Raw genomic sequence first — 268,475 nt, 5'->3', positions numbered from 1 at the left:
CGTTCAAGGCGTGAGATGCTTTCTCTCGCCGTTCAGTAACTTCGCCAAACCAGGAGCCCTAAAGTCTGCACGAGGAAAGTCGAAGAACAAGTCGATGTAGTTTTTTATTTAGTGTTTTTTTGTGTGTGTGTGTGCGTGTGTGTGTGGGGGGGGGGGGGCTGTTGCATACATATATTTTTTTTTTTTCAAATTCAATTTCAATTTTGTTCGTTCAGCACCCCAACGTGGTACTGGAAGCGCGAAAAAAAAAAAAAAAGATCGTCGGTTTGACGGGAACCGCGCCCCCGTTACAAACAACAGTGGCAGCGGCAGCGGTGCCCCATTTAGTGGCCCTGCGGCTCAGTAATTTGAAGAAATAAGGCAAGTTATAGACATGCAGAAATAAGAAATTTCACCAAAAAATTCTGCGAGTATAATACAAACATTCGCCATTGACGGACACTTTCCGCCATCACAACTGGCGTAGCAAAAAAGAAATATATTAAAAAATACAATATGCCGTTAGGAACTGCGCGACAAAATACAAGTAAGATTTTTGAAAATAAAACTGAAATAGATCAGATCCATACAAGGCACTGCAGTTTCTATTTTTTGGCTGCATGAGAATGGGGATGGATATCTGAGGATTATATTTTGTTCAAAAAAGGCGGCTGATGTTCAATTCTTTGCTGTCCGTAATTCGTGCGGCCTGCAGGAGTGTACCAGGGCGGTATGTGACGATCGAAGTGATCTTGTTTTTGCATTAGGCCTTAATTTTGAAATTTCTTACAATATTCTGGTGTGTGTCTTTATTTCTTTTAAATACTGAAGCATATGAGCATGCATTCATAGAGCCGTTTGACTGGCAGAATTTTGAGTTTGGCAAACAGATGAGCAACATGGGAGTCCTATGGAAGGTTAGCTGTAATACGAATTAAGGGCTTCCTTTTGCAACATTTCTGTAACATTGCGTACGCCGGGTGTCCCAGCTAAATGTAACTAAGGTTTTAAAGAATACTGTCAGCCCGAGCCCAGTGAAACCAATTAAGAGCTGTTCAGAATCAACTATGCTAATCTGCCGTATTTTTAATTCACCGATGTTAATCAGTAAACACTAATTAACTATCTTTAATTATAGGCTTGAGAGAAAAAGTGTCAATGCAAAAGTTGTATAGATCGTCTCATAAAATGGCTAGCTACATTGTTTCGATCATTCTACGACTTACGCCGCTTTATCTATATAGGTTACTCAAGTTACCGACATTCTAGTGGAAATTAAGAAGAAGAAATGGATATGGGCAGGACATGTAGTGCGAAGAGAGGATAACCGATGGTCGCTGAGGGTGACAAACTGGATTCCAAGGGAAGGAAAGCGTAGCAGGGGGCGGCAGAAAGTTAGGTGGGCGGATGAGGTTAAGAAGTTCGCAGGGGTTAAGTGGATGCAGCTAGCACAGAACCGGGTTAAGTGGAGAAATATGGGAGAGGCCTTCGCCCTGCAGTGGGTATAATCAGGCTGATGATGATGATGATGATCTATATAGGTCTTCAAGAAAAAAAAAAAAAAACTCCTTTCACGTGAACAGCTGCTATTTTAAATCATTCGCCAAGTGCGTACAATCAGCCTCATCGGAGAGAGCACGACAGAGAAAAGCGGATTTTGTTATCTCGGACGCGTCTAAGGGCTTTGAAGCGGCTCCGTAGTCACGAGGAAGATTTTTTTTTTTTTTTTGCGCCAGTCGTTTTCAGTTGATAAAAAAAAAATTCTCTACGTAATCATTGGTTTGATGGAAACAACGTAGCTAGCCGTTTTTCGAAAATATCTACAACTTTTGCATTGACACTTTTTCTCTCAAACCAGTAATTAAAAATATCTATTTAGTCTTTACTAATTAATAACCTTTTTCGAACGGAAAAAAAATACTGCAGGTTGGCACAGGTGGCTCTGAACAAATGTGCTAGGGCTCACTGTATATTTTAAAACCTTGGTTACATTTAGCTGGGATATATATATATATATATATATATATATATATATATATATATATATATATATATATATATACACGTAACATATTGCATTTAGATCGTGATATCTTATACGGGCGCCGGGCTGTGCGTCAGTGTCGCGCTTCGGCGCCCCATTCAGGCTGTCAGTCCTGATGGCAGCGAGGCTTTCTGGTGGCATGCTACTCCTTCTCGAGACTAAAGCAAAATAAATTATATTAAAAAAAAAACTTAGACCAGCGTGTTTCGCTGCCTGAGTAAGGCTGAGCTCTAGAAGGAGCACACATCCATTTTAAATACGCGCAGTAGTTTGTATTACTAAAAAGGTTTTCTCGATCTTTTCGTTACACTTCTGCTTTATATTGTTCTGCGTGAGCTTGTGTGGGCGGGCGGGTTCTAGAGTGCGCCTGCGCGCGCCTTGGCGGCGGCTGGAGGCGTCACCAGCTTTACAAAGCGGCTTTTCGAGTCCGTTGGTCTCTTGCGATCCACTTTTAGTTTTGTGCATGAATATCGTATAGCACCATAGCTCGGAGTTGAGAAGTGTCGTGGTGCCCACGCAGACATTTGTAACCTCACTATGACAGGGTGCAGCTGCCCGTGTAGCTGCAGAAAAAGCCACACGACGGCTTCCACATCGCACGTGGCGACGGAACGATGTACAAATGTCATAATCTGTGCCTCGCCATAAGAAGTCTATTTAGGCAGCCTCGTGTTCTGCATTTCGATTGCACCCCCTCTCCTTTACTGTACTCCGAGGAAGGATCGCATGTTTTCGCGCGTTTACACCTTTCGCAACGTCATTAAGGTGACTCTGCGGGACGTTGCTCAATGGCAGCCGAACGAAGGCACGAAGAATTTTGATTACCAAACTTGAAAACATCCAACACAATGCCATCAGGTTTGTCTACGACGAGTATAGCAGACTTGACTCTCCCTTCGAGCTTCTGGCTTTAGCACTATTAGTACACAAGCAAACGTACGACTCAAGTTTATCTAACGAAATATTCCAAGCATTTAGTCGAGTATCGAACCCACATGATATATTCATGTTCTCTTTTATTTATTTATTATTTTTTCTCCTGGCAGTCCGCGAATGGAAATGGTTTAGCTGATGAAGTGGCCAATTGCTCATCACTAAATTGTTTCAGTTCACGGCTGACAACTGTTCCTTGAATACCCTATAGTCTGACCCTTGTACAAATATTGTGAAACTTTTGCCTTCAGGGTAATTGTATTGTATCATATCCGTCTCCTCTTTTCCATTTCTTGTTCCACTCTGCCATCTAGAATGGTATAAAATTAGACAAATGTGGATTGTCAATATTTCTGTCACTTTCTGTTTCCATTTTCTGCACCAACCCTGCAACAGCCTCCGCATGGAGGCTAGCAGTATACAAATACAAATACCTTTATTTGGCATCATCGAGGATGTCAGGAGTGCATCCAAAAAGCCTTGGACTGGCTTGACAAAGGAATGCACCCCTACGTACAGGAAAAGCGGCAGCAACAGAGCATGGGCGGAACAAGAAGAGCAACGCAACAATAACAAAAGAATTACATATAGCTTAAGCATTATCAGCAGAAAAACCCTTTTCAAGAAAAGTACATAAGTGTTAACTGTCGAAACACTAAAGTATATTGGCGCAATAAATACAGAACATATCATTGAAGGAAGTGTAAAGCAAATACGAAGAGAGGATAACCGATGGTCGCTTAGGGTAACAAACTAGATTCCAAGGGAAGGAAAGCGTAGCAGGGGGCGGCAGAAAGTTAGGTGGGCGGATGAGGTTAAGAAGTTCGCAGGGGTCAAGTGGATGCAGGTAGCACAGAACAGGGCTAATTGGAGAAATATGGGAGAGGCCTTCGCCCTGCAGTGGGTATAATCAGGCTGATGATGATGATGATGATGATGATGACGATGATGATGAAAGCAACTCTCATTACGGGAGTTAAGATAGCTTGGTATTATAAACCGGAGCATTTGAAGGCCGTAATTTGTACGAAGCGATGGTACATACCATTCACGCTTTTGACGCGTTGAGTAATAAATGATTTTGGGGTGAAATAAAGTTAAATCACCGTAAAAAGTATTACGATTTCCGACATCTTTCATAACGTTTCGATAACAAAAAAAAAAATTGTAGAGTTCATCTACTGGCGTAATGTTTAATAACAATCAAATAAAAAAAATAAATAAACCCTCGAAAACAAGGAACCATTTTTGTATGTTCCCACTTTCCCCACTTCAACACACAACAATAAGCCCCGTTCACCTCCTCTTCTCCAGTCTTATGTAGCTCTCTTCCTTTCGTAAAAAAAAAAAAAAAAAATAATAATAAAAAAAATAATAATAATAAATAAGAAAAGACAACACGTACAGCTGGCGTCACATATGCCTAAATACGCCTCGAATGTTTATGCCAAATCGATGTAGCGAAATCTTGTTTCCGGTTGCGAAATGTTTCTCGCCCGTATGTGCCGTATAATTTCGTCGAATGCAATGTTTGCTGTCCGCAGTCGCATGGTTTATTCAAGGCTAAAAGAAAAGGGTCGATCTATCGCTACGCGGCTCCGAGTTACACACGTTTAGTAAATATTTCTCAATAAATATGCAGCATCCACAATGTATAAAAAGGGGGTGTGCCGGCCATGTTCATTGCTTTTCCAGCTCCTGTTTTCCTGTTGCATATTACACGCAAGCTCGGGAAAGGCACGAGGCCCTAAGATAAAGTGTGAAGGAGCTATACATAGGACATTGCATAATTTGGTAGAAAGGCGTTATTCAGTCTCCAGCCTTGGAGATCTGCCAGCCGTGTCAAGAGTGACAGATGAGCGCTGAAGGCATTTTATTCATCCGCGAGGCTCACCGGAGATCCTTTATTATGGGCTGCTCCCCACATCGCCAGCCATCAACAAACCTTTTGTTTTATTTTCATTCGCCCGCATTCTCGCGTGCACTGGCGCTTTGTAAACAATATGAACGCTTGCCGATTTTGTTTACGCCTTGTGTTAGAGAGTTTCGAAAGGTAGATTGGAAGCAGAGTGGTGTAATAAAACGCTGCCACTCAACCTTTCTTTTTTTTTTTTTCTTTGGAACCAATCTTTTCTCCGTTTGTGATACTGGCGCGAGCGCTGGGTTGGATTCTTCCCCCCCCCCCTCACCCCAACACACACACACGCATATACACACTGTTTTTTTTTTTTTTTTTTTTCCAAAAAATCCCATGCTTTCTTTAAAGCATGGCTTTGGACATTGGGTTACCTGACCTGATATATACTTCGTTCAAGCATATTTGTGCAGACTAACTGAATGGTTACCTAGCACATTCTAATTAACTTTGTGTAAATAGTGCGTGCGCAGTAAAATGGAAAACTGAATTTAGCCAGGATCGACGGTGTGGGGCTGGCGACACTGATATATTCATCTATCAAAATTCAGCACTGATTTCCGAACTCCGTACAGGTATAAGCAGGTAAAATGTTTGCTCATTATTTTTACCATTCGTTGCTAGCGCTACTAGTGGTTATCACGTGGATTCGCGTGAACTGGGTAGAACTCACCGAAGATCACGGCTGATCTCTACCGAACGTCGTCAAAATCCGGTCGTTACTCTTCGTGGCCGTGACGGGGTGGTTGCCCCTGGACTGCATAAAGCCCCTCAATAAACTAAAAGTAGCGCCAACATGTGAAGTTTGCCGCCCGCCTCCTCTCCTGCGCTCTCCTTCGTCGTTCGACCCTCTCATTGGCCGAGCGCCGTCACGTGCGCGCGCGCGCTTTTTTTTTTTGCTGGGCGTGCAGCTTCCTCCTTTCCAGCGGGGCGGGCGGCGCGCGCGCGGCACATATCGCCGTGTGTTTTGCTGCCACGCGGACTGCTACTAAATCGTTCCCGCTGGCTATTTAATTTTTTTTTTTCAAGCATGTTGCGCTCTTTGGCCGGCGGCTGATAGAAGCACGGTGGTGAAGGCGAGTTCAACCGACGCAGACATCGCGTACAAATGGTGTCACGCACTGACAGTTGAAAACGAAACCGTTTCAGCGCAAAATATAAAAAAACTGCTACCACGCTTCTCATGTTTCATGGTAGCTTACAATTCAGTCCAACCTGCAAAGAAACCACACAGACTGCAGCTTCCGCAGCCTAGTTAATTTTTTTTTCAAGCATGTTGCGCACTTTTGTCAACGGCTGACGGACTCAAGGAGGTGAAGGCGAGTTAAATCGACGCCAAAATCGTGTACGTATGGTGACACACCATGGCAGCTGAACACGGCACCGTCTCAAATCCAAATATAAAAAAAAAATAACTGCTACCTCCCTCCCCAAGTTTACCGGTAGCTCACAAGTGAATCAAAGCTGCAAAGACTCCACACAGAATGCAGCTTCCGCCGCCTATAGTTAATTTGATCTGCAGCTGAAGTTGAAAATACATGGAAGACAGCTGCTGCCACACTTCTCAAGTTTACCGGCAGCTCGCAATCCAGTCAACGCTGCGAAGAAACCATACACAGACTGTTCCTAAATTGTTCCTGTCCGCCGCCTAGTTACAAATTTTATAAAGAATGCCGCTGAGTGGCCAAATGTGACGAACTACGGACACACGGAGATGACGGCGAGTTGAACCAGCGCCGAAATCGCGTATATGTGGTGTATGACACTCACAGCTGAAACTATTCTGGCGGGAAATCCCTGTCAACATTCGGTAATTGTGTTTCAGCAGTGAGCAATATTTTAACCTGAACACATTGCGACGAAATGCAAGGCCCTGGTGAGACCCGGCGCACGGCCGCCTCGATCGGCGCGCGCGCGGCGCTGATCGAGACGGCTGTGAAGGGCGCCTGCTCCGCAGAGCGCGCGCTAGTCGCGCACCCCGTAGGTGGAGCCACGGTCGAAATGCGAGAGGAGGAGCGGCGCCGCCGGAGGAGGACAGAGGAGATGGCGCTACTTTTAGTTTATTGAGGGGCTTTAGGACTGCAGGGCTTCACGATTGCCCTCTTTCCCACTCCTCCCCTGCCCTTTCACAAGACTGGAAATTGCGGGAAGAAAGGCAGCCACGTCTAGTGGAGAGGAGGTGAATAAAGTCTGCAGTGTGCGGCGCCAGCGCCCGTTGCTATCCCCGATGCTGGCGACAAACCGGCAGCGCTCCTGCTGCTGGCCTGAGGGGAACTTCGCGGTTCCAATGCCTGCAGCGGCATGTTCACTGCCATTCCGTCCCAGCCACGGTCCCAGCTAAGCTTCTCAGAGAGAGAGAGAAAAAAAAAAAAAATCAGCTTTTACTTGGATCGTCCTCGATGGACCTTTGCGTGTGCAATGGGCGGGGGCCAGCAGCTGTAACGTAGTGGCTTTAAGACCAGTAAATAAAGCTGCATAGGTGGTGCATTGGCATAAACATTTCTGCGACGCAATTTGGCTGATTCATCATGGAGGGGGAGCAAAGGAAACACAGAGAAAACTATCAAAAGCGACCAATTCACTAAAAAAAGTCTGACGAAATCCACGCTCAGCATGACCAGCAACTATTAGCTTATTTCGATACCACGAGATTTATAACTATGTTAATCTATGAGTGTGGAAAGGGAAGCATTTCTTCCTAACTGGATAGGTACTACTATTTCATCTCAGAGGTAATAGAATTCCTTCCATCATCTTTTCCGTGGAGACACGCCGTCGGTCTTTGCAAAAAAAACTCGCTCTCCAATATGGCAAGCATAGGCCAGGTACAAAAGACGCCTAAAATGTTTCAGCTGACGCAGGGTAAGCCATTCTCAAGCCACAACCATTTTCATTTCCAACTACGACGATGCTGTCGCCTGCCGAGAACTTTCCGTGAAGACGCATTTATAAGCGTTTGTGAATGTATAATGTATCCACGTTCATACTGTCGCATAAGAAACACCCTGAATTTGAACAGTGATCACCATCGAGTCATACGCGGATACCAGTTAACAACAATTTGTCCCAACATAAGCGGAGATCGGTCACAGCTGCGAAGGATGTGTCACGCCCACTCGAAATCCCGTTAATTCTTCAGGCAGCGTAGCCGCGGCGTTCGCACACGGATGCTTTAGGACAAACTACTAAACGGAAGTCGGAGGAACAAAGGCCTTCCTATAGCTTATGCCAAGGAAACCTTGTCTGGTTTCAAAACGTTCTTGCGGGCTATTTAGATGATGCGGTTAAAGCCTATGACTGCCAGATATGACCAGAATACAAACAGTGACACTACGATGGTTGGAAGTTTGCGCCATTGGCGTCATGTTTGTGTTTGAAATTGTATGTGCTCTGTCCACCTCCTAATCGTGAAGTCACATGTTCTATCTCTTTCAGCTGTTCAGATTCATCAGTCAAAGTAATAAATCACTTCTCCGCTGCTGTCAGCACAAGAGGGGAGAGAAAGCACTATATTACATACCGGCACGAATTAAAACATGGTCGACGAATTTTACTGAAGCTGTGGTCTCGGCACTTTTTTCCTTGGCCGCCTTTTCTTGTGTACCTGTGGAAGAGTGCGGCTTTGCTTCAACTGGAAATAAGTTATCTTGATTGTAGGAAATTAATTTGACACATCGTGAAGGAATATGCTGATTTTAGTGCCCGAAGGTAGGACTGCTCACAAGGCGCTGAGTTTCTTGGCGGACGATCTACAAAACATGATATACTTTAACGCATACCTACCCTGACTCATTTCTACAACTATCTCTGGTATCATTGTGTCTAGCAAAAATAGAAATTTTGCGCAATTCCACGCGGTAGCTGGAGTTCTCTTGAAGATAGCGCGCCGCCTCACTGCAACGACCGTGACACTGCATTCAGTGCAACCTAACGGGAAAGTGGGAAGCCGCATGCCTCACAAGAGAGCGACGTCTCCGCCCTGAAAGCGTATACCAAACGTATATCACGTGTGCCAGCGTCAGGGCAGCGAGGGAATTCCTTCTGGATGCGCCCTCCGTGCGTCTCTAAACGTTCCAGCAAATCTGAGGATTGCTCGGTGTTTCAGTGAATTTTTGCTATGATATTTAAGAATATAGATTTTGGAGGCCGGAAAATGATCCTTTCGGCCGATCGTAAGCGGCGACAGGTAAGGGATGGTAATAAATAAGCTGGATAATTAAATTGTAAAATTAACTATTGTAATTAGGTGTCTAGTTATAATTAGAGATTTATGGTTGACCTTAGTAAAATCTATATCGGTTAACAAATTTTCGAAAACGCGACACCGCTCGGCGCAACCAGCCCGCTCCGAGGAGTGCACGCCGCGACGATCACGCATCAATGATTTGAGCGTCACGTGTATTTTTCTGTGGCGCCACGGCAGGATGTGCAGAAGCGGCCAGGAGACGGTAATAAAAAGTTTGACGGTAATCAAAACGGAGAAAATGACCGCTCGAGCCGTCATCATCTGTTCCATTCTGCTTTTCACCGCCTTTGTTTAGTAACGTTGCGGCAACAGAAACCGGGCTGCTTCTCACATGCTGACGTGATCATTCGGAGTGCCAGGAAGACGGGCACGTGACGCGCAGTCTACCACGTACACCCGCGTGCAGAAACCTGACCACTTAAATGCAAGAAGGAATTAAAAAAAAATTTTTTCATTTTTTTTTTTTTTTCGGGCAAAAGGCCGAGTGGGCTGGGATGAAGCAGCAGTCAGGCACGAAGTAAAAAATAAAGAAAGCAGGGTGGTAACTCCCATCCTTGGTGTCTCCGTCCATCGGCTGGTTGGCGAAAGCCGGTTTGGCTCTCTGTCCTTACTCGGTATTGTTGTCTCTTTCACTAGCTATCTTTTCACTGTACCATTTATCATCATTTACTTTTTGTTTGTTTTTGAATTACCACTACTATAGTGGTGTTGAAACAGCTAGCGGCCATGAAGAGAAGGGCAGGAGTTGTGCGAGAAAGGGACTGAGGAGGAGTACCGTCATTCTTCCGTGGCAAGCGCTTTTGCCCTCAGGCTACAGCGATTTCCGGTCTCTGACTTCGCCCGCTCACTCTCTCGCCGACTCGCTCGGGGCTCCCAAATCCAGAAACGCACTTTTTCGGAGGCGCGACCCTCTGGCGAAGTGAGCCGTTTACATAGCGTCAAAGCTAGAAAAACCGGTCATGCTCCACGTGACCTGCGACACCAGTGTCGTCTGTATTGTTTGTTTTAGCTTTATTCGTCGTGGACAGTGAAGATGTGCTTCAGGTAACCGTACCTGCTGGCCACGCCCCGCATGCGTACTGTAAATGCACGTAGTGCCACACTTTTATGCAAATGACCTATGTATTCTTCGATGCGACAAGGTCTGCGCTTGCAAATATATTGTTGGTCCTCTGCGCACTTGACCTTTGTTAATGTACGCCTCGCACTGAAGTTAGTATATTGCAGCGTTATCATTTTGCGTTATACGCTTGCCTACTTCACAACGGGCACCGACGTGCTGTGGCATTTCTGGAAAGTGATGTTCGAGTCTTTGACCACTCGTCTGCTCAAACTCGTACGCCCCCCACTCGGCGTGGCTTACCAGCAGCATATGGTTATGTTTTGCAAGCAGGAAAAGAGTCGTTTCCGAGCGTGGCACTCTCCGCACCCCGGCGGCGCGCAGTCCTACGAAAAAACTGATGGTGTCGATTGCGCCCCCTCCCCGCCCGCTTTGATGCTCAAGGAGATAGGGTGGGAACACGGCGCTGCTCCCGCTGTCTTCCCTGCGTCCTCAACTGCAAGCTAGGAACGTTATATGGGGGCGTGTGCTCGAACTTGTGTTTGTGTGTGCGGAAGTGCGTGAATATGGCTGACCGGAGTGTCATAGAGAGAGCCTTCTGTGTGACACTCGAGATGAATTTTGAGATGATTCTCCTCGTAACTAGATCTATATTTTTTGTACCGAAATGTAAATAGATTGCAATTTATTCGTCTCATCCGAGGGCCTTCCTTCATGCTTGGCTGCCTGCCTTTGGATCTCGATGCAACACAACTAGATCGGCAAAACGCATCAGTAGGCTCAGAGGTGAATGAACGGACAGATGAAAAGGAATGCGCACACATGAGGACAGCATGACACAAGGAACCCTACACATGAAACGCACTTCCCATTAGTTAAAGATACAGACCAGGCAATGCAAATCAGAGTAATGAAGAATTAGAACCAACCAATCTGCAGATTTGCTTCCGTCTCTCCGAAAGTGAATGGCAAACCTAAAGTTGCCATATGATATTAGTCTTGAAGTGCATTTGTAACATCTGTAAGGTGTGGTGAATGCAAAATTGGGTTATCGTTTGGAACGCGTATGCTCGAAGGAGGAGATTATCTGTAGAGAAGGTTTGCGTGAATGCGTGCAAATAAATAATAATTGTCGGCGATCCTAGTTTAATCCTTGTTTGAAGAGTTTGTCAAAAGGGAACTTTCTTGTAGAAGGTGTAAAGAAATATTTCATGTGCTTATCACGGGTGCGTTATATGTCTTTACTGCCAAGGGCTTGATAATAAAGTCCACAATGAAAAATCCGCGAGTAAGAGTGTATGTTATGGAGTGCTGTCGGTGCACTGCGGTATACCATGTTACCAACCACTGATACTGTACTATATGAGTTTGGATCTGTCACCTTCGTTTAGTCCTTAGTGCGATGCACTAATCCTGAGGCTACTACCACGATCAAAGACTTGCATTGCTTGCTTGTAGAGCAGCTACATATACTAATAGCAGCGCTATAACAGTTAGCCAAGCACAGTCCCGACACCTACAAGGGTCATGACCCGACCATGACTTGATGTTTTATTTGGACCACGCCCTTTGACCTTAACATTTGACCTTGGCCTTCATGTAGCGAAATCACCTTTGATGCTAGAACGCGAAGTCCTGCAGTATTCATGGCGCTGCAGTGACGCAGCCAATCAATAAAAGTAAGGATTTAATTAGTGACAAAATATGTCTCTAATTTCTGCCAACTACACAAAGCTAGCCGAGAGAAGAGCAAAACATGTGCAACACCGCCTTCGCGCGATATTAAAATTTTAGCCAAGATTCTCTATTTTTTTTTTTTTTTTCATTTTGAAATTCTCTAGAAGTGCGGAAGCTTCGCACACAGGAAATTACTTACACGCGCTCAAGAAGACTTGTCGAGATGAAGTATCGACTAATGACCCTCGTTGTCTAACAGGATCCGCACCATGTGAAAGCGTAAGTGAATTTTCGAGTACCGCACACCTGTGCAACACTTATTTCCTGTACTTAAGAATTAGTAATCACGCCTTGTGCTTTAAGTTGATGCTTTTTTTTTTTTTTTTTTTTTAAAGCGACGCATGTCCTCTGCGTGTTTCGGGGGAAAAAAGATATGACAGGCTATAGCGTTAGTCAGTAATTCGAAATTCAGGCTCAGCTCTCCAGATAATTCGGTTTGCCGTATGCTAAGGTGTATCATTCGAGAGAGACGTATATATACCGGGTGTCTCAGATAAATGTAATAAGGTTTCAAAAAAATGCGCTGAGCCTCTTCAATCTCCTCTCGGGCGACGCATGGGCGGCTTGGTTCTCGTTGCTCTTCTGCGCGCTCAAATTTCACCACGGCACATTAGGCATCAACTCACCCAAACTGAGTTTGACTCCTTTCCTCCACCACCATCGCACTCTTCTCCTCAACTTTCCACCTTACAGTTCCGCCTTTTCCACTTCAGCCACTGCTCTCCCCACGTCCAGCCGCATCTTCATCATTCACATTTGATTCTCGCCATAAACGTTTGCTCCCACGGTGCACCCCAAAAAAGGTCACGCTTAAGCGAACGCCTATACGCCCAGATTTAGGCGTGATGTGCATGTTAATAGAGAGATTTATCATACCGTGTAGACTTATACCGGTTTACCGGGCCTCCTACGCACGCCATTAACGAACTGCTAGACGAGTGGGACCCCGATAGGAATGGACGACGTATTTTATAGGAGGCACAGGGGAAGCGAGGAGACAGTAGGTATTATTACTACTATTATTTTTTTTTTTTTTTTCGCTAATGTTTCGTCTGCCTCAATTGTTTCTTTGCATAGATGATACACAGTTGGCCTTTGGCTGATGGTATATACAGGCTTGCACGTACGTGTAATTAGGCCAAAGGAGTGGGCGTAATAAAAAAAGCTCGAAAGTAGAGACCAACAACACTCATTTGTGTGGGTTCTTTCGCATCGAAGCTTTTCATCGTCCAAGCGCGGCTGTTCTCCATGCATGATGTAGCACGAACTGCCAGCGCTCCGAGCTTGCTCCCGCAGCAGCACTTGCTTGACGAGCGGACCGGCATGTGTGTACATTAGAAGGCAACTATTGGCTTTACGTTGAAACACACCGCACTTGTAAACGATGCATGAACACTGTCCAGCGCAACCGGCACCCGTCGAGTGTGTTGGGGCACAAAACAATACTGAGCGCGAGCGATCAGCCGTTGTGCAGATCGTATAGTGGGACGGCTTGTTTGCACGACTCTGATTTGAACGGAACGGCCGACGGTCGCGTTTTGGACGAACTAATTTTAACGCAGTATTTAAACAGGACACATCGATATAACGCCAATAAAAATAGCCTTCCGGACAACTTTGTGACAACGTTATCACGGTTATTTTGAGATGGCTGTGAACATCAGTTTGATATCTAAACGCGACGCAAGTTTGCAAATCGTCTCTTTTGTTCTCTTTCACAGGTATCAACGAGACAACTATCGCCCAATGATTTCCTGCCGTACTGGTATCAGGCTGACCAAATGTGAAAAAGTTGGCTGAGGAGGAAACGTAGGGAAAATCAGAATGAAATGCAGCCCCTTGATATGCGGCAGTGGGACACATGTCTCACTTATCTTCAGGTGCCGCGAACGGACAATGGTGCACGTGTATACTGTGTTCTTTTTTTTTTTATTTTTATTTTTTGTATACTGAACACTTATCGGACTATCGATGAAGCCATTCGAGTATATTTCCTTTTTCTATGAGTGGACCTCAATCGTGTTCGGTGCGTTTTTACAAGTGCGGGCGTATACATTTCGGCCTGGACTATTTTGGAAAGAAAAATAAAGAGAGAAAATTGCAGAGGTTAACTATATTTGAACGAAGTTTAACGTGCGTTAGCCACCGGCCGCAGCCGCAGTCGCTGCATGCCGCTTCGATTTTGGCTCGCATCCGCGCTTGGTAAGCTTCTCGGCAACGGGATGTAGTCTGGCTTCTCTTTGTTCGACACTCTCGGAGCCTGTCTGGCACGGCTGCGGTCTCTGTCTTCGGCGAGACGGCGTCCGTGTATAGCGTATTTTACCCAGGCCAAATGAAGGAGCGGCGCTTTATGAAGACGACCATGTTTACTGCACAGCGCGGGAGTTCAAGGTCAAAACTGCACCATCCAATTACTTCGAGCTTTGTTCATGAGAGGAGTAGAGCGCTTTAAAAAAGACAGTGCTGCTTAAGAACCTTGCGATTTCGATAAAATTTCTCTTACACGTGGATATATGCCTCATATGAGGTCTTTTTACGAAGCCATTGGTACAAATAATCACAAATAAGCTACAAGACCAGAGCTCGGAATGCTTTGAAAGTGGTGTCATGAAAACTGCAGATTCATTCTGAGTACAGTTTTGCTATTTGTATGCGATGGGAGATGTGAACGCGGCTTGCGTCTTGTAAAGAAAAAATTACATCTTTAAAATGCCGTATCTTAGCCCACCCCATGGCTCAAAGCAAGACAATACACGCACTAAAATGAGACTCCCGTCCAATATCATGCTATTACTCATATCTGCAGCGAAGGCACATGTGCACGGACGTCTGGACAATCTTTAGCCGCCTATTTGAATGGCTCACAGTGTTGTTATGCTCCGTGCCCCAGTACAATACGGTTCTACAGTCGGGGTCTGCCTGTATCCTGGCTACGCGACATTTTTGAATTTGTGGCCTTCGTCTCAACATTTTCTTCTGTTTTTACGTCACAGATGTTTCTCTTTCTCTGAGCACTGTTGAAAGGACGTGCGGTTTGGCTCCGCTCTTAGCGCGTGGACACGGGGTTCTGCGTGGGATTGCAGGCCAGATCGAATAGAGCCCGTGGCTTCACTGTGAGAATGTGTTGTACAAACACCTGTTTTTGCCCGCCGCACACAGTGCGCGACGCTGAGATTCGCAAGGGTGTTCAATGCTTCCCCTGCCTTCGATATTCTCTGATTTACTGTAGCAAAGAAAATACTCATGTACTCCGCCGGATGGAGAGAAGATGCAGAGCTCAGAAAATTTCAGGATGTGTTCTGAAACCGAAGCAACGCCCCCCCCCCCCCCCCCCCCCCCGTGCAACGCACCTGGCCAAGGTCCACTTCATTACCAAGTGGTTTTATTGGAAATAATTAAAATAAAGAAGAGAATGATTTGTGCCAGCCGCGGCATCTGGCATTGCGCTCGGCGTCACCTGAGCTGCAGTAAACAAAGCACAAAGACAGTAAGTAGACTGTTGAAAGGAAATAAAGGAAAGGAAGATAGGGAGACAGGACAGGGAAGGAGTATGGCATAAGTAATAATAAAAGTAGTCAGTATAAGAGCACGACGCGCGCTCGGCAGTTGTCCGCAGATGTCCACTGGCTGCATAGCCAGCACGCGCTTCAGATGTGCCAGCAGAAAGAAGCCGCACTCCGCTGCTTCCCCCCCTCCCTCCCCCTCTTCTTATTTCATTTGTGAAGTTGTGAAGGCGGCTACTCGTCCTAGCTGTGGTGAGGCAGCACCTCCTTTCTGAGGGCGGCGTGTAGGGATGTAAAGTTTTCGGAAATTTCGAAGGCAGGAAAAAACTTCATATTGGAAAATTTTGAAAAGTATCGGTTATTTATATTAATCAAGATGCATAGCTGCATTAAAGCAGCAAAGTCTTTTTTATTTCTGTCTGTTTGCTGCTCATGCATATGTTGCGCTACTTTTACATGGTTATAAAAAGATATAAATGACACTTTACATAGCTCCAGAGGATTGCTGCCATAGGTGTTGCAGTTTCCACTGCCGAATGCCAGAGGAATCGGTCGAAGTTCGGCGGTGTGCACACCAAGAGCAGGAATAGGCTCGAGGTACAAAGCGTACAGAAGCTGGTGTTCATTCGTTCTCTCTGCTGTTCACTCGGAATAGTGCGAGTGAACAAAATTCTGGCCTTGTTACCATGCCTCCTTCTCTTGAGTGTTTTCTTTTTCGACTCGTATATTTTTTTGTAGTAATTTTTTTTTCTAGTAAAATGCTATGTGCAGTTCCATCTACCGCAATTTCCAGGCTGTAGTCCGCGCCCGGTATATAGTCCAAAGGAGCCAATTCTAGCTCAAAAGATTTTTTTTTTTTTTTAGATCGTCCGCTTTGCTGCATAGTCCGCAGGGACACATTTTGGTTGAAAATTGGATTTGTTTTCAGACCTTGAACAAGCAGTGTTCATTGGGTAAGCAAGCATTCTATTGTCAAAATGTAAAACCGCACGTTGTATTATACTGCATTGATTTCACTTCAAGAACTCGTCAAAGTTCACTTTTCTCGGGACTGAACGCTGCCGAGAAGGCTCCTCGTCTTTTCAGAGCCATCACAAACGTTCTGACCGTTTCAGCTATGGCGTTACACCTACATTTATGCGTCGCCATATCTAGTATTTACTTTTAATCATTAGGTTTTGTGTATGTGCTGAAAATATACAAGCACTACAAAACAGCCACTCGCATTTCGAAGTTGACTCCATATCAGAGTTGAATTCGCTATGTCAATTAGCCCATTACATGTTTCCCTTTTTTTTTTTTTTTATTTCGTAGCCTTTTTCTTTCTTTTTTTTTTTTTTTTTCATTGCGGTATACCTTTTTTTTTAATACCAGGTAGGCAAGGTGGGGTCTGCCCATGTTCTTGTGCTTTCTCCTTCCTGGTTCGTTCTAGTCTTTTTATATTTACGTTCAAATGTACTTTCCTATTATTCCAGTGAGTTCTCTTGTACTGTTTGAGGTTTATCTCATTTTTCCTTACATCAAACACGTGACCAAATGTGCAGGCCACATTCCTGTATGTTTCTCTTGTGTTTTTATTGATGCTTACAGTTGAGTTATCCCTTCAGGTGGGGATGTTGGGAAAGCACTTGTTGATGACGAAATCAGGGTTCTTGATGTATTGATGGTTCGGACTCGTAAACATGCATATTTCTTGATAGCACGACAGAAAGTTTAACTATTTATTTAACATAAATAAAACAAGGAGGAAGCAAGAAGAAAACTATTAACATGACTGAATAGTTGATCAGACGAAATCAGCCCCGGTTTAACCCAGAGTGCTCCGCCCTTGACGGGGACGGCAATCAATAAGAAATTAGGCGACACTTTCCACCAATCGATGGTTAGGGAAAGGAAAATAAAGTTTCCGTCGGCTAACCAAAGATTGGGGGAAGGATATCGGCTAATCAAATAATTGGGAAAGGAGAGGTCCCAGCAACATACATACAGCACTGGAGTGACTTAAATCCGAACCTCTGCCTTCCCCTACGTTTCCTGCTCCGCACGCGTGCATACGGGACAAATGTTGCGGGAACAATTGATAAGGTTCTTTATAAAAAAAGAAGAAATCTGTCTGAGCACCCAAAGCTCAAACGACCCATTGGTGCTTCACCGCGCACTGGTCGACCACCGTACACCTGCTTCCTGACAATAGCTAGCTATATGCTCATTAGCAGAGGGAATGAAGTGCACGCAGCGAAACGAGAAGGCATAAAAAAAAAAAAAAAAAACGTCCACTTGCCACAGAAATGGCATTCAATACTGTGAAAACTGCACAAACAAGGCAAGACGGGGAGGGAACGAGCGCTTTGCAGTTGCAGGTGCCGGAGCCTCAGTCATGCCTTCGCGGTTTCATCAATTTTGTAATCACCATGACCGGGGACAGGTGCAATTAACCGAATACCGCATTCAACAAACTTCACACTTACCCCGCCAGGGTGGTGCCCGGGCTCGAACCCGACCCGCGGCGGCTGCGTTTCGATGGAGGCGAAACGAAGAGGCCTCGTCAGGTGGTCGAAATTACTCCGTAGCCCTCCACTACGGCTCCCCTTTCTCTCTTTCCACTTTCACTCCCACCTTCATCCCTTCCCTTACGGCGCAGTTCAGGTGTCCACAGAGCAAGTGTGACAGTACGGGTTCGAACCCGACCTCGGCGGCTGCGTTTCGATGCAGGCGAAACGAAGTGGCGTCCGTGTGCTGTGCGATATCAGCGCACGTTAAAGATCCCCAGGAGGTCGAAATTACTCCGTAGCCCTCCACTACGGCTCCTCTTTCTCACTTTCCACTCCCACCTTCCTCCCATTCCTTACGACGCGGTTCAGGTGTCCACAGAAACAAGTGTGACAGATAGTGCGCCTTTCCCTTCCTGTGAACCAATTATTATTATTATTATTATTATTATTATTATTATTATTATTATTATTATTATTATTATTATTATTATTATTATTATTATTATTATTATTATTATTATTCACACTTACTCTTGCTTGTGCTTTTCTTCTTGTGAATTTCAATGCGCAGTTTAAAGCTTACAAATTACCCTTCAAATCTACTATGCCGAAATAAGTATTGGACAAATTTCGGCATTTTTAAGCTATACAATATTCTTGACCTTTAATGTCAACGTGGAATGCTCTGTGATGCTTGTGCTGCTGATGCTGATGCTTTGTGGAATCTTAATGGTCGAAAGTTGGTCACTCTTTTTTGTCAAGTAAGCTTGTGAGAAAAAAGAAAAAGAAATCTTGGCTCTTTTTGTGCGTATTCTCCTTCTTAGTTTGTTTTAGTCAATACACTTGAACTGTCAGTTGTGTTCATTTCCTATAAAGCTCTTTGGGGAGTTTAAAGTTCATCGCATTTTTCATAAATCCACGACATGGAAATAATGTTAGCGATCTTTCTATAGGTTCGATTTGTTCCAACCTTTTCATTCTGAGCTTCAGTTATTTCTTCTTCCACTTCATTTTTATTGCATTCAAATCTTATTATATTGCTTCTTATAGGGTAAATATTGAAGCTAGGTATAAAAACTATGTTAAGGGCTTCCTCTATGAACAAGGTCACCAACGCCATGTACTGTACACAACAGCTTCCAATATTTAATTTGGCTCCAAAGCGTCGTTGAATGCTATTTCTCCCTATCGAGACCCTATAACTAGCACCACAATTAATGTCGTATGAAGCTGGGGCTCATATCAGTGAATACCACAGTGATATCGCAGTCCAGAAGCGCGACCTACTTATTATCAACGGCGCAGCGATGCACGACATCGGCCAGCGGCTGCATCGGCGGTCAGTGGGATGATCGCCAGGCTTTGCCGCTGATACACTGGCATTACCGTCATCGACACATTATCGCCGCTCAGACTACGACATCACTAGCTTCTCTTCGGGCTTTATTCGAAATACAAATAAAAGAAGCAATCCTACACTTCATATGTTCACTCTTCGACACTCAGCGGAAAAGGCGAAAAACTAAAATGCAGCATTTTGGCGTACCTAATTGCTTCAGTAGGCTAACATTTGTCACAAAGCTTCTCAGTTCAGACTAAATTGTGCACCGAAAACCAAATAACAACAAATAAAGATATTATTCTGCAACCTTCTAAGTGTTCTTTCCTATTTAGAAGCAGCCATCTGTCAATGTTAATTGGATTAGCACAAACCTTCAAGCTTTTTTAAAAGGGCATTATGGTTATTTTTTTCCTGTTTTCCGTGCGTCGACAAAAAAGAAAAATGAGAACAAAAATTTTTTATCCATTTTTTTTTTTTCTCCTAGTCCTCCCATCTCTAGGCAGAGGGAGCGCGTGCGGGGGCCGCTGGCCTGCCGGCGCGATCGCGCGATGCAAGCGGAGGGTGCGCGCGCGGTGACAGTATCCATTACACTTGGCAAAACTCTTCTTTCAAAACTGCAGAGCTGCGCCCTCGTACCGTCATCGTGAAATCGAACGACAGACGTACTGCTTCGAGAAAGGCTGTTGCGTGAGCACGATAATACAACCAGTGTGATCGTCTAGTCTTGTCTCGTTGGACGTTGTGGCTCTAGTTATAGAAGATGCTTCTCCAGTCCGGATCATGTAGCTTGGACTTCGCAGGCGAGCGGCTCGCCCTCTATGACTTCGATGTACCTGAAGTTTTTCTGCGGTTTGGTGACGTTGCAGAGCGCGTCCAGGCAGCTGATTTATGAGCGCATGTGTAGTAGTAATTGTGACTGCAAAAATAATAAATTTGAAATTCACTTGCCAGTCGACTGGCATCAACTTGGTCACTGTCACTGCCCCCGGGCAGCAGAAAGAACAAATGTGCAGGGGCTGGTTGGTTCGACATAACGGAAAGGTAAAACTCGTTTATTATATGGTTTAACGTCTTCAAACGACCCAGGCTTCGAGGGACGCCGACACGCCGTAGTGAAGGGCTCCGGATAATTTCGACCGTCTGGATTCTTTACCGTGCACTGACATCGCAGAGTACAAAGGCACCTTGCTTTTCGCCCAATCGAAAAGGCTTCCGGGACAGCACTAACGATGGGCGACCTCCAGAGCTCCCGTGTGCCCACGAGCTTTTTCATGGGCACAAGCTCTCCCCTCGTATGATGCTCGGGGTGAAATGGCTGCAAAGTGGTTCTTTTTAGCCCCCGTCTTTTGAACAATAAGAACTATTTGTGGCACGGTTTTTTTGTTGTTGTTGTTGAAGCTGCCTTTGCGGCACTAATATTCATCGCCGTCATCAAAGAACGGGGCAGCGTACAGTCAGACAGCTTAGACGCCGTCTCTTTAATCTGTGCACCCCAGTATGAGCTCACAGCAGCAGGCTTAACTATATATACTGTATACGTTTAAACTTGACGCTTGACATTGTGTGCTGTGGCTATGAAAGTTACACTTGCAGATTGACTGGATTATTTTTCATGCACCGAGTAGTGAATACACTCACGGGCCACAGTTCTGTGAAACATTTTTAATGCAACACTTATTCGGAAGCAAAAGCATATATATATATATATATATATATATATATATATATATATATATATATATATATATATATATATATATATATAACATAACTTCACTTCCGGTAAACAGCAAAGCCTCACTGTTATAGTTCGAAGCGTGCGCTTTTATCGGCAGTTTTGTTCCTTTTGTACTCAGCGATGCTTAATTCTGTCATTTTTTTGTGTGTGTTCCGCGGGTAATATCTGACCGAAAATTGTGTTTAGAGATTTGGTTTGGTTTTGGGGGTTTAACGTCCCAAAGCGACTCAGACTATGAGAGACGCCGTAGTGGAGGGCTCCGGAAATTTCGACCACCTGGGGTTCTTTAAGGTGCACTGACACCGCACAGCACACGAAAGGCGGCCGCCTCGGCCCGGATTCGATCCCGCACCCTTATAAACAGTGGTCGAGTGCCCTAACCACTACACCACCACGGCGGGGCCCTAGAGGCAGGTGAAATATCCATTCGTTTTAAGAAACTATTAAGAACTAATACAAAAATAACGTTTTCTTGGGTATATATGTTACAAACTGGCTCAATATAATCACGACCGTTTATGTACGACGTAGGTGACGCTCTGCGCCCGTTTAGATTGTCTGCTGAACATTAACAGCACGAAAAAAAAAAAAAAAAAAAAAACGTTGTTGCATATGATGCCCTCTTCTGCATCCTTAAACTTATCTGGCGCAAATACAACCCTGCCTTCGGTGACGCGTTTCATACGGTGTCGTTGGATCGATATGCGATGCGCTCTGCCTGTTACCTATACGTGCTAACGGCCTAGATATTTCTTTGGCGACGTATCGAATATTCCAACCTCGATTTTTTTTATCAGTTCCTGAAGTTGAGCTGTCTGCCTATAACGGCAAATGAACCGATTTGGAAGTACATTCGGTAATCATGCACTCATGCGAATTATATTATAGTCGGCTGCCGCTCAAAAACAAAGTGGTATACCAGCTATACTCTAAAAGGGAAACCTCAGCGAATAGCATGCAGGGATTCCCGTGACACCGCGGTTAAGGAATGTCCTTTCCCCTGACATCTTCTGCGATGTCACGGTGGCGGTTATACAAGGGGATTTCACGACGTTCTGACAATCGTTCGACGTCTATGGGCGGAGGCCCTGCTTTAAGGGGTATATTTACCGCTTCGTCCTTGCATTGTATTCGACTATAACCACTTGCGTGCTTGTTTGAATTCCTTCCAATAAGAAGCCCACTATTACTACAAATACTGGTTGGTTTGTGGGGTTTAACATCCCAAAGCGACTCAGGCTGTGAGAGACGCCGTAGTGGAGGGCTCCGGAAATTTCGACCACCTGGGGTTCTTTAACGTGCACTGACATCGCACAGCACACGGGCGCCTTGTTTTTCGCTTCCATCGAAAAGCGGCCGCCGAAGCCGGGATTCGATCCCGCATCCTTGGGAACAGTAGTCGAGCGCCGTAACCCCTGCGCCACCCCGGCGGGGTTACTACAAATACTGCTTGAAACTGGATTTGCAATACCTTTCTCGTTAATTGGGAGCATTTGGTGCTGGTGACGACCAACTTTCTTCATGCATGAGCCGCCTCATCTCGAAGTACGTGGTGGAGAGCGGAAAAGAAAACACAGACACGCACTGCAATTTGGCTTTCGTAGCGATGAATAGCAAGGGTTCTTATAAAAAAAAAAAAAAAGAAATGCCGTGAAATAATTTTTCGGACTACTTGATGGAAAAAAAAAAAAAAGGTGCCCAAATAGTGATTTTTTTGGCTCAAGGAAATATTTGGTTACGGCATACGCTATACATGTACGTGCACTAATTATCAGATAGCTCTTGGCAGGGACGATCTTCACGACGCTCTTGCCATCAAGAATTGCTGTCGGCGCCTGCGTATACTTGCCTCTGATAAACGCTTGGCTAGATTTCAATGGACCCTGGAAGTGTCTTCCATGGGCTCAAAGTGCACTTTTCACGGTGTAAAGTTGCAGAATGATGTTCACAAATCTACTCTCGCTCAAAAACAGTCCATGCATCTATCCGTGGCTATACCGCTGTTGCCTTGATTGGACGAATGTCTCGTTAGGTACCCATGACTACGGCGTTCCTGAACCTGCACAACACTAAGAGCCCCAACGTACGGGACGCGAATTTTGTGTATACTGGTGCAGAACATTGTGAGACGAAGTTCAGGTTGGCGTTTTGGCTGCATTTAAGATTATTTTGCTCTTTCCCGCTGCCCAGCACGCGACGCCATTTTCCGCATAACTTGTATGTTAACATATTCTTCTGACTGCTCTAATTTCATTTCATTTATTTCAGCCGTGCTGTGCGATGCCAGTGAGCCGAAATTTCCGGAGCCCTCCACTACGGCGTCTCTCATACCCTGAGTCGCTTTGGGACGGTAAATACAAACCAAACCATTCATTTCATCCTTGAAGTCCCAAGGGCAATGCATAAGGAGGAACTACATTAGTCGTAAGAAGCAGTATCACGAGAAATGATTTGCGATCGTTGCATATAACTATCATTTGGGAGGACATTCCAGATAATTATCGCGTCGAGGGAGAAAATGGTGGCGGTTTAACTATGGCCTGAACCTAGTGGTACGAGCGAATTAACTGTGTTAAGCATGCTTAAGCAAGGTTGTACACGGTGTCATAGTGGGTGGAACAGCGCGAAAAGACGAAACACACAAGAAGAGACGCACAACAGACGAGCGTCTCTTCTTGTGTGTTTCGTCTTTTCGCGCTCTTCCACCCACTATGTAATTGTACCAACTCGCCCAACTGTCCATCCTACTCCGTTGTACACGGTTTGATGGTTTGAATTAGGGGGATTCTCAAGCATTGTCTTAAGAGTAGACGCGATAGCGTCTTGAACACCGTCTTTTTATACTGTGTTTACTTTATAGGTTTTGTTTAAGTTGGTTTTTGGGAACGGAAGGAACAGTATCTGTCTCCCTTCCTATAGTGGTCAGCTACACTCATTTACGGCCATGGTCGTTCGGACCCAACGCGGTGAAATTCGAATTTGCACCACAGTAGTGGAGCTTACGTTCTAAAAAGAACTGCTAACGTCCAAAGTACGTGACTTGGGCGGCTGGACGTTTTTTGATCGGTGGTCGTAGCAGAAGTGTACTGAAACTGGATGATAGAATGTGTGCAGCAGGCAAATACGGGTGACAATGAAGCGTGATTGAGTGTTTGAGTGCAGTTATGCTGATTTCTTTTCAGTAGTGTGATATAAATCAGGCTGCGCAATTACGAATGGTTTCAAGTTTAACAATGAGGTATATGCTTGAAATGGATGCCAGATGGATGAAACGAATTCTAGTTTCGAGTGGACAAATGTTTGATGAGCCAATTTTTTTCTTTTACTTTAGGAGATGCTGATTTTAGGTTTCGCCAGAGATATCTAACGAACGTGAGGAATCGGAACATGCTGTTTGGACGTGGGTTGCCCAAGATAACGAGGACGTTAGATGTAATCCAAGGCATGACGATGTCGGGACGACCGGGACTAAGTGAATGCAGTATATGAATGCTGAATTACAGTACGTTTGCGGATAATGAATACAGTTAGCATTTGACCAGGTATAAAAGCATCAATCATATGTGCACATCACGATGCTATTGGGAATTTATCTCTTCTTGCAGCAGCTGGCTATTGGTAAGATGACGAATGGGGCTGTAGATGAGACAGTCATCCGCAAATAGTATTAGTGGTTATGTTATCTAGAAAGAACTAGGAACAGTAGTGGGGATAAGATGGCACCCTGGGGAGCACATGAACAGCATTGTTAAGGGATGAGCGGTGTACGTTGCTTGAGATGAATTGCATGCGCTCATTAAGAAATCGATCGCTCAAGGTTGTTAAGTTAGGTGTACCTGGGGAGGCGAATTTGGTGAAAAGGTGTCAGTGTGGAACATGGTTGAAGACGTTAGGAATATAAAAAAAAAATACGACGTCTATTTGAAGGTTATTCCCCATAAACTAAACGATGTCGTGTGTGAATTCAAGCAACTGCGTTTCACACGAGTAGTGTTTTCGAAAACCATGTTAGTGGTGCCAGAAGAAGTGTATGGAATCAAGATGGCTCATAAGACTGCACGATATAATATGTTCGAGTAATCATTGGAAAAAACGCCGGTTAATGAAATAGGGCGATAGTTGGAACGATTCATGCGATCACCATTGTTAAGATCTTTCAGACATAGGGGACTTCTCAGGATTCCAAGGACTGGGTATATATTAGATGCAATATCTGGCTTAAGACAGGTGGCATCTTCAAGGAGTTTATATACTGTTGTCGCAGTCAGCGGATGATCTTGAGAGAACAAGATTGGGACTGTCAACGGCTGAGGAGAACAGCTCATCAGAAATAATTATTTAGGACAGTCGCGCACTGTTTACTGTCTATTGGTTAATTATCAGAGTCTAAAAATATTGAAAGCGCCAAAATTTATTTGTGTGTTGTTTGGAGAAAGAAACCCTTCATAAATCTCTATTCGCACAGTTGAGCTCAATGGATTTTATGTACAATTGTTCTTTCGTTGGCACAGGGAATCCACAGAATCGGTATTTCTTTCAACTACACCTATTGTGCTAGACGTTTTCTGAGTAAATTACATGTGCAGCTCACGCATGACTGGTTGGCAAGGTTATAGGTTCCTTTTAATCTGGCCAGTTCTGTGACATCATTTTATCGTACTTTCAAAGTGGCCGCCGCACCCTTTGTTCTGTCCCAGCTGTCACCCCCCCCCCCCCCCCCCCCCACCCTTCTTTTCCTCCACGCACACATACACACTTCAATGCTAGACAGCGTCATTGTACGGTACGGCAGATTACTCGCCTAGGCGACGCAGCAATTCGTAGCGACGTTCGCGCACCGTCCTCTGCATTTACCGTTATGCAACCTGCTCTCGCAGCGTTCCCATATGAGCTGCTCGGCTCGATTACTTGTTTGCACACCCGGCCAGGAGGACGCGCTCCCTATTCGACCAGCTGTTTGCAGACAAGTGGCAGATCTGCTTCGCATCGCCGCCGCCAGGTGCCGCTAGCTTCCGCGCAACGGCTCTACGCGGCCGCGCCGTAGCCACCGCAGCGGCGGCGCGGCGGCGTCCGCGGCGAGCGGCAGAGGGGGCGCCACCGAAGCTGCGCACGACCAAGACGCAGCGCGCGTCGAGGAGCGGTAATCAGGGCGCTCTCGCCTAGGATGAGATTCCGCGAGACCTTTCATCTCCCTTCATCCAGTTTAATCAATATGGCTGCCCCGACACCAACAACACGATTCAGTGACAACTACGAGCTGAAAGAAGAACTAGGAAAGTAAGTACAAACTGGCTGTTTGCTTCTCAACGGCTTAGCGAACATTTGGCCCGCCTTTAGACAGGGCAACTGCTGCCGTAGCGAGCATAGGAGCGCAGCGCTCCGATGCGCTCTCCTCCTGGGGGCTCCGATGCTCGGTCGGCGCCCTTGCCAGTCGCCCGGCCGTTGCACAGGCCTGGCCACGGTCAAGGCTGCAGTGGTCCGTGTTGTTTGGTTGCTGCTTTTGCACCGGTTCTGATGTCCGTGCACCCTCCTCGGGCTGGGTGCACCGGCAACGTCGTCCCGCTGCCGTGACCCGCCGCCGCTGCTGGTTTCTCTGGCGTCTGGTCCAGAGAAGCACCAGAAAATAGCCGCACTTTCTTTACGACCGAAGCTCGTGTGCTGGGTTGCACTCACGCGAACAAAAATTAGCGTTCTGGGACAGCAGTTGAAAGGCGTCGTGCTTTTCCGATTTCGTGCGAGTGAAATCTTAGCCGCGGTCTCGCTGCGCTCACTGTACGGCGGGGCAGCCCACGATCAGGGGCCCGGCCCACCCTCGGCCTTGCAATCGGTTATGTCGACTTCCCACCGGTGGACTCATAATGACGCTATTGCCGCATCGTCGGTGCGCTGGGGTGGCCACATTATCTCATTTCCTGCGGATAAACGCCTCATTCCGCAATCGATAGTCTGTCCTAGCCGTTAGCTGCCACCGCCCGTGAAAAAGACCAGCTGCGCGTTTTCCCATTTGAGTGGTTGTGCAGACGCACGACTGGTTAGCTCGGGGCTTAGTACGGCTTGTAAAATCAGTTATACTGATTGCCTAGTGGAGCTGAATCGAAGCGAAAAGAGCTGTGCTTGATCTTGCAGTAAATTCTTCCTGTGTGGTTATCTTACAGTAAATTAATCTCGTGGTGTACTGAATCACGCTTTAAGATTATGGTTTTGCGCAATCTGCATTAAAATGCTACTTTCTACTCTTGACCCATAAATCTAAGAGCTGCAAACTGCTGTAGTCCCCTTTTTGTGATAGCTCTGTCCATGCAGTCATGGACATAGCTATGACACACTGTCACATGAAGCTGCTGGCCTATAGTAGTGGCTAGCTGTATGTGATCCCTTAGGTTATTCGAGGTGTCAATTTTCATTCTTAAAAGACTTTGATGTGTGAAAATTGCCTGAGTAACTGCTTGCGGCATGGTGGTAGTTTGTTCCATTGCCTCTGATCACACTATTTGGGAAGGCTTGCAGTGAAGTAGGACATAGCTGATGCACAGTTAGGTCAGCTTTAGAAGTTAGGCCGGTTAGGTCAGCTTTAGAAAATGAACAAATAACCTCAGCACGGATTCTTTGCAGAGTTTTCTGAAGTATTATATTGATGCCTGATTATGCAAAGTCTGCATTCAAATTAACTGGGGGGCCATTAATGAACATAGTGCAGTGACAGCATTTGTGCAGTTGGCCGACACAAGAGACCAGTGACCAATAGACAGAACTGTCTGCGGTGCAAGAGAACACCGTCCTTTGAGGTTATCGGGCCCCAGTTAAAGTATGAAAAGAAATAGTTTTTAGTATTATGGTGCCTCACGCCGTTGGGATGTTTGCAGTATGTGTGGGAATTGCTCACACTGTGATGTAGTATATTGTGGCCTACCATGAGCACACTAGATGTGGGGGAAACTTTGGTTGGCCTATGGCATCACTTCGCTCCTCTGCAGTCAGTTACTCTAGTCTCCAAAGTTGTCAGCAGTGCATTTTTCATGCAGAAATCGAATTAGTCTGAATGGGTTATTTATGTAGAACTGTCTAGCAGCAGGCTGATTGGCAGCTCATTATGTCATTCTTATCTTGAGGATGCCATATCTGTATAAAAATACATCCATAATGCTTCTTTGCATGACCACAGCAGCACAGATAGCATACATAGTCTGGCTGCTCAGCAATGCGGTTATGAGAAAATCGGTAGGTGTGCTTTGAGGGCATTGGCTTCGACTATATTGAATGCATAAAGCATAAGTTGCCTGATGCTCACAGTGGGAAGCAAAGACTCTTCAGCGCCACCCCCCTCTTACGAGGGAAAAGGGCCAATGGACTTGTGCAACATAGGCGTGCGCAGAGTTCTGCATAAAGGAGAGCAAAGTTTCACCGCAGCGCCCCCTCCCCCCACCCTCAAGGCACCTACAGCCTTTAGGCACCACAGCGCGAATATGAGGAATAGCTATAAAATATTTAGTATTGATGTGAAGGAATAGCAACGCATATAAAAAATGATTTGCTCTTAAGAAACAAAAGAAGCCTCGCCATGGATGTAGACTAAAATTACTCGACGACGCGCTTCTCACAACGTTTCCTTAGTTAAGTCCCCGGCTTTCCGGAGGAAAAGGTGGCTTGGAATGCAACAGCACAACTCCTTGGCCGCCAGTATAGTAAAAAAAATTGCATGGCTAATAACCTTGTACTTTTAAAAACGACTGCACAGATCCGATGGAGTCAATGTATGGGGGCGAGCTTGGCGCTCCTTTTAGAGGATTAAAGGGGGTGCCCCCCCCCCCCCCCCCCCCTCCTCTGCTCACGCCTATGCTGTGCAAAGTTTCCTTTCCCGCCTCTTCCACGTTTGGCGGAAGGTGCAACACTGCTAATGAAACTTGAGCCTTTGTAATAAGGAGGAAAGGTGAACATGCCACGTTGGCCTGCTTCATCGCCCGTTAACCTCTCCTTTTCATCCTGTGTTGGCGGTTTTGGCTAGGAAACGTTCTATTCGTTGGCTTTCGGCGCGAGCGAAACGCAGCCTTTCTCATGAAGTCTGCTTTTTCGTGACGCGACTGCAAATTGGGGCTGATTTTGTCGCGCGGCCAGTGTCAACCACCGTCGAGGGCCCACTTCGGCCATTCTTACCGTTGCCGGCGTCGTCTTCTGTCAGCGACACCCGCGGCACGAGGAAAAATTGCGGCTAGCAGAAACACATTCTTTCTGCGTCTCGACCAGTTTTTTTTTTATTATTATTATTTTTTTTTTTTTTTTTTTTTTTTTTTTTTTTTTTTTTTTTTGCGGCGATCGCAAGAGTGTGCGCGGACGGTGTTGGGCCACTTTCGCCGCCCGCCGTCGGTCGGTTGACCTTCCGCACGAGGCACTTTCAGAGGAAAAAAAAAGGGGGGGGGGGGGAGAGGTTTGGAGGGGGAAAAACCGCGAGTACGAAGCGCCATGTGGCGGCGGCAGCGTTTAGTGTGCGGGCTCGCTAATTGCTGGTGGCTTTTACGCGTACAGCATGGACACCCTGGCTGCTCGTGGTGGTCCGCATTTGAGATTGGGTGCAGGGCAGTTTAACTCCTGCGTACGCGGTGGGCGCGAAAGGGGGGAGGGGGAAGGGGGGACGTGGAAGGCTGAGCACTTCTTTTGGGGAGAGAAAGAGCTGATGATTGCAGAACGCGTTTTTGCCAACTGCGTCGCAGTGTGGTTGGTTTCGAAGTTTCCCCGACTTTTATTACAGGAATAAGAGGGAGCAAAACGAAAAGGCCTCTTTCGACAGTTATTTTGCCCGTTAAAGACCAAATTCTCTTGCAGGAACTCTTACACAACCAGAGAGCGAGAGAGACAAAAAGAAAATTTTATAAATGAGCAAGCACCGCGAGTGTCCACTACACGAGGCGGATCGGCACACCTTTGAATTATAGTGCTCGTAAACATGTGGGCTGCCTGGGGTGTTTTCTAGAGAAAAGGGGGGGGGGGGGGGGTTAAGATCCGTGTTTTTGCTACGCACGCGATGCGCTTGCTTGCCCGCAGCGCGTGACAGCGTGACCAAGCGCCTGCCCGTCCTGGTCTCGAGCGCGGAACAGGCTCGATTACCGGCGGCCGTCTGTTTGCAGGCGGCCGTGTGTCGCGCATTGCTTTCCCCCCTATCTACAACACGGACCGAAACGGGGCCTGCTGCACTGTAGCACGGCGCCAGCCTGTCGGGGCGATCGTCCGCTCTGTCCAAATATTAATTACGCGGCTCGCTTGGCGCTCGGGTTTACTCAGGCTCCGAGTTTCGCCGTGCAACATAAGAAAAAAAGAAGCGCATGTTCGCGCTGCGGACGCCGCAATGTGTGTCCCTCCCGAAGCGCTGTCGTTGCGGCGGCGCCATTCTGCTGAATCGACAGCACATCCATTCGACTGTGCGGCGCGAAGCCCGCGAGCGCAGATGCTGGAGCAGCCGTATAAAAAGAGCGGCGCTCGTCGGAGAACTACTTGTCACGCGTCGAAGGCAAGAAGCTTTTGGACCAGCTAGTTCTGTAGAACAGAAGAAAGTCCTTGGCTGTCGGTGGGAAAGCCCGCCAAGGAAGCAGCAGCAGCACGGCTTTCCTGGGAGCAGCACGCTCTCATTCCCGCGGCATTTGGCCCCTCATTTGAAATTGTCGTTGTAGGCGTACACGACGGCGCCTCGCTTGCCACCGAGACGACACGCCCACTCGATGCGATGGCGTTTCTTCAAAGCGCGACTCGGCCGGTTCGAATCCCCGCCGCATCGAAGCGCGAAACGGCTGGTGTGCAGTTTTGGTGCGCGAAGGACGCCAAGATGGAAGGAAAGTCGGTCGGTCGAGAGCCCTGCAAAAATACGGCTTTCGTATCGAGTGGTGGTGTACACTCAATAAATAAATTAAAAAAAAAAAAAAAAACGCAGGGGTTTGTACGATGGGATCCAACTGCACGCCAGAATTATTTGGTGCACATTTACCTTTTACATTGAGCGCCCTTGAATTTGATGTTGCCATGGGCTTCCGGCGGTATCTGAAGACGGAGGGGGTGGTTGAGGTGTTCTCAAGCTAGAAGCTTCACAACAGACCACGGTCCTTTTTGGCAAATGGGGACTATACTTTTAAAGTCCGGGATACATGCTACGTGTTTTTTTTTTTTTTTTTTTCATTATTTTCGTGCGTCAAAAAGCGCCGCCCAGCTGGAATTACATGAAGCGACGAAGCGCCCAGCGACGCCGCGTAGCCCTCGATGCGAAAGCAAATGCGTTGGAAATAACCGCAAAGTGAGGTCCGTGAGAGTATCGACGCTGTCCCTTTTGTTAAAATCACGGAAAGGCCCATTTCGAGGCTACTGTACTAATCGTAGCAAATGTAATCGGTCGCAAAATGATTTGTGTGCTCGAATGAAGACTCATACCTCGAAATGTCCGCTCAGTCGCAGATACCAGCGGCGGAGTTTCCTTCGACACTTTTCGCTTCAGGGTGAAAACACGAGACAATTAGATCCGAGAGTAGATCGTTTACTCTCGAAAAAGCGTAATTCCATGCTTGATAAAGCGTTCATTTTCACGATGCTCACATTTCCGCGACCAAATCACCGCATAGCTCGTCGGCCATGGCGGCCATGTTGACTGCGGTCGCTGCAGCTTCCGGTGCCACTGGACGTTTCTCCGCCCGCGCGTAAAATATCTAGCAGGTAAAATGCCTAATCGGCTGTATGCCGCGTTGTATGGGAAATCCTCTGGTGCGCTTCAGTACAGCCGGTAGAAGCGCGCCGGCCTTCTGTGTTCCGGAGATTTTGGTCAAGGCATGCTAGTTTATTCCTTTACTCTGGCATTCGCATGGTAAATTTGGCGCGATAAAACATTGGCGAGCCTCAGGCGCGACGGGGCAGCGATAAAAATTGTAGAGTCATCGCCCGCTGATGGGCGCGCCGCCAGACTTTGGTGCGGTGGCTGTCACTCTTTTCGGAGGAGGGGAGAGCGGCTTTTCTTGATTTCAAATAAAACCCCGAGCCCTTCGCGAAAACAGTAATTCTGCCGCCGTCATGGCTTTCGTCGTAGTAGCAGCGCGCTATGGCTGCCGCGTTTTTTTTGTTGTTGTTGTTGTTGTTGTTGTTGTTTTAGAAATGGGAGGGGAATCTAGAAACCCAAACTAAGTAAAATTTCACGGTAATGGCTAGCGCGCTCATATTAAAAAAATATATAATAAAGGCTTTATGCGAAAGTTGCTCTGTGTGACGCCTAGAAAGCATACGGGAAAATTCTATGCCAAATAAAAAGTGAGCGTAATCCACTCAGGGCGGCAGAGTTGTACAGTTGCGGACATAAGTACACAAAGCACGCTTTTCCGTTAATAACTGCTACACTGGAGATAAGAAAACAGTATTTGTCCTAGTGAAAAGGCAGTGGCGTCTAGTACCGGATCGCACATACCACGACTGCCAATTTCAATTATTCAACGCATGAAAAATAATAGAAGAAAAAAGGGCGCTCCGTTTATTTTTGTTCGCAGGGTTACGTTACGCGTTATACGTAGTTACCTGTAATCAGTTACACTTTCTAGTAATTTTGTCATTAATGGATTACTTTTTCAAAGTAACTTCCCGAGTAATTAAATCACTTTGTCTTGCAATCGATCGCTAGCAATCGGTCAAAAACCAATTTTGACGAAGGGTGTAACAACCAGAACTTGAGACGGCAAACAGTGCCACTAGTGGAGGTGATTCTTTCATGACGGAGCGACAACGGGCCAGCTGTGGAGAAAGCGTCACGCGCGATCACGTCTAGGCCAGCACCAGGTCACCACCGTCTCCAATGCCAGTCCCGAGTAATATAGCGCGTTCTCTCTGTGGGGAATACCCGTTCTGCCCGATGAGGCAGGAACTTGCCTACAACTGCACACTTGACGTCGCGTACAGAATATTTTTACTACTCGAATCACTTAGTGTTTTTTTTTTTTTTTTTTTTTTTTCATTTTTATTCCTGCTCTATAGGGCCACTGCTTCGGGTTCGGGAGCTTGAGCTGGCATTCATTGAGATTGCTTGATATAAGACTAAATTGGTGACTAATGTGAAACCTCCAGCTGCAGCACGCGTTGTCCGACAAATTGAACCGATCATTCTATGGCTTTGTGTAGAACAGCGCGAGAAAAAACGACAGGGACGAAGGAAGACGACAAGACGAGCGCTGACTTTCAACTGACAAGTTTATTGCATGCCTGCATCCATATATATGAACACGCTCACACAATAAAAGAAACAAGAACAACTAAACAAACACCGGAAAGTGTAAGAATGCAATCGAACCATGTGTCATCCAGAAATTTCGCAACGCATCATTTTCTCGTGTTCATAAACCTTACTTCACGTTCCGATAAAGCTATAGACTGGCTGCTGATACAAGTTTCCTTTATCCTGTTGATTTCTTTTGCTTCTAAAATCTCCCGAACTGTCTGGTCATTATGCCGATTGATTATTTTCGCTTCCTCTAGAAATGGCTGGCAAGCGTCGCTTTTACAGTCCCTGCAATGTATGCCCATAGTTTCTTTTACCGTACCAAAAACATTATTGTGGGGCGTTGTATTAACGAAAGACTAATGGAGCATCACAATAATGTTTTTGGTACGGTGTGATGCTCCATTAGTCTTTCGTTAATACAACGCCCCACAATAATGTTTTTGGTACGGTAAAAGAAACTATGGGCATACATTGCAGGGACTGTAAAAGCGACGCTTGCCAGCCATTTCTAGAGGAAGCGAAATTAATCAATCGGCATAATGACCAGACAGTTCGGGAGATTTTAGAAGCAAAAGAAATCAACAGGATAAAGGAAACTTGTATCAGCAGCCAGTCTATAGCTTTATCGGAACGTGAAGTAAGGTTTATGAACACGAGAAAATGATGCGTTGCGAAATTTCTGGATGACACATGGTTCGATTGCATTCTTACACTTTCCGGTGTTTGTTTAGTTGTTCTTGTTTCTTTTATTGTGTGAGCGTGTTCATATATATGGATGCAGGCATGCAATAAACTTGTCAGTTGAAAGTCAGCGCTCGTCTTGTCGTCTTCCTTCGTCCCTGTCGTTTTTTTTTTTTTCGCGCTGTTCTACACAATGGATTACCAACATGCCCAAGCTTCTGTTTTAACGTCATTCTATGGCCTTGCGCTACAGGCCGCATCTAATGTTCCGCAGAAATTACGAAAAGACGATTTTTTTTTTTCCTTCCCCAGCCCGTAGCGCGTTATCAAAGGGCTAAAAGCTACGAATCTATTAGGGCTTCACCGAAAGCTGCATTGCACAACTACGATGGTACGCAAATTTTTCATATCGCACCGTGCACTGAGAGAGTGTTCAGTGTAGCTACTCATGTATTCACTTCACATCAGTTAACTGGGCTCATCTTTCAGGGAGTTGTGTGCGGCAAGGCTAGTTAGGCGAAAATTCGATGCTTTCACGCCATCGAGAACCGGCACCAGCGGGCGAGATGTGCATCACGGCAGGTCGTAGTGTCGGACTACGGCACAATCGGCGAGTGGCGATGAGCAGCGAAGGCGAACGGATGACAGTGCAGCGATCATTTTCGATCACTGTACCGTGAGAGACGCGGCACTTAGTGAACACGTCTTGGGAACATCTCGGAACGGACAAATCACATACGCATGCGCTCGTGCAGTCGCCCTGCGACGCTTCAATCAAGGTTTTGTAAAAAATGTCATTTCGCCCCTCATTAGCGGTGTAAATCCGGCATCGTACGCTTTTTATTTCGGACATGGGCAGGCTCGCACCTGCTAATTTGGACGGCGGATGGTGTCGCATCGAGGTGCCACCTGCGCAGCCAGTGATCACCGATATATTCCTCCCGAATCTGAATTTAATGAAACAGCGGTGCACAGTAGTGCGTGTTGTGGCAGGCACGATTTCAGCCTTCCGCTCCCAAAGCACAGCTCAGTGGCATAGTTTCGGTTTGCTTAACTTCACTCCGTCCCGCAGTTGCGATCAGGCGCGCGCATCGGCCAACGTTTCGAACAGCGTCACTAGTGTTATTTAAGCGTGAAAGGCTTTTAGCTCCCGTTGTCGGCGACCGTCAGGCGATGTCAAGTAAAAATCTGTGCACCGACTTCCCGTTTTCCGGGGGCCTAAACGGGGTCATCCGGGCACTGGATGAGATTTAGAGAGACTTGATCGCTCTCAGCCCCCGTACAGTACCGGCAATACGATACGCCACGTGCTGACTGGGTAAGTTACAAAAATCGTTTCCATTTCTTCTCAATGTCTTGCGGTATCACTCAAGTTATGCGCTTAAAATGCACTGAATTTTAATTTCTGATAACGATGTGGCAAAAGGCAGATACATGTAACCACATCATTCATGTTCATCCGTTGGCTGTCGGGGACGAGAGGGCCGCTCCACGGTAAGCAGGGCAGGGCGCTGCGCGGAACGGCTTCCACGCCATATCAAGGCATTGCGTCATGGTCTCGCACACTCATGCACGTTAAGACCTTCCGACGCCGGCGGTCGAGGCGGTAACAGTTTCAAGCGTGTTCGAGCATTTCAGCACATGGCGTTTCCTACTTTGGCAGAGGAAGGTAGTTAGGTTGAAAGTTGATACACGCTCGGGGAGCACTCGAATGCGCTGCTTCTCCCACATTCTTTTCGGGCCTCCGTGCGTCGTGGCTGCGTACTTTCCAGCATCGTTCTGCACGTCAGAGCTGTAACTGTCACAACTGCTTAAGCCGAGAAGTGGAGCCTGCTGAAAGTACAGGTCTTGCGGAAAGCGATCGCTTTGCGAGTTTTCAGCCACTGCAGAAGACTGCTCCCTCTTCCCATCTTGTCTCGACTACAGGAGAGGATGTAATTTTTTGGCTATGGCTTTATATGGTGCTACGCGGGTCACAACCCCCCCCCCTCCCCCCGCACGCACGAACACACACAAGGGTCTCTTTATAATATGTGATGTTTCACATAAGCCCCATAGTGTGTAATGTTGCCGTTGTCAGATATGGCAAGGGCACTTGGTACCCGAAAGCACTTTGCCCCGGTGTAACACATAACTCATTGACCTATCATCATCCGTACACCACCTTCGGTAACCCCCCTCCCCCTCTCCTCAGGGGCGACGTGGGGCTGGGGGAACTTTTGTGTTCGATTTGAGGGCCCTACCCAGGCACGGGGGCTGTCTTGCGGTGACACGCATAAGGCGGTTGCCCCATTCACAGAATCAGCCGCAGTCGCCACTGTGACAGCAAGCCAGCAGGGTGACCGGACCTTCAATTCGAAGGGCGACCAATCTCATATTAGCACAGACAGGTGATCACCACAAACCGAACAAACAGCTGGCTGACACCGAGTGGTCGTGAACCTCTGCTCACCATAGGGACGCTTTAACCGTTGCAGGGAGAACCAAACCTACTTCCGCACATTTGCAAGCGCTTCATGGAGGGTCAGGACTTTCCCGCCATATGCGGCACCGCAACGTGCCAACCATACTTGGTATGAGCACTCCACGAGCAGAAGGACGAGCTGATTTACAGCATGCCTGGGTAACGGGTTCAGGTATCGAACTGTCTGATACGGCACACCTGGAAACTCGAACAGGTCAACTACACGACGCAGTAAAGCTGCAGGGAGAAGGCAGTGTCCGACTACCGCGGACAGGTTGACCGCAAGCCGGCTCGTGTAAACACTTTTGCCTTAAGAGGTAATACTCCTCTGGCAAAGCGATACGTGAATAGACACATCTTCTGTAAGCTGTTTAGAAAAGTTTTATTAGACATTAGACATTCACATGAGCGGCGACATGACCAAAACAGGAAATGCACATGATTAAGAACAAAGGGAAGTGCACATAAAATACATCACAAATCAGTATTTACATACAGAATAAAATTTGGCTGTTCGTGATGATGATATATACAATTTTGAATGGCAATATACCGTCTTTGCCAAAAGTAACCGAGCAGCCCAGCCGGCTGGCGGAGCAAGCTCAGGGCCGAGCGGCGGTGTGGCGGTCGCCGTCAGTGGCCCCTGCTCGCCGGCTACGAGTGTAAGCTTGCTGACGTAAGGCTGCTCCCTCGCTATCTTTCTTGGGATGATAAAATGTAAGCGGGTAGCATGCGCGGCACATGATTTCGTTCCTTTAGAACGCTGTGCTAGTCATGGAGGGCGCTGTGCACAGCAAAACTCTCTCAACGCTGATTTTGGGCTGGCATTGCGAAGCTGCGCTCTTCGTTAGAACGCCTTGCATGTGGAATCCCAGTACACAGCTCCCGTAGATGAAGTGATTCGAAGAGCTAGCCCAGTCAGACAGGGCATGATAGAAACCTGAGTTTGGTGTTTCCCGCGATTCCTAGTCTGCGATGATGATACTTCTCTGAGCCAAAGAGAAATAAACACGAGGCAATATTGTCCGCTGTTTCTAGTGCGGCTATTCTTCTCTATGTAATGAGGTGAATCCGTTAATGTCGCATTTGCCGCCGCTTGTTAACGCACAGAAGTGCGTAATGGTTTTCGCGATTGCAGCGCCAAACTGAATACCGAAAATCTGAGCTGAGATTTGCAAGTGCTTGAAAAAATATTTGGCAATACCGAATGAGTGATGCAAATGTTCCCTAGCATATGATCCCCCCACAAAAGCCTTCCTATTGCGAAGGATGCCTACGAAGACGTTTTTCTTCCACTTGCATTGAAATGCCCTCCGCATTAAACTTCATAATGTTGCGGCCAGGGAGTTCAGTAAAGACGGGAGTGTCAGGTTTGCCAGCTTGATCTTGTCGCACTTGAAGGTTCTTTTCCAACAACTTATTTATCGAGTCACCGATACACCACTCTGCCAACGGGCACTAAACTACCAATCAAGTCGCTAGGTAATAGACAGTAACGCAAAAGTAGTTCGCAGTCCAAATCAAATGCCGCGTGTCCGGATTTCTTTTCACTTCTAGGACATATTGCTGTTAGGTTGGTCGCATTATGTTCCCTCGTAAAATAAACAAAAAAAAAAGAGAAAGAAACGGCTGCACTTATGGAGAAATTGGGCGACATATGTTTAAGGAGTGAGAATTACATTTTTATGCAGTTCACTCGTTAAACGAATAGGTTGGCAGCAAGCTAACGCATGAACGTAATTACCAACGCGGAAAACCCTACGCGCTTTTTTTACGTTACCAAATAGCGGAACAGAAGGTATGCAGCAAGAGGGGCGCGTCAAACATTTGGAAGTATTTTATTTTTCTCTCCTTCAGGTTGACTTAACGTCACAGCAAATCCGGTAGTGGCCACAACAGATGACTAGGAACCGCGGGAAAAGCGCATTGAGTTTTCGAAATCCATATCTCGCCATATTTCCCCGATAATCCAAACAAGTAGAAAAGTATGCATTTGTCCATTCATTGCAACTACGGGAGCACTGTACCGATATTAAACGCAAAGGCATTCTAACGAATAGCGCAGCTTCACAGCACCAGACAAAAAGGAGCATTGAGCGAGTGATGCTACGCGGAGCGCCCTTCTCAGTAGCGCAGCGTTCTGGAGGCGCCAAATCAGACGATACTCGCTTACTTTTTTCTGATCTCAAGAAGGAGAGTGAGGGAGCATGCTTATGTCAGTGAGATTGCGCTCGCCGCCGGAGAGCAGCGGCCAGCGACGGCGATGGTAGCGCCGCAGCCCGGCCCCGTGCCTGCTCCGCCGACCGGCTGCGCTGCTCGGTTACTTTTGGCAAAGACTGTACATGAAGGTATAGACAGTGTAGAATAGTTTGCCAAATAAAATAGGCATAAACGATTAGGCACCAGAAATATGGACGAATCAGTGCGCAAACAACCGCTGGCCAATCTATAGTATACCCCAAATATCATCGCACAGAACGCATCTTGCTTACTAGGGAGATTTGAATAGTTCATATTGCAGTTCGTGTGCTTTCAAACGGGGACCAGTCAAATTTTGAGAATGCATTGATTTCTACAAGAAGCACATGGTTGTTAGACTGAACCGTTGCGGTATCCTATAATGAGAGAGAAAATGAAACTGTGCAGGTGCAGTAGCTTGCTTATGAAAGGAAGGAAAGGAAAAGCGGCGGTAACCATCCGTTATATTTCTTTTTATTTATCTACGAATGGCGTCACGCGTTTTAACCGTGTTCATATTTACCTGGCTTCCATCCGTGTGTTTCCTCCAGTTCGCTGAAACTGCGCGCTGGTCAAACCCTGTTCACAGTCCTTGCAGTGAAGCATCTTCGAAAACGCGACGGGGTCGTTTGTAAGCAGGTACCAGTTCTACTGCGTTGTATTGCGAAGAGGGTAGCGAAAGCTTTAAAGCAGATGGGACCGCATGCCCTCAAGTTGCTCTAAAATTTTGATATTGCTGCTACAAAATGATTAAATTTCCGCTCCATAGCTGCTTCAAAGTGCATATTTTCCTGCTGCATGAGCTGCTCTATTACCCGGCTTGGTCGTTCCGACTCGTCCCATCCCTGCTCGGGTCGTTTATAATTGGTAATAGCTTCCCAAATTCATTATGACTAACGAGATGGCATACAGGAAACGACAGGACCGTTGTCCTGTCGCTTTGTGCACTTGTTGACTCTACCATTTCGATTTAATTTGGCCCGTACAGTGGAATAAATTATAGATCCCGTAAATAGGTATATTTTCTTTTTCGCTTGTGTGGGAGCACTACAGTGCCGCTGACTGCGCAGTTTGAATGTTCTAGTCGTTTTTTCGCCTACTGCGAAGAATCGTTTTAAGCATTATTTTCGTATTGTATGGGTAGAGGTCAAGTTTTCGGAACGAAACTGGGTCAAAGCCCGAGTTTCACACAAAAAGAGCCAAAAGTTGAAAGCGTGGTATTGAAATTATCTGCAGTTTTTCAGTGCATGATGGCGCAATGTTAGTCTGACTGCACGTAAATAGCCAACAATAGCCACTGACACTTTGCTGTCTGCCAGTGGCTGTTGGCTTTCTTCTTATGTTTATGCAAAACGGAGTCCCCTCGTTTTCCCCCTTCATTTGTTTGCTGATTACATGTAAGTACAGCATATCACGTACAGATTGGGACAGCGCTGCGGGTTATGCGAATAATACTATCATCGCCCTTTTTTTTTTTTAGTTTCTGTTTAGGTGGATTTGGCTTGTTTTGAAAAAAAAATTATAGTAAAGACCTATCATCGCCCTTTTTTTTAGTTTCTGTTTAGGTGGATTTGGCTTGTTTAAAAAAAAAATTATAATAAAGACTTAGGTGGAGTTGTCGCTCTTAATACCCACCACAAAAAGTTACTTCAGAGGGTTGACTACAGAGCTGCGTCAGAGATCGCGAAATAATGATCGGTTCAAGCGGAGGGGATCATTCCTGTTCTCTCGTATTTCCATCTATCGCGAATAATTACCCATGAACTCTCCGCCGCTGCGTGGCGATGCCCCCCCCCCCTCTCTCTCTCTCTCTCTCACACACACACACACACACACACACACACACGCACGCACGCACGCACGCACGCACGCACGCACGCACGCACGCACACACACACACACACACACACACACACACACACACACACACACACACACACACACACACACACACACACACACACACACACACACACACACACACACACACACACACACACACACACACACACACACACACACACACACACACACACACACACACACACACACACACACACACACACACACACACACACACACACACACACACACACACACACACACACACACACACACACACACACACACACACACACACACACACACACACACACACACACACACACACACACACACACACACACACACACACACACACACACACACAGTTTCTGTTGGTTCGAACCGTGTTTCTCTCTTCCATCTCAGGAGCGTCCTCTGAAGGACAAGTATAAATGGCAAGCGGAAGAAATAGAAGGGGCGAGAGTCGACGTTGTTCGGTGCCTCTGCGGTCTGCTTCCGCCCGCAAAGAGGCGAACAATGCGGCCCGCAGCCGTTTTCTTTTCACTAGCTCGCTGGCTGTCGGCGGCAGTGGACGCCTGCCGCACTGCACATTGTTTCCACGGCGAGCCCTGGAACGTCCGGCCGGCTGCTGTTGCGGCGCGAACTGGTCGCTGCCGTGTATACGACACAGCTGCATTGTCTCCAACGTGGGTTTCCGTATATTAGAAAAAAGGAAGGAAATTCGAGGCCACCGTAGTCGTTGAAAGACGAGTGACATATAGTAGCAGTCACTGTGAAACTGCGCGTGTGGTCCGCAGTACTCGAGTCGGGTCTTCGTCTCACGAGGCCGAATAAATACTGCAGGGCTCAGAACTTGCGGTCGCCGACGCGCCGGTTTGTTTTTAACGTGTGAATCCTGTCCGCGTGCAGTGCTCTTCGCCCGCGAATACGCTCCAGGTGTCAAGCGCGTGTGGCTGTTCCGCCGAACTTGCGCTAACGCGGAGCGTTCTTCGCTTCAGCTTCTTGCGTCCGTTATGCTGCTAGTTTGGCACGCGGAACTATTTCGCGGTCAGAGAGCGTTCCGTGCTGGCCGGGCTTAGTGCTTGGTAGTTGACTCGTCGTTGGATTCGTCAGGCTCGTCGACTGACCGGTTCCTCCTCGGCCGGGTGTGCGGAAGTACCGAGGTGGGATACTTGTGCGATTTGGATCTGTGCGCAAAAAACGAGCCGCACCCACTTTGCTGCCCCGTTTAAAACGTTACACCGTTGAGCACACTGCGCATATGTAACATCGACAAGTGGGGATCCGAGCGCTGAAAACTGCTCGAACGCAAGCAATGGTTGACGTCCGCCACTCGCCCTTGACAGACCGAGGCATATCACGGGTTTGATCGAATTCATGGACACCCCCTGAGCGTTGCGTCGTTTCTTGGTTTCCATTTTGAGTATTTTGACACCTTTGACCCCTTTTTCCATTTTATTTTTTTATTCATCAATTGCGATGATTTCATTCACTCGTCATCGCCTATCGCACATCAGTATCAATCACTAGAACCGAAATTGCCGTGATACGAGTTTTTTTTTTGTTTTTTTACGCAGCCGCCTATTTCCGGCACGCGGCGCCGACTGCTACTACTACTACTACTACTACTACTACGCCGCTGACGGCTTTTCGACTCAGGAAGTTGTATAACATATCGCTTAAAATAAATCCTTGCTTCCCTCGCTTTTCGTCTCGGCCGTGTCTCCGTTGGCGCTGTTAGCGGACGGCGTCTGATGACTGCCTTTGCGCTCTCGTTGTGACCAGTGGCCCTCTTTGGAGCGAAGACGCAGTGTCCCCTTGGCGATGCCGACTCGGGGTCGTTGCTCCTGCCGTCACCCCCTTCTCCCAGCGCAGCGGCGTCGCTGGCACCCCCCTCTGCTTTGTGCCCACGGAGGGGAAAGGAAGCGCCCGCTGCCAACTCGGCTTTCGCTTGCTTTTCTTTTGTTTTTCGTCACGCGCTTTGCGGATCGACGCACTTTAAACCCCTGCTGCTCATACGAAATGACCCGCGCGATGCGCGTACAAAAGTTCCCGAGCCTCTGATATACCTTCGAGTGCCGTTAACATCCTCGGCGCTCGGAACTTCCCTCCGCGCCGTTTCACAGCTGCGGAAGAGGGCGTTGCAAGGTCACAGTAGCGAACCCGCAAAACCGGAGCTTTTGGGAGACGATGCCAGCGCGTTTCAACTGAGCTCACTCGTTGGAGGCGCTATATATATGTATATATATATATATAAAGCGATCGTCATTCGAGTTGTCACCACAGTGTCCCGAAAGACGGCCATGACGTCGTAAAGGCACTATTGTCGGTCCTCGACGGCTGTGCGGTTTTGAACTGTAAACGTTTCTGAGGAATAGTGGGCAGCTGCCGGACGCATTCGCGGGCGGTGGCCACCCGTCGACCGAGCTCTGTCGTCGGTGCGGGCTTCTGGTTTTCCGAGCGAAGACGTTCTTCTCGAATCGCCTTTGTTTGCGACCCGGGGGCCAACACGAACGCTAGTTGGCGGCACGAGTTTCGCTTCGCCCCGCTTTTACGCTCGTTTCGCTGGGACAAGTGCAGAGGTGGGTGAATGGAGCAACTAGTGGCTAGTTGTCTTCTTACTCGCTGCGCGTCATCTGCGCCTCTTTGCCTCCGGGCAAGCCCTGTGGTGAATGCGTGAGGAGGTAGCACTTTTCCGCCGACTCTATTGTTCTTGACTCGTTGCTTGCTTCGGAGCAGGGTAGGCGGATAGGAAGGGAGGGGAAAGGGTGGCATAGTTTCCACCCTGCAGCCCCCCCCCCCCCCCCCCCCCCCCCCGCTCACTTTCGTTTCTAGCGTTACTGCGAGTCACTGCAGCGTGTCTTTCACCCCGTCACGTCGTCTCTTTGTTTCTTCTTCCTTTGTCTGGTCGCTCTCATCTTCCCAGCCTCCTCCTCGCCTATCACCCCTCGCTGTGCGTCATTTTTCCCGCTTGTCAAACTATCCCGCCGCAGGAGACAGGCCTAGATTAAATTTCAGAACTGCATCGGTGCGAGTGTGTGTTAATAGAACTTCAGTGGGTTGATCCCAGGCGTTACTGTTTTTTTCTTTCTTTTTTTTTTTTTCTGCTGCCTTTGTTGAGCCGCGCGTGGTTAGGCGCTTGCATTGCGATATGCTTGCAATGCTGCCCCAGTAAAAGGTCTTTCGGGGCCTGATATTATCTCGGCCGCTTCGGGCGCATGAGGCGGTCCTCTTAGCCTTTTGTGTCTGCTCAGCGTATACGGAGCCGCCCCTCGTTTCGCCCGTGACCCCTAATTAGATAAGGCAGTTCGGAGATCCCCGAACAAAGCGCTGCGCCAGCCGAAAATGACAAAAGCGTTCGAGTGAGAGCAGTGATGGTGGCTGGCGGGCAGTTTTCTTTTTATTTTTTTTTTTCGTTGAAACGCTCGCGAAAGATGGGAGCATGCACTTAGTACAGAACGAGCATTAGTATCGCTTTAGACCTCAACTTTGCAACAAAACTGTACTATGATTTTGTTGCGAAAAAAGAAAAAAAAGCGCTTCATGAGGTAGTGAACAGCAGTTTCTGTGACTTGAAATTCTCAAACGTTGATGCTTCAATATTAGTGGCTTTTTTAAGGCTTTATTTTTCCTTTTTCTTTTTTTAAATCCACCCTAGCATTCGTTTAACCTACACAAACTTTTTCTGCCCTCTCTTGAAAATGACATTTCGGTACTCCTAAATTAGACGAGCGAAATTGTCGACCTTGGGTTCAGCAATATGCTTTTCATAATTGAACGAAATTCGGCCCTCGCAGAAGTCCTTCGTGCAATCACGAGAACGGAATTGTTCCGCCCTTGTTTACACTGGTGCGTTTTTTTTTTTTTTTTTTTTTTTCAAAGAATAAATTAAAATGTTTCTGATCACAAGCCGTCGACAAGTTCATTTTGTACAAAGTCCTCAGGTTACCTGAATTGTGAAAACCTTTAATTTTGCCAATTCCTGACCGCGGACGAAAAGGCAGTCGTCGGTTTTCTCGTATTTTGCAGCATCGCCATTTGGGAATATAAAAGTGCAAAATATTTTGCATAACTCGAGCACTCGTTGTGAAAGGGAAACATTAGATGATCCTATTTTCCTGCCGTGATCGTCCGTCTTTTTGCCGCTGACTGTTCCCCAACGTAGGGCATGTAATTCTGCGCTCGATGTCATAACTGCTCTGTGCACATGCTGTTCCGTCGAATACGAGCAGGAACGTAGTTCTTCCCTGCCGAGGGAAGTTTTGCTGATGCTAGTTTTATGTACAGTGTTTATGACCAGAGGAGATATACAAGGCAGAGAGGAAAAATAAAAAAAGGGTCTTATTTTTAGTGTGTCGTTTGCTTCTCTTAATTTCACTAATCAGGCGTAGTTTTTGGGAGCAATTCTGGCTCTTAGTTTATGGCCTTCTCTTAAAGAGCCCCCCCCCCCCCCCCCTTTTTTTTTTCGAGAAACAAATTTAGCGCGCGCGATCGCATGACGGGGAAGCACCGAAAAGGAAGTGAAAAAAAAAAAAAAAAAAAAAAAAAACAGACTGCTGCACTTTTTAAAGGCCTTCCCGGATGCTTTCGGCGCGAACAGCTTCATTACGCCCACACAGCGGCGGCTGGCCCACTTGCCTTTTTGCGTTAAATGTTCCTTCAGCTGCACAACTACTCGGCAGGACGGTGCAGGGTAGCAGCAAAACAGGCTGTGCGTATAGAGCGTGGGACTTTTTGACCCGATATTGAATGAAAGTGCTCTCCATCTGGAGCACGCGCACCTGTGCTCGATGGTGGTTTTTCGGGCTTGAACGAATTACGCTTCGGCTTGGACGAAGGACTGCGGCTGCGTATGGTATCGCGCTAGGAACACGCGCCTAAATTCAACGCACGAATCATTTGAGTTAAGAACAGAAAAAGGCGATTGGGGATGACGCATCGTCGGTGAGCGCGAAAGGTAATAGCGAGAGCAGTTTATTCTGCTGACCGAAGGGAGCTTGGTGTGTTTAGGGGCACGTCTCGTCGGCAGTGCTGAAGGGTGAACGGAAGAAGCGAATTAAGAACTGGGGAAATGTGAAGTGACGGTGCATGTGCTGAGTTGCGCAAATTCAAAGCAAGAACTGAATTGTCAAGTAGCGCTCGGTCCTTCATCGTGCAGAGGCCGGCACTGCCCCAGAAGCAGTTAGGATTGTGCGAGGTCTCACGCGAGGAAAAAAAAAAACAAAACAAAAAACAAAACCGACAGGCAGAGAAATTTAGCACGGGCAACATCGTCGCGCAAAAGAGGCGCCAAACTTCGTTTGCCCCTGTGGGCTCGCTGAGATGGGCGAACAAAGAACGTGTATTCCATTGTCTCGATAGGTCGGCACATTTTGCGAGAGTCGTCGTTATTCGGGCGAATCTCCCGATTGTCGCGCGCCGACAAAGACCTGCAGTGAAGTTGGCGCCTGCAGTCGACAGACGGTGCAGCATGCAGGGACGCCGCAGCAAAGCGACCGCCGTATATTCGGCCATTTTTTCTTTCTTCGGCAAGGCTTCGAAAAGAGTCGTCATGAGTTTGCGGGTAATTTCAAGAATTGGCAGAAACACGTCAAGATATCGCTGACGCTGCGGACGGTTTGGGCTGGGCTTGTCGTTTGCTTGGTTTTGTTTGTCCCCACTAATCGTGCATTCATAATTTAGTGAAACTTTACTGCAATAGGGCATTACTCAATGACATCCACTCAAGCACAGCCTATACGGCTACAAAGGAAAGCCGGATTTGATCCCCGGATCAGGACGAGTTATAGATCAATTCGCTCTCACCCTACCATCTGATCTGCTAGCCGTTGTGGTTAGCTCAGTCGGTAGAGCGACTGCCCCGGAAAGGCGGTGGTGCCGGGTTCGATCCCCGGATTAGGACGAATTTTTCTTTAATTACGAAGTTTCTGAGAAAGCTGTATAGCTTTCCTTTGTGGCCGTGTATGCTGTGCTTGAGTGGATGTCATTGAGTAATTACTCACTTAATAGAAATCTACTCCACCTTGGTCCTCATCATCATCATCAGCCTGACTATACCCACTGCAGGGCGAAGGCCTCTCCCATATTTCTCCACTTAACCCGGTTCTGTGCTAGCTGCATCCACTTGACCCCTGCGAACTTTTTAACCTCATCCGTCCACCTAACTTTCTGCCGCCCCCTGCCACGCTTTCCTTCCTTTGGAATCCAGTTTGTTACCCTAAGCGACCATCGGTTATCCTCTCTTCGCACTACATGTCCTGCCCATGTCCATTTCTTCTTCTTAATTTCCACTAGAATGTCGGTAACTTGAGTTATTTCTCTGACCCACTCTCCACCTTGGTGGCTTTCCCTAAATATTTGGCCAACAACATTCCCACTTCGAGTTATAGATCAATTCGCTCTCACCCTACCATCTGATCTGCTAGCCGTTGTGGTTAGCTCAGTCGGTAGAGCGACTGCCCCGGAAAGGTGGTGGTGCCGGGTTCGATCCCCGGATTAGGACGAATTTTTCTTTAATTACGAAGTTTCTGAGAAAGCTGTATAGCTTTCCTTTGTAGCCGTATAGGCTGTGCTTGGGTGGATGTCCTTGAGTAATTACTCCCTTAATAGAAATCTACTACACCTTGGGGGTTTCCCCTAAGTATTTGGCCAATAGGACATTCATTGAGAAAAATTATGTGCTTTTTCACATTTTTTTTAAAATAGGGAGCCTAACATTGCCCTTCTCTGCTGGATCCACATAGTGCAGCGAGACAAATATAACGTGTGCTTCGAGTAGTACTTGGGAAATTCCAGCACTGGGCTGGCGAGGAAGAGCTAGAAAAAACGAACAAAACACCACGAGATATCGCGGAAGGGGGGGGGGGGGGGGAGGCAGGGTTTTTCCATATCGCTGTAGGGAAACGATGCCCAAAATAGGGATTTCTCAGGTCTAAGAGAACTACTCGCACTAAGCTAGTCCATGCGGTATACGAATACAACAAGGAGCGATTCGTGGCCCGATTCGGCCTTGGCGTCCTGCACCAAGTGTGAGGCGATCGATAGGCAGCGGAAGCCAAGAGAAGTTGCTGTGTGGCACAGAATTGCCTGTTCAAAATGAACCGGCCGTTGTAAGGCGTTTCCGATAGGGTTCACCGCACGCGCACCGTACATCGGTGAAAGGGCTTCGGACCAGGTGTGCCCCTAGCGGCTGCAGTGACGCAGTTTTTGTGCCTGTGGAATTTCGTGCCGTCTGGGTATTCATCCGCAAAACTATGCGTGCGTATTTCTGCTGCAGCGGATGCATTTAGGAAGGTCGAAGTACATTTCGTCCAGTTCGACAAGCAATACGGTGAAGCTTGCAGGTACCGCCAGTGCCGAAAGTTTACAGCCCAAGGGGGTTTGCTTCTAAGCCGTATACAGTGGGGCCTTCTTGCAACATCGCTCCACCGTGGTGGCGCAGTGGTTATAGGGCGCTCGACTACAGAGCCGGGAACACCCGGGTTCGATTCTGGCCGTGGCGGCCGCGTTTCGATGAAGAAATGCAAGGCGCCCCTGTACTGTGCGATGATGTCACTTTGCGTTAAAGAACTTCAGGTGGTCGAAAATTATCCGGAGCCCTCCACTATATGGCGCCCCACATAGCCTGAATCGCTTTGGGACGAGTTAAATCCCATAAAGCCAGCAAAGCTCTCGCAACATCCTCGGGGGCCCAAAGTCTCAGGGATGACCAGAGTTCCAACTCGCTTTTAGATATTTTGAGCGCTTTGATATCTAACAGGCTACACGGTGGGACCCACTGGAGCGATCTTGGAGTCTCGTGACCTTTTGGAGCTTTTCACGCAGTTGCATGTGCGTGAAGTGAACAGTGGCGGTCCTAAACGCTGACTAGTGCCTCTCTAGTGGGGGCTCATTTCTTGCTGCTAAGTTATTTCGTGACGCTTGTTCGGCCCTCCTGTGGGCCGGCTTAATTTCACGTGAGTGCATTATAATCTTATCGGGGCGCCAAGCGGGATTTCGCTTATGATTGCAATTTTTGTAACAGGTTTTCGCTGTTTTCATCGGCGCTTACGGCTTTGGTACGTATTTAAGAGCACTCCCGTTGTGAGAGAAACGTCGTTAGTGTAACCCCCCCCCCCCCCCCCCTCCTTTTTTTTTTTTTTTTTGCGTGCACCACCTCAATTAGGCCACTCTCTGTGTCGCAGCCAGCGACGTTGTTGCGGGTTTCGGGTGATGTGCATAATAATAGTCTGGTTAGCTCACTGGTTTCTTATGCAGACCTATATCTTAGCGGTGCCCGTTGAGCCACCGTACATACTCGAGCCTACGAGACAGGAATGACGTGAAAGTTATTCCGTCACGCGGCCACCACGCTTACACTCTCGCCCCTCGCCCCCAAGAGTTTTCCTCTTTCTACAAGTTCAATTAAAGAAAAAAAAAAAGAAAAACCTTCAAACACAGCCCAGAGGCCTTGTTCTGCATTGTGCAGCTTATTTTTCAGAGTAAGCCGTATAAGGAATTCGCCTTGGCGTCCGTCAGACTGAGCTGAACCGATTGGAAACAGTTCGCATTCGGTCAGTCGGGAGCTGTACAAGAAATCGACATGTCGGAAAGGGCAGCAAATTGGATACAAAGGAAAGAATAGCAGACCTGCCGGGGTGGCGCAGTGGTTAGGCCGCTCGACTACTGTGCCCAAGGATGCGGGATCGAATCCTGGCCTTGGCGGCTGCTTTTCAGTGGCGGCGAAAAGCTAGGCGCCTGTGTGCTGTGCGATGTCACTGAACTTTAAAGAACCCCAGGTGGTCGAAATTTTCGGAGGCCTCTACCACGGCTTCTCTCATACATAGCGTGAGTCGGTTTGGAACGTTAAACCCCAAAACAAAACTAAAGCATAGCAGAGGACGATAGAAAGTGAGGTGGGCGGATGATGTTAAGAAGTTCGCAGAGGCCACGTGGATGCAGCTAGCCCAGGATCGGGTTAATTGGGGGAGTATGGGAGAGGCCTTCGCCCTGCAGTGGTCATAGTCCGGCTGATGATAATGATGATGGGGCTGGGAGAGGGGTTTTGGTGGAGTAATTAGGGCCTTTTGGTGTTAGGCCTTTAGCGTGTCCCATCCCATTTGCAGGGCAGGGTGTAACAATGGATTAGGAATTTTATACATGAAACGGAAGGGGGTTTAATCTGTAGCTCGTTTATCTGCAGTCATTTCGCGTGCCTCCCGAGTCACTGCTTGGGCGCGCGGGAGTGTTTCCTTTCGTCGTGGCTCGAGTGTTTGGAAGGCTGTTGGCAGCCTCTCCGGGGCAGCAGAAGCATGGCAATGATTGCGCGCACGCGGCACCGTTTCCTGCCAGTTGGCCTCCAGCTTGGAACGGCGTTTCCCACGAACAGCTGCGCGCTGAACAGCCCCGTGCGTGCATGCGTGCTGCTGGCAGCACTACCTCGGCGCGTCTGCGCCTACTGCTGCGCCCTGCCTGCCTCCGATTTCCGCGTGTTTTCCTCCCAGCGGTTGGCGACCTGCTGCTCGGGTCTATAAGGGTGATGTCGCGAACTGGAACTCCTCTCCCTTTCCCGTTGTTTAAAGGACAGCTGTATTTTTGTTTTAATCACGGATGTCATACTTCTACGTTTTCATTCCCTTTCGGGCTCATTCCTGCCAATTTTGGCAGCCGAGTGGCCCTTCATTCCAGCGCAGATCAGTTTCGACGGGTAACGCTGTTTGCTTGCCGTAAATCCGTATTTTTCATGCGAAGCGTTCTTGGACCATTCCAGGAATAGTCATCGTTTGGTAGCTACCATTGCAGCCGTTCAACGAGTTTAAGAGGATTTTTTGTTTTTCAGCGTTGCAAGTGACGTCATCGCTGCGTGCTTCATAAATGCTAAGTACTGCGTCCAGCCACGCAGCAAACTTGCGGTTTCTTGTTTAATAGTGGCTTGCTGTTTCGCGAAACGGCTTCCCGTAGCTTAGTTCGCCGCAGGGCATGTAGTGCGCGGCGATCTCCCTTACTTGAAAGCAGCTTGCAAAACGGGAGTGTCGGCATGAGGAGGGATGCTTGCTTGTTATCGCTCATGCAGCATTCTTAACTTTTCCCAACTTCGCGAATGTAAAGGCGCTTCTCTCTGCATCCGTTACCGGTTTCTCTCTCTTTTTTAACTCTAAATCTCGCTGCACGTGCACCTGTTTGGTCGAGCGACGTGCTGCTGCTGGAAGAGCGTGCTCCCTCCGAGACGGCAGCTGACATACGCCGGACGACCCGCCCTGGTAGGGCGGAATTACTTGGATTACTAGCTTGCTAAACTGGCGCGCCACTCGGCGTCACGTCACTCGTTCAGTTCATCCTCCGACGGAAGAAAAAGGCCCTACGGTCCGGGCCGTGCTCGATACAGCGAGTGCACGTTCCGAAACTTTTTTTCTTTTATTGCGTGGCTGTCGTACAGACGTGTATGCGAACTGGCGCAGTGACAGTCAATGTACTCGTATATCGGACTCGGGACTAACGACTCAGTGTGCTCTGCTCGGTGGCCGCGTTGGCGCGAGACGCTCGCGAGTCGTCCGCGGTATAAGCCCGTGCGCACTAATGAGGCGTGAAGCCGGTGCTTTGCTCTATTACGTGTAGTCGCACAATGGTGGCGCCGCTGTTGCCTTTTATGTAAGCGGAATGGAGCCAAAGCAGAAAAAATCTTTGGTATAGGCTGTGCGCAGTTAAATGGCAGACAGGGAAGAGGCCCCGAATGGTTCGTCGCCTGTATCGCGAGCGGCTCTTTACGGCGTGACATGGAGCGTCAAAGCAGACATGGAGCCCCCGGGCGGTTACGTTGCCTTGCTTAAAGCTTTAGGTGAAAGCTAGCCCTGAATTTTCGGGTGCCGATGCGTACCCCTGTCCTCAAACACATTGCTTGAGGTTGCCATTATATATATGCGCTGCTGAACATTGCCACCTGGGTACTGCATCAGATTAGCGCAACTGCAGGGCACCCGCCACTCTCAGATGCTACAAACACACCGCTTTGGCGCTTGTTTCGGAACCAACGGCAGCACGAAGTTCTGTCGTGAGCAGCGCTTTACCAAGTCGCGGATGAGAGCTCTGTGATCGTGACGCTCCCGGGCGTATGTACCATTCCGTACGGATTAAAAAAGTTTTTTTTTTTTTTTTCGCGGAATAAGTGCGTTAAGGTGAATTCGTTGGAAGCATTTGTGTCGGTCCATTTTCATGCCACTCGACGACTTTCCAAACTCACACATGAGCGTTTGAAGCCATATTTAAAAAAAAGAGTTAATGTTGACTCGGTTAATAAATGAGTTGGAACGAAAATAAAAACTGGCCGGTACTTTGGAAAGCTCCCGACATTCACTTGTTTTTAGTTTGGTCGAACGGTTTGCCTTTGAAATATCTGCGTGGCTCGGTGCGCGCGATATCAACGCTCCGAAAGGGTGAGCAATGTGTGTTGCCGCGTACGCGACGGGTCTTCGCAAATACGGACTATAAATGTTGATGTTTCGCTGGCTCCCCTGTGTGTGCAACCGCCGGACGAACAGAGCAATGGACAAGTCAAGCAAGGTTTGTTTAGGTTTATTGCTTCCCACAACCGCTGCGGTGTTTCGGCCTGCCGGAGCCTGGCTGTTCGCCGAGAGCGCACGAAAAACAAAACAAAAAAAGCAAAGAAACGGAACCATCCCAGATTTGTTCGCCTTCATTCTTAGCCAAGGTAGCCACCATAGCCAAGGAGTGACCGTGGTAACTCTATCGCCAATGGTCTCATTCGCAGCCGTCTGAACATGCATGTTTAGACATAACCAGGCAGGCTGCATGTTTTGCTTCTCGTTCACGTAGCAGATCCCGTATTGCCTTCTTATTACTCCCTTCAGAAAAAAAAAAAAAAAAAAAAAAAAAAACAGTCGGGGAAAGTGATGGAAGAGGTTCTGCTTACGTAACACAGTTTCAGGAGCTGAATAAGTGCTCCGCTGCGCAGCCGAGACGCAAACCATGATGCGTGTTTACTTTTGGCAAAGGCGGCACTATAGTGAGCAAAAAAAATTGCCCACGATTACATTACTTCCTAATGCGAAATTTGAGCGCAGCTCATCAGCTGTTTCACCTTTTCGATAGATTAAGGCTCAGATTTCGAGCAAAACACGTATGTACGATTACAGACAACTTTTTTTAATTTCTCACACGTACTCCATCAAGAAACACTCCACTAACAGTTCTTGGCTGTCATGAAATAAGCTTTGTGGTCGGAGAAATGAAGTGCAATTGAGTTATCGTAAGGTTGCGGGAAGTAACGCGTGGGCCCATAGGAACGTTGCGCGACGAACAGATAGCAGCGACTGACTGATGCCGCTGACGCCGCTAGCGAGTGAGAACGGGATGCACCGTGATCCGCTGAGAGCGAGGCGGCGTTTCGGCAACCGGAGAGCACCCTCGCCGCCACGCAAGAAGAGGGGGGACCCTCTCCTCCTCTTTCTGCATGGCGGGGACACTGTTCTACGCAGTCACGTTGTCTACTCTGGACTTCGCAAGTGGCGGCAGCTGCTGCTAGCGCTGTCCCCCCCCCCCCCCCCCCCCTCCTTTCCTCGGGTTCTCCTGTTGCTGCGCGCGCTCCTGCCCCCATCGTTCGCCGCCGAGTGTACCCCCCCCCCCCCCCCCTCTTTCGGCGAGGCTCCGGTTGCCGTAGCGCCGGCTCGAACTGAGGGGATGAAAGGGGGGCGGAGCTGGTTACGAAGCCGACGACGCCGACGCGAAACCCAGAAACTGGCGCCAGAGCTGCGCTCTAAAAGTTGAGATATTCTAAACGGTGCCGGAATGCATGCTGCTTTCGTCGGTCTTGGCACCAGGAATGCCTTATCAGATGGCGCCGTATAGTTCAGCACTAGTTAGGGTGCTTCGATGCCTTCGCCTCCGCTTCGAGGCACCCTGTCACTGGTGCGGCATACGGTGCCTCGGTTCACTCACCTCCGCTGGCGAGCGGGGCACCGTAGTGCGGCACTGTTCGGAACTCGGAGAGGGTTATCTGTTGCTCACGATGGGGGCATCTCGCCGACAGCGCAGGAAGTGAGGCAACTTGCAGCATGGAGTAAGCTAACGGGCAAAAGGGGACGCCCACAGGGCGCCAGCGGACGACTTCGGCTGCCAGCGCCTAGCGGAGTCGGCGAAGCGCGCCAGCCTCAGAGAGGGGCGCTTCAAAAACCAAATCTAGGAGGCCACAATTTTACTTTGGGTTTCGTTTTTTTTTTGTATGCATAACGTAGTTTCATGCAGGCGGTTGCGCTGAGTCCTTATTTACGTCTTGAAAAGTCACTGAAAATGGGAAAATTTCCCCAACCGCCGAAGCCACGCCGCCACGGCCGCTTCTTTTGTAACGAAAAAATCGATAGGTTAAACCCTTTGAATCGGACGGCGACTGCTCCTCCTGCCTAGCCGTGACTGGTAGTATATTCACGTACTTTTACATTGACTGTACCAACTAACTAACCTGTATTACGTTATTTCTACCTGTCAGTAGTCTGTTTTTCTTCAGAAAGTGTATTTTTTCTCTCTCTGTGTGTGTGTGTGTGTGTGTGTGTGTGTGTGTGTGTGTGTGTGTGTGTGTGTGTGTGTGTGTGTGTGTGTGTGTGTGTGTGTGTGTGTGTGTGTGTGTGTGTGTGTGTGTGTGTGTGTGTGTGTGTGTGTGTGTGTGTGTGTGTGTAGGCGTAGTGCCGTCTGGCGCAGCCGTGGAACCTATAGCTCGGCTGCGCAAGGGCCAGTGTGTCCCGTCTTTCCGGTTATGTTACTCTATGATTGTAGTGTCCAGGCGGCGCTGAAGCTGACCCACTGATTTACTCACTGGGCGCCTCGAAGCTGCTGCCGTTAGCCACTGGGAGAGCTACAAGCGCGAGGCCCCTAGAGTTGCTATATAGTAACGCTGGGGGCCCCGTGCACGCGCCTGCCGGATAGCATTTGTCGCCTACCTTTTCTTGACGTAGCCCGACGAACTGACGCATGCCACGCGTGGCTTCAACGTAGCTCCGATAATGAGGCCGATAAAAGAGCTGGAGGTGCCCCCAAAGCTGCTTTGTCCTCTCGCTACGCTCTGTGTTGGGGCGCAGCCGTCGGCCGGTTTCACGTGCTGCTTTGAGAAATAAAAATAAGCTGCACGGGCTTCTCGCAGAATGTGCCAGCCGAAAGCGTCACGGTGTGCGCAGGTGAAGGTACAGGCTTTGCGTGCACACACTCGATAAAGCGCTGGTCATTATTAGTCACTGAATAAGCGTGGCGTATTTTGGGTGTTTAGGAAGGGCATGTAGGGGCGTACATGGACTCCAACGTATAGGGACGAAAAGGGCGAGTGGCCGTTCATGCGCGACTCTTTCCCTTTCGAGAGCGCAATCTCCAAAGTGCTCGCGCTCTGCTTCTTCTCTCGCCGAAGCATCGAATCGAAAATCGATCCTATCTCTCGACCTGCATGGCGCGGCCGACTCGGTGTTCGGAAGGCATAGGTATAGGTATGCACATCCGGAATGCCCCGTAAGATAATGCCGCGCCCGACTCGGCTCGCAGTCACGTTGTGCGGTGCTCCGTTTCTCCATTGTTCTCGCGCGGCTTCTACTTGCCGCTCTTTCTGTTCGTTCTATTACGGTAGCGCATGCGCGCATCACGCCTTCCTTGCAGTCTGCCGATGCTCAAATTCTCATGTCCTGGATCGTTTTACTTTATGGGGACGCCGCGCCTGTTCTTTTCCTGTATCCTCTTTCTTGCTGCCTTTTTTCTATTCATTCCTTTCTTTCGTCAGTTCCTTTCTTACACCTTTTTCCCCGCGTATGTCACGGGATGACCGCATTCTTATGTCCTGGATCATTTTACTTTACGGGGACGCCGCGCCTCTTCCTGTCTCCTCTTTCTTGGTGTCTTTCTTTATTTATTCCTTTCTTTCACGATTTCCTGCTTTCTTACACCTTTTGCCCCGCGTATTTCACGGGATGAGAAATCGCCGTGTACGTAGCGGCACGACTTTAGGTTGGCGGCTTTCACGGACAGAGCCTCTACCTCGTATACATGGTTTCGTGGCATTGTTTTCGGCGCGCTGTGTCGAATTTCAGAAGTTCTAAATGTCGCCTAATATTGCGCTTCATACGGCTGGTATGAGTTCTCGTCTTCCGGCTCAATATTTCCAGCTTTTGCGGTGCTGGTGTAACGCATGATTTTGTTGTGGGCGTTTCTGAAGCTGTTGACATTTCTTCGTTTAACCGCCTCCGTTCCTTTCGCTTATGCCTAATGGTGCTGAATTTCTGCACGTCTTTGAAGTGTCTGTAGGTATACAGGTTGTCCCAGCGGAAACAGGTTAAGGTTAAAAAAAAAAAAAAGTATTCTTCCGAATTGAAATCATATAAATGCTCCTAGGAGTTATGTAAAGTACCGGCTGGTACTTTTTTTTTCGTCTACTTTGTTGATTCGGTGATAGGAAGTTTTTTAAATATGACAATAAATGACCTGGTGTCGATTTGGAAGCTGTTGAACGCCATAAAAATGGTGCAACCCTGGTGCTTGTGAAGTGGTAGCCGTGGCCATCCGCGACTATTGGTCAAGCGGCTGCCAGCTTCTCGTGTCCTGCGCTGCCCCAGTACGCTTCAGAGCTTCGCGTTGCTATTGGTTCCGAGGTAAGCGGCTGCTGACGGTAGGCGCTGGTATTTGTCTCAGAACCCTGGAATACTCGTCTCGTTCCGCGCATCACTGTCTAACGGGCAGGTAGATAACATGGCGCTTCGTTTCTGCGTTGCCCTCGCCTTGGAGTCACCCAAAGGGCTTATATAGGTACGCGCCCCACAACACTATACCGTGTCGCGCTGTGAATGGTAGGTCGTTGGAATAAAATTAGGAAATAAGTTCAGAAGATGTTGGTTTGGTGTATGGGGTTTAACGGCCCAGAACGACAACCTGGGGTTCTTTAAAGTACACTTACATCGCACAGCACAGGGACGCCTTGCTCCATGGAAATGCGGCCGCCGCGGCCGGGATTCGATCCCGCATCCACGGAGTCGAGAGAGGAGAAGACATGAGAATATTGGAGGGCTGCAAGATGTGTGCTGCTGCCAGGTTCGGCCACATGAACATTTGGAAGGGGTGTGCGAAAGTTCTTTTTTTCGACACACTAAACGAATAAAATAGTGAAAGAACTAGCCGCGGTGGCTCAGTGGGCAGGGAGCTCCACTGCTGAACCCGAGGACGCGCGATTGAATGCCGGTCGCGGCGGCGGCCGTTTTTCGATAAACGCGAAACACAAGGGCGTCCGTGTGATATGCGGCGCTCGAAATTATTCCGAAGTGATGTACTGCGGCATCGCTCATGAACGGAGTTTCTTTTGGACGTTAAGCCCTCGAGACAAAAACCAATCCAAATAGTGAAGAGGGATATGTTATATCTCAATTTTTGAAATAGACACGATGTACGTGCAGACAATCCACAATTTCCTTCGGTGGATGTTTTAAACATTCTCGACCTCTTCTCACCGACTGCGATGCGGCGCTGTATAGTTTGCTTGCCGTCATCGTTACTAGCCAAAGGAAAACAGTTACTATACCTCGTCCACCGCGTGGAGGTCAGTGTTGAGTCTTTCGGCGTCTACAAGCGCCTCGCTGTTTCGCAGAAATATTCGCTTTGCACGGATATTCGCGCAAGTAACGAGTAATCGTAGCGTTATTCGGTTCGTATTCGTTTTTTTTTCACTCTTCAATTCGTTTTCTGTTTGGTTTCAGAGTAGTATTCGCAGATCGACTTCTGGCGTACCTTGTGCCGCCTTTTGTACAAATGTACGTGATAGCGCTGCTGATGTCTTCTCTCTCTCTCCTTCTCTCCCACAGAGGTGCATTTTCAATTGTGCGAAGGTGCGTGCAGAAGTCCACGGGGCTCGAATTCGCCGCCAAGATCATAAACACCAAGAAGCTTTCCTCGAGAGGTGAGTTTCGTCCCTCAGCCTTTCTGCGCGCGCATGCGTCATCGCTTGCAGCAAGCACACCAGCGGCATGCGCATTCGGAGACCGGATACTTTTTTTCTTTTTTGGCAGAAAGTATTCGTTTTGCAGTGGTCTGTGTGCTGCCAATTTCCGTTCGCTGTTTCAATACCTAGTTGAATTTATCTGGTGCGATATCAGTGCGGTTTCTAATGCCGCGGTATACTACCTGCGCAGTGTCTCGCTTTCTGAGCGGTGTCGCATTGGAAGACATCCATATACCTCTCAGCTTTAGTCGCCGTAATGCACGCTCATATAAGTTTGGCATACAAGGCTTTCGACGCGGTAAAGTTCTTTCCTTGTTTGTATGATCGCCGCTGTGTGCCGGTGCACTGTGGTGCTAGAAGCTAGCGGCCTTTTGCGCCGTCGGCTCATTTAACTGTGGAATCGGCCGTTCGCCGCTTCTTTTCATGAAGCTTAGCCGGAGCTTCCGCATTCTTTCCGCATTCCTTTATCAGGGCGTCGCGAAGCTGCTTCCTTTCCGATTCGTCCTGCTGCAGCGTTTCTTTCCAGTCCGCCGCGCAGTTAAGCCAGGGCCTTTGTGGTGCAAATGAGCGGCGTCTGCAGGCGCCTTTGTTTCCTCAAGACCTTCGCCATTGTGATCGCGCCTGTCATTTCGCGCGCCCAACTTTATCGCGAAGCTGTTGAGGCCCGTAAATCCCCGCCTGGTGTTTCGGTGAATGGTGAGTGGGAGTGGAGGCGTCGGTGGTCTTCGCGTGCCCTGTAATGAATAGCCCGATTAATTTTCGTTGCCGCCGCTGATCGGGCTGCAGTTCGCTGAAGGAACGGCTTACTTTTTGCGTCGCTCGGTCCGCGCGCCGTGGCGGCGAGCGCGTGAACTTTGCGTCATGGAAAATAATTGGGGGCGCTGCGCTTTCACCCGCGTTCTTTGACGCCCCGCGCGCCTTTCGAAGGCGGCGTGCCTGAACGAGCGTTTTGTGTCCCCGGGGCGCGTGCTCAGCGGGCGCGCGCGGTGCCTGCTGCCGTCTCATTCTCGCGATAGCGCCCCGTGTCGCGCTGCGTGGCAAAGGACGGCTCTTGCTTCCTTTGGGTCGTTGTTTCACGGAGGTCGTGCCGCTTTGACAGCTGCATTAGGAAGTTCTAGCCTATAACGTACAACGCTTACCCCGATTGTTAATGAGCATGCGCGCGGGTGTACCTTGCCAAACCTGGCTCTTTGGGGCTACTCGCGCGAGCGCATTGAAGGCTTGCAGGCAAGCTAGACTTGAACTTTCTAAATATTTTGCTATAGTTTCCTTTTTTGCTGTGCCTGGACCGTGGCGGCACTCCAATTATGGCCTGCTCATGGCGGAAGTGGTGGCGAAGGCAGGGCCCAAAAGCGGTTTAGCGGTACCGCAGCATAGCCGCAGGTTGGGGGGCCAATCACTCAGATTAAGAAATTACACTACTACAAATTAAAAAGTATCAATAAACATAAAAAGAATAGACATTTTGATTACTTCGCTTGTGAATGAGGTAAGGTATTTTATTAGGACATTCTTAATTTTTTAAAAAACCTTGCAACGCTCTTATCGCGCTCCCTTGATGTTTCATCGGTCTTGACGAAACTTTTCAGGCCTTGTTAGGCTCTTGCGAAGTAGGCAACCAGAGGTAACCAAGGCAACGGAGATATAGCGGAGCTGACGAAGCACGAAACAGTTTCTTATCGCTGTCTGCTGTGGTGCGGGCCTTGGTGCGCCCGGGAAAGCGTATAAATTTAGTTCGCAAGTCTGAAAATGTCCCTTTTGCGAAGATTTCGAAGTCCTTGCTGGTCTGGGCTCTGTCGCCGTTTGGCGAGATTTAATATCCCCCTGCAGCCGTGTTTTTTTTTGCTTTCGTCCCCTTCGTGGTGCGGGAAGTGCGAAGTCTTTTTGCAGCATTGTATTGCGCTTAGCGTTTTGTCGCAAGATGAGCCCGCACAAAGTGAGGAAGCGATGCTCTGTGGCACATTGCGACAGCGTGGACTCAACCGTCGGTGTCTTATTGCACCGCTTCCCGGCTGACTTTCACCGGTGAGCAGGTGTGGAGATTGCTCACAGACTCAATGTATGCTATAATGCTCCTGTATTAAGCGCGTTTGTTGATGCTGAAGCGGTCTGGACTGGTGCAACCCTGAAATTTCCTTGAAAACTGCTGTATACTTTCTGCCGAAGAATTTAAATGTGAAGAGTAATCCCAGTGTCTATGCCCCACGTGTGTCTTGGTGCACCTACTTTCCTGACATTTTTATTTCAACTGCAGCTGTCATAGCTTTATTTTCTGTACATGCATGTTTCTTGTCTGGTGATGTTTTGTGGCAGGCACTTCAAGCCTTTTCCATGCAGTTGATTTTCCTTCTGGATCTTATAGAGGGAAATATGTTGATGATGATGGTTTTATAGGATGCTTGACGTCTTTCAGGTTCGATGTTGCTCAATCACATTACTCGAGGACACTTCCGGAAAGGTTTAACTATTTATTAACAATTAATAAATCAAACAGAAAGATGCAAGCAAGGGGAAAACATATTAACAATTGACTGACTCGTACTTTAACCTGACGAAACCAGCCCTTGGTTCCACCAAAACATCTTCTTTTAAATCCTATGTCCCCGCCCTCGGTGAGAACAACAACCAATAGGGCAAATTCACAAACAGTCACCCAATAAACCCTTAGGGAAAGGAAAACATAACCAATCACGAATTGGGGATAGTAGAACACTGCCAATGAAGGACAGGGGAAAGAAGGCAATACATCTCAAATAACACTGTACAAGCGTATACATTTTCCACTATCGATTCTGCCCTTCTCCCAGAAACTTGGCAATCGCTCGCTTCCCCACGGGTGCATCTTTTCCCAGCCTCAGAGTTAATCCATAAACACCGTTTCACGGAAAGCCAACGTCCGAGGCCCATCTACTGACGCTCGCAAACAGACAGTCTGTACACGACAAACATGAGGGGTCATTCTTCATGCTCGCTGCCTCTCATTGAGAGCGCTTTCTGAAGCTAGGCTGCAGCTACTGGAAAATACCGACGCCACACGGGTTAAAATGCCCTGTCGCCGCTCTCACGGATCAGCTTATCTGGGAAGAAAGGGGTTCTGCACGTCGTCTACGCTGCAAGAGGTTGACCCCTCCCGTATTCTCGGTATCCCACCCATTCTCAAGCTGCGCGGACGCTTCTCGATAGAGACTGACTCTGCGTAGTTCTTTTTCTTTTTCAGGGAGCACAGGCGCGGCAAACAAGCCCAACGTCGGAACTTCACTCATGTCTCGACTGTGATCATTGATATGATTAGCCAGCTTAAACAGCGCTACTGTTTGTGCTGTCTGCGACATGCATTTTTTTTTATTGTTGTGCTTTATTGCTGTATTTGCTTGGTTGATGCAATAGACCATGAATATGAAAACCATAATTGTTCACTTGGTACACTCTGTTGCGAACTGGGCACGACTGCCCTGTTGCACCAGTGTTTCTTGACCGCACCTTACTGTGCTGAGGGACAAAGTACACGGCCAAAGTACTTGCATGACTTGCAGCAGTATTTGTATTATGAATTTGCATGCGTGGTTTCTATTTGGAAGTGTTGCTGCCTTTCTATGCCGCCATCTTTGCCAACCACTTTCATTGTGCCGGAGCAACTGCTTATAAGCAAATGCGTAAACAACTCGAGTTCTTTTAGATGGCAAAGGTTTGCGCGCGCTGAAAGGCAACAACCTTCAAAAGATGCAGGCTGGTCAATGCAACGCGGCGGTTTTTTAGAAAAAAATTGTTTATAATTCGCGCCAAAGTCAACGTATGCATGACGTTGACTCGACGTCATGGTTCCCCAAATTTTCATTGGTCGCTGGAGCCCATGAGCCGTCATGTTTTGTACGTATGGGCGTCTATGGAGCCTTGGCTATTACAATACTTGTACCTTGATGCGTGTATCGACTTCGCTGCATAGCTGGAAGCGATCAGCGAATACTCATTGGTCGTTCCGAGAACGAGCACAGTCAAGTGCGCGGAGATAAGTCCGCCGCTGGCATTCCAAGGAAAGGAGCGGGCGTGAGGCTCGTGCCCCTTATCGACGACACGCTGCCAATGACCTCCCACTCTTCACGGATCCTGCGCTCCCGAGTGCTAGTGAGCAGGCCAAGGTATATTTGCTATGGTAGCGAAGGCTCCATAGACGTCCATACGTACAAAACATGGCGGCTCATGGGCTCCAGCGACCACCGGGCATGACGTCGAGTCAACGTCACGCATACGTTTACTTTGGCGCGAATTATAAACAAGTTTTTCTAAAAAACTGCCGCGTTGCATTGACCAGCCTGAGTCTTTTGAAGGTTGTTGCCTTTTAGCGCGCGTCAACCTTTGCCATCTAAAAGAACTCTAGTTGTTTACGCATTTGTTTATAAGCAGTTGCTCCGGCACAATGAAAGTGGTTGGTAAAGGTGGCGGCATAGAAAGGCAGCAACAATTCCAAATAGAGACCACGCATGCAAATTCATAATACAAATACTGCTGCAAGTCATGCAAGTACTTTGGCCATTTACTTTGTCCTTCAGCACAGTAACGTGTGGTCCATAAACACTGTTGCAACGAGGCAGTCGTGCCCTGTTCGCAACAGAGTGTACCAAGTGAATAATTATGGTTTTCATATTCATGGTTTATTGCATCAACCAAGCAAATACAGCAATAAAGCACAACAATTAAAAATGCGTGTCGCAGACAGCATAAACAGTAGCGCTGTTTAAGCTGGCTAATCATATCAATGATCACAGCCGAGACATGGAAAAGGCTTGAAGTGCCTGCCACAAAACATCACCAGATAAGAAACATGAATGCACAGAAACAAAGCTAGGTGCATCAAAACATACGTGGAGCATAGAGCACTGGGATTACTCTTCACATTTAAACTCTTCGGCAGAAAGCATACAGCAGTTTTCAAGGCAATTTCAAGAAGCATTAGAGCATACATAGAGTCTGTGTGCAACCTCCAGATCTGCTCACCGGTGAAAGTCAGCCGGGAAGCGGTGTAATAAGACACCGACGACTGAGTCCACGCTGCCGCAATGTGCCACAGAGCATCGCTTCCTCACTTTGTGCGGGCTCACCTTGCGATAAAACGCTAAGCGCAATACAATGCTGCAAAAAGACTTCGCACTGCCCGCACCACGAAGGGGACGAAACCAAAACAACTCGGCTGCTGGGGCATATTAAATCTCACCAAATGGCGACAGAGCAGAGACCAGCAAGGACTTCGAAATCTTCGTAAAAGGGACATTTTCAGACATGCGAACTAAATTTATACGCTTTTCTGGGCGATAAGAAACCGTTTCGGGCTTCGTCAACTTCGTTATCTCCGTTGCCTTGGTTACCTCTTGCAACCTCTTGTTGCCTACTTCGCAAGAACCTAGCAAGGCCTAAAAAGTTTCGTCACGACCGATGCAACATCAAGGGGGCACGATAAGTGTTGTAAGATTAAAAAAAAAAAAATTAAGAATGTCTTTATAAAATACTTTACCTAATTCACAAGCGAAGTTATCAAAATGTCTATTCTTTTTATTTCTTAATCTGATCGAGTGATTGGCCTCCCGACCTGTGGCTATGCTGCGGTACCGCTGAACCGCTTTTGGGCCCAGCCTTCGCCACCATTCTACTTCCGCCATACATGCATACCCACCGGTGACTGCAGCGTGGTGCCTGCTCGCTCGCCGCGTGGCGTCTGGCCCTCCGGCGGCAGGCGAGAGGGCGCCCGTCACCAGAGGCCTTCGAAGCTCCATGAGGTTTCTGGCAGTGGGACAGATTATGCATGCCCCCCTCTCTCTTTCTCTCTTCTTTTCGGAGGGCTCAACAGAAGTGGCACGCACAATTCAACATTGTCCAAGGTAAATAAAACACATAACGCAGGGGCCCAAGAAAATAAAATGCGGCGGAAAGTAGTGCGGTACCCGCTTAGGGAAAAAAATAAATAAAAAAAGATTGAGTTGCCAATTTACTGAACGCCAAGCACTTCCAGGAACTAGGTTATATAGATAGAGAACTCGTACAGTTCTCGCGGGCGGGTCTCTCGGTTGTCATCCGGCGCGGGGACTGGCCATCTGTGCGTCGAATGGGAGCCGCACACTGACTCAGTAGGGCGCTGTTACCGTGGCAGCCCATATCTACTAACGTAGATCTGCAGGCGTATGCTAGCCCAATTCGTATGTAAGATAAGTATTTGTAAGTCAGGGACATATGCTTTTTTTTTTTTTTTTTTAACATATACAAGTGCTTTCTTGGGGCGCGTTCCGCGTTTTCGACGCACGCGTCCGGCCAACGGGGTGTTACTCCTGTCGACTGGCTCCTACTAAAGTCAGTTGATCTATGGACTTTAGCTCCAACTGAGTCACTATGTGTGCTGCGTGCAGATGGGAGGTAGTTGATAGAAATAGCTATCAAATATATTGAGATCGAGAGAGCAGGAACTTGTCGCAAGAAAGAGGCCTGCGGAAGCGATTACGCCGGCCGCTGCACGGCAGAAGATACTCGCTCTCTCTCTCCCCCCTCATCAACTTCCCTGCCACGCCGCAAGTAGATCTTATAATAGTGCCGTCTACCTGACTCTGGCTACCTGTGCGCTGAGCCGCGACGAGGACGAAGCGGTCACGGCCGCGAGAGGAATGCTCGAGCTGGCTCTGGGCTGTGCGGTGAAACCTCGGCCGCTCTACGGTCTTCTGTATGTCTGCACTTCGTCTGGCCCGTGACAACAGGAGCTTATGCAAAGGGAACTTGTTTATGCAATAGCTAGCTTGTAGTTACTGCGCCACTGATAACGACAGCCTGGCTATAAACGTGCTAATTTCGTCCTCTGAATCGCACGGACGAAAACAAATGTGTATATAAAAAAACATCGTACGAAAGCTGAATTTTATTCGCTGGTGAATGTACTAGGCCCATTTAAAACTAGCTTTTCTGTCTTTTGGAGCGCGCAGAGTGACGTTCTTAGTGATGCGTCCTGTGTTGCGTTCAAGCACGCATTCGTAGCCTTCCCCGCACCTGCTATCACGCATGTTCGTTCTGTCGGTGCGCGACAGTTTGGACAGTTCGTGCGTGTGACTGGCTTGTCGCGTGCCGAAAATGTCTAACAAACGCGCTTGTGCAAAAGCTAACGTCCTCGATGTTTTTTTTTTTTTTTTCTTGCATCCAACGTCGGCTGAAAATTAAATGAGGTACAAATGAAACAAAATGCAGCCTACGCAATCGCCATTTATTGGAGTTTTCGGCTGATTCACAGGGGACGTATGTAGAAAAGTTCGCCTTCACCAAGCCAAGCATTGCGTATTGTCTCAAGGCGCCCAGGGAGCCTAAGTAATTCAAATTCTCCCCCGCAGTGTTTACGCGAAGCGCACAGTTTCGCAACGCGTCGGACAGTCTGGCGCAGAATGTCACAACACTGCATTTCTGCATCCGCATTGCCTTTATTGGAGCGAAGACTTGCTACTTGTTTTTTTTTTTTCTTTTTTAAATCGTAGTCCTTTAAAGTCAGCGTCTGTTGCCGTGAGTGCTGAGGGGCTTCAGGTTTTGCGCCAGCCGCTCGCCACGCCTGGCGGAATTTGCGATTCCCGCCGGTCTTGTATTCGGCGTAGCCACATTTAGGCGATCTGGTGGCCGCTTATCGTGCTCCTGAGAGTTATGTGCAATGAGACGAATGTAACTCTTGCTGCTTTCGCAGAAGCTGACCGTTAGTTTTTCCGAGGCTTTTCAGTCGACCTACAACTTTCGTTTCTTTGCACACCCATAAGTATTGCCAACGAGCAATGGAAAAAGAGACGATGGAACAGAAATATTCGGCAATCTTGTTTCGTGTATTTAGTGTGGCTCAAATAATTGGACCCGTGGATAGAGCAGGAACGGGTTAATTAGTGGGGTGTCTTTGTCCTGCGGTCGAAATGGTAGTACTGGTTATGACGACTCCACGGAAGGCCCCCATGCTCCTCTTCTCGCGACCAGTTGCGCCGCGCTCCGTTCGTTTCGGAGCCAACCTTCTTCGGCGGTACCTGCTCGGCCGCACTCCCATTTTTTTTCCCCGCGTTCTGGAAGAGATAGAAGTACATGTCCACATTTCAATACGGATATTCAGTCGCACTGCCCGTGTATCTCGGAGGAACGCTCCGAGTATCGGCAGGATGCCCCGCCGTGGTGTCTCCCTCGCTCTGCGCATGGCTTCCTGATCTGGCTCACGCCGGGCGCTCGCTGTGTGCAGGGCCCACACCGACGCCGGATCGATAGCGTCCGGCCGGGCGCGGCTCTCTCCTGCTCGCGCCGTTGCACATGGCCGTGCGTTCTGCTCTCCACTGCCGCTTTGCAGTGCCATCCGTGGCACTGGCGGAAGTCCGCGCTCCGGCGAATGACCTGGTCAAAGCGTAGGGGGTCTCTGCGTTATGACGGTACAAGAGGGGAAGAACAATTCCGCGCCTTTTCTCTCCCCTCCGATTACGGCAGCATATCCGCTCATTGAGGGAGCGGTGTTTGCATTCTCATGCTCACCCCACGCGCCGTGCAGCAGAGGGCATCCGTATCGAATGACGGAGGTGCTGAGTTTGAATCGTGGACTACTAACGGGGGAACTGGTAAGTCGGGGTGGCTGCGTTTGCTGGTTTCATTGCGCAAGGGGCTCGCTCTGCGACGTAAGCTACCTTCACTATACTGCTTCGGAGGACGGATCTGCGACGTGCACGATTGGAGGCGAAGTCCCTACCGAGGTCAGATTAGGAAACTCGGGCACACAAGAGGTTTATTGATGAGGCCTCAGCGGGCCGCTTTCTTGGCGCGTGGCCCGGAAGTAGAACGAAACTGCAAAAGTCGCTGCTGGGTGGCGTTTTAAGCGGTAGCTTATACAGCATATATAGTTCGTTCGGCTGAAACGCCGTCGGCGTCTTGGTGGTAGTTGTCGGCACCACATGTCTGAAATCGGGGGCTTCGTAAAAAAAATCGTGTCATGGTAATTTGTGCTTCGATTGATTGGTGTTTAATAAGCGATAGCGAGTCAGTGAGATTTTTGTAATAAATTGATGTAACAAAAAATGAAAAAAAAAAAATGCGAAAATGGGGTTGAAAGCTGTCAGTGTTCAGAATGGAAAGGCAGTGCTTGATGATACCAATTAAATGAAATTAGTGTGTAATTTCATTAAAAAAAGAATGGGCAAAGGGGGCTTCAAAGTTGTATCATTGCTCAGAATACTAAGCCAGTGTTTCCTGATGCTAATTAAGAAATTGTGAGTATAATTAATTAATGCATTGAAATAATTAACTGAAAAAGGAGGAAAAACAGTTGAATCAAAATGCTCAGACTGAAAACCCAATGCTTGCAAACTGCTGATTAAGAAGATTTTAAATGTGTAATGCAATTAATTGAAATAGTTAAAAAATTGGAAGAGAGGGTACAAAGGTGTCAAAATGCGCAGGGGAATCCAATGTTTGCTGATGCTAAGTATCGATGTCTTAACAAATTGAAAGGATAAACATTGAAAAAAAAAAAAACAAAGAACATTGTCCCTGTATATGAAACGTTCCCTGGCGTTATATCGAACGCAAACCGCGCGTTCCGCTGAACGCGCACTGGGGCGCATCACGTTTCAAGAAGCGGCGTCCGAACTTACCGGTGACGTCATCGCCCGGCCGCCTAAGCAAATAAAAAATATAGTAATAAATAAATGAAAAATAAAAAAAAAATGAAAAAAGCATTGTCCGTCAGTGCTTGCTATCGCGTCATACCCCACAGCGGCGATGCTTAAGTGGGCCCCTACTTTTTTTTCTTCTTTTTTTTTCAGCTCTCGTGCTCTGTATTTGCCTTCTGTGTCCTCGTTTTTTCGCGTTACGTTTCGAAAAATGCAAATACTCCAAACTCGTTCAGTTGAGCATCCTTGTACGATTATAAAAAGTGGCGGCGTGAGAGCCTGCGATGAGCAGCTAATACCCTTGCTTGCGGGGCTGAAACGTTAGCTGTGCAATAGTATGCTCCCTCCTGCGTAGATGGAATTCAGATCCTTACATGCGCTGCTAGGCTTTGGCCTGTTCTGGCCATTTCAGAAAAGAAGTGTGGTCGGTCTGCTGAGCTTGCGCACGCGTTCTTTCCCTAGAGCCGGGCAGCTGGCTTCACCCTCGCATGTAACGCAGAGACGTCCCTAACATGCGCATGCTCTACCGGTTTCACTTCTCGAGTAGCCCTCGGAGACTATATATCTCCTTCGATAATCCCGTGGATGGCAACTTGCGGATGACATGATTTGTGGCACTTCGGCCTCCGTCCTTCGGTAGCCACGCGGGGCTTTCGGAAAAGAATCGCTCCGGAACCCCATTCCAGCTTTGCATCGGAGAGGGGGCGGGGAGACGTGTTTCGTCGACTTCGGTTCGGCGCGTGGCGCTGTGTCCGGCCGACAGCGACAGATTTGGCTCGAGGAAACCGGGGGGTGACAGTAGACGTCTCGCCTGGAGCAGAGGCGCGCGCGCACAACCGTCAAGACGAATGGCGCCCAAGAAGGATGGTGTCTCTGCGGGCGAAGCGGGCGCAGTCTCCTTTTGTCCCCAGCCACGTGGCGAATGCGTGCGGGGCGCCGAGGCGCGCGTGTCGTCGATGATAGTTTACGGCGGAGCAGCGCTGTGCCGCCGGAATAATTGGGCAATCCATCAAAAGCGAAAAAGGAGGGGAAGGAGGTATGGCAGCGCCGCGGAGACAAATGGATCGACAGATCGGTGGCTGCTTGGGGCCGAATCGGCTCGGCGTCCACTACGCCACCGCCGTTGAACTCGCTGGTCTGTCTGCTTAGCAATTCTGGGCGCGTGTTCTCACTAGCCCCGGGCTGACGACGTGCGCGGCGACCTAGAAAGAGCTTACCCCCCCCCCCCCCCCCCCCCCTCCTCCTCCTCGCGATCCGCCTTCCTAAGTTGGCATCGGTGCCATGCCGCTGCTGTGTGCGGAGGTGGCTGGTCGTCGATGGCCGTTCCTTTCCCCGCTTTCGTCGGCCTTCTCGGCTCCTCATGTCGGCACTGAGATTCCGGAACGGGGGGCGTGTAAGATCCCGCTCCCTGCACTCGGGATAAGTGCGCGGAAGTGCTGGAGGAAGAGGCGCCGCACTGATCTGCGATGATTCTCGGAGAGTGATTCTTGGGGACGCTGAAAGGAATGTTCGCAGCGTTTCGCCTGTCCTCCCCTGACTCCTCGGACTACATCGCGTTGCCCTTCTCTCCCCATTTTTTTTTTTTTTTTATGTAATTCATGATTACTTTGAGCATTGCCCTCTGGTTTCTCATGGATGTCGAGGCTTTCCTTTCGTGCGGCATTTTCGTTGTGCTTTCTCGTGTTCTTCTCACTTACTTTCGATCAATTTCAGGATTGCATTTCATATCGAAGTGGGCGAGGGTTGTTTGCTCTTGTGCGCGTTTTTTTCCCCTAAACGTCGAGTCTCGGCTTGCCCTGGTCGGGATGGTCATTGCTGAAATTTAAATCAGGGCTTAAAATTTTGTTATATGCTTATATGAAGCTCCTCGTAATTGATCTTTTGAACACAACGGCTCGCAGTATATCTAGATCAACAAATTCGTCCTGGATTTAGATCTACAGAAAGTGGCGAGCACTGAAATCCGCGTCCGCGACAGCAATCTCCTACTTGGAAGGTGTTTTCTGTCATCTGCAGATACGGAGGGGTGAGAGAAGTGGAATGGATGGGCGTTGAACCTTATGAAATAATTGCAAGTTTCCGTAAATTACGTCAGAATGTGATGGACACATTCTTAAGCAGGGCCTTTAGTGTGTGTCAATTTGCGACTATTGTCGCTCTGTCGTGGGTGTATTTCGACACCGTAGGAAAAGCGGCTGTTCAGTGTAGATGCCATCTTTCTCAGCAACATGCCTTACGTCACTATTCCACGGATTGCAGCCCGCCAACACTGCTGCCACCTCCACAGGCGTGGCGTCGAGCCACTGGTGGATAACGGGGATATATCGGCTTCGGTTCCGGCTCGCGGATAACCAGGGCTTTGTTCCCCTATATAGTTACTTTTTGATGGGTCGCATTCAGAGAATGCAGATGCACCACTAGGACAGTTTGAAGGATGATCCCGCGAAAAATGGCAGAGAGCGAAGTTTTCTTCTAAGTGGCATACCTATAAGGGAGTTTGATATTTTTTCAATATTTTGTTTGTTTTCGTTACCACCCCACCTCTCTAACCTTTTCCGTTACAAAGTTGGTAACACCGTGCGTAACGGCGTCAGATGCAGATACACCATTAGGAGTATGAAGGATGATCTCGTGAAAAGGTCAGAAATACATCGCGAAACAGCTTCTGTGTGCGCAAAGTGGAGCATTGCGAACTCAGCCCATCGGTTGTAGCTGTACTTCAGAATAAAACCATTTCTCGTCGCGGTGTTTCAATTCGGGCAGACTGCGCTGAAGTAACGCGTTTCGGCTTTACCAGATGCGCTGGGTGGCTTATGGAGGCCTTCAATTTACAACCGATGGCATTGTCGTCCATTGCCCATGGATGAGTGCGCTGTGACTACAAATAAGCGAACTTCGCAGTTTATTGCTAGTGTTTGTTTACCCGACCGTTCACCACCCCCACGCAGGTCTGCTGGAGTTTTCGCTTGAGGATCTCCCTTCGCTGCTTCCATTGAGGCGTTTGTTTGCATTACTCTTCTTGGAGGAAAGGCGGCGATGCAGGTGCTACCCACAGGTGTTTATCTGCCGGTGGTCGCACCCCCTTTCCCCGCCGCCTCGGCTTGTGTCGAGAGCCCGTTAATGGCCGCCGCTTTGCCGTATCGTCATCAGGCGATGATGTTGCCGCATCATGTGCCGGCGGTTGCTCTTGGATCGCCTCCAGTGGGCTTCTGGCCTTGGACCTCCCATTTGCCGCCGTCGGGCGCCGACTTGTTTGCCGCGACCCGCGACTGCCGGCCTTGCTCGCTAGTTCTGGCTGCCGGGAGGTTCGGGGCACGATGCATGCTGTGCCCCTTTTACCCCGTCAAGTGACGATCGAGTGAAATTGAATGAAGCCTACGGTCTTTCCTTTTTTTATTTTTATTTTTTTTTTCTAATTGTGCGCCTACGATGGGCATTTCTTGGCGAAGGGAAGTGCGATGTTGGTTTTCGTGCGTCCCCGTCCGCTTCTCCTTTATTTCCGAACTCCTCTGATGGCAGTACTCCAGCCCCAAGTAGGCCCGCAACAGCAAGGCGCCCAGTCTCGCGTATCCCGAATCGCCTGGAGGCGCGATCAGCGCAACTGACAGCTATCTCGTCGCGTGCGGCCCTACCGGCGCGAGCCGCGGTTCCGACCCTTGTCCCCAGTTGGCGCACGGACAGCGAGCGCCGTCTCTTTTCGGGTCTCTCCCGGAGGGGCGTGCATGGGATGGCGCTGCGCGCCTTGACGTCACTCTTTGGCGTAGGGCACGTGCCTGTTGGCCACCGAGCCGTGCAGGCACGCGTGCCTGCTTTTGTTTTTATCATTTCCCCGTCAACGGTGTCCGCGCAATGCGATTTCGAAGCATCCGTTTTTATTTATTTATTTATTTATTTATTTATTTATTTATTTATTTATTTATTTATTTATTTATTCATTTTTGTTTTATTTTCACTGCACTTGCGGACGCAGTGTTTTGTCACCAGCGGCGCATGCGTGTGCGAAGGGGCTATAGTGCAGTCGCCAGTCGCACACTCGCGCGACACCTTTCCCGCTCGGCGTCGCGAGCAGCGGCCACGCGGATGTGGCAGTAATCCCGAGTATAGCGACGGTGGGATGGAGTTTCGAATCCGCTGCTGTGCGCCGGCTCCGGCCGATGCCGTGCCCGCTGACCGGAAAGGGAGCACTTTGTAGCGAACCGCTCGTTAGGCGCGCACGGCTGTTATGTCGCACCTCCCTCCTCCCTTTTCGACAGTTTGCAGCCTAGAAAACTGTAGTGTAGAAGGGGGAGGGGGGTTATGCGGCTGCCGGGGGCGGCGCTGCCGCCCCGGCTGCGCAAGCGTCGAAACCCTGTTGGCGTAAAATCCAGTGCGCGTTATTCGGGCACTGCGCAGCTCGCCTCCCCACTCTCTAGCTTCTCCATGCCAGTTTGGAGACGTTTTTAAATTTTGTTTTGAAATTCTCTCTCGTCTTTGCGCGCCCGGCTGGTTGCGTGTTGGGTGGCGCGCCTGGTTTGGCCCACGCGCTGTTTACCCGCGCAAATGGGCCTCGCGTGTGCGCGCACCGGTGCGGAGGGAGCCCGCGCCGTCGCAGTCTATATAGCTTGCTTTTCGCCAGCTTCGCGTGCGTCGGCGCGCAGTTCTCCTTTCTTGGCGCGCGCTTCGTTCTTTGCCTTTTGTTCTCTCTTTCTAGGCACTGACTTTTCAGCTTCAGAGAAGCCAGAAACAATCCTTGAGCGCATGGGCTGCGGTAGTCTCGCTAGCTCTTTTGCCGCGAAATTCTGACGCGCCTGGCGCCCTGTGACGGCGCTTGTTTTCGGTAATGCCCCGGGGAGTGTGGAGCCTACGGAGGTGAGAGAGTGCGGGTCAGTGGAGAGGCTGCGTGCTTCGCTCTCTTCAGGCGCGAGTTGTCGTGCGAGCCGTGTCGCGCATTAATCACCTCGCGTTTGCCGAATCGTATACACGAACACGACTGACTTGAGACGCGCGCAGCCGACCGCGACGCATCGGCGTTCAAGGTGGCGTGTTGTGAGACGTCTCTTCGCTCATTTCTTTCCGTTCATGATTCCGACCGCCATTAAGCGATCCCGTTTTCGTCATCGGAAGCGCATAGCCGCTTGTAATGCTCTGGCCCGTGCTAACAGACAGGCTTCCGCCTGTTTAATACAGAGGCGTAACGAGATTAGTCGGCGACCTCGACGGCGCGTCGTCTCGCTTGTTTTTTTTTTTTTTTTTCTCTTTTTCATGTGGCTGCTATGGCGCTTATGGTAACAGCCGTTTAATGCACTGTATGTAGGTCGAATAGCGCTGTCTGCGATGTTGGGAATACAATTACGGGAGCACGTGAACATGTGCGCGCGTTTTCTTTTCTTTTTTTTTTTTTTTTTTGTCGGTTTCTTGTGTTAGCGCGCGTATTGATGGTAGGCTGCGCACAGGCGGCGCCATTGTTGGCCCAGCTTAGTTGCACATCTCGCTGCAAGCGAACCGCCTACGATCGGACAGTAGACGGTCAATTGCGGAAAATATAAGGTCTGGGGTATCAGTCTTGGGCTATAGATAGGTAAGGGTTGTACTTTTCGATATAAACAGGGAGAGAAAGAGAGGAAAGAGAAATTCATTCTCCTAGTCTGTCTTAGCCGAAAAAAAAAAAATCATACGAGGGACTTCAGCGACTAAAGTAGTGAAAGGCGAAAGCCTGAGTTCCGCATTCTGCTACGCAACTGGCACTAATTAGTAATTAGTCAGTAGTTTGCTAATTAACTAAATAATTATTTATTTAAGCAGTTATTTATATTTATTAATGCTTTACATGATCAGTCATCAATTGGTAATTAATTGATTCATTAATTAGTAATTAATCATTGATTGACATGGCCTGGGCACGCATTCGCGCATACTGTGGTGGTGCTCTGTGATTGGTCGATAACTCTATGACGTCATCCCGCCTCGGCCAGTCAGAACACCTCAAAAGCGGGACACATTTTGTCCACGACAGCTGGAGCCATTGAAGGCTTTCGCCTTAAAAAAGGGCATGCACATCCCATAGGTAATGCGCTTGGACAGATCAGCGCAGTTATATAGGCCTCCATATCTTAAGGGGTGATTTGCTTGGAGCTGTGAAAATACGGTGCATTATATGTAGACCGTCGCTGAGCGTACACGTTCAGCGAAAGCGCGAGGAGGTTTGTGTATCAGTTGTGCTTATAATGGCAGCCCATATTACGCAATCGATACGGTGGTATATTTGAACTCCATTTCATTGCGCGCGCGCGCGGACAGTAGTCACAAACCAAGCAAAACTCGAGGGAATGTTCTATTCTTTTTGAATTTATGGTTTTGATCGGTAGAAAAATTAGTGTAGTTATTTCGTGGCTGAAAGTTAGAAAATATTTATTTACGTGCCTTCAATCGACTTCTTGTTCGGGGTTTGCCTGTGTTTCTCTGTTATCAGTTTTTGTCGGAGCGTAACCTGGGCGCTTTCAAGGGTGCACATGGCAAGTATTCCAATAAGTAATCCGCCCAAGCGAGCCTGAAATGACGTCGTGTATACTAGACGCGTGGTTTTTGTTCCGGCAGTACGCAAGTGGGAGTTATTCTGGAGCAGCGTCAGGAATGCTCAGCGGTCTGCTGCAACCGCTTGGCGGAGAGCGTTTGTTACCGAAGTCATTGTGGCACAGTTGCAGCGAAGAGGGCAGTATCCGGAGGGTATCCGCTAGCCCACTGTGTCGCTGTGTTGGGGCAAGTGGCGGCACTACTCTCCCCCTTTCCAGCCTCTCTTTCTGTTGGCAAGGTTGTGTTTGGGCTGGATGGCGGGGCCTGCCTCGAAACTCTCGGCGTTTAGTGAACTATACAGGGGTTCACCTCGAAATCACACCTGCCGTGTCCTCCTTCCTCCTCTGCTTTCTTCGCCGTTAGCCCTTCGGCGAAGCAGACAGAGGACGCCTGCGGCACATTCCAGCGAGTCCTCTGTGGTTCACCCCATCCGCCGCTCTTGCTTCCTCTCCTGCTTCAGTCTTTTCCTCCTGGGCCCGCTTGCACAAAACAATCTTAGGACTGTCTTAGCTAAGTCCAGACTTAACTGGAGTCTAAAGAATAGGCCACTAGCATGGACGCTTAAGACTGGAGTCAAGACTGGGCTTCAGTCCTGACTTGAATAAGTCGCTTGTATGATTACGACTCTATAGTGCTGTCTTGGTTAAGACACAAGGACGCCAGGTGTCTAAGTAGAGAAATTAGGGAAATACAGGGATGCGCTGGCACTGTCCCTGCTGTAAGATGTGCACATTCCGTCAATTTTGCGTTGTGTAAAATCCGTGCCATTGCTTTTTGCGGCTTAAGATTGTGTTACGAGGAAAAATGCCCCAAGTGGTTGCTGAGGCCGTTCTGGGAAGCCACTCTGGTGAACATGAACCCGAAGCGTTCGACGTTCGGAACACGAGCCGTCTTAAATAAGCTTGGTCTTTCTAAAGACACCATTTAAGTCTGGACTTAGCTCGGACTTTATCGTGCAAGCCGGCCCTGGTCGACCACGCGCTGCGATGCGTCTCGCTCCTCTTTCGTCAGTCCCTTATGCCCCGTCCTGGTGGATCACTGGTTAGGGCGCTCCACTACTCTGCCCGAAGGCATGGGGTAGATGGAGGCGACACGCAAACAGGTGTTCCAAATTACCGGTGCCCTCCACTACAACGTCCCTCGTAGCCAATGTCGCTTTGGGACGTTGAACCCCATACATCATTCTGTGTCTTGTCATGTCAGCGGTCAAGGCGCTGGACTACTGATCAGGTGTACCGACTCGGTTACGTTTGGATGGCGGCGAAACGCAAGGCACCCGTGTACTATGCAACGTCGGCGCACGATAATTCAAGAATACCAGGTGATCGAAATTATCCGCATCCATTCACTACGGCGTCCCTCGTAGCCTGTGTCGCATTTGCACAGATAGCAGTGATTCCAGACTGTTTATTAAGACTTAAAGGAGATTTGGTCGATCTGCAGAGGGTCGCCTGGCTGGATGTTGGCCCGCCTCCGTGCGCTTCTGCGCTTCGTCTCGTCTGGGCTCCGAATGCTCCTCTCCGAGGCGTCGAGTCCCCGTGTTTCTTCTCCGAAGCCGAACGCCGCCGCGCGGTCGTAACGGAGGCGGAGGGATAAACAGACCGACCGAGCGAACGTGCTCTTCGCGCGGTTCCGCGTGGCGTAAGCACGCTCTCTCGGGCCGCCCCGGTTACGGGAGAGTATTGGGCCGTCTCGCGTGATAAACTGTGTGCTGACAGCACGTTAAACCTCAAACTGTCATGCCGTATGCCATAACTATTTTGATCCCCGTTTACCTTACCCTGTTCTGATACCACTTAGAACTGGAAAAAATTCTGTGCCCGAGGCACAGAATCCTAAATCGCATTTCTCTCTTTAAATTGAATTCGCGCCATTAGATGGTGGTAGCGGTGACAAATGTTTAATGATTTTAAAGAGGTATGCATAAGCCGGATATTTGAAGATCCAGCCCTTACAGATATTAAGTGGGGACCCCAGTGGCGCGCACGCACATTTGCACGCGTTCCTCTGCGAGGTGGACGCTCCTCTTCAGAAGCACCGCCGGCCATATTGCCATATTGAAATTTCTGGTGTTGTCTTGTTGCTTTGCAGGCCTCTCACAGTAGGGCAAAGAGAGTGCGAAGGAGGGTTCATAACTCTTTGCAGTGGCTGTTGCGAGGCTGGTACAAAGAGTATTCAGCTTTTTTTTTTATTTTATTTTTGCTTCCGCGATATGCAGACCGGCCAACGTTCGTGTTTCCCGATGAAGGATGGCCTCCGGAGAGAGCTGCACCTCCTGGGCACACTTGCACTGCGGGTCCTTGCATGCCAAGGCACGGCAGGGCCTTTCAGCAGCGGCCTTGGGGCTGAGTTCTACATCGGCATTATATACCGTAACCTCCGATATTGCACGTTGTTCCATCTACCAGCCTCCTCTGGGGGAGCTAGTGGCGCACGCGTTTCCCCGCGTGCTGCGGCAATGAGCGCTCGATTTTCCCCCGGAAAGCCGCGCCGATGGCGTCGCAGCCATCTTGGAAAGCCTTCAGGTGCCGGACCTCTATTCCAGATACACGGCGAGCCTTGTTTGTGCTTTCGAGCGCCCATCGCTGTTGGTGTCCATGGCACGTTTCTCTCGGGCCCTGTCGGGACGCACCAGGCGGGAGGTATATACGTGGTGGGCTGACGTCAATGCGTACCCGCTTCTGCGATCGGCGAAAGGTCACTGCGTCGCCGACATTCCCCGGTGCGGCGGGGACGGAATTAGGCGCGTCCCCCGTTACGTCACAAACAGCGGTGGTCCCTGTTAGCGCCACGCTGGGCCGGCCTCGCTGCCGTGGCTATTTTCGCCTACGGCGCGCTTCGGCGCCCATTGTGCCAGCCGCGGTTGTTCGCCGTCGATCCGCGGTGGGAGGAAGACGATCAATCTTTCACCGGTCCCGATCCGGCCGCGTTTGACCGGCGACCACTTTCGCGGTAATGCGCGCCGAGCTGCTCGGGCAATCTTGTGTCTTCTTTTTATCTGGAGTGTTTCGCGGTTCGCCGGATGCCGAGACTTCGGATGCGACGCTCTTTCGGTTACGCGTCTAATCTTGAGGCTTATACTCTTAGTGCGCAATTCCTTCCTTGGCGGAGAAAATGCCCGAAAGGACATCTCAAGAATCTCTCTCTCTCTCTCTCTCCCCCCCCCCCCCCCCACACACACACACTGCGAAATGTCTTCCCTGGAGGTAGTAAAGCTAACAGAGTTTTGTTACCATCCTTACGGGTGACACATATTACATGTAGCGGCAGGTTGTCACGGAAGGACAGTTAGAGGTAAACCAAACTAGACTTCCGCGGAGGAAGACGGAGGGGGGCCAGTGCGGGGGATATTTCGAACGGGGTTGAGTGATTTTTCGATGCTGCTTCTGCGTAACCCGCTGCCCTTTTCACCTTTCTTGACAGCGCATTAGCGCTGGCCAGTGGACGCGTCGTACGTTTCATCGCTCTTCGTGCTCGCCGCGAAAAGCTGTTCACCCCGGAGGATCGTGCGTAGACAAATCGCTGAGCCCCACAATATAGCCAGTTAATGTGCGGCAATGTCCACCGTGAGCCCAAGTATACGAGAGTGATGGTGTTCGTGATAACGAGCGCCCATGGTTGGCCCTCCGAGTGGTGCATCAGCAATGGCGCTGACGTCGCCGCGGTGCAGTCGGTTGGCGCGTACACTGTCGACGTCGTCGCGCGCTGTTCGGGGCCCCGACGCCGCCGCGGGCCGGATAAATGGACGGCGCTCATTTCGGCACTGCGGGTAGAACAAATGGGTGCTCCGAGGTGGCTATTTGCAGCCGTCAGGAGATCGAAGCGTTTCCAGCCATCGATCTTCTCCAGCGTTGAAGAGTGGCGAGAAGAAGAAAAAAAAAAGTAATGAAGAAAAGGGAGGGGGTTGGCAGAGCGTAGACTGCTCGGCCCATTCGCGAACGAGGCAAAATAGTGCGATGCTGGGATTCTCCCATTTGTGAAGCTTTTTCTTTTCCCTCTGACAGCCCTTGTTTTCGCTTTGCGCGGAGGTGGCGAAAGCGGCGGAGCCCCCGACCCAGCTGGCTGACTGGCTGGCCGCCGAAAGGAAAGGGGGGGGCACTCTCCGGGTGTCGACGTGCGCTCCCAACAAGCGCCCTCCGCCGCGATAAGGGCTCTCGAACGACGGTCGAGACTGCTGGCTGCTTTCGTGGGAAAGATTTTGAATGTGAGAGCGCACCTAGCGCACCTAGGACTAGTCGGCGGAGCGCGCTCGTTCTCTAAATGTGTGCGCGGCTCGCCCGTGCGTCGTCATTGATTTATGGTCAAGGAACTGCGTAGCTGCGACGGCTGAGGCGCGACTTCGAGTAGCCGACGAGATCCAGGGAGCCGCGGAAGGATTGCCCCGTGTCGAATTACTGCCTTCCCAGAGCAGCTGCTCCGCGCCGTGGTTGTGCCTACATGCAGTCCCGGCGTCTCTTATACACTGTCTCGCCCTTTTTTGCGCTACAGTATCCATCATGAGCCCCGGCGTATACTTGGGCAGCGTGCCATCTGCCACAGCTGCGAGACGTGTAGTACTGTTGTGCCTTCGGTGGCTGGGCTGTGCGTTGCAATGGGAACACAGGTGGAGCCGATGATCCGCGAATTCGGCTTCATGACGCTGCATTTTTATTTGGTTTTATTTTTTTTTTTTTGTATTCCTGTTCGTGCGATAAGGTTCTACCTGCCTGCTAAAAAGCGAAATGCAACTTCGCAGTGGCTGCATAAAAATATGTACACACACTGCAACTTTCTCGTCATCGTAACCGCGCTTAACCTCGAGAATTTTTTATTTTTATTTAGGGGGGAGGGGGGGGGGTATTGATAAAGCTTCGCTTTTAGTGCGTACCACCACTCGCTCCGAAAGCGTGTTCCTTCTTTGTCCGTTCCGGTGGAGGGAGACAAGTAGTTCCTTTCCTTAATATCAATCTGCAGCCGTTTCCTTGGCGACGTGTGCCTCGCGACCGGATTTGAGCGATTTCGTTCGCTCGTGAAATTTTCTTTTCCTTTCCGCCTGAAGGAAGGTCGCCTCTCATGCGTATGCAGTTTTGTTTTTTTTTTCTCCAGTTAGCAAGAAAAGGAAACGAAACATTTTATGTGCAGTGACGGATGGAAGCGGTATTTTGGCTCGGGCTTCTAGTATAGTAAAGTAGAACATTTTTGCGGGTTAGTTGGTTCATTGCAGATAAAAGGTAAAACTGCTTGAAGGAACAGAAAAGGAACGAATGAACAAAAAAAAAAAGGCACCCGTGTTGCCGTTTTTTTGTTCCTTCGTCTTTCGTCCTGTTCCTTCGCGCAGTTTTACCTTCTGGTAGTAAAGCGTTCCAAGTATTGCACTGTTTAGGGCGTTTCACATGCGTTATTCATAAAGCAGGTACTAGCAGCAAAGTAACGGTTCGTGAAACCGCTAATATATGAATCAGTTGTACGTGCGGGAAGTTGATTGATTAGTATGACGTAAATGGCATTAGTATAAGCTTTAATCGGGTTCAATGGGTCTCGCCTTCTCGCAACGAGAAAGCGAGCGCGGGGCGCTAGAAATTCGCGCATTCGCATATGTGGTTGGCTCCTTTAGCGTCTCAGCTGCGAGCTATTTTTCAACATCGTCGATCTTCCCCCCCGAGTTTGCTGTGCATGTTGTCGTGGCACTCAGGCTGGCTCGAACTCGGGCTCCATTTGGTATAGAGTGCCGAGTCCTCGGGTTGAGAAAGACTGAAGCTTAGAAATTGGGAACACGAAAATAATTAAGCATGTTTAGTGTCACTTGTCCTTTACATAAAGGAAAGGTTTCAAGGGCAAAACATGACGAGTTTAATACATCATATTCGGAATTAGCGTTTTCCACAGGGCCACTCTGCCCGTAATACCCCTCACGCCCAGCCTCTCTCTGACGAAGCTATCCAATCAAGCACACCCCGCCGGTGTGGAGCAGTGGTTACGGCGCTCGACTACTGTTCCCAAGGGTGCGGGATCGAATCCTGGCCTCGGCGGCCGCTTTTCGATGGAGGCGAAAAGCAAGGCGCCCGTGTGTTGTGCGATGTCAGTGTACGTTAAAAAACCCCAGGTGGTGGAAATTTCCGGAGCCCTCCACTACGGCGCCTAGTATAGCCTGAATAGCTTTGGGACGTTAATCCTCACAAACCAATCAAGCATGTCACTGCACTGGTGGTATGGTGGACGGTGACGTTCCAGTATGCGGGGTCGCTCGTTGCCTTGTGTCAGACCGTAGGAACGGTGAAAACGCTAGGAGCTCCGCCTGCTTCTGTAGGCCAGCCACAGCGGTGCAGGCGGCCGGCTGCCAACAACGGCGGGCGGCCCTCTGTTCGGCTCCTACCCGATGCGGGTAATTGCTGTATCACCCGGTTGCGGTGGGCTATGGGGTGATAATAGCGAACGAAGCGGCGGCGCTGCTGTCGCCCACTCTTGAACGTGCTGCTTTGACGTTTTTCAGTTCATCTGCGAGAATTTGAAACTTGGTTTGCTCTGCGAGCTTGGCGCACTAAGAAAGGAAATTTGCTTTCGGTGGCGCAGCTAGTACTCCGGCAGTTTATCGGGCGCAAAAGTGCACGTCATTGTAATCCACAGGTTTATGGCGGCACTGCAACCGCACGCTCTTGAAATCGGGCCGAAACAGGCGATGTTCGTGGGGACACGCGGACATCCCCGTCCGTGGCACTGTCTGCTATAGTTTACTGTAACCCGGTCCCTTTCTTCTTCCGAACTGCTGCATTCTGCTCATTCCGACAGTCCGATGATGGTGATTATGATAATGTGGCCTCGCCCTTTGGAACGACCGAACATTACATGTGTTCGGGCTATGTACAGAAAAGAAAAAAAAATTGGGGAGAGGGTGGTCACAAGGGATCAGAACGCAAATAACAGAAGGAAAACGGACGAAGAGGGGTTAAGCAGTGACAGTGTTACTCGTTCGTCAGCAGTGTCGAATGCGTGTGGCGGTTACGATGTGATTCCCTCATCGGGCGAAGCGTGGGAAGAGGCCGTTTCTCCGCATGGAACCTCGCTTTTGTTTTAGCTTCAGCTGGTCAGACGACGCGCTGCCAGCTGTACGGTCGCGCAACAATGTCCTGCGAAATCTTGTGGGAAATCTAAGGGCTTGTAAATAGCGCATTCAACGGTCGCTACCTTTAGGCATTGCTGGGCTTTGAATTCTTTTTTTTTGTACTGAACGCAGCGTGCCAGCCGGATATGGCGAAGAAATGCGGGAATGCTTTGGGCGGTGTTAGAGGTGGCTGGGACTCGGGTGCCGCTGGACGGATCCTCGGCCGCATTCACGCCCGCTCCACCCAGGAAGAAGTGCCGCGGAGCGAAGGAGTTGGGAGTTGAAGGACGAAGATTTCGTTTATTTACCTTTTTAGATTGAGCAGAGAAGAACAACGATGCCCGATCACACACACAGTTTTATATGGTTCGTGTTCCCCAGGTTCTCTATGTGAAGGGTGGGCTCGTCGTGGAGGGAGTGCACTCACATGAACACAGCGTCACTCCTGCAGACACGCCCCCTCGAAAGAATTTAGACTGGGTGGTGAGTGGCTTTGTGGCGGTGTAGATGGCGGCACTAGGGGAGCTCGGTGTCTGCCGGTGCCCCATGGTGTGGGCACGCACTTGCGTCGCAAGGGCTGCCGCACGCCGTCGCAAGACGAATTGTAGAAACGTAGCCCGAGAGTACCCCGTCTGTCACTCCGTTCGACTTCTAGAATAGATGTCCGCGTAGCCGCCTTGAGGGTACCGACCCACGCGGGAGGACTCCGGGAGCCACTTGAACCTTTTTGTTCCCGATGGCCCCGCGCATAGTTGACCGCTGTCGCTGATCGGCCGAACTACCCCACGTTCCTTTCCGACTTTATTTGTAATGACCATTTCCAGTCGCGTCTCGCCGTCGCCGTTCCTGACCGTTCCACCTCTTTCGGTCGGGACTCCTTGATGGTTGAAAGCGGCGGCTCCCGCGTCCGACCCGTTGTCGCCATCCTTAACAGCGGAATCGTCCCTGCGCGTTTGGGGCTCCTCGGGTTGGCGAAAAAGCGCGCTTGTTATGGGGAGGTGTCTGGCCTGTCAGCGCCTTTTCCACCCGGCATATTCTCGACCCACAAATCAGGCGGCTCGAAAGCCCCCGCTGGATTATACTTGTAACGAGATGCGGGAACAACGAGAGAGCGCTGCGATGGAGCTAGGCGCGCTAAGCTGTCGCCCGCGGATGTGTAAGCACACACCGCGCGTTCATGCTTCGGGCCACTCCAGGGCGGCGTCTCGTGCTGCGTTAATTAATGCCGGGTTAACGCGTTAATTCCTCGGTCCGCTAGTGTATCTCTGCAGGCCGAGCCAGCGCATTTTAAACTGCTACAGCGTCTACCACCGTAGTCCCAAGAACGAGCCCCCTTCATCCCTCTTTTTTTTCTTCATCAATCGTTTCCGCGAAGGCTGACTTTTGTTACCGTTTCGCGTCGATAGACGTTGACTGGTAAGGGATTACCGGGTGGCCTTTGTGGTCTGCGGTTCCAATACGTTTCCTCTGCAGCCTTGAGCTTTATTAAGATCGTTGCTATTCGCCAACAAGTGTAACCTCGGCCAGCGGAGATTTGTTGTGAAAAGGGCAATTGTGTCCCTTACTTACTCTTGAGGGAAGCCTGACACATCCAGTTATGCCGGCTCCCGGAGCTGCTAGTGCTGCAGTCGCGGCGCCGTCACCGTTGCGGCGGTGGCGAGGAGACGGGACTGCGCGCCGGTTTGTTTCACTCCGCGGCTGACGTTCCTGCACTCGCCGACGTGAGCCGTGAGGCTTTATAGTGATTAACTTGCCGCGCAAGGCAGATCTCACCGCACAGCTTACTGGCGGTGGTGCATGATGTCCGTATCGGTTGGGCCCTTTCGCGGAGAAGCGACGAGTCTGCCGCATTGCCTTTTTACGCCAGTGGACCTTGCTCGGAGGTGTTACAAAGGTGCTTGTGCGCCAAAACGCACACTTATAGATTTCGCTAAAATAAAATAAAAAAAAAAAGATAACACCGCGTATATGACATGATTTGCTTAGCTGAATGGAGAACGTGGACAAAGGTGCCCTGCACGGGTTTCTTTTAGTCCGAATTCGCGATTTCAGATCACGTTTGTAGTTTGAGATAAAAAGCAATTGCAGCTGATGGCATCCTCTGCAGAAGCAGTGACGAACTCGTGGTGAGGTCGATCTCTTGAACTCGCCTGACGCCGCGCGGGGAATCCCATCACTTCTTCAACTTCCCAAGTTCTCCGAGTGTGGCTTAAAGCTCGATTTTTGCGACCCTGCGCTGGGCAAAGGAACGTTAATTAAACTCTCCCCAGTGAAGAGAAGGCGCCTTAACTAATTACGGGCATACTCCACGCAACGTGGCGACTTGATGGCTTGGACTTTCGTGCGTTTGCGCTGTTTGCGGCCACCGATACGTGGAACCTACTGTTTCGGGAACAACCTTCCTTTTCCTACTCGTCGTCCTTGCACCTGCTCCGTGTCTGATATTAACGTGCACTTGTTCAGAGGTGAGTGCCTTTGCGAACTGAGGAAATGAGGTTATCGAGCCAGGGTGCATGATCAACGCTTATCACCTCACGCCGTGGTGCCTTACGCGATAACGGTTCACGGCGCATGCGTGGTGCGAGGGATGGAGTTGCTAATGCGCACGCTAGCACCCATACAACTGAAGTCGGGAGAGTGTTGTCGTGGCAACCATAGAGCGGGCCACATGTGGCCTTGATTTGCCGTCGCCTATTTCAGGTTTGCTGCCCCTTTTGCTGAAAATTGCGCTTCTTCTCTGCCTCATTGTGCAATTCAAAGATGATGTGTGGTTAGATACCATTGTTTTTGCAGGCACGTGGTGCGCTCTCGCACCAGGGTGATGGTAGTAGCGATGACAGTGACGATGCGATTAATGAAAACAGGCCTGTAAAGTGGCCTAAGCTGTAATTATTATTATTAACTACCATGCGTGCGCAGTGGATGCAAAGCACGCCGCTGTCGTTGTTTCCCCGAAAGTTTGTAGTGTACTGCCACTAAGGTCCCTACTCAGCGACTGAGCTGACCTTGAAAACAGCCTCGAACCGAAATGGAACCGGAAGTGCTGTCGCACCCATTTCAGATCTGACCTAACCACGCTAAATTATGCACAGTTTTCACTTTTATAGCGAGAGCTACACTGCGGTAGGTTTTCAAGACTTCGGGTGGCCGCAGCTACGCCGTGAAGAGGCGTTAGCTACGGTCCCCTCATTAAAAAAAAAAAAAAAAAAAGGCTGTTATGACATTTGAGTTCAGGTTACCCCTGTGCCACGAGCAGGAGCTGCCAACTCGGGTCGCTCCTTTCATATGGGAAGGTGATATCAGAATCAGCCTGCCAGAACCGTTTGCATTCTCGTTACCCTTACGACACGCAGGCACGTCCATACGGCTTGGTTGAAGCGTGACTTTATATGTAGGCTGGTAATGAGCTTAAGTGTCCCCAATAATGTAGCACCTTACACTAATAGGGCGTGATAGGGGAATAATGTAGCAGGAAAAAGAAGCTTTCGCCGTTGTTTTCGCAATACAACTAGCGTTAACGAGAGCTAAACCACAACTATTTTTTTCAGGCCGTGAACGCAACGCTGTTTGTACTTCAGAAGTGTGCTTGTCGGGCGTCTCAGGACGAGAAGAGGCGCTGCGTTTGTTCAACCGTGGTCTATCAAACTAGGCGCATTTATTAATGTATGCTCGGCGAAGCGTGTTCATTGTTTGTGAAGCGTCGCGATTAGAGCACGAGACAAGACATGCGGGCACCTGAGCAGCGCTGCAGTGGTGACATACATATAGGCGGGACACTTCAAGGCTGTCCGACGGTGGCAGTGGACAAGCTTTTGCGTGGGCACCGTGCGTGGTCGTTTTGCGGTGGGAGCTGCAGGCGTCAGCGTGAGCGACAGGACGCATAGGCATCTATCGAGCCTTGTGTTCGCCCATACGCTCCAATTTTTTAGCTGCAGCGGCTTTAACCGCCATAGTTTTGTTGGCTGCGAGCATCCGTACAGCTCGAGGGAGCACGCATCGCCGCTTGGCGAGTCCTTCTCCTGGATCAGCTTTTTTTTTTCTTCTCCCGCGTCGGAACCCAAAGTGCGTTAACGTCCATCGAATTTGCAGCTGCTGCTTCTCGCCGCTCTCCATCCAGCCGTGGAGTGGCTCAAGCAGGGCGCTCGGCGAAGCGCACTTAGCAGAGCGCTCGGTCTGCTCGAGCGGGCCCCTCCGCAGCGCCTTCTTCTCCGGAGGGTGTGCTTCTCCGCTGCGCGTTTATGCGCGAGGAGAAGTGCGCTTCACGGCGCCGTCGCGCGCGCTCAGCGCTGTTTGTGCGTGCGTGATCATCGTCTTATGGATGTGAGCGCCGCCGCCGAAATTGCATTTTCACCGGACTCTCTTGAGGAGCTTCTCTTTCTTTCTTTCTTTCTTTCTTTCTTTCTTTCTTTCTTTCTTTCTTTCTTTCTTTCTTTCTTTCTTTCTTTCTTTCTTTCTTTCTTTCTTTCTTTCTTTCTTTCTTTCTTTTTCCGTCATTCGCTTTCGACGGAGCCTATGTATTTTTTTTTTGCCGTCCCTTTGCTGTTTCCCTTTTCTTCCCCTTGCTGCTCTTGCTGTTTCCCTTTTCTTTCCCCCAGCGCTGCTGCGTTGTCGACTCACGCAGTAATTGGCTGCGCTCTCCGCGCCGAACGCTGCGGCGCTTAGCGGCACTTGGGGCTCAGATATGCGGTCCGCCCTCGTTTTCCTTTGTCTCGCTAGTTTTTGCGTTTCTCCGAGACGCGGGTCATATGAAGTCTGAATATTCCGGGCAGAAATTGAACTTTAGCGCCTTATTAGTGGCTTTTCATTAGCGTACTCTCTCGTTTCGGCTCGGATGCGCTTGCCTTTTTTAATTGCAGTAGAAACGTGATTAAAATGACTGTCACTGGAAGAGCGCGTTTTTTGCCGCAGTTATAACGCGTAAGACTATAATATCCTGTCGCGCTTTTCCTCTCTTCGGAGGCTCTTTTCTGGTACAGCACTCCAACGAGCCGCCCGTCCTCTTTTATCTGCGCAATAATATCGCTCTGCAAATTCAATTCCTGGCGCTTGGCTCATTGGCTCCCAGGCACTTTGACATTTACCCTTCGCGAGACAGCGGATGTGCTTCTTGTTAGTGGGCTACGAATGACCCGAACTGCGGGGAGCCGAACGCGGTCTTGGAAACCGTATACGCCCGGCTCCCCGCTCCTCCCGGCGTCGTTCGAGACAGGATGTCCATTCTCCTCTTCCGGTCGCCTGTCGTGATTGCTTGCGAACACTGGCTTCTTGTCTCCCAGACATATTTGGCCTTCCGATGTAGAGAGAAAGGGATGAGAATCGAAAAGACAAACGTCGTGGTTGGAGGGCGACCTGTTGCTCTGTCCGAGCTCGGCAAGTGTATTAACCTTGCGTTTCCGATTTCGGAGTGGTCCTAGCCGCGCCTTGTAAGAGAGATCTTCCTTCCCTCGCAACGCGAGACGCGTGCGTGTGTGGGTGACCCGAGGGCACCCTTTTCCCGCTTCACTCCCTCCCCTTACTCTCTTGATTTTTTTTTTTGCTGTGGCCATTGGCAGTCCTCGCTTAGCTTTTGTGTCGCTCATCATTGGTTTTCTAATTGCGCACTATGCCGTGCGAGTTCGTTTACTGGCGTGATTGCATCGTGTAAGAGACTCGAAACGAAAGCAGCTGAATCCATTAGCTAGGCGAACTTCCCGTTTCTCGCACCGCAGGCGCTCCCTGCTCTTCTCTGGATGCCGATGGGAGGAGGAGGGCGGGGATGACTGTTTACATGTTTGGGCGGCTTGTATGTATCGCTTTGGCGCTGTTACTTGGCACGCGAGTCTCGCCTCGCAAGGTAGTATCGACGTCGCTCTCGCGTAGGCTGTGCAGATGGCCCTCCGTGGCCCAGATGAAAATAAATGAGATCACGCGGCAGCTTCGTGTGCATCACCATCGCCATGGGGGCGGGGGGGCTGCACGCGCCGCATGCTCCATTTGCGGCTCGCGATCTCGGCGTTTTATTTGCTATGTGCACTATCCCCGCGAATGATTTGCCGCCCGCGGCGTTCTTTCTCTGATCGCGGATACCTCTCGGGAGCGCGCATGCGCTTTTGCTGGTCCTTTGATCTGGCCGGTTAATAGACGTCAGCCTGTCTCTGGAGGATTGGCGGGAGTGGGCGTCTCTTCCGGCGGTGGCTCGCGCGTCTCGCGACGCCGCCCCTTTGAGGTGGAGCAGATCGGATAAGGGGGGCTGGCTGGTCACCGACGTGGCGCCTCTGGACGTTCTCGTTTGCGTCGCCCGGTCGCGTCGCTGCCGCAGTGTGCGTGCGTGCAAGCCCGGGAGCCTGCCGCCCGTAATGAGCCACCTCTACGGCCTCGCCATGCCACGCTGTCTCGGACCGGATGTGCGACTCCGGCGGCGCTCTCGTCGATGTGAGCGCCGCGCTGTGTAGCGGCGTGCAGGTCGGCTGCTGCTCCTTGCAGCACTCCAGTGACGCGCCGGATTGCAAAGCCGGCCGCTGTCCGCTGCGCGAGTGCGCTCATCTGTCAGCGCGGGGCCGCCCCCGCTCGGGCGCGGCTTTTGGGCGCACACTGCAGCCGCCTTTTGGGAGAAGAGGGGTTGCGCCTCTCTTTCGTGGGCGGCAGACGTCAGTCCAGCATCACCGGGGATTTGTACCTGTTACGGTGAAGCGGTGTTCGTCGTCGGCCGGAAAAAAGAGAAATACACACGAAGGTCTGGAGGAGCAAAGTTCCCTGATATTTTCGCGCTGAGAGACACACCCCCGCACTTTTGTTTCCTGTCATCTTTCTCTTATCTGGGAGCCGCACGGCTACATAGGTCGGCAATGTCGACCGGTAAAGTAAGAGATTCTTTTGAGGGAATTTGTTGGAAGGGAATCCGGGCAAGAATTCAGTCATCGGCGGAGTGATGAGCAGTCGCGGCTCTCCCGCCGGCTGTTGTTTTCGGGCGGATAGTAAAAGAAGCGTAAGAGCGATGCCACGTCTCTGGGCAATTGCTCTTATTTTTTTTCTTTTGCTCGCAATGCGCGGAAATTGCGACTGGTACTATTTTCTTGTCACAGTGAGGGCAGAGAAAAATACACTGCGTTGGCGTTCTGTGCCGATGCACGCTTCTCTGCGCAGTGGTTAAGCGTTGTTAGCATTGCGGAGCAGCCAGTGGCGGCACCGAGCTTTGATTTCCCCATGAAGCCAGAGCGGCGCTGGGCGCCTCTGCCGCCACGCGTAATATGCTCCGTGCTCGCCCAATCAATCGACGCTGTCGGCGTAATTATGAGCCTCCACATCTGCGCCGTCCATACAGCCCGAAGCGCCTCGTTTTATTTGCACCACCCGTATAGCGGAGTCCCATCTGGAGATTCATCAAGGAGCCGCCACTTTCGCCGACATGTCGACTTTTGTTGGCTTCCAATGATCGATATGGCGCTCGCGTCTCGCTTGGTTTGTCGCGTAGCTATATCAAGCGTGGCGGGTGCCTGGGTACGTATTCGCTGCATCGTTGTGCGCGCGTGGTCGCTCTGCATGCGGTGCATAAAAAGCCTTTTCTATCCTTCACACACCCACACGGTCATCCCGGTTTTCCGAAAGATAGATTGCTTTGAGCGTTCCTGTCTCTCTCGCTTTTCACGCGTTGAACCAGACGCGGCTGCCGAGACGTTCGACTTCTCTGTTGCTCTCGCTCCAATGACCAACTGGCCCCTGTTGTTGCGCGAACTACAGCGCGCCGCGAAGGTGCCACAGAGGACTGAACTTAAAGTGGTGGTGTATTTTCGGCAACGCAATAATTACGGCACACGGATCCGCTGAACACTATCGCTCGGCTGTGTCAGAGGAGGGTGGCCAGTTTTCCGGCACGCGTTTTCTGGGTGGGCGCAGTTTTCTGGACACATTTTGTGCTAGCCTTCCCTTACCTAAGATTAAATCAAAAGACCGCAGTCAGCACAGCGCTGTTACTGTATGCAGCTTATCAACTGCCATTATTGCATGCTGTGCGAAACGGGTTCGCTTTCAGATGGTCTCTGTTGCGTTCTATACACTAAGCCAGCTCACGCGCAAACGTGCAGCCGTTTTGCATGTATTTGAATGGATTGGGATACAGCTACGCTCCTTCATGGCCTGTGCTTATCGGATCCTTTCGGTAGTTGGGCCTTAAAAGAACCCGGCAAGGCTCGTCCTTCTCGCGGCCACGCTTTCAAGTTTACGCACATTGCACGCTGTGTGTCGTGGAGAACGCGGCGCACAGAGCGAAGCGCGAATACTTGCCGCGCCACCGAGCATTTTTCCGAGCCCGCGCTTTTCCCGACGACCGATCACGCGTGGACATCAGGGTCCGTGTCCAGCGGATCTTCGGATAGTGCGAAATAAGCCGGCGGGCGTCCCCTTTCCCCCTTCGTGTAGCACTGCGCGCATGCCTACCTCTGTCTTGCACAGCGTTCGCGTGCCACCGTTTCCGGACGGCTATCGATCGGTGCACGTGCTATAGGGCCGATCAATCGATGCTAACGCCAGGGCAGCCACCAACATCGATTGGGCCGCGCGCGCGCGTGCACGCGGACGGCGCACACGGCGCTGCGACCTCCTGGACACCCTTCCGCGGGCGGCAGCTACAGCTGCTTCATTAGGACGAGGACGATGCAAAATTTTTGGTGCTTCTTCGAGGCCCTCGTCCCCACATGGGCTAAGCCTGCGTCAGCCGTCCACAGGTGGCCGTGTCGAAGCTTCATTTCTTCTTCTTTTCTTTCTTTCTTTCTTTTTTTTTTAAGTTCATCCTGCTCGCGAGGTGATTGCGTTCGATTCACCGCTGTCATGTATTTCCTTATTTGGCTGGAGAACGACCAGCTGCCCAGCCTGGGCTCGCGCGTGCGCCTGCGGTCCACATGGCGCAGCCATTTCTCATTCGGTGTCCTCCCTCCGGGGTCGCCTTCTGGTGTCCGTCAGTGTCGTTCCTGATGTTGACAGACGACAGCCGCGGCCGTTCTCCCGATAGCTTGGTCGAGCCTCAGCCCCTTTGGCCTGGTAGGATTTCGGCTCTTCCGCGGCCACAACGTGGGCGGCTTGTCGGCTGCATCGTCCCTGGCGTAACCCGTGAGGACCGTGCCCGACTTGCCGGGTTCGTCAGCCTGTTCACCGCGCCCGTCAATACTCATGTGTTCACTTTCGAGCACTTTCAGGCGGAGGACGCCTACGCGCATTCGACTGCACAAGTTTTGGACTTGCGACTTTGGCACTTCGTTTAAAGTCTTTCCTTCCATTTTAAGCGTAGATGTCGTGCGCAATTTCAGGGCTACCTGTGAATGCACTTGTTACGCCACTTGTTTGTGGTAAGAAGTCAATCTTCACTGATTTTATGCCGCGAGAAATTTGAGGGACGTCATAGTCAATGAAGGGACACAAGCGCTGGTACGTGCGAGCGGTTATCGTACCCCCCCCCCCCCCCTTTTTTTTTTTTTTTTTTTGTTTTTGTGCTGCAGAATGTTAGTTACGGATCACCAACTAGCCCGCGTGCTTGCTCGGGGTGTGTTTATTTTGCTTCCAGGCAGTAGATTTTGGTGCGAGTTCAAATAGCCTGGTCGTAATGGCAAGACTTGAAATGGCCCTCTTGGAAACGTTGCCGAGGTTGAGATTTTGTCGCGTGCGTTTAAACAATTTCCTGGACGCTTGCAATAGTCGCAATGGGCCTTAGAATGGTTCCAGGTGAACGGATTTCAGTGGGGTTGATGAATACCCCAAGTAAACCAGCCGACGATGTCAGCTGCTGTGTACGAGGTGAAAACAGCCAACAAAAAAGACGCTGCACAGGGCGGAAGTCTTCACGTACACGAGTTGTGTGTTGTGTACGTGAACTCTTCCGCACTCTATAGGGTCCTTTTTGTTGGCAGTTTTCACCTTTCATCTTGAACCAACTAGCTCAGGAACAAATCCTTCCGCTGTGTACACTGGGAAGCTACTGGCTGGTACCAGCTAGATTTCTCTGTTGTGTGTGTGTCGGGCAAAAAGTTACATGCGGCGTGCAAGATTATGAGCCTTGCGGCGTGCATGGCTCTAGTGGTGGGTTTTCTACACATCTAAGAGGGGAGCCGGCCGCTCCAGCTGCTCGACGTGTGTGTTTCTCTGTACTGTCGCCATGTCGTGGATTCCCTTCCACGGCGTTTCGCATCGTTGTATAAGCAGCGTCCGCTGCCAATTATTGCACTGTGACCCAAACTGCGGGGCATATTTAGCAACATACTTTTTATTTTCTTTTAATAAACGTTCAAACGCAGAAAAGATGGGATTTGCGTTTCCAGAGCGCACTATTTGAGCCCATTTCGCGTCAGCGATGAATAGCTTGTTATTACGGTTTTGTATTTTTACTTGTACTTTAAATATTCGGCGTGTCATGAATTAAGGAATAGAAAGAGAGAAAACAATGGGGGAACGAATCTAGACTGCGCTATTTTGGGCGTAGTGTGAAACTGTCACGCATCAAATAATATTTAAGTTTGGATTTAGAATCGTCAGATGTTCGCTACCATTCGCGTTTGGATATACGGGCATCGAAATAGGTTGGTTGCCGGGTAATGCTGTCACAAATGCTTTTGTATAGTGTGATTTTACATATTTTTGCGGCGTTTAATTTTTAAAAAGTTATTTTCGACCGCCTTGAGCGCGAAGTATGATAACGCGGATGGGCGCTTACGACTCGGGCAGGCATAGCCCGCGTCCAATATCCCCTCCCCAAGAATGCCCCCAAATTCCCATCATCATCATGGGCGTGAGTTGCAAGACTTCGAATTAAACGCGGTGCTTCGCGTGATACTGATTAAGCGGCGTGCACAGTGCCTGTTGAGAAGCGTTTCACTAAATATTATTAGGCAGGCATCGAAGGGCTTAGGCTTTGGGAAGGGTAAATATAAATAATAATAATAATAATTACGGGGTTCGATCCCCAGTGCCGCCGGGTACCCACCGGTTTCCAATGGGTACAAGATTTCCCCCGGCCTGGTGCTCGGCTCTTTGGGGGTGAAATGCTTGGGAAAAGGGGCCATGAACCAAAATGTTGGTTCATGGGAGTGGAAAGGCGCAGCATCTGTCCCATTTGTTTTCTGTGGACACCTGAGCGGCGCTGTAAGGGAAGGGAGGAAGGTGGGAGTGAAACCGGAAAGAGAGAAAGGGGTACCGGTAGTGGAGGGCTGCAGAGTAATTTCGACCACCTGGGGATCTTTAACGTGCGTTGGCATTGCATTGTGAAGGGCCCCGCCGGGGTGGCGCAGCGGTTAAGGCGCTGCACTACTGTGCCCAAGGACGCGGGATCGAATCCCGGCCTCGGCGGCTGCGTTTCGATGGAGGCGAAACGGAGTGGCGTCCGTGTGCTGTGCGATGTCAGTGCACGTTAAGGAACCCCAGGTGATCGAAATTTCCGGAGTCCTCCATTACGGCGTCTTTCATAGCCTTAGTCGCTTTGGGACGTTAAACCCCACAAACCACCATTGCATTGTGAAGGGTACAGTTTCCGAAATTCGATGCGTTGTCTTTATATGGCGTTTCAAAGCCGTTTATGACTGCACATGCTAGGAAACGTGTCGCCGACACGAGTGCCGGACGTGGCTAGTGTCACGGCGGCTGTCGATGAAGCGATGGACATAAGAGGGGTCTTCGCGCAATGTAATGGCGGGCAACACAGAAGGTCGCACGGGGTCAAGGCACTGCAGTATGCACACGTGAAAGATTCCTGCGGTGCAGAGGCATACAGTTGTAGTCTGTTCGAATCTCTATGCTATAGCCTCCAACTGGATAGCAGGTGGATGCTAAATGTGGAGCGATTGCCCAAACTCGTGACACTCGCGGCAACGTAACACGTTCCACGTTCCCAATGGATTTGTATGGCGCAGGTGAACATTCTCGAAGTTTGGTTACAGAAAACATCGGTACCCCAAAAAAGTAGGTTGGATAGCCGTCGTTGTAGCTCAGTTGGCAAGAGCACCGGACGCAATATCCGGAGGTCGTGGGTGCGGTTCCCATCATTGACACGTTGTTTTCCCGTCTACTTCGTATTTACCTTTCTTCCTAAAATTATTACAGTGCCAATTCAGGTTAGCAACAAAAGATAAAAAAAAAAACGTACGCTTTTTTTGACCTCGCCGACTGTTGGCTTCTTTCCTTCGTGCATCATAACGGAGCCCCTCATTTCCCCTTCAGTTCTCTCTCCTTTCATTTTTTTGTCCGGGATTTCAGTGTGGGAAGGCTCCGCCCGATGGCTCTCGACTTCTCGACCCAAGCGCGCGGGATCCAAAACCGGCCAAGCGCAGCGACCGCATTTCTGTTTAGGTGAAAAGCCGTGTGCTGTACGATGTTAATGCACCTAAAAGAACCCCAGATGATCGAAATATCCGACGCCCGGCACTGAGGTGTCCCTCATAGCATGAGTCTCTTTGGGACGTTGAACACTATTGACCAAATCAACCAATATCCCCGAAACGTAGGTAGCTTATAGTGTAAAGTAGGATGTTCTGTTTTTGTACCTCAAATTTATGATCAGCTGGAGGGTTTAAATCTTTCAGGTACTTGAATGCTAAATCAAAAATCATAATGCACATTTCGGAATTTTTTAAATATTTTTGTGCTACCACCAAAACGAAACAATTATGTCGAATATTTTTGGTCGGCTTTTTATTTGACCAACGAAATCGTACATTACAGCCTAATATTTCTATTTAAAAAGGATAGCGTAACTAAGTACGCTCGTTTGGCCTCCTTTGAGTGCGTTTCGTGCTATTGTAATTGACGAATTCTTCAACAAAAAGTGCTAAATGAAACTAGAAAAGAAAACTTTTTTTTTGTTCTTTTTTCCCCGCGGTAAGGAAAAGAGCTGACTGATTTGTGCCTCCCAGCTTTCGAGAAGTGGTGAGGTGCGATGGTTTATGCCTTGCGGTCTTCCCGGTCGCGAGAGGCTCGAAAGTTGTCCCGGAGCGCCTGTCCCACTCCGTGTGCTCCAGGATGTGTATCGCTGATTTCCCTTTCCCCGCCAAGCCGATGGGTCTGCGCGACGACGTGGCTCCGAGCTCTTGGCTGGGCGACGCGGAGAACGATTCGCTGCTCTCTGAGAGCGGCAATGTCGCGCAGGCCATATGCGGCGACGCGTCTTCTCCGCTACTTTTTTTGTCTCGCCCGTATGCGCGCGCGCGTCTGCGGGCCGCGGCGGCGGAGCGGTAATGAATGCGCCACTGCGAGCGACCCCATTCTCGGCCGAGAAGAGAGAGAGCGAATAAATTTTCGCCCGGCCAACTGCATTATGTATATGCGCGCGCGTCCTTAGGTACGCGATCGGGAAGCTTTTTGCCCGCGCCATTGCTTATTCATCGGCGGCCCCCTTTCTGCGACATGGCTGCTGCGTGCGGGACCCGCGGGCAGGGAAGCGCACGTGCCCCCTCCTCCGCGTCTCTTTTTTTTCTTCCTCCGCACTGCTTCGACAGAAGCGAAAGGGCGCGGCGATTGTTGCGTGACCGCGTTTGTCTCGGCGCGTCGGACTCGGGAGCGAAGCGCTATTGGCGTGCCGTGAAAGGAAAAAAAAAAGAAGGCCGAGGGAAAAAGGGAAAAAGTTGCGGACTTAAAACTCATTTCGTCCTCGTGAGTTTGAGAGAGCGAGCAAAAAAGAGATGGACGGCTGAAGTATTGCCGTTTCGTAAGAGAACTTTATCCCCGCGGCCGCCGGTATTAAGTGCCCAAAAAGCCGGTGCGAACTTTGACCTTTTCGCCGGAAAGGGGTTCAATTTTCGTTTGGCGTCGCGGCCGTGGTTTGTGCCTCTCCGGAGGAGGCGCTGGGAGCCTAGCGTGACCACGACTGCAGGCTAATAACGCCGAGCCGCGGTGTTTACTGTGCGCTGTATCGGTGCATCAGACACGCATCTACGTTCCAAGAGGGGCTCGCGAACTTCGGGAACGGGGTAGGAAATTGGCAGCTTTAGGGCTTAGGTTGTGCTTTGGAGGTTTAGACGCATTATTTACCCTTTACCACCGGTTTCGCAGTTAAGTTTTGCGTGGGATGAGTGTTTGGTTCATTTGACTCGCTTTTCGCAGTGTGGGCGGGTGGCTGTCGCGTGCTGGCGTTAATAAAATGCAGCAGTGCTTGGGAGGCATCGGGCTAGGTTTCGTGATGTTTTCGTGGCTCGACTACAGGTGGCACCCATGCAGATAGGGCTCAGTCAGCGCGTCCTCTGCCGGCCACAAGGCGGCCGCCACGAAGGCAGTGTAAGCGGAATAGCCACCATATCGAAACTGTGCGTGTAATAGCCACCTTTAAAGCGAGATGCCGCCGTCTGGCCTCCGATATCGTTGCGCTTCGTACGGGCGCCTCGTGAGCGATGACAGTGGGTTGTGCATCCGCCTCGCATGCGGGAGTGCGGGGTTCAATCCCCGATGCCGCCGGGTGCCCACCGATTCTGAATGGGCACTAGATTTTCGTTGGTCTGGTACTTGGCTTTTCTTTCGTGAAATACATGAAAAAATGGGTCTTTGAGTTAATACTGTGCAAGCCAAAACCCTGTTGTTTCATGGCGCAAGGGCCGAGCAAACGGGCAACTCGGCTCACAGACCAAAATCGCTAATATAAAATCCTAATCAAATTCCTAATGAAATATTTTATTTCGGCTTTGTTTCGGATTGATTTGTGGGGTTTGAAGTCCAAAAGCAACTCAGGCTATGAGAAACAACGTAGTGGAGGGCTCCGGAAATTTCGACCACCTGGATTTCTTTTGCACTGACATCGCGCAGCACTCCATCGAAAAGCGGCCGCCGCGGTCGGGATTCGATCCCGCGTCCTTGGCCACAGCAGTCAAGTGCCCTCGAAGGTGTGGCGGGGTATCTATCGTCAATGGCGTTCGCTTGGCATTACTCGTTGTGCTTGCGTCCATTTTTGCTCCTGGGCACAGGTAACGAAGGTACTGTAATCCTTTTATTCCAGGTTTTCTGGGCACAAAGCCTGCCGGCTACACGGCGCTTCGAGCACTCACTGCAGAGAGGAACCGTATCCGCTTGTTTGCCGAATGCCCGTCTCTCTGGCGGCTTCCTCGCGCTGGGGGAAGCCTTCGGGGCGAGTCAATTACAGCGGAAGGGGCTGCCGACCGGGCCTTGTTAAGGTGCCTTTCAGGAGGCGCTGCAGCTTCATATAGCCCATTTTGTGCGGGAAATAATTAATCTTGGTCCGCCATGCTCTCCCGAGGCGCCTCGGGGGGAACAGTTCGTCGTGGGGCTTCGTTAATTACGCCGCCTTCGAGGAGAGGAGCAACAGAGCGCGCGCGGACGGCCGAGTGTCACACTTTGATAATTCCCTCCCGACGGGGCCCAGCGTGCATCGATCGGCGGAGCGCCTCTTTCCCGCAGGGCCCCGCACCGTCCAGATGGCTGGGGAACCACCGCGGCCCACTTCTCGGAACTTGGGCGCGTGTTTCGCGAAACTGCCCTGCACTGCTTTCGCCGCGCTGGCTGACCCTCCGGGGCCGTTAGCGGCCGACTCGAACCGGGCTCTCGGGGGTGCCCTGCTGCTGCTGCACCGCGCACTCCGTTAACGGCGCGGGTCTGTCCTTGCGGCCTGCCCGGGATTTGCTCTGTACCCGTGTTGTGGGCTCACGCGCACCTGCGGGCTGCTCGGCGGCAGCACTTGGGACTTGGGGCTCGAGGCCGGAGAGAGTATGCGTTCGAGTTCGCCCGAATGGTTTGTTGTGAAAACAGGAACGCGCAGCTGCTGACGATCTTTTTGATATTTTGGCCAGGCCTGTCTTCTTCGCATTCGGCTTTGAAGGCGTTTTGCGCATTTTTTGGTTTGTAGAGTGGGAGCTTAAATGGTATAATTTTCTTCTTGCGTATTTGTTTTTTTTTCTAATTCTGAACAGTGCTACGCCTACCTCCTAGAGGCTGCTGCTTTGTTTTGCAGTATCGTGCGGTGCTTTCCTGTCGTGGCACGCACCGGCGCACAAAATAATATCGGCAGCGATCGACGGCGTGAGGGCAACAACAAGCCTCGTTCCTCCTCTTGGTTGTCAGCCAGCGAAGTGGCATCTCGCGTATTGTTCGAATCCACTGGTTTGAAGCAATAAACGGAAAGGAACGCCGGGTCGGCGCTTAGGCAACGGATTTATTTATTTTTTTACTCCTGCAAGTTTGAAAATCCATAGGTGATCGCTACTAAAATAAGGAGCTTTTGCACCTGGGGAGTGATCGCTGATTGTGTGCTAGTGATGTGCTTCGTTTACTATTGGGGCGTCACTTTGGCGTGGCTCTTGGTACGAGGAGTGGCACCCTTGGAGACCTCATTGCTGCGCCGTTATTCCATTGCAGCGGGTGCCGTCGCGATGAACTGTCGCGGCAGATCGAACCGAGGTGGGCGCCCTGCGACGTACTGTGCCGGCGGCTCACTTTGGTGGTGCGCGAAGCTAGCCGCGCCATCTTGGCAGCGGTTCATAACCGCGGGGAGCGACAAGCACCGCCCAGGGGCGCCTTCAAGGGCGTGCAGAATGAGCGACCTGCGGCGCGCGCTCCCAATAAAACGCCGTCGTCCCGGCAAAGGCGCGCCATAAAAGCGGCCCCGCTTTTGTGACGCGCGCGTATCGGCGCTGATTCGGGCTCCGGAACGAAACCTGAGTGGATTATTCATTTTGTTTTGGCCCCGATGTGGCGCGCGTTCCGAGGGCTGCTGCACTGCCGAGTGCCCTGGGGCTCATTTGGAGCGCGCGCGATCGATAGTCTAGGAGAGAGCGGAAAAAGACTTGAAAGAGGAAACCGACGCTGAGCAAACTTGTCGGGCACACACATCCGACGAGGCCCCGGGGGGTGGTGGGACTTCTCTCTGGGCGGCGGAGGCACCGCTAGCTGGCGCCCGCGGGAGCAGCTCCCGGGCCGTTTCTCTAACCTTCCTCATCTCGTCGTGTCGTTTCATCTGCGAACAAAAGAAGTAACATCCGCTGCGAGCTGTCCTTTCCGCTTGGCAAAAAGCACGATGCATTCGGGGCGTTCGATTGGAACTTCCTTCCGTTCGGCTTCTCGAAATCGAGGTGTGTGGTGCTTCCGGCTCAAGTCATTGAGTGGTGTCCGCAAGGCCTCTTGCGCGTGTGGTATCTTCTTCCCTGTCCCGAAGGCTTGACCCTACCAACATGCGCGCTCGGTTTTCGTCGTTCTGTAACCAGTGGTACCAGTCCCGCTACACTTTCCCGCGGCTTTTTCGGCGGGGCGAGCGAAGCGCTATCCCGGGTGGCCTGATGCGACTGCGTGCGGCCTCAACAAGGACGTCGGCGTCCGAGTGTCGGGGCGGCATGTCTCAGTGACGGACGCGTTCGGACGCTGTGCCGTGGCCCCGCAGTCACTCGAACACGCCGCTGCGTATCGATCCGAGCGGTGTGCGTGCAGCAGCGCAGTGGTGGCTTTCGCTCTCATGACGGCGTCGTCGTTTCCTCGTGCATTTCTTCCGATCTCTGGCCGCTGATTTATGCCCCCGTGCGCCTGAGTGTGTGTGCTGCGCGCACCTAATGATGGCTTCTCGCCGCGTGCCGCCGATGGCCGCCCGAGCAACGCAAGGGCCGCTTTTTCGCTAACGAGCGGCTCCCGTCCTCAGTCGGAAGTTTGCCCTAATGAGGCGCTCGCCGGGGCTCCTCGGCGGCAGTGGGGGGCGGTGCCACTACTCTCGAGCACCTCCTCGCGCGGCCGCCGCCGAGACGGCGCAATCTGCTGCCCCGCTGTTGCTCGAGCGCGCTTAATTGGCAGTCTCCGTAAACCGCACTCTTCCGCAGCCGGCGCGAGTTTCGTTTTGGAAACGCCGGCCGCCGCGTTCCCGGCGACGCTGGCGGAGATGATGGAGCGCCTCCTTGAAGAATGGCGCTACGGCAAGTGCCCCGCGGCGCTGTGTATGTGTGTGTATGCCCGCACACGTGCTTCCTTCGCCTTCTGCGGCGGCGGGCGCGACCGTCGACAAGTGTGGAAGCGCGTTGACAAGGCTTTGCTGCGCGCATCTTATGCGGGGTCACTGCGGGGCTTTTCGCTTCCGCCGCTTTTATCGCTCGGTGGAACGAGGCAGCCGCGCGTCTTCTTCCGGCCTGGCGCACTGGGCTTCATGCCGTGCAGAGGATTTCGCCTTGGGCAGAGGCACGCGCGCTCTGATCCCCACGTCTCACGACAGTGGCTGCCTCTCCTTTCCCGCATGGCAGGCCATTTCACTCGCGCGGGAGCTTTTTCGATAAACCCCCTGTCGTCGGCAGTCGTGCCTTTCGGCGTTCGACGGCGGAGGTGCTTACGCGTCGGTTTTAGCATACGCTCCGGAGGACGCCCGCGCTGGCATTTTCCTCTTGGCTGGCTACTCGCTACCTTCGGCATCGCAGAAAGCCTCTCTGATAGCTTGTGCATACGTACGGTAGGTTCGGCCGGTGGTCATCGTTCATTATCGGGAGCTTGCTGGAAGCGCTCGCGCAGACATTGGCCATGTGGACGCCTTTTCGTCGCTTATATTGCGGCTGCATTCGGAGGTACAATATTCTCGAGTCTTCACAGTTGGGTGTAGCCAGAGGCTTATTGTTCCGCAGACATGGTGGAGAAGTTCCATGTGGACGCCTTTTCGTCGCTTATATTGCGGCTGCATTCGGAGGTACAATATTCTCTAGCCTTCACAGTTGGATGTAGCCAGAGGCTTATTGTTCCGCAGACATGGTGGAGAAGTTTCCCTTGCAAGTATGAGTGGTCTAAAAAGGTCTTCTTTCCAACCTTTCTTTTTTTTCTTTTTTTTTTTTTGGGGGGGGGGGGGGGCGGTATTCGTCATTATTTTCTTTCTCTGTTAATCTGGCTTAGATGTCGGCGAGTGAAGGCCTTTTTTTACTCTTCACCAAACTGTGTGCGTGCATGTATGGGTGTTGGTGTGTGTACGGCGTGCATTGTCCATGCGGTTGCGTGCGCAGTGTGTGAGCAGAAGCCCCTTCCCCATCTACAGCGGCAAGCCGCATCTACCCACTACCTTTGGCGTAGTGTCCGTTCTATTTTGCGCCACATCCCCTCACCCCTCTCTTGTTCGCCGAGTTGTCAGCGCGTGCGACCGGCTGATGCATCGATTCGGCATGGCCATCCCTTGTAGCCATACCGCGTACCGAAGCTCAGGGGCTTTCAACTGTTCGGCTAAAGCACGCTGCCTGCTTTTCGTATTATTTAGCGTACAGCTTTCTGGACGCGGGAGGCGTATAGCGTCCTTATTTTTGCACAGCTATGCAGTCGTCCCACCAGCGGCCCCCACAGACGCCACACCGGACGCACAAGACAGGCCAGATTGCCCGTTGGGCGCCTTCAGTGCTGTTGGGCACCGAGGCCGCCATTGCACTAACTTTGGACGTTTGAATTACAAGCAGAGGCATTTCGTAGCTATTCAGGTGAAGCCCTTTGCGAAGCGCGGACGAGTGATCCACAGCAAGGCTCTGAAAATAAATTCCCGAAACCAAGCCGGCTAGCAGAGCTCGCACCCGTGAGGATTAGCAACCGCCGTAAACATCGAGCGGAATAGAGCGGGATCTCGTCCGTAAAACTGAAATGCCACGCGTTCCTGCGTCGTGACCATCAAGCAGCGTGTCGAATGATCCCGACGCTCACGAAAGACAGCCTTAATGGATCGGCTCGGTGACCGTTTGCGACCGACGTGGCATGACGCTTGCTCCTTGTCTAACTCGTCAACTAGGCTGCATTGTGCCATTTGCGCATGCGCATTCATAATTTTTTGTTGTTATTGGTAATGCGCTAGCTGTTTGTGTCGCGGTAACTCGCCGACCAGCACAATCACCGTCTGCTTGGTTCTTTCTTTCTTGCTTTTGGCCGCTTCTTGTTTGGGTTGGTCATTCAGTATGTGTGTGCTGGCATGGCGTGTCGGGTAGGAATGTCGGGGCCCTGGGGGCAGAATTTCTCGAAACTACCCCCGAGTGGCTGCATCAGGGATGACCCCTCCCAAACGAGGTCCGCATTGCATGCAGGTGTATACTGCCATCTCGGCGGCACCTGAAAAAAAAAAAAAAACATATAAACAAGGAAGCGAAAAAAAAAATTCACAAGGTTAATAAATCTACGCTAAGTGGTTGACTCTTGATAATTTTTATATATACAAATTGAGAAAATTTGATGTTAAACTGGGCCCAACTTTGTGAGCAGTTATTGTGTCACGGAATGTTCGCGTGATTCATGCGGCAAAAATATTGGCTGTGGTTTGACCGATGGCCATCCCGAGCAGAATTGCGGAAGCAACGAATTACGAAGATTTGCTTGCCTAAGGCGATCAACCTCTGCTCGGCTCAACTTCTCTATGGCTGACTGCGCCGGTACTGGCGCGCTGCCACATATATACACCCCGCGCATGCGCAGGGGCTCCGGCGTATCGGAAGAGCAATGACGTCACTGCGCATGTGCGGCGAACGCGGATCACCGCGACACGGAGGAGTCGGCGGTGGCCCTGGCGCGTCAGCTGTGCGCCGTGTGACGTAGTCCCTTCTGGCGCATGCGTGGCGGCTCCGCTCTGACGCGGCTCTCCTGCTATGCTCCGTGTGACGTCACTCGCTCCTCGCGCATGCGCAGCTTGGCTCATCGGGGGCTCCGCGAAACAGCTCACCGACTAGCGTAGTGTTGCTTCCGCAACAAAAGGCACACGACTCGGAGCACTGAAGCGAACTGTTACAGCGTGTGCCTCCGTTTCGCTAAAGTGATACGGCGGACTTAGGTCAGCCCATATACGTGCATGTTGCGGTGTAAAGGTTGGGCACATTTAGCTTATCTCCCGCTTTGCGACAGTTTATTGGCTTCGTTTACGAATTCATTTCGAGCTGTCATTCGACGCGTGACACTGTTTCAGATGACTTTCCATTACATGTTTTCCATGAAGATCGACTCTAGATAATTGGATGTGTGAATTATGCAGAGTTCGAGCGAGGTTGGACGTTTCTTTTCAACACATTTGATGGCACGAAGGAATCCGAATAAACAGGAAGTTCGAATTAAGCGAGTTTGAATTATGATATTTAACTTGGGCGCTGGCGTTAACTTGTGTGTTCGGGCGTGCGCCTTCGCTGTAAATTAAAGTCGGCATTTTTTTCCCCTTATGGCTTGCCGATTCCCCGCGTTTCACATCAAGCGAACCTGGTCTTCAAATGGTTTTAGCACCGCCTGGATTCCGCTTCGTGCACCTGTATCGGGACACGCGTTCATTCGCATGCGCACATGTCTGTTTTTCTCCATTGCCATTTCTCGATTTCCAATTACACCGTTTCCGCTTGTTTATCTTCGCGCCTTTGACGGCTGCCTTGGCTGTCCTGTGAGGTGTCTTTTATATGTACTCATGTGCCGTTTGTACGATGTTATTTCGCTTTTCGAACGTCGATCACCAGACTGTGTTCGTTTTAGTCTACGCTACACACGCTACTACTCCTGTGCATGGTGAACGATATAGATAGACGTCGCCCTTGCACAACGTTGGACCGAGCGTGAGGCTTCCTTCTGTGCAATCGGCCCATTGCATCGGCCTTTACACTGAAGCGAAGCCTCCTGTACACGCAACCAGGGTTATAGCCAAACATTCCTTTCGGCTTTCCACGTCGCAACTTGGAGCTCTTTTGCCTGTGGGTGGCAGGGATTCTTCACGGCTTTGCGTCAGTTTTCTGCGCCACAAATAAGCGTGTGTTGCTCATCTGGGGTGGCTGTTCGTTGCTTGTTAGTGCTACAAGGACTTCCACTATACTCGACGCAGAGACATCCACCCTCCCTCCCTATTCTCCCAATGTTTCAAAGCGGTTGCCGCTGCCTGCTTATGAATAAATAGCACATTTTAGTTGTTCGAAGCACCGAAAATGCTAAATAATCAGCATTTTTTTTTTGTCTTTACCATAGAAGCTCAGAAGATGCATCATTGCACGGCCTCAGTTGACCCTCGCCCCATTTCCAGCTGTGAAATCGCTTCCCGGTTTCTCGGCGTATATATTTTTCGGCCCCTGCCTTTCTTCTCCATGGAGTTCCACTGTCGCCTTCTGATCGAACTCTCTTCCTCGGCCGCCAGTGTAGGCGTACGCACTGCGACGAGCGGCTTCCGACCGGTGTGGGATACAACTGCTCATTCGGGAATCCGGCTGTCGCAGCGGCGGTCCTTCGGCTGCTGCAGCGGTGCGGGCTCGCAGCGCGCCTGATCGCTCGTTGTGTGCGGGTACCACATAATGAGGTTCGGCGCACTGCGGGTGGTGTGCTTCTTCCGCGCGAAGGCCGGCGCGGGCAAGTGCGGCGGGGGTCTGAACAGCGCACGTGACGCCGCCATTGTTGTCAGTGTCGCCGCCGGGCAAATGTATGCGCGCACGGGCCCTGGTTCTCTTTAAGCGGGCCTCTTTCATCAACTTCGGCTGCTGTCTGCCGCAGCAGTTGCCATGACGAACGTACCTGTATTGGCGAAGGCCACCGAGCGCTGCTGCTGCTGCTGCTGCAGAGTGGGCCTCGGAAAGGTGCCTCTGCGCGCGGCTTTTGCGCACTTAGGAGCAGGGATTAGGCGTCCCCGTGCGCAGCACGAGAGGGAATAAAGTATGAACATGAAATGGCATGTTCATACTTCATTGTATTCTATTATTCTATATATTACAGTGTATTAAGTGTCACAAACAAATCATTTTTTTTTTTCTGAGTAGCTTTCCTCCTGGTGTATAATAGGTGGAAGCCGTTCTCAACTTTGCTACGGAAACAACCAGGAAGTAATTATTCCACTCGGATGTGCAAGACCTCGTGACCGAAACTGATTTCGGAGTAAAATCTCACTTTCTGCATTCGCTGTTAGTCCAGGGGGTCTGTAAAATTTATAAGGTGGCCCTGCATACAGTCAGAATCTGGAGGAGAAAAGTGGCCGGATGTAGTCGCTATCCATGCCAAAAACTGATGCTGGCATATGCGTCCTATTTTTATAGTTGTGATGCCTAGACAATCTCTCCAATGCTTGAAGTCTCGTGTGACAGAAACGGCCAGATATTTTCATTCTTGAAAGACTGCTTACGGAGCCTTTTTTAACTGAGCTGCTGAGTCGTCAGTGTCCAGTTCTAGGAGCTGACAGTTAATCATATTGTTACGGGGTAGTTCAGGTTGGGATTGCAGAGAACGGACACGGAAGACAAGGCTTTCAAGAAACAGGCGTTTTCTGTAGGCACCAGTCGACACTGTTAGGACGTCTTGTCCAAAACTCACGAGATTATTCTTCTTCCTTCCTTATGCGCATATCAGTGCATGCACCGCGCCTAATGTAGCACTACCTCGCCGGCTGAAAAGCACCGTCCCGTAGCGTACTAGCGCCCAAACCAGGGTCCGTGTAGTACGGCTTGAGGCGTGATGGACAGTCTCGGTGCGTGGTGTAGAGGTATGGCGTGCGGGATGCAAGGGCGCAATTTCGTATGTCACTGGAGTCACTTGTCGTAAAATCGTAAAATGTAACAATATTTTAATCTCATGCTTTCAACTCTAGGAACGTAAAAAATGTTTTACTAAATTTTACAATGAACGCATTCCATTTCATCCTGCATCGCAAATTTATTCGAACAAGCACTCATCGATTTTTCTCTTGTTTGTACGTTTTTGATGAAACTTGAATGTTTTAAATCGAATATGAATATCACAACTCTAGGCCCTTATGAAATTATCTAACCTTGTGCTTGGCGCATGATAACCACAGTCGCATATGCGCAAGAAAAAAAAAAATCATATAACTAGCTATCCAGTCCTGGGCGTCCACACACTATAGCGCAATGAAGTGCTGCTAATTCACAGCCTCTTTGGAACTCGTTCGTCTTTGAAGATGTAAAGTAACAAGCTTTTGGAGCGTTAGCTCTGCTGTGTTCATTTTGCGATTTCGAGTTATTCCTGGACCTAGTACCACATGCGCTCCACAGACGGCGCCACGTACTCACGCGCCGTAAAACTGCAACACACTCTCGCGTTGTGCATTAAACATCGTCGGCTTCATCAAGTTCCATGATCCATCTTCGCCGCTCCTTCATTTGGCCTGTGTAAATACGCCATACACGTACGCCGTCTCGCTAAATACAGACCGCAGCCTTGCCATACAGGCTGCCGAGACCATCCAACAACCAGAAGCCAGTCTATATATCCCGTTGCCGAGAAGCTTACTAAGCGCTGAAGCGAGCCATGAGCGAAGTGGCAGCAGCGACTGCGACTACGGCCAACGGCTAACGTTCGTGAAACTTGGTTCAAGGGTAGTTGAGCCTCTGCAATTTTTTGAGCTACTTCTGTTTTCCTAAAAAAAAAAAAAAGAAATGCCCACGATTACGTTACTTCCTAATGCGAAATTTGAGCGCAGCTCATCAGCTGTTTCATCTTTTCGATAGACTGAGGCAAAGATTTCGAGCAAGACACGTATGTACAGTCGTGAGCAAAAGTGGTATACAACACTGCGCCAGTGACAGAGCTCGAGAAAATTCCATCGAAATTCCATCAAGCCACAGCGTAAGTGACAGCGACAGTAACACACGCCTGTGGATAAAATGGGGCCCCGCCACCATTGTCTCGAACTTAGATAGCTGTTGCTAGGTGAAGTTGGCATGCAGTTTTCTCGACCTCCGCCACCGGCTGAGTGTTGTATACCATTTTTGCTCACGACTTTACAATTACATACCTTTTTTTTTTTATTTTTCACACGTATTCCTTCAAGAAACACTCCACTAACAGTTCTCGGCTGTCATGAAAGAAGCTTCGTGGTCGGAGAAATGAAGTGCAATTGAGTTATCGGGAGATTGTGGGAAGCAGCGCGTAGGTCCATAGGAGCGTTACGCGGCGAACAGATAGCAGCGACTGACTAATGCCGCTGAGCTGACGCCACTAGCGAGTGAAGCAAGTGAGAACGGCATGCACGCAACCGGAGAGCACCCTCGCCTCCACGCAGGAAAAAGGGGGGGATGGGGGGGGGGGGCTCCTCCTCTTTCTGCACGGCGGCGACGGTGTTCTAGGAGCCATAGTGGAGGGCTACGGAGCAATTTCGACCACCTGGGGATCTTTAACGTGCGCTGACATCGCACAGCACACGGACGCCACTCCGTTTCGCCTCCATCGAAACGCAGCCGCCGAGGTCGGGTTCAATGCCGGAGTACCCGGGTTCGAACCCGACCTCGGCGGCTGCGTTTCGATGGAGGCGAAACGAAGAGGCGTCCGTGTGCTGTGCGATGTCAGCGCACGTTAAAGATCCCCAGGTGGTCGAAATTACTTTGTAGCCCTCCACTACGGCTCCTCTTTCTCTCTTTCCACTTTCACTCCCACCTTCATCCCTTCCCTTACGGCGCGGTTGAGGTGTCCGCAGAAAACGAGTGAGACAGTTACCGCGCCTTTCCCTTCCTATAAATCAATCAGTTCTACGCAGTTACGTTGTCTTGACTCGCTAGCGGTGGCAGCGGCTGCTGGCGCTGCCTCCGGCCACCCCGCCACCTTCTTTCCTCGTGTTCTCCGGTTGCTGCGCGCGCTCGTGCCCCCATCGTTCGCCGCTGAGTGTACCCCCCCCCCCCCCCCCCTGTCCTGCGAGGCTTAGTTGCTGAAGCGCCAGCTCGAACTGGGGGGGATAAAGCGGGGCGGAGCTGGTTACGAGGCAGATGACGCCGACGCGAAACCCAAGAACGGGCGCCAAAGCGCTGCGCTCATAATAATAATAAAAAAAAATTGTGGTTTATTTAAATTGGCCTAGTGTGCTCTGTTCTGCACGTGGAATGCGTTGTATTGTCGTGGGCAGAACACCTGTTTGTCACCTGAGTCCGTCTTCACGGAGTCTGCGGTTCTCATAGATTGTATAGTTTGTGCCACGTGAAGGGGAGGGCATACATAGTTGTAGGGTTGGACAAACGCGAATCACTGGGCAACCGGACACCCTGTTAAGTGGTCTGCATCAAAACAAAAAGAGGCGACGGGAGCCCCTTTAGAGAAAGAGAGAAGCGGGCTTCGTTTTAATCTCGGCCTTTTCAGGCTAAGGGGCCGCATTTTCTTCGAAGCCAATGTGACCCTTTCATACCAGAGTCTGGGGATCGGGTTTTGTCTGCACCACCGTAACGCGCGGGCGCGTGGGCTATGCTATCCGATTTCGTTTTTTCAGCTGCATGACTTCGTTGACCGGCTTCATCAGCCTGGAAAGAAGCGACGCGGGAGCTTCGTCTGCGGTGCGCTGACAAAACGAAGAACAAAAGGGCAGGACGGGCGTTGTTCTGCCCAGCGCGTGCAAGCAGCTAGCTCCTCAACGCATTAAGCTCGGCATTAGACGCAGTGGCGGACGTGATGGCGGCTGCCTCCGTAGCTAGGGTGCGACCCTTGACGCGTCTGTGCGTGTCCGGACCTGCGGCCACCCGGAGGACCCGCGTGTTATTTGCTTGCGGTTGCCTCCGTAAAACGCCCCTGCGCCGCGGTTGGTTCCCGTGTCGGCGCTCGATAACAGGAGGGAGAGAATAAAATAAATTAAGGCGGTATCCGCGTGCCCTGGGCGCAGTAAATAAATGAAGTCGTCGGCCAGCCGAAATTGGTGTCGCGGGGAGCAGTCACGTTTCTCCCATTCCGTCGGCTCGTTTATTTCTTTTAGCGCGGGGCAGCGAGTGCGCGTCCGTCTGTCCCGTGTTTCAATCAGGGGCCCCCGCCTTTCGTCGCGCGTGCACTATACCTGCTGCCGCTGCCTTTCAACCCCTCCGCCCCCTCAATATCGCGGCCGGTCGAGGTGTCGCCACCTGGTAGATTGATGCCCCGGTTTCAGCGATGCTTTGATTAGGGGCCTCGCCGCCGAACACGTTATAGCTGGTGTGCTTGGAGGCGTAAGACCCTGGAACGGGTGTTCGCGCGCGTGCTACCTGTGAGCGCTGTCTTTCCTTACGGTTCGCTGGGTGCTGTACGGACTGTCAGTGCTTATATTTTCCATTTTTCACCGTCTGTTCTACTCGCTTTTGGACGGATTAAATCTTTCGCCCTCTGGCCATCCAAGAAAGCTCTCTCTGAAGGGCAGTTGGGAGAGTACCGTTAACGCGTGCTGCATTCGCTTTTTCATGGCAGCATAGTTTCGAATTGCCGCTTGATCTGAATTTTGCGTTTTTTTTTGTTCGCTTTCACTTAATGTTTTTTTTTTGCGATTTCATTGTTCGCCACTTGCATTCTTTTTTTTTGTTGTTGTTGTTAAAAGCATATTCTTTTCCCATGCTTTTTTTTTTTTTGGCGGAGCTGTCTTTCTGGATCTCGATTGGTGCACGATTTTAGTTGGGTGCGCTTATATCGCGGGAAGCGTTGTCAGATGCTGGACTCTGCATACTTTGCCTGTGATATGGCCGTTTTTGGTGCAGAAATGTGCAGGAGGTCACTCGCGCTGCAACAACCCTGGCTTAAAAAAGAAAAAAAGAAACGAAAGACGACCGCCCACTGCGCGATAAATCAAAGCTATCACTGTTGCAGTCAACTCGCACGGGCATCAGCTGTGTTGTTACGAGATGAATTGCGGTTAGAGCCCTTTTTAACCGTGCAGGGTAGGATTAAGAAAGTGATCACGTTTTCAGCGTCTATTCGCGACTGACAGCTCATTTAGCCGCGCGGACCTGTGATCGCGAACACTGCCCAGGGCACACCGAAGACAGTGGGTTCGTCCACGGTACGGCAGGGGATGTGCTTCGAGGCTAAACGAGACGAGCTGGCGGGGTATGTTCCCACGGGGCTTAGCTTTGACGGCGGAGGGCGAAGCCTCGCCTAAACGTCTGCGCGCGCCGACTTCCCGAAGCTGTATGCAGCAATCTGCCTTGCATTGCGAGATGGAAGGGAAGCTGGCGAAAACGATGCCTTTATCGCTGCGCAACAGGCATGCCGTTTGTGACGTGTATGGAACCTAATTTGGATGAGGTTAAACGATTCAACTGTACAGATTCTGTAGGGAATGCATGTGAACTATAGTTTCGCGCTAGCATTTAAAACGGGAATGCAATCGCACATTAATGGCTTAGGCTCCCCCTGAATGTGGCGGAGGAGTTGGCAAATTTTAATTTCGGCTGTATTCGCCCACATGCGGTCACGCGCCGTCCAGTGCTGCCAAACAACCCTTCATAAGCTATGTGTTCGGTGGCGTTGGTCTTCTCTCTTCAAGGAGCCGTTTTTTAATCGTTGCAGCTTCAGCCCGGTTCTGTGCGCTGCGGAGAAGTCTGAACGCCTGCGTCACTTTATTCGGCGATATTGCATCAATAATCCAAATGCAAGCACAAATAGAGTTCTCATTCCTTGCCTGCAAATTGCGTACGTTCGCCCTCTTTAAACTTGTCGAATAGCTTTTCAGCGGCCCTTTAAGGTAGCAAACGAGAATGTGCCCTCTTGGCGGTGATGAATATAAGGGGACGCAGCAAGGCGAGTGCACACGACCGTCCGGTGTCCTCGAATATTTTCATTATATAACTGTATTATTCTAAGCTTTCAGTGCAGAGCGCAACTTTCGTAGTTTTGTTTTCCCCGTGAAAACGCCTTAGTGTTCAAATTGATGAGGAAGCGATGATGCAATTCGGGCTTACCTGCGGACGACTGCTGATTCCTTTGCCCATTCACCCGCTGTGTTAGTTCAGTGGCTTTGGCGTTCGGCCATTGATCCCAACCCAAAGTCTCGGAACCGTGTCCCGGCTGCGGTAGCCACATTTCGGTGGAGGGGAAATACAAAAACGCTGGTGGGCTGTGCGTTGCCAGCGCACACTATAAAAACCGGAGGTTGTTTCCACTGCGTCGTCTCGAACAGCCTGCCAGGGGGTTTATACGAACCCGACAAAGTCGTTTCGAGTCGGCTTGAAAACCGGCTGTCGGGTTCATGTATACGTTAGAATGTCGAGCTAAACGACAGACGAGTCGAGTTGAGTCAGCTCAACTGCAGAGAGTAGGTTTGCTCGACCTGACCCGACTCGCTGGGCAGGAGCATCCTCTCTTGCCTCCTTGCTGGTCGAGCAGCAGCAGGAGACGGGACCGTGAGGTGTTCGTCTGCGCATTCCTCCTCTTCGATCCTGCACATCTGACTGCGCGTGGTTCGCTTTCTCGACGCAAGGTGTAGCGGCGATCTCGGTCCGCCTAGAGTTACTATATAGGGAGCTTGCATGAAGCGATGCCTGCTGGGTAATCCGCCACGATGATGTCGTTGACAGCAGATGACGCAGCACGACACTGCTACACAGCCTCGCAGACGATGCTGGCGCGACCGGACAGGCCGACTGCGGGTTCTTCACGATTCCAAAAACACGTCTGCACGAATGCGAGAAGGCAAATGATCCTTCTGGCGGCGCTGACGCGAATGGCTTGCACGGCCAACAAGTAAGGTCGACGCCAATCCAACTACTCGCCAGAGCTAGAAATCATGAATGTCGGTGATGTCGACGGGAGACCAGGTCCAGACGCATAGTGCGGTCAGTCGTCCGCGCGTAGCTTGAACAGGTCCGCGTCGCACTGCTTTGCATTTCTTCATAGCGCGCTCGAGTTCTCGGGCACAGCGTCGACGCCTACGTTCCTCAGGAATCTGCCGACAATTTCACGCACGTAAGGGCAGCGCACGAAAAACGGCGTGTTTGCTCGGTGGACCGTCTAAAACGACAAGGCACTTGCTCAGTTCTAGCTACTGTAATTCAGCCTGGCTGCGCTGCTCGCCGTCTGCTGCCAGTGACATCATGGCGGATTACCCAGCATGCATCACTTCATGCAAGCTTCCTATAGGCTATATGAGTTCCTATGTAGGCTGTATGGAGGAGGAAGATGAGGAGGAAAGGCAGAGAGGTTAACCCGTAAAAGAAACTGGTTTGCTACCTTGCACTGGGGGAAAGGGGTGAGTGGATATGAGTTACTATGTAGGCTGTATAGGAGTTACTATATAGGCTATATGAGTTACTACTATGTATGCTATATGAGTTCTATGTAGGCTATATGAGTTACTATGTAGGCTATGCAGGAGATACCAGTAAGGCTATATAGGAGATACTATGTAGGCTATATAGGAGTTACCATATAGACTGCATAGGAGTTACTATATAGTAACTATAGGTCTGACATGGTCCGACAGAAACGGGTTCTTGTAAACCCTGAAGGGTCGGGCTGACTCAGCCCGACAACCGGCTCCCTCTGACTCGACCCGCTAGCGCCGGGCTTATGTATACAAGGCTTATGTGTTCGGTGCGTTAAAGCACACAATTTAGTGCATCATTTCGCTGTTAATAAAATCGTGAGCGGTTAGAGTGGACTGCGAGCACGCTTTCTGCGGTTTCAAGCTGTAGTCCGTGGTGTCACATTTATTGTCTTTTACGCACGTGATATAGACTATCCAGTCATGATAAATCATGTCAGTGGCGCGCCTGAGAGAGCGTTCAGGTATGTCGTTGTCATGCCAGTTGCTGTCCTTATATGCTTATATATTTGTGCGATGGAGGCTTGCATTGCATCTCCTGTTATTTACGGCCGTAGAATTACCACCACCACCACCACCACCACCTGTTTTTACGGTCATATTAATGAAGATGGGCGGTGCGAGCGGGGCAGAATTAATAAAACTCACAAAAAAAAAGACTTCTAGTTATTAGAAAACAGAATACTGGCGATATTTGACTCGATTTCTCGGTATCAGGGCACTAAAAAAAAAGAAATGAAGTTATGGTGGATTCTAGCAGTGCTGACCTACTTTATTTTACTCCTCTTTGTTTCTCCTTTCGCAGACTTCCAGAAGTTGGAGCGCGAGGCGAGGATCTGCCGAAAGCTGAACCACCCCAACATCGGTGAGTGACAGCCGGCGCTTCGGCGCCCTCCGAGGCATAATTACGGCGGCGAGCGACGCACAGTGATGCAGTGTGCCTCCCCCTTGCCTCTCTTTTGACGGCCCGCAATTAACGGTTCCTTCGGCGGGGATGCGCGCTCCGGGCGCGGTTTCTGCATTCAATATACCCGGCCGCACTCTGCGCGCGCGGCGTCACCCCACCGCAGTGGGCTCCTGGCATGTCGCAAGTGCGGCCCGCACTCAGCGACTGACTTTTGTCGGCGCGACTCCCCAAGAGCTCCGGTCGCGGCTTGGCGACGGCTCCTCTTCAAGACTTGCATTCGAAGAGGCTCGGGCGTCTGCCGGGAAATGGCGAAGCCTGTGGGAAACCAAAAGGCCTTTGCACGAAATAGAGCCCGTCTTCCGTGCGCATAAAGTTACAATTGCGGAAAATAGTTAAACGACTACAATGACTCCATCAGAAATTTGACTGATTAATGTTCAATTACAGCCTCTGAAAAAAAGCAAGAGAACAAGTGCAGGAAAGTAGCCGGTTACCATTGCGTTACTTTCCCTCCAGCTTTTACTGTCGTGGCACAGATTTCCTCGGACAACAATTAACTATGGTCCTCATTGCTTGATGTTTCGTTTCATGTTGCCACTATTGAAGAGCAGTTGTTTTTCTCTGTTATCACTAATTTTCTTTCGTTTACTCTAGTAGATCAGTCGTTACACTAAGCACTTCCTCATTGCGTGGGCTGCAGGACAGTGTGTGAGTTACTTTGCGCGCCAGATCATAACCTCAATAAAGGTTGTGGTTCCAGCAGAAACTTTGCCTTCTCTGTGTGGAAGCTGTCGAGTTTGGTGTATAATTGAATGTAAACTGCGGTGCCATCTGACAGTGGGGGTGGGGAGGTATTTCTCAGGACGACGGTGACTGGCATATGAGTCGGTGGGGACCCGGTCGGGGCCCAAACATCGCGCACAATGCTTCGCTGCGGCCGATCCGTTCTCGCTTTGTCACGAGAGGAAGTTCCCTGCTAGCATAACGTTTGCCGCCAGGTTGAAGGTTTAGTGTTGATCGACTGGTTGCATCTTGTTTTTTGGAAGAAAAGGTAACGGATTGCGATTGATCGGTTACAGGGAAAAAGTAATTACCCGGAACGTTACCTTTTGAAAAACTAATAATTACTTAAAGGAGTATAGACACCATTTTTTGAAGCGTCGGAAGGAATACGATTGCTTTCCTGGTTATACAGAGATGCTCCCCAAGCAATCCCAACCTCGCACGTTTCCGCGAAGATATTTTAATTTGATTTTAAAAACAAGCCAGGCAAGTACTCCGTTTTTCAAAACCCATTGGCATCGACATCTCTGTGACGAAAACGTGTACATAGGTAAACAACATGACGTCATCAAACAACTGTGACGTGGAGTCGGCAAAGCAAAGAGCAGTGACGACACATGGCCGGACTCGAACAGCGCCGCCGCCGCTTCCGACCGTGCCCTGAGAAAGAACTCCGCTTCTGCTCGCTTTACTCGATGGCTTCTTCGTTGGTGCATGTTACAATTACCTCACCGGTGTACGTATGGAGACTGCCTGCTAAACTCAGGCCCCAACAGCATGCCTGCACAAGTGCAGGGCTTACGGCAACGGTGCCTGTCGATGGCGCACCGGGAACATACTGCGCCGCTCCCCGCCTACCCTAGACGTCGCTAGCCCTAGCTGGTTTCACATCGAACGAGCTAATGCTGTAAAAAACGTCGGAGTTTATCGCCGCTTTACTGGCAAGCCCATCTCGTAAAATAATTTCTTGCTTTGCGCGACGCCTTCAGCAGCGGAGCTAGCTGACATCAGGTGCGTCGCACCGGGCAGCAGCTGTCGAAAAAAAAAAAGTTCGCTTGTATCACTGTAAATATTTCTACCAGGACCTCCGTATTGGCCGAATAATCCTCGCAATTTAATCGTGACTGATAGTCCTTTGTACAAATAGCTATGTAAGCGAATGAACAGCGATCTGCGATAGCTAGATTACCGATAGCGGATGCCAAGGCAGCTATGACTTGGGAGCCGATCGCGGCGGCCACGGCTTTACGCACCCAGATTGCCTTGACTGCGCCAGATGGCGCCACATGCTTGGACGGCGGCACGCAGGCCTGCCGCGTCGGGACCAATCAGCGCGTGAACAGGCGTGAGCACGGGAGCCATCGGGAGAGCTTACGGGTTACGGTGGCTGATCGCATCATTACTAAAACATTTTTTTTAGAACAGCTTGGCTCACAGCGTTGGCCAACCGGACTGATAAAGCAGCATCTTCACGGTTCCTTTGTTCAACATTCCTACCAGTTGACATTTCTTGCGCGTCAACCCACCAAGCTTTCGTGGCTGCTGCTGATTCCTGCTTCGTCGCATGAGTCGCAGGCGAGCGGGTCGGGATTAAAGTGCCCGGCAATGTTAGTAACATCCACGCTACTGGGCAAAACAACGTCGCAGTACTAATTATGCTACGCTGAAGCGCTGCTCGACGACGATATTTTCGTGCACGTGCGACAGCAAGCAGACGAAAAACGCGACCCGAATGCGTCTTCAGATTTTGTGTTCACGCGATCACCAACCTTGCCAGTAGGGAGCGCTCGTGTGGCGTTCTCGTATCTTTGACGTCATCGCGCGCTTGTGTCCTGAGAGATCGAAACCGAAACTGGTCCTGATAAATGCACTGATAACAAATTAATTGATCTGTGCTGGGGCTTTTTGGGTCGCAGTCCCTCTGTTTTGGACCACTGTGGATCGATTAAAGCAAAAATACCGGAACAGAAAATGTACGTGTCTATACTCCTTTAAGGTTACATAAAATTGTAATTGAGTACAATAAATCACTTAGTTGTAAGCGTGTTACCTACAACTCAAGTTCTCTTATGTCACGCGGTGGAACGTTTTTACTGAGGACACTGGGGCTGAGTTCTCGTTGTGGAAGCAGCTTCAGGTGTTAAGGAAAGTTATTGGCCATAAATGTTTTTTATGTATAGGGCTGCGATTCCGCGGAGGCTGAAGCCACTCTCGAATTCTCGTTTTTGGGCCGTTAGTGTTATATTTGTGAGGTAAGGTGCTCCATATTATATACGGGAGCAAATTTTCCCACGTTTGTCGACAGCGGGGCTATTACGTTTGCACGAGTTCTGCACTGGCGGTGGCGCAAAGTGTTCAGGGTTATCTGTTGAATACGCTGCAACTTTTATGGGCTCAGCAACGCTTGACTAGTTGGTTGTTCGTCATATTAGAAAGGATGGCGCTTGAGACGGGGGCCAATAAATGGCAGAAGGCGAGAGTGGACTCCTTTTTGGTCGCCACTCCCGGCAGAGTAAGCAAGCGCATTGTTACCGATGCTCGTTACAGGGGAGTTTCTGAATCGTAGCTTTTAAATGCACGTAAAAACGTCTCACCTTACACGGAGAAATAGACCGGGAATGATGTGTGGCCATATATAGAGGTTGAATTCTTGGTTTTTGTGGCGAGAGAGAACAATAAAGAATGATAACAGCGCAGCGATATAAGTTTTTAAAATTTGGCTTTATTCCGAGCGATAGATAAGTATGCTAGGAATTCGCGCTGTAGCACTCATGTACTTCGTCATGTACTACATTATTTTGCCTCGAGGGAAAGGCCAGTCATTGCCAGCTGCACGGTCGTTATTTTTGACGGGGCAAAATAAGTGTATGACATGCCACAGTAGAACAGGCAGTTTCAATTTGGCGCCGTAGCCTCCTGCACACTTCATCATCGGACGTCGCAGCTGTACCTGGCTGTACTACTGCGCGTCCGGTGCGCTCAGTCTCGGTTTCGTACGAAAACACACACACACACACACACACACACACACACACACACACACACACACACACACACACACACACACACACACACACACACACACACACACACACACACACACACACACACACACACACACACACACACACACACACACACACACACACACACACACACACACACACACACACACACACACACACACACACACACACACACACACACACACACACACACACACACACACACACACACACACACACACACACACACACACACACACACACACACACACACACACACACACACACACACACACACACACACACACACACACACACACACACACACACACACACACACACACACACACACACACACACACACACACACACACACACACACCAACGAAGGCGTTGGGTTCCCGTCGCGTGGTTAGAAAACGAGTTATTCTTCGTTTCAAGAACTGACATGGCATCCTCTTGCTCACGGCTTCGAACTCCCCTTTGGGACTAACTTTACCCAACTGCATCAACTAAAAGTTAATTTGTGTGTTTTGATGAATTATCTGTTCTTTGACTTCCTTACAAGTTGTCTCGCATCATATTGTGTCCGCCGCGCCTCAGAGCTTGTTCCTGCAAATTTTCTTGAACCAAGTGTTACAAAATAATATATTTGAGGTAGGTTAGTGAAACCAGTTGCATGCGCACTACAGGCAATTTTTTTTTGCAATTACTTAATTACTTAATTAGCTAATTATGTTAATTTTTCTAACTTACTAAATATTTACCTTAGACCAAAAATGTGAATTGGAAAGTTGTAGGGCACTTTCAGAAACCCCCATTTCATTAATTGCGATAAAGAAAGTCCAACTTGTATCTTTTTCTGCAGGCTAAAAAGAATACCCGCGAAATACAAATAATACCACGTGACTAACGCATTTGAGCACCACGATTGTGGTGCACCCAGTCGTGGTTTGAGCGACTGAGTGCACCATATATATATATATATATATATATATATATATATATATATATACACACACACACACACGTACACATGCGATGTTCGCGAGGAAAGTTGTTAACTGCCGATTCGTTTTGATGAATATAGTTTAGAGCGGGAAAAGGAAACCCTAGCGTCGTGGTGAAAGCTATATGTCTATGGTTCCATATCCGTTGAACGTTGACTCGCATTGAAGAAAACATCGTATACCAACCTAACTCTGCTTGCTCACCATAACGCAGTCCCGTCATCGCATTTGTGTGAGCTCCCTCGCCTAAACCAGAGCTGTGTTTACCCCGTCACCGGGAAGTTCTACCTTCATTTCAACACTTTATATACGAGCTTGTGTGTTCAGGAAGGGCGTCATGCTATGACAGGCCCGGCCGCTTTCAAGATCTGGTGTAGTTGAATGAGCAGCCTCTACGGACGAGAGGAGCTGTTACTGGCTCAAAATGGGGATAGTAATACTCCTCGCTCTCGGAACCACTTGCAATCACTTTCCCTAGACTTCGCACTAGCGAAGATATTTAATCTTTTTTAAATTATTATTATCAAAGCTTTCAAGACATCGACTTTCTTGAAACAGCATAACTTCTGTATCACAATGGTATGTTTTTCGTTTGAATGACGGCTATATAATAATAACGATGGAGTATTTTCTTCTGTCATTTAGTCCGCCACTGTGACGTTTGGCCGCTGATCGCGAGGACGGCGGCGGCGACCCCGTTACGATGGAGGCGAAATGCAAAAAGATGCCGGTGAGCTGTGCGATGTCAGTATGCCTCGTGGAAGCCCAGTTCTCGTGGAAGTCCAGTTGGAGCGGTGTCAGCACAGTTTTTTCACGCCTTAAACATCCTCGCACGAGCCCCCTTCTCTTTTACCACGAGCGACTTCTTCCTTCCACCGATCTCTGGCCGAGCCGATATTGTCGTTACGCTAATGAGAGAGGCTGTGCTGCGGAGAAATCGGCGACCCATCCGGTAAAGAAAGAGCAAGCAGAGCAGCTGGTGAGGATCAGGCAACTGCTGATCTGTTAAAGGGTGATGGGGTCTCGACTGCTGCGCTGGAAAGTTGAAACATGTGCCGCACTGTATATGCAGTAACTCGAGCGTGCCGTAATCTTGGAATGACACTAGCATTGTCTTAGTCCTTAAGATAGGGGATATGTCATGGACGTGAGAAAAATTACTGATCAGTTTGCTACAAAATATTTACTGAGGTAATCTATAGGAGAATCGAGGCAACCTTACACGCCAGTCAACCGAAGAACCTGGCTGGCTTTCGGAAAGGGTAGAGCATTACACCACCATTCTGGTGATGAAGGAATAGGGAAAATATGACCACCCCTGTAGGTATAGACCAGTGCCGATCCCTGACGTAAGCAAACTGCAGTCGGCGCTGTTCTAGTATAGCTATAGCGCCTACATATATAGACATATGTATAAATCAAAGCTTTCGGGGTAATTTTGTGATTTCACATTGCGTGTTTAAAGCCGTCCCTTCATGAAGAATAAACACGTATGCCCTGTCTGAACAGTGTGGAGAGATTTTTAAAGTATGAAACGTCATTTCAAAAGCGATGGTATTTTTAAAACACCACGGTACGCGCGCATGGGAGTCGCTCCCAGATGTGGTATGATGAGGGTGAGCGACTCATAGACACACACTATAGGGCGCTTTCATGAAGCCATGCATGCCGGGTAATCCGCCATGATGTTGCCGCTGGCAGCAGACGGCGGGTAGCGCAGCCAGGCTGAATTGAGCAAGTGGTTTGTCGTTTTCGACGGTCCGCCGAGAAAACACGCGACTTTTCGTGCGCTGTCCTTGCGTGAGTGCAATTGTCGGCAGATTCCTGAGGAACGTACGCATCGACGCTGTGCTCGAAAAAATCGGGCGCGCTATGAAGAAATTCAAAGCAGTGCGATGTGGACCTTTTCAAGCTACGCGCAGGCGACAAACGTTGCAGACGACTAACTGCACTTTTCGTCTGGACCTGTGGCCATCCGTCGACATCGCCGACATTCACGATTTCTAGTTCTGGCGAATAGTTTGATACTTGCCCGGATTGGCATCGATCTCGCGTCTGTTGGCCCGTGCGAGCCATGTCGGCGTCGCTAGATGAACCCTTTGCCTTCTTGCCCTCGTGCAGACGTTCTTTTGAATCATGAAGAGCCAGTAGTCGATGTACGATCGCGCGCCAGCATTGTCTGCGCGCACTACGCGACCGACGAGGCTGTGTAGCAGTGCCGTGCTGCGTCGTCTGCTGTCAACGACGACATCATGGCAGGTTACCCAGCATGCATCGCTTCATGAAAGCTCCCCATATCAGCAGAGTTTTCTGATTTTTTTTTTTTTTCTCGCAGAGGCGGCTGTTCGTTAACAGTTGGGGAGCACTGTAGAGAAGAGTGTGAGAAGGTGTGCTGCATTATTTCTAAGATACGTTCTTAAGAAGTCGCTATAAATGTGCTTTGTAAAACCGGATATATCCCCCTTAAAGACGCGCGCTATACATTGAATGTTTTTATTTCCCGCAAGTTTTATATGTAGTCCGACTTGCAGTCGCAAGTACTGTTTCTCAAACTAGACAGCCCGGATGAGTTTGCATTTCTTGACAGTCTACAAAAAGCACGCTAAACAAACTGCGCATGTTTGTAGATGACGGTGCCGCTTGGTTAACGACTGCATTAGTGTGCAAATATAGCGCACGCGGCAGTATTTTGATCTTCACGAGAAGCTTAATTCTGTGATTCGAGGAAACATCCATCGGTTAGAGCGCCTCTTTTGGGGCGGGGTGAAGGGTATGTTCTGCTTAATACGTATCGCGGTGCTTTAACCCGGCCCCTAACAGAACATTCTTTCAAATAAAATGTACCAAAGGTTCATTTTATTGTATTTAAGAAAATGGTATTTAGGTCGGTGTAAAGCACAAAAAACACCATATAGTTATTTGTATTGTGGAAGTACTGTTATTTCAATTTACCTAACAAAGCACGCAAAGGAGGTTCCGAAGCAGTAACAATAAATGTCATGAAATATTTGTCACGCTCACAAAATCCCTCAAAAATTTCTGTTCACGAAATTGAACGCCGTACGTACTTTCTTGCGCCACCTGCACCACGTTTGCGTTTCCTTCTAAAGCAGCATATCACTTAGCGTGACACGTACAGCTAGTCCCGTGTCGGTTCCGGCCTTTTTCTCTGTCTTCATCTGTTTCACTGCAAGCAAGGCCCTCTCTAACGAGGTCTTCACTTCAGGAGCAAAACAGGTAGTGGTCTTCAGTATCACTCAAGTCGGTAGCATCGCCGCTGTCGCGATCGGCCATGTTAATTTTTGCGGTGACAAGTTTCTCCGTTCATGCTAAGCAAAAGCAATCTGCCCTTCATATTCTTGGCAAAAAAAGAAAAAAAAAAAGCATCAGACGAGCTCTACTCGTCCTATAACCGTATACCTGTAGTACCAGAAAGCGCAGGACGGGCTGAACTCGTCATGAGCCAAAAATGACAGCGAGCTTGTGACAAGCCTGGCTCGTCCAAGTCCGATAGGGTTTTAAAAATTCTGATAGCCTATAAAATGACGTTGCATATTTTCAAAATCTGTTCTAGGATCTATTTGGATATCCTTCAAGAAGGAGCCACCATTGAAAAGCCACGCTGTGAAATCAGGTCTGTGTCGCCGCCGTTTCACGCCTGTAGTTCGCCGGCAACTGCTTCCGGAATCCAGTTATCTTGGAAAGAATATATCCTTGTGGTGGCTTCGGCGCCTAACTTGGCGCCGTAATCCGTGCGCTCCGCAATCCGTGCGCCCCGCTGAATCGCCTCCGGACGAAGCTGTTCCCGGATGGTCCTTTGGGCTGCTTCTCGAACTTTGCCAAACAAGGCCTATTCTTCGTTATGAAACGATGTGAACGCGGCGTGCTCTGAGCAGTTCCTAATAGCCTCCGCTCTGCATACCACTCCATTGTCCAGCTTGAACGAAGTCTTCCCGCCTTGTAGTGTTGCCTTGTATACAGTGCCCGAACGGCGCACAAGACGCGTTAGAATATTCGATCTTCAGCGTTTGCTAAGCGCGCTCACGCGTCTTTTGTCCGGTCGAGGTGAGACTTGTTCACATGTTGCCAACGCCGCCAGCGTGTCGAATCGAAAATCCGTCCGACACAGTCCAGCGACTGCGCGTCGTGTACGGGTCGACCCAACTCGCTTCGACCTTTCACTCGCTACGGTTCGTACACGCCCAGTAGGCAAATTCCTGTCCGACAAGCTGACTCCGCCTCCTCCTCTCGGGCAGACGGGAACCAGTGAACGTCATTGCAGTATACGGGGAAGAAAGCGGAGCGCCGGACCCCGCTTTGTCTCCGCGCCCCTTTTCTCTTCGACCGTTACAAGAACGCATTGTTGGACGTCTTTGTATCGAACCCGGGAGGGGGGAGAAAATCGTTACGGTATCGCGTTGTTCGATGGAAGCGGACAGCACATTTGGACAGCCTCGCAGCTAGGAGGGCTGGCAGATGCGGCTGCAGAAGTTGCCATTTGAATTTCTAGAAAAAAAAAAGAAATGAAGAACTAATTTGGAAGAGCTGCGGGGAGGGGGGGGGGGGGGGGGGGCAAATTTCTTAAATATTGCCGTCGCGCTCTCGCGTTCACCGCGTCAGCGACCAAGTATTCCTTGACGGCATCGATCGACTAATCGACCTCTGCGCGGGTCAGCCTTTTATGGTCCGCCCGTCCGTCGCGTATACACCGGACGTCAACGGACGTGCCGACTGCTGTGTATACTCGCCATTGCTGGCATGGTCAACGGTGATGTTTGTATGCGTGACTTTTGCTGCTGGAGCGCTGGGTCAAAACAGGTGAAAGGAGCGCGGCTATATATACGGAAGGGAACCGGCGATCGAAGCTGCAGCGCTACCCGCACGCCAGCGGGACTGCGCGGCTGTCAGTTTTCTGAGAAGGGCAGCAATGACTGAAAGGGGATCGATTCCCTCTCCGCGGGCTGCCCTCTGTGATTGCATGGCTTCGTCTTTCCGAGTTTGAACATCGGGAAAAAGCTTCTGCGCGCAGTGCGTCAGGGTCGGAAGAGGCTTCGCGGATTCACGGCCGGTTCGGAAGTCTGTTATTCGCTCAGTGTGTGCCGCCCGTCGTTCGTGCACATATACCCTGACCATGATCTCACTTCTCAGTTGGCATGAAGTTTCTCATGCCATTGTCTCCTATTGAAGTAATCAGATCTAATGAAATAGTCATCATCATCAGCCTGACTATACCCACTGCAGGGCGAAGGCCTCTCCCACATTTCTCCAATTAACCCGGTTCTGTGCTAGCTGCATCCACTTGACCCCTGCGAACTTCTTAACCTCATCCGCCCACCTAACTTTCTGCCGCCCCCTGCTACGCTTTCCTTTCATTTGAATCCAGTTTGTTACCCTAAGCAGCCATCGGTTATCCTCTCTTCGCACTCATGCCCATTTCTTCTTCTTGATTTCCACTAGAATGTCAATTAATAATAAGTAATAAAAAGTAATAAAATAATAAAATCTCTGAGAGAATTAAGGTGCAAATCAGGGAAACACGATCTCTCCAGTTCCCGGTGCTGCATGCGGTATTCACAGATTTCCATTGGGGAGAAGTGGAAGTACTATTTCTTTCCCGTCATTTCTATGTGAAAAAAGCTAATGGAGAATACCTTATGAACCTTTGGCGACCCGGAGCTATTATTTATGCTCCACGAAACCGGAGTGTTGTTTCAGTGGACGGTTCGGATTCTGATCCTAAGTACTGATTGGACTGTGACGGTGCGGTCTCTAGGCTTCGTCTCGCTCATTCGCGAAATTTGAGCGCTTTAGTTCATCGATAGCAATTCGTCTTTAGTAACCTGCCATTTGCTGGCGCCAGTGACTGAAGGCACAGAATGCAAATCAGGTCAACGACTTTGGCAGGTAAAGCAGAACGGCGGGTTCAGAATTAATACATAGAGAAGTAAAGTATATGTTCTACATTCAATGAAGGGATCATCAGTTTACTATAGCAGCAAAACGTTGGAGGAGGTAAAGGAATACATCTGCCCGAGGCAGGTTGATCCAGATCACAAGCGCGAAACAACCAAGAGAATAAGGAAGAGGTCAAGTTCGTTTCGAAGATACCCTCAGATCATGAATGTCAATTTTCCAGCATCCCTCAAGATGAAAGTGTATAACCGCTGTATCTTGCCGGTACTCACCAATGGGGCAAAAACATCGAGGCTAACGAGAGATGGGTTTGAACTTTATTTCTACTGAGGCGCACTGACCTATGGAAAGGAAAATGATGCGCGTAACGTTAAGGGACGAGAAGTGAGCAGAGCGGGGGAGCAAACGCATGTTAATGACATCCCGGTCGAAATAAAGAAGGAGCAGACATTTCCAGGCCGTGTACAGTGCGAAGGCAAGATGTTAAAGATGGGTGCAGACAGGGCGGTCCGGATTGCGTACGGTCCATAAGGCCAGGTGTCTCGTCACAACTAGTTCACGAGCCCGTCCGGACGTGGAGTATTCACACGATCAGAACGTATAACGCAGCGGGCCATCCGCGAGTCCTCTTGATCTCGCCACGTACTTGAGTTGCTTTCGCGGCTACGAAAGCTTTGCTGCGCAGATTATAAACATATGAATACAGGGTCAAAGTGTCGTCTCGCTGCGTTCGGCGTGGCGCTTGAAGTATTACCCGAGGGCGGTAAATAGGTTCCTGCTGTGATATAAGGGACGAAGCCATGTATATGATAAGAGAGTATTTACACAGTGTAAGAGGAGCGTTTCGAAACCAACCCGGCAGAAAACAAACGCTTGAAACCGCCCACACTCTGCATTGCCGAGTGGTTTTTCTGCTTGAACCGCATCCACGCTGGTGCGAAAAGAAACTCTGAACTGACGCGCGCGTTAACCGAGCGAGGAAGAAAACTTTAAACGTGTACACAGCACCGCAGCATGGAGAAACGCGCATAGCAATACCGTTTTGGACTAAAATTTAGCGCACTAAAAAAAAAATCGCGCTGGCAACGCAAAGCCTGCTTCCTTGCGGGTAGCGAGCCAGCGAGCGAGCGCGTATGCTAAACAAAGCCTCCTACGCAGGATTAGCCCTATCCAGTGGCAAAACGCATGTCCCTGGTGTGGAGCTTGCCCCATTCTACCATATATTACGGGAATGCACGGACAGACCAAAACACTTAACAGTGTCTCACCCGAAATATGAGCAATTGGAAGTGGCCATGAGCAGCGACACCACAGTGTCTTGAAAATACCGCTTAGTGTACCGACGGAGCGCGCCGAGGTTGCACCGGAAGCCATGACTGCAGCCGCTGCCGCAATGGGGCGCTGCTGACAGTGAGTGTGCGGAAGGTTCTTACAGCGGCTTTAGGAGCGTGCGTATCGGCCATGAAGTCGACCGAGCAGCTCTCGATCGAATCGCGTGAGTCCCCTTTCGCGCGTGTTTTCCATCTGTTTGCTTAATGCCTGTACTCAATCTGCAAGTCGTGCAGTGCCAACGGGGGGCTATGAACAAGGGCACATTTCCGCGGCTAGAATGAGGTCCACCCTGGCCCATAAATACTGAACATGCCCGTTTTTCGCGTTCTTTGCAATGCCACTTGGTATTTCTTGCGATGCGGCATTTTGGCGAGTAATCAATGTCACAAATGAACCCACATCACATAAGACACGCACCAGAGAAATTAATGCACCGACAAAATTACCCACTCATGCACACGGCAACGCCAGCTGCACAAGCGATATCGTCTCCCCAAGAGAAAGCGTCTGCTAAACAAGATCGTCTGCTGACGGTTGAGGCTGATGTGACCGTTCCCTTTTATAGCGAGAAATTATTAAGTTCTAAATTTAGGCCACGGGGAAAATGTAAAAATAAAATATAAAATCTTTTATACCAAATGTGGGTTGATTTACGATGATGATTGTTGTGTACGCACAGCCACCCCGCTTCCTAGCTAACGGACGCAAAGCCGCTCCAGTGGCTCCAGCTCCAGTGCCTCCTTCGCACGCGTGAGCCGGCCGCTTCGGAGAGACCAGCAGGGGTCCCTTTCCCAAACTCCAATCAGTCAATAAACGTTTCCACCACCACCACCCCCTGCCCGCGACGACGCGCGTGGAAAGGAAATCCGAGCCGTACGGTCCCTTGGTAGTCGACCTTCCTCGTACCGTGTGCGCGACCAATGCATCACATCACAAGTGTTCGCGTTTCTATATTTCCCTCTCTTCCAAAAAGTACAATAAACCAGCAGCCTCTACCCAGCAACAGGGTTGAGAAGTTCCTCGCTTACGGTGCTCCCACGAACATAACAATGGGGATGATGCCTCAGCACACCTACTGTATGTGCAGCTTCCTCAATATGCGACTGGTGGCAGTCATTGCTAGCGGCGTCAGCCCTGGGGAACTGCCGCCGCACGGCACGCTATAGCCAGTATATGATTTGGGCATTGTAGCGGCACCCTGAACGGATCACCGAAGTTAGTTAAGCAAGTCCGCGAGTCAACAGTGGCGCCCTAGTCTAGGGGTGCCGTCCAAGTTACTCGACCAACCTTTCCTACTTATACAGCAGATGTCATATTTCTTTTTATCGTCTCACAACGCGTAGGCTGGACTGTATAGGAGTTAGCGTTTTCAATCTGATCTACGTTCCTGTTAGAGAAGTGAAGTTTGGTTCGGGTGGTAGGACGTTGTGGATCATGGGAGGGCGAGCGTATGAGATGACTGCAGAAAATCACATGTGCGTAGTGATTATAAGGCACCGCAGTGATAAGGCAGTTCGCGGTTATGAGGCCCCGCAGCTGGCACATGACGTATATAGCTAATCGGAGAGATATATAGCATCGTGGGCTAGGCTGATGTAGATGATGCGCACGAGGGACCAAGTAAGCGTTTAAGGTCTGTTTTCTTCGAGCCTTTACAGCAACGCAGCGGTTGGCCTCAAGTTATTTGAGTAATACGCGCGCAGTGACGTAGTGGCATGACTGCATTACGTTTTAGGCTTAGCGGCTGGCCATGGGTCGAAGGGCCGCGCGCGAACAGTAATTCATATACGATGCTCCGCGACGCCGGCTTAGCCTCGGATATATATGGGTCGCGTCGGTGAAATTCGTAGAGCGCGAATGCAGGAACGTGTTCGGCGTAAAAACAGAAGCGCGTCGCAGACTGCAGTGCACCGGCGTCGGTCGGCGCACGCGGCGGGGTTCGTTGCGCTACGCTTTATTTGGCGTACTTTGCGCATCCCTTTTTTTTTTCTTTCACGCCGCGTGCCATATAGACGTTGCCGGCGCATAAGCTGGCAGTGTCTATGTATGCAGAGTGCCGAGTCGCGCATAAGCCGCTCGGCGCTTCGGCAGGCACGAACGGGTCGCCGGCGGCCCTGTCGCATCGATTCGTATCCGCCCAACGTGGCTGCCGAGGCCGTTGGTCGCCTCCGGAAGCTCCTTCCATGAACCGCAGTGGCCGCTTTTCGGCGACGGCGAAACGCAAATGCATCTGTGTGCTGTACGGTGTCAGTGCTGTTTAAGAACCCTATAGGTGGTCTAAATTTCCGAAGCCCTCCACTGCGGCGTCCCTCATAGCCTGCATCGCTTTGGGGCGTTAAGCCCTATAAAGCAAACCTTTCACGAGCAGCGGCGGCTTCGCCATGAGGGGAATGCTGCGCGCAGCCTCGAGACGGCAAGATCCCTTGCACATGCTCAGCCTGCTTACGTGCTACTCACGAAAACACCGTAAAGTGTCCGTTTGATTCCGTTTCAAGCTTCGTTGTTTTTGCACTGCGTAGCGACCGAGACCTCCCTCGTCCACATGCTGACCAATCCAGCGTGCGCAGTACCTTGCGGGGGCGTTGTAATGCGGATTTGGCTGTCACGTGATCTTGGGGGAGGGCTAGATGCCTGCGAGCAGCATTTCTAGGTCGGGTCAGTCGGAAAACAGCGCGGGTGCGCCGCAGAGTTATAGTCCAAACAGTCACCTGTCGTGAAGGTGAGCCGTGAGCCCATACCAAACCAAGAGGATGAAGCCGTGTCTTGGAGTCCCTCTGCAGCGGCGCTCACACGTCATGTGGCTGCGGAGAACGAAATAAGATGGCGCTTTTCTGTTTTCTTTCTTTTCCTTTTTTTTTTTTTAACGCCTGATCAGGATCCTTGCGGTAATTGCGCATCGTTTTACGGATGTCGAACCCTTTTCGGTTAAAGGAGGCTATTTCACGCGCGTGCTCAAGCATGTATAGTGGGGAAATGAGCTATTGGCATGCAATCAAAGGCCTCCTCCATATTGTGAGCTAGAAGCACACACCTTTACTTTGTATGAATAGTTTTCGGCCAGGCGGCGGCGCGATCTCTGGCCCTTTCGAGCATTGGTAAAATTTGCTCCCGGGCACAAACGAAGCGAACCTTTTCATTTGCTCGCACTACCTTTTCTCATAGCATTTTTTTTTTCTGGTTGCTCGTGTTTTTCTTTGTTCATGTGTGCGTGCGCGTACTGCCTGTGAGGTCTGGTTTTGGCGTTCGGCGCACTCGTAGCGAAGGTGCGTGTGGGCGACAGCTCATTGAACTTGCATACAAGCGGATACTTTGGCAGTCTGTGTCTGCCTCGCCTCTCGTAACGAGCACAACGTGGATCGAGCACAACTCGCGAGCTTGTGTTAAGTGCTGAGCCAAAGCTTTACCCAAGCGTGTTTAAATTACGGAACTGCGCGCTATGGACTGTGCTTTCAAATGAAATTGTGGGGCTACTCGGGGCACTTTTCTCGCCTGAATATTATAAATGCCGCTGCAGGCATTTTCGCGGAACGCGGCCGGCGCGTACGCAGATTTTGTGTGTGTGTGTGTGTGTGTGTGTGTGTGTGTGTGTGTGTGTGTGTGTGTGTGTGTGTGTGTGTGTGTGTGTGTGTGTGTGTGTGTGTGTGTGTGTGTGTGTGTGTGTGTGTGTGTGTGTGTGTGTGTGTGTGTGTTTGGCGCGGTGCTTTGCGGCCATTGCGAGTCTGCTTGCGGCTTGTTTATGTGCACTGTATACGTTCAATACGAGGCATAGCGTCGACTGAACGTAGCGGAGCTCAACATTCAACTGTGCTTTGTACGAGAAAGTTAAGCGTTGCGAAACAACATACGCGCCCGTCGGACACAGCTTTCAAGGGACACTGAGGACAAATATAAGTTGTGCCCCACGTCACCGCAACCTAGTAATAAATTTGTTATTTTTTGCGGCAAACGGAGGTTCTTTAAGATGGAAGCAGCTGTGAAATCAGTGACCCCCCCACTTCTTTTTTTTTTATTCTTTCGACCCTAATATCCTGAAATGAGGACAAATATATATATATATATATATATATATATATATAATATTTAGAGAACCCTGTGCCGATAAGTCATTAACAATAGATTGATCCCACAGGCTGGTTTCACGACGCCACCGCTGCCGCGCGGTGCATGCTAGTACACGTAGCCATCCGGCCATACAAGCTGCCGGAGTGGCTGCGCGCCGCGCTCTCGAACGATCTTTAGCTCGTGTGTGTGTGGCAAATTAATGTAATAAGAAATGCGAACAGCGCCGCATTTACGCGCTCCATCTAGGTATAGTATTTCTTTCAATCGTGATAGCACCGGCATGGTAAGAAAAAAAAAAAAGGCTAGAGTCGCCCACGATTGTTTTGTGAACTACTCTAATGTTTTTTGTTACCAGCTAGGAATAAGCGGGTTGAAAAGAAAACCAAACATCACAGCGCATAGACCGCGCACTTTTCGTATTATTTCATCACGATGGTACATCGAGGCGTCAATATATTTTTATCGACATAACGTGATTCACGCGACTCTTGGCGACACCTAGCCGGGGCTCTCTCCCCCAAGTTTACCTAAACTTACACGAGTCATCCTCGGGGTTAGCGGTATTTCTGAAACTCTTTCCGCGATGATCCACGATCACAGATAAAAGATGGCACCTACTGTACTTGGGAATCCGTAGATATCCCTGTTACCAAGGTGTGTTACGAATTGTTGGTTTTGTGCGAAATCCAGGTAGATACTCTTAAGACACGAACGAATCGGCGCCGCAATTCAAAACTGTCGGCAGCCTCCATTGTATCCCTGTGACGTCCATCACCAACCTTTACACGCATCACAAAACACGCGTGCTTGGACAGCCCCTCAAAACATTCGTTTTGCATTTACGTGTATTCATACATTGTTCAAATGATACGATACTCACCGCGTAACCTGTTGGTAACAACGGAAATAAAAATGACGGAAAACCTCCCCCGTTAAGGGTATATGACGCGATAAGGCTTTACACACACGCGGACAACGCTGTTTAAATTGTTATTTTTTTATTTCTTTTCTGTTTTATGGTTTTCTTTTTTTTTTTATTCTTTGTTTGTGCACCGATATGTAGCATCATCAAACTTTGACTTTCCAATCTGAGCGGTTTCACATCTTTGAACACATTTTTATTCTACTATTTCAATTATCTATATGGATCAGTTATACTCTAAATTTTCTTAACATCTTCAATAATTGCCTTTTTATTCCGAGCATTTTGACACCTTTGAACCCCTTTTTCTAATTATTCATTTTTTCAGTTATTTCAATTAATTGAGCAATTACACTTTAAATTTTCTTAACATCATTAAGCATTGGCTTTTCATTCTTAGCATTTTGACAACTTCGAACTCCCTTTTAACTATTTTCGTTTTTTCGTTAATGCATTAATGACAGTGATTTCTATAAGTCGTCATTGCTTATCACTAGCCAATCAGTCAATCAGTCAGTGTTTTCTGCACTGGGCAGTGATAGGGGCGAATCGCTTCGGCAGACGTGTGGCGAAGCTATAGCTGTATAATATATTCCTGCATTAAAAACTGCGTTCACGCCTTTATGTCCGTTTTAGGCTAGAGATCGGTTTCAGGGGTCTTTCAGCAGCAGAGTCTCGTGGTCTCTTGAGGAGCGCAGTACACGAGAGAGGAACGGGCGCTTGCTGCGCTTCCTTAGCATCACGCCTTTAACGGGCGCCAACTCGGGTGTCCTACGGTTGCTTGCACGGTTCTTTCAAGAGACTCCGGTCTCCTTCATGCGTGCCGCGCATTCTCTCGCGACTCAAGAATGCGTTCCGCGATTCCGACCATGGTCTCTGCAAGCGGATAAATAATAATGATAATAAAAATGCCTCTATGAGAGCGCGGGAATTCGTGCGCACTCGCCACTCTCCTCCCCCGGCTTTGTCTGTCTCTCCGCTGACGCATGGCTGGTAGCTCGAGTTATATTATGCCCGGAATGAATCTGCGCGCTCGGAAATGGCCCTAATGCGCTTTGCCCGCTTGCTCCCCGGGGCGGTCAGCCGCGGCCTGCCAGCAGGGCGCGCTGTCCGCGGCGGCGGGCGGCTCGCGCGTGTCTTGCATGCTGAGGACCCCGCCGCGCTCTTAACTCTACTGCCGACGGGCGGAGTTGTTTTCGCCGCTTCCCTGCGGCATCCCGGAGCGCGTGTCCCCTGCAGTCCGGGGAAAACTTTAGCCTGGCGTGCATCGCGAGAGTTTGGAGCAGTGCAAGTTTGCTCTAGCCTGTAGCTGCTGCAACGAGCCGCGCGTGAGACTTGAAATGCTGCGTGGCATACTCCGTCGCAGTGAACGTCGTGAAAGCTTCGCCGGCGACAGCTGACCCAAGGAACTCCTTTCGTCGCCACGTCGTCGGGCCATTTACCCCCTCCCCTCCTTCTCCTCCTATTATCACTAGCCAGCTTTATTTGGCTTGAACGAGGAGCGCAGTTTGGAGGCTTGTTCTGGGCATCAAATAATAATAAAACAAAAACAGCGGCGGAGTAAGCCATATATGTTGCCGTGCGCTTCCAAATGCTGACGCGAGTAAATATTTACTCACTCTCCTCAGTTGACTTACACATATTCCGTGAGGAAGAAACCCGCCGACGTCAGTTTGTCCGTATGAACTCCTTTCTGGAGGAAGGAATGCCAGAAACGACGTTTTCAAGATGTGCGTTCTCATGCAGATGAACGTAATTACGTTTTCCGCACCATATCATCGTGTCTAGCTTGCCTTTTTTTTTTTTTTTGACACAGCGTCGTCAAAACGCGGTCACGTCCACTTAAAACACGCACAGCGTTTCGCGCCTTGTAGCGTTCCACAACAGCCGCGAGGGCGCGCGCATGTTTGTGACGATGGATCAAGGACGCGTGAAAGGAAGTTGCCGTTCAGTAATGACAGAAGCGGTGATGGTTTGGTGTGGGGTATGTAACGTCCTAAAGCGACTCGTGCTATAAGAAATGCCGTAGTGGAGGGCTCCGAAGATGTAGATCATCTGGGATTCTTTAACGTGCACTGACATACAGCACACGGGCGCACTGCTTTTCGTTTCCATCGAAAAGCGACTGCCGCGGCCGGGATACAGAAGTGGTGGAAATAGCATAGTAGCGAGATTGGCTTATGGATAACGTGGATGATAATATTCCACGAAATGCCAATTCGAAATAAATGCGCGCTTACATATTTCTCTAGAACATATCATTATTGGGTATACGCTAAAGGGTGGTCACTGTGAGTAAAGGTGCACGAAGTAGTGGTTTATTTAACAACGCGAGCAAACGCGGGATGGAAATGTGTTTACGCAGCCTCTTTGATGTCTGATTAGTGGGCCGGCGGAAAAGGGACATGGAGAGGATAACGAGGTGAAGTCGATGGTGGGACGGGAGTGCAAACATGCGCTGCTCGCGTGTGTCCAGGCACTGTCCGGGAGGGCGCACCGACGCGCATCTCTCAGTGCAGCCGCGCTCGAACAGGTCGTGCGGCAATAGTTTTACGCAAGGATGTTCGTATTTAGAGCCGTCTTTGCAGAGGGAGGGAGGTCATGCGCTCGTAACGTGAAATAAAATTAGGAGAGATTTAGCCCAGTTAAGCACGGTATTCAGCGAAAACTTCACAGCATATATAGTTTGTGGGCGACTTCTCTGCCCGAGGGATGCGCACGACAAACACACAGTGGGCCGTATGACAAACATCTTTAATCTCACAGGGATTGTCGAAGTCGGTGCTAGGTCGTCGTCCGGGTGGCTGCGGGTCGTTTCCGTGGAGAGCGCCAGGAGCGAAGCAGGAACGAGGAGCCAGGGACCAAGAGAGCGACGGCGGCGCATGCCTTCCTTTATAGCCCCCTCGCGCGGGACCGGTTATCCCCGAACGAGCGGGGAGAGGGAAACAGGCACCGCGCAGGGGGCATTGGGATAGTGGCGCGGCCTTCGAATGCGCGGCGCGCACGGGCCTTACGGATACGTGGTGCAGAGCCCCACAAGTTAAAGGGCCCATGAAAAGCTTGAAGCCGTGCTTAAGAAAGGCGCACGAGCGGTCGGCGTGCCTTCGCTAGTCAGCAAAGAGCAAAAAAATTTTAGGCTGACATCTTTAATAGCGCAGATATTCCATATTAAAAATGACGCTCCTCCTCTCCCGTCACTTTAGCCCTCAACTCATACACGCCGATGCGCCGGCCAAAAAAAAAGAAAATGTCCGGGCCGACGCCCCGCCCATAATGCGTCACAAAGTGACGCCACCGACTCTCGGTTTGTTTACTTCCGGTAGTGCTCCGATTTCTTCCCCTTCGTGTTTGCGGCGGTTCACGTGTCGGTCGCCATGGATCGCATGGATCCCGAGCTCGAAGCGAGGCTGCGTGAAGCCGCTGCCGAGTTGGACTTTGATCCATATGATTATACTCCGTTTCGTGATCCGCTAGACAGCGACGACAGCAGCACGCCATCGACTGGCCCTTCTGAACCACCCGCTGGCAACGGAGACGACGGCCTACCATGGTGCGTTCCGTGGCGCACGCGCCACTGCACATAAGTTATTACAACTTTCTTATTTCACGAAATGCCGTTTCGTGTTTGCTTCGCGGCCTTTTCACATTTTACTTATGCGCAGGTGCCGCTGCGGCCGCTGCGAAAGCATGCCCACACCTGAAGATGTGTGCTGCCGCAGCATGCCGGAGGTGCTGGTGGTGTGCCAGCAGGACGGCGGCTGCATTACGATCCTTCCAGCGTTCCGTGTGCCTAACGCCCGAAGTCCTTCGGGCTGTGCACATTGCGCTAGAGGAGGAGGGAGCGAACATCGATGGAGACGGAGATGTAAACAAGTAGGTAGTGCGGAAGCGTCAGGTGACAGATTCGCATATTTTTTTTTTGTGTGTGTATGATCCGTTTACTGCAAAGCGTGGTATTTTCAGGCAGCACCGCTTCATAGCCTACCGCCTGTTTACCAAGTGGATTTGGGGCAGGCTGGGCGAAGGCAATAGGGTGGCCCTGCCAGCCTGCGTCGTTTGCCGGATTCGGCGTGAATTTCCGTCGGCGAGCTACGTGGGATTCAGGCACCCTCCCCTTTAATCTCAGGTGATTGTCGCTTCACTGCATGCTGTATTCTAAACTTTATCACGTGTGCCAGGCGCACTGCTTCGAGTGGTGCATGGAAGTGCGTTTATTTTTAAGGTGGAAAAATAGAGAATGCTATTTTATGAACGCCAAGTTATGCACTGCGTCAAGTGTCTGTTTTGTGGCACTGTTTAAGAACAGACATCTCATTCCTCTAAAGTGCCAGAACTTGTAGATATCTAAGCAAGAAAGGTGTAGAACTGTTAGTGAAAAATAAAGCCTGGAAAGAAAATTCAAATCCTAGTAAAAAAAAAGATACACATCCAAAAACAATCCAGAATGGAGGACAATGCTGAGCATCGCCAAGTCTGCTTGAGCACATGCTTCCAAGCATCTACCATAAACATTCATTTATTTGGAATGGAATTTTATAGAAAAAAAAATTAAAATCGAAACACAGAATGCTTGTGCCGAGGCAGCACAAGCATTCTGTGTTTTGATTGATACCGAGTGTGTGAGTGCTCAATACTGACACAATGAAATGAGTGCTTGAAGGTTTGTTTATTGATACTCCTAGTCGTGAATACATGACAACAAATCGCAGAATACATCCATTCCAGCAGTGGAGTAATACAGGTGAAGCACAGATCAAACCACAACTCTTGTTCCTGGATTTGCTGATCTCAATTATTAATTTGAATTTGTTTACAGTCTAATACGCTTGCAGAGTGTTACATTTCTTATCTCCAAGCTGCAGTAATAGCTGGTCCCTTTCAGGTGTGTTTGCCAAAGTGTAGGGGCAGCACTGCATATTTTCAAAACGTTGTGCAGGTTCAACCGTCCTTGAACCAAATTTCATGAGCGTTAGCCATTGGCCGCAGTCACAGTTGCTGCTGCCACTTCGACCTTGGCTCGCTTGCACCCTTGCTCAGCTTTTTGGCAATGGGCTAGACTGGCTTCTCTTTGTTCAATGGTCTCGGCAGGCTGTTTGGCACGGTTGCAACCTCCGTCTATAGTGAGGTGGCGTATGTGCATGGTGTATTTCCGTAAGTTTAATGAAAGAGAAGGAGTAGATGAAACATTAAGACGATGATCATTGTAGCGCACGAAAATGTCTTGCAATTAGAAATTGATGGAGGCGATGTTTACTGTACAGAGGAGAGTGTGTTGTAGTTTTACTACGAGGTGTGATAGGTTGTGGCAATAGCATAGTGCTCTCATGTCTAAGCTATAAAGATGATATTGTTTGCTGCACAGCGTGAGAGTTCAAAGTCAACATTGCATTCACTTTGAGGTTTGTGCACGGGAGAAGTAGAGCGAATGCTCTAAAAGCCTTATTTTAGCTGTCTCGGCTATCACCAGCTGTCATGCCTGGACATAATCCCCTATTTTTTTATTATCAGCTGTATCTAACTGTGCATTATATCGCTCTCCTTTCACAGTGAATATATGTACACAAATTCTGCCAGCTAAGGTAGCCAATGCTTCTCATTTTGTGGCCTGTACCGCAGGAATCACTTAGTTGGGCTGGGAGACCTTGTCATTGCCTGTTCTAATATTTATCCCTCTGGCATTTTATAGAGCGAGGAGCTTCTTTCATAATTCATTCATTTGGCACTGTTGATAAGGATGTTTTTAACTTGTTCTCTTGCAATTTCTGGGGCCTGAACTTTGTCGACAGCTTGGCTTGTTATCTTGCTTCCTTGAGATCTGTGAATATGTTTCTAGTTTTTACTGTCGCTCTTCTATCCGCATATCTCTTCTTCTGTGGCTTCTTTTCATGGTCGCTTTTTCCAGTGTTGGTGTTTACATTTTATTCATCTGTGCAGGATAGTCAAAGGAAAACGAAAGGCAGTATAGAACAGAGCACCAGATAGAAGGAGCAGAACTGAAGAATTTACAGCTTTGCAGAAAAAGACCACGATGAAATTTGCAAGGAGAGAAGAAGGGAGCACTTATCCAAGGGGAAGAGGTCACCTGCTTTGGGGCAGAGCATTACGACCAGTTACGTGGGCGTGTGATGGTGGGCTGTCGGCTTTGACGGTTCCAAGCGGCCTCCACTGGCTTCTGCTTTGGTTATGTGGGCTGAGGCATTCCCCGTCTACGGTATGAGCAATGCACTTTGCAACAAACTCTCATGCTGTGTAGTAAGCATCATTCTCTTCATCAAGTTCAAACTACAACATACTGTTCAGCTGTGCGGCAAACATTGTGATCTTCATGAAGTACCATCTGCACCACTCCTTCATTTAACCTGGGTAAATATGGCATACACGTACGCCATCTGGACGAGTGCGGCCGAGGTTTGCTAGCGTAATGTCGGACCAATTTAAGCAGTGTGACATAATTCGCAGTGCTTTCACATTACTGCACCTAAGCAGAATTGAGTGCACTCGTGCAATTTCTTTTGGAGGGTGGGGGGGGGGGGGGAGGGAGCTGTTCTTTTCACTGCACTAGAGTATGCAGGTTGTGCCACAAATTTTTCTCAAAGTTGGCAAATCCCATGAATCCTTGCAGCTCATTAACCTATTTGTAATTTTTTAGCATATGTAATACCTTTCCTGCAGTTTTGGTCTGTTTTATATTGTCACAAACCCTGCCTTAACGATTAACAGAGGGGAGGGATCCACTTTACGGTTACCCGTCGTCCCTCTATGAGGTTTGAGAACACAGTTAAAAGTTAGGCCGGTCAACCAGTGAAGTGCGTGTGTTGGTGTGTGATCAAGGAATAAATTTATGCGTTACTTTTTTAACACACAATGGGAACATATATAGGTAGTAGTCCAAATTACACTGCATAAAAAAAATTAATAAAACACCAGGACATGATAGTAATAAAAAACGACTCAATAAATGACAAGAGAAAAAACCGACAATGAGCATACGCTGCGATAAAGAAGACTATAAAATAACAAAGCAAGTATTCCAGAGATAGTAAGTAAGGGCGAGAGTTACACAAAAACACAGCGTAAAATACTAAGCCAGGTGAAGGTTTAAACAAAGGCAAAAAGAATATTCAATTAACCGACAGTCTGTAACAAAACGGATTCTCACAGCCTTCTTATCTAATGAGGTATCGTAATCGCAGAGTTGGCCGGTAGCGGCGGCCATACAGGGAGTGGAGACGACAAGTTGGTCGTGGGCTCGGTGAAAAAAACAAGACACTTTCCTGGAGCAAGCAGCCACGAGAGTAAACGTTTTTGTATAGCAAGCCATCACATAGGCATAGGCAAAACTGGCTGTTCGAGGTTGGGTCTTGAGCAGCAGCTAAGAACGACTCCAGATGCTGATCGGTGTGTTCCTCGGTTCAAAAGGTATGAGTATTTGGAAATCTCGGAGATAAAGCAGTGACGTAATGATCAAAGTTGTCCGCGTCGCATTCCGTCGTGGCAGGTGGCAACCAGGAGAGGCAGTCTCCATCTGCGTGCCGTCGGCCACTTTTGTATGAAATGCTGTAGTCGTATTCTTGCAAGCGAAGTGCCCAGCGGGCTAGGCGACTAGACGGATCACAGAGATTGAGTAGCCAGCATAGGGAATGGTGATCGGTTACTACTACGAAAGGCTCTCCGTACAGGTAGCAACGAAACCGCTGCACGGCGAAAACAACCGCGAGACATTCCTGCTCGGTGATGGTGTAGTTGTGCTCAGTCTTGCTTAGAGTCCGACTGGCGTAAGCAATCACATGTTCACAGTCGTCATAGCGCTAAACGAGGACAGCACTGAGGCCTATGTCACTTGCGTCCGTGTGCACTGAAGTTGGAGCAGAAGGGTTGGAATGCCGTAAGATAGGATGTGATGTTAGGAGGAACCTCAGTTGTCGGAAAGGATGAGTCGCATTACCTCACCGACTTGAACTTGTGCAGTGTGCAAAATGGCTCCATTCTGCACAGCTAGTACACTGCAAGTCACGTACTTTGCGCTGTAGCCTGGCGAGTCACAGCGACCATCCCCTGCCAGGTCTGTTGTTGTCCCTACAAGCTCACTAGCAAGTTCTGCTTGCCTTTGCTGAAAAAGCTGCAAAGAAGGAGATGTTCAATTTAGAGGCTACAAACTTGCAGTCATGTGGTTGCCTTAATGCATATTAGGATGAGGGGGGCAGGTTTCAAATGCCGCATTGCTTTTCACTTTTCTCACAGCACATTTACTAAAAAAAAATATTGCAAAAATTATGCCTTCAATACTAGAGCATGCAGCTGGTCTATTAAACATGTAGCCAAAGGCAACAGAGAAGTGCAGTAGCAGGTGCATTGCACTGCAATGCCTCCGCTGTTGCATATATGCTGCATTTTATATGTTTTATATGTTGCATTGTAGCTTGAAGTTGTTGTCATGAAAGGATGCGACATATAGTTATCGAGTTAATGACATATACTTTGACTTGAATGTTGTGTGAGATATCCTTATTGTCAAACCTCATTTCTGGCAGGTAGCAAGTATGCCCGTTGGTAGTTGTAGTAGGTCCTTTCTGTGATGTCTTGCACCCCAATGGATTGCAGGAACCAAAGAACTGAAGCTATACCGCAGCCAGAGAACAAGATGCCTGCAGCCAGAAGGACATTTCTTGCTGCTTTTCCTTCAACCAGTGGTTGGCTTTTCCAGAGGAAAGAATGTTGCAGTGAGCATGTCCCCTTCACAGTCACAAGGCTTCCCGCTATGCTAAAGTAAAGGGTTCTTGTTTGCCCGCACATTGTTCATGTCTCAAGAAGCTGCCGCAGGCAACCCTCGAACACAAGGAATTTTCGCTCTTTGTAGAGGGGTTCCTCAATCGCTGACTGGGCCGTTTCATCCTGATGGTTTCTGAAAAAGAAGTGCAGTGATGTCAGCGATTGGTGCCATGTGATTGTTAATATTATGAACTAATACGTAGCAGCCGTGGATGTTCATCTCGGAATGTCTTGGCTGTAAAATGTGCTAAATAAAGCTGGTGTCAAAGTTTATAGTAGGTATGCATTTTTCTTTTCATTTTATCAACAGGGAACAGAAAAATGCCATGGCAAATTAGGTACACTTTAGGGCTACGCAACATATATTTTTTTCACAACAGAATCAAATATCCTTGTGCATCTTAGTGACTTGTTCAAATATTTGTGCAAAATTAAACTTCAAAGTGCATGTGATGGCTCCGTAGTAGCTCTAAAGACAGCACTAATGTACACTAGGCAGACACAGCATGACCATATTGTGTAAGGAAAAATTGCCCTTTTGCTACCTGACGCAACTGTGAATATCCTAACACCACGTCCGAGATTAGTGGTGTGCAAGGCATGTATGAGGCATGGTCTCTATAGACTCATCAAGGCAATATTTGTTGACCCATTGTGAGTATTACCACATCCTTAATCATGTCAAGCCATGCATGAGAGTTATGAATGCTGTCATTCGAATGGACTGTGTCACAGGGAGGGTATATTTGCAGGTTTGAATGAGTGAATATGTGACACATAGGTGACGTATTTCGTCAAGTTTTCTTTTTTTTTTTTTGCCTAATGAACAGTGCTTAAATGACAAATTTTCTTGCCTGCCATAGCCAGCAATTGCACAAAAGTGGATGAAAGAAGTTCTGTTCTAACGAGCGGCCAGTGATAGCGGTAACTGGCCAGTGATAGCAGCCTGCCACAGACTTCTCTGGTGGCAGGCTTCTCTGTTTGAACCTTGGTGCTGACTAGAGATTTAAATCCAATAGACACCTGTGTGCCTGGAAAAATTTCATATATTTAAAATTATTTGCAAGCATCCCATCTACGTTTAATGTAATCAATCATATAGCTATTTAATACATTTTCACAACACTACAACATCTTTATCAATAATGACTTACCAACAGAATGGCACTCCCACATTGTGTTGCCACAGTATGAGTGCGAGTAGTTGAAGGCCCCGCTGGTGATGCTTCCTGCAGACATTCATAATTATAATGATGGTTGCAGATTTGAAATTTTTCATGCTTTCATTTTCAGGTGCTGTATAAAGTGAACTGCCCGTAACAAAATGCAAACATTGTCAACTTGCTACACATACACAAATATTCTGAAAGTGGAGAACTGATATGACTAAAAAATTTGCACAGACAAGCTGTAGTTTGTGGAGTTTCAAGAGCCCTGAAAAATTTGGAGGCATGTTAGCAGCACAAACAAAAGACACAGTGCAGGACAGTCGACTAATACACTGTTCCATGAACCAATCCAGCAGCTCATTATTTTTGAACGTCGGGTCTCCCATGTTAATTCAGTTAATATATGTGCTCCGAGTTTCTTTTTTTGGTGTGCCAGTGCACACCAAAGCCTTGCATCATCCACTAAACAAAATTAACTATTTGAACTCCAAAATAGTCTCATCTATACAGGAAGAGCTACATTTTAATTGCTTCCGGAAGGTGCCTCAAGCGATGATTGAGCTTGTGCATGGAAGCAGACATAACATTTGCACTAATTTGCATAGCTTACTTTTTCGGGCAATAGAGCCATCATATGCAATATAATACAAAGCTGTTCAGTACAGTTGAAAATTAAGGATGTACATATGTCAAAAGACTTGCATCATCCACTGGACAAAATGAACTATCCAAAATATTCTCACCTCTACAGGAAGAGCTGTGGTATTTGGATCACCTCCGGTAGGTGCCTGAAGCAATGGTTGAACACGTAACTAACTGCATGAAAGCATAATGACATAGCAACAATTGTGCTAGTTTATATAGCTTCTAGCAATAGAGCCATCATATATGTGTGCAACATATTCTAAAGTTATATATGTGGCCTAAATATACATAAATATAAATATAAAAGTATATATACATTGTTATTAATACCATGATAACAGTACTAACCTGTCCAAAGGAAACCTGTGTAGTGCCGAGGTCTTTCGGGCTTCCTGGCGATGATGGTTTGCCATGCTAGGAAAAGAAAGGAAATTTGTGCATAATCAACATTGTGTTAATGGCAGTTTTATTGTTATGCACATGAATGAGAGTGAAAGGAGACAACAGTCTGCAAGTGCAAGGTCATAGGGGATACCTTCTTTTTTTTTTATCTATATACCACATGTTATTTTTCCTTCCACTTGGTGTTTAATTATCTTTCTGCCTAAAATCGTTACAGGACTAATTCTGATCAATATCAACCACAAAAGTATTTTAAAAAAACCTACATTTACCTTGGACTCGACTGCTGGCTCCTTTCATTAATTGTATCATAACGAGCCAATTTTCCGCTTCATGAATGAGAAAGACATGCATATACAGGTGTTAAAAGGCAAAGATCAAGAGTCGATTAAACGCACTGTAAAATAAGCATATCTTTAGGTGGATGGGGGTGGGGGAGGGGGGGATGCAGTTGGTCTGTATTGTTATTAGTGTGCTGGTATTTTTTTATTAGAAGTCAGGCTTGGTTTATGGGGTTCAACGCCCCAAATTCGACTCAGATGAGGCGCCGCACACCACTGAGTGACATCGCACATCACATGTACAGGTGCGGACGTAAGTAAACGGAGCAGCTAGGCTTTTTCAGTCAAATTAAAATAACGCCTTCCTCACTGGAGATCAGGAAATATTTGTCCGTGAAAGGGCACTTGCGTCTGCTACCGGTCCACGCATACCACGACTACCAGTTTCAAATATGCACCGAGTGAAAAATGAAGAAAAAGCGTGCTTCGTTTACTTTTGTCCGCAGCGGTACGCGGGCACCTTTCTTGCGCTTCCGTCGAAAAGCGGCCGCTGTGCCTTGGGCACAGCAGTCGACCACCCTAACCCACTGCACCACCCAGGCAAATTATACTGCGATTGTTGTATGCGCGCACACGTTAGTGTATGTTAATTCATGGTTCCATGTGCGCAGGTCGCCTTTTTTTTTTTTCCTTATCCGCGCGCCGCAGGGCGAGAGCTCCCTTTCATACATTTTCAGCGCCTTAACTTGTTGTGGTCCTCTCGCAAGAGCGGTTTGCGCGCAAGGAATCTGCGCCTGCAAAACTTGCGCTAGGCTTCATGCACTTCCATACGAGACTCCGAGCCATGCTACGCGTGTTTCCACAATAACTCGCAACCCAGAAAACTTACCATTCCAGGGAGAAACTGCGTCGGCAAAGCGTCGGACTTGAGGCGTTGACGTCTCACGTTGAGGCCAGTTTGCTGCGCCAAACTGGGATTATACTGGTATGCGTCACAGGAAAAGTGGCGGCCGCAAACTCTGAGCTCCTGGCGCTTGTCCGACGATGACAGCCCGACGCGTTGGAGCCAGCTTTCCCGCGTAACACCTTGCTTTGTAGGGACACGATGTCGCATTATAACATCTTTCCTGTCCTCGGCTTTACAGGCAACTACACAGCAATTGTGGTCCATTGCAGACCAGAAAAAAATCAGCAGCAGTTGGGATCGCGAGATTTCCAGACTGACAACCGGGCAACACGTGCTTTTGCGAGCAGACGGATCTCTCTCGGCCGGAAGTGTTCCGCTTCTATCAAGATGCGCGCAGAATTCTTACCTTTCTTTAATGTACAATAATAACTAACGAATAAAATACTACTTTCAGGAAGAATAGTGCTAATTTTAAAATCTATAATTACAAAAATTACACGTGACGTCATATGGCCATGGCCAATGATAACGCTAACCCCAATGACGTCGCATGGGCTGGGCGGCTGAAAACGCACGGTGGTGAGTCGCCCAAATCGGCTGCGAGCGGCAATTTTCCAAAATTATTTGTAAATTACAGCTAACACGCAGAGCTTTTTGAATGTGATCTCGATGCTCACTAAGACCACCTCTAAACACATGTAGCATCAAAATACGGCCGTAAATGGCGTTTCAGGGGCCCTTTAAGCTTGGTAGAACTCTGTAGCCCCGATTTAACTGGCATCATTGATACAACGCGCTAGGCGCAGCATCATCGCCACTGGCGTCTATGGATGGCTGAGTCGAAGCGCGGTTCCTCCTCCTTATTTATACCCATCGATTGACGCAATGGCTCTTGCGATGGCGCGACGTGACGTCACCCACGTGGTTAATCACGTGCTCCATCCCTTCCACTCTGTTCAGCTCCAAGTTTGAAAGGTCAGAGGGTCAAGGTCATGGCCTCGTGGTGCGACACCAAGGTGATTCACAAGGTTACTTCAAGCGGTCGGATGTTTTGGGAAAGGAAGGCACAGTATTGTAGGGATAGCTACATTGGCCACAGTCTCGCCATTTCGCCGTGCCTGTATGTGCCTGTCCGAAGAGCGAAGAAGAAGACAGATAACTGTGTAGTTGATAGAGGCGAACAACAGCGAGTTGCTAGGACAGAAGGTTCTTTCGAACGTTGTGACAGCGGTGTGCCCCGGAGTTCGACGTAGAGACGATGCCATACCACTACAAGTCTTCTGCACCCGAACGGAATGGCCAACGACGAGAAGCAAGGGGTGCTCATACGTGAAGTGATTCCCCTATGACATAAAGCCATGTCTTTAATTTCAAGCCGAACCTAAGCGTAGCCATGCAGGTTGCTCTCGCGTAACTCCAGGTTTAACCACAAGCTAAACCATAGCTATTTTTTTTTTAAATTTGTAGCCACGCTTTGTCCTGTGGCTCCTTGAAGGTCAATAGCTAGCCCATGTTGACATTGTGCGTTGACATTGTGCGTTGACGTTATGAAAGGAAAGGCACAGTATCTGTCAAATTTTCTGTGGAGACCTGAACCGCATAGCAACAGCTTCTCCTCCTGTTTCTTGAAAGTCAAATTGAAGCCCACGCGAAGACCGGCTATGCCTAGTGTAGTGAAGTTTTCGCTTCAGCAAGTGTCAGTTAAATGATCGGGCCGTGAGGCAGAAACGTAAATGGAAGTTAATGGTACCTCTGACTGGTGGCTTGATCGTCATGGCTCTGAGCGCGCAGATCGGGCAGGGCTCAGAATCCGCGAGCTGGAAGAGACGCCGCCAAGCCGATTGTGCGAGGCGCTTTGAGAGTGGTCACTTGATGGAAACAAAACGTGAAATTTTTTCGCTTATAAGCATCACCGTGCTTGGCACTGATTGCTAGCGGCATCTAAGATAATTTTATTCATTGCGTATCGCATCTTTCCGTCAAGACGCATATTCCTCCACGAGAGCGCTTGGTGAAAGGTCGCTGGAAACTGACCGGACACGGCTTTCGACTTCGAGCCTGGTCAGCTTTGTCATATTCCAGTCAGTGGTCTAGAGGGTGTCCCACCTAAGGTGGACCAAGGCTTAAAAAAAACAAAAGCAAGAAAATAATTTTTTACATATTCCATTATGCCCTGAGGCAATAAACAACGTTAATAAAAAAAAATACCGTTCTTCCTGATTGAAATCAAGTGAATGTTGTTAGGATTTATCTGAAGTATGCTCTATAGTGTTTTAGTACTACCTATATGAATAATTAGCGGACATTGACTAATTAATTTTTAAATATATCGCTCTAAACACTCAGATGTGGGAATAGGAAGGTTGTGCAGCGCCACAAAAATGGTCCGACCCATGTGCTTCCAGCGAGGTAAGGGTATACCCCAATCAGTCTCATATTATACTGGCGACGACGCCAGCGCGACCAACAATATTCTGTCGTTCTGTCGTCAGGCCCGCTACGTTGACGAAACCGATCAGCGGACGGTCGCTCGATCTGCCTGAGCAGATCACATCGGAGGCCGCGGTCACGCCTCATGAGGCAGCCCCGGTTGTCTGTGCCTTAGCTGTTTCATAACACAACATTTTTGGCGAGTTGGTTACATACATTCATTATTACAGCGCAAGGACGGCACAGAACAAGAGGCACAGAACACATTCACACAGCGCTGTTGTGTCCTCCTCTTGTTCTGTGCCGTCCTCGCGCTATAATAATGAGCCTTAGCTGTATTAAAAAAAAAGAAAGAGAAAGCGGGTACAGTTCATATTTTCGTACTCGCGAGCATTCGTCAGCAATGAGCTGTGCCACACATTCGAATCAACGCCGACCCCTTCCGCGACGAGTATGTAGGTCTGTGGCGACTCCACACTGTCCGCATGTAGCGGAGAGCACGTCACAGGACGCGTGCATGGCGAGCAATGCTGAATGCGGCCTCTGTCGGCGCCGCTTGTGGCCAAAAGATTTGGCCGCTTTATTTAACGGAGATGGTCACCGAGCGTGATTGTGCATTTAACAATTTAATATCGTGCATTGGTCACATCGGAGAAAGCACGCGGATACAATTAACGGGAAGTGCTGGTCCTTCGCGGTGTCAAACAACCCGCGAATATCCTGCAGGCAGGAGACCGCATCCCCGGCGCTTCCAGCGCTGCTGTATAGTGTGTAAACGGTTAAAGTTCAACTGATGCGAAACAGAAGAACGTTCTTTACAATGAGGGTTTAGCTTGCTTTTTATTACGTGCAAACGAGCACTATGCAACTATTCGTATAAACAAGCGTGTGTAAACAAGCACGCTCGGGTGGAGTCGTAACGAACGAATCGGTTCATTCCTGCGCGAATTTCGAGTTCGTCCAGTAAATGCCAATAGCGTATACTTATTTTGAAGCACTTATTAAGTGTACACATGAGTTATTTGCTTTACAAGCACAAATGAAACTGCGCGCATGGGTAGGAGTAAAGTGGCGAGGGTACACATCGTGACTCGTTTCGTAGTTTTTCATTTGCTGACTTTTCGCGGTGTGTCCTTTAGTCGTGGCGTAGACTGCTGGGTTTCGTTGACCTCGTCAAGTTTTCGGTGGTGATGCCCTGCCATAGTTTCGCGTGCTCTGACGGTGGCCAGACCGGACATGGTTTTGCGAAAAGGTTTTACCGGCCAAAGAGAATTAATGTACAGTCTTTGCCAAAAGTAACCAGGCTGCATGTTTTGCTTCTCGCTGGTATTCTAAAGCTAACATGGATCCCCTGAGGATCATAACTTTTTGGTAAGTGAAGACAGGAGCTCTCATTTACTTTGCACCAATTTACAGCATCAGAAGCTTTATGAATTCTCTGCTACCCGACTGAAAAGCGGCACACGCAGCCTGGTTACTTCTGGCAAAGAATACTATGTTCGACAAACACGCGCACGCACATGCGCAGCTTCTCAAAAATCAGCGAGGAAACCGCGCCTCATTCGACAGTTTTCTCTGCTTCTGTAAAGTGGCAGGGCGGGCTGCAGCCTCATCTTGTGCTTATTTGTACTTCCCGTTGTATTATTATGCTGGTGGAGCAGCGCGCAGTAACCAATTGGCCGTCAGGAGCGCGCAACGCCACCATCGCTTGCATTCACGGCGCGCATTGGCGGAAGCAAACACGGGACGCATCGCTTTTCATACGCGGCATCACTTGGCTGCTGAAACCAGACAACTCCCATGACATACGTATATAAATAATATGGCATGAGTACATCGATTTCGGCTTCAAGTCTGGACATTATACTATCCTTTGTGCAGCACTAAACTCTCATACAGTGCTGAAGTCTTCCGAAAGCAAAAAAAAAAAAAAAAAAAAGCAAATAAGTTCTTTCACTAAAGGAAAACTTTCTGAGCGTTCACCCTCCGGCGTACATGCCGCCAAATAGACGAAATGGGCTTGATGTGCCTTTTGTGGCATCAGCGATCAGCTTGCCAGACAAGCAAGCCGTTTTTAAAGAAAAAAAAAAGGGTAAAAAGCATTTTAAAAGTACCTACTGCACCGAATGGGTTCAATTTTCGAGTGATTATAATTTGATGTATGCGGAGTAAGGTGCAGTAATAATTTTGCGTTTGAACGTTAGCGGTCATGACCGCTTTAAAAATCAAGCACCTGTGGCGTTACGGCCGAAATCGTTAACTGCTTCTGCTTCATTAAATGCACAAATAGTCTGTATTCGAGTTTCGATGCGTAAGAAATGCGTATTTCTTAAAATCGGTTAAAAAAATTGCCTCGATGTTCCGAAGTAAACAGAGAAAGGTAAACATAAACATTAGAACGTTTAAACTTCACGTATACGTAAACGCGCCTAATGCGGCTTTAGACGTACATGTACGACTTCTGATTACGCCCGGCGCCTTTGGGATGTGATCCTGCCGTCGGGGATGACCACGTATGCCAAGCTGTCCGATGCGTGTGTGAGGATCTTCCTTAGTTCGCTGTGTAGCAACCTCACCTCCAAAGGTGAGGTTGCTATAGTTTAGTTTCCCATACGGCGGGGACCTTCCTTGGACGTAACTGCGGCCCGGCGACACAAATCGGGCGCTGTACGGCGATGGGGAGCGGTGCCGACGGCTTGGTGACCCTGACCTGCGGAAGCAGTCCTCGATTTCATCTGGTTGTTAGCCTGGACGGGGTCGTGGCCCGTGGGACGTCGATGGCGAAGCCACGCAGGCTGATGCGTCTGTATGGGCAGTGGCTTAAAATGTTACCGGCCTCACCGCAATGGAAGCACAGCGGACGATCGTTGGACGTCCTCCAGGCGTCGCACTTCCTTGGGCTGGAAGGTCGTTCCTAGGCGTGGCGGGTCGGGGCCAAGGAGCGGCGGCGTTCAGGAGGAGTTTGTCCACGTCGAGGGGGTTTGGTGTGTCACGTCGGAGGGCAGGACGGCCTGCGGAAGCGGCGTAGTTCATAGCTTGGGGTTGGTGCATTGGGTCCGTCAAGGTAGCATTCCCGAGCGCCTGCCGCACTTCATCACGGGCGATGTCTGTGAGCGTCGCTACCTGGGGCTGTTGGGACGACGTTAGCAACTGGCGCAGCTCTTCCCCGACAACTTCATGTATTAGCTCACGGAGGTCATCTCCACTTGTAGGTGTGGCTTCGCAGTTGCTTGCAGAGAACACTTGAAGAGGCCGGTTGTGCTGTCGAGTTTGGGCGTCAAGGGTCTGTTTTATTGATGACGCTTCCCTTTCAAATTTGGTCACTGTATGGGGGGGTCTCACTAGGCATGTAAACAGGGATTCTTTGACGCATTGCATCAAAAATATAAATTTCTCCCCTTCAGTCATGTTTGGGTTGGCTCGGCGGAACAGGCGTTTTATTTCCTCAACGTACGGGCTCGTTTGGGAGCCTGGCTTTGGACTGAAGAAACAGTTCTGCCTTTCTTTCTTTACCACGCTTGCGAACTGTTTCAACAGTTCCTTCGTGAAGTACTTCCACGTCGTTAGCGAAGACTCGTGGTCTTCATACCACGTCCGTGCAGTTCCATCAAGAGCGAAGAAGACGTTTCGGAGTTTCAAAACGTCGTCCCAATTGTTAAATGTGGCAATTAACTCGTTCGTACCGGTTTAGTCAGTCCTCTGTATATTGTCCTGGGTAGCCGTTGAAAATGAGTGGCGGCAGTCGGGGGCTGCCGGATGACAACCGTTGCTGTAGATTAGGTCATTGCTAATGTTGAGAACTACTTCCGAGGTTGAATGGGGCCCGGCAGCAGAACTAGTTGGGTTATTGGAGCCCTTGAAGTTGGCGGCTGGTTCGGTGACCCGTAGGCTGGTCCCCCAGAGCGGTAGGAACAGGGCTGTGGTCGCTTGAAGGGGTAGACCGGAACACGAAGGGCAGCACCTCCACCAGATGTCACGCGGTAGTGACAATTAAGGGCGTGGGCGCCAAAGGAGAAGACAAGGCGTAATGGCACGGATATAAGCTCGGTATTGGGCTGACTGCGCCCGCAAAAGAACTTAACAACTCGGCGGCGGCGATAGCAACAAACGGGCTCTCTGGTTGTCGAACCGAGAAGGCCCGTCGCAAACGTCAACGCTCGATTTAAAGGCGGCGAAGAAACATCTAGGTAAAGCCGCAAACTGGTGACTAGCATAACCTGGAACATTGTAGAAACATACGCGAATGGACGGAATCTTCGAGACAGATCTCGGCGCATCTTGTACGACCGAATGAAACTGATAAAGGTGCGTCTCGCGACCATGAGCATGAACAAACCAAGAATATGAAATCGATTCGTGCGCTGGAATCACGATGAGGCATTCGAAAAAGAACAAATAAAGATTTGAATGGTTCGTGGCATTATATATATATATATATATATATATATATATATATATATATATATATATATATATATATATATATATATATATATATATATATAAATGATTGCAGTACCGATTCAGGTCGGTAGAATATAAAGAAAATAAAATCCCCTACTCTTCTGACGGCGCCGTCGTATCTCTCGCAGGTTTTAAAATATAAGAAAGGAGCTTCAGCGGTTTTCGCTCACGTCTTCACTGTTCGAGATGTCGCCTGCTGCCACTGCTCGCTTCCGCTACATTTGGCTGCCAGCAGTTGATCGATCCTTTTGAAGAGTAAAGGAGGAGAGAATAAAAGGCGTTCGTCGGCATCCTGCCCTCGTCGCCGTTTGTCGCCCCCGGGAGTGGGGCGACGACAGCCGCTGGTGGCGCCGTTTTCGGGGCCCCTCGGGTCGTGTTGGACCCGTGGCGCATAGCAAGTGCGGTCTTCTCTCAGGCCATTCGGGGCACAGCGGCCGGCTCCGGGCGTCGCGCGGAATAGCGAACGAGGGGCGGGGACCAGAGCCCCTCGCCCGCCTTTCTGTGGGCGACGCTTTTATCCCGTCTGTCTGGCTGCCTTCGTTTAACAAGATGGAAGCGGGAGGAACGTGGAAGAACGCGCGCGCGCACTCGCACGAAATAAAAATAAAATGAAAAAAAAAAAAAAAAACCGCACTAAAAAGTTGTAGTGGTGCGGCGGAGGATTAGTTCCGCTCTTTCTGCGCCCAGTTTTCTTTTCCACCCGTTAAAGCCAGTCTATTAGTCTAAGTGATTTCTGCCCATAACTGAGCGTCTGAGCGAGTTTTGAAAACAGTTTTCTCGTGCGTGCTGTGCACATGATCATGAGAGTAGACGAGAGCGGTTGTGGCGCGAGAGCAAAATGCGCTCTAATGACGGACTAAGCGCGTCTACAGGATGTGCTCTGGTCGCCAACGGGTACGGCTGCTTGCACAAGCTTTCGCGAGCCACCATGGGGCCGAATTTCCTCACCGTCCAAGCATTAAGAGTCCAAGGGAGGGCTCACTGCGCTTTTTAGTGTGCGGCTTGCGCAGTGCGTCTCTTCCTGCAGGCTGCGCGCCGAGTGGAAAAGAATGGAGGTGTTTGGTTTTTGATTCGCCCCCTTATCGTGTGGATTGCTTAGAGTTTAAGCAAATGCGCACGGACTGTGGTTTAGCTTCTTTAGCTACGCGGCCCGCGCGATCGGCCAGCGCCTCTTTTGGCGGCTATCATTGGTATGACTGCGTAACAGTAGCACGTTCACCGGCCAATCCTGAATCGGTCGATAAAGTTAAATTGCTCTGTCTTCATCTCTCACTCCCTCATACTGCTTCTCCCTTTGCCTGTTTTGAAATTTTGTTAAGGTTGCTGATTGGACAGTTTCTTTTGCATTATGCACCACGCTTTTTTTTTTTTGTATTATTTTCGATGGAGACGAAAAGCAGGACGCTCGTGTGCTGTGCGTGCGAAGTCGGTGCACTCTAAAGAACCCCAGGTGGTCGAAATTTCCAGAGCCTTTAACTACGGCGTCTCTGTCTGAGTTGCTTTGAGATCTCAAACCGCATAAACCAAACCGTACCAAACCTTTAGTGTATTCTCGAGGCAGGAAGGGGAACCTGAAGCGGAAGACCGAACAAATAAGCACGAGAACGAACGGAAACAGCTTTGCGAAGATATGTACTTTAGAGCGTTTCAGAAGCTCCAGGGGCAGAAGAGGCATGGCTCCAGCAACGCGCGCAGTTCGTCCTATTGCTGCGTCTTATTGCTGCGTAACTCGTCCTTTTACGGCATTTTCCCGCACCACTTGCAATTTATTGCGAGTGATTCGACGCAGGAAAGCAATGCTTAGGCGACAAAGCGCTGCGTTTGATGTCTACCAAGAGGCGCTCGAATAGGTTGCGAGGAGTGTTTCTGGACTGCCATGTATCAGCTGGGGCGTGGCATTCTTCGTTCCTTGTACCTTTACGGCGTCTGCGTTTTCGTTGCGACCGAGCACTGCGTCATTCCGACGTTCATTCCGTCCCAGACAGCGCCACTGTCGCAATGCACATTTTAACTACCGCGTCGACCTCGCTCGTATGTACTAGTCAGTGTTGGTTAAAAAAAAGGGCGCAACTGCGCGGAAGTGCTGTGTTTCCACTGCGCCATCCGTTTAAAAAAGAATGAGGCGCTGCGTATTTTGCTGGGTGAAAACAGGCTCTGTGCTCAGTCCGGAAAGAATTGCCGAATAGAACGATTAAGCATGCAAGTCGGCAATGCAGCTGTAGTCAAGACTGGTCTGGCGCTGAGGCGGATTAGTTGCTTCTCATCGAGACACGCGTGCAAGGAAAGGACGGAACGGGCTGACGGGAATGAAGAAAACCGGAGAGATTTTAAAAGAGATCAGTAAAACCTTTTAACCTTTGTGAAGAAAAGCAGAGGGCCACATTCGGCACATTTGAGCTCCTGTGCTCGCGAATATGCGAAAAGTGTGTGCCCTTCGATTAAAAGTTGCGTAACATTTCGCAAGGCTGTCTACTCTTCAATTACTGAGCGATAAATTCGAAATTGAAGAGCTGTGAAGTGCTACTTTTTGCCATTAATGACAAACTCGGTAACGTAGCGCAACTTTGCATCACACTAAATCTTCTGCAAACTTAATTAAGAGATCTTGAAACTAAAACCTGCTCCGTAGTGCGTGCATTTCAATATTTTATTGCTCTAAATGGCTCCAGGCTGCAAACATTAGTGCTGCGTTTATTGCTCCGAATTGCGTTTCGCCTGTAGCATCGCTACGAATACAAATGAACTGGCCGCTTGTGTCGCGCTTGGAAAACTGTAAACGTGGACCTATACGGTGATCTCGGAACGGTGAAATACTTTGTGGCACGAGCGGAGTAGCGCTCTCGCATGCATATTGTTCGCAGCGTTTCATATTAGACACCAAGTAGATTTCATTTAATTAGGCTTTAGCGAAAGGGATGAACGGAACGGAACGTCTCACACTTGGCACGAACTGCGTATGTGCAGTTCGTGCGAGTGCTTAATTTAAACGCGACAACAATAAGGAGCGAGATTAAGCTCCCACGCTTTGAATGTCCAGAAAGCTAGTTGTTCAAAGTGTGCTGAGTTGATTAATTGGAGAGACACGAATGTTTCCCAGAGTTCTCGCAACGGGCCGTGTACGCTGTCTCCCATCGCCAGCGTCGACGTCGCCTGACGCTGACCTCCGAGACCTGCACCGTTTAATCTGCACGTTATAAAATACACCAAGTGCGTCTCGACTGTCTGCATTACAGATGAGAGCGGCGCCCTCTTTTTAAGCGCGAAACGCGAGGAAGCAAACTTTTAGGTGCTTTCAGAGGCACACTTTGCACCTTCAGTGGTTAGAACCACAAAGCCGGCTCGGGGAAAAAAAAGAAAAAAAAAAAATTGGACTCACCTTTGATGTTGAGCCTTTGATCATTTCTCAGTATAATCTCGCGGCTTGAGATAAAGTATAAAATGTTCATCAGTTGTTTTAGTTCATCTTCTTTCATTTGGCCCCTTTCACGTACCCTTGCTGTATACAATTTATGAGCACAGAAGCCGCTGGTAGTAAGGTTTTTTAAATAAATCTGTGAGCATAAAAAAGTCATCCGGTGTATATTGCTCCGGCTTTTATTTGTTTATTTTTTGACGCCCTCTGTTTTTCGGCGCCTGTTCCCTGCGAGAAGAAAAATCAAAGGGAGGGGAGCTGATGGCCCGTTATTGTGGCACCGAGACGCTGCTTCCCCGGTCGCCGATCAGGGCCGAAATACAACGGTTGTACCCCACTTAGATTCCATTGTTATCCTTGTCCCTTTTCGTAATGCCCTCGAGCGACGCCACACTACGACCACACTGCCGCGATTGTCGGGACATTGCAGTTGACGCGGCGTACGACTGGGGCGCGGTATAATCGAAGAAAATAAATATTTCATTCTTCTTTCTAGCCGTGGTGCATTTCGGCCGTCAATGAAGCGTGATGCTTTGGAACATAGCAGGGCCTCACTCCTTTTAGGTCTGAGAACTTTCGAGAGCACTGAGTTATCCGAAGTTCGATTGTGGCAATTCTGTTGGAGGCATATGTCATGTCTTGTTATTCGTACACGATTGTAGATGACGTTGTAGCTGTCTTCTCGTCCGCTATTGTTCACGTCGCTCAAATTTGGAGGACATTTAAAAAAGCTCAGTCTTTCAAAGGTATGACGTAAGAGCTTTAACGGCTTTCATTTGCCGGCTTCCCTTGCGCATCGTCCGTCGTGTACATGCACTTTGCTACTAATCTTTTTGATTTGTGCCTCGTTTATAATTACCATGCATTACCATCTATTACGTGAAAGGCCACCCGGCGTAGAGATATGAAGCCCTGCTTTAACCAGGGCTCACTGAACGTGCCTGCGTGGGTTATAGAGGCAGCTCGGAATCCGAGGGCATGTGGAAGGCTGCATTCAGATGTCACCCTGTCATCTCATTGGCGAAGCCCGAGCGCAACTCCTGCCAAATCGGCAGGCGCTCAAATGACAACAACGGTCGAGGCTTCACAGATACCCCTCCAACAACAGGGAAGCCGGTTTCGATTGGCTCTCTCCCGTCGTGACAACAGCGCAGCAAAATGGCACATAGGCGTTCCTGCCTCGATGGTCAGCGCAGCGTCGTCATCCCACGAAATGCGCCCGCGTGGCCCGATAGCCGGTATAGCACATGAACAGTGAAGGCACTTTTGCGTGCCTGGATATTTGCGCTGCTTGGTGCCAGAGACTCCGTAAGGGGGCGGTATCCAACTGCTTGCGCACGGATCAGATTCCTGACAAGCGCTTCAATTCTGGAGTGATAATAATGCGCACAGTGGGGCTGAACTATAGTTGGCTTCGTAACCAGTCGTAAAGCATTTATTTTGAGAAGCCTGATGGAATCCGTTGATTGACTACCTTCATGATAATGAGGAGCAAAATTTGATCAGATTATGCGCATACTTTTTTTTTTCTTAGAGTCTATCACCCGTCGTTTGTAAATCCTTACAAGTGTTCGGACTTTATTTAGTTTGATATGCGCATGCAAACGATGCGAATAAAAATATAAGGAAAGATAAAATTCGCCCGGTATTTAAATGAGACACTAGATAACCAAGCGGCAGTCGCGGAGTTTCTTGCTTCGGCTTCTTCTACGTGCGCCCAAGTCTCTCCTCCGGCAGCTCGGAGCTCCGCATCGGCAGCAGGTTATCACGCCCGCGACCTCGCGCCGGGCCGCTGAACAGGGCGCTCGGCCGGCGCTGCCATTGTTTCAGAGCCTCCGCGTCTCGTTTGGCGTAGTTTAGCAGTGGTCACGCGAGCGGACACTGCTGTGTGGGAGAGGCGAAGCAGCGGCGAGCTCCCCTCCTTCCCCTGCGCTCTGTTTGGCCGCCGCACTGCGACAGCGTGCCCAGGTGGCGCCGAAGAGTTTGCGGGAGAGGGGCGCGGTGATCGCGGCCATTACCGCGCAGGCGGCGGTCGCGTGCTCAACAAAGTTTGGGCGCCGTCTCTCCTCCCCCTCGCGCTGGCGTTGCCGCCTCGCCCGCGCTGTCGCGTTCTTTACATGTCATTACCCCACTGTGATTAATCGCGAGTCTTTCGCGCTCGCCGGCCAGCGGGTTTCGTTTCGGACCGCGCGTTGCCTGTAACGGATTTTCTGTCGTCGCTGCGGCGGGCCTCGTTTCCTGCTTGCTTCTCTGCCTGCCTGCGCACGTGTCGCGCTCCCGGACCTGTGTTGGAAACCTAGACATCCCCAGGATCCGCGCTCTGTACAACGAAGTAACCCCGTGGGTTTAATCGCGTGTCCTGATTCGTCCATCTCGTTTCCTTTTTTTTTTTTTTTTTTCTCTCTTTCTCCTCTCCGTGCACGTGTGGGATGTGTACAGGCGTGTAGTCCCTGATTCTTTTTCACGTTTGCTCCTTTTGAAAATGTTTGTTCGCTGTGTCCATTGTGTTGGCGGCACATTGTTATGCCGCCAGTATGCAGTCGTCTTCGCGCTGGAAGGCATATTTTTGGGAACTCGAGGACTCGCTATTCGTGGCGAGTAACGCTCGCGTTTATAATTTTCATTACCGCAATTTTGCAGAGTGCCCACGTAATTCTGTCTTCGCGTAGCGCATAGACGCAAATCATATCGGCGAAAAGTCTCTCCCTCCCTAGCTTTCTTGTTTTCCTTTCTGATTTCGGTACTTGAAGGGACAGGAGGTGTCGTGTAACGCTACTTTGCGCTAAAGACAGGCACGAAAAGCTGCGTTCGCAACAGATCAGAGCAAACCCACAGATGCGGTGTCTTTTTCTGTTTTGGTTTATGGGGTTTAACTTCCTAAAGCGTCTGAGGCTGTAGTGGAGGGCTCCGAAAATCTCGACCAGCTGGTGTTCTTTAACGTGCACTGACGTCGCACAGCACACGGGCGCCTTGCTTTTCGCTTCCATCGAAAAGAGGCCGCCGCCGCCAAGATTCTATCCCGCATCCTTGGGTACAGAAGCCGAGCACCCTAACCACTTCGCTACCGCAGCAGTTGCGATGCCCTTTTCTTTCATTTCGTAACCCAGGATGCTCTTTCTTCGTCAGTGGCAGCGTTCTATAAAGCTGGGGTGCAGAATCCTAGTCAGCGTGGAAGACCGCACAATCTGCGTACTTGAGCTGCCGCCTGCTGATTGATACGTATTCCTGCTAACGCAATGTTGGGACGCGTTGGCAGTAAAGATTTTTCACTACCTACTAACGCAAGCACAGAAGCATAAAATAGAGGTGGCTGCTGTGAGGTTTAACTGCCCGTTGCATGATCGTGATTGGGTCGTGCATCAGGCACGCTGATAGTGTGTGACTGTGACTATCACCTTCATAATCGCTGCAGAAAGGTTAAAAAAAGTTTATCATCTCGATACAGCCGATGATACGTTTAAAGTTGTTCCTTTGGTTCCGCACTAACTGCTTTCATATACTTCGAGATATGGGTGGGTGGATACGAAGTTTAACTTTTTTTTTTTAACGTGTTAGTATTGGAGCTCGCATGATGGAAATATCTGTGTCCTTCCCATCCTTTCGAAGCTTCTGATGAGAGGTGACGAAGTTTAGAGGATGGAATCCCCTCTCCACTTTCTGAGGAGAGGGGAGACTCGGGGAGGATGTCGCGGGCGGTCTTGGCGGATTGGATCATGCCATCCGCTCTCACCGTCTGAACCAGGGGGCGACAATAATGCTGACGCATACTGTGCCTCATCAGTCGCATTGATCGACTGTGCTTCTCGCTCGTTCACGGCTTTCCAGTCGCGTCAAGTCGCCGAGCGTTTCGGCCCTCGTTATTTGCGCAGACTTCTGTTGAGACTGTAGGGAAACGCCGACTCTAACCCACCCGTGCGATCGAGACGGAACGTGCTTACACGAGCGAAAGCTGCCGCTCGGTAACAAATGCCGGCTAGGGTTAGTCCCAGTGTTTGCCCGCGAATGCGTGCCTCGCCGCACTTCTCGCTTTCCTGGCGCTGCGTTCAGCAACTTTTTGCGACCTTCGCGTCACTCGGGCTCTTTTTCGCACGCGCTCGTAGCTGAAGCCGCGAGTGCTTGCGCAAGTGCGCCTTCTCAGAACTCATTAGCGGAGGCTTGCCGAACACCGGGCTGTTTTCCTTTTCGTCGCATCGAGACGGCGAGTAGCGAGGTGGGCTCGCGCTGCCGCGCAGGAGAGAGTAGCCCCAAAGAAGCCGCGCCGCTTGCGAGAGGAGAGGGGCCGCCGAACAAGGCGTTGTCGTCGAGCGTGATTGTGTCCAACTGGGGGGCGCGCAAATATTTGCACGGCCTTTCGGGGCGGCCGCTCCTCTTTCCGGGCGAGAGCGCCGGCACAGAGGGCGGCGGTCCGGAAACGAGGAGCGGCGTCCGAAGACGGCTTTCCCCCTCCGGCGCGTCCGCGAACCGGCGCCGAGTGGTAATTCAATCTCTACGCCTTTGAATGTGCGCCTTGTGTGTCTCGCTCTTTCTTCGAGCGGCCGGTGCGGCACATCGGAGCGCGCTGTCGCCGCGGCGTCTTCTGTCGGCTGCTGTTTCGCGCCGCCCAGGAGCGAAGACCTCACGATTCCAAGGCGCATTCTCGGTCGGCGTACGTGTCGCTTCCCGTGGCATTTAATGCGACTCCCCCCCCCCCCCCCCCCCCTCTCCCCCCTACTTGCTTCCTCCGAAATAGGTGCCGACCGTCCTTGTCTCGGAGAGGCGCCGCTATTTTTAGCCCTTGGCCCCGCGTGGTGGCATTCGATGCCCCGGTCTCCTTCGTTCGTCCGCCGCGGCGACGAAGAACGCGTTTCGGACGACGCTTCTTCCGGGCTCACATTTTCACTGCGCCGTCGTCGATACTAGCGATCGCACTTTCGTTCGACCGCTTGCCCGCCAACGCGGCGACCACTGGGCCGTTGGCGTCTCCCCTCGCGCCTCGCGGGGCGTGCTTTCGCGGATGTTGTCGTTCGTGGGATGGAGGAGATGGAGAGCTGGGGGGATTTTTTTTCTTTTCGCCTCGAATGTCTTCACATCCCAGTCCACGCTCTTGTCCGCTTCGCGTACGCCCCCGCTCCTCCCTGTGCGCGAACGCGACAGCAGCTGCGGCCGACAGGTGCGTCGAGCAGGTCCGGATCTAAGGAAGAAGAGCTCCGAGGAGCTGCTCTGCTTGGAGATCCGTTTCAACAGCGAATGCAGCGAGCGAGAAGAAAAAAGAGTAGACCGCCTTTGAGAGTGTGAAGATGAGGAGGAGGAGACTGGTGTTTTTCTTCCTCGCCGCTTTTTAATTTTTATTTGCTCTTAATGCGCATGACGCTGCCCAGAAGGCGGTAGTCTTGTGGTTATTTTCTCTGCTTTCATGGAATAGGCTTCTGGTCACAGCTTGAGTGCTAAGTCTCTTAGGCGGTAAATACTTCAGTATCCAACGGCCTTCTTTGCTTTAGTGCCTGCCACTCCTGCTTAATGGCTTCCTGTCGAGCACAGCGTTGTATAATCTAGTAAACAAACTCTGGATTGGAGCGGAGTTTGCTGCTTTGCAGTAAACATCGTTCTGTTATGCTAATATTGATCCCCTTGCGGCTGTTATACTAGATAGCCGGCGAACTTTCAGTGCACGGCCCTTACCGGCGTTGTTTTGATGGTGCTGAATTGAAACATCCACTGAAGGTGGCTAGCGCAACGCAGCAAAATCGTGGAAGAGGTGAACTCTCTCCGGCCGCCGACCGTCGGGTTTTCGAAGTCGCGCTGCTTCCTGTAAAGCGTGCTTTGCCTGCTAGGCGCCCCTGCCGTGCGAAAAAAACGAGCCTAGAGGGGTGACGCGCGTCTTAATGCGCACTATTGTAACTTTTCCTTCCCGCGGGGAAAATAATAATTGTAAAGTTTGCACATCTTTTCTAACCTGCTTTTGTATGTGTTTTGACTTCTTTATTTCAAATTACTGTGGTTCATATTATCACAGTGGGCGCGGTTTTGTGTACAGTTAGTAGCTACTCAATTAACGTACAGATTTCAGGACGGCTTAGTTTACCATTCGTAATCTGGGAAATACAGGGAAAAGTGTCACTTATGCTTTTTAGCTTGGTGTAATTGATACGCTGAGCAGTGGCCTTTCGCGTTACCCCCCCCCCCCCCCCCTTTTTTTTTTTTCTCTCTTTTCGTGCGAACGCTGTAGTTGGTTGTATTTGCATAGACGAAACTGTTACAAGGTGTATTCACACTACACGACTGTGAACCGATCTGTCACGCGACCTCTGACGCGCTGTCCGCCCATCCAACGTTGGCCCGTCCGTGGTGAGCATTCACACTGCAGCAGAAAATAGCAGACGACAGGGCTGACATACTCTCGCTAGAAGAGAGCCTGGAGTAGGCGCGCTGTTGTCTGTTGTCCAGGGTAGCCTACGCTGGGTGGACGTAAAGTCCCTAGATCCGTTTTTTTTTTTGGTAAAAAACGGATCTAGGGACTTTAGGTGGACGCTGCTGTTGCGCGGGTTTGCTACTGCCACAGTACTGCTGTGCTGACTGCCCCGCTCGATGTGATATAGTATTATACAGGCGGTTATCTGCAGTGCGAACGATCGCGCTTACTCAACGAGAGCCCCATAAACATGCTGCTTTTAAAGAACCATTTAGACTGCTGCCCCTATGCTCCCGGTACTCGGCGGCTGCTTTCCGATGGAGGCGAAAAGCAAGGCGCCCGTGTGCTGTGCGATGTCAGTGCTCGTTAAAGAACCCCGGGTGGTCGAAATTTCCGGAGTTCTTCACTACGGCGTCTCTCATAGCCCGAGTCGTTTTGGGATGCTAAACCCCACAAACCAAACCGAACCAAACTTGTCAAAAGCCGTAGCTTATGCCACGTGACTCTAAACGCGCCAAAACGCTAGAGGAAAGCAACGAATACATTCAAGCGACTTTCTTGTGCAGTCACAAGTCTCATGCATTCGGTTTCGCGTAGTTGCAAGAGGCTGCCACGGCAATTTCTAGGCAAACCACGTACGGCGAACGGAAAGATCGCATGAAGACAAAATCTTGGCTTTAAATTACGGACTAGTTTGACTCGAAAGTAAGTGACTGTCGCATGGTACTAATGAGGTTTTGCTATCTTTTTTATGTGGGTACCGGACATATCGCTGCGCGCAGTTCAAGCTTCGGGCTAAGATCGGAATACAGAACAGTGTGATGTCTGTTCGTGCTTGCTTCATGGCCGTACAAGTCAGTCCCTTAAAGCCGTTTTCCGCTTTCCTCCGCTTTCCTACGTTACGCTGTGTATGCTTGGGCACCGGGAGTACGGCTGCAGAAGGCTTTGCTCGAGGTAAAAACAAAAGGAAACTGTCGTCCTTGAAGGATCAGACTGTGAAAGGGTCTCGTTGCGCGCGGAATGAAGCCGAGTAGCGGAAATCACTGACTTACCGTCACGTCACGCCGGATCGCGAGAGCGTTTTACGATCTGGCTTAAGCATGAAGTTTTGTTTTTCATATATTTTATTTTTCATATTAACTTTATTATTATTATTATTATTATTATTATTATTATTATTATTATTATTATTATTATTATCATTATTATTATTATTATTATTATTATTATTATTATTATTATTATTATTATTATTATTATTATTATTATTATTATTATTATTATTTTGCAAATGCGTTTACTTGTGTGTTCAGTGTTTGCTAGTAATGCTGTTCAAATGTTTTTGCAATGACTTATGTAAACAAGACTTGCTTTCTGTGGGCAAATAGTGGTGCATTGCTTTATATTGTCAGCTGTATATTGAATGGATCTTTTGACCTTGCAAGGTTTTGTGGTGGTTGAGGTTTGGAGGAAAAAAAAAAAAGAAATAAAAACGGGTGCGGGACCAAGAAGAAAACTTAGGGAAGCCCCTAGCTTGGGGCACAGATACACTGCCCATTCAAGCGCCCATTTTTGGTATCTGAGAGCAGAGCTGGTTCAAACTTATTAGAAAAAAGTGTTAATATATTAGCATTCAAACGAAAAGCTCTCTTGCATGATTAGTGTACAGATAGGCAAGGAATTTATTTAATGTACTGGATTGTGATTCTTTGCTCAAGCTATTAAACCTGACCTTGCTTAAATGCACGAGATTTTCTTGCTATCAAAATTCTTACGCCATCTGACTGTTTCGTTTGTGGCAGTTTTCTTCTGCGACTTTTGTCATAGATAATCCAGCATAACTTCTCGCACATGTGGCAAATGTGGTTAGTAATTATGAACCTTTATGTTTTATGTGTAGTATATTATCTTCTAGGGATTTGTGTCACAAAATTTAGTGCTGAGCTTTGTTATAATATGCTTGTTTTGTTTTTTTTTTTCCCAGTGCGGCTTCATGACAGTATACAAGAGGAAGGATACCACTATTTAATTTTTGACCTGTGAGTTCAGTCCTCATTTTTTTATTTTTTCCTGGTGCTTTGTTGTGCACTTTGCCAGTTTGGCAGTCGTGAACTCTTGTGAAATGTTGCATTATTTTTATTGCAGACTCTACACCACATAGAATTGACATGCTATGCTGGTGTTATCATGTCTCTTGAACAAATATTAGAAACAGTAGTTCAGAATTGAAGTACGGAATGAAAGTTTACCTATTTTTGCTTTTTTTTTATAATGTTTTATTGCCTCAGGTCATAAATATCAATTTCCCTCCATTCCTTTACTGCTCAAGACATAAAGGGAGTAAGTTAATGTGTCAAAGGTAGTCTGTCAGCTTGTCAGCCATTATCTTAATATTTGTCTAGAGCTCCTTGTAATCTGTGTAATGAAGGTTATATGTACCTCTGTGCTTGTATGGGTCGAATAGTGGAGTGGTGTGCACACATGACTTGTCTGTAAAAGCTGCAAATTTCACTGCACAAATGCACCTAGATATGTAAACATGTAAAGTGACATAAGAAGTGCGGCTGAGTGCTAAGCCAGATATGCTGCTACTGGATTTTCTTGGCTATGTAATGTTCAAATCACAAAGCTGAAAGTCCATAAAAAATGCAGTTCACTAAAGTGTTGAGTGATTGTTTGAAGTCAAAAATAAACAATTTTCATGCCTATTTTTATTCAGCTTGCATGTGGTACATGGTGACATAATATAGAGGTTCAGTTGAGGGTTGCAGGAAATGCTATGCAGTATGGTAGAATGGCAGTTGAGGCATTCTGTTGTGCAAGGTTAGATGATTTGTGACAGTGAGAGTGCCAGCAGAAGCTTGACTATGGTTTCTGGCTACCGTTTGTTATGACTCGGCTTGTACCTTGTTGGAAGGCAAGCAGTACCTGTGGAAAGCCATCTCTCCATGCCTCCATGTCCTGATGTAAGATAAGAAGGTACCCTGAAACTATAAAAAGCAGCTTACTGATTGCGTCTGAAACCTTGATGAAGTCCTCATGGTCTGGTTTTTGGCTCTGTAGTGTAAACCTTATGGGAAATTTGTGCCAAACTGCGCCAAATTACAAAATCGAGTTTTTGCTCACTTTTGCGCCACACCTGCGCCACAAGGTCGCTGAGAAACTTTGGTGAGAGCGATATACTGAAGCCGGCTCTTTTAAGTTGGCTGCGCTCACCTTTCAGGATGGCCCCGAAGAGTGGGAGTGTGAAAATATCCGAATAGTTTGTGAACAGAATCTATTATTTGATTCGAGTTGTGCCGAAAGTTTTTTTGAAGTCCCATACAAATATCCGAAAATCACGGACGTTCTTTGTGCCCTGAAGTCTCAGTAAAATGTGGCGCTTCTAAATAGCGCTCACTACGTTGACATGCACAATCGCTAGCGCACGGCAAAGCATGCGCGCGATGGTGGTAGCATTAGAGAAATTTATTGACGGCCATTGCGAGAGCCGCTATTGCCGCTCTGCAGCTCGCAGATCGAAAAATGGAAGTGCAGCTCCCCATGGCATATTATTGTGGCCTGCAATGGCGCAGCTGACTATTGGACGTGAAGGCAGTGAATTAGCGAGCGAAGAGAGTGAACAGGCATCGCCGTTGCTGCCCTTTTCTGTCCCCATGATGCGCTGCACGCTCGGAAGCGGCTTCTAGCTGTGCTGGTGTTACTGCGCGGCGCGCGAGCACTCTAGCGGGATATTTGTGGCGACTGCTGCTTTCACCCTGCACAGTTCTCAGCTCTTACCATGCACGTTTAGGACATTTTAGATTAAAAAAAGAAAAGACCTAGCCCATTAAGCATCATAAAATTTTTTTTGGGGGGGTGGGGAGGGCACCTGTAATGAGCTGCCAGCTCTAAAAGCTCAGACCGGTCAAGTGTTGTTGATGTGCTGAAAAGAAAGTATTGCTGGCAAAACCACTTCACTGTTAATAGTTTGGATACAACATTTATGAATCCATCATGGGCCTGAGTATACGGTGAACCGATACACAAACACTTAGCATGTGCTGTATTTTGTTGAGCAAGCAGCATTTGGGCAGGGCTCCTCTGCCAGCTCTGCTCTCCTATCGTTGCGGAGGAGTGTGTAAGCCAGCGAAGCGCCACTTTGTACCCCTTCTGAATAATCGAAGAAAGACAAGAAATACTACCTGGAAGTTTTAGTATCAACGGTATGATTCTTCCATTTTGTGTAAATTTTTCTTATTTCCGCACTTTAAAAATGAAGCTTGAAAATTAATGATGGTGTTGTTTTACTGCAGTCACGGTGAAAATCTGAACTTGCTAAAGCTCAGTTAGCTGAAATTTCTCTTTCTATACATACCTCAAAGACAGTTTCAGTTTTGAAACACTTCTTTTCTGCTGCAAGAGCAAGAATGTCTGCTACAAAATGCTATTTTTTCTGCTACAAATTCTATTTTCTTCTGCTACAAAAGCTGCTGCGAGAGACCTGTTGTCAGCTCCACCACTATTTGTGGTGCCCCTGAAGCTCTAAATATGCCTGCAGCAACGAGGAGAATCCCCATCGTCACCTGTTACACCTTCTGGTCTTAAGGTAACAGAGGGGAATCATTGTAAGGCACACACACACAGAAAAAAAAAAAGAAACGTTTCAGCGAAGAGTTGCAACCAGTGTTGTACATTACTGGTACATTGTGCCAGTACTCAAAGCTAAAGATGGCAGAAATATTATTTGAAGTGAAACCACGAACAGCGCAGCGTGTGATGGAAAGAAGAAATGGTACACAATGTCGAGAGACAGAAAGAGAACCTAGACTGCCAGTGTATGTCAGCTAAAAAAACTTGTTCTTCCACTCTCACTTGCAGCATGTGGTGACATTAATGCTGCATTTATTTTAGTGTAGGATGTAGCTGCAAGCTTGAAATGCATTGTTTAAGAAAGTGACAGTAAGCTCACTGGCTACAGGTAAGTTTAAAATTTGTGCTCTCAAAGGGCATATTGAGTCGGATTTATGGGCACTAAGCAACTGAGTGAGTGAGAATGCAGTGCATAGGGATGGTGCATGATTGTCCACATCGCCTGATTCTTATTGTCAGTCATATGGTTCAGAGTCTCAATTTTTCTGTGGATCTTCACAGAAAGCTGTTTGCAGTGGTGGTCGAGCATTCTTTTATTTTGGTAATCGTGCACATTGTCTAAAACCTTGTGGTGAACCATAATAACAAGAGGAAATTTGGTGTGAACTGGTTCTTGTGGCGCATTTTGTTTGCAAATAAACAAAGATTTGGCTTTCCAAGAAGGCAAAAATTCTCCTTTTTAAAATGCTCATACTTTTTGCTTTAAAGGGGTATTGACAGTTTTTGGAAAATCTTGAGTTGATAGATACATGTTCATTAGAGTCCAGTCTTTTTGCAACAGCAAGCCATTTTGAACATACTCAGTGGAACCACTTTAAAGCAGGGAAAAGAGCAAACCGAAATGCCTAAATTAAAGCTTAGTCTTTGATCAGGAATGATGCTTCATGTGACACAGTAATGAAGTCAATGACATATACCTTGAAAACCCACGTATATGCATTCAATGGCTGAAGTTCCAAATGAAAATGATTGGTCGTGTCACAAAGGGCTCAAGACAGTCAAACACTAGCCCCCAAAGTTTGTTAGTAAAGCGACAAGTGGGTATAAGCATGCAGGGTACATGCATAATGTAAAAAAGTGCTGTGTTGTCCGTTGAAGTAATCTGTACTGATACCATGGAAGCAGCAGACATTAATATCAATTTTTGGCAGAATGAAATGTCACATGGTTGCCAAACTATGTGGAAGTAATCAGGGAAAGGAGAACAGTCTACATTGAAAGTTTCATTGGAATATATTAGCCCCACAAAACCCTCTGAACTGCCCATCGAAGGAATGCCTATTTGATGCTTCGAACTTCTGAGTTGGGCTTCGTTAATAGAGCATTGTTCGACAGTCGGTAGTTTGTCTTTATTTTTGCTATAGTTGCCTTTAATATGTCCTTGCTCCATTTGATGCCTGTGAACATTTGACATAGCTTGCATTCCTGTACAGGGAATCTGCAATTTAACTCTGACCTCTTATCTCAACATGGGATTACTGCAACTTGGGCTTGCACATTTCTATTTTAGTAAAAGCTGTGATTAACTGTGGTGTTTCTTGGTCTCTGGCTTGTGCAGTGTCACTGGTGGTGAGCTGTTTGAAGACATCGTTGCCAGGGAATACTACAGTGAAGCTGATGCCAGGTATTGCCCAATCACTGTGACCCAATTGCATGAGCATGCTTACCATTTCTGGTTTAGGCCGTGAAATGTAAAGGGTGGGCAGGCTGCAAAAAAATAGAAGGCAGCTTATTTTCTTGGTTGCTGTGTACCCACAGGCCTTGCTTTTCAAATGTGTGCCAATTACATGAAGCTTTCACATTATAGTTTTAAAAGGGCACACACTTCGAAAAGTGAAAATTTCCGTTTAAAAAAAGTTTCGTTATCTTTACTGTTTGAGCAGCCTTGATCACTCCTTTTTTTTACACATAAAAATAATGCAGAGCCAGAAATGATTGGTAAATAGTTAAAAAAGAAAATCTTAGTTAAAATGCTCGTGGCAATAGGAGAGGTGCAGATTGGACCAATTTTCAAGCGTGGGATGTGTTGAAGCACAGCATTGCCAGCTTGTGCAGTCAGGCTCGTGCAGCCCGGTAGACCTATGCTTTTTATCCCCAAGGCCAACTTCACTGCTGGCCAGCTGATGGGGGGAGAGTATGAAAGGAAAAGTTAGGAGAGGGCTTTGGACGGTCAGACTGACGGTGTCTGGCCTGTATTGTAAAATAGAGGCACTGCCTTCACACTTCCAGAAAGTAACTGTAAAAATAAAATTCAGTGCTAAAATTGAGCTCTTTTCACTGGGCCCTTTTATAACTTCGTGTTTTTTTTTTCTCTGCTTTTTAAAGCCAGACTGGTTTTTGTGAACAGCACTTCATGCTCTTATTTTTGTCGCATCAAGACAAAATTCGGCTCGTGCAATCTTCACAGTGTGCGGAATGCAACTACTATCTGCGTTGAAGTGTAGTCGACAGTAACTTTAAGACTCCAAATAGTTTTACATATTCACGCACTAGCCACTGAAAGCAATGCACCAAATAGGAAATTGTCTCAAAATAGTGCTTGCCAAGGGAATGTCGGTAATTTGCTTAGTTGTTACAGAGTGGAGTGTTACAAGAGAGAAGTGTGTGTCCATTTGTTCATCAGGATACAGTATTGTTCTACGTGGCTGCTGGCCCCTGAGTGCTATCACATTAGACATGGATTATTGGTTGCTAATAGTTCTTGTTTGATGCTCCTGCCATTTTTTTCTGTGTGCTTAGTGAAAGTGTGCAAACTTTTAGCGAGGCACAACTGATCAGAGTCAATCAGTTGTGCATTATTTATTGCAGATTGCATTCACAAAACTGCAGAAATAAATCTTGGTGTGAATTATTCTCGGGGAAAAGACGTGAAGTTCAGTAGTAGTTCAGCAATGTATGTTTGTTTTGTAAAAGCATACCTTGAATAGAATTGCTTCCTCTCCTTTGTTGTCGATGCTTGGTAATTTTATATTGAAGGGAACAGAAGTTTGATTTATACATGGAGTTTTGTTTTGTTTGGTTTGGTTCTTAGGGTTTAACATCCTAAAGTCACTCGAACTATGAGGGACACCATAGTGGAGGGCTCTGGAAATTTGGACCACCTGGGGTTCTTTAACATGCATTCACTTTGCATAGTACATGGGCGTCTTCGATTTTGCCAACATTGAAAAGTGGTCAGGAATTGATCTCGTGTCCTTGGGTTCAGCAGTCAAGTGCCGTAGCCGTCAAGCCACGACGGTGGGGCATGTGGAGCTTGTTGTGCAAGAGGCTGTTTTTAATGCATTTGATGTGGACAGGACCAAATCATTTCTTTGAGTAAATTGTATGTTCAATTTAAGTTGTCTCATATTGACTGGATTTCGCTGTTTGCTCATGGTGCTGTGATATGATATAGCTGGCCAAATTGTAACACTCGTGTTTTATTTTCTTTCAGCCACTGCATTCAGCAAATTCTGGAGAGTGTCAACCACTGTCATCAGAACAATGTGGTTCATAGAGATCTTAAGGTGTGTATATGCTTACTTAAATGTAGTTATCTGCACTGGGTGTGGGTGGCCCTCTTTAAGGCTAGCAGCACATTGGTGTAGGGTACACCAGCCTCACTTTGATGATGTTTGACAGCATGGCAATCCAGTGCTGTATTTTATCTGGCTGCAAAAGAATGCGGTAGGTTTGGTTTGGTTCATGAAGTAACGTCCCAAAGCAACTCGGGCTATGAGAGACGCCTTAGTGGAGGGCTCTGGAAATTTAAACCACACGGGGTTCTTTAACGTGCACTGACATTGTACAGCATCCAAAAGCGGCTGCCGTGGCTGGGATTCGATCCCGCATACTTGGGCACAGCAGTCGAAAGCCCTAACCACTGCGCCACCACAGCAGGGCAGAATGTTTGCTGTAGGGGAGTTTCAAATACTCTGATTTTTTTTCCCCAACTTCAGGTTCCTGTTCATTGATAAAAGCTGTTAGATAGGTTGATTGATTGCTTTTTGTGGCAATACAGGGCAAAGGGCAAGGTATATTCAAGACAAAGCTATGAATTGTTTTGGTTAAGTGTGCATTATTTTTGAGAGCATGAAGTTGACTCTTGGAGAAGCATCCACATTGACAGCTACGGAAATTTTTTAAATTGAGATGTCAAGGGGAAGCAGCTACCTGACCTTGCGTAGTGTGTGTAGAAGAGTACACAGCACTGCTACCTATGTGTATTTAGCACTCGTTGTCTTCAACCACTATAGAATAGCGTATCTTTTATTTTGTTTTCTTCGGCATATACGAGCTTATTATCAATGTTTAGTGGCAGGCAGCAGCCACAGTGCTGAAAAAAATGTGTTTTTAGGAGTTTGAAGCAAATTCTAGATTCCATTTTTTTATTTGTCTAATGAACATAGGTGTTTAACGCATTCTAACATGTGTGCCAAGTCTCATTTTTGACCTTGGATGTGGCATAGGTAAATTTCTCTAGGTGTGTCGGCGAGTTGCATTTGAGCTGAATGCGCTCCAATGTACAAGCAATCCAAGCTCAAAGGAGGCTGGTAGCATGCATCTTTTGACGGGAACCTGCTGGACGTGTGCTCTTTCTTCTGGTACATGCCAGTGCAGTTGAAAGCGACGTTACATAAAACTGATGTGGACTAGGAATGTGGCAGTCCACAATGCCATCTCACTTTCTCAGCTTTGAAAGATGCACCCAAACTTTATCATCAGATATCTAATATGGGTGTTAGCTTCAGCCTAGCATGTTAGACATGCACCCAAACTTTATCATCAGATATCTAATATGGGTGTTAGCTTCAGCCTAGCATGTTAGACATAGACAGGAGCCTAATTAATTGAGCAACTCTAAGGGCCTTCCATGATGATGCCAAGAAATTGTGACACATTCTGCTATTTTGTTGTGAAGTGTTGTTGTTGTCTTCAACTACTCTATCACTCCCACAGCCTGAAAACCTGTTGTTGGCCAGTAAAGCCAAAGGCGCTGCTGTCAAATTGGCAGATTTCGGATTGGCTATTGAAGTTCAAGGAGAACAGCAGGCCTGGTATGGTAAGTACAGTGCATCTCCTTAGCCGTTTCTGGAACACTATTATTGGGACATTGTTTTCATCGCACCTGCGGCTTAGCAATGAGCTGCTGTGCCATTGGAGTAAGTCTTTCAAAATAGATGCCATTCTCCGTGAGTCAGTGCAGGTTCCATATAGGCAGGCACTACAACTCATGAAGAAATTTGTTACTTATTAGTCACTTTTTACTTTGGCTATGAGGCAAGGTTAGATTTACCGACTGGTTCTTGCGTTCCCTCGAGGACTGTTGGAAGTATCGTGTCCTCCCGTGCGAGTTAACTGCCTGTGGGTAAGTGATTTTCGAAAAGCTGTTATGCCCTAATAAACTGGTGCTGCATTCAGTTCTGAAATTTACTTCGTATCTTTTTGGTACTGTACAAACGGTCGGCGTGAAGTTTGCAATGATTCCATTTTGAACAACTGCAGTGTTGGCACCGTGTTAGATACTGAACCAGAATGCTCATTTGCTGTGTGCTCATATAATGCATTAATCTGGCGGGTAGCTAGACAACGTCTGTGTGCATTTTTTTCTTTGTCGTGTTGCAGGTTAGGAATGTCCAATTTCCCACAGTGCACAGGGATTTAAGCGCCCGTGTAGCATCGTGAAATGGTCATGTGAGAGCAGAACGTAGCGGCCTATTGTTTTTTTTAAGTGTAAATGAGCGGATAACCGTGAGTGCAAAGAGAGGATAACCGATGGTCGCTTAGGGTAACAAACTGGATTCTAAGGGAAGGAAAGCGGAGCAGGGGGCAGCAGAAAGTTAGGTGGGCGGATGAGGTTAAGAAGTTCGCAGGGGTCAAGTGGATGCAGCTAGCACAGAACCGGGTTAATTAGAGAAATATGGGAGAGACCTTCGCCCTGCAGTGGGTATAGTCAGGCTGATGATAATGATGCTGAAATGAGTGGATTCCAAGCCCATTTACCCTCTTAGGGGGGGTGCGCCGCTGCCCTATTACTGGTTCCGGGTCGCGAATTCTGCTTCTTTTCTTATGAAAGTCACTCCATAATTGAGGATGCATCCGTGTTGTGTCGCGCACATTCTGTGAACGTCGCCTGTGCTGGAGACTGGGTTAAGTCTTTTCTTTTTTCAGCCGCAAATTCCTGAAGCGACCATTCAGGCGATCACTTTTTTTGCTTTTGTGAGAGGGGATAAAGAAAGCACTCATGCTTACTCCCGGAAACTGAATATTTTTCCTTTCAAAATGACAATGGATATGAGTGTGCCACTGCACATTTGTAAATGGGAAAGGACTGCGTCCACCTGAGCCATTTGTGGCAGATAGGTCTTCCACCCGCACAATAGAAAAACAGAAATGACTTCCCAATGCAGCCCTTTTATCTGCAAGTGCTCAGCTTTCCCTTTTGTTGTTAAGACCCGGTTGTGAGCAGGATGAAAGAAGTTTAAGGAATTTCATGGGACACCGACTATAGCGGGGAGGATGAAAGAGGAAAGGAGACCCTGAACTCTGAAGGGAGAGCGCGTGTGCCCTCTCAGCAGAGAGAGTAACTATTGCATTTATTTTTGGATGGCTTTGTTTTGTCAGCAGGGCCCTGGGTCTGAGGCTGAGCTCAGTGCCCAGAAGGCAGTGCCCGCCCTGCTTGACCTTTTCTGATTGGTTACCTGACACAAGTGGGAGGCCACCAAAAATAACCGCCCCTACCTCTTTGTGTATCGATGGCTTAAAAAGTGAAGGTAATCGAAGAGAAGGCAGTCTGTATTGAGGCTCCATGCTTAGCACGCAAGTCTACAAGTAAGATCCTATAGACTGTATCTCTGCGTAAGATCAGTACATCTCTGTCTGAGATTGTTTTCTTTTGAGTTGCAGTTGTTTCTTTTGTCTGTGTGCCATTACATCTGTAACTTGCAATTTGCTCTTGTACTTTTGTAAGCAGTGTGAATACATTTCATCATCTTCTGCATCATCATCTTCTGCATCATCACCTCCTGCTTCAACATCGCCGAATCACCAATTTTGGAGAGGTTATCAACCACTCCGAAGAGAACGAACCATCGTCTCAAGAAAATTACTGGCACCAGTAATTTTTTTTTCTTCATCCTGCTGTTTCATCCTGCTCGCCGCTGGGTCTTAACAACAAAAAGGGAAACCGGGCACGTGCAGACAAAAGGGCTGCATTGGGAAGTCGTTATCGTGTCTCTATTGTGCGGGTGGAAGACCTATTTGCCACAAATGGCTCAGGTGGACGCCATCATTTCCCATTTACGAATGTGCAGTGGCAAACTCATATCTAATTTGTTGGTTGCCACTTTGAAAGGAAAAATATTCAGTTCTGCACCCCACACTGGGACACGTACGTGAAGGATATCCAGGAGTAAACATGATTACTTCCTTTATCCCCCCTCACAAAAGCGACAAGTTGAACGTTCCGCAGCTAGCAATAAAGTGATCGCCTGAATTGTCACTTCAGGAATTTGCTTCTGAGAAAAGAAAAACTCAACCCCATCTCCAGCGCAGGCGATGTTCGCAGAATGCCCGCGACACAACACGGATACATCCTCAATTATGGAGCGACTTTCGTAAGGAAAGAAGCAGAATTTGCGACCCGGAACCATTAATAGGGCAGCGGCCTTACACCTAACTTATCATTTGTTAGCTGGGATAAACATCTAATATCTGCTCACGTAATTATTGTGATAGTCTCATTGTAACATGAATGTGGTTTCTTTACCTATTTTTATTACAAAAATTTCCTTTTATTTGTATTGTTTTGATTGAGTGTAATAGGAGTGTGCCATCGTTGATGACACAGCGACCATTTGTTTGGACTTCTGTTCTTTTTTTCTTTTTAAAATGACTGAACGGAGATCAAGACATGCTGCCATGCCCTAGAGGTCGCAGCTGTTAGTTGTTTACCTAAAAGGACATATACTGACTTTTATGAATTTTTTCCATGTTAGTCAGAAGCTCCTTGTGCTCCCCTTATGTAATACCCTGAAAGGGGTCTTTAAGGTGATAAAATGAAATGAAAAGTAGGAACGTTTGAGACTTAATTTATTTTTCCGCATGGCAGTCTCACTCTCAAGTAGTAAATTTCATCTGCAAACTCTAACACTGAGAGCACGAAATGTACCCAGTACAGTGACTCTGCAACTCTATGGACACCATGCATTCTTCGTCACACAGGTGGTATGCAGTGCCAGTAATGGGCGTTACATGAAACTGCAAACGAAAGCACTAATTTGGCTTTAAAAATATTGCCAACGCAATAATGCTGATGTTATTCATCGGTCTCAGTGGGGCTGATGGCAGCACCATTGCAAGCATAGCGGTGGCAGCAGTGGGGGGTTATCTTTGTGGAAAACATTGAAAAAAAAAAAAAAAGATCGAGCAAGTTTAACGAATAGTCATTGTAAATTATTGAAAGGGCGAAGAGTACCCTGCCTTAGGTTTATACATACGATCATTAGCTGTCTGTGACTCTCGGGCATAGTCACGAAATGCAGTGAGCTACTCTGAGCTGCTCTAAGTGTGTACCATGTTAATTGCAATGAGACGACATTGTGGCGCCACCATCTACTCAAACTTGACTTCCTTTACAATTTGATGTATAAATTCCTGTCTGAACTATAAGTTCCACATTCGTTATTGTTGTCACGAGCTAAGCTCTTCCAGAATGTGCCAGTATTTTTATACTGCTCTACGACAGTACACTGTCCCTTTCGCTGAAATTTCGGTGTAGATTGCAAAAACCTCTTAACAACTCTGGAAACTTCCTATTAAACTTCATGCTCTTTTTGCTTGGCGAAAGATGTTTATTTACTGACATGACCTGTACTCACTTGTAGTTTCAGATTTGGAAACTTCTTATATTGCTATGCTTCACTGTGATATTGCTAATGTGTTAAGAAAGAAGTCTTTCAAATTTTTCTTCATACGTTTCTTATAATACTAAGTATGGTTTAACGGCTATTTCAAAATGCTTTGAGCAGTGTCAAACACAAGCTGCTTTGTAGTGCATGTGTGACAGAATATGCGAGTATATCTTTGTAAAAATTCAGCTGTCAGAGGGATTTTGCTTTTTGTAGTACAATTGCATTTCCCGAGGGGAGGTTATCACTGCAGCTTGAAACAGTGCAATAGCTTTGTTATTGCTATGGCTATAAAAGAAATTTGATGTGCCTTTCTCAAATATTACAAAGAAAACAAATGCTTTGAACATCTTGAGTGCATTTTGAATATTTTTGTGTTTTATGACTTCCACTTTAGGCTTTGTCCCCTTGAATTATAGCCCCTCTTATTAGTGCTCAACAAGACCAAATAAATGATCAGTACACCCTGTGTAATGACATCTAGAGTCAGAAAGGAATTTACATGAGGAAAGGCATTTAGCGTTGTTGCAGTTTTGAGTTTTCTTGGCTGTGTCATAAATTTTCTTCCGGATACAGACCATTTTGATGTCAGCCATTTCTTTCCTGACTTAGCTAGCGTAGGGTCTGAATTTTAGTTTTAGCCGTGGCATTGAATTTGATCTGTTTTTCCTTCCTTAGTACTCTGTGTGTGCGCTCTGATGGTTACTTTTCTCCTTGAATTTACTTCCTGCTCAGAATGCCAGTAGTGCTTTGTCTTGCATGTTTGTTTTCTTCTTGTTCTACTCACTGTGCTAAAGCAGGGAAAAAAAAATATGCAGATTTTAAGAGGTGGTGTTCTTTTCTTTTGCATTCTAGGTTTTGCCGGCACACCAGGTTATCTATCGCCAGAAGTGTTGAAGAAAGATCCCTATGGTAAACCTGTCGACATATGGGCATGTGGTATGTGAATAAATTTGTAACCTTCTCATTTTGTTAGACTAAATTGTGTGCAACAAAAAGGCTTTAATGAGGTTACGTTTGCATTGAAAATGGCTAGGCATCGCGCAGAGGGACCAGAGTTTTCAAACTTAATCTGCTGTGTCGGGAATTTAAAAAGGGTTGTTCCTTGAGATATATTGCTCCAGTGTTAGTTTGCAAGTGTAAGGTCGACAGGTTGTCATGAACCACAGCTGGTCTCGAGGGGAGTGCATGCGCTCCCCTCGGCATTTCCTACAGCATTTTCTATGGGATCTATTTTCTACCTCCTGCTGCACCTCATTATGAGCCTTTAGATATTATGATGTCAACTCTTTCTGTTCTAAATTTTGCACAGACACAAAGCTACGTGCTTGCCATAGTGCTGCAGTGGTTAGGGCACTTGACTGCTGTGCCCAAGGATGCGGAACTGAATCCTGGCTATGGCGACCGCTTTTTGATGGAGACAAAAAACTAGGCACCCGTGTGCTGTGCGATGTCTATTCACTTTGAGAACCCGAGGTGGTTGAAATTTTCAGCGCCTTCCACTATAGCGTCTCTCATAGCCCGAGTCTTTTTGTGATGTTAAACCCCATAAACCAGAGCTATACACTATACAATGTGCCTTTTGACAGGTGTGTAGGATTATACATGACCTGAAGTATTTATGTGGCTAGCTGAAATAAAGATGCTGAAATCTCAATTGCTGACATTTTCATTTAGCGCAAAAGCAGCATTAACTAGAATTCAAGGCGCTACTCAGATTCAGGGTAAAGAACAAAAATTTATGCATATTTAAAATTTCAGCTCTGTCCAATGCGGTGAACTTTTTCTCTTTAACTTGAATATATTTTATGTTCGAGAGATATCTAAAAGACTCTATATGTATATAGTTTCATGATTCACACACATTTATGACAGGCGTAGTTGGTTTGATACATGACTAAGCAGGCTTGGAAAGTACCATTGAAATGAAACGGAGCTCAGAATGTTTTCTTGAACCGAGCTTATAGTCAGCAGAGAACATGTCGGTGCTGTAACATGGCTGCTCATGCTTCATGCTTGAACTTGTCAAATTTTGTTTTAGCGAGGTCAAGATGGTTTTGCCTCAACTGTGTGTACATTTTCTTTTGCTGGTGCAGTGATGGTGTCAGTTTAACGCTTTTGAGCATTTCGTGTGTTTGTGCCAGATCTTTTAGAAGCAATGAGGTGTCAGGAAAGTGTTGCAACATAGAAATTGTTTTGTAGCCTAATTCATGAAGAAAAGCTGCACAAATTCAACAAAACCAAAATTAAAAGGAGTTGAATAATGCGTGGCCCTTTGTACTGAGTCAATGTGAATATTCTGAATTCTGAGGTGCATGTAGCAATTAATAATCTTTCCAGGTGTCATTCTGTACATCTTGCTTGTTGGCTACCCACCATTTTGGGATGAAGATCAACATAGGTTATATGCACAAATCAAGGCTGGAGCCTATGATGTGAGTGTTTTTTTTTTTGCTTGGTGTGCTCACTGAACGCATTTACTTTTCACGTGCTCGTTCTTGAGAAGGTGTCCACTCCTTGTATAATCTGGTCTTGTGAAGGCTTCGTTTCATACAAGTGCCACAGGAAGGGCAGTGTGCTACAGATATTTTAAAACTAAAACTCGTCATTCGTGGATGTACTTCTCATCATCCAAGGAATGTGTTCTAGTTTTTTTCTGAAAAAAGTGATGCAGTATATGCGACTTGAAATTAAAAAAAAAAAAAAAAGAAATGGAAAGAGCCTAAGCTAGTTCATCCTTCTCAGGCATGTATTCCACTCTATCATAGAGGTATGAAAATTTGCATGTATATATGGAAAGTGATTTTTGGTTTGAAAAGTGATTCTTTGACAGTATGTCCCTGACAGTCTCCTTGGCAGGAATTTCAAATGTAGCTGGTATCTCTGACTCCATGAAAATAGCACGAGATGCTTTGACACAAGTTTTGAAAAGTCACTTGCACAAACGTACACACCTTGCTGCAAAGCATTATAGTATTTATTTGTTATGTTGGCCAAGTGGCTGTGACATTACGATATGGCGCACAAATTCCTGGGTTTGACCACGACCGCGTTGACCACATTTCAATGCAAACAAAGCTAGGTGGTCAATAATGAACCATCGAAACTACTCCATGTCATATGCTTGCATGTAGTAGGCACGTAATGTGCCTGATATGGTAATGTGATACTTAAATCTTAATAATAATAGTGCAACTACAACAGATCATAATCACAATTTGTTTTTTTAATTCACATTTGCGTCTGATTATCAGGCTTGGCCGCCAAAGTGAAGCTTGTCATCAAATTTTTGTTTTTGCTAAGTGAGGAATTCTGCACTCGTTATCAAAGTACTGTAACTAAAGACATACTTTACATTATTAATTCAATGGTGACCTCCTACTAGGCTGAAGTGAGAAACACACAAATGCTAGAGAGAGCGCAAAACGGGCATTTAATGAAAAGTAATTGGAGCCTTTTATCACGGGGGAGGCTTCCATAATTGCAGCCAACATAGAACAGCTATATCTGTTGAAACAGGCAACCAGGTACTTATACACGCTTCTTTCTCAGTGCGTTACTGCTACTATATCAAATGCTTCAAGGCTAAGATTTTTTTTTTTTTTTCTAGTGCCCCCCTCGTTTAAGCTAGCGAGCTACCCCTCCTCAATAAAGTTTTTGTTCTTTTACTCACTGGTTCATTTTTCTACTGGCATCAGTTCTAAGATAAGTTGAAGAGTTCGCTGCTGAGATCGCTGCTGAGATCGCTGAGTTTTTAAAGTATGCTTGGAAAATTTGATCATGTTTTTTCTGGTTTTGTGTTTTTCTATTACTATAATTTGGGGGAAATTGCCATACTTTGCAGTTGTTGCTTAACTCAATTCTCTAAATGACTGGAAACATTAGATGAAAAGGTAAAATAAGTCTAAGATTTTCAAATGAGTAGAGAAATATATCTTTTTCCTTTGTCCATTGCGGTCATTCTGTGTCATCTCCTTCCATTGCAGATGTTCCGCAAAAGTGGCTTATTTTACTGAGAACTGTATTCATTGAAACTCGACTAATTCATCTCCAGAAGTAGTGGTAACTTGCATTCATTGTAAATAAAGAATTGATAACAGTTTTGGTACAACTTAGTTGCATATTTTAGGAGCCTCTTAGAGCAAAGTGTGCTGAGAGGTTAAACTGTTTTATTGAAACCACTTTAGTTGTTTTAGCAGCAGTGGATGAACACAGTATTGAGCAAAAGGATAGCGTAAACTTTCCTCTTGTATGTTACCGTGATCATTCGCTTTTCATTTGTTGAATGGGTCACGTGCACAGGGCATTTGGTGCTTGGGAAAAGAATTGTTTGATGAGTCATGGCGTGATCGCAGTGTTAGAGAACAGACTGCTGGGGAAATTTTTTGTTTGTGACTATGCCATAGCTTTGAGGCAAGAAACAAATGTTTTTTGTCCAGTATATATCGAGAGCTGTCTCTTCTATAAAATGCTTACTAGCATTGCTAGTTGATTGTTTAAAACAAATCTTGGTGGTACTTCTGAAAGTCTTGTGCCATCCAGTCAGTGTTGGTCTCTTAAAATTGTTTTTTATCCTCATTTACTGTATGTCTTTGTTTCTGAAAACATGCAGTTTTACTTATTATGGGATAACCCGCCACGGTGGTGCAGTGGTTAGGGCGCTCGACTTCTGCACCCAAGGATGCGGAGTCGAATCCCAGCCGCGGTGGCTGCTTTTCAATGGAGGCGAAAAGCAAGGCGCCTGTGTGCTGTGCGATGTTAGTGCACGAAGAACCCCAGGTTGTCAAAATTTCCGGAGTCCTCCACTACAGCGTCTCTCATAGCCCGAGTCTCTGGCACGTTAAACCCCACAAAGCAAACAAACAAACAAAAATATGAAAATCCTTATTATGAGATAAGGATGAGAATTTTTACACAAAAAGTTTTGGCCTTTTTATTGCCGTTTTCCTTCTTGTGATTTTCTCTTTCATTCTTTTTGCATCTATAGCTTTTGGAACATGGGGTTAAGTAGAAGTGCCTTATTGTTTTTGCACGATCGATTTGCTGTTGACATTTATGCGATTTCTGCCATGCAGTACCCATCTCCAGAGTGGGATACAGTTACACCCGAGGCCAAGAATCTCATCAACAGCATGCTGACAGTGAACCCAGCTAAGAGAATCACTGCCGCCGAGGCCCTCAAACACCCGTGGATCTGCGTCAGTATTTCATTCACTGCAGTTGTTGTTGTGTAACTATGAATGACACTACTGCTTGTTAACATGGTTCTCACTGCTAAATTTGATTTTCAGCAACGGGAACGTGTTGCCTCTACGCTACACCGCCAAGAGACTGTGGACTGCTTGAAGAAGTTCAATGCTCGTCGCAAGTTAAAGGTAAGTGCTGAATTTTCCTTTCTTTGAGTGATTGAGAAAGGATGGGCGTGATTCATGACAACTGTCAGGTAGCTAGGAACAAATCTGCCTCTGAACGATATCATCCTAGTGATGTTTCTAAATGTTGATAGGTTGCTTGAGCAATGGTTGTTCAATGGGGTGATGCTTAGTGTAGGCATGAACACTTTGTAGGCATTACGTAAGGCTCACAGAATGGTGAGAGAGAAGTATCTTTAAGGTTGCTGGCTCTGACATGAATGGCAGAGAAATTGGTCGGGAAGTGGGCTTGCATGAACGATGCACATTGGGAGAAATCACGTTGGCTTACCTGAGTGACACCCAACATGCACGTACAGACTTTTTGCGCGAAGGAAAGGTGTGATCATGGCTTTACTTTTTTAACGTGAGAGCATCGGTGCCCGTAAGTTGAAAAAAAAAAATCTCCAGTGGCACCGGCGGCATGGATCGTTGGAACCCTCGTAGCCTTGAAAGTTACAAGAGTGCGTCTGTCAAGTGGTAGTTGGCAGTTGATGTGGCCAAACACTGATAAGTCGGAGGTGCAATGACTTGCCAGAGCTTATTTCTCTTTCGCTCGAGGAAGTCCTTGGACGTGTGATTGGCCGGTAGGTTACGTGAAGTCGTAAGACCAGATAGCTTGGCTGAATTGGAAGGAGCAGCCCCTTTCATATGGAAGGGTGAGTTGAGACTCAAAAGCATGGGACCCTTGGAACCACCTGTTTGAAGCCTTGCCGCCTCCAAAAATTATGAGAATGCCTCTGGGAGGTGGTCTGTCCACTTCTTTGACCACAAGACTATGGTGATCCCATTGAGCACTAAGCCTTTACCTGAAAGAAATGTCGACGGCTAAAAGACGTCCCATGTGTGGTCTAGGGCAACTAAAAAAAAATTGTTGCTGCATAATAAATTATTCAAAAAGTAGCAGTAAAGTCTGTCTTTTCTTTACATAGGCGATAGCATAATCTTGTAGCATATACTATAGGAAAGTAACGCTCTAGCATACTGTATAAACTTGTGTAAGGGCCACACTTTTTTTTCCAGATTCAAGGGTCAATATTTGGGGGTGCGGCCCCTACACGTGACATACGATCTTTTTTTTTTTTTTTTTTCTAAGTAAAAACAGACCAATTAGTGAATGTGTTGCGTTTATTTACCATTCCATCGTCACTTGCAGTGTCTTCCGACTTTGAGCTGGTGTTGTGCTCTGGTGCACGTTCCCCTCTCAAGTTGTTGTCTTCAGACCCGTCTAAACTCTTTGAAATCCTGGTCACCTTGAAACTACAGGGCACAATGTCCGTAGACACGCAGTTCTACACATACAAAATCCAGCCAAGCATAGTCGCGAGCAGTGCCCTCTTGAGCCACCTGTTGGCGTCTAGTCATGATTGCCATTTGCCATCCATTCTGAGTATTGCCTCCGGAATTTAACCTTAAAAGGCTGATTGATGCTGACATCCAGGGGTTGCAGCATGCCAGTGAGGCCGCCCGGAATAACGGCCATGTCGGTGCAAGTGTTCTTTAACCCTATCCGTCAAGTTGACCGCGCAAGTCACAAAACAAAGTCGGAATAGCAGGGGCTGGCGATACCAATGCCGATATGGATTGCAGAAGCTCGCAGCAGAGGAAAAGTATGATGATAATGATGATGACCTGCCACTTCGGGTGCCATCCGTGGGCGGCATCTGGAAGCTTCTGTGCGCGTGTATATTGAAGGCTAGTCCCGCGTGGGTCGTGGAAAGTTTGGGTGCAGCCCTTACTAGGATTTTTTTTCTTTTAATATTTGCTTCGAGAAATAGGGGTGCAGCCCATACATAAGTGCGGCCCTTACTTGCGTTTATACAACATATGCTGCGTGAATCTCATTGATCATGTGTGAATATATATATATATATTTGTAATATAGTTTAATGAATAGACTGCATTTATGGAGTTCAATAGCCTTCTCTGGTTTAGAATGAAAGTTTAGTGCACTTTAATATATGCGGGTTGCCCCGGCAATATTGCTCACATGTATTCCTTTTGCTGCTCTTGGTAATTTTAACATACAGTGCATTTCCTATCTCACAACTCTGTACTGATTTGCTTTCCAGGGAGCTATCTTAACAACTATGCTGGCAACTCGCAACTTCTCAAGTAAGTGCCTCTCGTGGAAGCCAGTCCACTACGTGAGCAAGTTTCAGTATTGTCATTAAGCCATTCCAGGTTATACCAGTCTATAAATCCAATGTGTGTGTGTGTGTCTGTGTGTGTGTGTGTGTGTGTGTGTGGGGTGCGTGCTTTTGAAAGTGGCGAGCGTAATGTGTTGGCTTTACTCAGCTGCGTTTTGGTGTTCTGTTGTACAATTGCTCACAGATTTATTTTACAAAGGGCACAGGAAAATTGCAGGCTACCCGGCAGGAAAATTGGAAGACTCTTTCAACAAAAGACTCGGAAGCACTGGTTTTTTTGTCCATGAGGAATGCGATTTTGCTGTGCTTTTGAGACAATTCTGCTAGCATCTGTTTGCGTGCAAACACTGCATGATATCAATGTTTGTGTGTTACACTTACTGCGTAAGTTGTTGCATTTGATCTTGTCTCTCTTTGTATTTTATTAGTAACCCGGGGTAGCATATCATTGGAGGTCGTAAACAGACATGTTTTCTCCTTTTTCGCATTTTGCATAACTTATTCGTAGTAGTCTCTGTATCTGCCTATTTTTCCAGTTTTGCTGTCTGTTCTCTACTGTGCTTTTTCTCCTGTAGGGCTTTTGATGCTTCTGTGTTTGTACCTTCTTAAAGCACTTCCTTCTTTTGGGGCTGAAGTATTTTTGCTTTTTTTTTTTTTGTTCTCATTTACTGTCAGCTTTAAAGCATGCCCCATTTTTGCGACAAGTGCTTTTGCATATTACAAAAAAAAAAAAAGAAGAAGAAGAAGAATCATCTCAATTCGTGGTTTTAAGCATATTTTTTATTATCCTTGTTTACGCTTTTCATGCTTTACCTGCAGGTCATGTTACTACTCCCAACACAGGTAAAGACTCCATTTCATCTTGTAGCTTCTTCATATTTCGTATCTTCTTTTTGCCCACAAAAATTGAAGCACACATTTTTGGATCGGATGTGTTGAATCATCACATATTTTGTCACCTCGAGGAGGAAAACGATGGGTTTAATTTGAGCTCGTGCTAATGTAGCCCTCTGTGGAATAAGGAAGGCACTTTGGGTTAAATGTTCAGCATAGGTCTATACTTCGTGTGTGACATTTTCAAAGTTTATTTTATTTGGGTATTTTGTTGTCACCCAAGGGCAGGCCCATGATGGCTTGACCAAAATCGCACACTTTGTTTCTTCTTGAGGAGCGTCGACATCCATTTTTGCCTCATGAAAGAAGCTTCATCAGTGACATTTGTAGCAATGCAAGGGACAATTTTTGGAATGGTATAACAGAAAGGCCTCATGCTCCCCTTCCAACCATGACTTTTTTGCTCTGGCACTGCTTTCCTCCTTTCTTGCTTGAGCATGCATCCTCTTCGTGCCTGTGAGCTTGTCTTCACTGCCTGTAGCATGCCATCTCTTCGCAACCTCTGGTTGAGGAAGGGGGGGGAAAGGGAAGCTAGCCGACAGCTCTTTCTCTCTGTCTCTCTATAGGAGCTGTGTACCTATGTGCAGCAGCTGTATCATGGTACAAATTTTGCTTTAATGCATCAGTATTTTTTTTCTTTTTTTCTCAGACCTTTTTGCGTTCTGTCAAGTGTTTCCTCAAGTTTGTTTCTCGGGAGAGTATTTTTTCTGGCTAGTGGAGATGAAGGAAACATTAAGCCAAGATCAATCTGAGTTCTTTCGGCTACTGTATCTCTCTCGTTTTTTTTTGTGTGTGTGTGTGTGTGTGCGTGTGTGTGCACGCGCAAGCAGTATTTACCTTCCCGGAAAGCTTGACAATTGGAACAGTCCACATTTTCAGGCAGGGACAGTAGGTTTGGAACTGTGGAAGTAAGATAGGTCATTACCCTGTAGTGTCCCACCCGCTGTTAAGGCCTGTGCTGGTTCCTTGAAAAGGTGCATTGCCTGTCTCAGCAATCATGCCATGCCTTGTGCTTGGTTGGCATGACATTTTATGACTCACTGAAAATTTTTCTTCTCGTGTGAATGGCAAGCTAAAAAGGGTTTCCCTGAGCCAAAATGGTTTTTAGTCTGTCGAAAAATGCTTAGCTTTCAGAATTTTTAGTGTCCGTACCGTATGTCTGTTGGCTGAAGGAAAATTTGTGTTGGACGAGCCCTACTTCCTGCAAACCATCTGAGGTACAGAGCACCAGAGAACACTTGCCAAGCTGGGCTCATAAGGAGCCAGAATTGATACCAGCTTGTGACAAGCTTGGCATGTCCAAGTCCACTAGGAGGTTGTTTATCACACACTCCTTCCCTATAATTAAAACCTTGACAGGGTGTCTAGCAATCGGGAAAACCGGGAATTGTCAGGGAAATTTCATGCACTGGGAAAAATCAGTGAAATCTCAGGGAAACCATTAAAAAATTTCGCCAAGTCAGCGAAAATGGGATGATATGCTCTGCTGTGCATTTTCATTTCAAGCTGATGCACAGCAAATATGTTATTCATGCAGTTAATTTTTTTATGTTGTGTCACCAGCGCGTGGCCGTGGCGCCGCAAGGCAGGGCGCGATATATTACTTTGACGCCAGCGCATGGCTGAGCTGCCTCAATAGAACCAATACGCACGTGAGGTGAGTACTCAAAATATGTGGAAGCGCTACATGAGAGTGGTACGCAACAATAAGCAGGAATAACTGCACCGGCAGCGGCCAGCGTGAAAGTGACCGGTGAGCTGTGCTGCCAAACGCACGCGTAGCCATATTAGGTTGGATTGGCTTGGCTGTTTGTCGGGTGGGCGGTTGCGTGCTTCGAGGCTGGCATCAGTGCATTTTCAATTTTTATTAAACTGTTGACGTTCTTTATGGCTATTAACACTAATGATAGCCTTTTCACTATTTTAAATTGCAGAATATGATTAATAAATAGCTTTTCTGTGTGAATCATTTGTCTATTCTCATTATCATCAGCAGCTGCATTATTGAGTCTCTTCAGTCGTCAGGGAATCTGAACTGAAATAATCAGGGAAAACCTGAAAAAGTCGGGGATTTAGAAAATAGGGGTTTGCTAGACACCCTGCGAAAAAAGAAAAGAAGAAAAAAAAAGCCGCTTTGAAAATAGTGGTGCATGCCTTACTACTTGACGGTTGGGTTTTAATTTTTGAAGTACTTGAAAAACATCTAGGTTCTATTTTTTTTTTCTCCTTCAAGGGAAAATTTGTGTAACAAAAAGTGAACCACTGACTTAAGTCATTGCTTGCCTTGTCGCTGCTTTTTTCTTTAAAGGAAAATGAGCCAACTAGCCCCGACTGCCTTAACTTAGTTGGAGACTAGGTGGTTAGAGCCCATATCAATTACTAGCACAACAAAACTGCGCAGATATGTTAGCAGACTCTTGCACAGGTTACATAGGGTTGTCAGGAGTCAAGTGGGTGGATAGACGTGGGAGGTTATAGGCACTGCCGGCCACAGCTGGCTCACGACGGTTGATTGGATGCATATGGGAATGTCCTTCTTTGTGGTGCGCTAGGCATAGTTAGTTTAATGGTGATGGCTGTGGTGATGAACTGTGGTAGCCTGCTTTAATGCCTATTAATGCTAGGATTTTTTTAATCTTTGGCAGAAGAAAATTCCCTTGTATGGTGTTATGGGTGCCACATGAAGCCAGTACAGAAATGCAAAACAGCTAGGGTAACTGTTATTTACTATTAGTTTATTAGTGGATTTTTGTGAACAGCCGTGCATATAACAGAAAGCTCTAAACTTTAGCTGGAGAGAAGATAAGCATTACATTGGTGTATATCAGCTGTTGTCGTCATGGTCTGCAAAGCATTAGTCCAGACATGAGCGCCTTTGCCTGTAATTGGGCTTTCTTACATTGTTCTCTGTCTTCCTTGCATCGTCATTTTCGGTAATTCGCATGGTTTTGTAATAAGGCTGCAGATGTGGTCAATAGATGTTCATGGTCTTCATTGGATGGGGCATGAAGGAAGCTCACAACGGTGTGGATGTTTGAAGCCATGACATAACTCGTAGCTGAGGATTAGGGGCTCAGGTTGGCAAACACTCGAGCAGGAAATTAAATTTGCTTTCAGTACAGATTGATTAATTGACTTTGATGGGGACAACAAAGAGGGGACACAACACTGACATTTGTGCTGGTCCTGGGTATCATGCACCAACTAGCTCCACAACCTGTCATTCCGAGTGAAGGAGTTTCGGATATATGTTCTTACCTGCAGTTGCTTTTTGTACAGGCTTAGAGCCTGAAAAAAAGGGAATGGCCGGCATAATTTGCATGCCTTTGCAGTGCTGCCTGCTTGTGATTAGATTCTTTTTCTCTTTGCTGCTGCTTTATCTTTTTGGACAGCACGTGATTGGATGTGTGGCTGTGATTGTCTCTTGAGTTCAGGAGCTACACGTTGCACAGCAGTTGTGCTTTCTGCTGATTTTGATGGCGTTGTGGTGATGCGTGTGCATGCTTGTAGCACCATTGTTGTGGAAAAGTTTACGTGTGTGCCGTACACTCACACAAGTGTCATATGACCAGACAAGGTCATGATCGGATCTACGAGTCACCTTCACGCATTTCTTCCCTCTCCTATGATAGTGCAGCTGTGCCTGGGAGTAAATGGTGGATTTGTGTTATTCAGTAAATGTGTTAACACCTATAATGAGCCAGCAAAGATCACTGCTTCATAGCGTGTGCATTTCCGACTGTAACCTCTGTGACAAGGGCCGGTTGGTGGTGCTGGTGGTGTTTGTTTGCATTGAAGTGAGGTGGTGTGATGATGATGACGATGGTCGTTTGCACTGTATGCATCCCCCCAGATGAGAATGCGTTTGGAACAGGGCAGTCAGTGTTTGTGGTAGTCGCACCTTATAGAGGATCATGTGCTCCCGTGCTGTGGATCATTGCTCACCGTAGAAGGCTTAACCCCCTGGCTGTGCACATAAATCCCTCGGTGGCTTTGTATTCATTGGAGGTCTCTAATAGCGCTCAAGTTTTTTGGTTACTGGGCTCATTTTGAAGTGCTTTAAACCTGTAATATTTCTTTTGTCCCGGAAGAGCTTCAGCACTCTGCCGTGCAGGCACTGCAGGCATTTGTTGGTAGTGCTCTAGTAAAGTTAGTGTAACTGTAGGAAAGGAACTCAATGCCTGTAATTTCTTGTTGTGCTGAACAGATAATCTATTTCCTCAGGTTATGTAATTGGGCATTGAATTTATGTGCACGAAATTTTCTTTGCCTCGGTACTCGCCATAAATTTATTTAACCCTTTCTGACATTCATCATGTTCTAATATTGAGAGAAATCTGAAAATTTGTGTGTGTATATTTTGAGCACCCTGTTTTACAAAAGTAATGTAAATAGCTCAAAAACTTTGAAATTCACGCATGCGACACACTTCTGCAGTCGCGAAATTTTGGCCTTATTATTCAAGAAACCATGGCAATGACCAGTTATTTGCATTATCATCCTAAGCTATTTCCACAATGAACCATTCTGCTGTATGAGAGAAGAAAGAAATATGGTTATTGTACCTGACAGCACTTTCTATATTTAAAGTGTGCTGAGTTGTAGCTAATGTGACGCAGAATTCAGTATGAAAAAGGGAGAAATTTCAAAATGATGGTAAAGAAAAAAAAAGCACCTGCTTGTTATTGTCACCTGTTTCCCCTGTGGAGACAAAATCAGGCCACAAGACACCTGACATCATTTGCTAAAAATTGAGTTCATTGACAATATTCAAGGGCCTTTCAGGGGCCTAATATCAATGTTTGGAATGTGGGTCATGTATATACACTGCACACATTGGCATGATAAAGGCAATTTAATATTGTAAGCCTGAATTATAAATAAGTATCGTCTTCTCTTTCCTCGGTCCTTTGTCTCTTTTGGGCTAGTCTGCAATATGAACAATTTCCAAATTGCCCAGTAGAGCGTACTGTTAAATTGTATAATACAATTATAAGTTAGGCTTTTGATACGAGGTTGTTATAGTGGTTTAAATGTATGTGCACATGTAAGCGAAATTCATCACTCATTTGCTTTTGTGTTCGTTCAGCCACTGGAATGAGAGAGTTTGCTGGAGTGGTGATTACTTGTTACAAGATGAAATAACAAAAAGCAAAAAAATGTGCCTTATGACACATACTCGTAATGCTCTAATGATCTGAAACAACTAAACCTTGCATGAGTTGCTGTGTATATATTTAAAAGATTTTCATATTATGCTGAACAGTTTAATTAGGTCAACGGTGAAGTAATTTTGTATATTAGCGTGGTAATTTTACCGCACACTAAAGCCTTTGCTTATTGACAAAAAGACATTGATGTCAACATATCTCCTTCAGGCACTTCATCTCCTATATGTAGGCACTACTTCAACACTATCAAATCTCGCCTATGGAAGGTATGATTTCCACAGATATGGATTCAGTAAAATGCACTGAAGTATGAAAAATCTTGTTTGGTAGCATACGCCGAGTCAGGCATGCAAAATGGACGCAAAAATCTGCTTTATGGGCATGTGTCTGGTGCGCGCCAATTTTCGTTTGCTTCTCTTGTAAGTATATGAGATCTTGAAAATGTTACTGAGGGATGATCTGGATATATGAATGCCCAACAGGATTTTGCAAAATTAATTAACAGGAAAGGTAGGTTATTTATGTGTGCAATCCTGGCATACTGCTTACGAAAATCTAAAGTTATAAAAATTGTATATGTAAATCTAATATAGTTCTACATCATTAAAATTTAACATGGCAATTTGATCTGACTTTTTTTCATTTTTACAAACTTTACGTGCAGCATTTACGTTACATGAATGTCCTTTCATTTTCGTGCACATAAATTGCTGCCTGGTCAGGAATGTCTGTCAGGTTTCAGTGGGCCTTAGGTGATCGTATATGCTTTGAATCCAACAAGCACATTTGGGACAGGGCTGTTAATGTTCATACATGGCGTAAACAATTCGTTCTTGCTCCTAAGCATGGGTTTGTGGTGTGTACAGATCACCTTGTCAGTGTCGTGTGTGGGTCTTCCAGAGTTCTAAGAAATTTTCTTAATCTCAGTCTGGGTGTTCTTTAAATTGGCTTAGAAATCCTTGAAGCTGCTGACTACACAGCTTAAATGTGGAAAGTTGTGGCGAATGCAGTATGAAAAGCTTGCTTTGCTAAGTGTAGACTGGTGGCTGAAGCAGTGTTTGAATAGCATGGTCAGTATATTTGTTGGAAAAAAAAAAATATATATATATATATACATATATATATATATATATATATATATATATATTTTTTTTTTTTTTGCAGGTGTACTAACTGGCCAATCTTGAATTGCTGCATTTAAGTGTAGTTAGTATTTTAGTTCTCACATGCTTTTTTATTTGAACGAACATTGAAGCATTCTTTATGGCATTTGGCATTAGTTTTGGATGATAACTATAATTCATTTGGAGCATAATCTTGGTTATGTCGTAGGAGTCTGAAAACCCACAATGGGGTGGTTGGTGTTACTGCATCACACTTCTGCTGCTGCAGGTTTATTGCTTGCTTTGCTAAGCTTTGCAAATTTTCAGGAATTATGAGCATGCATATCTGTAGCTTCATTGCTGTGAAAAACAAGAACATGAGCATCCCTGTCTTTTGCTTGTGATGCATTGTCAATAGATTGTTGTGCTAGCAGGTTATAGTATGATTCTGAAAAATTTTGCGGATCATTTAATGGCGGACTGTGTCTAATGAGGTGAAGAGGTGGTGTGCAGTGACATTAACTGACTTGCTAATGTGCTCGTTAGAGAATGCACTGAAGCCTGTGGTAATTATGATAGTATGTGGCCAGATTGTAACGCTGTAGACTGCTTGCCTGTTTGAGTTTGACCACACTCTTAGTGGACTTACTGGCATGCTGTTTTAGGTCGAAGCATCATGACCAAAAAGGGTGAAGGCTCCCAGGTCAAGGAGTCAACCGACAGCAGCACCACCATCGAGGATGATGATGTGAAAGGTTTGCTCGCTTTTGGCTCACTTGCGGTTGTTCTTTACCTTATGGAATGACATAATTGAAAAGAGCATTACTCAAAAGGGACTCATTGTTCAAGAACTCTAGTGTTAGAGCTTTATGCTGAAACACATTTGCAGTTCTGAGGTCCCGGAGACAGTGCCTTTTCTGATCTTTCTTCAAGAAGACGTGGTTTGGAAAAAAAGACTTAAGCTTATTTTCCATTCAAACCTGCATGTCCATTGTAATGGAACTTCACACATGCAACTATATGAGAGCTTTATCTATAAGTCAAAGGTAAGCTGTGCAGAACCAATCCTGGTGTCTCTCTCTGCTTTTTAGAAAGCTTAGAAGTACCTTAGCAGGAGGGTGCGGGAAACTTGAGAAACGAAAACCACTTTCTGTAAGCAAGGCAGTGCAAATCCCTTTCTAGTTATGTGTACTGGATTTTATTTCTGTCTTGGGTAGGGGCTGCATGTATTGTAATGAGCTCATTTTGGCAGTGTCGCCTGGAGTGGTCTTCTTAATTTTACTGTGAAATGCAGTGCTCACCAACTCATCTTTTGCTCTTGTATTGTCATAAAAACAGAAGCATGTTCCTCTGCAGTGCGCTACTGTCTTGTGGAATTTCGTAGCACCATTGTCGGGGCTAAAGCTGCGAATAGGTCTCAACACGCAGCCCACTTTTAGTTATCAACTATTTAACCACTTCACAGTAGGCTCAGCTAGAAAGGTTATAGTGTACATTGTTTTGTTCTTGGTTTGTTTCAATCAGTAATTGAAAGCAAACTTATTAGCCACTGTGTCGCACACGTGCGTTGCATGAACATGTGAAATAGGGGTGTGTGTATACACGCACACATACATACAAGCATGCGCACATACTTCCTTGTTTCATGCCTCATCAATGAGCGCAGCTTAGCTTTTTCTCAATTTCTAATTATTTTGAATTTGCATTAACTTTAACCAGCTGCCCTAATATCATTTTGTTAGTGGCAGTAAAGTGTGTGCTATAGTGTTTCGTTTTCTTTGCACTATTCTTTTTAACCTTTGCAGCGTAAATATAGAGGGCTCGCAGCTTTTCATTGCTGTGAAAAGTTTTTTTGCTTTGGATTTATTACTGTGCAGTTTTTTGATGGAATTGCAATGTTTTCTTTTCGTTCGATATTTTGAGCATTGTTTACAATTTATGCCGGTTTCATCAGAAGTAACTGGGACTTGGCTCTGTGGCCTGAATGCATTGATGTGTGGGGTGGTGGAAGTTTGAGAGCACTTAACACACTCACGCGCAATGTGTGCATTTTAAGTTTCACAGAAAAGTGAAGCAAGGCACTATAGTAGCATCCTTGTGAGTGTTTTGTAGGCAGCACTTTTCAGTGATAAACATATTTTTTAACGAAGCCTGTTGAGAACTGATAATGATACATATGAAGGGTGTCCCAGCTAAATGTAACCAAGGTTTTTCAAAATACGGCTTGCCCTGGCCCTGCGAAACTTCAAGAGAACTGTTGAGAGTTGGCTATTCTAGCCTGCAGTATTTAAAAAAAATTTTCTAATGTTCATTAATGTTAAAGAAAAATTATCTAAATTTTTACGCCTTGAAAAATGGCTCGCTACATTGTTTCCATCAATCTACGATTTACCTGGCTTCATTTATTGCCCTTTGAAAAAAGCTCACGGAATACAAAAATGTGATAGGGCAGCCATTTCAGCACTCCTAGATGATCGATCAAGCAACGAAATACACTTACCTCTGCAGTGCTGGGATGAACAGGGTTTGGCCTTTTACGGTGGTTTAGAAAAGTGGGTCCAGAACTGCCTGTGTGCCATGAACTGGGAGCAGGTTTTGCTTTTCATGGTAGGCAGCTTTCGTAGAGCATCACTATATGCGCACCGTGCATGCGGCGGCGATGATGATGCGTCACATTTTGAAGTGACATGGTATAAACATCTCGTTTCTATTAGATATGTGATCCACTTTTAAAATGAAGCTTGAAGACTCTAGGCTTAAAAAAAAAAAAAAAAAAAAAAATTTAGTCTTGCGTAAGTGTTAGGAAGATAGTGAGAGACCGGAAAGCGTGGTGTGACATGGTCCATAGGGTCACGAAGAGTCGGACACGACTGAACGACTGAACTGAACTGAAGTGTTGCTGGCAGAGCACTTTCATCGTGAAGAGAAGTTCCATGTGCTTCTGCTTGCTCGCATTTACAACTTGCAACAGTCGCTGGCACACACCTCGTCACCACCTCAAAATGCCAAACCTTGTTGTTCAGAGCGAGCAGCGTTACAGAGAAAAGTGGACTTCGTTACCTGACTGGCCATCTGAGAGAGCTGAAATTGCTGCCCTATTACACGGTTGCGTTTGTATTTTGCAGGGTTTCTTAAAAGGTCAATAAATTAAACTGTGTAAATCCTAACTTGATGGAAACAACGTAGCTAGCCGCTGTTCGAGGCAATCTACAACGTTCGAATTGACATTCTTCTTCAAACCGATAAAGAAAAAGTTTGGTAATGTTTCCTTAATATTAATTAAGGGAAGAGAGCAAAAAAAAAAAAGTGCTGCATACTAGGAAAGCAGAGTCTCAACAGTTCTCATTAGATTTCACGAGGCTGGGTCTCACCATATTTTGTAAAACCTTGGTTACGTTTATCTGGGACACCCTGTATATTGTGTTGTCTAGAAGACATATTTTGTTGTATGTCAGGGGAGGACATTCCAGTATTCGTGAAGTGTCTCTGGTTATGGGGGGGAGGGATGTTCAGTGTTGAGTCAGTCTGTAAGGGCTGTAACTTTTTCATCGGGAATCGAAATCCAAGATGTTGCTGCATTTAAATTTTGAAATGTCATCCTCTCCCAGAGCTCATTGCTTTCCGGCATGGTCCCTACCTGCTCCGAGGCAGTTCTGTCGCTGGTGCATAAGCCTTTCCGTCCAGTTGTCAGTCGCCTTTGCAGTCCACCTTTGGGGTCATTAACAACTGTCCTCATGCAGGTGCTATTGCACCGGTGGAAGAAGTCCATGACAGGTGTGGCCATGTGTCAGGAAGAGACGTGCTCTGGGCAGAAAACATCTCCCAAAGTTTTAAGTGGAACATAGTGACTTTTAATTCCTGGACTTTGTGAAGAAGCTGTAGCTTAGCAGGCAAGACTTACTGAAAACGCTTTGTGGTTTTGGACTTCTACGTCGTTATGCTCGATGTTGTAGCCATTCTGTGAGGCTCTGCCATTATGGACAGCTTGGGATTTTCTCGACTCCCCGGGGGCTTTTATTGCCCTTTTATGTAAAGGCAGTGTTTCTTCGTAAAATTGTCACTTTCAGGTGAAATGTAGTCTCTCGCTGAATCTGTGATTTGCACAGCTGAAGTCTAGAACTGCAGTAAAATGCACTAATTTTTTTTACTGTGGGGAAACTATGAAAATTTGGTCTGAGGGGGCATTTTGAAAGAAATAAGGATTCTTCTCACTTTGACTTTCAAAGTTCAGTTCAGCAAGGGCAAGGGGCGGGATCGAATCCCGGCCTCGGCGGCCGCTTTTCGATGGAGGCGAAAAGCAAGGTGCCCGTGTGCTGTGCGATGTCAGTGCACGTTAAAGAACCCCAGGTGGTCGAAATTTCCGGTGTCCTCCACTACGGCGTCTCTCACAGCCCGAGTTGCTTTGGGACGTTAAACCCCACAAACCAACCAACCAGCAAGGGCAAGGGGCTGGACTTGGTGCATAACCTGGCTTTGCATCTCTCAGCCGTCACATACATAACGTCCTCTGTAAACAGTTCCAACCTAAAACAGATGAACTGTCCCTTGCAGACAGCAGAACAATGCCCCTACCATAACATATTTACTAAGAGAAGTGCCCACCCGGAACACTGTTTTAACAACAAAGCTTGAGCATTCGGGCCACTTCTTTCCTGCATTGAAGGAAAATGCCAAGGATTAGCCCGTATTAGACACACTGTCCAATATTGTCTGAAGGCCTGATACCTTGGTACAGGTTGCCTTGTGTGTGTGACTTCACAAACAAGGCATGAGAACGAATGAGACTACTGAGCACTGAGCACAATGTATACCCAGCATTATATACAAATGATTCAGAATTAGCGCTGTATATCAGAAGTGCAGTGATGCAAGACAGATACATAATAAATCACAGCAAGGCTGCCTCAATGCTTCCATATTTTCACTGCTAAAGGTTGTGATGTCACCATGGCCATAAAAAAATCGATAAGCAATAATATTGTGTTACCTGCACTAATGCTCTAAGCGCAATTTCGGCATTACGCACACAAAAGAACTTCAACTGAATCCTTGATAGAAGACATAATACACAATGGTGCCAAGAACAAATCATTGAAGCTCATTTATGTCATCATTGCATTAGGCACACACACACACACACACACACGCTTGAGTAACTTTATTCTTATGAAACAAAATAAACGAGTATGCGAGGGATGTGGCGAAGAGCTCGCAGCGAATCGCGTCCTACTTTCACGCGCACGAGAAGAAAAAAAATGTCACTTTACACCATTTTACAGTGAACGCGTTCCTTTCCACCCCAACGAGCTGCTAAGGAATAATCCACTTGTCATAACTTTTTGTGTTTCTAATTTCTTGAAGTAAGCAAAGCTCCTAAACAAGCTGTAACGTTAAAAATCTCTCGGTTACCCACAGAGAAGAAACACGGAACCTTAAATTTTGAGCATGGTACCATTAGTTTCTTGTGTGCCTTTTGTGTACTTTTGCGTTGCTCTTTTGTGCGTATCAATTTTGTCTAAAATGTACGCTGCAATTTTTGAATTATCATTATCATTATGAACGCATTGCATCACCATTTTAATTGCTTATACATTTTTTTGTCACTGCATAGCATTGCAATTCAATATGTTCATTGGGAGTATAGGTCAGTATTTTTTTTCTCGAACATCTCCTGCATTAGCGATGACCTCCAGTCGTAACCAAGAAAGTCGACCTATAGTTCTGGCTAAATGATTTAAATTTGTGGTATGTACAAAATTTGTAGCCACGTGAGGAAGTTCGACTTACCTGCCAACCTGAATCCTTCGTTTTGTCATAGGTGTAAAGCTAAGTATGAAAAAAAATATATATATATTTTTTTTTTTTGTGGGTGAACTTGAAGGTGATTTTATTTTCAAGGTGAGTTCCGAAATTTGGTCAATGGCTTATTTGTGAACATAGTAGCTTTGCACAGTTTTTGTAGGTATATTTTTTGCCAGAGAGTGTTTTTTTGGTGACCGTGGCTTTGTGGTGCAGAATCCATATTTCAAATTTTATATCAGCCTTGCATAATTTTTCAGCTGCTTTTCTCATGTTCATCATCCGCATGCTGACAGCATTGCAGCTTCTATTTTCAGCCATCCCTTGTTTTCGTTAGTTTGCACAGAAAGGTTTGCAAACTCCAGGTGACAGTCTCAAGTGGTTTTGCTAAAATGGGTGGCACACACACCATCAGAGGTACCTCTGGTCACACTAGTTGTTCGTCCGTCCCTGGACTGTTGTCTCGTGCAGTTTACAAGCCGTCTTTTTACTACCTCCAGTAGACTTGCATTGGTGTTGGTGGTGTTCGTGACGATTTTTTCATCTTTACAGTGCTGCACTTTTTTTTTTATTTTATTTTTTTTTTGTTTCACTCTATATTGCATGATTTGTGGCTGTTGCTGTGCAGGGCTGTTGAACAGTTGGTTTTTCGTTTGTATTGCTTTCTTTCTTTTTTTGCGTGTGGTTCTGGAGACTCTTGGAAGAGGTGCGCAGTCAGTGCAAATTTAATATTTAGGGAACTTGATGGGATTTAGCAGTGAGCCCCCCAAGCATTAAGCCTGTGTGTTTTATTCAACACTGCAGTACTCAATGAATATTTGTTTCCTTTTTATGCTTTTCAGCTTTGATTTTTAACCTCTCAGGCAGAAACTTAATATTGTATGATATTTGTTATTTATAAAAGAAGTAGCTTACAGCTTTATTGTTGGTTAAATAGTTTATTCTCACTATCATTGAATGCATAGCTTGTGTCTACTGAAGCATCTGCAGATTTTTAGTGTTGCAAGTACAAAACTTTTTGACATTACTTGAAAATCTCTGAAATGATCAAATTCATCTTTGATGGTACATGTATCAAAACATTCACAAGGTATCTCCAGTCTAAAAAGGCCACTGATGCTGGTTACTTTCCTTCACTAAATATAAGGGCACTCCTTTGAGGTTAGGGCACATGTAAGGTGGGACAGACTATGCATCTAATTAGTAGCCTGCCTGATTACATGTATTCCTTGTAGCCTAGAGCTATTAAATGTAACTGTTTTCTTCCCCAGTACATCTTTTTTGCCCATATACTGTCTAAAATCCCGTGCTGGTCTTTTAGATGGTGAAGTGCACGCTGTGTCTTATCTATACTGAAGTTATTGTCAGAGTCAGTTGGATTGCCGCCAGGAAGTGTTTACGCAGGTACTCCTCGGGTAGTGCACGCTAGCCTTGTGTTTTGCTGGAAATAACAGGCTTAACTGAGGGTTCTGTTGCTGATTCAAATTAACGCCCACTAAACTGCATGGTTGGTGAGCACTTGCTGTCTCTTTTTTACCTCTTCTCACACATCCCTGTCTCTTTTTTGTTTTTATTTTTCTTCTTCTCCCGCTGTCTCTTTCCCATTCTTTTTAGACAACGTCCACGCTGCACCTGAACGAAGTAAAACCGTTATTCAGGTGGACCAAGGTAGGCAGGGGGGGTACCCTCTTGACTGGCCTCACCAAGATGTCTGTTTTTTTTTTCTTGCTATTCTTTTCTTTTCCTTGCTCTTGCCTTGCTTGGGTTTGTCTAACATGTGCTGTGAACACTGTGCGAGCCGAGCCAATGAGAGTTATGTTTGTACGTGTGTACAGTGGTGATGTGGTGTGCGTACGTGAAGTGCTTTGCCCAGTGGTGTGTATGTTGCTAATTTTGCCACATTGAACGTTGCCATTGAATGGCTGGTGGCTTTCGCATGGTTTGCCTAGGAAATTTTAGTTTTTGTGTGGACCATCTCTTGCAAAGTAAAAAAAAGCTCACTTGCGTGGTTTTCACTGGCCCAGCCGCTCTGCAAGATTGCTGCTGCTTTCGCCGCAGACCAGAGCAGAAGAAAGTAGTGCATTTAATGGGGAAGGGGGTGGGGGGTTCAACTTGTGGAAGAAGCAAGGGGTGTAAATGGCAGACGCCTGCATTGTACGTAAGGGTTTCAGTTTTCAGTTTAAGCAAGGAAAAAAAAGAAGAAAGAAAACATAATAAATGTACGCTGAATTCCATTTTTGCATTTTAGTTTTAACTGGAATAAGTCGGTAGTGTTGACACATGTGTAGCAGCTAGCTGGCTATTGAGCTCGAGTTATTCAGTCACATGAGCGGAATAATAATGTGTGGAAGCCAGGGGCATGGTAAGAGAGTGTACCATTTAATTATTCCTTTGAGTGCCACATATATTGGGAGGATCAGATCACTCCCTGCATGCCAATTTTTTTTGCTTCTCTCAGCTTCAAATATCCACTTTATACCTTGAGCGCAATGCCACAGTTTATAGGGCACGGTAGACAATGTAGAACACATTTTTGACCACAGAGTAGGCTCAGATGCATTCTTCAGTTTCACTGTCACCAAAGTCTAGTTTATTTATGTATTTATTTGAAAATACTGCAGGCCATTGCTTGGCCCAAGCAGGAGTGAATATTTCCTGAATTTCAGCATCATTCGGTCTCCCATGAGCGTCAGCCATGCTGGCACAAGCGATATTCAGCACTAACTGCCACAAACCACCATGGTAAAAACAGCGGCCCTTGCCCTTCATGTATGAAACTATGTGTAAACCTAATTTTAAGGAATGCTCAAAAGATAGTGAGGCCAATCTAACATTTTTTTTTTACCCATGTGAACTCTGTCATTGTGCAGAGTGGTAGCACAACGCAACACGAACATTCTTGGGCGTGGCACTCAAAGTTCAAGTCTGCCCATTGTCTGCTAGCATAGCACTGTTTACTTTTATCACTCACTTGGGGCTGTGACATAACTAGGCACATTTTCCCATTGCATGAAAGAGTGCTTGAAACCACTTATAGGTGTTGCAGAAGGGTCAGACGACATGACTGCCCGCGCTCTTGCTCAACAGCCCAGCGATGGCATGGCAATCCACGTTTTAGGAATCAACCTCCACTTGTGTTATTGTTTAGCAGTTATACGGTCTTGCTTCTACTTTTTTTTTTCTGTAGTTAATCACTGCTGTAAGGGCTTCACTAGTAATTAATGATTGTGATAATTACTAGTAAATTGTATAAGGCTGACAGAAAGGCTTAGATGAAATTCAGGTTACTTTTTACCGCAGCCGAATACCACATTATGTCACCGGGGAAAAAAAAAAAAAAACTAATCCGTCTTTAAGAAATATTTGTCAGAAAAAGAAAATGAAAAATGCATCCTGAAATATACACAGAGAAAAGTCTGCCAAATTAGAAAAAAAAGAAAAAAAAAAAAAAAGTCCAACCCTAGCTGTATGCTTTCGAAAGTTGCAGTGAGAGCTGTATCAAAAAGAAGGCATCTTAATGAAGTTGTCAATAGCTCCTTAGAGTAATTGATGTGAAGGATATAACAACGGTTCAGACAGAATTAATTTCATAATCATGATTTGTACAGATCCGCTTCAATTCTAAGAGTTTAATTCATATCTCTTACTCAACAGCTTGCATCGTGTGATAGTTTATCTCAGTGTGTTGTAGAGAGGATGCAGACAATTTTTGCTCTGTGGTAATACAACTACATCAGTAGGTCACGTTTAGGTCGAACTGTTGATTTTAAAATTTAATCAATTCCCTTTCAGTGTTCAAAGGCAAATTTGTGCTTAGCCTACATTTTATACTGCCGGCCATTTCTAGAAGGTTCTGTATCTGCATTTTATGTCAATAGTTCGATTGGAATACTATTGTGTGCCATTGCCCGTGTCGAAAGCAAAAAACTGCCTGTGTGAAATGCTGCCCATGTCACTTTCCCAAAGAAGCCTTACAGGGGATTGAGCATATTACGAGCACATTTTACTCGCCCTCTGTACGTTTCCCTCTCTTGCATGAGTTCACTCACTTGTATTATAGCAGAGTAGATGTGCACTGCACATAAAGGTGTGAAAGCATGTTAGGTAAAAATGGCTTGCTGCTCCCATGCATCCTTGAAATAGTTGCAGAACTCTCTTCAGTCAGCCACCTGTTATGTGATCGGTATAACAGCCTGTTCTGCTTGCCCTGAACAGAATACTAGTATATTGTGCTTTGTTGCGTAGTAGAGTTCCGTGAATGCAATTTTTGTTTTTCTTCGGCTATTGCAAATATGCCTTCATGCACTGCCTTGTTACTGTCCAATTTCTCTGCTTGCTTTAGCTTTTACGTTCTCTTGTCACTCGCTGGCGTTTGCTTATTGTTTGTTTTTGTCACTGTTGTCAGATGCCTGGAACATGTTTCTGACTTGGAAAGCATGACATGCTTGACAAATTGCACTGTTTCGATGTAGCTTAAAGAGCAAAGCTGTCGAGCAAACTTCACTTGTATGATGGTTTTAATTGAGCAATTTTTTCTTATCTTCCCCTCTCATAGTGCAAGACCGACTGTCTGTAAAAAAAAATAATTTGAGGTTTATGTTGACAGAAACTGAGCCGTACGTTGTAACCTTTGGAATGATTTATATTTTATGTATTTTATCGAACTGAAGCAAAGTTTTCTTTAGTCTTTTATTATACTGTGTGGAATGGTCAGAATATTAGGAACTTGTGAAGTTGTATTGTCTGTGGACAAAATCAGAAAAGAGAGTTGGCTGTGTATATATATATTTTTTTAATGCTGAGCAGATACTCTGACAAGGACTTATTTGTCAAATCTGAACCGGTGATATGGGAAATGTTATGTGAATATCTGTTGCTGGTGGTTGCCTATTGCTTATTCATGCAAGTGAAGAAGTTCGACGGTCACCACATTTCCACTTTAATCTTAACGAACACTGTCATGCGCCTTCCATGCCAGATACAGCAAAAAGGCTTATCAATGCACTCTTGCTATGGCTTACTCTTTTGCCTGTCTCCTTTTGTTCTCTTTTTTTCCCCAAAAAGTTAAATCGCCATGCTTCGATAGCAAGGGGAACCCCAAAAGCACGCAAGATATTGCACAAGTAGCAAACTTAGCTAGTGCAGTAGCCTCCCCCACATGCAGTGTGCCCACTATCACCTTTCTAAGTGCTTCAGGTGAGATGTTGGTCTTTACTATTATAAACCTCTTCATGCTAGTGAAAAGTGCTAGTCTTTTTTTATTATTCTTTGCTTTTCAAGCTGTAAATGCACTGGCACCCTTTGTGACTAAATTGAACTGGCCGCACACCTTTCCCTTGCATGATTCTTCATTTTGCATGTGTGCACGAGCAGATGGAGACGTGGGATCAGGAAACGCACAAACGTTACTCTGCAGTGGAAATTTCCAAGATGTGAAATGTGGTGGGTCTGAAAATATTTTTTTTTTTCAAATTTGGCGGTTTTCTAGGCGCAGGGTCAGTATGGTATTTTATTTAGTGGAAAGTGCTTTGTAATACTTGTTCCCTGTCCGGCAAAGACATGGCAGAAATTTTCTTTGGCCTTTTTTTTTATTTATTTCTCCGCAGGGCCTGTTAAGTGAGGATTATTCTAGCTGTGAGCTTTGCACAACGCAGGTGTGTTTTTGCCTGAGTAAATGGTGGCCTTACACTCTGCCTACGCCTTTGCACTGTGCTTTTTATCATTGCAAGTATGCCAGTGTGCATTGACAGCACTGTGGTGTGACTAGTACTATAGACTTTGCATGGAGTGTGTGCCATAGTTACTCAATATTACTTGGTGCTTGGGCCAGTAGCTTGATGCACACTAGCCATTAAAACACATTGGTGTGAACCACTTCTTAGCCTTATCTAGTCGGAGATCAATTTGCTTTTACCACCCTCTGCCTTTCTAATCTGTTGTGTGAGGAAGTCATTGTCTGTTGTTTGCTATCCTTGGTTTGATATAAATCCCTCAATGACACTCTAAACCTCCTTTCTTTTTTTTTTTTTTCTATGGTGTCAGCCATAAGGAACAATAATGGTTCTGCCCATGATCGTGAGTATTTTCCACATGCAATATCTTGCTCAGCTCTGCAGAACCATGCTGTTTAGCAGCCTGATTATACATGAAAGTGCATTGTATGCTTGTGAGTTGGAGCAGCTGCATAGGAAGTAGTCAGAGCTTTGAATGATTAATATATTGTTTTCCTGCTGCAATGCTGACTAGCAACTGCTAAGAACGAATATGAATTCTGCATTTTGGCTAAAAGCGTAAGGCGTTAGAATTCTTTCCGACTTCTGAGAAGACAAGTTCTGTGTGAAATTTTGCAGCTCGCAAGCAAGAGATTGTCAAGCTTACTGAACAACTCATTGAATCCATCAATAGCGGAGACTACGAAACTTACACGTGAGTAACATTGGCTGCCTCATTTGTTGGGATCCTTTTGGTTTTTTTTTCTTTTCTTCGTATTTTACGATCAGAATGTTGTGAGCTTTAAGGACATGCAACGTTGCAAGCTGCACAATATACTTGCATTCGTGACAAATTTAAGAAAAAGAACCACTAAAGTTTTGCTACGTACCGTCAAATAGCTGGCTAGTGGTCAGTTTTTATTGTGCCTTTTCACTCTGCAACAAGCTGTTTGATGGTTAGAAGTCTTGCTTGTGCCTACTTGCCATGTGAACAGGTCAGTTTTGCTATCACAGACTTCACAGTGCTTCACACCATGAACACGCTGTTTTGTATGTTATTTGTCTTTTTTTTTTCTTTTTTTTTTTTTTTTTTCAGAAAGCTGTGCGACCCCCACTTGACTGCATTTGAGCCAGAAGCTCTAGGTAACTTAGTGGAAGGGATGGAGTTCCACAAGTTTTATTTCGACAATGGTACTGCATGGTTCTGTTGATCTCGCTTTTGCAAGCGGCACTCTTAAAAATTAAGTAGAGAATTTTGTAGTTGGAGACACCCTAATAATGTGGCACTGCATGCTTACCTCGAGTTACATTGTGTAATACAAGCGTGATTTGCTTCATTGACCTCGGCTGTGCCTAACCTGCTATAAACTACTGCAGCCAGTAGGAAATGGCTTGTCCATTTATATGTTTGTGTGATGCTGTATTATGTGTGTGTCTTCACAGTGTATAGAAATGTGGCACTTGAGTTGAGAGCACACTATGGAAGTGTTGCTCGTACAAACCTTTGCCATTTTTCTTAGTGATGCTATAATAGCTAGTGGCAGTGTTTAGCATTTGGTTCACTGTACCACACCCGTTGTAAAACATGTTACAGCACACACAGCACCAAACTGTGACCACCTGCTCCTTTGACAATCTGCACAGAGTACAGCCTCGTCCACTTCTAGCTATGACATGGTCACTGCTTTCAAAGCGCATTACGTCCGAACTGTCTACACAGTAAAGCTAACTGGCAGTCTATGTGAAGCAACACTTCTGGGTCCCTCTGTGCTTGCATCGTTTTACATCGATATGCGCCTGGGTTTAACGCAGTGTTCCTTTGAAAACAGTGACTGTGTTACAGCTAGAAGTGGATGACTCTGTACACATACTGCACGGGTGACTGGTTTCAGCACTGACATTATGTATTTATACCAGAGCAGTCTTTGCACAAACCCATTATTTGATGCAAATGATTTGAATGGAAAACTGGGTTACCTGTCTGTAGCACGGCTGTTCATAGGTTTCACTTTCATTTTCGCTTTTTAATGTCTTCAGTGATTGAGCACTTGAAAGGCTGCTAAGACCTCCTTCTGTGCTGGCTATTATGAAGTTGTGAAAATGGAAAAAAAAAAAAGTCAGGGTTGTTCCTTGTGACAAATTTGTTGACAGTGTAGCTGTTTAAATAGCAGATTTTAGGAAGGAAGATTATTATATGTACAGGTTACCTGCTCATTCAACCTTGTAAGGTCTACGGGTAATGCAGGTACGTGCAAAAAAGTGTGCTTGCACCACCTACCGGCATGACATCTGCTGCTAATACTAGCAGTACTTGGGCCTACATGCAGCCTTTCCCTGACCGCTGGTGTTACCGCAGTGACTTGTTTTTTTTGTGACTGCAGCAACTTAAGCACGAGCCAGCATAAGCTTTCGGGGTCATTTGTGTTCTTTCTGACTTGAGGCTATAGGCTGTAATATTTGCATAAGACATCATACCATATGAAGGATGGTAAAGTGGGCTTTGTACAACGTGGCATCAAATAGTTTCGAGACTACCTCCGTTTATGACGAAGCATTTTACTCATATATGTTTGTACACTGTTATCTTCAAAATAACCTCCTTGCAAAAGCAGTACATGCTCCCAGCATCTCTGCTCCACAGTGATGTTAAAGTGACTGCCTTTTAGCAGCATCTTATCTTCAGGAGGAGGGTAAAGTCAGCAAGAGTTGAATGTAAAGATGAGATGTTGTTTCAGCAACTGAACTTGTATGTGAAGGGAGCTCCATGACAGGGTGCATTGTCTTTATTCTGACATGCTGTTTATGATGAAATTCCAGACTTGGCAATGCACGTGGTGAAATTAGCAACAGCTGGACAGCTCCCGATGTACATCGGATGATGTCTTTTGACACACTGACTAATGAAAGCCTGTGCTTCTTACAACTATCCTTGCAGCTTTGTGCTGCCCTCTGTTGGCGCGCTACAAAACTTGCGTTTTGATACTGCCTCGTATAGTAATTGAGTATAACGAATTCCTTGTTAATAATTACTTTTAACTAAGAGCCCTGTGTTATGGGGCAACCAGCTTTGTTTTCATTCTTTTTAAGTGACATGCTGACAGAAGGCACATTGTAGAAACGACATAACACCACTGATTTTTTGTGAGAGAGTGTAAGTGTGGGAGGAAATCAGTGGCTTTCTTTGACACCTTTTTATGAAGTGCAGTTGACTTTTCATGCAAAAAAAAAAATGTCATTAGTGTACCTGAAAGTAGAGTGTACTAGACTATCGTAGCTTCTTGTTTCCATAGATATTTCTCCTTAGTATCTCTTTAGAGCTGTGAGTAGCGGATGGAAGAAAGCTCATGTGCAGGCAGGAGAAAAACCACGCGTATGTCCAAGTGCCACTGTTAGCAGCAGTTGACGTGCAGGCAGGCAGCGACGATTCCTGCTAATGCTCGTGCGTTCTGCAAGTTTCGGCACGCAACTCTATCTAGCTTTCTAGCCTACTGTCTTTGCATAAATGGCTTATTTCGGAAGCAAAGCCATTACCCTTTTATAAGCTGCCTCCATGTCTCGTGGACATATATAGATGGTAAAATTTCGCTCAGGAGCGTTTTAAATTTGGTTGACATCACTTTCAAGCTGCCTTGATGGCTAGTTTTGCAGGAAATGGCATTAAACTTATGTGTCTGCGCCACAGTCTTTTCGATGTATAGAAAATTTTTTCATTACATTTGAACATTGCTTCAAGAAGTATTACGAGGCAGTTGATTGATGGAAAAAGCTAGAAAGTTGAACAGTTTTTTTTTTTATTAAATTTTTTACCGCCAATATGGTCTTCATTGAAGTACACAGTCACACATGTAAAAACAGACTATGAAGTAGGTCTATTGGCGAAAGATGAAAATATTCTGAGTGGATTGTTCGGTACTTCGGCGGTATTCAGCATGCAAAAAGTGGTATACATAGATGCATCATGGTCCATTTGCCGGCACTTGAAGCTAGTTGGATAAATATGTTGCACTATCATTATAAAGGGTTAGGATGTAAAGTTAAAAAATGTGTGGTGTCTTTTTGTATGGGACCTCAATCTTATGTAGTAGTCGGGCAGCATCTTCGGAACGAATTTTATTTTTGTGCTGCTAATTTATTGTTTGTTTGCCTTTTTCACTGTAGTCAGTTCTAGCTAAGAAAGATGCAGTATATTTGCACATTTTTTGAAAAGTTGTCAGTCTGGAAGACAGAGCTATATGATGTACAGGGTCTTTATTTTGGGGCAGAAGCTCAGGAAAGTTCCTGTGTGCAAACTCTTGATTTATTAAAAAGTGAACGTCACTCACAATATAGCATATTAGAGTCTACATCCATTGAGAAGTAATTCAACTTTTATCACCTTGATTCTCTGTACTAAGTGAAAAGCTGGTGTCGCCCACCAGTGCACTTCTTCATAATGATATGCTGAGCACTGGTGTCAAGTGACACCAGAAATAATGTAGATCATAATACGCTTCCCTGTTAATGATGTGTACACTACTTTAAGCCAGTACTAGTTTGTACACACGCATACTTTAGTCCTGCCTCCAAATACGGAAGTCCCTGTGTGGGGGGTATTGGCGATAATGAGAGCCGACACTTTTGTGATAAAAGGCTGCTTTTTATAATGCAGAGCCTTATTGCTCTCTTTGACAGTTATACAGATAAACTGACTTTTTATTTTGCTATAGTTATGGTTGCCAGGGATTTTTAATTATCTGAAGATTGTGTGAGCCCTCCACGGATCTTCTTTCATTTGTACATACCATGATCTTCTTCTTCCTCTTGTACATACCATCATCATTGTCCCGCGGCGCTGGCTCCAGCACGCGCTTGGGTTCTGTCCATCGGAATAAAACGCCAGACACGGCATCCGTTGCCTTGCCGTCTCGACCTTGCCGTCTCGACGTGGCCTTCTTCCACAAGTGGTGGAGGTAAGACTTGATCCCCTTGCCGTTTTGTGCCCTGCCTCTCGCTGGAGCTGCGTTCCGGTCGCTGTTTACCACCTGCCACCATCGTTATGTCTACCGAGAGTACCTACGAATCGGCAGGACCCTCTACCTCGGCTGCACCACCCCCTCCGACTGTGCCCACACGACAACGCGACCCGCCGCTGTTCGCTGGTCGTCGCGATGAAGACGTCGATGATTGGCTGGACACCTATGAAAGATGCAGTAACTACAACCGATGGGACGATGCTCTAAAATTTCTGAATGTTTCTTTCTACCTCATTGAGGTCACCAGAACCTGGTTTATTAACCGCGAACCCCACACCACTAACTGGACCACATTCAAGCAGCAGTTCCGCCAGTATTTCGCGGACCCAGCAGTTCGGACTGAGGTCGCGAAGAACAAGCTCGCCTCTCGCCTCCAAGGTCCCGATGAGTCGTACGCGTCTTACATAGAGGCCATACTTGCACTTTGCCGGCGTATTAGTCCCACCATGCCGGAACCTGAACGCGTACACCACATCTTGAAAGGAATTAATTCTGTGGCTTATAATACCCTGATTGCCCAGAATCCTTCTACTGTTGACGCCATTATTGCCACCTGCCAACGCATCGACCAGCTGCAGTCCTCCCGATTGCAGCCCGGCATTGCTGCTGGCCTGACCTCTGCTGACCTGGATCTGCGAGCACTGATTCGAGCCATCATCCGGGAGGAGCTCCAAGCCCTCAAGCCTGTCTGTCGACATGGGTGCGATCATTCTTCCGTACCTTCTAATGACGCCGGTCTTGTGGAAGAAGGCCACGTCGAGACGGCAAGGTCGAGACGGCAAGGCAACGGATGCCGGTGTCTGGCGTTTTATTCCGATGGACAGAACCCAAGCGCGTGCCGGAGCCAGCGCCGCGGGACGATGATGATGGTATGTACAAGAGGAAGAAGAAGATCATGGTATGTACAAATGAAAGAAGATCCGTGGAGGGCTTACAATATATTAGATGAAGGGTATCAGTTTGCAACCGTAGCATGAAAATATATAGCAATTTGCACAATCTTGGTAAACTTAGTTTTAGTTCAAACGTTTTTTAATTCGAGCACACTGCCATTTGTGGGATGTTCAAAATGCGCACTCCGGCCACAAGATTGTGGGTATGTTGCACTTTGTTACTACAAGTGCAAAAGACAGGCTGAATGTGGAGGTCCTGTTGTGAAGGTTACGTAATTTGTTTGACATAATGCCATGAAACTTTAATATGTTTTCATTAGGAGTGTGCATATTGAAATTTTCGAGTATGAATCGAATATAAATATGGGAAAAAAAATGCCTTCGAATATTGATTATCTAAAGTGTGAAAAAAAAAAAAAAATAAACCTGGGAAATTAAAAAAAATAGCAAGCATGGTTCCTCTTTTTATTTCAGAATTCACATGGTATTTGAGAAGAAAATAAAACTACAATTGAACAGAAGTCTATATCCTACTGAAACATCTAGTATAAATCTTATACAGGATTCTGTATGCAGGTTTTTTTTTTTTTTTTTGTACAGGAAGGACCTGTCAGCCCCTACAACTTGCAACTTGCTTTTTAATACCTTTGTCTTATGTTAAACTATCAAGCTACACTAGCAAGCTGACTGAGCATAAAGGAGTCAGAAGTCATTTTTTGTAGGTAGCAGCACAACTAACCCTCACTTGTTTGGTCAATATTTAAAGGAGCATAGACGCCTAAATTTTGCGCTCTTGTTTTATCCCTTGTAATGATGCGTTAGACATTACTGCTCATGGATTACCACGTAACATACACTTACGGCCGCTGAAACATTTATAATTGAATTTCTTTTTTCGCCTGTTTTGGTTTCAACCGCCCAGCGAGAGCTGCGACGTCAAAGTCGTCTAGGTCAAGTGTGAGATGAAAAAAAGCAACAATATAATCATTCCTCTGTCATTTGAATTCACTGCAACGCTATGACCAGCCTGCCTCAAGAACAGGAATCACAAGTGAAGAGGCAGCAATTATATTGCTGATTTTTTTTTTTTTAGCCACATGACCTAGACTTGTCACAGCCATCGCTCGGCTGCTGAAAACGAAACCGAAACTGGTGAGGAAAGAAAATGCAATTATAAGTTATATAGCGGCCATATACAGGAATGTCTAGCAGATCACTAAAATGAAGAAAAATGCCACCTAATTTTGGTGTCTGTACTCCTGTAAGTGACTTTATTTGCAAACATAGAGAAATAATTTTAAGCGCAGTGTGATAATCCCTTGTTTAAGTGTCTTGATAGAGCATCCCATGTTTGGCAGTGTGCCTCTGGATATGACTAAAAAAAAAAAAAAAAAATGTGGTACATGCTATAAGTACATGCTTGTGGGCAGAACTGGCAGAGTAATATATTTTCAGAACTTGACGCTATGTATATTTGAGGACAACCCAGAGGGCTATGGAAAGAAAAATGGTAGGGGTAACATTAAGAGAGAGGAAGCGTACAGAGTGGGTCAGAGAAATAACTCAAGTTACCGACATTCTAATGGAAATTAAAAAGAAAAAATGGGCATGGGCAGGACATGTATTGCGAAGAGAGGATAACCGATGGTCGCTTAGGGTAACAAACTGGATTCCAAGAGAAGGAAAGTGTAGCAGGGGGTGGCAGAAAGTTAGGTGGGCGGATGAGGTTAAGAAGTTTGCAGGGGTCAAGTGGATGGAGCTAGCACAGAACCGGGTTAATTGGAGAAATATGGGAGAGGCCTTCGTCCTGCAGTTGGTATAGTCAGGCTGATGATGATGATTTTATTAGGGCCGAAACCTTGACTGAGGTGACTGAAGTATTCTTATTCTGAAATGACTAAAATATTCTGAGTTTTCATTTGGAATACGTACTGCATGTTTTGACTTTGTGTTAAAGGGCTATAGACATACTCTTTGTGTGTCAGTTTATTTACAACAAATGGTCGTTTCTGGCATAGTAATTAAAAAAGGTCAGAAAAACTGAGCACAACATAACCAATAAATTATAGAAGAGTTTGACTTTGATGAGTCCCAGTGTGAGGCTCATGCATGATATACAGCTCACTGCAATGTTGGGGGCTGTATGAGCTTAGAAACTTCTTGGCTGTTGTTGGCTCCTACCTCGACTTCACGCTGACAAGCAACCTCAGATTCCACATCATGTTTTGACAAGCAGATACATGCCAAGATTTTTGTTCTGCTTGGACTACATGTTCCTTCATGCTGAGTTTCACGAGAATTTGAAAATTTCAAAGCTACTCAGCAGCCAGTGTTAAAAATTATACAAAATATTCTACTCTGACATGCTGGGTGAAGTTCCTACATGTTATATCCTTTTTGTCTGAAATGTTGTCTGCACCCCATTAAATAATTAGTTCTTGGATTAACTAATGGATCAGCTAATTGGTTGAGCATTAACTAAATAACTATCATTGACATTGCATTAGTTTCAGCTTCACATAGAATGAAGGGCTTTTTTGAAGCTTTCTTCAACTTGCATAGGATATTGCACGTTTGCTAAAGTGTCATGGTTTGACTATATTAGAAAAAACTACTGCAGGGAGTAGTTTTTATACTGCTTTATTTTCAAGTAATGCTTTCGTTCGCTACTTCTAATGTTGGATTTGATGTGATTTTTTTTTTCTCAAAAAGTAAGGCGGTGGATTTGAAAGATTGGGAGGGGAGAGGGATGGGATGGTCTTTAAGAAGAAAAGTAGATGGCTATGCACTACTTTTATCATATTTATTATAGCTAGAAGTTATGTTTTAGTGCACTCTTCCCTTGTAAATGTGTTAGTGAAAAAAAATGTGGTTTGATAATGTTAGTTGCAGATACTACTTTCCAACACAGAATTATACATTATGTCCAAACCGAAGCACATCATTATAAACCTTGTTCAGCGAATGTATGAATAAAAAAAAAAAGCCTTTTCTTTCTTAGTAATTATTTCATACCATACCCTGTAAGTGTAAATATAACTATTGAAGTAAAGGAAAGAATGCTAATTGTTTTTTTTTTTTTTTTTTCACTGTTCAAGCACAGGTGCTGATACTGCTCCGTGAACAGACCTTTTCTATTCCCTATCTTTGTTTATAAGCTAGCAGCTTGTATTTCACATTTTACTTTATTTGTACTGTGTTTATTCACTCATTACCTGGAATGTGTTCTGTGAAGCTCATGTAGAATTGAGGCACCTTGTTTGTAGTGGCACTACTCAAAAAAGAGAAGAAAAAAAAAAATCGAAAGGACGCATAAGGGAATAAAGGAGAACAATGAAGCAATACATATCGAACTTCTATTAACCAGCCCAAGAATTTCAGTTTGGGTGCAGAAAAAAAATATCAAGTATTATTGGACATCTTTTGTTAGATTCTTTTTGTGGTTTTGTGGTTGTTTTAGTGCTATATTGAAAACATATTTATTGGAACTAAGGCCCTTGAAATATATAAAAGTGAACAATAATGACATAGTGTAAGCCGAAATGGACGTTGTTACAGCTTTGTTTACAGCTTTGCCTTAAGAGTAGGCATAATAGCACCTTCAACACTGACTTTTCATTTCATGATAGAAAAATAATTTCTTGAATTACTTAAATTGATAAAAATTAATGTTACTGTAACGTCATTGCACATTCCCCTTCTAACACACTTGGTAATGACCCTTTGTGGCCTATGTGTATGAGGGCCTGGTTTGAAACCCCGAAGGCAAGAAATTTGTTCTATTGAATTTCGTATTTTTTCTTGCGTGTTTTTCAGTTCTGGGTTATGGCAACAGTGACAACTTTTTGACAAAACGAGCTGTATGCGCTATCGTGCAATATCCATCTCAACCCCAGTGCTCAATATAGCTACCCAAGTTGGCAACTGCTGCTAACTCGGCCATGTCATGTGGTCTCATGATGTCATGCAATGACCCTGTCGACCAGCCGGTGCTAACCACATCACTTGCCAACAGCCACCTGCGAGAGGCGTGCTCGTGGTATTTTTGCCCACTGTGCTCAGTGCTGAAGCTGACTATGCCAGATTTTCTGGAGAATGGGGCCTTTAGCACTATTACATTAAAGCATAGATGAGGTAGGTTTATAGCTGTCCAGAATATTGGTTACAACCTCCCGTTAAAATGCAAGGAAAGTGTAGGGCCTACCCTATGCCTTTGTAGGTGCCTTCTCATTGTAAAGCTGCTAGATTGTATATTGCATAGGTATTTTAAATGCCTTTACAAAGCCTTTAAAATGCTCAAACACATTTTTTGCACCTATAGTATCAACACTAACTTTAACTTCTGTCTGTAAGATCCCATTTGTATGGTGTATATAGACCAGTCCTGAACTGCCTATGGAGGCAAGCTTATATTACTGACGAGAATTTCAACGCAGCGGTGTTGTTAAATGTCCTGTTCCCCAGAAAATCTGGCTTTGGCATTGTGAGCGAAAAATCATGGGCATGGTTATGGCAGCTAGTGGCAGCCAGCAGCTGACATGGCCGAGCACTGGTTCTTCGATGGTTTGTGTGACTGAACGAGGCCACCTGGTATCGAAAGGATGTGAGGAGCTGGCTACGAAGTGGGAAGCTGGACTAGGAATCAACCTTCCAGTGCACTTGGATGCCGGTTCAGGCACACTACCCCTAGGTCACACATTCATACGACCTAGTTAAAGCGGGGCTTTTAGTGCTAGGTGCTAGAACGCTATCACGTTCTACCCTTAAAGGCAAAGCTTAAGTGTCCCCCATCATTTTTTTTTTTTTTACTTTATGCTTCTTGTAGTCCATCCCTGCCTTTGTTAATTGGTCACAGATGTCAGTGCACTCTGATGCTTAGGATGCAGTGCCGTGGCAAGAGAAGGAAAGGTGGTGCTCACCGTACATTCATTGTTGCCCTATGTAGGCTAAGAAAATATATCTGGAGAAGTAATGCTCGGTAATTGGCTAGAAGCATGATCATTTGGCCTGCTTTATTGTGTTCCCAAGAATTTGAAAGTGGAATCAATAGGGTAACTTGTTGGGTGATCCATCTGGCGGACTTTGTCCTGCTGGGATGTTGCATGACACATTGCCAAAACCAGCCAGCTGGAACTGTTGGAGCAGTGTTTGTTCAGTACTTCATTGTAGAAATAGGCTCTTTTAACATGTGCAGCTCTCAAATACTGGTCCTTCTTTCCAAGCTGTGCGAGTTTTTTGTGCTGCTAGTATTGGTGGTAGTGTGTGTACCAGTTGTTCTTGCAAGCCACTAAATAATAAGGCTTGGCTGTTGCTGCCATGTACCATTTATTAAGGCCTCTGGAATTGGCACTTCAATTCTGCTATAACAGGATAACTAACCCAACTGTAACATTATTGGGTGATTTCTAGAATCCGCCTTTTGCGCGAGTTTTCTGCGCATGCGCGAAGCTCCAGCGGCGACTGATGAAAACACACTGAGCGGCGTCGACGGCGCTTCTCGTCGCCGCACTCATAGTCAATGCACGGGGGCTGGAGGTGCGGTCACGTTCACAGCCTCGGTAAAACGATGCCAACCACCTGTGCCGCTTAAGGCTGCCACTCTCGAGGCATGCCGGGATGCAAGACGCTTTTTGTTAGGTTTTCTTCGGCGAGCCGCGACCTGCAACGGCGTGAAGCTTGGATTAGGGCAACTAAGCGTCAAGACGTGAATGGGCGACCTTGACAGCCGACTGCGTGCTCTCGACTGTGCGAAAAACACTTCGTTACAGGTATGTATGCATCTAAAAGAAATGTGCATGATGAAAAGTATCTACCGGAGTTTGCACCAAGCCTGTAACCCACCAGTGATAGCCGCAATGAGCATTTGTTCGGGGCATCTGATGGCGATGTATTTTGTCATTTGTTTTATTTATGTGCGAAGGGGCCGGGTAGCGCAGATATCACAGGTGGCTGTGTGCGCTAGACCGTAATATTTAGCATGTTTTATCGCGACTGCCGCCTGACCAAAAAGAAGAAAAAAAAGAGTGTTTGTTGTGATGCACCGCCGTTAGCGAGCCGAGTGGCTGAGCTGGTCATGAGGCTCGCGAACGGCAGTGCATTAAAACGCCGTATTTTTTTTCTTGTTAGTGAGGTGGCAGTCACGATAAAACATGCTAAATATTACGGCCTAGCGCACACAGCCGCCTGTGATATCTAAGCTACCTAGCCCTTTCGCACATAAAGATAAGAAGGGACAAAATACATCGCCTTCAGGCCCCGGTGCAACTGAAGCAATCACGCACCGAAGAAATCCTCATTGCAGCTATCACTGGTGCGCTACAGCCTGGGTGAAAACTTCAGTAGGTACTTTTCATCATGCCTATTTCGCTTAGATGCATACATACCTGTAGTATCTGTGTTTTTGCCGCTCGGAGCATATGACGCACTTGACACTTGCACGACGCACAGTATTTTTTTTTTAATTAAAGGCTCGCCTTCGTGCACGCCAAAGCATCCGGACTTTGTTCCTTTAATGTACGCAATCAGATGCACTTCGTTAGGGAACTTGATAATCGTCGTCTTCGTCCAACCGTTTGCAACGGCAAGGAAACCGCCCGGCACAATAAATGAGTCTCCTGGAGGGTTCATGCTCGTTCACTTGCAGAGTGGATCGCTCTGGACGTAGAACAGGGTTGGTTCCTGACCGAGATGTGCATCCGATATGTAGGAGATTCACATGTGTCGCCAAGTTGATTCCGCAGAAATCGCGGCGGAGGCAGAAATGAACGTTGGAGATCTTTTCACAACAGAATGACCATTCTCTGCGCACCGAGAACCTTTTCACCACTGTGACCACATCCGTTCTGACTCCTGAGGCCAGAAACCGGCTACAGCTCTGAATCATCCATTGCCAGAAAAATGCAGTGCGTTTCCTGCAGGTGTGCATTCCGGCCGGGACAATGCCCTTTTCACGGGGTGTGTATATGTGACTCTCTGCCGATCTTCGTGGATGAAATCCTATAGCTGCACGGTTGTAGATGACGCGAGGAGGAAGCGACGCCCATTGCACCATGCCGGCGCCGCGGTAACCGCATTGTGCTCGGTAACTCAAGACATCCCGCGCATATGCGCCGCTCAAAGTCACAGGAGACGATTCTACCTAGCTCTGCAGCATCAACAAACCCCTGGCTGCTTTGCCCTTTGAGATCCCTCTCTCTCTCTCTCTCTGCCCCCACGCTCTCCTGTCTGCCGAAAACCTGCACGCTGAGAGCGTCTCATTCTGTTACGTCGAACACGGCCTGCGCTACACAATACGAAGATAGTATATGCGTACGTGCGTTATGAGTGGATTGTGAAAACGCTCTACCTTCCCCCATACTGCGTGAACATGATATGCTGCAATCACTGTCACTACTTTCCGCTCCGAGGCCAAAAAAGGGGGGAAGCTTTCGCTTTCTACCAGCGTTGGCATGGCCATATCGTATGGTGCGCTTTCGCGTTGTCTGCTACACTGCCGCTCAATGTGTTTCCCGCCCGCTCCCGCATGATGGCGCCACATCCTCGCGCAAAAGGCGGATTGAGCGAGATTTTTCGCATCGCATAGGTAGCCAAAGCATTTTTCAGTTATTCATTGCGTGCACTTCTCTGTCTTATTGGCCATGTAACCTACATCTCTGCGCTGTCAGCAAGCCTAGCCATATGTGTCTAGCCATATGTGTCTAGTCATATGTGTCTAAGCGGATAAGAAAAAAAAAAATCCACATCCGCTGTATATTAAGCCCAGCAGTGGTGTCCATTGCCATATATATATCTGAGATTTGTTAGTGAAAGTATTTTGTGCCCATAAATTTAGCAAAACATGGGGATCTTCTACACATTTATTTGTTCTCTAATATTGACAACTGTTGGTTGCTTAGAGCTGGATTCCAAGGGAAGGAAAACGTAGCAGGGGGCAGCAGAGAGTTAGATGGGTGGATGAGGTTAAGAAGTTCGCAGGGGTAAAGTGGATGCAGCTCGCACAGGACCGGGTTAATTGGAGGAATATGGGAGAGGCCTTCGCCCTGCAGTGGGTACAGTCGGGCTGAGGATGATGATGATGATGGCAGTTAGATTATAGGATCTTGTTTCAGTTTAAAAGGATGGCCTTAAGAAAATCGCATAGTCCATTCCACTGAGGTTTACCGCTTCCTAGGAAGGCAATTTACTGGAAAGGTGTGGATGATAAGTAACACCATGTACTTTCTGAGCGGTAGGATTTACAGTTAATTATGATCGCATTGCGATAAATCAACTCATTTATGCTGTTTGTGTCCCTAACAGTTTAACTGCATGCCACATTATATTGCTATACTTACAAATCTTTTGGTGACTCTGTCGGTAACTTGCAGATTATAAAGATAAGGTTTGCGACTTAAAAACTCTTACGTTTAGAAGATTGTAAGTAGTGAGGCGCAATGTGCCTTGTTCAGAAATAAAGGCAGCTGCTGTAAGAGGCAAATGACTGGTGGTGTACCCATATATTCGTCACCAGGTGGACGCCCGAGAATGCTTGAACAAGAATACATATTCTGCACAAATACTAAAACAAACAGAATACTGCAGGTGTTACTAACCCAGGGTGTCCTTTACAACAAAACTTGCTTTGCATGGCTGTGTAGTGGACTAAATGCTTAGCTTCACTCTTTTGTTGCAGGCAATAGGCATAGTATTGCATAACTGTTTGTGCAGCCGTAGCGTAACTAATGCAGGAATGGCTTGTTTTTACTAATACGGAGGGCATGCACTGATTTTGCCCTCGATTATTTTTAATGAGAAATGTTTTGTCAACTCTAACGGTCCAGTTATGCAAAATGTTTAAGCAGTGGTCTGGATGGAGGCTGTGAGAAATATTTTACGGATCGTCTCTGTAACTTGGCTCTGGGTATAAATTGATCCTGCTGATTGACTCTGTCTCCTGTGCTTTGCTTAATGCTCCACCAATTCCTGGAATTCAACAATATGGGTGAGAGTTGAGTCTGTAAAGGCATACTTGTCCTTGTGTGTGTACTTTCAGTTTCTTTTTTTTTTTTCCTCTTTTCAGCCTGTACTGATGTCTCGTATTTTTTTTTTTCTTAGACCATTTCTGTGTTTTTTAATATTACTTATAGTCTTACAAGTAGTGCGTGTGGTCGCAACCTGTAATGACTGCAGTTAAAGTTACTTGTATTAATAATACATGTTCCCAGACTTGCAAACAGTTCGCGCAAAGCATGGCACTTTGAATGGAAGCTAAATAAATCACTTCATGCGTACATAGGGTCATAACTTCTATAATAATTGATGTGCTAGGAAAATGGTGGTGGTGGGGAAGTAGCTTCTATGGTGTCAAGTTGGCGTGGCCTGCATTCAGTGTACAAATGTGCTGTCGTTTTTCCAGGCGCAGGAAAGAGCTACAAGTCACAGAACACAACGATAATAAACCCTACAGTGCATCTACTAGGGGATGATGCTGCCTGCATTGCTTACATTCGGCTGATGCAGTACATTGACAGGTGTGCCTTTTGGTTACTCTAACCGCATAATAATGTAATAATGTACAGGCCATATATACAGGCTTGCAGCAGCTGGTTTCTGATATTCATTGCTCAGTGTCACATGTGTGTTGCAATATCTGATGTTCCCTAAACCTGTGAGGGTTCATTGGTTTGTTGCATATAGTCTAAATGCACGTCATCTGAATGCACTTGAGCGTTCAAACTGGTAGGCTAATTTGAATAGTGTAATGCATTTGTACTGTGTCCTTCATAGCTTAAGTCTCTTGTAAACCCGATCCCAGACCATGATTCAATTTAAAAATATGATCTGCCAGACATGTTTTGCTGAATTTAACTGGATGCACTAAATTCACTTTTGCGCTTTAAACGCCTGATGTTTAATGCTGCTCAAATTTTAAGAAGCAGAAATAATTTAATGATTAATTCATGACCTTTGAGTCAGATTTCTCATCTGTGAGTTGCTTACAACAAAGAGAAACCGAGGATGCCAAATAGCAGGGGTGTAACAGCTGCGGCAATTGCGCTATTTTGGTGCAGCTGCATATTTCCGCGCCATAAGAGTGAAATTTGTTAAATTTTTCTCCACACTGCTTCAAAATGCCCCGAGAAGCCACAAAAATTTGCCATACTCGGGGGCAACTTTCTGCGCCCGTGATATGGCCAGTCACAACATTTCAGACACTGCAGTGCGTATCACTGGCCTTTTAGCTTTATTTTGAGATGGCGTCATGCCGTCCTAAGGCCTACTCATAGTTTTCTCTGTTGCATTCACGTACTTCCTCCACTCTGAGTACGCTGAACCTTTGCCGTTTTAGGATGTTTTACCGCACGAGTCACAGCTCTTGCGATACGTGAAGTCTCCATAACACAAAGGGGCCATTTGTAACGAGGCACCACTGCTACTGCATCGCACTGTGAAAAGGGACGTTGTGGTACTTGTGATTTCGGAACAATGCTTAACCTCTGTGTTTTAGGTGCTGCATGCTTTTAATGGGTGGAGTTCTAGTTTTCTATGGGGCTCTTGGAAGTTTTCGGTATTTTGCTGGGCCATTCATGTAAAGCAAGGTTGTTCTTATGCTTTCTCATCAACAGACTCGCTTCCCCGCCATCAGATAGTGTAGGAGGTACGTCAGTTATGGCTTCTGTGTTAGTGCTAATATAGCTTGAGGTGGTACATGTGAAATTTATTTCCGGCATCGGCAGGTCGGGAAACGTGCAACAGCATTGAATTCCATAATGCCCCAGTGGAGCCCAAGACAGCCATAATTACATTTATGGAACTTCGAAATACTATAAATTGTGCTCTGTGCACAAAATATATAACCTAATACTCGAGTCATCGCCTACCCCCTTTTAGTCAAGTATATCGTGTCTAAAGCCACAGAGTCATCATCAGCCCATAGAAAGCGTAAATCAAGGGCTAAAGACGTGCTCGCTCATTGGCTTTCTTTGCTTACGACCTGCTTTCTTATCTGCTTTTGACATTCGCCGTTTCGACTTTTGGTTGCTGTTTTTCTTTTCTTTGTCTTTTTTCTGTGTCAGCTTTTGAATCAACATTTCGTTTTTATTGCGAAAGCAATACTACTCTAGGTTTCGAGCCTTCAGCGTAGTGTGGCCGGTAGCCACGTCTTACCCACGTGAAACTGTGACGTCAAACCCCACATGAGCTGGCAGGAGCTGCCAACTTAGGTCTCTCGTTTCACATGGGACGGTTATGTCAGAATCAGCCTGCTAGGACCCTGCCATTCACGTTACCCCTATAGGCCACTAAGGCACGTTTAAACGGCTTGGTTAAAGCGGAGCTTTATATGGTGGACTGTGGAAGAAGAAAAAGAGAAGAAAACTCGTTCACCCGCATCTAATGTTTTCGCTCAATATTTGGTTCAGCAGTGTTGAACCGTTGTAATTTTTTTTTTTTTTTTTTGTACTGGGCTCGCTTTGGGCACAGGCTGGTCGCAGTCATGGCTTCGAATTGAGCTCTTCTGTAACTACCCTCGCACGACACAAGCTGTGGATTTCGCAGACAGTAAAACATTGTTTTATGAATCTTGTGAGCAAGATACAATCCTGTGATTATGATTGTTAAACCGCGATAATGCAAAAAAAAAATGCATATTCTCTAGCTTTTCCATGTTTCTTTTGGTCCCCGAAGTTTGACAAATTAACCTCCTCAGATTTACGGCTCGCATTCCTTTTCTTTTTTTTTTTTTTAGTGGGATAGTAGGCCTTATTTACAAAAATATGCATTCATACGGTTCGATATGCACGTCTTTTCATTTTTTCGGGTTTAAGGGGAGACACGGGGGAGACACGGGGAAACTCTCTTCTGCACTGAGAAAATTAGTCCATACATGGCAGTCTTCAGAGGGAATCGCAAAGAGCATTAACTGGTCCTGTGTGTTCATTCCATGTTTCAAACTACCGTGGGGGCTGCGGAGCTCCTTTGCAAATTCATTTTGCTTGTTATCAATTCTGGTAGATATTCTTTTGAAGAAAAGCTTTTGTATAAATTTTCAATTGTTTGCTACTTTTACTTGCACATGATTTTTATGTTTTTATGTATAAACTTCAGCTCAGTTCTTATCTGTGAATTATGCTATGTTGTGGCCAGAGCTTCATGTTAAAAATGACTCATTATTGATCAGTATTGTCCATGAGCTGACGATAAATATAAAATTTATGTAATTCCTCTCAGTGTCATGCCTTGGGAAAGAAGTGGTTCTGAGTACTCTTTCAAACTAGTATGTTTTTTTTTTATTGCTGTAATGCAACCAGGGCTAAATGCAAAGATTGCAAGTTACTGTTTTTTGCTGCATAAGTATACTTTAGTTTCGTGTTTCCTTTTTTTTCTTTCTTGAAGACTGCTGCCAATTCATGAGACTATGAGTCATAAAAAAGAGATAAATGTTAAGGTACTAGAAACTATCTACAGACTACACAGAGTCCTTCACAGGAAAAAAACAAAAACAAAATACCAGGGACCCCGCTGGGGCGGCACAGTGGTTAAGGTGCTCGACTGCTGTTCCCAAGGACGCGGATTTGGCGGCTGCTTTCCGATGGAGGCGAAAAGCAAGGCGCCTGTATGCTGTGTGATTTCAGTGCACGTTAAAGAACCCTAGGTGGTCGAAATTTCCGGAGTCCTCCACTACGGCGTCTCGTAGCCTGAGTCGCTTTGGGACGTTAAACCCCACAAACCAAACCATAAACCAAGCCAAAATACCAGGGAGATTGTAAGGCAAAGCAACAATCTTTCCGCTAACGTCCGCCACATATTTGCAGCTGGAGAGGATTGGATCAGGGATTAGGAAGAGACGTCATTATAGCCCTTGTGCCAGAGAAGTTGCAAATGAGACAAATGTTTTACTTTTGAGAGTCACATGGTGATAAGGATACTGCTGAAAATTTCATGCTACATTTAGCCTCCTGCAAAGGAAGCGAGGAGGCACTGAGTGTCTTTGTAGTTATGAGAAGTGCATGCGACTGTTCAGACATGGGATTTAGCAGAAAATAAGACCGTGGTCCAATTCTATGAAGTTTCTGTGAAAGCTGTATTGCCATCCGGAATGACCTTGTAATTTAGGTCACCAACTGGTCGTAGCACCTTGTACGGTCCAAAGTATCGGCAGAGGAGTTTTTCGCTGAGGCCCTGTTGGCGTATAGGAAACCAGACCCACACACGGTCTCCAGTTGCATACTGAGCATCACGTGTCTGAGGTTGTAATGTTGGGCATCTCGGCGTTGCTGAATTCGCAGCCTGGCTATCTGACAGGCCTCTTCGGTGAGGTGTAGAAAGGTATGAACATCATCGTGCTGATTGTCATCCAGATGTGGCAACATGGCATCAAGCATTGTGGTCACTTCGCGACCGTGGACTAGGCGGAAAGGGGACATGTTCATTGCTTCCTGGACCGCCGTATTGTAAGCGAAGGTGACAACGGTAGCACTTCATCCCATGTTTTGTGCTCCGCGTCGACGTACAGTGAGAGCATGTCAGCAATTATCTTGTTCAGCCGTTCGGTCAAGCCGTTCGTTTGAGGATGATATGGTGCCGTCTTTCTGTGTCCTGTATGACAGTGATGCAAAATCTGCTGTAGCAATTCAGCTGTGAATGCAGTACCCCTGTCAGTGATCAGAGATCCGGTGCACCATGACGCAGAACAATCTGATGGAGGAAAAGTTTTGCTGCTTCTATGGCTGTACCATTGGGTAGAGCAGATGTTTCCGCGTATCGTGTAAGGTAATACAGTAAAAGCTCTTTAATTCGAACTTCACGGGACCGGGGAAAAAAGTTCGAATTATCGAATGGCCTCGAAAAAACTGACAAGAACCTTTTGTATTACAATAAATGTACGGTATTTAGTTGGGTAACGAACTCGCTCACATAATGAACCCACCCAGTCCCGATTTGTGCCTACGAATCTAAAAAAAATAAAGGCGTCAGTCGTTAGCGCGTCCCTTCGTTTTGCGTCGTCATGGTCGACAACACATTTCTTGGCAGTGAGCCAAGATGCTGTGCAGCGATAACGGCGTGTTTATTTTTTTACTTTAGCTCCAGCAGGGGGGGGGGGGGGGGGAGGAAGCGAACTTGGCAAAGTGCCAGTGCTTATCCGGTTGTGCAAGCCTCGTTTTCAGTACGTTCACTTTGTCATGCTATGAGCGACTGGGGCAGGCGCCGTCTACTGCCACTCCAATCATCGGAACGTGCGATAGCAGCAAGCGGCTTATGAAGCAAACGTTGCTAAAACCTGGCGTCATGATCGCGGCTGACTCGCGTGCTTCCGTTAACAACTGATAGGTGTAAGGATGGATGGCTATCGCAAAAAAAAAAAAAAAAAAAAAACAAAAAAAAAAAAACGTTTAACCGATTGTGCTCGTCCGAGATCATAGCCTTTCGTGGGCGGTGGCTGGGACCGCGCCGATAGTACTTATCCCTATTTCCAAATTAACAGGGTTGGAATTAACGAGTATTTAGTTGCGACCTACGGAGGTTGCGCGGGAGAGAGCAGGCAGCCGCCGCCGCGGCCATGCACTGATCTTGCCGCGGAGCATGGGTTGTGTATCCCAGCACCTCCACCAGATGTCACAGAGCCAGGTCTAGCAGAAGTCACCGAGCAGAAGTCGCACAGTGGCAGCGAGCTAGGTCAGGCCAGCGGCTCAACGTCATAACTTCGGCTTCCTCGTCTCGAAGAACCAAACGCTCGCGATAAGCACGAAGCAATGATGAGGAATGCGTTGTCAATATTAATCTCCTTGTCACATTAGAACTTGATATCACAATGGCTTTGGCAGATCCCAAGAAATTTGTTAATCCGATTTCACCTGTATTTTCTCATCAATTTTTCCAATCTTGTTGCCCTTGAAGGAAAGAAAAATTCCTTACTCGCAAAGTGCATCACCACTTCCAGGGCATTCCTCTTGATCGACAGAAGTGTTTGAGGTCCACTCAAACTACTGTGACATAAAGATTAGTGATTTGTTCGCACACGTGAAAAGCACGGGGTTTATTAGGTAAAAAAAAAAAAAAAAAAACGTTTTCTTGTGTACATGCTCAGAGTAATTACTAAATACGAGTAATTATTTGGCTGCCATGCACTTGTACACATAGTATGTGAGCTGAATTGTTTTGACATGATGAATGGATGACGGTCATTGTGGGGTGATGACAGGTTTTTGTGCTGTAAAAGTGGCTTAGGCCTAAAGCTGCGACTCAAAGCAACCTTTCAGGCACCACACTGCACCAAGCCACCTCGCGGCAAGCATTGAAAAAGGGGAATAGATATTCATATTTCTGGTACTGGCCCTCTCAAGATGGCCTCCACAAGAATTGTCTTGAAGAATTGATTCTGATTTCTTTCGGTCATTTATGGGACGGTTAGCAATCTGCTGCCATTAATCATTTCATATCCTGATTTTTTTTTTTTTTCTTCAGGTTTTAACCATTTACACCTTTAAGCTTCCTTGAGTGCATATGCATTGAAAAGGGCTTTGTGGCTGTGACAGTTGGGCAGTTGTGACATGGGCATGCCAAAGCGTAATCGTCTAGAAGAATATAGGGCACAATTTTGATGCCCCTTGAACTAGTTTGAGCACCTTTAACAGAGTAATTTTGAACCGGCTGGGCATATTTGCTGAGAATAAACTCTCCGACCCTTGGTTGGTTATGGTGTGTAGAAGTAACAAGCTTTTTCTCTTTTTTTTTTTTTTTGGTCACAGGAGAGTGCATTTTTATGCTGGCAAACAGACGTGAGAGTTGGCCATCTTTGAAGCAGGTTTCGCACTGTTCTGTGCAGGGCGGGCATTCCACGCACACGGCAGACCGAGGAGACTCGTGTGTGGCACCGAAAGGACACCAAGTGGCAGAACATCCACTTTCATCGCTCGGGGAACTCTGCTGGCATGCACCCTGATCCCAAGTAGCCAGGACCCTGCTAGAACCTTGGCTTCTTCTCATGGTTCCACTCACGCCCTTACCCCCCCCCCCCCCCCACCTCTTTTTGTTTGGTACCTCTGCAAGTTGTCATACTCGCCCGTGCCACGGTTCTGGCAGCCCGCACCGAGAGAGACCTCCTCCAGTTGATGTTTGTGGTTCCATCAGCAGCAGTGTTGGGTGCTGAAACACAGCCAGTGTACTGTGGGATTGTTGAGATAGGCTCTGCGTTGGGCATCTGTGGGGTGCATCTACTGGTGAATGTAGCGAAAGGCTGGCAGCCTCGCTACAGTGCAGCAAAGATGTGGGAGGTTTTCGCACGCATTAGAAGAACCTGTGCACTACTATCACCTTAGCTAGGGCCATCTATACATGGGCTGAAAATGTTGCCCTCTTGTAAGTTGCTGGGCTGGCCTCAGCTCTCCACTGCAGCTGATCTTCTAGTGTAAACCCTCTTGGGCCCACTTGTTGCATTATGTTTTATCTCGCGCCTGGTTTCTGTTTTTTTGTTCAAAGCACTGTGTGTGTGAATTATACCTCTGCAGGTTTGACCTCTGACAAAGAGGTCAAGAGCTGTCATGGACCTGCCCAATCTTATTAAGGCTTGACCTCAATTACCCTTTTGGCAACTGAAGGTCACTGTACCACATTACCATTTCAGCTGGAGTGTTTTATCCATTGCACTTGTTGCCCCCTTATGCCTAAAGACATGTACTCAGTCATGAATTGCCTTTCCTATACTACACTCACTCTGTAGTTAGCTGACATGTAAACATTTTTTTTTTTGATGGTTACACTCTCAGTGCAGTGAAAGAAGAAGAACCTTCTCTCCAGAGACGGGCTTTCCGTTCGTGCTTTGTTATCCAATCGTAGTAACGGAAAGAAATTTGGGTACATGATACACCTCGCATTGCGGGCACCTAATCCTGTGACATGAAAGCTGTGCTTGCATAGTGCAGTGCTTTAGGTGCGTGTCTTATTAGACGTGGTTGCACTGGCATTATAGGAAATGTAAGGCATACATCGAGGGTAGTTGCACCGTACAGCTTTCCTTTTGCACACAGCAAAACACCTGTTCTCTGCAAGCATCATAGAATGCGTCTCTGAACCAGAGCACAAAACACAGTTATGTGCTTAGGGCTGTGAAAGGCAGAATCTGATCATTTTTTTTTCTCTTGTGTTGTTGTTGTTGTTGTTGTTCCTTTCTCCTTCTTGTGGCTTTGAGGAGTGGACGTCTTACATTCGCAGTTGCAGAGACGTAACTGAACTTGTAGGCCTCCTTCTGTTGCACAGTTCTGGCGAGAAGTGCCAGAATGTTGAGTTTTGTTGCCTCTGCCACAGGAGTGCAGTTATCAGCAGTAATATTAGGGCTGAGACAGAGAAGGGGACTGAGCAACCTACCTCTTGCCTCACGCCTGCAGCCAGCGGCCGCACCTTTGGGCGGCCGGGGGCTCGAGTCGCAGCACCTGCAGTCGTGCTACACAGCTGCTGCATGCTGCGGGATGCCCCAGTGCAGCCTTTCTTTGGGGGAAAAAAAAAGTTTCAATCTTGTGCGTCTTTGTGCATGTATTGTGCACTGTGATACCTGTTTGGCTTCTTCTTTTGCTCTTGTCGGAGAGGACAAAGAGAGCACCCTATCCCTCGTCTCTGGTGCTGTTCGCTTGGATACGCTTTCTCTGTGGGCTCTCCCGACCCTGTTTTTGCATTTGTGATGTGATGTCGGGCTCTGAGACATGCACAGTTGTATGCTTCGCTGCACTTCCTGCATCCTTCACTGTGCAATCGGCTTTTCTCCTTTTATTGAAGACATGCATTCTTAACTTTCGTGTTGAAAAACTGGTATTTGCATGTTTTTATTTTGTTTGTGCTTGTTTTGTTGACATAAAATTTTATAACAAGTTTTTGTTATGGTGCACATGCCTCTTAAATGCGAGAGACGTGTGCAGCCGTGAAGAGTTCTTTATATTGAGCCTGATATTTATAAATTAAGATATACACTCTCCTAACAAATTTGTTTTCATTCCTTGGTGCACTCTTCTTTTTTCATTGTTTGGAATGCAAACTTTATCAATAAATGTTTTGTATTCATCAGGGACAAGAGCTTTGTGCTTATAAACAGCTTTTCAAAAGCCACACCTAAATAAACAGACGACCATATCGTAAATAACTTGTTTTTGTAAGCGGTATTGGCTATGCAACACGTTAATTATTTTTTTCTTGGGTGCCTTTACACATCCAACTTAGTTGTCTTGTAAAGAGAAAAACTAAAGCAAGACCAATTCATGGCAGGTATGCTTTGGTTTCCTAATGCATAATGAAAAATTAACATTTCTTTTTTTTTCTGCTGTAGTGATTTTTTCAGACTAAACACTGTTCCTTGCTTTTAGTGCAATATTGTAACAAGTTCAAACTTTAAGGCCGAAAATGTCTAGCATGCCTTTAATTCAAAGAGCGTTTGTCGTGTCACGTGCACTTGCCTTGTTTTCCTCTGCCTGCAGTCGTGTTTTACAAAGCTATGTCGACCCATGCATGTAGTTCACATACTCTATGGAGACATTGAGGAGGATGGTTGCTTGCAGTGTTCTGGTAATCCAAAACCCATTCAACCACAACGCAAGACCTTTTGTCCCGCTTGAACTTGTTCTGGATATCACAATTTGCTAAATCAAGATTCATAACATCTATTTCCATACTCATGTTTGTTGTCTGTGCTTGTTAATGTTGAAAAGGTATACTATATCATTTGGAACTGTAAATCGCATATGCTGACATTCAAACAAAAATTTGGATTATGACGCATGCAAAGAATCCATTTGAACGTCTGACTTTTGAGAGCTGACTGACAGCTGTAGTTCTGCCTTGTTAGCAGAGAGCTAAGGGGGCAATCTTTGTACCAGCCTTGTTCAACACTCATGCTAGTCTTAATGCATCTACTCAGCTCAAAAAATAAGGGGCTTTGTGAGGTAGGAGAAAATTTTGCTAATTAGTTTACACTGAAAAAAAGTGCATGTCTCTAAGTATGCCCTGTCTAGGCGATTTAGAACAATGAAGTGACTTGTAGCTGGGATGAGGTGGTGGACAAGAGCTTTCAATTGAAACCACACTGCTGATTCTATGAAGGCAGCAACACCATCTAGGCCGTTTTCTGCACGGTTTTGTGCAGCTTGCCTTCAAATTAATGTGCAAACGTGGCATAATATGCATTATACCCTGCATATTCATAACTAGAAGGTTGTGGTACATGTAATTGCTTTAATGCCTTCAAATACATGCGCACTTGACGTTTAGGTGATTTGCATGAAGATATCCCTCAATGAAAATATAATTTTAGTAATGTTTTCTAAGCAGCTTCTGACCGCTTGCCTCAAGTCAAACTTTGGACACCTGGCATGTAGGCAAAGATCACAACTTTGTAGGTAGACAAGTATGAGCTTTGACGTAACTAACAAGATTGCAGTTCGTCAAGTGTGAATAACAAACCCAACAGCTGGCACAAGTGGAGCGAATACAAAACCATTGGTGGACCTCCCAGTGTGCAGTTTGTTGACGCTGTTTTTCAAGCCTCTGCTGTACCAGCTGGCATTGGAAAGTAACTAGCTGAATGATGCTCCATCGCTTGGTTGTAACTTGAGCATGTTTCACCAGTGAATGTCTGAGTATAGACTTCAATGGACTGTTCAGGCCTATAGTGAATGTAAGCTTTTGTAAATCTCTCTAGATATCAGCACAAAAGACAGCTAGATTCCTATTCAAGTAACTTAATTCTCTAAAGAGCATCTCCTACATTATAAACTAAACGGTAAATTTAAGAGGAATGCATGTTGGCATTCTTCATTGTGTCAAAGAGTGCGTCTATATTCTGCGTAAAGTTGTGCAAATGAAACACATGCTTGCAGTCTGGTTGTTTGAACGAGGTTCCACTCGCGATCCATGTACATGTATCATTTTGTATTTTAATATATTCAGCCTAGATTTAACTGCAGTGTGAACTTTCCTCTATGGAGCCTATTTTTGCTCCTCCCCATTGTCCTTTTTCTTCCTAGATATATATTACAGTGTGTCACCACCTCCCCTACAATCTCCATCTTTTAACAATAAAATTGGTTCTTCAATCTTGGCTGTGGCGGTTTGCATGTTTGTACTTCTCTTACTGGGTGTTTTACCCTACACTCCCTACACATTTTCATGGCCGTGGTGATATAAGTGGAATCTCGTTGAGTCGACCTTGTTTGGCCTCATTAAATTGTGTGCATTAAATTCCCACTTCTCCCATTGAAATGAGAGAGTTGACCTGGCGATTCCAACGCTCGTGCCTTCAGCACGACCTAAATAAAGCCACAGTTTACAGTAACAGGATGTCCCCAGATTGCTATGCTTCTCTGCTAGCCAATCTAATTGGCAGGAAATGAAATCGGAGGTGTCTGAAATGTTGCACTTAAACAGTTTTGTCTTGTAGTTACTTCTCTCTTTAGGTAATAAATGCTTTACAATGGACTATTTGCGTCTTGTGAAGGACATAATGGTTGCAAATGTCTGTGGAGCTTGGATTGATTGTACGTGACATTGGGCAGTTTTCTGAAAAGCTGATTAAAAAAATGCAAGTTTTTGCTCAAGCATAGGGGCCACTATGACGTCATTTCAAACCATTGATCATGTAGATATTGTTATGATGAAATAAGAAGGGGTGTTTATTTACAGTGCTGATGTAGCGGAACAAGATGAAGCCTACTAGCGCCCAGAAACCAACGCTTCTTCCTCTTCTGCCACATCATCACAATCCTTCATTGTCGTCATTAGCGTGACAATATTTTGATCGCACACAGTACTAACGCACCTTTTTCACACAGTTGCTTTATGCTCGCGCTCCTCTTCTCAAGCTCTCCAGTGGTTAAAAATAAACTGCCAGCTTCTGTTGCTTATGTGGAGTTCGTGTTGGTAAGTAGTAGTAATATAAACATTTATTTAAACAGAGGAGTTCGGGGCACGCAGGCCCCTGGGGCCCCGCACGGCCCCAAATGTTCATGCTCCTACGGTTCATGACGTCGACAGTTCAGTCTGTGGCAGTCTTCTGCCGGACCGGGTCCTCGGAGCGTAGCAGGGTCTCCCATTCCTCCCAGGTGGTGAAGTGCTCCAGACCCCGCGGGGGGAGGGTCCACCGGGCATCAGCTGCAAGAAACAATCATGGCAGCTCACAAGCACAGGCATTGTTGGCTCCTTATGGAACCGTATCACCTGCGTGCATTTGTTTTCAGTCTGTTTTCATGGCAGCAGTTAAACTTTAACACACTCCAGAGAGTGCCACACCTTGAAAAAAAAAAAAAAAAAGATTTTCGATATGCTGCATGGTGCCGTGTATGCATGCGGGTCGACCGTCTGCTGTTGTACATGCTAGCGCCAACTTGTCTAGCCCGTCATCTCGGTGTGAAGTCTGGTTGCGACAGCAGCACAAGCAAAAAAGAAGCTCGCTGTACGCATGCAGACGCTTATGCTACACAACAAAAATTAGTACATTTAAGCTTGACCATAAAAGAGTAGACACGATGGTGAGTAAGTCATACGTGCTACAACGGGGTTCAGTGGTTGCCGCTCTAACATGCTTGGTACCAGCGACTCCTCGTGGCCTGCCTGCCTGCCCACCTGGAACGCAAAAGGTCTGGGTTCGAACGCCAGTGGCAGTTGAATCATTTCTATTTTCAAAATGCCCCTATTAGAGGAACCTCCTCGCCAATTTTGGCCTCATTTGCACCCTCATTCTGTTCATTAGTTTTATTTGAATTTGACTCCCGCATCGGATCATGTCACTGGGACGTCTGCATTCTATGAGGTAGCTGAACAGGAAGGGATCATATGATTTCTATTTCCTGCTTGTATGTTCTGTGCGTTTTTAGTGCTGGTTTAATCGGTATCCTTGTTTTCCACGGACCCCTCTGTTCTTTTAACCTTGTTCTTGGCCGATAATTCATGGTTTGCCTCCGTACTGCTGTCTGGATACTTGTGTTTAACCAAAGGAAAAAACAGCGCTAAATATTAGACAGTCTAATACTTAGCGCTGTTTTTTCCTTTGGTTAAACACAATGTCAGACCAACTAGCCCAGTAAGAGATACTGTTGACTGTCTGGATACTTGCTTGCCATTTTTCTAGTTCATCATTTTCAATCGACGTTCCTCATGCATGATTAAATGAAATCTGTCCTAGCCCACTGTTTTTACACCCATTTCTCTCAATTGCTGCTCAGCTTGTATCTTGCTGTTAGCTTCCCTGCTCTGGAATGATCACCATCACAGGTCACATTGTAGGTATCCTCTGATTTGGAGCATTTCCATGTGCTTCAAAGGCAAGCCTCTGTACCTTGCAAGCCTACGTACCCTGTTTAAAGCTGTCCTGGAACCTCTGATCTCAAAAACTGGGCTGCATTGGCAAAATTCGGACTAGGAACTGCCACCCCTTTCCAAATCCTTCATACCTGTTGTACGAGGGGTGCTCAAAAAGTAATGCCTTTCGTTTTTCTTCTCAGACACTGTTTAATCAAGTTTAGGCGAATTCACTAATATATACAGCTTGATATTGGCAGAACCTGTTGTAATTTTTCATTGTAATCTGTCAAATCGTTTGGCTTTACACTTCTCACATATAAGGGCATGCATACATTCTCTGCAACTTTTTCCGTTTTGGTGCAAGCTATATTCTCAAGCCGCTAGTGATGTTCTCGTTTTTTGAAAAATAAGATCGGACTGTGCTAAGCCAGGGCTGTAAGGAGGACGGGGAAGTATACAGTGCAGCCAATTCTGCAATTCACTTTTTTCGTTTTCAGGCTGCAGTAGGATGGGTGCTGTTGCCTGTGTTGGCACCATGAAGGATATAGAAGAAGAAAAAAAATTGAGAGGGTGCTTGCGTACCCTTTTTTGGCGGTTGTTTAAAGTCAAGCAGTTTGACAGATATTTCATTTAATGTTACTCTAGGTCCTGCATAAGTGTTGTAATATTTGTGAATTCCATAAATTTTGTGCAAAGCTTGCTCGAGAAAGGAAATGTAAGACATTACGTTTTGATCACAATTCCACAGCGCCTTTTTTTTTCATGATTGCTTCGTTTCTGCAACCTTTATTTATTACATATTTTTTATGCTCCATTGCTAGGTACTTGGTTCTATTTATCCATGTGCACCCCCAAGGTACTTGTATGCCTGTGTGTGACCTCCTGCATCCTATGCTCGCCCCCCTCGTAGTGCCGATGTTTCGCTGCTGAACTGCAGACATAGCTTGACTATCGGATATCCTTAATTCCTTGCAAATCTTGCTTGTCATCCTAGTGCTGTACCATCCACGTATTGATAATGACTGTTCAGTTATTCTGCTAGAAGCATAGAAGGCGCTGAAGCCGTTTAATTCGGGCGTGCGTCGTAACCGCTGTTTCGGCCGGAGCAGCCGCCATTTGCTTGCACATTCATCGCATCACTTGATCCTCATAGTATTCTACTGCTGATTTCACAATAAGCATGCATGTACCCTCCGGTTACGCATATTACCTTCGGGCATCATATACTTTTACCATCAGCGTGGTTGCTATAGCTGTGATTAGAACCGGACGGCTAGTTGTGCGTTCCGATCTTGCCCTACCACAGTGCGCCTGGCATACAGTGCACTTCCGAGTGATACATTAAATCGCGCTAGAAAGCTTTATTTCTGCCAATACAAGAATCCCTTTAATCGTGCGTTAAAGCGAACTATAATATGGGTCTGCGCATCACGGTGCAGTGTACAAAGACTCGTCAGTCTTTTCAGCAGTTGTGAGGTAGATCGCGAGACGATCTTATGCGGTTGTCTAGTGGGGACTGCTGCTGCAGTTCCGGGAGTAGGAGTTGGAACCACGGTAGTTGGGACTAAAATGCGCGCGCTTGTATTACCAGCGCGCCACGGACCTGCAGTGCAAAGGAGGTGAGTAAAAGGTGACACGTTTCTGTGGTTTCAATGTCGCGAGAAACCAAACTCGGCTACAAGATGACTTGAATCAGCTTGACCGTTCTTACGCGGCTAGTGCTACTCTGAGCACTTGAACCATGGGAGCTGTTCAACATGTTTAGAAGTGTTGAAAACAAGATATCGACCCTACTGCAAGAAAACAGCCTCTGTGTGGACACTTTCTGGGATATTCTAGATTCACTGAAAGGCTGTGGTGTGCTAGGTGTTGGGTGCTGCACAGGGACACTCTGACTGCAGACCTGCAATACTATGTAGTCCTGCGAATGCACTTTCCAGCAAAGGATGCTTGCAAACAGCTGACTGCTTGTGGCACAATTGCTTCCATGAGAAAGAAGGTGAAGTTGATATGTAGACTGGCCTTTTGGACAAATAAATACATCCACGGGACATAAAAACATGCATGTAAATAAAGATACGTACGTTATTGTTATGTATTGAGCCGTGCTTTGTATTTCACTTAACCGCGAGTCATTCCTTTTCTACAATTAGAAGCCTTTTTCCAAGCTGCTCAGAATAACTCAAAAAGCCAAGAGGTCGACGCACGCGAGACATCTGTAGAGTAAATACGGTGTGAAGTTATAAACATCGATCCAGCAGTGAGACAAGTTTACTGACATAATTCATATCACCGCAGTGCCATATAGCATAAAACGGGTAGCCGCAACCGTGAAAGGCGATTAACGATACCATTTTACGTCGTAGTCTGTTTTGTAAATAAACGCATGCGCTGAATTTGAGTTTGTTGGAACCGCGGGCCAGTTTTGTTGAAAAACACAGCCGCTTATCGGAATATACTCTGCTGATGTAGGGACGTGTCCTACCAGATGCCACAATGCAAAGTCATCACTAACAAGGTTTGTGTTAGGAGGGCCGCGCTGGAGGGGAGCGTGGAAAGCGTCTGCACGGTGCAGCCGCTACCACCACTCAACAGTCAGTTCAAGCTTGTTTAAGTCGGCCCTTGCCTAGTTTAGGCATTGTTTTTCCTGTGTACTATCACGAAATTAATTAATTCTGTGCTTATATAACATTTAGCCAGCTGACCCCAGCTGCTTCAAGGCCTTAACGTTGATGCGCAGGCTTCTTGCTTCTGCCGTTCAACACGGAGACGTAGCAGACCCTCGCTAGTTTTCGACGCGTGTAGCACGCGGCAGATATCTGGCAGGGACAGATAACAGCATCAGAGCTCGCGATGCACGCAGGCGCTGCGCGCATGCGCAGACCGGCTTTGGCTGACGCGTGCGACGACGTTTGCGCGGCAGTGCATGACGCATGTGTGTTTGGAGTCGGGGCTTATGTATTCCAGTAGTTCCCTTCACCCCACGCCACTTCTACCCCCAACATGACGCAATTTTGGATGTACTTTGGGGAAGTGGTATATGCCTTTATACTTTCTTCAATCGCCACACTGAGAGAAAAAACTTGACGAATGCTAAGCAGCACAGGCATCGGAATGTATTCATTTTCATGTTGGACAAAACATTTTCCTAGTGCATGCCCAGATTATTGTGGTCAATTTTGGTCAATCTAGTCTGAATTTACTAGCTTTTGTAGGCTTACAAAAAGCGGTTGTGAGCTTTAGGCACACTGTCTCTCTGCAATGCTGTTTCTTGGGCTAGTTGGTGGAGTTTGCTCATTTTGACAAAGCGCAAAAAAGAGGCAGGGATGGTCGAGAGACATGGGACAAAGCGCTTTGCCTGTCCCTCGTGCCTGTATATTTTTAGCCCTTGCCCAAAATGACCAGTCCCCGTCCTTCTCTCTTCCTCTATCATGAGATCAATCATGGTGGCAATTCGTTGACCTCACCCCAATGTTTTGATGTTTTACTATGCCATGCAGCGTTTCAGCAGGATTAGAGTTGAACAATGGCATGCGTGTTTGCTTGGAATTGCTTTCGCACTGCTAGCTGTGCTACTACGCTTATATTTCTGAACCTTTTTGAGTAAGACCACGTGGCTCCTTGATGCTAAGCAGTAAGGATTACAACTAGCGTTAGTCTTTGGTTTTATTTTCTTTTAATGCTTTGCATGTTTGTTATCGGAAATGCTTTCAGTAAAAAAAGAAAAATGCCGCTGGTGACCTCGACGTCAAAACTGCGCGCCGAATCAGACTGTCATGTGATTTCCGCTCCACACATCGTCGCATATTTCATATCGGTGGTGTCAATCGACATTCAGCCATTCGGAGGCAAAAATTCTGAGCCTCCTCTACTTACCTTACTAAAACTAACTGACGTGTTCGAAGGTGTGAAGAAAACGATGTCCTATGTCAAAACCAAACGCGACGTTTATTTACTTCTTTTTTTTCGGTACAAAACCGAAATGAGGTGCAAGAAACACCCAAAAAACTTGGAATTTCACCGCGATGACTAATCGGGGATGACCATGTGCGCTCGTAAAGGGAGGCTGTCATTGTGCTAATAAATACGTTCGATTCTTTTCATTGCGGCAGTATAAAAAGAGTTGCGATGTGCGTGTGCCGCGATGGATAACAGTACTCTGTTCTGCACGACCGCCCGATGCGGTCAACTGTCCCACCTTTGCGAAGATGTCCATACACGCTTCGTAAGTGACCAAATACACTTAGACAGACGTACAACGGCTGTTACGTTTCATTATCGTTTCATTACGATGATTATCGGTGATGACGTCTGGTTTTTGATTACCCAGACAACCATATCAGATCCAGGAGATGTCCATAAAATGCAACCCTCAAAATATTTAATATTCAGAGGATCTCCACAAATACCCACAATTGGTCCAGTGGATATTCCAGAAATGTCCCTATTGCCTCACAGTGGACGTCCACATGGACATTCATTATGATGTCTAGAGGACATTGCCAAATGAGTCTCTGGACATTGCATGGACATTGCCAAGATGTACAAGCATGCACTTTCAACAGAGCTAGGGATAGCTGTTGAGCAAAACACATAGCGTGAATTATAGTTTTATTCACAAAAGGACTGACTGCAAGCTCTCAAACACCTTCCCGTCTTCATGGGTTTCAGTTTGCATCCGTGCTTGTGCCTCCTGGAAAATATGAAAGATGAAGTGAACAATAAAGTAGGGCATTAAGAAATTTACAGGTAACAGAAAATAAATAGTCACAAAAAAAAGGCCGCATGCACAAAACAAACTTGTCTGAAGGCTGGCAACAGAACTTACAGCTGTATAACAGCCAAAAAAAAAATGGATGTAAAACCTTTACATGCGAAGAAAATAAGCCTATAAACATGCCCGTATTTAAATGAATGTAAAAAATTCACAACCTGTTGTCTCTGTAACAAGGATAGTTAACAATTTGTGTTCACTTCTTTTTCAATTAAGGTTGGAAGTTGTTTTAGAGTGTAAGCTGCACTATTTAGGCTGCAACTTCAGATTTCACCTCGCTGGGACTGAATGACTTCAACCTAATTAAGCATAGGTGTCCACTAAAAACTGAGACCATACTGTGCCTTCCTTTCCCCAAAAACCAACTAAAAAAAATTAAAAAAATAGCGGAATGAAAAGGTTGTGTTACGGCACTCTCGCATCTACTGTTAATGAGAAGCTTGAGCACCCCCCTGATTCAAACCGTGTACAGCCTTGGCAAACCATACAAAATCATGCTTGAGCTTCCGCTCATTTAAATATGTTCAAGCCATGCTTAAACAGGCATCTAACTGGTATGTACACACACAGTTTTGTACAAAATAGTGGCTAAATTTTCATACCTTGTTTTGTAAGCCTTTCCTTTTGCTGTTTAAGACGGCATGGAGCATGTTGGAGCCATTTCTTTATAACTGCTTGCACATCATCCATTGTTGCAACATACCGCATGTTTGACCTTGCAGCCACTGAAACAAATACATCAGTATAGTAGCTGTGGTTCATTATTAAAATACCAAAAATAAGGGAAAATTGTTGCCAGCCGCTGCAATTGCTATTTAATAACTTAAGCACCTGAGTACTGAGCTGCAGCCAGTGAAAATAAAGGAACAGGGATAGGAAAACAAGGACAAGTAGAGCGTAATGACAGCAAGAAAGGAAAAGAGAGTTTCATACACTCTTCATAATATCCAGAAAAATATACAGTGTGAACAAGCTAGCACCGCACGAATGGCAAGACAACAATCTTATTCTCGTAAGTGAGCTAATAAAAGCCAGTCTAGCTTTTCTAAAAAAAAAACTTGAACAAACAATGGCAAAGCAGCAACCCATTTTGCGATGAAGGCATGCAAAAAGTGATGTTCGCAGCAAGTGCTGTTGACCTGGGCGTGTTTAGGAGGCTTCTGCAGTCGCGCGGCAAATCTGCAAAGCAGCTATGCTTTGACAGCTTTTTAAGCAGGGAGGTCGCGGCTTTCTGCGTAATGTTCTCTTCTAGTATCCACTCCCGCAAAATGCACTTTATGTCAATATCAGCAATGTCACTTGCACATTTGCTAGGCGTTGGACGCGCGCAAAATGGCTCGCCGCTTAAAGAAAAAGCTAGAGGTTCCGATGACGCAGATGATCCTTGCGCGGCGGGAATAAACTCTGGGTCAAGCATGGCAGAGGTGGGCTCCGGGCTGTCATTGCGGGCTAGCTCTCCAACTACCGTTTCTGGTTTATGCACTTCTGCACACTCGTCGGGTTCACCAAGAGCAGAAAACGTGGCACGAGTATTCCTCGCAGCTGCGCGTGCTGCCCATGTCTTCGCTCTTGCTTTAGGCATAGCAGAAAAAGTCGTGCTCTTAGGTGATGCTGAAACGTACGTACCTTTGAAGAGATGTACTTCACGAACAAGGCAATGCACAGGGCGATTAACAACTTGAAATGATTGCTGCTGTCAACTTCGTCAGCGAAGATGTGGCCACGTGACGCGCGTGCGACGATATGCGGCTGCCAGCAACTCGGAGAGCGGTTGAGGCGATGTGAGCTTGTGTCAGCCATGCAACATATGCATGCCAGGCACAATGACACTTCCGGCTTCCGGGGATCGCTTCCGGTTGTACAGGAATGTACTGGTAGGGTGCATAACTATTACACCAAGCGCGAGCTGCAATACTCGGAAGCGCCAAGATTAGCAGACGTTCCCAAAATACGACGACGCCACTCGCGACTGCTGAGTGTATTGCAATAGGCATGTACTACGGCATGAGTCATCTGTGGACAAACGTCCGCGTTGCACTTAAATTGACCGCGTCTTCTCGCTCGCAGGGACAACACGTGCATTATGTTATTGTGTTGTGGTGGCTGCGCAGCGGAGGCAGGGAAGGGAACGAGACGAACGCCGCGGACGCCATGAAAGAAAAAAAAAAAGAAAGGCGTGCTACTCCGCGCTAATTTTGTGGTAAAGTTGCCAAAGATCTCATGAAAGTGACAGTGCGTCACCCAATAAACGCATTATTCATGTTCATAACAAATGTATCATACAACAAGTCTGCAGGCAAGGCATTTAATATTTTTCGCTCGCCACAAAGATTGCACTATTTCTTGATCGCGAATGTAGGCAGGCAGCGAGTCTCTCCAACGCTCCTCAACCTCTCCGGCACGAGCAACGAGCTGCCCACGTTTTTATCATGCACTACGGCATGAGTAATCTGCGGACCACGTTTTCTCGGTCTCAAGGGAGGGGGGGGGGGGGCAACAGGGTCTTGAAATTGAAAAAAAGATGAAATTGAGGGGCTTTACTTTAAGACTCTGCCTGCCTTTCCGCTTACCTCTATCCGGTCCGCACAATGAGCTACCCCCACGTTTTTCTCCCGTAGCGCCCGGAGACAATGAACCACATCAAATCGGTCAAATTTCCACTCACGGGCACGTGCTCACGCACAGTACGCTACGCAAACACGACCCAACACCACGGCGCGAAAAATAAACTGCATTAAAATGCAATTAAATTACTGGATATTTCGATTATTTAATTTCTTACGGCAATTTAAATTTCGCACCTTGTGACATTTTTGCAATAGCATATATTCATGTAGTCGACAATTTGAATATGTTAGTCAAATCTACATGGTATTTACCAGCAGAATTCGGTAGCTAAAGAAAAAAAAAGTTTAGTAGGCTGGCGCAGTAACATTCACGTTTGGCTAGTGCGCGCTGCCTGAAATTGCGGCGAACCGCTAGAAACACAATCTAGATGTGTCAGAAAACAGATGTTTCATTAGTCCGAATCAAAATTTAAAGTAAAAATCTGCTGAACTGTGCATGTCCACTGAAAGTCACATTATAACATCGAAGTTGTGTACACTGTGTGATATCTTCACGACCACGCAAAGGTAATGTCATGAGGATATCCACTAAAAGATGATCTTTTAATAATGGACGCATGGACATCTCATGGGAGTACAAAAATGACGTTTGATATTGAGACCTTTTGTGAAGATCCTATGGATATTGCTGGTTGTGTGGGTATCTATGAGCACATATTTGTAATGTTTATAAGCATGAAAAGCACTGAACCAAAACAGTGTACATTCTCATTTCAGCTAACGCTCGACATTCGGTTCAGCAGCGTCGAATTCCTTCGTTTCCTTTTTTTTTTTTTTTTTTTTCATCTGTACTCCGTATGCGACGTCGTCCTTTTGCAGTTGTATTTCTTGCAGCGGCTGCGAAGCTACATTCAAAACGGTGCTTTCCGAGAGAACAGCTGCACCTAAGCACACGTGTGCCACTGAAAGCTGTAGGGAACAGAGCACGCACCAACGAAGATGTGAAGGAGACAACCACTCGATACCGCCGGCCGAAACTATTTCTTTTGGTCTACTGTACTATTCCTTTTTCGACCAATATTTGAGAGTCGCATGACGCACATAGCATCTAAACGGTGAATCATACGCGTGGTACGCCAGCTGGCGTATCGTGATGTCACGTGCGAGCCTTTTGCCAGCACACCATGCAGCATAACGTGGCGATATCCGTAGCACTCGCTGTCAAACACATAATGTCTAGATTTTGCGAGAAATACCACTGGACCAACTGCGCCACCTGGACCAACTGGACCACCTGCAATCTGTCAAGGCATGTCTTAATTTTGATAAATTTGCACTTTTGTCGCCAGCCGAAAAGCAAGCCCGATACATGTAAATTTACCGGAAGATTCTGCGCATTCTGTTTGGTTTTTGCTAGCCGTGTCACTTGCTATCCGAGCCTGAAGCGCCTGGCGAAATACGAATGCGTGAGGGAAAAAGTACAGGGCCAGAAGCATATTCAGAAAAGCACAAAATAGCGCAAAGCCCCTCAGCGATTGGGCGTGAAGGTTAGCGGCTTAGCACTGCAGGCGAGCGTCCACTGTTCGCACACAATGCAGGGGTGCAAAGGGTGATGCGGTGACCATGGTTCTTCGTGCGAGCGAATAGCCCCCGCATAAACCACAGTGTATGCGCGCAAAACATGTGCACGCACGCAGTGTGCGTGTCATGTCTTGTCACCTAAAAAAAACTTTCACTCCGCGGTCCTTCCCTAATGAACTGTTTGTGTTTCCACTTTGAGTAGATGCGTCTCCTTGCGCTAAGAACCAGTGGTGTCTCGCACCACGTTCTCAATCGAGTGGTGCCTCCAGGTATCCATTCATTCCTTTCACTCCACTGACACTCTCTGCTTTCCTCTAGATCATGAATTGTAGCCTGTGCATCAGGTGAGAGAGTTGTCGAAATTCTTCCTCTATGGAATGTTTGAAACCGGATCTGCTGCAGAAAGAAGTTGTTTCGACAGGCAATGAATTTGTGTGACACTCACCTCACAAACAGCAATGCAAATAGCAACAAGCAAAACACTTCACAGCACAAAAGTAGTATAGGTGGGTTGCAGAAACCTAGAAGTCAGCAGAGCAAAACCCCTTCACCATGGCAGCCAAACCTGTTTTGAGGGCAGAAGTTGGGTGCAACGCAGAATACTTCTATGTCCAGCCTGATGTCATGCGCAAACATGTTGAGCAGAATTCCTTCACTATTGAGAACCTGGAGGAGGTAGGGGCAGGGGAGGTGTTGGTGTTATGAATGGCACAAACGGAGGGGTTCTTAATCCCATAATTGCGACAAGAAGAAGAGGGGTGCAGGAAATGGACGTGGCCATTATTGCCACAATAGACGTCTCCTGCACTGCACCTGATTTCTGCCCCCAAAACAGGTTTGGCCGCCATGGTGAAGGGGTTTTTGCACTGCAGAGAAGCTGACTTCTAGGTTTCTTGACTAGCTTCAATACTTTGAAGGAGTGTAGTCACGCGCGCCTCTCCTGGCAATTGAATGAACTCACACTTTTGCTGCTTTTACCTAGGTGGCGCTAGCAGTAAAAAACCTTTAATGACCGAATACAGGTGCAAATACTAATTATCACCATGGTTTGTGCTTCTTATTTTAACTTTATTTTACAGTAATACAATATTAAAAAAAAGCCAACTCAAACAAGGCTCACGTTGTTGAGTATGATGGCCTTCTCGATTGAATGCCGTGTAGGAAAAATTGTTAATATTTGAAGGCTCAGTATAATCGTGCTAATTGTATAAAGCGCAATTTGCGATCATTTTCACAAATAACTACTATTCTAGTTTCGCCATGCATGATTCCTAGGCTGTAGAATGCGCGGTTTTTCTGGTCAAGCTATGCGATGTGAGGCAGTATTATGGAAATCTTCAAATTGGAAAGGTAATTAAAAACGAACTAGCGAATAGATTTCGATGACACTTCGTACACTCAACTATTATAATGTGCGCCCGAAGTGGTAAAAATTTTACTGCTGTGCACGTTGATAAAGCGCAGATATTCGTGCCCAAAATAGCCAAACTTTACCATGTTGAAAAGGCTGCCGATTAAATACTGATTAAATTAAAACTAATTACGCGCCATGTTCCCTAATATAAATATCCATTCTATGTGTAGGCCAAAGGAAACTGTTCTAAGTGCAGCAGTTTCTCCAGCAAATTAATCCGAAGTAGGGTATATCAACGACGCTAGCGAATTTGTCATCTGCAATACCACCTCTCATGCAGTTGATAACGTTGGCACACTAAAGCAGCGCATAACATTTGACAGAGTGTATATTAAGCTTTCGAATGATGCCTACATTGTGATGTTCGAAAAAGAACAACGCGCAGAATGCTCACGCAAACATTGCCTAAAATGGCACATTCGCGCTGGCGGAGTGGGACCCCCGCCTTAACGCGGTGGCGTTAAAGAGCTCGTGTCGCAGAAATGCCGGTGTCGTCGGCGGCGTTGGCCGTGAGCGATAAATCCCGGCATGCACTTCATAAATAAAAAGCAACTTCCAAGATGGGCTGGGTGGGAATCGAACCAGGGTCTCCGGAGTATGAGACGGAGACGCTACCACTCAGCCACGAATTCGATGCTTGAAAGCGGTACAAAAGCGCTTCTAGTGAATGCGGTGTTGCCTTAGAAACGTGCCGTAGAACGTTATATTGCGGTGTATAGCGGTAATTATAAGCATGTTACTTACAGAAGTCGCAGTTACACGAGTAGCGAAGTACGTTTCCGCTACATTTCTTCTGCGCTCTGCGCACATGCAGAGCCATCTTGCGGCAAACACAGAAGAACCCCTCCTCGCAATGTGCGGCGCTGCCCCGACACGTGGCGCACCACTCGCCCCTGACGTTTCGCCGTGCACCCTCACGGGTTGTAGAATCAAGCGTCTTTCCTTTCTTTAGATCACTATCTTCGCTCACCCGCTTCTCCCCTTCGGGCCGCGCGGGTACCGGTGCGAGGATGCCCCAATACCCTTGCGTTTAATAAGTTTTCTTGCTCTCTCCCCTTCCAACATCCAGCGTGCGTCACTCGAACAGTGGTGTTTAGGCGACGCGGCTCCTCTTTCCGGTCACAGAGTGATTGCTAGGTGCAGCGTTTGATGCCGGACGCCTCTGACGTGATCGCTGCGCCGTAGCGCTTCTGCTGGGAAAGCGTCCTCTGCGATGTGTGCCGAGCTGCTTCCAAGGAATCATGCTTCTGCGTGGTGCTCCCAAGCGAGATAGAGGACGATCCCATCAAGGCGTCAGCCCCATGATCGCGCCCGCCTTCATGGCGCGTCGCTGCCCGGCTTTCTCCCTCCGAGACACCGAGTTCTTTGGTTCGTTCCGCTTGCTCAGGCGCACGTTTCGTTGCCGCGCCGAACGCTGCGTTGCTCGGCGCTCACCGCGTGATTCGTGAGTGCAAAGTCCGACGCGGGGCGCCTCATCAGTGATTGCTGCGCCGTAGCGCATTGTCTTACACTCCTTGGCAGGTCGACGGGTGTTGTATTGCAGGGCCTTGCGCGCTCGCTCTTGAGACAGTGCACTTAGAAGTGTTGAGTATGAATAACGCTATCGCGTTCCACTCTTGAAGGCGAAGCTTAAGCGCCCTCCTAATTTTTTGTTTTAACCATGGTCTTTGGATGTAGTGTTTAGTATGAACTTTAGCTTTGCAGCAGCAGCGACGACATTTATTAACTGGCGGCCACGTACGTACGTAAACTACCATGATCGGTAAGTAATGTTTCAAGAAATTTCATTTCGTAGCTTCCCACGAAACACATAACGTCTAATAAACTTCTTTAAACAGCTCTGGAAGGCTACAAACATCTTGTTCTAGAACAAAACGTCTCACAGACGTCGACGGAAAGAAGTTTCCTGGAAAACTTTTTTAGCACGTCTATACTCAATGCCTTTTCAAAGACATCTCAGATATGTTTTTTGGAGACGTCAATTAGATGTTTTTCCAAAGTCCTCTCAGCGATGTTTATTCAGAAACTTTTCACGAATACTATTGTTGAAAGGGTTTACTAACTTCTAAACGTCCGCAAAAAATACTCCATGTTCCACCTGTTCACAATGTAGAATCCCTATGAAAGAATGTTAACGAATCACAGCAAACATTTTCTACGCATTATTTATTGCAGCCACGGAATTAAACAATAATTACTGCACATAAATTGTTAGACAGCTCGGCATTATTCCAATGTCTGAACTTGATTATTTGATAATCAGGAACAGAAGGTAAATAATCTCGAACTTTGAAACTGCGATTCGTTCTAGCGGGAACCGAAGCCCCGTCATTTACGGTCCAGCTAACCTACCGCTCGTAAGGCTGCACTGGATTGCACACAGGTCCTGAAAGACGAGGGGAGGAACGCGAATGACAACACTTTTTTATGCTACGAATGCCTCTTCATTCCAGCTTGCCTGGCCAACACCAGAAAACCACCGTATTGCCGCTCGTAAGGCCGCACTTGGGTAGCATACGGGTCTTGAAAGACGACGGGAGGCACGCGAATGACATGCTTCTACTCCGGCTTGCCTGTGAGCACGAGAAAACCACCGCACTGTTGTCTGTTGCTTGGGCAAGAGAACAGTCAGCAGGAGAGCCAATCGTACGCTCAAACATCGTTCCGCACGCTGAAGCCTGCTGCGTAGTGGCGATTTGCTCGATGCCGATGCAATTTACAATTTGTCAACATTGCTTCATTGATTCAGGTTTTTTTCTTGTTTCTTCAAAAATCATAAAGTTTAAATTGAGAAAAAAATATTAAATTAAACTCATAATTGTTTTTGTAATAGTTGGGTTTTGTAGGCAGTTATTGCTTTGTTAGCATTTTGGCGTTGCAGTCGCTAGCGACTGCTTGCTACCCGCGCCACGCGCACCGATCGTTCAACTCATCTTTTCTTGTCTTTCGACATGCTCAACGGTCACTCAACCTGCTCTCGATGGTGTGTGCTCGGTGTGCTGTCTTTGTTTCCCGCGCTTGGACATTTACGCTGATTTTGCAGCTTTCCCACACTGTATTTTACAACCACTGCTGCGCTGTGATATGGAGCTCATATTTCTCAACAGTAAGTAACTTTCCACTTCTCTTGTATGGTGAAAGCAGCACGCCGAAGCTGAGCCGCAGATGTGTCTGAATAGCGCGCTAGAAACACGGGTAGATAGAAAGACAAACACACATTGCGTGTTCGTCGTTCTATCTGTCCATGTTTCTAGCGCTGTTTTAACGTACTGTCCAACCAACTCGCCAAACAAGCAACTTAGGTGTATTGTATTGGCTTTTGTTAACTTCACTGATGCGTGCTAAGTATGTGTGGTAGCAAATGTAGAACTGAAGTAATATATCTCGAGGAGTTATTTTGTTGCTAATGATAGTGTTGAAGATGTGTAATTATATTAGTCTATTCGAAAACATTCCGGCACTTCACTGGCATCAGATGTAGAATATTCGTGTTTTCTTCCAATAAATAGTTTGCAGTTGTGCGCATATGGTGTCCTATTCGTTTTTGTTGTCATCTTTGCACCGTAGCGTTTTCAAATCAGTACCCTCAGCTCACTTTAAGGTTTTCTGTGTATGTACAGGGTGAATAAAGCTTTCTTCTCTTAAAACACACTAGAAAAGACTGTTCTTTAAATTCACGGTAGGTCAGTGCCCGTAGCATAAGGCCACTGCCTCGACCTCGTTTTGTGGTGCGAGCTATGAGAGATTTTTTTTCATGCATGTCCTGCTTGGTGAATGATTTCAATGGCGTTCATGGTAGGTCTGAGCATTTTGTATAGATACTAGTGGTATCACCTTATTTTAGTGTTTCCTTTTTCCGTGCATATTTTTCTTTTCTTAAAATCCCCACAAAACCCAGGCACGGAGCTGAACTGCCACTGCCTTTGGCTCGTTTGATTATTTTGAGCTTTTTGTGTCTTTGCAGGTTGCTGGAATCTTGTTTGTCTTAAAGACCCCTGGAAAAGGCAGAACTTGGAGCTTACGATAATCCATTGAATTTAGCTCATCAGGCAATGCCTTCAGTGTGCATTATGATTTTATATATCTATGCAAGTTATAAAAAAATATTTTTATGCGAAACCTTCTGGGTGGATGGTTCCAGTGAGTTTACGCCAGTGCATTTGCATGCATGCCTGTAACAAGTTTTTAGCCAGTGCAGGTTGTTTGGAATTTACTTTTGCAGAAGAACCTTCAAAAAAGGCTTCTCAAATCCATATTGTCAACAAGTTTATTTGCTGATTGCTTTTACTTTTGTAGATGGAGTGCAATAAAAATTCGGTCTGGAGAAGCATGTGTTCATACATTCAGCATGTGCATTTACTATTGAGTGTAGTGATTTGTAGTTTGTGCTCATTGTCCTCAATTCTGCATGCGAGATCACAAAATACTCTGCTTTGAGAACATTTTTTCGAAATTTTAAATTTTACAGTTAACTGGGGAGAGGGTGAATTGTTGAAGGCTTGCATTTTCTACAGCACTATAAGACACAGCTAGAGATGGCACGTGATCGGTGGGATGGAAAAGAAGTAAAATTTAAAATTCTATACAACAAAATTTTAAATTTTAATTCTCTTCAGCCCAACTGATTTTGTGCCATCTCTAGCTGTATCTTATTGTGTTGTACAAAGTGCAAGCCTTCATCAATTAGCCTTCTCCCTAGTTAAATGTGTAATTTCATTAAATTTAGAAAAAAAAAATGCTCTCAAAGCAAAGCACTGTGTGACCTCACATGCAGAATTAAGGACAATGAGCAGAAACTGCAAATCGTTACACATCTAAAACAATAACAAATGTTCTAGCCAAGAGGGCTTAAAGAAGTCTACTAGCATAGCTATGGCAGAGCTACAGCTAGAAGCAATGTCTAGAACAAGTATAAAAAATTTCTAGGCGAGAAGTTTTCAAGACTTCTACTAGCGTAGCGTTAGCAGTGCTAAACCGGAGCTACAGGAAGGCTTGTAGCTCTTGGGTCTACAGAACGTCTCAAATGAGACTTCTTTTAGAAGTGCCCATTTCTTGGCCTAGACATATGCTAGATGTTAATTAGCTCTTTTTGTGTTTCGTGGGTTGCCTCGCAGTTCTGAGACTTCCAGCGTGCGCCTTTGGTTCTCCGTGCAGGTGCCCGCACGACTGTGTTTGCGGCCTTTGTTTACTGTCCACATTATATTCTTACAATTTAAGCGATGTCCGCACTCAACAGGGGTCGACAGTTTTGTTGTAGGGACATCTTAACCTCGTAAAGGATAGGTATACTGGGTATACTCCGTTTCATACATCAGGTGCAACGCAGCTAAAGCTACGCTAGCAGTCCGCAAGAAAACAAAAAACGAAAAGGAGGCGTATCACTGCGCGCTCATTTTGTGGCCGAGTGGTTCCTGCGGAAACGGGCTCTGTTCCGAGCATACACGTTTGCAATAACTTGCTTCACATGCCTAGACATCTTCGCAGTGCGGATCTTATAGAAAAAATGCACACCGAAGAAGCATTTTCTCAAAAACACATGCGCAGCGCGGAGGGCACAGCCAGCGCCATGTAGTGGCACAGCTGGCAAGGTTGGCATCTAGTGGCACAGCGCTTCCCTAGGCAAGGAAGGCGAAATCCAAACTACAATACGGTGGTCGACTTGAATTCATGGCAAACACAAACTACAGTCGCAGAATGTACCTACATCTAAGGTACAAAAACATCAAGACGGATTGGATTCGAAAATACACGTCCCTAAACACTAAATACAACAGAAACTCAAAACACGACACCAAGTCAGAGGCCGAGTGGCGCAAGGCGGTCTTTAAAGAAAGTAGAGACGCCGAAACTACGGTATGGCGCACTGAAGCAGGAAAAAAACAAAGCCTGGAATTATACTGCCAGCATAAACTCGAACCATCCCTACCATCATATTACCGAGGTGACAGCGGCAGCGCCCTTCTATTTCAGGCCCGCACGGCCGCCCTGCTCACAAATCAACGCCGGCACGAGCTATTCAGCGTGGACCCAAAGTGTCGACTGTGATGAGCACCGAAAGAGACCCTCCAACACATCCTACAACAGTGTCCAGCTCTTCCTGCGGGTCCACAGTCATGCACCCTGGCCGAATGCTTAGCGCTGTCAGGCGAGACCGAAAGGCCCGAGCAGCACACGCTGAGGCCACGAAGGCACGGCTTCAGCTTTGGGGATGGCAACAGCCACTCCGAAATACCAGCAGGGAAACCTGAAACGGGTCCCGCCCTGCCAGAGCAGCTCTGAACCACGTGGGAACAGCACGACAACAGCGGCTACAGCGCAGTGGCAAGGTTTTGTGCCACCACGGACAACGCAGGTGACAATGACCCTGCAATCACGCCGGCAGCAGCCACAACGACACGACTGGGGTTGACTGATTTTGCGACGTGTTTGCAACTGACTACCATAAACTGACAGTGAAAGACGCTGTGACTTGACTTGGCTCTTGGCTTAAACGTGGTTACCGGATTGGATTCGTGAGGCTTCATGAGGCCGTTCGACCGACGGTGCCTTTAAAGTGCAGTAGTGCCACGAAAGACATATTTCAGTGCACCGTGATGCAGTATTGTGATGTACTACTCTTTTCCTTTAACTATCCATTTCCCCTGTGGCGTTGAAAAACGCCTGCCCTGAGTCAAAAGGGATCAGGACTTCTCACTTACTTACTTACTAATACCCAAGGAGGTTATATAGAACTTCTGGAGTGGCGGTCCCCCATGGACGCCAATGCGAGCGGGTGAAGCCGGCCGAGCAAGTGGCGGCCATGTTGCAAAGGGCAAAAAGCACGCGGCGCCGGCCAGCGCAAGCGCATCGCGCGCGTTTCGCGAGCACTCGCGCCCATGTGAATTTAAGAAAATCTTAATGAAATCTTCTTGTCGTCAAAATCCATTGTTTAGACTGCCAATTTCTTGTTTCTTACGCCTTACATTGTGATAAGAGTGGATGTAATTGGGGCCGAGCTATTATAATGTTCTCCAGATTTTTTTTCACTGCTTCTTGGACCAAAAAACAATCTTGCGCTGCGGCGCACATGGCATATCCGTAAACTGAGTTTTAAAATTAGAGCACACAGTTGACGAACACTGTTTCGGGATGAGAATATGCCCTTAAATCTGCATTGCGGCACGTATGCCTCGCTGACAGTATAAATATTTTATGTCCAAATGAGCGCATTCGTTGCCTCGACCAATGCTGAATCAACTATCTGTTATTTTAATGATAATAATAGCATTGGAAAACTATATTAGCACTGCGACTTCTAGAACTAGTGCGACATCTTTCAAACTCTTTTGGGCAGCACTGTGAGAAAAAATGACAGCCTTTTAATAAAAATGTTTCAAGCTACAAAAGTGTTATGATGCTACAGAAAGTATGAAGTGCAGTAAAGAAACGAATGATCGTGTCTTCTTTCAGTTGTTTCTGCCAATAGCTAACCGAGGGGACGCACGTGCCGATGCCAATGTTCGTTTCTTTCAAGCGGTCAAAAAAAAAAAAAAAAAAAAAACTATCGGGAGCTTTTTTAGCACTCCTTACGTGTTGTGAATCTAAATATTGAGACAGTTTTGCTTCTATCACGCGTTTATTTTAAACGAGTGAGGCCCGCGTTAGTTCGGTTTTACATCGTTTTGCGTGGTTTACCATTTGATTTTGAATTATACTTGTAGAGACCTTTTAAACGATATATGACTTGATGTTGCAGCCTAAAGTTCAACTGTTAATGAAATCACCTAATTAAAGCTCATTAGCTAATACCAGCAAATCGTAAAGTGCAATATCTCCGTTCTGGATACAAGCTATTTATAACGATATATGACTTGATGCTGTAGCGGAAAGTTGAATTTAAAACAAAGAACTAATTTATTTATTTTATTTTATTATTGATATCAATTAAGACTTACAATAAGTCTAGTGCAATTATATTCGTCATAAGCTATTCAACGACATAACACTTGAGGCTCTCATAGTCGGCATAATGAACACAGCACATTTATACACACTGTATAAATGCTCTGTGCCGTAGAATACGATGATGCCGCTCATTAATATACACTTTTTTTTTTCAGAACTTTATAGCTGAAGTTTTATCCCATGTGATCCAAGAGAGCATGAATATATCCAGACAAGTGCAAAGTAGCGTAAAGCCCCAAATGGGATGTTATATATGGTAGCGCCCCTTGCCGATATCGCCTTCTTGCCCCTTGCAAGATGGCGGACACCGGCTTCACTTTTCACGAACCGCCTCCACTCCAGTTCTATGTGGGGCAGTGAAAACGCGACACGAACAAAAACGACGTAAAAAGTATACATGTTCACCGAATCCGATTCTTTCTCCCTAAAAAAGGTGCTCTTTTTCTCCCTAAAAAGGTGGCAAATGTGAGATGTATTAAGCTTGCAGACAAAAAAAACTATTATTTCCTCTCGTCAAGAGCAGGCATTATTTTTCATCGCGGATGCGGAGAGCGCAAACAAGAGCTGTAGGTTTGGCAGGGTTGCACTTGATGTATGAAACGGAGTTGTCTTACTCCGTCCTTTCCGCTGTTTGTCAAGATGAGCACTGTATTGCCTTAAATATACTAGAACATAGGTCTCTTCGATTTGGCTTGCACTGGCTGCACTAGTTCTGAAAAGTGCTGCAGCGGTGCCAGGCAGTCACGTGAGCGTGCAGTGCCAGTTCCCACACTGCCGTGCGGCGGCGGCTGCCAAAACGAGTACGCAAGTGTAGGACTCTGCTACCTATCGGCTGGTCTGCGAAGATGCCATGTACGCGAAAACTCGTGCGAACGCGACGGCGGCACGCGTCGTGCGAACAGAAATGCATGTGTCGCTTGGTTCGTCGCTCGGATCTGCCGAAATTCGCTTTGCGTGAACAATGGTGAATAGCCAAAGATTCAAAGAACGTCTAATCACAACCGAAAAAATAAAAAAAAGGGGGGGGGGGCACGTGACTACTCGTACAGTGCAAGTTAACACACATTCGATACGGTTTGTTGTAAATACATTTTACTTTGCCATGTTGTCGCAAAATAATTTTAATTCTTGCAATCGTTATGACTGTTGTTGCATTTGGCAGTAGTTTTGCGGTGTACTAAGCCACTATGCCAGCCCCACAACTTACACAGAGCGTCATCGCCGTTTCGCTCGGTTCGCGCTGTCGCGTGCATGCGTCTTCTCCGGTAGGCGACTGAGCGAACCATGATCGCTTTCGCCGCGCCGCCTTGTCTCATCGCTCACTTTTTCGCTCACATGTGACTCCCATTTCATGTGTCTGGGTTCGAGAAAATTAACATTGTAAGCAGTTGCCACGAGTATTGGTTTAAGTAAGACTGCCTAATGAGACGCTTGATTGGTTTCCGCAGACTTCTGTCCAAAAGCGCTAGCTGTTGAAAAGATGCACGTGGTACTTCATTGCGCGCTCTCAGACGATCTGTACACCTTGGGTGACAAGTTTGATGTCGCAGAGTCGCTGCGCACACTGTCGTGTGGTACACACACTTGGCACGACAAAAACTCGATCGATCGCAACTGATTTCTGTTCGCAGCTACCCGTCTTCTTAGGTCACAACACGATGAAAAAAAAAAAAAATACTACGTAGGACAACGCGCGCGAAGGTGCCGTATAGCAGCCGCGTACCACTACATATGTGACCATAACTACATATAATATACCGCTCCTCCATTAACAAAATGCTAATCACCAGCATGGAGCCCAACTACCCTGTATATGCAACATTCGCGGATCCGTTAGCAGTAAACCATCCGGATTCTGAAGGAGACGGACTTTATAAAGCTCTACAGAACGCTGCTCAGCGTCGTCTGCTCTTGGCCGAGCGGCACGTGCGCCATGCTGCACTTTTTTCTGCACTTCCTCTGGAGCGAGTGCAGGGTGGGCAAGAACTCGTGCAGAACTAGCCCTGCACCTTGACAAAACGAGGAGAGGAGTGCAGACAGCGCTCACGGCACCGGCAAAACGAGATCGACGGTGTAGCACTACTTGAACTAGTGCAGCTGGTGCAGCCAAATAGAAGAGACCTCATGTCAAAGTGTGTCTTTCATGCTTGTGTAAACTGTGGCGCATGCATATTACCGTTTCATTGTGCCTTAAAAGCTTCATTGTTTTAAAATGCTGTACCTATCAATCATTTCTTCGGCACCAATAACGGTTAAGGTGTTAGTCCTTTTGAGAGCTGGCATTGTGCAGAATAGAAATTTTTGTGGACGGTGCTTTGTGGGCGGCTGTTTTTAATACTGTATTACAAGCTCGTTCATGTATATCTTTCGCAGGTTACTGAGTTTTCCCGCGTGGCCTTATCGGTCTTCACCGTGGGGGCTTAAGTGTACTGCCAGTCCGTAAACAAGGATTCTACTGGTATTGGTGGCGAAATTAGACTTGTAATGGTTGTCTGGTCTTTTCATTCCTTTGTACTTTTTGCCGCAGTGTGTATTGATGAGCACGGCCACTGTCAAAGGTAGCCAACTAGACGAAGCTTACCTCTTTAATCATAAGAACGAAAAAGTGCGCAAAAGAACTTCAGTTGTATGTCCGGCAGAAATGTCGGCACCTTATGTGTTCTTTGTGACAACCAATACTATTTTCGTAAAGGCCATTTTTCTGCATTGTGCACTTTGTTACAAAGAAAAGATTTTCACACTTCTCATTAAATAAATGCCCAGCGTGACGTGTGTTCATTGTGAAATACTGAGTCAAGATTCTGAGGCAAAGTTTTATCTGTGTGCATATGTGCCTGCAACCATTCAGACTGTCTGCATTGAGGTATGCATGGTGCAGTCATGTGCTTTCACATAATTTTTATTGGTGGAATAGGAAACTCTAATGTACTAGATGCAAGACGGAAAGAGTAAGTTACTTAAAGTCTTAATGCATTGCAGTGCTGCTTCGGTATTGATATTTTAGTACAGCAAGCAGCTGCAGCCTGCCTAAACATTGCAGTTTGTGCCCATGGTGGCAGTAAAAGTGTAATTTCAATACTTTATACATTTATCTGTTCTGTGTGCAAACTCATGCTTTGTACTGTTCAGCTTCTAGTCATACCACTAATGATAGGGTTCAGGTTTAATACTAAGTAAATTCCATGTCATTAGAGAGGCTGTTGTGCTAATGTGGTGTTCCAAGTTAATCTTGGTGCTCTTACATGCAGCCAGGCCACTATATTATGCTGAGTTTCTATAATAAGCTGTATCATAAGCTTATGTTCAGTTGCATGGCTTCTTTTTTTTGGCTGCATCTTTGATCTAGGCTGCTGTTTCTTTTGGCATAACAGCAAACAAGGCAGGTAGCCACATCTTTCAATGCAGTAGTGTGGCTATGCTAGTCAATTTAGATGGCAATCTGATGTGATCGGCTGTATAAATAAAAGGCAGGTAATTTGGCAGCATTTCCTGTGCAAATGTATACTTCCTTGAATAAGCCCGATGAGCACAAGTTCATTGGTTTTATTGCCATTGTAACAGCGAAGCAGTGAAACACCACATGCTGGCAACAGGGGGTTCAGTAGTCTTAAAACACCTTCTCTTTCTTGGAGACAAGATGTTCATTATCTATAATCTCATTTGTCATTTGCAATAAATTGTATTGGTCTCAAGCTTGCTTCATCATTTGAGACCTCCAGTAATTTGAGCTGCACTTCTAGCTTGGGTGAAATGGTGGCCGACATTGAACTTTTGCAACAGCTGCGTGCTAGCGGAACCTGTAGATAAACAGGGCGGTGGACAGCTTTTGGAAGAAATAAAAGAAATTTCTTCTAAAAGTGATGTGCTAGTGCATTTTACGTTCGACTTATGTTTAGTATGGACATTGGCTTTGGTGTGTAAAACAAATGCGGTGCAAATAAAAGTTTTTGTTCTTAAACTGTGGCAAGCGTAATTTGTAAATGCACGAGCCCAGCTTTTTTTTTTTTCTGGCTATGATTACGACTCCTTGAGTGTCTTTTAGCCCTTTCTGCATTGCTTTTTAGTGCCTTTTCGGATGCAGTTAGCTGTATTCACGCATTGCAGACTACATATAGGGTGCTAGCGCAAGTGTACAGCTGGTAATACCAGGGCCCGTATTCCGAGTTCGCGTAGCTATCGAAATGTTGCTATCTCACGTCCTCGAGTCATCTGATTGATCAAAGCGCCGGAACCGGGTGTTGCCAATACGGAACCGGAAGAGGTGGCCACATCATATTTTGGGGTTTCCACCAATCAGATGACTCGAGGTCAGGTGAGATAGCAACACTTCGATAACGACGCAAACTCTGAATACGGGCCCAGGTGAGATCAAACTGCCCAGAAATTTCACATCATTCATTTCCTTGATTTATATATATATATATATATATATATATATATATATATATATATATATATATATATATATATATATATATATATATATATACACATATTGCTCAGTATAGAGAAATTACTTTTGTGAGAGTGCCAATGTTTTGGAAGAAAGGAAATGATGAATGATGAAGTTTGCAGTGACCAAGGAATCAAGATATACAGTCGTCAGTGAATATTTTTTATCTGCTTAGAGTAAAAGCAAGAAAGAGTATGTTGGGAATAAGTCTATTTAACGAAGTTGTGTGGAGCCGTGAAATATTTTGTTCAATCGAGAACTTCATTAAATCGAGGGAGGCATTTCTCGGTCACTTAATGCGATAAAATCGATTAATATATGGTATTGCAGCATCAAGGAAGTACCACGGCGTGATATTTGGGGAGCGTAAATGCGCTGAAAATGGAATCGCTTTTTGAAAGGACCTAACAGCGCAACGTAAACAAAGGGCCAGGGAAGCTGTACTGTTACGTCATCTTTAAATACAATACCAACTTGCCTACTTGCTATGGTGCTACAATAAAATTGCGGCTCGTGCAACCATCGACACCGATAATGCATATAAAAAGAATCAGCGAAAATGTTACCTCGGCAGGAAGGGTCTCAGGGAACTAAATTTCTTTCCAGCAAAGACGTAGCTGATCTTTGCTTGCTTGCGGTTTGTAAGCAACATATGCCCGGATTTTTTGTGTGTTCTTCCATCATGTGTTCCGGCGACCAGTCGCAGCAGATTAAGGGCAACCATCCCGGTGTTGGCGTGCAGCACTGCTGCCGACACCCGAGGTTGGCAGGCCTTCTTTTTACTGCTGGCAAACTTGCGTGAATTGAAATCAATATAACTCGTTTCACATCACGCAGTTTAGCAAAAGCCGTACATAATTGCTGCATGATGTTACTGTTGGCTCGCAGTCAATACATTCTTAAGCTTTTTGTACAAAATAGACCAAAAATAGACTTTTTTACCTTTATTTTCAGCAAAACGTTCGTTAAATCGGGAGGCATAGCGAAATTAATTTCATTATTTCGGGTTACTCAAAGCATTGGACCATATGGGCGTTTGAGGTGGATTTGGGATATATTTGGTAAATCGAGCCTTTCATTAAATCTGGTTTCATTAAATTGAATTTTGACTGTATTTCTGACACTTCAGTAAGCCACTTCCTAGAAATAATTTTTTTTTAAACGTGGCAAGTGTTATATGAGGCTATTTACAATAATTTTACTCTTCAACATTAAAACACTCCTACTTCAAAATTGCAAAATAGATGAACACTTGGGTGATAAAAATAGTTTTTAAATGTTCTTTGTAGTGTACGGAATGGAAGCACATCAAACCCTGTCCCAAATATAACATGTTTGAACATAGTAGCGTTCTTCAAAAATCAAAGGATTAAAATCCATTCCACAATTTCCCTAAAATTTTGGGAAGAAGTCTCCTAGAGGCGATAAAAAAGAATACGAAAGAACGCTTAACATTATACAATTTCTAACAGTTGTAAAAGCTGAAACCTGTAGCTTTTCAAGCATCAGTACGCGTATTAAATGAAGGTTCCAAAGCAACAAATACACTCCATGCTCAAACAGTTGCCCGTATACAAAGTCTGAGACATTTACCATAAAGAGAAAGCATACCTGAATACACTGCTAAGAGCCAGCGTCGATTTGTTGCGAATACCTCCCCTTGGGTGAAGGAGAATCAACGATGGATGCGCCACCAAGACCTCTACGCGGGTTCCCGCGAGGAAGAGAGATGCATGGCCTCCGAGATCACCCCCGCGCGCGTGTTTGCGCGCGGAGGTGATCTCGGAGGTCATGAGAGAGGGCTTCTGGATCCAGTCGGCCACGCGAGCGGTTGTCTCCCGCCGCCTCTCCCGGCAAATGCCGGGGGATAGCGGGCACGGAGTATGCAGCGCACACGGGAGGACCCGTCGTGCTCGACCGCCCGTCTTCTGGTTCCCAACGGCGAAGCGACCGGTAAATGCCGCACGCTCTCGCCGCCTCCCGCGGCAAACGCCGTGGTATGGCTTTGTCCGAAGAACACGGCGCGCACTGGAGATCGCCGCCATATTCACGGCGCGTGCAAATGTCCGCCGCCGAAGTCGCACCCCCATTCCCCAGCCGGTGAGTCAAAAGTCCTTCTTACGTAGCCTTGCCCTTCCAAGGAAAATCTTGTTGATGTATAGCTAGCTGGTATGCTCTGTATATTTGCAAGTGCAATAAATGGCATTCGAGTATTAACTATGTGTCTTCCCTGTCCTTTGTCCCCTTTGTTCCCTCCGCGGGGCACTAGCGAGGACGTTGCACCTGCGGAGTGTGAGCGGGGCGGAAGACCGTCCCCCTCCTACCCCCACAGCGCTGCGCTCTAAAACTTCCGTGCAAGCACTCTTTTCCAGAATTCGTTCAAAATTTCTGACCATAGTTTAAGTTAACTGTGGGATATTACCCCACATTACCCCGGAAGGAGACTGCAGCCATGAAAGGAAAGAGAGCCTTGACCGCCTAGTAAAGAGCAGAGACATTAGACTGCCAACCAAGATCCGTATAACTCGTGCTATGGTCTTTCCAGTTGTGATGCATGGGTGCGAGAGTTGGACTGTGAAGAAGGCTGACCGCCGAAGAATTGACGCGTTTGAATTGTGGTGCTGGCGAAGACTTTTGAGAGTTCCTTGGACTGCCAGAAGATCAAATCAGCCGATATTGTCGCCCTGACTGCTCATTGGAGGGTCAAATTCTAAAGTTAAAGCTCAGCTACTTTGGTCATCTGATGAGTAGAGAGGAGTCGCTGGAGAAAGATTTGATGTCGGGAAAGGTTTAGAGGCACCGGAGAAGGGGTAGGCAGCGAACGCGATGGTTAGATGGCATCCTCGAGGCGCTGCAGATGAGGTTACGTGATGTTAGGAAGATATATAGACCGGAAAGCGTAGCGTGATATGGTCCATAGGGTGACGAAGAGTCAGACACGACTGAACTGAACTGGGGTATTGTGAGATGATGTGCACATGCCGAGCGGGATGGTCCAGTCTTCCGTTTTTAAGTTCTCGCATCGAGTGGTTAGAGAGAGAGAGAGAGAGAGAGAGAGAGAGAGAGAGAGAGAGAAAACTTTTAATGAGCATAATAATCAGTGGTTAAAAGTTCTATATAATAAAACCAAATGGTTGAGTTTTTAAAAGTCATTGTGAGGCACATGGGGTGCATTGCCCTGGTCTTTCATAAAGTAAACGTGACTTAAAGGAGACCCGAAATGCTTTTTAAGCACATTGTTTTGACTTTTGGTTGCACAGATTGAGCTCTATTACTGATGGTGTATTATCCAGTATTTAATATTTTAATTTGCTCGAGAGAATGAGTTCGATCCACTGATGGTGTCGGCACACAGTGATCGTTTTTGGCAGCGGATACAACATCATTGAGTGTGGGTTTGATCATTGGACGAATAAATTCACGGCTAAAAGGGTTCATAAGTAAATATATGTTCTGTCATATTCTTGCGTTTTCTATTATATCTATACAAAACCAACATGTTTGCTTTCGTCAAAGCACTCCAAGGTATTAAAAAAAATAAACACCGGGGAACTTTGCGCCTCTACACAAATCAAGGTAGATCCCTTGGCAACGAAACTCGCGTAGACCCCACGAGGATGGCCTCTTATCGGCGTTCGTTGCAGTGCTACATATAATAATTGGTTTACAGGAAAGGAAAGGCGCGTTATCTGTCACACTTTCTCCGGCAAGTGTGCTTGAATGGTACACCATCGCTGCAGCCCTGCCTCGTCTTCCTCCGATGGATCCCTGGACACTTGGGGATTGACGGCAATAAGCTGGGCGAGCTGATTCGACAAGCTTTACCGCAACCAACACAACGACGTGCACCTACGTCTGACACATTAGGAACTACGTTCATGTTGCGTGCCGCTTCCGGCACGAAGAAGACGTGACGATGCATTTCCTTCCTCCGTGTGACACCGCTGAACCGCCATCTTCCCGCACGCAAGCCCATCGCGTTCTGGAAGGTTCCGCTGGGTTTACAAGAGCAGGAAAGGCTTCTAAAAAATAAGGTGCACTATAATCACTGCACAATAACTGTGCCGCGTTTGTTTTTTTTTTCAATTCATATACACCCAAAAAATGCGGTAAAAATCTGGTCACGTTTTGGAGCGGAGTCTCGCAACTGGTATGATCCAAAAGCTCTGGTTATCTGGTTCTAATATTTACAATCCCTTTTGAAGATGACCTTCCCAAGACCGACTGAAATAGAGACCACAGAAAATAGGGTCCTATGGGACCGCGTGCGCCAACGTTCGTTACTTTTCTCGCAGTTGAGGGCGCTCGATTGACCTGCTCGTCTGCCGTTATAGTCATCATTAAATTATAAATTTTCTTTAAGAAAAAACCATAACTAAATAGTAAAAAAAAAATCTTTGTTCGAGGTATATTTCAAAAATTTTGTCTTTTGTATTTTAGCGGAGAGTGTTTATTTTTATGTTTTTCTCTCGCCAGAGGACATACTGCGATTCGGCTTTGTGCGACGGCGCTTCTAGCTTCAAGGGATTCTAACGGCACTGCAGTTACCCGCTGCGCATGCGCAAAACAGGTGCTTGTGCATTACTGCATGTACAAATAATTAACTATAACGACGAAGAAAAATGACAACTAATAGACCCTTCTTATCAACAGTGCAGTGGTGGCGTAGCGGCAGAACATCCGCCTCGCATGCAAATCCTGGTGCCGCGCAATTCTACCCCGGATAAAAAAGAAAAAAAAAAAACAACGAAAAAAACCACTTGTTAATGGATAAGAGGTGACGATGATGATGATGCTCAGGGCCATACCCTTTGAAACGGGTCGGCATCAAAACTGGTGCGCAGGCCATGATGATGATGATGATGAGTCTGAGGTCATTCCCTTCGTATCGGGAGATCAACGGGGTCCCCCGGGTCAGACCAAAAAATTGTAAAAAAATAAAATAAAAAACAAAACATTCAAAACACGCATACACATTGTCGCACAAAACACACACTGGCACAAATTCACGCACTGGCACACACGCACACACTCACACACACACTGTGGCAGTCACTGAGTGCGATGTTCAGTCGTTTGGCGGTCATCGCCGAGTTATTTGCCACCACTGTTGTAGCCTAGCCTTCGTGGTGGAAACACTGCGACTTGCGACAGCGTTCGTTTCGTCGCTTTTGTCGCCCGCCTTGAAGCCGAATGCGCGCAAAAGGGTGGCGCCATCTGCGTGTCGAGGACACAACCCGTTGCAGTGGAGCACCAGGTGTTCTAGGAGCTCCTCATGTCTCCCGCAGGCTCTGCAGGTGGCGGCTTGGGCCTCGGCGGAATCACCGAAGCGCCGGCGGTACACGAGTGTGCGCAGAGCTCCGGCGCGCGCCTCGAAAAGGAGGGCACTACCCCCGCTGTTGTCGTACAGGAGTTCTGGTGCAATTGCCTGCTTGTGCGTGCGGTACATCTGGAGCGTTGATTTGGTCTCCATAGCGGATTGCCAGCGGCCGGTCTCTGCTGCTTGCATCCGGGTCCGCTCGTTCTCTTGGGTGGAATTTTCAGAGACTGTACTTGCAGCGCAACCGCTGTACCCGGGAGCACCATCGCGTTCTGGTCCCCTTAAAGTGGAGGTACCGAAACACTCGTCGTGCCCATCGTGAGTCTGGTTATATGCGGAGCCGTTCCTCGAATGCAATTTTGCTGCTTGCCTCTCTAGCTTCGAACGACGACCAGCCGAGGTCACCCTGGATTGCCTCAATGGCAACTCGCCCGTGACACCCCAGGGCTACTCGGCCAACTTCGTGTTGTCCGCGCTCTTGCCAAGCACGCGTAGAGGCCGATATGCACACCACAGCATTCGCGAATGTCAGGGCCGGAACGTGCACAGCCTTCCACAATTCGCGGACTATTACGTATCGGCTGCATCCCCACAGGCACCGTTTGCGCAAAATACAGCACGCTCGCTGGGAGGAACGTCGCACGTGTTCTTCGTGTGCTGCATATACGTCTCCTTGGGCACTGATGTTAATGCCGAAGTACCTGTAGGTGGTGGTCTGAGGCATAGGCTCTCCGCTTGGCAGACACAGCATGGAGAGTGAGGTGCTGGGGCCCGCAAAGTACAGCACAGCTGATTTCATTGCATTGAAGGCTAGCCCCAGTTTTCCGAGATGTTCGGCGGAGATGGAGACAAGCTTCTGCAGCTGTGCTTCCTCCGCGGCTAGAAGCACGATGTCATCTGCAAACACCAGGCCTGGTAGTGTCCAGGACTCTGTAATGCCATTGTGCAAGTACGGAAGGGCAAATCTGACGCCAGAGCGGATCAAGTGGTGTTCGAGCTCTACTGTGTAGAGCATGTACAGGATCGGCGACATTGGGCATCCTTGCTTCAGTCCTACCCGCACGGGGACAGGGTCGGAGCAGGCATCGGGGCGAAGTATCCCACCACGGTGTTGTCGCTATATAGGCGCTGTAGCAGTTCAATCCATCTTGTTGGCAACCCGATAGTAGCCATTCGATGGAGTAGATGCTCGTGGGGAACACAATCATATGCCCTACTTACGTCCAGGAAGCATGCCACAAGCCCTCGATTTTCTTTGCGCGCTATTTCAATGCATTGCGTCAGTACAAAGATATCTTCCAGGCGACGACCCTGTCGGAACCCACTTTGCAGCTCCGAAAGCAGGCCCTTCGCCTCGGCCCATGATACTATCCAGGTCTTCAGTACCTGGGCGAACACCCTGTAGAATACACTAGAGATGGTCAGCGGCCTGTAGTCCCTGATGAAGCCTCGATCCCCGCCTTTTTCGGGAGGAGGCATACCTTGCCGCGGAGCCAGTCCTCGGGGATAGGGTCGCCGGCGATGATTCCAGTGTATAATTCAGCAAGCTGTTCGCGGGCCTCCTTGCCAAGACATTTAATCAACCCAGCGGGAATGCCGTCCAGTCCTCGAGCTGTGTTAGCCCTGTCGTGACGCTGGGACTAAGTCGACCCGGCCTTCACTTGGTAGCGTGCAGAGACTCCGGGTTGATGAAGGATTGAATCTTCGAAGTTGGTAAAATATATACAAGCAGGTTTAATGGCACTTTGAGAGAACTTATTTACATGAAAAAGAAGGGTATATCAGCAAAATGGCAAGCGTTAAGAGTTCATAGCGAGAAGCATTTGGATGAGCCGTTTACCCAGGGCTCAGAGCCCATTTCGTGCTCTGCAATGTCCTTAAAACCCCCTATGTCCAGCCCCTCTCTGAAGATGCTGACCAACCAGTTCCAGGGCACACCCCTCAGATATCGGCATCCAATCGAACACATCACTGCACTGATGGTCTGATGCACTGACTGGTCCGGAATGGTTTTGTTGGGCGTGGTCACTTGTTGGCGGGTAGAGCTTGGGAACGGCGAGGAGGTAAAGTCTCGTGAGGTTACTAGACACTGGCGGCAAGAGGTTACTCTCAAGAACATCCTCATTCCGCGTCTCATCAAGCTCACTTTCAAGTTGACTTATCTGAGATGCCTCGCTCTCAAAGTTTTCTGACCCGCTATCTTCCGCATCGACCACTGTTTTAACTGCCGTTTCCTCCGCTGTGGATTTTTCTGGAATGAGCAGTGTAGCTAGTTCTCGCGCCTTTGAACGTATTAAGGCTTGCACAACTCTGTCTCCGAAAAGGATGCCCCTCTTTCGCAGTAGCATGTCCGATTTGTTGGAAAACAAATACGGATAGCACTTAGGAAGCTTTCCTGAAACGGCAGCCTCGGTTGTTAATTCGCCGAAAGGACCCTCGATGACCACGTTCGCGATTGGCAAGCACACACTCTGTTCCTCCACTACCTGGCGGATCCATGCACACTGTCCTGTATAGTCGGAAGGCGACACATACGCCGGATGGACAACATCCATCGTTGCGGCCGAATCGCGCAGTACCTTGCAAGGCTTCCCGTTGACTACTAGGTCATGCAGGTAGGGTTCCAAAAGCTGCATATTTTCATCGCAGTCACTGACATACGAGAAAGCAATCTTTTCTTTCCGGCAGTTGACGGCAATGTGACCCTGCTCATTACACCTAAAGCATGTGAGCGGCTTCCTAGCCTCAAGCTTGTTCTTTGTGTTCTGCGCGTTGGTCACTTTCCCACTTTTCTCACTGCCGTCCTTTCAGGGAGTTTGCCTGAAGAAGCCGTCCTTTCTTCGTTTGCAACTCTAGCAAAGTGCCTTTCCTGACGGTTATTCACACTCAACTTGGTATTGCGGGGACTATCCACTGCTGGGTTGCTGAATTGTCGGCGCGAAGCATACTCCTCAATGAGTTCGGCAGCTTCAGTTGCCGACTTAATGTCGCCTCGGTCCTGTAACCAATTTCTTTCTCTTTTTGGGAGGCAGTTATAAAACTGGTCCAAAAGAATTCGCTCGACTACAGCGTCCCTATCACTGTAGGAATCAGTGCTCTTTAGCCACTCGCCCAAATTGACTCTTAAATTGTACAGTAATTCAGGGTAACTCTCGTCCCTGGACTTAGTAGCGTTTCGATAACGTTGTCTGAATGCCTCGGCGCTAAGCCTATACTTTCTCAGAAGGCAAGCCTTGACCTTCTCGTAGTTGTCCGCGTCCTCCTTGCTTAGCCGCGCGACAACCTCCGCTGCCTCGCAGGGCAGAACCGTCAATAATCTCTGAGACCAAGTGCCTCGCTGGAAGGAGAGTTTTTCGCAGGTTCGCTCAAAGTGAGCCAGATACAGACCGATATCCCCTGATATCACATATGGCTGCATGTACTTTGACATCTTGAAATCTGCCTCCTTGTTGAGAAGAGGTACCGCTAGCTGGGGACAAATGCCAGACCTCTTGCTCAACTCTAGTTCTAATTTCCGGAGCTCAATTTCTTGCTCCAGCCTTTTTGCTTCTCTCTCAATTTCACGCCTCTTTTCCTCTTTTTCCCGCTCTTTCTGCTGTCTGAGTTGCACCTCCTTTTTTTGTCCGATGAGGTTCCATGCTTCACTGAGCTCCTCATCATCGGCTCCCAAATCAGTGATTGCCTTTATAATCGAGGGTTTTCGTGCCAAACCACTTGTATCAATTCCCAATTCCTCACACAATAGCAACAGTTCCGGTTTCTGCAGCTTTTGTAGGTCCATGATCGCTCCGAGTGTCGGCTACTTCCAAAACAACTGTGCAAACTACCAAACCTAAAGGCGTTTCAACACTTTACCAGTTCTAAAATCTAACCCTGTTCTAGAACCTGGTCCACATCAGAAGAAAAGCCAAGCACTCACCCACACATGCGATCGATGTTCCGAGCTGCTCTCTTGTTGGCCGATTGTTCCTCCTGCTTGTTGCTTGAGATGCCACCTCCGATCACCAGATGTTGTGGCTTGTAGATTCTGATCCACCTCCAATCACCAGATGTTGTGGCTTGTAGATTCAGATCCCAACGCCGGTCACCAGTTGTCGTGACGCTGGGACTAAGTCGACCCGGCCTTCACTTGGTAGCGTGCAGAGACTCCGGGTTGATGAAGGATTGAATCTTCGAAGTTGGTAAAATATATACAAGCAGGTTTAATGGCACTTTGAGAAAACTTATTTACATGAAAAAGAAGGCTATATCAGCAAAATGGCAAGCGTTATGAGTTAATAGCGAGAAGCATTTGGATGAGCCGTTTACCCAGGGCTCAGAGCCCATTTCGTGCTCTGCAATGTCCTTAAAACCCCCTATGTCCAGCCCCTCTCTGAAGATGCTAACCAACCAGTTCCAGGGCACGCCCCTCAGATATCGGCATCCAATCGAACACATCACTGCACTGATGGTCTGATGCACTGACTGGTCCGGAATGGTTTCGTTGGGCGTGGTCACTTGTTGGCGGGTAGAGCTTGGGAACGGCGAGGAGGTACATTTCTATTATTCAGCAAAGATCCGATATGCTGGTTCCGGCAAGTGGATTTCCTTCTCAGAAACCCAAGTGCACGTGCGCGCCATATACTGCTCGAAGCATTGTCCCTTTCCGGCAATTGAAAATCTTTCCTGCATTCCCGGCAATTCCTCTAATGGCCGTATGCGTCATGCTCCTTTCTTGTCCTGTACGTCAGCGGACGTCGTCTCCTTTGAACAATAGGCATTCCTCACTTGACCATAGCGCTTCTCGACGGGAAGGGTGAACAATTGAACGAAAGCACTTCCGGCTATTTCCCACAGGGCGACGTTTCTTTGTATTTTTCTTGACGTTCCCTTGACAGGGCCAATTTGGCATTTGCAGGGTCTCGACAAAGCAAAACAGGCTTACACAAGAGGATTCATGGAAACAGGCTCACCTAGAGCCCTTGCACCAACAGCACATATCCACAGTACATATCTGTGCCCACAGGCGAACAATAGAGCGCGCAAGTGCGGACGATGCACGGTCACAACAGCCCCTATGTGGGCGATGGCGCGGTCAAGCGCATTAGTTGTCACCGACCGGGAGTTGAGATCTGAAGTATCGCTGTCGCACGATGTTGGTACACGTGTCTCAGCCCCAGTGCCGGATTTTTCCCGGTGATCAGCCTGTCCGTATACTGAGTGAAGGTGGTCTGTGAGATGTTGTGTTAGCTCAGTGACCACTGCACCTGTGTTAGTGTCCCGTAGCACATGAGCTGATGGCTTCCTGTCCAGGGAGGTCACATATGCCCAGAACTTGCGTGGGGCGTTGCGCCCGACTTTCTTGATTTCTTGTAGCTGTTTTTGATTGCATGCTGCCATTTTCACCTGGACAAGTTGTTGCGCCTCCCTCTAGCGAAAAAGGTACTCTTGCCAGGCCAGCTGACAGTCTTCCACAGGGAGTTGCTTGACCGCTCTGCGATGCAGGCGGTTGGCCGTGCGCCGCGCTAACTTCATCGTCCCACCACTTTTTGCGCCGCATTCCTCCCCGAGATGAAGCGCGAACTGCGTGCTGGTTCATGATGCGCAGCAGCTCTCCGACGTACTCGGCGTACGTGGTAGCCTCCCTGCGCGAGTTGCTGTTTTCAAATGAATTGGCCACAGCTTCATATGAGTCCACTCGAAGATAGCGTTTTTCCGAGCTCTGGTTCCCTATCTTGGAAGTGCGGTGTGTGGTGGTTGCCATAGACAGTCGAATGCGGTTGTGGTCGCTACCGACACTAAACCAGCCATCTTCATCGATGTGTATCTGCGTGATGCTGGCTGCCAGCTTAGGCGACACAAGCACGTAGTCTATTGTTGAACGGCTGCTTCTGGCACTCCAAGTGAACTGTCCTTCGCAGTCGGCCCGGAGGTTGGGAATTTCCAGGCCGTGCTTGTGGGCCCAGTCGATCATGATCTGGCCATTGTAATCCTGGTAGCCATGTAATGACTGAATATGCCCGTTAAAGTCGCACATGAGTATCACCTATTTACCGGAAGCCCACCTCTGAATATCCTCTGTGAGGCACTGCATAATTTGGGAATTCCCATCGTGTTGTCCGCACGTCACGGCAAGATATACCACGCCGACGATCAAGGGCATACCCAGGATGGTGCCAGTAATCCATATGTGCTCACAGCACGCGTCTATTAGCCTTTCCCACGTGGAGTCGCTTCTCCACAGCATCCCGACTCCTCCTTCTTTGCGGGACCCCTGTTCGCGATTGTTTCCAGGCCATTGCCATCGTTCGTGGACCGGGGGTTCCTCTAAGTCCCTAAGATGAGTCTCAGCTACCGCGAACAGGGTGAAGTCCTCTTTGTTTAGTGTCTCGAACAGTTCTTCCCAGTTTGCCTCTTTTCGTGCTCCGTGGAGGTTCAGGAAGCCTATGCGAACTGCGGCGGGATGTCTGCGGCGACGTGCGTGGTTTCGTCGGCGCCTTATTGGGCCAGGCGGTGAGGCAGCATTAGGTGGTGCCTGACTAACCCTCCCACAGCGGCGTACATTGTCGGTAGTGTGGCCTGGGGGCTCCACACTGGGATTGGTATAGCACCCCAGTGGGGGGGGGGGGGGAGGGTGGATGTTGGCTATTCCCTGCGCCTGCTGGTGGGGGGGTTGCACTGCTGGCGGTAGCTGAGGTGTGCTCTGCGACTCTGCAGTCTGACTCGTGCATTCTGCGGGTGGGGCCTGTTGGTGTTGCTGGACTTGTCGGGCTTGCGGTGTCCGGGTGTGCTGCGGCTGTTTTATTCTGTCCTTGTGTTCGTAGCGAGGGCGCGGGGCTAAAACATTCTTCGTGGCTTCGCTCACCCTCGTTGCAACAAACTGGGCACCCTCGGTGGTGTAGTGAATTCCGTTCTTGTCCAGCATTGTTGGGGTCCAGCCCTTGCTGAGGTCAATGAAGCGATGTCGGTTTCGCTTGCACCATCCCTTTAGCTGAGCGTTAGCGGTCAGTACTTCTGCGCGAACCTCCCCTCCTCGAGTGGTAACTTCGGGCACTGAGCATACTATGAGGCCCGCTGGGGAGTCCGCCCAGGCAGCTTCCAGGAATTGGGTGATAAGCTCCGGTTTACGCTGAAGTGCCTCTGCAAGTCCTATATGTATCCCATATCGGCGCGGTACATGTCGGGCCTGGTCTTCATAGTGGTTGATGCGTTTTATTGCTTCATCGGTTGACGCACGTTTATTTTATAGGAACCCAAGTGCTTTCGGGACACTGACCGCTTCCTGCAAGGCTGCCGAGAGTTTACCAACGTTCTCATCACCGACAAGGATGATCTCTCGTGCCACATCGGATGCGGGGTATCCTTTATCTCTGTTATTTTGTTTGGGAGCTCGTCGTTTACTATTTCGAGGCGGATGTCCTGACCTTTGCTGGCTATGGGGTGCCTTTTCCCGGCTCCCTGTGTGCGGATGGTTTTCATCCCTGCGTCGATTCATCTGGACGTTGACTGGGTTTAGCACTTTGACCAGCGGGGTGTCCCCGATAAATGCCATCTCGTTCGTTCTTGACACCTCACCAGCGGCTGAACTGCCCTTCGGAGTGTCTAATGCCATCGTACCCGATTGCCTCGCCGCGGCTTCCGATTCTAGATGGGCATCGCCACCCATCACGCCATGGACGCAGTCCTGCATTGTTTGCGACGTCAGCGCGTCCTGGTTATCTGGTATGTCGTTTGTCTCACGAACTGAAGGATCTTCCCTCATAACTTGTCCTCCTTGTACTGTCGAGAATGTCTCCTGACTGGTATTTGTATCACTAGTGTCAGATATTTCTCGTGGCATGGTATTTGTGCGCTTCAATGTCAATCTCGAGGCTAGCTCCCTAACCATAGCTTCCAGTGCATCCACCCTATTCTGGAGCTCCACACAATTCAGCTGGTATTGTGTCATTAGTCGAGCCGAGATGTCCTCCATCCGTAGACATATTTTACAGACAAAAGCTTTGTCCGTGGCAGAGGCAACGCTATCGAAAGGCGTCTCGTCCAGATAGACCTAGCGGTCGCAACAGTCGCATTTAATCGACGGACCATCCTGTTCGTTTTCCGTGCGCTTGCCCATCCTCGCGTACGGGCCTTCGTAGGAGCGGGAACGCGGGAGGGATGGTCCCATAGAAGGGAGAACCGGTTGATCCTCCGTGGCAGCTGCACGCTCGACTGGGAGCGTCGGGGGAGGAGGATGAGTAAGTGTCGTGTCGCTCACCTTTGAGGCAGGTAGGCCTGAGTCCGGAGCATAGCAACATCGGTGCTCGTCGCGGCGACTACTGCTGTGTCAATTCAGGATGGAAATCAATCCTAATTGGGCCCCTGAATTCATAGCACATTTCAAATTTCGCGTACATACAGATAGGGAACGATGACTGCCCTCTTCCGGCGAGATCGGCGAGGAGCACCTACACACGTGCCTCCTTCAGCTCCTTCAGTTTCCGCTTGTTGCTCCCTCTCGGCGAGGAGGGAGCAACAAAAGCTACCGCCAAAAGCTAGCGCCATCTAGTGAAAGAAATACAAACTGTGCGCGGCGGCTGGCTATGTTTTGTTCAGTCCGTTCGTGCGGCGTGCCTCTCATGCTGTCAGTGTGCGCCATCGTGGAACCCGTGCGTGCACTTCAAGCTGCGTTGTAAGGCTCACAAGCGATTGTTTCATGTTTTGACATCATAGCAGTCGCTGCTAGCACCAAGCTCTATTCGGAATGCCAATATGCTGCTGCGTGCCCTTCTGCAGCCAGCGCACCGTCGTAGACGCGCACGGAAACAAGGTATGTATACGTGTGTATGCGACCGCTCGTTAGCAATCCTAATCGCGTTTACAAGTGTCACTTGCATCCTGTCAAGCATTACTTTCACATGGGAGCTTGATCACAGAACGTGATATCAACTAAGAAGGTTGTTTTGCATCCTATGGAGCCTTGTGAACTTGAAGGATAATGCTACGGGAGAAGGAGCAATGCATGTATAACGAACGCTATAGTGCAAATAGGTTCGTTGAAACCTTTTGTATACGTAGTCTGTATTTGACTTACGACAAGGGCATGATTACCGAAACTACTTTTCACCGTCGTACGAAATGGTAGTGTTTGGTGCAGAAAGCAAAGCGGTTGTCCAGTGCGCCCGAGCTGCGTGCTTCACGCTGCAAAAGCGGCTTCTAAACCCGCGGCGTCTAGTAAAGCAGGAAAAGATGACATCCCACTAGTGTGCCGTAATATCCTCACGGCTAGCCCGTTTCGAAAGATGTTATCGCGTGATGATGCGTCCGAAGTCCGGTACGCGTCCAGAGCGCCCAGCTCAGGTTTGCGTTCTGTGCCTAAATATAGCTGCCAGCACGGCCAATAAAATCGGGAAGCTTGCGTTTCACTTTTGTGGGCTTTGTCGAGTCGCTCGATAATTTGATAATTTACAGCCACCTGAAATTCAGTCGTGTATAAGTATGCCGATTTCTCGTTTATTCCCTCTGTCAGATAGTAGACATATTTGAAGCCTTAACCTCATATGCAAGCGCTAACATATGGGAAGCTTCGGTAAAGAGGAACTCCACTAAAACGAAAAGTAATTTGAAAAGTCAACTTCCATTACTGCGCATTGCTCGTGCTTGGTGCAATTGGCTGTGTTCATAAATCAGATTTATACCATATGGTTATAAAAAAAGAAAAATAGGGGAGCACTTAAGCTCCGCCGTTAAGGGTATGACAGGATAGCGCCTCTCTCTCTCTCTCTTTCTCTCACACACACACACACACACACACACACACACACACACACACACACACACACACACACACACACACACACACACACACACACACACACACACACACACACACACACACACACACACACACACACACACACACACACACACACACACACACACACACACACACACACACACACACACACACACACACACACGCGCGCGCGCGAGAGAGAGAGAGAGAGAGAGAGAGAGATGTTTTCTTTCTTGTTTTATTTTATTTATTCATTTATGTTTCTTTTATCATTTCTGTTTTTGTTCATTTTTATTTTATATTTTATACACCAGTACTCAGCATCAGCAAACATTGGCATCCACAGCGATAATGTGCTTGTTGACACACCCGTTTCTTATTCATGCAGGTGTCCTTCCTAGGCTTCCCAAGCAACCCTGCTTTGAGAAAGAAGTGGATCGTTGCAATACGCAGAGATGTGGGGAAATACTTTACAATAACACATCACACCAAAGTGTGTTCCAAGCATTTCACAGATGATGATTTCTACCCGAGGTATAAGTCAGGGATGAAAAGACTAAAGGAGCATGCTGTGCCAAGCGTATTTAGCTTTCCAACCAATGCCGCCAAGAAACAAAGAAAGCCATCAAAAGAGCGTCATACTGTGACCTCAGCAACCCACTTAGATGAGCAAGAGGAGCAAAATGTGCCAGACCATATATTGCAGTGTGATATAGCGTCGCACGATGACCCTGATGAAGCACTTGAATCTAGTGGGGCTCATAGCACTGACATATTTAGTGCTTCTAATACAGAAAACTACATGCTGCAGCACAGGTAGACTGTCTGCAAACTTGACTGCCTTGGCCAAAGAAAAGTTGAGGTGTATGAAAAGATAATAAAGGAGCTTGAACTACAACTCTCTTCAGTGCAGGGAGAGCTGAGGCCATCAAAAGAAAACATCGCCAGTGTTGAAGTGCAGCTGCAGCAGGCCAAGGAACAAGAAAAAGAACTGCAGCTCGTCAAAGAAACATTGTTTCGAGTCAGTAGGGAGCTTGAGCTGGCTAAAGAAAGATCGCAGGAGTTAGAGAAAAAAATTGGGAAGCAATTTTCCGTCCAGCGGTTCATGCACAATGACGACGACATGCGCTTCTATGGAGGCTTGCCATCATACACTATGTTTAAAACAATTTTGGAATTCTTGAACCCTGGTGATAACGGAGATAACATAAGGATGTGGTCTGCGCAACAGTCATAGCCTGAACAGCAATCAACACCATCCAGAATGGACAGGCCTAAGAGCCTCACAGTGGAAAATTAATTTTTTTTTTTCCTTGTGAGGCTGCGCCTAGGACTTTTTGAGAAGGACTTAGCTGACAGGCTGACAGGTTCTGCATTTCAATTGCCACAGTCAAGAATTTGCATCACGTGGACAAGTTAAAGTTCCTTACACCTAACTCGCATGCCTCTGTGGCTGTCGAAAAGAGAAGTCCATGAGGACATGCCTTCAGTTTTCAGAGCAAAGCATGGTTCCACAAGAATCATTCTGGATGCTACAGAAATCAGGTGCCAGTCAGCTAGTTCACTAGCTGTACAATCGGCAACATTTTCCACATACAAATCGACGAATACATTCAAAGGCTTTATAGGAAATTCACCTGATGGCACAGTGACCTTTGTGTACAACCTTTTTCCAGGATCGATTTCCGATAAGGAATGCGTTCGACAGAGTGGCTTCTTAACCCTTCCTTTCGACCAAGGTGACGTCATGGCGGACAAAGGATTTAGGATCAACGATTTGCTTGCAGACATTGGAGTAGGACTGAACACTCCGCCTTTTCTTACAAGGAACCAGTTCAACGAAGAGGAGGTACAAGAAACCCAGGAAATTGCACCTCTGCGCATACACGTAGAAAGGCGCATTCAGCGCATAAAAAACTTTCATACATTTGACAGGCCAATCCCACTCTCTTTGGGACCAGTCATGAATGAAATGTGGGTAGTGTGTATACACTTCTGACCAATTTTCAGTCTCCTCTTGTGTGTGATGCTGATGAACCTGAAAATGGCCACCCAGTCATGTGTTCTCAGGCAGATGGTTAATTAATGTACATGGCCGAAAGCATTCGTAAGATTTATTAAAGGAAAATTGCATTTTGTGGAATCTGGTATTTAATGTATTATTTATCAGCACACAAAGCAAAACGTTTTCTATTTGGTGTATGGTGAACATGGAAATCAGTTTGTTTTCATAGCAAGCATGTATAAACAGTATTTCGTTTATACTGCACACATGATTACTTATTATGATACTTTGCAACAACAAAAATTGTAAATTGCCAGCCTTAATAGTGCTTCATGTATTATTGCACGCCTTGTGAGGAACAAAAAATGTAAAAAAGCTCCGAACCTTAGCAGTGTTTTCCCTAACATTGTATGTCATTCACTCTAAGGAACACGAAATTAACAGCGGTTAGCCTTGCATGTTTCATCAAACGCTACTTTTAACTGATAGTGCCACTTTGTCCAGATCAAATAATGCATAGATATAGCTGCTAGCTTTAGTATCATAGCTTACAGGGCATGAAGAAGAAAATAAATACTCAGAAAGCTGGCTGTTTTGAAGCCAGATATGGCAAGGGTTAAGAAAAAAAGAAAGTATTAAGCTTAGGCATAGCATCAGCCCAGTCTTCTTCAGAAAATCTGATACGCTCCACAATCATTAACTTCTCTGAAAACACAACGAAATCAGTCCAGCGGAGTCCTGAAACAGCCATTTGCCCAAGTACTACTTGGTAGTAGTACTGGTGGCTGCGGTCTAGTCTGAAGACACCCTCCTCATCCGGTTTCATATAGTGTGAGTCTCCTATTTCTTCTAAGGCTTTGCCCTTTAAGCTGTATGGGCACTTCACTTCTAAAAGGCCATGCTTTGGTTCTTCACAGGGGTCAAAGATGACCCAGTTAGGTGACGCTCCCAACCATGGACAAGATGGGTCCATCAGCCGTCCACACCCAAAAGCCTCCACCTCACGGCTTCTTGTTCTCATGGCGCAGGTGTATCTGTGCACTGCTGGCTGCTCATTGGCAATACCATACCTGTGAAAAAAACAAACAACTTGAAATAACATAAAGGGGGGAGGGGGGTACTAATAGTGTACTGGAAAAAATGTTTGAGTCGGAAGAAGCTCGGTGCAATTGACCAGGACAGGAATCCTCTGAAACTAACAGTGCTCGTGTACTTTCACAATGTTCACTAACAGTGTAATGCAGAATAGTTGCTAAGAAATATGAGTCTTTGCCTCATTGGAATCTTATTCATTTTATTTTCGGTTAGTGCTGCTGCTGCATCCAAATATGCTGTCCTACACCCAAGCTCTTGCAACGTCTATGAAATTTCCCCTTGTGATTAGGCTGGATGTCAGTGTAAGCAGGTGCTATCATATAGATAATGTTAGGAAAGGGCATGGGAGGTGAGACAATAGCTTATATTTACAAATAATGGCAGCTACTAACACTCTTTTGTCATTTCTACATCTACGGGGCATGGACTGTGACGACATACATTTGAAAATTTGTGATACAATGACCACTGTAGCCGGGGGGGGGGGGGGGGGGGGGGGGGGGGGGGAGACTAATAGTGTACTGGAAAAAATATTTGAGTCAGAAGAAGCTCGGTGCACTTGACCAGGACAGGAATCCTCAGAAGCTAACAGTGCTCGGGTACTTTCACAATTTTCACTAATAGTGTAACGCAGAATAGCTGCTAAGAAATATGGGTCTTGACCTCACGTGGAATTTTATTCATTTTATTTCCAGTTAGGAGATTCGGTTAGTGCTGCTGCTGCATCCAAATATGCTGTCCTACACCCAAGCTCTTGCAACGCCTATGAAATTTCCCCTCGTGATTAGGCTGAATGTCAGTGTAAGCAGGTGCTATCATAATGATAATGCTAGGAAAGGGCATGGGAGGTGAGACAATAGCTTATATTCACAAATAATGGCTGCTACTAGCACTCTTTTGTCATTTCTACATCTACAGGGCGTGGACTGTGACGACATACATTTGAAAATTTGCTAGAGAGTGACCACTGCAGCGAAAGTATACATACGCATAACAATAAAGTGAATCCACGACACTTGTTACTGCCATTGCGATTATTGTCAAGACAAAAAAAAAGCCCAATATTCAAGCATGCTTACTGGACTGCTCGCACTCGTTTGAGACTTGAAGTTGTGCAAGCCTTTCTCTGTCCAGATTGTATGTTGTATAACAACTCCAAATGATGAAGCTGTCACACAGGGACGACGTACTGCCTTCCACGCATTGCTACCAGCCTGTTGTCTTGTGTTCTGCTCCAAAGCCAAAGCTTCTTCACAGGAAATCTCCAAAGCCTATGGAAAAAGAAAAAGTGATGGTTCTTCAGAAATAATGTATAGACCAGAATAATGCAGTGTAACGAGCTGAATATACTTCAAGAAAAAAGAAAAACAATAAGGATTCTTCAAATAAAAGCTATAAAAGCAAGTTATCTCAGCATAACTACATGGATATTATATTTACAATGTTTGCGACTATCATCACAACTGCCCAGTAAATGTGCATATTGCAGGTTAGTTCTCACAGTAAATAAGCTTGTCTTTAATTGCAAACTATCAAGTGTTAACAATGAATTATACACAAATGGCTAGGTACTCACTTTCAAACAAACCGGTTAGACGCTTTCTTCAGTACTAAACAAAGTCACTAGGCTCAAGCAAAATAAAATTTGCAACAGATGAAGTTTACTATGGTTTACTGTGAGTTGCTGCATGGATTGAGCCTGTACTGCAAAAATGTACTCACCTTAAGTATAGACAACTGTTCAGGAGGGCAGTTAACAGAGCTGTGCACCCATGCAATGGAATCCTTGAACAAGTCCGGTCGAGTTGGCTCTTCACTTCTGCCGTGCCCACATGGTATATCGGGGGACAACACGACTTGAAAGCCATGGGGAACAAGGGGCTTTAAGTAGTGCAGGGGGCTCCCCAAAGGTATAGGACCAAGAATTGAGTTTGCTGCAATGATTTCACCATTCTGGAGGTGCCTACTTAATGTAGATGGTGCTATCGCAGACAGCTGGGCATCTAGACTGTGTAATTTTGAAGTCACATCCGTGAAGGAGGATTCTTCTATGGCTGCATCATAAAATCGAGTCCTGAGGGGCTCACAAAGTCCTCCTTCCAGACACGTCTCCAGTCAACGAATTCAAGTGGCAGTGGTGCGAATGGGGTACTACGCATGCAGACACCGCCACTGTTAAGGGAGCTCCTTACAAGAAACTTCAGGGAAGTGGGAGGGGGGGGGGGGGGGGGCTCCTGGTACCCATTGCTCTTCGAAAGGACTGGGAGTTTGAGTGCTGCCATGCTGTGACTGCAGACACCACTTATGCCAACAGT

At 47.2% G+C, this 268,475-nt stretch overlaps 2 protein-coding genes and 1 long non-coding RNA gene across 27 annotated transcripts; all 3 read left to right on the top strand.

Annotated features, from left to right (window-relative positions):
• Nucleotides 1-26,082: 26,082 nt before the first annotated feature.
• Nucleotides 26,083-223,055, top strand: CaMKII (Calcium/calmodulin-dependent protein kinase II). Of its 21 annotated transcripts, none has more exons than XM_084587665.1 (22): nt 26,083-26,266; nt 57,258-57,352; nt 111,340-111,399; nt 159,320-159,374; nt 163,526-163,591; nt 165,401-165,473; nt 166,906-167,008; nt 171,711-171,794; nt 173,196-173,290; nt 175,931-176,053; nt 176,147-176,230; nt 178,339-178,381; nt 179,236-179,259; nt 186,250-186,339; nt 192,998-193,051; nt 196,448-196,579; nt 196,757-196,825; nt 197,426-197,458; nt 197,734-197,809; nt 198,191-198,237; nt 212,394-212,508; nt 218,802-223,055. In XM_084587665.1, exons 1-22 carry the CDS (start codon nt 26,154-26,156, stop codon nt 218,926-218,928), a joined length of 1,761 nt encoding a protein of 586 aa, XP_084443791.1. In that variant the 5' UTR covers nt 26,083-26,153; the 3' UTR covers nt 218,929-223,055. The 21 variants fall into 21 exon arrangements, with proteins under 21 accessions (XP_084443791.1, XP_084443796.1, XP_084443788.1 ...); XM_084587662.1 differs by having other exon boundaries at nt 26,084-26,266; nt 198,191-198,285; XM_084587670.1 differs by lacking the exon at nt 197,426-197,458.
• On the top strand, nt 131,622-137,921 carry LOC146201581 (uncharacterized). 5 transcript variants are annotated; one of them, XR_014703564.1, is made up of 5 exons: nt 131,646-132,018; nt 132,131-132,341; nt 132,432-132,594; nt 134,403-134,831; nt 137,070-137,921. XR_014703564.1 is itself a non-coding variant. In XM_084587661.1 (3 exons), the coding sequence occupies exons 1-3, from the start codon at nt 131,843-131,845 to the stop codon at nt 132,498-132,500; spliced, it is 456 nt and encodes a 151-aa protein (XP_084443787.1). In that variant the 5' UTR covers nt 131,644-131,842; the 3' UTR covers nt 132,501-135,029. The 5 variants fall into 5 exon arrangements, 1 of the variants encoding a protein (XP_084443787.1); XR_014703566.1 differs by lacking the exon at nt 137,070-137,921 and having other exon boundaries at nt 131,622-132,018; nt 132,188-132,341; nt 134,403-135,029; XR_014703563.1 differs by lacking the exon at nt 137,070-137,921 and having other exon boundaries at nt 134,403-135,029.
• A 38,761-nt stretch (nt 223,056-261,816) lies between the features above and the next one.
• Nucleotides 261,817-265,052, top strand: LOC146201579 (uncharacterized). The gene is made up of 2 exons (XR_014703562.1): nt 261,817-262,094; nt 263,449-265,052. It is a non-coding gene; the product is annotated as an uncharacterized LOC146201579 (long non-coding RNA).
• Nucleotides 265,053-268,475: the final 3,423 nt, after the last annotated feature.

This window comes from Amblyomma maculatum, chromosome 1, assembly GCF_055883805.1.
Source record: "Amblyomma maculatum isolate TAMU_Amacu chromosome 1, ASM5588380v1, whole genome shotgun sequence".
NCBI lineage: Eukaryota > Metazoa > Arthropoda > Arachnida > Ixodida > Ixodidae > Amblyomma > Amblyomma maculatum.
The sequence above is the reverse complement of the archived record's forward strand: the minus strand, read 5'-3'. Positions and strand labels throughout refer to the sequence as shown.

Excerpts from the sequence above, each read along its gene's own strand:
- CaMKII (XM_084587662.1), top strand. The coding sequence starts at position 26,154 with ATGAGATTCCGCGAGACCTTTCATCTCCCTTCATCCAGTTTAATCAAT. Across the intron at positions 163,592-165,400 it reads TACAGTGAAGCTGATGCCAG|CCACTGCATTCAGCAAATTC; the intron begins GTATTGCCCAAT and ends ATTTTCTTTCAG. Across the intron at positions 186,340-192,997 it reads CGAGGATGATGATGTGAAAG|ACAACGTCCACGCTGCACCT; the intron begins GTTTGCTCGCTT and ends CATTCTTTTTAG.
- LOC146201581 (XM_084587661.1), top strand. The coding sequence starts at position 131,843 with ATGGATCGCATGGATCCCGAGCTCGAAGCGAGGCTGCGTGAAGCCGCT. Across the intron at positions 132,019-132,130 it reads GGAGACGACGGCCTACCATG|GTGCCGCTGCGGCCGCTGCG; the intron begins GTGCGTTCCGTG and ends ACTTATGCGCAG. Across the intron at positions 132,342-132,431 it reads GGAGACGGAGATGTAAACAA|GCAGCACCGCTTCATAGCCT; the intron begins GTAGGTAGTGCG and ends TGGTATTTTCAG.